A 263,387-nucleotide genomic window follows, 5' to 3' on the forward strand; every position below is an offset into this window, starting at 1 on the left:
CTGCACCCAACATGCCAGCAAATTTGGAAAACTCAGCAGTGGCCACAGGACTGGAAAAGGTCAGTTTTCATTTCAATCCCAAAAAAGGTCAATGCCAAAGAGTGCTCAAACTACCACACAATTGCACTCATTTCACACGCTAGTAAAGTAATGCTCAAAACTCTCCAAGCTAGGTTTCAGCAGTAGGTAAACCGTGAACTCCCAGATGTTCAGGCTGGATTTAGAAAAGGCAGAGGAACCAGAGATCAAATTGCCAACATCTGCTGGATCATCGAAAAAGAAAGAGTTCTAGAAAAACATCTATTTCTGCTTAATTGACTATGCCAAAGCCTTCGACTGTGTGGATCACAAGAAACTGGAAAATTCTTAAAAAGATGGGAGTACCAGACCACCTTACCTGCCTCCTGAAAAACCTGTATGCAGGTCAAGAAGAACTGCATAACCACAACTAGAATCAGACATGGAACAATAGACTGGTTCCAAGTAGGGAAAGGAGTACATCAAAGCCATATATTGTCACCCTGCTTATTCAACTTAAATGCAGAGTACATTATATGAAATGCCGGGCTAGATGAAGCATAAGCTGGAATCAAGATTTTTGGGAGAAATATCAATAACCTCAGATATGCAGATGACATGACCCTTATGGCAGAAAGCGAAGAGGAACTAAAGAGCCTCTTGATGAAAGTGAAAGAGGAGAGTGAGAAAGTTGGCTTAAAAGTCTACATTTAAAAAACTAAGATGGCATTCAGTCCATCGTGGCAGATAGTTGGGGAAACAATGGAAGCAGTCACTGCAGGTGGTGACTGCAGCCATAAAATTGAAAGACTTGCTCCTTGGAAGAGAAGCTATGACCAAGCTAGACAGTGTATTCAAAAGCAAAGGCATTACTTTGCCAACAAATGTCCACCTAGTCAAAGCTATGGTTTTTCCAGTAGTCATGTATGGATGTAAAAGTTGGACTATAAAGAAAGCTGAGTGGCAAAGAATTGATGCTTTTGAACTGTGGTGTCGGAGAAGACTCTTGAGAGTCCCTTGGACTGCAAGGAGACCAAACCAGTCCATCCTAAAGGAAAGCAACCCTGAATATTCATTGGAAGGACTGATGCTGAAGCTGGAACTCCAATACTTTGGCCATCAGATGAAAAGAACTGACTAATTTGAAAAGACCCTGATCCTGGGAAAGATGGAAGGCAGGAGGAGAAGGGGACGACAGGCGATGACATGGTTGGATTGCATCACCAACTCAATGGACGTGAGTTTGAGCAAATTGAGGGAGATAGTGAAGGACAGGGAAGCCCAATATGCTTCTGGTGCCCAATATGCCCAGTTGGACAGGTGCCCAATATGCTACTGGAGATCAGTGGAGAAATAACTCCAGAAAGAAGGAAAGGATGGAGCCAAAGCAAAAACAATACCCAGTTGTGGATGTGACTGGTGATGGAAGCAAGGTCCAATGCTGTAAAGAGCAATATTGCATAGGAACCTGGAATGTCAGGTCCATGAATCAAGGCAAATTGGAAGTGGTCAAACAGTGGATGGCATGACTGAACGTCAACATTCTAGGAATCAGTGAACTAAGATGGACTGGAATGAGTGAATTTAACTCAGATGACCATTATATCTACTACTCTGGGCAGGAATCCCTTGGAAGAAATGGAGTAGTCATCATGGTCAACAAAAGAGTCCAAAATGCAGTACTTAGATGCAATCTCAAAAACGACAGAATGATCTCTGTTCATTTCCAAGGCAAACCATTCAATATCACAATAATTCAAGTCTATGCCCCGACCAGTAATGCCAAAGAAGGTGCGGTTGAACAGTTCTATGAAGACCTACAAGACCTTTTAGAACTAACACCCAAAAAAGATGTCCTTTTCATCATAGGGGACTGGAATGCAAAAGTAGGAAGACAAGAAATACCTGGAGTAACAGGCAAATTTGACCTTGGAGTACAGAAACAAACAGTGCAAAGGCTAACTGAGTTTTGCCTAGAGAATGCATTGGTCATAGCAAACACTCTCTTCCAACAACACAAGAGAAGACTCTACACATGGACATCACCAGATGGTCAACACCAAAATCAGATTGATTATAACTTTACAGCCAAAGATGGAGAGAAGCTCTATACAGTCAGCAAAAACAAGACCGGGAGCTGACTGTGGCTCACATCATGAACTCCTTGTTGCCAAATTCAGATTTAAATTGAAGAAAGTGGGGGAAACCACTAGACCATTCACAGGTATGACCTAAATCAAATCCCTTATGACTATACAGTGGAAGTGAGAAATAGATTTAAGGGCCTAGATCTGATAGACAGAGTGCCTGATGAACTATGGACAGAGGTTCATGACATTGTACAGGAGACAGGGATCAAGACCATCCCCATGGAAAAGAAATGCAAAAAAGCAAAATATCTGTCTGAGGAGGCCTTACAAACAGCTGTGAAAAGAAGAGAAGTGAAAGGCAAAGGAGAAAAGGAAAGATATACTCATTTCAATGCAGAGTTCCAAAGAATAGCAAGGAGAGATAAAAAAGCCTTCCTCAGCAATCAATGCAAAGAAATAGAGGAAAACAATAGAATAGGAAAGACTAGAGATCTCTTCAAGAAAACTAGAGATACTAAGGGAACATTTCATGCAAAGATGGGCTCAATAAAGGACAGAAATTGTAGGGACCTAACAGAAGCAGAAGATATTAAGAAGAGGTGTCAAGAATACACAATAGAACTGTACAAAAAAGATCTTCACGATCCAGATAACCATGAAGGTGCGATCACTGACCTAGAGCCAGACATCCTGGAATGTGAAGTCAAGTGGGCCTTAGGAAGTATCACTATGAACAAGGCTAGTGGAGGTGATGGAATTCCAGTTGAGCTATTTCAAATCCTGAAAGATGATGCTGTGAAAGTGCTGCACCCAGCATGCCAGCAAATTTGGAAAACTCAGCAGTGGCCACAGGACTGGAAAAGGTCAGTTTTCATTCCAATCCCAAAGAAAAGCAAGGCCAAAGAACACTCAAACTACCGCACAATTGCACTCATCTCACACGCTAGTAAAGTAATGCTCAAAATTCTCCAAGCCAGGCTTCAGCAGTACATGAACAATGAACTTCCAGTTGTTCAAGCTGGCTTTAGAAAAGGCAGAGGAACCAGAGATCAAATTGCCAACATCCTCTGGAGCATCGAAAAAGCAAGAGAGTTCCAGAAAAACATCTATTTCTGCTTTATTGACTATGCCAAAGTCTTTGTGTGAATCACAATAACTGTGGAAAATTCTTCAAGGGATGGGAATACCAGACCACTTAACCTGCCTCTTGAGAAACCTGTATGCAGGTCAGGAAGCAACAGTTAGAACTGGACATGGAACAACAGACTGGTTCCAAATAGGCAAAGGAGTATGTCAAGGCTGTATATTGTCACCCTACTTATTTAACTTATATGCAGAGTACATCATGAGAAACGCCAGGCTGGATGAAGCATAAGCTGGAATCAAGATTGCTGGGAGAAATATCAATAACCTCAGATATGCAGATGATACCACCCTTATGGCAGAAAGTGAAGAAGAACTAAAGAGCCTCTTGATGAAAGTGAAAGAGGAGAGTGAAAAAGTTGGCTTAAAGCTCAACATTCAGAAAACTAAGATCATGGCACCTGGTCCCATCATTTCATGGCAAATAGATGGGGAAACAGTGGCTGACTTAATTTTTCTGGGCTCCAAAATCACTGCAGATGGTGATTGCAGCCATGAAATTAAAAGATGCTTATTCCTTGGAAGGACAGTTATGACCAACCTAGAGAGGATATTGAAAAGCAGAGACATTACTTTGTCAACAAAGGTCTGTCTAGTCAAGGCTATGGTTTTTCCTGTGGTCATGTATGGATGCTGAGCACCGAAGAATTGATGCTTTTGAACTGTGGTGTTGGAGAAGACTCTTGAGAGTCCCCTGGACTGCAGGAGATCAAACCAGTCCATCCTAAAGGAAATCAGTCCTGGGTGTTTATTGGAAGGGCTGATGTTGAAGCTGAAACTCCAATATTTTGGCCACCTGATGCGAAGTGCTGACTCATTTGAAAAGACCCTGATGTTGGGAAAGATTGAAGGCAGGAGGAGAAGGGGACGACAGAGGATGAGATCGTTGGATGGCATCACCGCCTCAGTGGACATGAGTTTGGATAAACTCCGGAAGTTGGTGATGGACAGGGAGGCCTGGCCTGCATGAGGTCGCAAAGAGTCGGACAGGACTGAGCGAGTGAACTGAACTGAACTACTGGGGAACCCTTCCTACTGCTTCTCTGGACCCTGTTCCAGCTTGGCCATTTGAAATGGCCTTGGAGTAGGAGACAAGGTCTTAAAAGCCCGCCAGGGCTGGGTATGGAGTGGGGAGCGAAGACTGGCGGACCTCTCCTCCAGTGCTTATGCAAACTTGGCAGCGGGTTGGTGAGAGGAAGACGAATCCCCGACGCTACCGGGGATGGGCTCTGGCCCACAGTCCCGGGAGGCTCAGAGGCAGAGGCTGCAGGTTGCTGGACCGCGAACTCGAGACAGGGGGTGCTGGCAGAGAGCCCAGAGCTGCGCGTCTGGGAAACACACTGGTTTTAGCAGAGAGCTCAGCCCAGTCCCCACTGCCTGCGCAGGGGCCTCATCTGGAGAGCTTAGCTGGGGCTTTTCACGGAGCAAGGGGCCAAGCTCCCAGGGGAGCTGAGGAAGATGTTCTCCAAAGCTTAGAAACTATCACTTCCTCCCAGGGATTCGGTCTACTAGTGAAAGGAACTAAGTATTTGGGGAGTGTTTCGGGCTGGAGCGAGGTGGGGAGCGCAGCGTCGGCACGTTATCCCCACACATCGCCAACACCAACCGCCAGAGGCAGGGGCCTCTGCAGAGTTACGGCAGCATTCCCGCCCTCTTTGGATGTTGGGTGTCCATCCCTGCAGCTCCTTCCCAAATCCTTCTTTTCCCCTTTGGTTCATCTGTGCTTGCAGCAGCGGACCCCATCTGGCGCAGTTACTCCAGGGCGACCTAGCTAGCGCCCCCTCCAGGATTGTGTTGGGAGCACGCACGGTTTGCAGACTCCCACAGCAGGTAGCAGCAAAAGGCTTGGTGGCTGTGATGGTGCAGTGAGCCGGTTGTCAACAGATAGTGCAGCTGCGGCCCTGTGAAAGAGGGCCGGCGAGTACGCAGCCCAGGTACTGCCCCTTCTCGGTGACGTCGCTACAGCCTGTTATAAAGACCTCGGGCGCAGCCTGCCAAGGTTCTGCTAACTCCCAAGCTGAGCAGGACTTGAGCCAAGAGGCGCCTGCAAAGCTGCAGGCGGCGGCGGCGGCAGCGGCGGCGGCGGTAATGAAAGCAGAGGAAAAAAATCTCCAGCTGGACCCAGGGCCCCAGAATCCCGGCCATAGACTCTGACTTTTACAGGTCGTGCTGTGACTAATACCTCCCAGCCTTATCTTCGCCCCCAAGTCCTCACGCAGCATAGGGCTTTGCCTTTCTCGCTACAGGCAGGAAGAACAGCACTTGGAAGCAGCAGCAGGTGCAGTAAGGTGGGGGGGTGTCTCCTGCCTCCTGCAACCGTGACCCGTGGAATTTCTTTCTCTGTTCCAGCTCAACGCGGGAGAGACGCTGTTTGCAGATTACAGAACTCAAGTGCTTCCTGAAGCTTAAAAGTGGAGGAATTCAAAGCCAAGGATATACAGCACATCTAGAAGATTTTATTTGAGCATCAAGTCTTCTTGTAAGGAAGGGGTTCTGTCCAGAAAGCGCCTACGAGCCCTCCCGTCTGGGTTAAACAGGGCTCAGGACCCTGCTGCAAAAGGGTCTGTGTGTGTATAGAGAGAAGGGCTTAATCACTTAGCAGAAGAATGGATAACGTCCTCCCAGTGGACTCAGACCTCTTCCCAAACATCTCCACCAACATCTCGGAGCCTAACCAGTTTGTGCAGCCAGCCTGGCAAATTGTCCTTTGGGCAGCTGCCTACACTGTCATCGTGGTGACCTCCGTGGTGGGCAACGTGGTGGTTATGTGGATCATCTTGGCCCACAAGAGAATGAGGACAGTTACTAACTACTTCCTGGTGAACCTGGCCTTCGCAGAGGCCTCCATGGCTGCATTCAATACAGTGGTGAACTTCACCTACGCAGTCCACAATGAGTGGTACTATGGCCTGTTCTACTGCAAATTCCACAACTTCTTCCCCATTGCTGCTGTCTTTGCCAGTATTTACTCCATGACGGCTGTGGCCTTCGATAGGTGAGCTTGACCTTTGTGGAAAAAGGGAAAAAGTATCTTTAAAGGAAGATAGCATTGCTATGGAGCTTCAGGGTGGAATAGTGCATGGTTCAAGGTGGAGATTGACCACTTGCACCACTGGATTTGTACTGACAGCTAGCCGAGTCAGTTGTTGATGGGGGATTTTAATCTTATCTGATGCTTTTCTTTTCTGTCTCTCTTTCCTTTTCTACTCCTTTCCATTTTTCTGTCTCTTTTCCATTACATGTACATATGTGTGTGCAATCACTCAGTCGTGTCCGACTCTTTGCAACCCCATGGATTGTAGCCCGCCAGGCCCCTCTGTCCATGGGATTTTCCAGGCAAGAATACTGGAGTGGGTTGCCGTTCTCTTCTCCAGTGCATTGTTCCCACATAGGGAGTGAACTTGCATCTCCTGCATTGGCAGGTAGATTCTTTACCACTGAGCCGCCTGGAAACATCCCCCCCTTTTTTTTCTTCATTTAACTCTTTTTTTCCCCTTCCCCACTCATCTCCCTGACATTTTTCCTTTCAACTCCTGCTTTGCTTCTTTCCATATATTCCTTCTGTCTTCTGCCTTTACAGCCTAAAGGGGATACCCAGGGTATAGCCAAGGGTCTGGCCCCTGACTGGGGTACTGTGAATCCTTGCAGGGCTGCTCTTCTGCTGTTCAGCCTTTGGATGCTTTCCAATTTTGAGTACATGTAGGCAAAATTCCTCATTTTCACTTTTTCCTGAAGATTCAGGGGCTTTTTGCTCCCGTCTTACCCCTCTAATATTATTTGGATGTTAAGAGCATTCCATTAGAATCATAAAATGCAGAATTCTAATTAAGCTCTGTCTATGCTGCTAGGAGTTCTCATTCAGGAATGAGAGGCAGCTATGTTGTTCTTAAGGAACTCCACATATAGGGATCCAGGAGTTTTTCAAAATTTCTCTTGCCATGTAAGGTCAATGTTTTTAGACTGTCTGTATCCATAGAGAAACATGCTTGGCAAAGGCAATCAAAGGCAATTGAGAGCTTTTTCCTGCATTCGACAGGCTAGGGTTCCAGAAGCTGATTAATAGTGAAAATGCTGGCATTTTCAAGTGGGTCCTAAGGTGGCATGATGGAAAACTAATTATTAGAGCATAGCTCTATTTGTATTGACTTTTTGTGAGTGCCCTAGGTCTCTAATGTGTATATCTATAGGTTCACAAGTGTTAAATGTTTACCTAGGATGTGGAGGTATGCTTAAAACACCTGCCACTGTGATTTTGAAATGGGTCCTTCTGATGGCCTTGCTGAGATAAATAAATATGAGAAACCCAAAGAAGAAGCTATGAGAAAAGCTTCAAAAATTTTTTCCCAAAATTATTGAACTCTTTTGCATAAAATTTGTAATTGATTTGAGCGGATTCTATAGCCAAATCTCTTTTTAAATCAGAGGAAACTATGTTTCTTTTGCAGTGATATCCAAATGCTGATTTTTAAATTCCCTTTATGCAACTCTTATGTGCTTAATATGTAATGTGAAAAATAAATTGTGGTGAGTCAATTTATATTTTAAATGTAGGAGAGGAACCAATTACTCAAAGTGGTACTGAAATGAATTTTTTGAGAATGTCTCTCTTACGCTACTCTGGTTTTTAGATATTTGTTTTGCTGGATGTCAGATACACCTGTAAGTCTTTCTGCAGTGACTTGCTCCCTTAACTTCTCAGCCCCCTTAAACTTAGAAAACTCACAGCATGATGCATAACTGATGCAGTGAAGCCTGATGCCATTTCAGCTTTACACATACTATCTTGATTATCCCTAACTTAGAGGGAAAGTTGATATTTTTACTTCATTGGGTACTTGTGAGCTCAAGGGAGACCCGACAGTCAGTGTGAGCCCAAGCATTCAGTAGCTGATGGAGCCCCAGCAGACAGCTCTCCTGCTCTGGCTTAAACAGCAATGACATGCTCCATAGCTCTTCTCTTTCTCTTTGCGCTTAGAAGGTGAGGGGTAGGGTTCAGGGTCAAGGTCTTCACAGTGGGTTGCGAAAGGAGCCTGATTTTGGCTGCCTTGACTCTGACATCTCAGACTCCACTGTTTGTCTCTAGGCAAACCACACACAGGACCCTGACTCTCTGTGACACCCTCAGTAAGATCAGAAGGTCTCTGGTGTCAGAGCTGAGGGAAATGACAAGAAATGCCACTTGTGCCTGATGTGCAGGTTATCAACGGCATGCTCAGGGTTAGAGTTCAAGGAGAGTTAGGGATGCTGCCTCAAGGCTGTGTCTCTAGGTTCTCCAATGCTCCTTCTGTTTTTCCTTGCTCAGCCTCGTGAGCAGAGTGAATTAATCCCCTTAGGCCCTCCAGTGAATCTAGCTCCCCTACAGGCATGGTCATCCATTCTTTCCCTAGAGTGTTTTAGAGAGGAAGAGGCCTCCATATGAATGATTTCTTCTTTACTCCGCCATGGCAATGCAGACTTGGAGGAAATGTTAAATTACCTTTTTGTATGCTCCTTGAATTTTTAACAGGTCATCTTTGAATTATCTTAAAAAATAAAAGCAACATGGTTTTCCTGATTGTAAAATTAAACCTTGTTCATGAAGAACATAGACACAAAAATGCAAATCACCCACGACTCCACCATGCAAAAGTAACACCTGTTAACATTTGAATTTCTCTTTTTATGACTATTTCATTACATTATTGAAGTAAGATTCTAGGTAATTTGGTAGGTTATTTTTTTCCATTGATATTAATGGAAAACATGAATAATATTTTCTCATGTTATTAACACTCTTCAGTAACATAATGGTAGTGGCTTCCTCTTAATATTATTCCATTATATGAATGTGCTATTATTACTTTAACCATCTCCCTACTGTTGAGAATCTGCTAATTCTGTATGATAATTTTATTTTGTTTTCTTGATTGTTTCCTTAGGGTAGATTCCCAGAAATAAAATTACTGGGCCAAATGAAATGAGATTTTAAAGAATGCTTCTTCCTAATTTTAAAGAATTCTAAACCCTGGGCAGAGCAAGGAGCATGTCTTTTCTGTTTTGTTTACTTTTATCTCCTCAGAATGAAGAAGAGTACTTGGTACTTAGCAGTCACTATATGCTTACTGATTAAATGAATGAGCAAATAAAATAATACATGCTCCTATAAAAACATTTGGAAGAACATTATCAATGGCACCCTCAGGGTTTATAGCTATTTTCAAGGTAGTCAGGCCTCAAGGCTGTATTTCCAAGACCTCCATTTTAAAAAGTGTAAACAATCTACCATTCCAATACAGAAAACTAGATACAGGTCTGGAACGCTATACTTACTTTTTTGTGTTACTTATGCCACATAGAGTCACTCATATTCAATATACATTTTGGATCATAATAAAAACAGTTTCAATGGTTGTTTTTTTGTGTGTGTTTTGTTTTGTTTCATTTTCCAAATCAGGAAATAGTTTTCAAAATAAGATTTTTAAAGGATGCATTATATTGCATAGCTATAATCATTTATTTAATCATTCTTCTAGTTTTAGATGTATATTGTTTCCATTTTGAATGATTACAGGTAACTGTGAAATTAATATTCTTGACAGAAATCTGAGAGCATCCCTTGTTCTTTTCATAGAATAAACTCCTGAAAGTTGAATAGCTGGGTCAAACTGTCTTGGTAAGCTTTGCCCATTTTCCTTCTAGAAACAAAGTGTAGGCAGAGAAAGAGACTTGAGCTGCAGATGGTAGAACTGATTTCAGTCTTTCCTGTAAATTTTCCATAGAGTGAAGGGAGAGAGACAGAGAGAGATAATGAGAGTCCCTTCAGAAAGAATACCCATTTACTGAAGGCAATGGTTACCTAGAATTTTTTAACGTTGCAGAGACAAATATACTAAATAATATTAGGTTTACTAATTAAACTCCAACAAATACCAAGGATTTTTCTTTTTAAAACTCTGTAATTTCTCCCACTCAAAACAAAATTTTAAAATTCGTATTTTAAAAACTAAAAGGTATGTGTGTGATGTTTCATGAAATTGGAAGTTGGAAGACGCTGAGAGGGGCACCTTCGCTCCTCAGGAGCCAGTGACGATGACTGGGTCCAGTTCTGTGAAGCAGCATCCAAGAAGAGAGGAGGGGGAACCAATCCTTAAGCCCCACAAGAGGGGCAGTAGAAGCGAATGGGAACCTGACTTGGAACCCAGCTCACAGCAGCCAGAGGCTCAGAAAAGTGCTAGTCTGATAACACTGTTTCTTTACCTGGCAGGGGCTGTTTTAATTTCAGCAAATGAAAGGTAAATGTTGCTTACTTCTCAGACTGGGTCTAAATAGATATATTGTATTTGAGTGAAAGAAAACATCCAAATGATGATGGTCTCTGGACAATATGAAATTTGTTGAGGACCAAAAAAATATTTCCTCATATAGGGGTAACGATTGAAGGTAAAAGAGGGAATGAACTCTCTGAGAGATTAAAAGAGGAACCAAGACATGCATAAATAACAAAACTCTGCTTACTGATTCCCTGGTCTCGATCCCACTCCCAGTCGTACTCAGCTACAAGTCTAAACAGCCTGCTTCCCAAGTCTCTGCTAGACCTGCAGTCTGTCCTTGAACCTCACCTTGGTGACAGACTTGGACCCCATTGTATATCTCAGGGCAGTCCTTCTCCATCACACCCAGAGGCAAGTCTTTCCACTAATTTATTTTTTTTTAATTTAAATTTATTTATTTTAATTGGAGGCTAATTACTTTACAATACTGTGTTGGTTTTGCCATACATCAACATGAATCCACCATGGGTGTACACGTGTTCCCCATCCTGAACCCCCCTCCCACCTCCCTCCCTGTACCATCCCTCTGGGTCATCCCAGTGCACCAGCCCCAAGCATTAGATAGATCTTACAGTCCATGACTAAGCACCCAGGTGTTGCTGAGAATGTTCATTCACTAGAAGTTCATCCCTGGTAACTGATCCTGTCTTTTCAAATCATGAATCTTGAATATAAGGGTCGATACAGACCTTCTTGAGTTTTTTACATCTCGGATGAACCATTTGGCTGCAGGACCTTTCCTGGAGAGGTCTGCTGCCCACCTGCTTTGGAGTTGCCCCCCTGCCCTTGCCACATCCTTTCCCAAATCATAGGAGCCCCCAGGGTCCTGAATGGTCAAAGCCCTTGTTTTGGTGGGGGTGGGGGGTTGGCTGTCAGAAACATATATGGGTTCAACTGGGGGAAAATAAAGAGTAATTTTCAATGTAAAAGCACATCATAGGACCACTTGACTACTATTACTGTTGTTCAATTAGAAAATAGTAGAATAAAGATTGTAAGCGAGAAACACTCACTGTTAAACTGGAAAAAGATCTCCAGTCCATCAAGGGATGGTGCCACCAGGTACGTGGTTCCTGAATCAGGGCCTCATGCTTTCCCTCAAAGGGCTTATGATACATAATGATTTAAAGGTAACTATAACATAAGGTGTTACATGATAGGTTTCATAAGTATTGTACAAATTCTATAGGAGTGAGGAGGCAGGAGGTAATCTAGCAGTGATGATCAAGAAAGGCTTCAAAAGGTGATAACTGATTTGAGTCTTGAAGATTGTATAAGATTTTTAAAGAAGATGTTAAGGAAAGGTGATATTTTAGGTAAAACAAACTATACAACAGCAATATGGAAATAAAAAGTTGCGAAGTATTTGGGGAGAATGACAGGCTGACTCAATTTGAGTGAATTCACAAGTGAATCAAGAAATGGATGGAGGAGTTGGTCAGAAGAAAATGAGTATAGTTTTTGTTGGATTTTATGTGAAAATATAATGATAAGTTTGAAATGCCCAACAAGCAATTTGAGAGGTGGGGCTAGAGAAGAACCTAGGGAAACAAAATCTATATTTAGGAATTTTCTGAACAGATGGCTTATTGGAAATTTGAAAGTAGAGAATATCTCTTTTACCTATATATGTTTCCGGAAAAGAAGCCAGGGATTCATGGAAATGTTCTACCAGGTATTAGAAGGGAGAAAATAAGAAACAGAGAGGTAGTGGAATAATCAGAATACGTGGAGTGACAAAAATTAAGAGAGGTGAGTTATGATGGGTTATATTATAGTATCATTAGAATCCAAGGATGATGACATTAGTTTTGGCAATTAGAGAACATTGGTGAGCTGTTAGAGACAGTGTCAGCACAGTATGAAGTGGGGGTGGGGGTGGATAAAATTAGATGCAATGAGGGAAATGGCCTCTTATTCATCCATTTGTCCATTCAGCAAAGCTTTATTGAGCACTTACTATGTACCAGATGCTAATGCAGTAAAATATTGCCTTTGCCCATCTGCTCTCAATCTTCAACTATCAACAAAGTTACGAACACCATTATAACCCAATGCAGTTAGTACCATGCAGAGGGAGTTCGGAGACAAAGGAATGGTCTACCCTTGGGAATGTGGGAAAGGCTTAGAGTAAAATAAAGAAAAGGAAGAGGAGGGGAAGAGGAAATAAACAGCAAAGTACAGAGAAAACAATGTGAAGTTTGGGTTTTTAAAGTAAACTTCAAGAGCATTGGATTGGGGACCATCATAATGATTTAGTCATGTTTGTCACCTGGAAACTAGAAAGAGGATTTTATATTAATACAGTTTATAATGGTACCTTATGGGGCATGTTCTCCAATACACTGTCTCATCTAAGCCTCGATACCAATGGGGATTTTGTTTCTACTTTGGATAGACTATTAAAAACAATTTCTTTTAGTATCATCCTCATACTCGCCACTCCCTAGTAACTTGGAGACCCATGCAACTTGCATTCATGTGCCTTAGACATCTGCCTGTACGCTCCTGCTCAAGGTGGCCTTTGAATTCAGTATAGTCTAAGAAAAGTGATATAAGGGTCCTACTGTTTCAGAGAGGATGTTAGAGCCCTTTTAACAAATTTTCACTCCGATAATAATTCAACCCCACAACCTTCTAAATAGCATCATTGTAAGAAGATCAAATTCTGCTTAAATATTTTACTCAAGTTGTCTCATTTGTTAAATTCATTCCATTTTGAAGCTTTATAAAATCATTCCTTTTGTTGAAAGAATAATGACCCTGATTTGGGGCTGCCCTTACTAATATAATGCCTCTTCCCTGTGGCCATATCTCTGATAGATCCATCCTGAAGCTTCTCTATTTTGGTTAACTGTCCCTAGTTCCTTCATCTTTCCATCCTCATTGTCTCTACTTGCTATTCCCATTTGCTCAAGTCAAAGTCGCTCAGACGTGTCTGACTGTTTGTGACCCCATGGACTATACAGTCCGTGGAATTCTCCAGGCCAGAATACTGGAGTGGATAGCCTTTCCCTTCTCCAGGGGATCTTCCCAACCCAAGGATCAAACCCAGGTCTCCTGCATTGCAGGCTGATTCTTTACCGGTTGAAGCACCAGGGAAGCCCTGTGGTCCTTTTAACTGAGAGTTTAAATAATGCCCAGAACTGAGCATTACCCTATTACCGTTACCTTGTCCAGATCCGCCTGCTGTAGGGCTGGTGTACTACCTCTTGACTTTGTCTTCTTAGACTTAGTTCAGGCGCTGCCTCTACTAAGAAGCTGACCTTAATCTGCAGGTCTAGTGAGGTGTCCTTCCTGTGTATTCCTGTCATTCATGCAGGATATTTATATATCGTTTATGCAACTCTCTGTAACTTGTTGATCTTTCCCACACCCTCCCACCCACTAAATTGCAAGCACCATGAAAATAGGAATGCTTTATCTGGTTTCCTGTTACCTGGCACAGAATAGGAACTTATTAAAGTGTGTATATAGTGGTTGATATGACTGTACTTCTCTTCTGCATGCACCAACCAAAATCTGAAAACCAGACATCAGACAGACTTCAAAGCACACCTATGATCCTATGCCTTGAAGAAAAGAAAAATCAGACCAAATTTCTGTCTACCATGATGTTTTGCTACAAAATAGAAAATTTTTGGTTTCAAACCCCTGTTCAAGAATAACTACATGTTCTAATTCACCTGTCTCTTCCAGACTTCACTTGACTGGTCCCCACTGGATTCCCAACCCACACCCTGTCCCCAACAGGTATTATACCCCAGAAGAATACCTTTGATTGAGAGAGGTGTTTATCCTTTCTCCTTTAGCTCCAATCTATCAAGGCATACTGAAAACTCTGAGGTATTTCATGGACCCTTTTGTGGTCTAACTATTGCCATCCCACTGGCTTTTTCTTCAACACCCTTGCTAGCAAGAGGGTGTTTTACTTGTCTCTGCTTTACTTGTCTTTCCTGAGGCAGGACCAGCAAAATCTGTCCTCCATCCAGCCCTCCAAGTGCTGTATCTACAGTATTTGTTGAACACCTAGACTATACCATATTAAAATACCATCACAGACACAGGAACATTTCAGCAGAGTGGCCTAAGGAAGTCATAGACCTTGAGGACAGACTGGGAAACTGACTTACTTTAGAAACTGATTTGCCACCTTTAGAAGCTGTGTTTCCAACTTTCGGAAGGACTATGAGAAATGCTGGACTGGAAGAAACACAAGCCGGAATCAAGATTGCCCGGAGAAATATCAATAACCTCACATATGCAGATGACACCACCCTTATGGCTGAAAGTGAAGAGGAACTCAAAAGCCTCTTGATGAAAGTGAAAGTGGAGAGTGGAAAAGTTGGCTTAAAGCTCAACATTCAGAAAATGAAGATCATGGCATCCGGTCCCACCACTTCATGGGAAATAGATGGGGAAACAGTGGAAACAGTGTCAGATTTTATTTTTCTGGGCTCCAAAATCATTACAGATGGTGACTGCAGCCATGAAATTAAAAGATGCATACTCCTTGGAAGGAAAGTTATGACCAACCTAGATAGCATATTCAAAAGCAGAGACATTACTTTGCCAAAAAGGTTCATCTAGTCAAGGCTATGGTTTTTCCTGTCGTCATGTATGGATGTGAGAGTTGGACTGTGAAGAAGGCTGAGCGCCGAAGAATTGATGCTTTTGAACTGTAGTGTTGGAGAAGACTCTTGAGAGTCCCTTGGACTGCAAAGAGATCCAACCAGTCCATTCTGAAGGAGATCAGCCCTGGGATTTCTTTGGAAGGAATGATGCTAAAGCTGAAACTCCAGTACTTTGGCCACCTCATGCGAAGAGTTGACTCTTTGGAAAAGACTCTGATGCTGGGAGGGACTGGGGGCAGGAGGAGAAGGGGACGACAGAGGATGAGATGGCTGAATGGCATCACTGACTTGATGGACGTGAGTCTGGGTGAACTCTGGGAGTTGGTGGTGGACAGGGAGGCCTGGCGTGCTGCGATTCATGGGGTCGCAAAGAGTCGGACACGACTGAGCAACTGATCTGATCTGATCTGATGAAGCTCTATGGATAAGGAAACCCAGGGATGAAAAGATGCTTTAATGGCTTTATGACAGCCATGTGACATAAACCTCAGTGTGAGTGTTAATGTGTGAACTGCCCATTTAATATTTGGGACTCTCTGTGGAGTGCATTTCATGTCTTTCACATATGAATGTCTTTCAATAACCTTACATCTGACTTTTGATAATGGAGTTCAGTGTAGGAAAGGTTCCAACAGTGGTTCTATACTTACTAGCTATGTGAATATGGGCAAGATACTTAACCTCTCTGGGCCTCAATTTTCCCATCTGATAAAAAGGATATTAATACAAGTTGCCCTGTGGAGTATTGTTGCAAGGAGAGAGGGAAAAGGAAAGGAATGGAACTGCATGAAAAGTTCCTAATCTGCAATCTCTAATAACCCACGACACACCATTATTCTGTCACAGCATCCTCTTGGAGGCTTTCTACATCAGGTGTAACAGCAGCAAGATGAAACATTTATATCTTTCCCCTCTCCCCCCATAAATATAAACTATAAAATACTTCTAATTGAGTCAGCAAACCTGTTTCCAAATGCCATTCAGCATCCTTCCCATCTGTGGAGATGCACATACTCTTTACTAGAGCCAAGTATTTGGATATTATATACAGCTGACTCTTGAATGTCAGGAGTTTGAATTGCATGAGTCCATTCAGTTTTTTCAATAGTAAATAATATAGCTCTACACCGTCAGCGATTGGTTGAACCCACAAATATGGAGGAATAGAGGGCAGGCTATAAATAATACTGTGGATTTTCAAGGGTTGGTGCCTCTAATCCCTGCGTTGTCCAAGAGTCAACTGTGTTACAGCCCAGAAAAACCAAATCATTTTCTTTTATACCATCTCCAAAATTACATGTCACATCCCACATCCTACATGTCCCAAAGACACCACCCTCACATTAAGCTTCATTTGTGTGTTATATGTTTGAGGGAGAACTTGGTCATACCAAAGAACCTTAACTTGCTGCTTGTGTTTCACTGATATTCAATTTGTTAAGTTGTGTTTCTTTTGCCTTTGAACACTTCTCAGTCTTGGAAGTTTTCTTATAAATCTAGGTTGCATGTGTTAAATATCAACTTTCTCTTGTCCTGTGACCAATGCTCCATTTGGTGTTGTTTTTCTGTTGCTAAGTCATGTTTGACTCTCTGCGGCCGCATGAACTACAGCAAGTCAGGCTTCCCGGTCTTTCTCCTGGAGTTTGCTCAAACTCACGTCCACTGAATCAGTGACACCATCCAACCATCTCATTCTCTGTCATCCCTTCTCCTTTTGTCCCCAATCTTTCCCAGCATTAGGGTCTTTTCCAGTGAGTCGGTTCTTCACATCAAGTGGCCAAAGTGTTGGAGCTTCAGCCCCAATGAATATTCTTCCAATGAATATTCAGGGATAATTTCCTTTAGGGTGGACTGGTTTAATCTCTTTGCTGTACAAGGAGTCTCAAGAGTTTTCTCTAGTATCACAGTTGGAAAGCATCAATTCTTCAGCACTCAGCTTTCCTTCTGGTCCACCTCTCATATCTGTACATGACAACTGGTAAAACCATAGCTTTGACTATGTGGAACTTTTTTTGACAAAGTAATATCTCTGCTTTTTAATATGCTGTCTAGGTTTGTCATAGTTTTTCTTCCAAGGAGCCAGCGTCTTTTAATTTTGTGGCTGCAGTCACCGTCCACATTGATTTTGGAGGCCAAGAATGTGAAATCTGACACTGTTTCCACTTTTACCCTATCTATTTGCTATGAAGTGGTAGGACCAGATGCCATGGTCTTCATTTTTAACTGTTAAGTTTTAAGCCAACTTTTTCACTCTCTTCTTTCACCTTCATCAAGAAGCTCCTTAGTTCCTCTTCACTTTCTGCCATTAAAGTGGTAGCATCTGCATATATGAGGTTGTTGATATTTCTATAGGTAATCTTGATTCCAGCTGGTGAGTCCCCCAGCCCAACATTTCATATGATGTACTCTGCATATAAGTTAAATAAGCAAGGTGACAATATGCAGCCTTGATGTACTCCTTTCCCAATTTGGAACCAGTCTGTTCCACATCCCGTTCTAACTGTTGCTTCTGGTCCTGCATACAGGTTCCTTAGGAGGCAGGTAATGTGATTTGCCTCCACATTATGAATATTCCTGCCTCCTCCTTTAAGAATATTCCATAGTTTGTTGTGATTCACACAGTCAAAGGCTTTAGCGTAGTCAATGAAGCAGAAGTAGATGTTTTTTGGAATTCCCTTGCTTTTTCTATGATCCAGCAGATGTTGGCAATTTGATCTCTGGTTCCTCTGCCTTTTCCAAATCTAGTTTCTACATCTGGAAGTTCTCAGTTCACATACTACTGAACCCTAGCTTGAAGGATTTTGAGCATAATCTTGCTAGTATGTGAAATGAGTGCAATTGTATGGTAATTTGAACATCCCTTGGCATTGCCCTTCTTTGGGATTGGAATGAAAACTGACCTTCCCCAGTACTGTGGCCACTGCTGAGTTTTCCACATTTGCTGGCATATTGAGTGCAGCACTTTAACAGCATCATCTTTTAGGATTTGAAATAGTTCAGCTGGAATTTCATCACTTTCACTAACTTATTCATAGTAATGCTTCTTAAAGCCCATTTGACTTCACACTCCAGGATGTCTGGCTCTAAGAGAGTGACCACACCATCATGGTTATCTGGGCCATTAAGAGCTTTTTCGTACAGATGTTCTGTGTATTCTTGCCATTTCTTCTTAATCTCTTCTGCTTCTGCTAGGTCCTTGTCATTTTTGTCCTTTTTTTGTGTCTATCTTTATATGAAATATTTCCTTGGTGTCTCCAGTTTTCTTAAAGAGATCTCTAGTCTTTCCCATTCTACTTTTTTCCTCTATTTCCCTACATTATTCACTTAAGAAAGCTTTCTTATCTCTCCTTGCTATTCTCTGGAATTCTGCTTCAATTGGGTATATCATTAAGCAGAAAGTATTATATATTTAATGTACACAGACATATAAACAGAAAAACTAGATATCCTATGGTTTCATGATAAAAAATTAAAATGTTCTGAATCAGGTATTACGAGATAAACTTACAAGTTTATAAACAATAGCTGCAATAGTTAAATTCACTTGCTCAGATAGTTAAGGCTTTACTATTTGTAGTAAGACTTTTAAGATATATATTTGTCCTTGGAAGATCCTAAGGAAGCTGAGAATTAGCTTTGGGGTGATGGAACCTTTCCAGTAGTTTGAGTTTCAAAAGGCTTTCTCCTTTTATTTCCTTCAGTCTCAGGTTTTACCTGATTGAGCTCCTTTGACTCAGCCTCAGGTTATTGTGCGCAGTATTTGCATTTCTGATTTACAGAGATTTGCAAGACAAAGACGGAGACAGTTGTTTTATTTCCCCCTAAGAACTGGTCTGCCACTAAATGATATTAAAAGAATGATTTGCCCAACAATATTAAAAAAAAAAATTTTTTTTTATCTGTGAGAAAATTTTCAACTAAACTGCAAATCGAGGGTTCTATTTGCTACAAAGTTAGCCTTCAATTTATCATGCCTTCAAAAGTTAGCACAAGACTTTCAACAAAGACCCTCTTAAGCCCATAGCTAAAATCACTAATATTATCTTTATTACCCCCCGAATATGAGCTTTCAATTTTAATTTCATATTATGAGGGTTCAGGTAACACTGCTGGTTTCTTTTGGTATGTTTAATTAATGTTGTTAAGGGGCAGATTTATATGCCCTGTCTTATAATATCAGGCAGGGGAAGCATTCCCCAATGAGATTCATAATATTTATCCTACATTATAATTAGGCACAAGAGATGTAACCATCTTATATAAATCCATTTAAATATACCAGTTTATATAAATTTTCATTGTGCCAATTATTATACCTTCAACTTTTGTTTCCATTAGAATCCCATCAGCAAGTTTTTTTCCAGTCTTAAAAGATGCATGTGTTTATGTATATACGTATACATGTGACATATTTTGTTGTTTACTTGCTAAGTCATGTCTGACTCTTTTGCTATCCCATGGCCTCTAGCCTGCCAGGTTCCTCTGTTCATGGAATTCTCCAGGCAAGAATACTGAAGTGAATAGCCATTCCCTTCTCCAGGGGATCTTCTCTACCCGGGGATTGAACCTGCATCTCCTGCATCGGCAGGCAGATTCTGTACCACTGAGCCACTAGGGAAGCCCATGGAACATACGTATCTAAGTATATATATGGGATGTACTTGACTGGTGCCCTTTAATGCTGGGGACTAATGGGAGGTTTCCTTTTGGTTCATTCAACTGTAGTGCTGTTGCCATAAAACCTTGGCTTCCTCTGCCTCTGAAGTTGAATAAAAATTACAGAGACAGAATTTGGAAGAAACAGAAAGATGACTTAAATCTTCAACCAGTAGGGGAGAGAACACAGTAGGCTCGTGCCTCAGGAACTGTGCCCCGCCTCCTCTGAGAGCTGAGAGACTGCATGTAGCCGGGGTCTCATGGTCTTAGAGTAAATGATAGGATCAAAGTAATGAAAGTCTTGCATTCTTCTTCTTGTTTTGTTTCAAAACTCATAGCTGGCATCAGGTAACCCAGTAATTGGGTTTGTCTTCCTCTGGTGTATTGTACTATGGCTTTCTTTCTGAAATGAAAAAAGAAAGAAAACTACAAGGGAAAGCTGTCATAAAGGTAAGCTCCAGGTACAGGATGTAATTAGCATAGAGTTAAAGGGTAATAGGTGCAGGATATAACTCATGCAGAGTCAGGGAGGTGATAGGTGCTGGTAGTAGTTTATATAGTAGCAGATTGGTTTTGAGAAAAGCAAACTTAGTTACAGACTACAGATTAGGAACAGTTAAAGTAAAAACAAGTGATCAGGCCTGCTCACTGTTCTCTATATCTTCTTTGTTCTCAGGAAAGGGAAAGAAACAAAAGAAAAACTCATTCCTCTTTTTTTCTATTTCACTGCAACAAATTCCCTCTGTTAGTTTATTCCCTCCATATCAATGCAGGAGGGGAAATAGGTATCATTCTTGCTTGGCTGAGGACAGAACCTTAGTTTTGCTCAATTTGATGATCACCAGCTCTTGGACCCAGGGGCTCATCTATCTTTTACTTCAAATTTCCCTATTTGAACCCCAAGAAATCTTTATTAGGAGGATGAAGGATAATAGTCTGTCTTCTGTAGCTTCTTCAGGCTGGCACATGATTCATAGACCCCACCTAGGTGGGGTCATGGAATTCTTGCCCTGTTCATTAAGGGGCTGCAGGGTGGGTTTTGTAGTTATTCCTGAAGGATCTGTTCTGAGGAGCGGCTGTAATGTCTGCATCATTGTTGCCTTGAATTGAGTCTGTTGTAGTCTGGAGGAGACAAAACTTAACAAGTGGTTTAAAAAAAGACAGAGGCCAATGATCAGTAAAAGAATTACTGCAACTAGTTAGGGGTCAGAGAAGGAGTAATAACCAAGTTACATTTGATAACAATTTTGATTATTGTCACAATAGAGTCAGTGCTTGGGTTATCCTGTACAAACAAATGGAGACATTTGGAATCAGTAGATGGAGGAGTGACAACCAGATATTAATAGACAAAATAGATCTTATTTCTTTTTAGGAATATAGGCCTGATTCCTAATCTAGACTTAACACTTTGAGGAGATGTAGCCAGTTGTCTCGGTTCATCCAAGTAGGTTTTAACCTTTAATGTGGCTATTGGTCACTACATATGTGTTTTTTCTTTTTGCTAACATATGATCTAAAGCAACTTCATCATCTAAACATAGAAAATTTACATGGGGAAACCTTTCAAAGGTAAGACTGTAGCCACCAGCTACTAGCAGACATTGCTTTGAGAATGCCTTATGGCACTCCAAGGCTGACACAGCTCGGAAAACTCAGCTTCTTAACAATACAAGGGCTTGTCTGAAATCACACCATAGTGTCACCTATTTATTTCCTTAGATGTCTGAACAACACTCTCTTTTGACTTTTAATAGTAATTTTCCCCTTAATGGCCAAAGCAGCCATCACTGTCATTGATGTTAGCATTTCTCTAGGTATGAGAAGATGTAAGAACCAGAGCCCATAAAATCTTCTCTTAAAAGTATCTTTCTGAAGGCCTATTCTACCAGTTTTTCCAGAGCACAGAGGGCCTCATTCTTGATCTCCACCAGGATATCCTTTCAGTGGGTATTCATGGTCGGTAGATGTAGTGACCATGATTTAATCTTTGTAGAGGTAGATGGTGAATGCCAATTTCCAGTTGGAAGATCCTCTTCTGGGTCATAAATTTGACCATAGTTTGGGGAGCATTTCATGACAGTTTTGTCCCATGGTGCTAGGAATCTCATTCCCAAATCTGGTGATTTCATTGACAGGGCACTCAATGCTCTGTTACTGGTTTAGTCCATGAAACAGTATTCAAAATTCTCTGGGCTACCTGTGCTTATTAGTCCCTTGTGGTCCAAGAGAATATTTGTTTTTGTTGCTTCTTCCCATATCTAGAGTTACACTGTTACAATCATTGATCTTATACAGAACTACATATCTAATCAACTGCTTCAAGTCACCTAGTTATCATTATTATCCTGCTTACACACTGGGTACTGTAAGAGACAATAATTTTATAAAATAGGCAGGATATAAGTAATGTAGCTAGTGACATTGGCAAAGTCATAGTGTAGCAGGGAGACAAAAGCATAAACAGTTTGAAAACAAAGAACAAGTTATAACAATGACTAGAATGACTAACTATAATCCAGTTTGCAGTAAACCATCAAGTCCATAGGAAAGCCAGTTGGAGAAGCCAAATTCTGGCAGGAACAGGTAGAGAGAAAAACAGAAATTTTTCATCTTTGTTTACAAAGGCATACTTTATCAATTTGTTGTAAGCCACAGCATAAGAGAAAAGGTTTTTCTGAAAAACAAAGATTCAAGCTAGTATATTTTCCAAAGTCATAAAGTTATAAATCATATTCATCAGTTCATTCAGTTCCAGATTGATCCTGTTGATCTAGATGAAGTCATCAAGTTTGCTATCAGAATTTTGTCAGTGGTATTTTTGTCAGTTCAGTGGTATTTTCTAGAGACTATCAGAAACTTATATTTGCTTAGAAAGTTCTTTTTATGAGTCTTCTTGAAAATCTTCATTTTTGTAACAGCATCAATATAAAATAATTGTCTGTAAAGGACAAAACTTAAAATAGCATGCCTAGAGATTTGATGAGCAGGAAATTTGGATATTTCCATAACATATAGCAAAGAGTGAAAAAGCTGGCTTAAAACTCAACATTAAAAAAAAAAACCCAAAAACTAAGATCATGGCATCCAGTCCCATCACTTCATGGCAAATAGAAAGGGAATAAAGTGGAAATAGTGACAGACTTATTTTCTTGGGTTCCAAAATCACTGCAGATGGTGACTGCAGCCATGAAATTAAAAGATGTTTTCTGCTTGGGAGGAAAGCTATGACAAATCTAGAAAGTGTATTAAAAAGCAAGGACTTCACTTTGCTGACAAATGTCTGTCTAGTCAAGGCTATGGTTTTTCCAGTAGTCATGTATGGATGTGAGAGTTGGACCATAAAGAAGGCTGAGCACTGAGGAATTGGTGCTTTCAAATTGTGGTGCTGGAGAAAACTCCTGAGAGTCCCTTAAGCTTCAAGGAGATCAAACCAGTCACTGCTAAAGGAAATCAACCCTGAATATTCATTTGAAGCACTGATGTTGAAGGTAAAGCTTCAATACTTTGGCCACCTGATGGGAAGAGGCAACTCACCGGAAAAGATCCTGATGTTGGGAAAGACTGAAGGCAAAAGGAGAAGGGAGTGGTAGAGGATGAGATGAATAGATAGCATCACTGACTCAATGGACATGAATTCAAGCAAACTCTGGGAGATAGTGGAGGACAAATGAGTCTAGTGTGCTTCATTTCAGAGGGTGGCAAAGAGTTGAACATGACTTAGCAACTAAATAACAGCAACAAATAACATTTTATGTTAACAACTAGAATGAGGACTGAAAACATATATTATATATAAATTCTGAAATATCTATATTAATGACATTTATCCATACACTGTAGCCTAAAGTTCACCTCCAATCATTTGGCAATGCTTATGAATTTAAAATACCAAATAAACTTAAACATTCCTCCCTAAGATGTCTCAGAGATGTTTCTTTGAAGCATCCCAGAGTCAGCTGAAGGTTAAAATAGCTTTAGTTAGATTTGACACTTGGGAAGTTTGTTAGGACTATCAAAAAGTTTTAAAACAAAACAGGGTCATAGGTCACTGAAACAATACTTTTTTAACCAAAGCCACAAAATGTTTAAAAGAAAACAAATGCGAATCATTCAAAGGCACAGAAATTCACACAATATCTTATCAAAGAGGAGCGCTTCTAACATAGAGAAATCAAATTCCAGTCTTGCAATAGCTTACTTAACAAAATCCATTAACTTAGTTAACTCCAATCTAAATTTAGTTGATCCTGACCATGTATGAAACTTCTTCCTCCTCATCATTTTCTGTATCCAGCCTGTCTCTCATTTTCCATCCAAATAAAGTCAACCAGATCATTCTTTTTTCTCACTAAAATATCCTTTCATTCCTCATACCTTCTTTACTGAAAATATACACTTTCAGTAAGCACTTTCAGTCTCTTACTGTACACTGAAATGTCTGTTATTCCACTAGCTTTAATTATATGTTTAAATTAGAATCTTCAACTCTTAAGACCCTAATTTTTAATGAAAGCTAAGAAGTAAGCAATTATGAACTCTCTTTTACATTTGCATTCTATAGATTGGTAAGCACAAATATCAGTGATAATTTCTTAAAACACCTGCTTTCTGATAGAGAAGAACAACTCAGGCTAACACCAAATATTTTCATTTATATTCCTAAATATGTTAATTTCTCTGTTTAGTAATTGATATTTCAGTATCCTCTAGCTAGTTAATAAACTTCCATCACTTAAATTAACATAACTCTAGAACTTAAGGTTACAAAGTACCTGGAAAGATCATCTTAAACAGACATTTCTAAAATACAATTATTTAATGGTTTACCCCAAATCTCTTATCTCATTTACATTTGAAGTTTTTTCAAAGCAAGTTATTTTTCTTACAACAGATATAATAAGGTCTTATTTATTAAATCTAGGTACAGTAAAGTAGTATACCTAATTTTGATGACTTTAAAGATGACTATATCAATTGGATCCACAAACTTAAACATTAATACCAGGTATCAAGTTAATTTTGAGAATTTCTGAGTTCACATGAATCTGAAATTTCTTTAGGCAGGTTTCTTTACATTTAATTTGTGAGCATTTACTTTTTAATTGAATGGAGCATTTTATAAATTCAGTTTTGATAATACTTTTCAAAGGTAGAGTTATTGCATATGTATAATGTGTACACAGACATAAACAGGCAAAACTAGAGATCTCATGACTTCATTAAAAAAAAAAAGTTATGAATTACGTATTATAAACTTGAAAAGATTTCTAGTCTTCCCCATTCTATCGTTTTCCTCTATTTCTTTGCATTGTTTACTTAGGAAGTCTTTCTTATCTCTCCTTGCTATTCTTTGGAACTCTGTGTGCAGATGGGTTTATCTTTCCCTTTCTCTTTTGCCTTTTTCTTCTCTTCTTTTCTTAGCTCAGTTGGTAAAGAATCCACCTGCAATGCAGAAGACCCTGGTTCAATTTCTGGGTCAGGAAGATCCCCTGGAGAAGGATCAGGCTACCCACTCCAGTATTCTTGGGTTTCCTTGGGACTCAGCTGGTAAAGAATCCACCTACAATGTGGGAGATCTGGGTTCTATCCATGGGTTGGGAAGATCCCCTGGAGAAGGGAAAGGCTATACCCACTCTGGTACTCTGGCCTGGAGAATTCCATGGACTGCATAGTCCACGGGGTCACAAAGAGTCGGAGACGACTGAGCAACTTTCACTTTTTCTTTTCTCTTCTTTTCTCAGCTATTTGTAAGGCCTCCTCAGACAACCATTTTGCCTTTTTGCATTTCTTTTTCTTGGGGATGGTTTTAATCACCATCTCCTGTACAATATTACAAACATCTGTCCATAGTTCTTCAGGTACTCTATCAGATCTAAACCCTTGAATCTGTCATGTCTACTGTATAATTGTAAGGGATTTTACAATTATACAGTAGAAGTTTACAACCAGTTGAAATACATTAAAGTTGCTTGCTCAGATGACTAAGGCTTACTATCTGTAAGGATTGGCTGAGGGAGCATATCAGAAGTTTGAATTTTAAACTGCCACTTTCTTTCTTTGCTTTTAGGTCTTATCTGTTTGAGCTAATTAGGCTTAATCTCAGGTCCTTGTGGCCTGTTATCACTCTGGTTTGAAGAGATTTGCAAGAGAAAGTCAGTTGATTTTAGTTCCCCAAAGAACAGCTCTGTCACCCAAAAGATACTAAAAGATTTTATCAGTGACAAGATTTCTAATTAAACTGAAATTAATTTTGTAAGTTCTATGTTCTACAATTTTAGAGTTTAATTTGTCATGCCTTCAAAGGTTTGTATAAAGCATTCAGCAAAGACCTTCTTTGTTTACAAATTAAGCCTAAAGCACAATCACTATTTTATTTTTATTAGTCTTTGCATGTTAGTTCCTAGTTTTTACTTTCTTCGTATGGTTCAGGTAACTATTGATTTCCTTTAGCATGTTTGGTTAATATTTTCTGAGACACAGATTTATATGCCTTGTTTTATTCATATACTACTGTTGCAGGACCTCCTGTCATAAAACAACTCATGCAAATGGTTACCATGGTGCCTGGCCAGGGTGGGCAGTTTCAGTCAGTGTGCTTCCCCTAACAACTCCTCCCAAGAGACTTCATACTCAAGATACTTCTTGGGAATTGCGGCAGAGGTCTCTTTCTTCTGTAACATCTTCCTGCTGTGCATGGGTGTAGTCCTGCCTAGAGGAGTAGAAGTCTCTCTTTACTTGATCTAAGTTGATGTATTCTGTATCTGAAACCAGCTTCCACCCTTGTAGTAACAGCAGTTTAGCCTGAAACTGTTGGACCCTAACAGGGGCCAAACAGGAGACCTAACAGGATGGTCATCACTGGTCCCCAGAAAAGGAAGGCAAAATTTGGGGTGAGAGCTGCAAGGTGTGTGAGTTTCTTATGATTGGCAACAGGGTGGTGCTCCAAGGATCTTGTGCTTGGCCTGAAGTTACCATCCTCCACCTGGGTGGGAATCCTAGTCCTGCTGCTGCTGCTGCTAAGTCACTTCAGTCGTGTCCGACTCTGTGCAGCCCCATAGATGGCAGCCCACCAGGCTCCGCCATCCCTGGGATTCTCCAGGGAAGAACACTGGAGTGGGTTGCCATTTCCTTCTCCAATGCATGAAAGTGATAAGTGAAAGTGAAGTTGCTCAGTTGTGTCTGACTCTTAGCGACCCCATGGGCTGCAGCCTACCAGGCTCCTCCGTCCATGGGATTTTCCAGGCAAGAGTACTGGAGTGGGTTGCCATAGTCCTGCAGAAGAACTCAAAGATTTTGTTATGTGTATTTCTTGAGAAGAAACCAAGACCCTGCCCCAAGGCTGTACCATCACTTGACTCTTCTTCTGCATGTTTCTGTATTCCTTCCCTTTCCTGGTTAGCAAGTGTTTGAATTTTCCCTTTGGAACTCAGGGAAGGTCAAGGAGGCTGAATGAAGCTTATATCCTACAGACAAGAAACAGAAACGATCTGTACTTCAAAGCCCCACAGAGTCCTGCTCAGTTTTAATTCAGGGAACTAGACAACTATGCTCCAGTAACTTCCTTTCAAAATGAGACATAGTGATGCCTCAATTTGGAGAACAGACACTGAATCGAAAGTATTTGTGAGTTCCGAGTCCTAGATCTGAATCTTGTATGATCAAAATCTGAGTCTCTTGGTCTGCCATTTTGGTGTTAAGAGACCCGGTGAGAAGTAGAGAGAGGAGAGACAACTGGAATTTTAATAGACAAAATATATCTCATTTCTTTTCAGAAGAATAAGCCTGAAATCCAATCTGGACCTGGCATTTCAGGTCCAGGCAGTTGGTAGCTGGGTAACCAGTTGCCTAGTTTTATAAAAAGTAAGGTTGTAGTTACTAGCTGCTAGCACAGACATTGTTTTGAGAATGTCTGGTAGCATCCAAGTTGGTATAACTCAGAAAGCTACAAGAACTAGTCTGAAATTGCATCTATAGTGTCACCTAGTTATTTTCTTGGATGTCTGAACCATAGCTACTCTATTTTGACTTTTAATATTTGTAATATTCTTCTTAATAGCCAAAGCAGATGTCACAGTTAACAATGTTAGTGTTTTTCTAGGTATGAAAAGATGCAAGAATTGGGACTTGTAAAATTTTTTCCTCAAAATACCTATCTGAAGGTCTGTCCTGCCAGCTTCCCAGAGCACAGAGTGCCTCATTCCTGATTTCTGTCCTGAGCTCCTTGCAGGTGTGCTGAAGGTCAGCAGCTGCAGTGGCCATGAATTTATCTTGGTAGAGGTCAGTGGCAAGTGCCGATTTCCAGTCAGCAGAGCCCCTTCTTGGTCATAAACTTGACCATGAATTTTTTTGGGGGGAGGAAGGGTGGCATTTCATGACTATTTCATCCCATGGAGCTGAGAATGCTCATTCTCAGGTCTGGCAAAGATTTTGCTGATAGGCCACTCAATGTGCTGTTACTGGACTAAGCAATGAAACAGTATCCAAAATTCTTTGGACCACCTGTCTTTCTAGCCTCTTAGTCCAGGAAAGCATTTCCTCTTCTTCCCATATCTAGAGTTACACTGTTACCATCATCGATCTCATATGGAGCTATGTATTATTTTGTCGGAGACTCAGTCACACGCTTGGCAGTGTAAGAAACAGCAATCTGTAAAACCGATGAACTACAAATAACACAGGCTAGCAATATCAGTAAAGTCTTGTAAAAGTTGAGCCAAAAGCTTCCATTAGGTGCAGTCCAGTAATATCCCAAGCCATCTGACTTAGTCTATCCTGTACCAATCCTTATCTTCCAGGGAAATTTTATATTGGCACTGTCTATAAGGCACATAGCCCAGTTTCCTAGTGTTGTTAGACTGACTATCTTTAGTATGATTTAATTGTTCCCAACATAGAGGAGGCTTTAAACTTAAATTACCATAGCTTGGTGTTATCTACATAAATCCATCCCATAGTTGTGGCAGTTTTCCTTTTAATAGATGAGAGGTTACAGTTTTTTGATTGAGACTTAGCTTGTCATTGAGTTTGAATGACCCTAAGAGAAAACTAAATCTATGGCCAGGGTCAGAGCAGGTATTATGAATTTGCCAGGTGAGAGGAATATCAATAGTGACCTGAACATGACTATAATTTTCATTTTAAAGTAAATTTCCTTAGGGCCAATTAGAGCCTTTGAGTAGAGAAATTCACCAAGATAACACAGAACTAGACACAGGTAATTGGCCACAAATCCGACAATTGGTTTGATTTCTAAAACTAGCATAGGAACAGGCCTATGATAGAAAACCATTTTATTCATGTGCAATGATCCAAGAAGTCAAGAAAACATTATAAATGGTCATACGAGTCATGTCAAGGATCTTGGGCAAGCTGTTTACTTCTGATATCATTTTCTTGTCCTAGTATAATGCAGTTTCCTCTATTTGAGCATTGTTTTAAGGTGAATTCAGGTTGGCAGTTCTCTCTATAGATTAGTCCACTATAGGGGCTGTTGAGTTCAGTTCAGTCACTCAGTCGCATCCGACTCTTTGCGACCCCATGGACTGCAGCATGCCAGGCTTCCCTGTCCATCTCCAACTCCCAGAGTTTACTCAAACTCATGTCCATTGAGAGGGTGATGCCATCCAACAATTTCATCCTCTGTCATCCCCTTCTCCTCCTGCCTTCAGTCTTTCCCAGCATCAGGATTTTGCAAATGAGTCAGTTCTTCACATCAGGTGGTCAAAGTATTGGAGTTTCAGCTTCAGCATCAGTCCTTCCAATGAACTCTCAGACTGATCTCCTTTAGGATTGACTGGCTGGATCTCCTTGCAGTCCAAGGGACTCTTAAGAGTCTTCTCCAACACCACAATTCAAAAGCATCAATTCTTTGGCGCTCAGCTTTCTTTATAATCCAACTCTCACATCCATACATGACTACTGGAAAAACCATAGCTTTGACTAGATGGACATTTGTTGGAAAAGTAATGTCTCTGCTTTTTAATATGCTGTCTAGGTTGGTCATAGCTTTTCTTCCAAGGAGCAAGCATCTTTTAATTTCATGGCTGCAGGAAGTGGGAATTAATCTAAGAGTCAATTTCCCTTCAATTTCACAGTGCATGAGCTAGTAAGAGTACCTGTTAAAAAGGTCTGTCTATCCAGATTGCAGACAGGCCCTTAAATTATGTCTTTTCCCAGTCTTGGTTGCAGGTTGTGAGGCATCTGATCTTCATTCAAAGACAGAGTACTGAGATAAGCTTCAGAAGCAAACTTAGGGTATTCTTTAAGAGTTCAATTAAATTTTACATTAATATCACATAATAGCAAAAGAACTATCCAGAACATGAGTCTTAGTAGACAGACCTCCAACAACAAACTGGAATTTAGCATTCATTGAAACATCTTTTTCTCCCTAAAATCACCCTCATTTTTTTACCAAATATAACCAAATTAAGACTAGTTTGTTTGCAAAATAGGTATGGTCTCAGTAAATTTGGCTTGATAATTTATATAACCATAACTGATCATAGACTTTTTTGCTTTGCTGAAACTTTTAAAAGTCTCAGATTGAACTTTTAAAATAAAACCTTTCAGGGATAGGAAAGTCACACCAAAGGCTTATCACAGATTTCATCTAACAGATCTATGAATTCCTCCCTTCTCAAGTTCTAAAAAATTCATTGAGATTTCTGTACCTGTTAATGAGATAACCTTCCTAACTTATCTGATACAGTTACTGGAAACCTAAGACTTTCAATCTCTGGAGAGGTCAGGTAGAGAGGAAAGATAAATGTTTCAATTTGCTCATAAAGTATAATTTTACCAAATTACTGTCATAATTCGTTTGAGGGGGAAGTTTTCTTTACTCATGGGAAACACAGATTCAAACCCATAATTTTTCAGATAGAATCCATAAAAGTTTCAAGTATATTTGACAGTTCATTCAGTCCTTTTGCTAACCTTTGTGAAATCATCAGGTTTCCCATTAGAATACCAGGACATATCAGAATTTTAGGAACTCCATATAATTTCTAGGATATCTATAAAAGTAATGTTTACCATACAATATAACCTCAGAGGATTACTGGTTTGATAATATTCCCATGCAATTTAACCAACCAAATAAACTCAGTTATTTTAATATGTCTTTGGAATGTTTCAGGGGCCCTTTGAAGCATCCCAAAGGTAGCTAGAGGTCTAAAGAACTTCAATGGAATTTGATTTAGAAAGTTTTGTCAAAAAATCTAAGGGTTTAGAACACCCCGTCAGATTTAGCCTGTGCTGGTTAGTGTATCACTTAACTTGCTGATATGTCGCAATGGCGTATATACGGAGGCTCAAGATCTAATGAAAGCTGACTCCACCATCTTGGATCTAGTTGGCTCTAACCAGTTTTCCTATGGCTGTGTCATTCCTAACCAAATCCATTTACCCAACTAATTGCAATCCAATTTTAGAAAATACTGATCATGCATAACTCACTCATTTTAGTACTTTTTCATTTCTCACACCTTCATTTCCTGAAAATACTTCCCTTAAGTTTTTTTTTCCACAGTGAGTTCCTTTTCCTGTTGACACATTTGTAACAGAATACAGTCTTATTTGAACTCTTGTAAACCTAGGTACAACAGAAGTATTATACTTTCTGATGATTTTAAAGACACGTGTATAATATTTCCTAATTCACATGAACCTGAAATTCATTTGGCTTAATTTGGAATTTTTTGAGTTGTAAGCACTTATTTTTCTTTAGGCCAGTTAAATAGAGTTCATTTACAAATTAATCTCAACAATATTATCTAGAGATAAAGACACATACTGAGATACACACATATCCATACAGCCACAAGAGATTTAGCTTCGTTTTCTTAGTCGTGAATCGGATATTACAATGTAAAATTTACTATTTTATAACAATTGGAATACATAAATTTTTTAAAGGCTTCTACCCATTTTTCCCTCAGTGTCAGGAGTTACAGATGGTCTAAGTAAGTGTTTCTGATCTCAAGGCAAGGGGAGAGAAAATTAAGTTCTACTTGGTTTTCCAACCTCAGGGTCAGAATTCTAAAAAGCCGTTTCATCAAGCTTGCTTTTACGAATTGCATATGCAGAAAAAAAAAAAAACAGTTTTGGAACCAGTTTTGAAGACTTTTGCTTAAACTTACTTTCTCTGAGGTATAAACAAATGGTGGCAGTCTAAACAAAATGGGAGCCACATAAAGCAAAGTGGCCATCACAGATCATAACACAGAACACAGAGTATAAAGCACACACACAGACCCAGCAGTCCTGATCAAGCACTCCCTTAAATACAAGATTATGGCCTCTCAGTAAGCCTCCTGTAGAGACACAGAACTTCAGATCCAAGTACTAACAGAGTGAGAAAAATATCTCAGGTCTTCAAAGATTTCAAAGGGAGGAAAGGAAGCCAGGTTGAAAGAAGAGGGGGAAGGAGGCCAGAGAGTGGGGTAAAGGGGGTAGCCTTACAGAAGTCTCTTGCCATCTACATATACTCAGGCATTACAGGACTGTACCCCAGGCCTCCATGGAATAGAAGACTGGAACTCGGCCCCACCAGAAACCAGACCAGAACAGAATCAGAATTCAAACCAAAAACCAGACCAGAACAGAGCTAGAATCCGAGATCTGCCAAGCAGAAATGATCAGCCTCCTATCCTCAGCTCAGGCTGAGGCCCTTCAACCAGATTCTTGCATCCAGGACTAGGGGCGGGGCCGGGGTGGGGGGGCTAGAAAAATGGGTAAGTTAGGAAGGAGTAAGAGGAAAGAGAGGGGGAAGGGGAGAGAGTTCAATAAAGTCTCTTGTTTCTTTAGCCGGTTGGGGCACTCTGGTCAGTCATTTGCAATAGAAGGATTCCAAGGAAAAAAGGGGCCCTGTTGCAGCTATTGGGTCTGGTCCATCAGCAGGTTAGCTGGCCTCTGAGTACCCTGAGTGGTCAGGATGTCAACTGCAGCGAAGAAGAGTCCCCACCAAAGTTGCCATTTGTTGCGGGAAGGGGAATCCCTTCCAGGGCCCAAGAGTGAGCTCTTGTTTAGTGCTTGGAAATGAATTGTCCAAGGAGACATGAGCTGACAAGGCAAGAGATTTTATTGGAAAGGGCACCCAGGCAGAGAACAGTAGGGTAAGGGAACCCAGGAGAGCTGCTCTGCCATGTGGCTCGCAGTCTAGGGTTTTACGGTGATGGGATTAGTTTCCAGGTTGTCTTTGGCTTGTCGCCCTGACTGAGAGTCATTCCTGGTGGTGCACGCGTTGCTTAGCCAACGTGGATGCCAGCAAGGATTCTGGGAGGTGGTCAGACACGGGGTGTCTCCTTTCGACCTTTCCTGAGCTCTTCTGGTTGGTGGTGGCTTATTAGTTCCGAGTTCTTTACCAGGACCTCCTGTCATCAAGTAACTTCATGCAAATGGTTATTATAGTGTCTGGCCAGGGTGGGAGGTTTCAGTCAGAGTGTTTCCCTTAATAATACCAAGCAGGGGAAGAATACCCCTGTGAAACATGTTTATCCCATAATATAGTTAAACAAAAGAGATGTAACTATCTTTAAGTTCAGTTCAGCTCAATTCAGTCGCTCAGTCTTGGCCTACTCTTTGTGACCCCATGGATTGCAGCACACCAGGCCTCCCTGTCCATCACCAACTCCCAGAGTTTACCCAAACTCATGTCCATTGAGTCAGTGATGCCATCCAACCATCTCATTCTCTGTCCTCCCCTCTCCTCCCGCCTTCAATCTTTCCCAGTAGCAGGGTCTTTTCAAATGAGTCAGTTCTTCGAATCAGGTGGCCAAAGTATTGGAGTTTCAGCTTCAACATTAATCCTTCCAATGAACACTCAGGACTGATCTCTTTTAGGAAGGACTGGTTGGATCTCCTTGCAGTCCAAGGGACTCTGAAAAGTCTTCTCCGACAACACAGTTCAATAACATCAATTCTTCGGTGCTCAGCTTTCTTTATAGAAAGCTTTATAGAACTATCTTTTAAAGCCCACTTAAATATACCAATTTTATATACTTCCATCTCAAATCTGTCAACTTTTTATCTTCAACATCAGTTTTCATTAGGATTTAATCAACAAGCTTTGGTCTTACAGGAGGAGTTTTAGAAGCCTTTTTTAAATTTTAATTTTTGTTCCCTGTCCATATTATCTATTTGTATATAGACGGCTCTGGGATTGAGAGTGGGCTTGAGCTGAGGAAATCAGGCCCTTTGGCCTAACTGTTGCCCCTGATAATTGCTTATCAAATACTTCAGTGTAAATTTAAAACTGGAGTAAATAGAACAGACTTATTTGGCTTTTATTGCTGGGGAACAGTAAGGGGTCCCTTTCTTCCCATTTAACCTTAGATTATATTGTTGTTCAGCTGCTCAGTTGTGTCCAACTCTTCAAGACCCCATGGACTACAGTGTGCCAGGCTCCCCTGTCCTTCACTATCTCCCAGAGTATGCTCAAACTGAAGTCCATTGAGTCAACAATGTCATCCAACCATATCATCCTCTGTCATCCCCTTCTCCTCCTGACCTCAATCTTTCCCAGCATCATGGTCTTTTCCAATGAGTCTGCTCTTCCCAGCAGGTGGCCAAAGGATTGGAACTTTAACTTCATCATCAGTCCTTCCAATGAATATTCAGGCTTGATTTCCTTTAGGGTTGGCTGGTTTGGTCTTTTTGCAGTCCAAGGGACTCTCAAGAGTCTTCTCCAACACCACAATTTGAAAGCATCAATCAGTTCTTTGGTGCTCACCCTTATTTATGGTGCAACTCTCACATCCATACACGATTACTGGAAAAACCATAGCTCTGACTATATGGACCTTTGTCAGCAGAGTGATGTCTCTGTTTTTTAACATACTATCTAGGTTTGTCATAGCTTTCCTTCCAAGGAGCAAGCATCTTTTAATTTCATGGCTGCAGTCACCATCTGCAGTGATTTTGGAGCCCAAGAAAATAAAGTCTGTCACTGTTTCCATTACTTCCCCGTCTATTTGCCATGAAGTGATGGGACCAGATGCCATGATCTTCATTTTTTAAATGTTGAGTTTTAAGCCAGCTTTTTCACTCTCCCCTTGCACCTTCATCAAGAGGCTCTTTAGTTCCTCTTTGCTTTCTGTCATTAGTGTGGTGTCATCTGTATATCTGAGGTTATTGATATTTCTCCTGGCAATCTTGATTCCAGCATGTGATTCAACCAGTCCAGTGTTTCACATGATGTACTCTGCATATACATTAAATAAGCAGGGTGACAATATACAGCCTTGATGTACTCCTTTCCCAATTTTGAACCAGTTAATTGGTCATGTTTGTGTGTGTGCTTAGTCGCTCAGTTGTGTCTGAGTGGTTGTGAGCCCATGGACAGTAGACTGCCAGGCTCCTCTGTTCATGGGATTTCCCAGGCAAAAATATTGGAGTGGGAAGCCAAGTCCTTCTCCAGGGAATCTTCCCAATCCAGGGATTGAACCTGGGTCTCTTGCATTACAGATGGATTCTTTACAGTCTGAGCCACCAGGGAAGCCCTTGTTGGTAGTGTGTGTGTGTTAGTTACTCAGTTGTGTCTGACTCTTTGCCATCCCATAGACTGTAGCCTGCAAGGCTTCTCTGTCCACGGAATTCTCCAGGCAAGAATACTGGAGTGGGTTGGGTTGCCATTTCCTTCTCCATGGGATCTTCCCATCCCAGGGATCGAACCCTGGTCTCCTGCATTGGAGGTAGATTCTTTACTATCTGAGCTGCTAGGAAAGCCCTGGTAGCTCAGACAGTAATGTGGTGTACTACATGCTGGTAGTATAGTAATATCAAATCTTATTTTAATCACATAAATGTCCATTTTATTTATCCCATTCTAAATAATTATATATCTAAAGATTTCCTTATCCATTTGAAATAATTCCTTTATCAGCTGAGCCATAAGGGAAGCCCAAGAATACTGGAGTGGGTAGCTGATTATCCCTTCTCCAGTGCATCTTCCCAACCCACAAACTGAACCAGGGTCTCCTGCATTGCAGGCAGATTCTTTACCAACTGAGCTATCAGGGAAGCACTCAAAGATTACTTTATCCATTTGAATTAATTTCTTTAAATTTTTTACCTTGCTGGAAATTAGTAGCTAAACTTTCCAAGTTTTTTAAAAAGTTAACATTAATTATTCTAATGCTCTTATTAGCATCTGTAAAACTCTGTGAGGGAAAGAAAGACCACAAATGAAGCTTCCCAAAGTAGTATTCTTACTTGTTTTAAACAACAGACTTTCTTGGGCTAATGACTAGATTTTTTTCTCACCTTTAATTTGATTTTTTTTTTTTTTTTGGTTACAGGTGCCAATAAAACAGTTGTTTATGATGAGTCCTCTAGATTCACTAAATTGTTAGTTTCTCAAGTTTTAAAAGTATTCATGATTTTGAAATCAATTATATGTATACCTATACTTATATATGTATACATATATCCAAAATCACTACAGATGGTGACTGCAGCCATGAAATTAAAAGACACTTACTCCTTGGAAGGAAAGTTATGATCAACCTAGATAGCATATTCAAAAGCAGAGACATTACTTTGCCAACAAAGGTTCATCTAGTCAAGGCTATGGTTTTTCCTGTGGTCATGTATGGATGTGAGAGTTGGACTGTGAAGAAGGCTGAGTGCTGAAGAATTGATGCTTTTGAACTGTGGTGTTGGAGAAGACTCTTGAGAGTCCCTTGGACTGCAAGGAGATGCAACCAGTCCATTCTGAAGGAGATTAGCCTTGGGATTTCTTTGGAAGGAATGATGCTAAAGCTGAAACTCCAGTACTTTGGCCACCTCGTGCAAAGAGTTGACTCATTGGAAAAGACTCTGATGCTGGGAGGGATTGGGGTAGGAGGAGAAGGGGATGACAGAGGATGAGATGGCTGGATGGCATCACTGACTCGATGGATGTGAGTCTGGGTGAACTTCAGGAGTTGGTGATGGACAGGGAGGCCCAGCGTGCTGCGATTCATGGGGTTGCAAAGAGTCAGACATGACTGAGCGACTGATCTGATCTGATCTGATACATATATATATATATATATATATATATATATATATATATCCCTGGAGAAGGCATGAAAACCCACTCTGGTATTCTTGCCTGGAGAATCTGATGGACAGAGGAGCCTGGTGGATTACAGTCAGACAGGACTGAAGTGACTTAGCATGTAGATAGGTAGATAGTGATCTGAACCACTAAGAGGCCTCCCCGTAAGAGACTGGTGAATGATATAACCTAAATTTGGAGAGTTTACTCTCAAAATATTATGGCAAAAGTCATGTTTTCAAAACACATACACATTCACACATAGAATGTCCTGCTGCTGCTAAGTCACTTCAGTCGTGTCCGACTCTGTGCGACCCCATAGACGGCAGCCCACCAGGCTCCCCCGTCCCTGGGATTCTCCAGGCAAGAACACTGGAGTGGGTTGCCATTTCCTTCTCCAATGCATGAAAGTGAAAAGTAAAAGTGAAGTCGCTCAGTTGTGTCTGACTCCTAGCGACCCCATGGACTGCAGCCTACCAGGCTCCTCTGTCCATGGGATTTTCCAGGCAAGAGTACTGGAGTGGGGTGCCATTGCCTTCTCCATAGAATGTCCTAGGATCAAGTAAAACAGTTACATCTCAAGTACACAGGAAGAGAAGTGCAAGTCCCCTCTCTAAGAAAGCCTTTGTTTAAAGTCAGAATTCTGAACAGATATTATTATTATAAAGACAGCTTTTTAACCTTCAGTTCAGTTCAGTCACTCAGTCTTGTCTGTCTCTTTGTGACCCCATGGACTGCAGCACGCCAGCCTCCCTATCCATCACCAACTCCCGGAGTTCACTCAAACTCATGTCCATTCAGTCGATGATGCCATCCAACCAGCTCATCCTCTGTCCTCCCCTTCTCCTCCCACCTTCAATCTTTCCCAACATCAGGGTCTTTTCCAATGAGTCAGTTCTTCACAGCAGGTGGCCAAAGTATTGGAGTTTCAGCTTCAACATCAGTCCTTCCAATGAACACTCAGGACTGATCTCATTTAGGAAGGACTGGTTGGATCTCCTTGCAGTCCAAGGGACTCTCAGGAGTCTTCTCCAACACCACAGTTCAAAACCATCAATTCTTCGGTGCTCAGCTTTCTTCACAGTCCAACTCTCACATCCATACATGACCACTGGAAAAACCATAGCCTTGACTAGACGGACCTTTGTTGGCAAAGTAATGTCTCTGCTTTTCAATATGCTATCTAGGTTGGTCATAACTTTCCTTCCAAGGAGTAAGTGTTCTATAATAAGGTTTTTAACATTAATTTAACTTAATTGTGTACACAGTAAAAGAGCCCCCTCAGTTTTTAGGATGTGATTTCCTTTAGTTAAGTAAATAGGTCGATCAGTCAGAATTGTCCTAGGGGACTCTGAGATGGAACATTAGAAGCACTTCCCATTCTAGCTTGAGCATTTAGTGCCAGATCTCTGTGCACTCAAACCAAAGTAAACAAACTAGACCAAACAGCACCACTGGGAAGTCACTAAAAACAAAGCAAATGGCAAAGAGATGCCCAGAAATCAAAAGTAAAGGGGCAGAATGTGCCTCAAAAGGATGGCAAGAGATACCCAGAAAAGAAAAAGCCAAATGACAAGAAGGCCCCAAAGGTCACTCCCAAGTCCCACTAAACCTGTGACGTTCGTCCAAAGAGGTGCTTTGCAAAAGGGATTTCCCAAAGTGGAATGCAGCAGTTTCCTAAACAGGAAATGTCAAGAGGTCTCCAAGTGCACCTTGGGGACTTGCCAAAATGGTGGCCAGTGTGTCACAATGTACCAAATGCCCTCGTTCTGATCCTCCAAAAGAGTTAATGTGTTTTCAGAGTAGAGGTCCAGGTCAGAATGGACAAGGGAAGAGAAGGCATACTCAAGGCAAAAGAAACCTTGGCAGATTCTTGGACAGCCTTCCCTCATTTTCCACCACAGCCTCCGAGTTCTGCAGCCAAGTTGGCAGGTGGGGCACAGCCCTACTGCAGGTAGTCCCTGGTGATCTCACCTCGGGAAAATCAACCTGTTAATCAACCTAATTAACATTAATCAACCTAAGTTATACTAGCACCTGAAAGATTTATTGAGGTGAAGTGAAGACCAAAAATAAGGCTTCTTAAATAATATTTTGTTTGTTTTAAAATAAGAGTTTTTAGGTTAGCTGTTATATATCTGTATATATGTGTGTGTTTGTATGTACATATTGCATATATATTTATCCACCTTCTGGGGCTTCCCAGGTGGCTCATGGTAAAGAATCTGCCTGCCAGTGCAGGAGACACAGGAGATGTATGTTTGATCCCTGGGTCAGGAATATCCCCTAGAGAACGAAAAGGAAACCCACTCCAATATTCTTGCCTGGGAAACCCCATGGACAGAGGAGCCTGATGGGCTATAGTCCATGATGTCAAAAACAGTTGAACACTCAGTTCAGTTCAGTTCAGTTGCTCAGTCGTGTCCAATTCTCTGTGACCCCATGAATCGCATCACGCCAGGCCTCCCTGTCCATCACCAACTCCTGGAGTTCACTCAGACTCACGTCCATCAAGTCAGTGATGCCATCCAGCCATCTCATCCTCTGTCGTCCCCTTCTCCTCTTGCCCCCAATCCCTCCCAGCATCAGAGTCTTTTACAATGAGTCAATTCTTCGGATGAGGTGACCAAAGTACTGGAGTTTCAGCTTTAGCATCATTCCTTCCAAAGAAATCCCAGGGCTGATCTCCTTCAGAATGGACTGGTTGGATCTCCTTGCAGTCCAAGGGACTCTCAAGAGTCTTCTCCAACACCACAGTTCAAAAGCATCAATCTTCGGTGCTCAGCCTTCTTGACAGTCCAACTCTCACATCCATACATGACCACTGGAAAAACCATAGCCTTGACTACACGAACGTTTGTTGGCAAAGTAATGTCTCTGCTTTTGAATATGCTATCTAGGTTGGTCATAACTTTCCTTCCAAGGAGTAAGCGTCTTTTAATTTCATGGCTGCAGTCACCATCTGCAGTGATTTGGGAGCCCCCAAAAATAAAGTCTGACACTGTTTCCACTCTTTCCCCATCTATTTCCCATGAAGTGATGGGACCAGTTGCCATGATCTTCATTTTCTGAATGTTGAGCTTTAAGCCAACTTTTTCACTCTCCTCTTTCACTTTCATCAAGAGGCTTTTTAGTTCCTCTTCACTTTCTGCCATAAGGGTGGTATCATCTGCATATCTGACGTTATTGATATTTCTCCCAGCAATCTTGATTCCAGCTTGTGCTTCATCCAGCCCAGCGTTTCTCATGATGTACTCTGCAAATAAGTTAAATAAGCAGGGTGACAATATACAGCCTTGACGTACTCCTTTTCCTATTGGGAACCAGTCTGTTGTTCCATGTCCAGTTCTAACTGTTGCTTCCCAACCTACATATAGGTTTCTCAAGAGGCAGGTCAGGTGGTCTGGTATTCCCATCTCTTTCAGAATTTTCCACAGTTTATTGTGATCCACACAGTCAAAGGCTTTGGCATAGTCAATAAAGCAGACGTTTTTCTGGAACTCTCTTGCTTTTTCCATGATCCAGCGGATGTTGGCAATTTGATCTCTGGTTCCTCTGCCTTTTCAAAAACCAGCTTGAACATCTGGTAGTTCACGGTTCACATATTGCTGAAGCCTGGCTTGGAGAATTTTGAGCATTACTTTACTAACGTGTGAGATGAGTGCAATTGTGTGGTAGTTTGAGCATTCTTTGGCATTGCCTTTCTTTGGGATTGGAATGAAAACTGACCTTTTCCAGTCCTGTGGCCACTGCTGAGCTTTTCAAATTTGCTGGCACGTTGAGTGCAGCACTTTCACAGCATCATCTTTCAGGATTTGAAATAGTTCAACTGGAATTCCATCACCTCCACTAGCTTTGTTCATAGTGATGTTTTCTAAGGCCCACTTGACTTCACATTCCAAGATGTCTGGCTCTAGGTGAGTGATCACACCATTGTGGTTATCTTGGTTGTGAAGATCTCTTTTGTACAGTTCTTCTGTGTATTCCTGCCTCCTCTTCTTAATATCTTCTGCTTCTGTTAGGTCCATACTATTTCTGTCCTTTATTGAGCCCAGCTTTGCATGAAATGTTCCCTTGGTATCTCAATTTTCTTGAAGAGATCTCTAGTCTTTCCCATTTTGTTGTTTTCCTCTATTTCTTTGCATTGATCGCTGAGGAAGGCTTTCTTATCTCTTCTTGCTATTCTTTGGAACTCTGCATTCAGATGCTTATATCTTTCCTTTTCTCCTTTGCTTTTTGTTTCTCTTCTTTTCACAGCTGTTTTTAAGCCCTCCTCAGACAGATATTTTGCTTTTTAGCATTTCTTTTCCACGGGGATGGTCTTGATCCCTGTCTCCTGTACAATGTCACGAACCTCATTCCATAGTTCATCAGGCACTCTATCTATCAGATCTAGGCCCTTAAATCTATTTCTCACTTCCACTGTATAGTCATAAGGGATTTGATTTAGGTCATACCTGAATGGTCTAGTGGTCTGCCCTACACTACTTCGTGACTAAACAACAACAATCCATCTTCTAGTTTTTTTTTCATAGGTTCTAATAAAAGTTGTTTATAATGAAAATTGTGTAAAAATTTACCAAGTTAGAAGTTTCTCCAATTTAAAAGATTCATCCTTCAACATTCATCCTTCAGTTAAGATGAGATATAGCTTAACGACGATTTAAACCAGTAAGACTCAAAGAGAATCCTCATGACAGAATGCAATGATAGAGCCTTCACAATATTCAGAAAGTTTATTCCTAAAAACAGTCTAAGAAAGTGAAGGGCCTTCACTGCACAGGGTGGACACAATGAAGGTTAAGATGGCAAAGGCTCCCAAGAGTTGGCTCAACCCGACAAAAGATTGTTGGGAATTCCACTCTATTTGATTGGCTGCCAAATGTACACCATTTATGTACCTTCTGGATGGCAGAAACTGAGCTCTGAAAACAAAGGGGGAAAAAGCCTATGAAGTTCAAGTAGAACATTTACACTTCAAAGACAGGGGGAGAAAACACCAGTTCCTCCTAGAAGGGCTTCTTTTCCTTTAAGGTCAGAATTCCCAGTTTATTAAGCAATGTTTTTTAGTTGCATGTGTGCAAAGTCACTTTAATCTTGTCCAGCTGTTTGTGAGCCTATGGACTGTAGACCACCAGGCTCCTCTATCCATGGAATTCTCCAGGCCAGGATACTGGAGTGGGTAGCCATTCCCTTCTCCAGCAGGTCCTCCCAACCCAGGGATCGAACCCAGGTCTCCTGAATTGCAGGCAGATTCTTTACCAACTGAGCTATAAGGGAAGTCACAGACCTCAATAGGTCACTAAATAAACCATAATTCTCAGCTTTTAGGTTGTGAATATTTTTCAGTCAATAGTTTTGGAATCAATGGCGAAAACCATAGCAGACTTTTCTCCTTCACCTGAACTCTATGAGGAACCAGGCCCTGGAACTAGCACAGGCCTCTTGTGTCTGCTTACTTGGAGAGTCTAGATGAATTTGTGTAAGTCTTTCCTGGGTCTTGGATCTTCTCCTATTGTCAGATGATTCTAAGTTTGATTCAATGGTGTTGAGCTCCTCTCTCTGAAGGAGTAAGTTTTCCTTTGAACAGCTTCAAGAAGAGGTATTGGGGTTATTCTCATTGGAAAGACATTGAGAAATTTTATTATCTATATACAGAATTTACATTTGCAAATACTTGCTTAATAAGGAATTAAAGGAAATCTTGTCTTAAAAATAGCCAAATTGGGTTTCTCTTGACATATCAAAATTATTATTTTTTTTTGTATGAACAGCTAAAAAACAAAAGGGCTTCCCAGGTGGTGCTAGTGGTAAAAAAAACAAACAAAACAAAACAAAACAAAACAAACCCCACCTGCCAATGCAGGAGATGCCTGAGACAGGGGTTTGATTCCTGGGTCAGGATGATCCCCTGGAGGAGGGCATGTCTACCCACTCTAGTATGTTTATATGGTCCATGGGGTCGACTGAGTGACTTTCACTTTCACTTTCATTGAGGTCTAGTGTCCAGTATACAGCCTCTCAGATAACTCTGTGGAACTGTTCCAAAGAGAAAAGGGAGGAGTCAGGATACACAGGAGTTTTTACTTAAAAAGAAACACACATAGCTGAACATCAAAAGATTAATGATGATCACAAAAAGTAGACATCTCAAGTAAATTATTTTAGTGCTTTTCTATATACTGCTGCTGCTGCTGCTAGGTCGCTTCAGTCGTGTCCTACTCTATGCGACCCCATAGACGGCAGCCCACCAGGCTCCCCCGTTCCTGGGATTCTCCAGGCAAGAACACTGGAGTGGGTTGCCATTTCCTTCTCCAATGCAGGAAGGTGAAAAGTGAAAGTAAGTAGCTCAGTCATGTCTGACTCTTAGTGACCCCATGGACTGCAGCCTACCAGGCTCCTCCGTCCATGGGATTTTCCAGGCAAGAGTATTGGAGTGAGGTGCCATTGCCTTCTCCGTTTCTCTATACGGGAAGAGGCAAAAGTCTGGGTGCAATGAAATTATTTCTTTGATACACATCGTAACTATCTAGGGCCAGTTTCTTGTTTTCCTCTATTCTGAATTTCCCACAAAATGCAACATTGGGAGGAGTTACGGGGGTTGATGCCTTGATGGTGGGGCAACATTTATTGTTTACTGAAATGACAGAAAACATTGTTTTTATCCATACTACTGTTGACTTTAAAAATAGTCACAATCTAGAAGTTAAGATTTATGTTTTATTTGGTGGGAATTTTTAGAACTTCAAGCCCAGGAAACAAAATTTCAAGTGACCCTAAGGGAACTGTTCTGAGGAGGCAAGGGAAGGAGTCAGGTTATATAGAAGCTTGCAACAAGGTGAAGTTAGTCTAAACATCAAAAGATTATGAAGAATTAAGGAAAATCAGATACCTCAAGTTAAGGAATTTAGTGCTTTTTTATGTTTGGGAAGATGTAAGCATCTAGGCTCAGGGAAACTTTTTTTTTTTTTCATGTGCATTTCAGCTATCTGGGGCCAGCATCCTGCAATTTGATTGTTCATGTACTTAGTTCCTTGCCCACCGTAGAGAGTGGCAGCTGGGAGAAGACTGGGGCAGCAGCTTGGTGAGTGAAAGATAACAGGCATTGTTCTTCCTGGGCTCAGAAATTTACATTTGGAGGGCCAGAATCCCTGATGACTGTGACATCTTTGTTTACTGTTATGGCAGTAAATATGCCATTTCACAATCCTTCTGCATGGTAAGAAATTCAAACAATATTTTGGAGACATTTCAAGACCATTTTTTTTGTCCCCTGGTGCTGGGAGTCTCATTCCAGATCAGGCAAAAATTTTTGTTGATATGTCACTCCAGGTGTTAATTTCTTGATTAGGCCCATTGACAGATAATAAAGATTCCCTGGATCCTCTATCTTCTAACCTATTATGATCCAGGAAGTATTTCCTGTGTTGCTTCTTCTCATACCTAGAATCACACTATTGGAATTATTAGTTGTATACAGAACTATATATCTGATCAATTTCTTTAAGTTCCCTAGTCAGCATTACATTTATTGAGGCCTGGTTACACATTGTTTAAGAGCCAACAAACTTATTAAATAGATATAAATGATGGAGTTAGTAACATTACATGACAAAGTTATACTGTATCAGAGAGACAAAGGCATAAAGAACTTGGAAACAAAGAACAAATTAAAACAGCTATTATTATAGCTAGTTGTAATCCAGTTGCAGTAAACCATCAAGTCCATAGAGGAGCCAGCTGGAGAAGCCAAATTTTGGCAGGATCAAGTAGAGAAAAAAGACAAATGCTTCATCTTTGTTTACAAAGGCATACTTTATCAACTTGGAGGTCACAGCATAAGAGAAAAAATTGTTACCTAGGAAACAGTTTCAAGTTTCTAGCATGTTTTCTAGAGTCAAAATTATAAATCGTATTTATCAGTTCATTCAGTCCCATATAACTGATTCTTGTTTATCCACATGAAGTAATCAGGTTTTCCATTACAGCTTGTCATTTGTTGCCCAGTTCAGTGGCCTCTGGGCTTCCCTGGTGGCTCAGCTGGTAAAGAATATGCCTGCAATGTTGGAGACCTGGGTTCTATCTCTGGGTTGGGAAGAGCCCCTGGAGAACGGAAAGTCTACCCACTCCAGTATTCTGGCCTGGAGAGTTCCATGGACTGTAGAGTCCATGGGGTCGCAAAGTGTCAGACACAACTCAGTGACTTTCACTTCAATTCACTCAGTGGCCTTTACCAAAAGGCTATCAGAAACATATCTGTTTAAAAGTACTTTTTATGAGTTTTCTTGAAAACTTTTATTTTTTTAAAGTCAATGTAAAATTATGATAATCTATAGAGGACAAAATTTAAAGTAGCATGGTTAAAGATTTGAGTAAAATGCAATTAGAAAACTTGGATATTTCTGTAACATGTAACATTTTAGTATAATCACTAGAATTATGACTGATAACACTATAAAATTAAATCAGGACATATTGGATTATAGGGATTCCTTATGAAATTTGGGGATATCAGTATTAATGACATCAATCCATACATTACTACCTAAAGTCTACTTCTAATCATTTGCCAAAATTTCTGAATTGAAAATATCGACAAAACTTAGTTTAACATTCCTTTCTGAGATGTCTCAGGGGAGCTTCTTAGCATCTGTCCCAGAGTCATCTGGAGGCTAAAAGAGTTTAGATTTTGATATTTTAGAAGTTTGTTAGAAATACCAAAAAAGGTTTGAAAACACAACAGAATCATAGGTCACCGAAACAGTACTTGTTCAACCAAAGTCACAAAATAATTAAAAGAAAACAAATACAGAACACTTAAGTTCCTCAACCAAAGTAAGGAGCAACGGCTATGCTTTGCTGGAGCAGCCGTGAAGAGATACCCCACGCCCAAGTTAAGAGAAACCCAAGTAAGACGGTAGGTGTTGCAAGAGGGCATCAGAGGGCAGACACACTAAAACCATACTCATGGAAAACTAGTCAATCTAATCACACTAGGACCACTGCCTTGTCTAACTCAATGAAACTAAGCCATGCCCGTGGGGCAACCCAAGATGGGCAGGTCATGGTGGAGAGATCTGACAGAATGTGGTCCACTGGAGAAGGGAATGGCAAACCACTTCAGTATTCTTGCCTTGAGAATCCCATGAACAGTATGAAAAGGCAAAATGATAGGATACTGAAAGAGGAACTCCCCAGGTCAGTAGGTGCCCAATATGCTACTGGAGATCAGTGGAGAAGTAACTCCAGAAAGAATGAAGGGATGGAGCCAAAGCAAAAACAATACCCAGCTGTGGATGTGACTGGTGATAGAAGCAAGGTCCGATGCTGTAAAAAGCAATATTGCATAGGAACCTGGAATGTCAGGTCCATGAATCAAGGCAAATTGGAAGTGGTCAAACAAGAGATGGCAAGAGTGAATGTCGACATTCTAGGAATCAGCCAACTGAAATGGACTGGAATGGGTGAATTTAACTCAGATGACCATTATATCTACTACTGTGGGCAGGAATCCCTCAGAAGAAATGAAGTAGCCATCACGGTCAACAAAAGAGTCCAAAATGCAGTACTTGGACGCAATCTCAAAAACGACAGAATGATCTCTGTTTGTTTCCAAGGCAAACCATTCAATATCACAGTAATCCAAGTCTATGCCCCAACCAGTAATGCTGAAGAAGCTGAAGTTGAATGCTTCTATGAAAACCTACAAGACCTTTTAAACTAACACCCAAAAAAGATGTCCTTTTCATTATAGGGGACTGGAATGCAAAAGTAGGAAGTTAAGAAACACCTGGAGTAACAGGCAAATTTGGCCTTGGAATACAGAATGAAGCAGGGCGAAGACTAATAGAGTTTTGCCAAGAAAATGCACTGGTCATAGCAAACACCCTCTTCCAACAACACAAGAGAAGACTCTATACATGGACTTCATCAGATGGTCAACACCAAAATCAGATTGATTATATTCTTTGCAGCCAAAGATGGAGAAGCTTTATACAGTCAACAAAAACAAGACCAGGAGCTGACTGTGGCTCAGATCATGAACCCCTTATTGCCAAATTCAGACTTAAATTGAAGAAAGTAGGGAAAACCACTAGACCATTCAGGTATGACCTAAATCAAATCCCTTATGATTATACAGTGGAAGTGAGAAATAGATTTAAGGGCCTAGATCTGATAGATAGGGTGCCTGATGAACTATGGAATGAGGTTCGTGACATTGTACAGGAGACAGGGATCAAGACCATGCCTGTGGAAAAGAATTGCAAAAAAGCAAAATGGCTGTCTGGGGAGGCCTTACAAATAGCTGTGAAAAGAAGAGAAACAAAAAGCAAAGGAGAAAAGGAAAGATATAAGCATCTGAATGCAGAGTTCCAAAGAATAGCAAGAAGAGATAAGAAAGCTTTCCTCAGTGATCAATGCAAAGAAATAGAGGAAAACAACAGAATGGGAAAGACTAGAGATCTCTTCAAGAAAATTGAGATACCAAGGGAACATTTCATGCAAAGATGGGCTTGATAAAGGACAGAAATAGTATGGACCTAACAGAAGCAGAATATATTAAGAAGAGGTGGCAAGAATACAAGAAAAACTGTACAAAAGAAATCTTCACGACCCAGATAATCATGATGGTGTGATCACTCATGTAGAGCCAGACATCCTGGAATGTGAAGTCAAGTGGGCCTTAGAAAGCATCACTATGAACAAAGCTAGTGGAGGTGATGGAATTCCAGTTGAGCTCTTGCAAATCCTACAAGATGATGCTGTGAAAGTGGTGCACTCAATATGCCAGCAAATTTGGAAAACTCAGCAGTGGCCACAGGATTGGAAAAGATCAGTTTTCATTCCAATCCCAAAGAAAGGCAATGCCAAAGAATGCTCAAACTACCGCACAATTGCACTCATCTCACATGCTAGTAAAGTAATGTTCAAAATTCTCCAAGCCAGGCTTCAGCAATATGTGAACCGTGAACTTCCTGATGTTCAAGCTGGTTTTAGAAAAGGCAGAGGAACCAGAGATCAAATTGCCAACATCCGCTGGATCATGGAAAAAGCAAGAGAGTTGCAGAAAAACATCTATTTCTGCTTTATTGACTATGCCAAAGCCTTTGACTGTGTGGATCACAATAAACTGTGGGAAATTCTGAAAGAGATGGGAATACCAGACCACCTGACCTGCCTCTTGAGAAACCTATATGCAGGTTGGGAAGCAACAGTTAGAACTGGACATGGAACAACAGACTGGTTCCAAATAGGAAAAGGAGTACGTCAAGGCTGTATATTGTCACCCTGCTTATTTAACTTATTTAAGAGTACATCATGAGAAACGTTGGACTGGAAGAAACACAAGCTGGAACCAAGATTGCCGGGAGAAATATCAATAACCTCACATATGCAGATGACATCACCCTTATGGCAGAAAGTGAAGAGGAACTAAAAAGCCTCTTGATGAAAGTGAAAGTGGAGAGTGAAAAAGTTGGCTTAAAGCTCAACATTCAGAAAACGAAGATCATGGCAACTGGTCCCATCACTTCATGGGAAATAGATGGGGAAAGAGTGGAAACAGTGTCAGACTTTATTTTTTGGGGCTCCAAAATCACTGCAGATGGTGACTGCAGCCATGAAATTAAAAGACGCTTACTCCTTGGAAGGAAAGTTATGTCCAACCTAGATGGCATATTGAAAAGCAGAGACATTACTTTGCCAACAAAGGTCCGTCTAGTCAGGGCTATGGTTTTTCCAGTGGTCATATATGGATGTGAGAGTTGGACTGTGAAGAAAGCTGAGTGCCGAAGAATTGATGCTTTTGAACTATGGTGTTGGAGAAGACTCTTGAGAGTCCCTTGGACTGCAAGGAGATCCAACCAGTCCATTCTGAAGGAGATCCACCCTGGGATTTCTTTGGAAGGAATGATGCTAAAGCTGAAAGTCCAGTACTTTGGCCACCTCATACAAAGAGTTGACTCATTGGAAAAGACTCTGATGCTGGAAGGGATTGGGGGCAGGAGGAGAAGGGGATGACAGAGGATGAGATGGCTGGATGGCATCACTGACTCAATGGACGTGAGTCTGAGTGAACTCCGGGACTTGGTGATGACAGGGAGGCCTGGCGTGCTGCGATTTATGGGGTCACAAAGAGCCGGACATGACTGAGCAACTGAACTGACTGAACTGAAGGCCACAGAAACACACAATTTGTTATCAAAAAGAAGTTTTGTTATCAAAAACTTTTAATAGAAAGAGAAATTAAATTTCAGTCTTGCACTAGCTTATTTAATACAATCCATTTAATTAACTTCAATCTAAATTTAGTTAATCCTGACTATGCATTACATTTCTCACTCTTTAGGGTTCCTTTTCCACAATCTCTTATTACTTTCCATATGCAACCTATCTTTCATTTTCCATCCAAATAAGATTAACCAGTTCATTCCTTCTTTTTGCTCAATAAAATGTAATTCCGTTTATCATACCTTCTTCTGGTCAAGATGACTTTTAGGTTTATGTGAACTGGAAAAATATTCAATATTAAGTTGATATATGATATTAATGTTTGTTTGTTGATCTAATGTATTAAGTCCATGAATCAAGATAAATTGAATGTGGTCAAACAGGAGATGGCAAGAGTGAACATTGACATTTTAGGAATCAGTGAACTAAAATGGATGGGAATGGAGGAATTTAATTCAGATGATCATTATATATTATTTCTACTACTCTGGACAAAAATTCATTCGAAAAAATGAAGTAACCCTCATAGTTTTGCATTTCACAAAAGAGTCCAAAATGCAATACTTGGGTGCAATCTCAAAAGCGACAGAATGATCTCAGTTTGTTTCCAAGGCAAACCATTCAATATCACAGTAATCCAAGTCTATGCCCCAATCACTAATCCTGAAGATGAAGTTAAGTGGTTCTATGAAGACCTACAAGACCTTTTAGAACTAACACCAAAAAAAGATGTCCTTTTCATCACGGGGCACTGAAACACAAAAGTAGGAAGTCAAGATATACCTGGAGTAACAGGCAAGTTTGGCCCTGGAGTACAAAATGAAGTAGGGCAAAGGCTAACAGAGTTTTGCCAAGAGAACGCACTGGTCATAGCAAACACTCTCTTCCAACAACCCAAGAGACTACTCTACACTTGGATATCCTCAGATGGTCAATATTGAAATCAGATTAATTATATTCTTTGCAGACAAAGATGGAGAAGCTCTAATCAGTCAGCAAAAACAAGACCTGGAACTGACTGTGGGTCAAATAATCAGCTCGTTATTGCTAGGTCATGTGGTAGAAGGCAACGGCACCCTACTCCAGTACTCTTGCCTGGAAAATCCCATGGACGGAGGAACCTGGTAGGCTGTAGTCCATGGGGTCGCTAAGAGTCGGACAGGACTGAGCGACTTCACTTTCACTTTTCACTTTCATGCATTGGAGAAGGAAATGGCAACCCACTCCAGTGTTCTTTCCTGGAGAATCCCAGGGACGAGGGAGCCTGGTGGGCTGCCGTCTATGGGGTTGCTCAGAGTCGGACATGACTGAAGCGACTTAGCAGCAGCAGCATGGTAGTTTTAGCTCTAGTCTTTTAAGCAATGTCCATACTGTTCTCCATAGTGGCTATATCAGTTTACATTACCATCAAAAGTGCGAGTAAGTCTCCTTTTCTCCACACCCCTTCCATTATCTGTTGTTTGTTTAGGTTTTTCCTGTATGTATTTATTTGGGGTTTTTCTCTGGGCTTCCTGAACATAGGTGGAGGCTTCTTTTCCCATGTTAAGGAACTTTTCAATTGCAATCTCTTCAAGTATTTTCTCACACGCTTTCTTTTTCTCTTCTTCTTCTGCGACTCCTATAATTTGAATGTTGGTGCATTTAATATTGTCCAAGAAGTCTCTGAGACTGTCTTCACTTTTTTCATTCTTTTTTCTTTCTTCTGCTCCTCAGCAGTTATTTCTATCTTCCAGTTCACTTATTGTTCTTCTGCCTTAGTTATTTTGCTATTGATTTCTTCTAGAGTATTTTTGCATTGGAGAAGGAAATGACAACCCACTCCAGTGTTCTTGCCTGGAGAATCCCAGGGACGGGGGAGCCTGATGGGCTGCCATCTATGGGGTCGCACAGGGTCGGACACGATTTAAGTGACTTAGCAGTAGCAGCAGCAGAGTATTTTTAATTTCAGCAATTGTGCTGTTCATCACTGTTTGTTTATTCTTTATTTCTTCTAGGTTAAATGTTTCTTGTATTTTCTCCATCTGTTTTTCATATCTTGAAATGTCTTTGTTATCATTACTTTAAATTCTTTTTCAGGTATGTTTCCTATTTCCTCTTCATTTATTTGGTCTTGTAGGTTGTTACATTGCTCCTTTGTCTGTAACATATTTGCTATCATTTTTTTTCTTTCTTTTTCTTCTTTTTTGTTTTGGTTTTTGTTTTTTGTTGAGTGGGACTGTGTCCTGTCTTACTAGCTGTTTGGCCTTCGGGTTCTCGCAGTGGAGTTTCCAGGCGGTTTGATCGAGGCGGGTCTTGGTATTGAGCGTGGTCTTTTGCTATTGTTAGTAGATTCAGAACTGCTGGCCGCTGACCTGAATTAGTTACTGCATGCTACACTGCGTGCTGCTACCACATTTTTGTAAAATGCTGTCATTTTTCTTAAAGATATGGCTAGACTGGGACATGAAAACGTGACTTGGGGATGACTCTGATCTGTATAAATCTGATTTTGTAAACTTTTAATTTCGTGGCTATATTCCAAATCTGTAGGTATGACAAATGTCCTGCCACCATTTTCCTTTTTCAGGCCTGTAAGTTTTCTCAGAACTTTGGTTAATGGAAATTCTTTGTTTCCTGGCATATACTCAAGGAATATTAATAGTTTCCAGCTTTAATAAAACTAGTTTCTTGGAGTTGAAGTTGGAGGAGGAAAAAACCCCATAATTTATTAGATTTAAAAGATGACACAAAAATTAATAATTATTTAGATTTAACTGAGTTCTATTATTTCTATACTTTCATAACACAACTTCCCCATTTGAATTCTTTACTTTGATTTGTGTCTTAGCTGGTCCAAGTACTTAATTCTTTCAGTGGTGTGACTTAGGAAGGCACATTGTTGGGATCTGCTTTCTGAAAACTTACAGGTCTAGAATTAGTTAATAGCCAAACTGGACTAGAAATCATGTCTCCTATTCCTTGGCCTTTCCTCCAAATTAGCTGCTTTACTTATCCCTCAGGGGGAAGAAAAAAGTACCAATAAAAAGTCTTTTTATCAGCTCTTTTAAAACCTGTATGAGAAAATATGTCTAAAGCACTTAGTACAACAGCCTTAGAGGTGCTATCTCTCTTCCACAAATGCAGTAACAGATGCTCAGAGATTGACAACTTGCTGCAAGCCACAAAGCTGGTCAGAGGCAGAGCCTGGGCTTGGACATGGGACCATCTGAATTCAGAGCAGAGGCTCAAGTCTCACTGAATAGCCAGCAAGCATCTCCCAGAGCAGCGGTTCCTTTTTTTAGTTCTGCCATCCTCTAGCATGTTAATTTAAGGAATACTCAGCTTTCAGGGCTCAGCTGCCAAATTAGATTATGTTGCAAACAGTCAGCTGTCTGCCTGTGCTACAGCACACACTCAGCAGGCATTTCAACAAAAATTAATTGATGAAAAGATATGACAATCACCCAAAGCTGACAGAAACAACTTTTACCCCTGCTGATAAAAACTAACAGATTCTAAGGTTAGAACTTTATTTGAAGCTTGGGATAGAGACCCACTCTAAGAACATTTCCATTTATCTATTTAAATATGTATTTTATCTTGGATAATAGCTGTGTTAATGCTGCCCCTTATAGTAATCCCTTTTATTAAGTCAGACCTTAAAAATACACAATATGTCTGCTCTACCCAGGAAAAAGGCAGAGAATAAAGGAAAGTTAGGAAACCTTGGAAATCTTTCCTCGTCCACTATTTCTAATCAAAATTATGCTGATAGGTAATTAACTGGAATAATGGTTTTCCCCACAAATGCCTAGGTCTTCACCTACTTGAAGATCTCTGAGACATTAACCTGAAGTGAATTAGATCCCCAAACAGTGAGGAGTATTGAAGAACCAACTTGGGTCATAGAACCTCTTATTTTCTCTGTCCTCAACTATCTCTGTGATCTTAGATAAATTTGCATAGCTAGGCCTCCATTTTCTCATACATAAAATAAAGTTTAGACCTAACATATGTCTGTGTGTCTGTCCAAGTTCTCTGAGAAATCAGTTTTGAACTACAGCTTATTTCCATGGGAACTTGGACTCAGAAAGCTCCTATTTCCCTGTCTCCAGGTAGAAACACCATAAGTTGCTCCACTGTTGTGAATTCTCTCTCAATAGTAAGACAATTTTCATTCAGTCTCCTTCCCACATCTTTCTGATGATGGCCAGTAACCAGAACTGAAAGAACAGAATAAAATATTTAAATTACTCACTTCTTAAATTTCTTATCTCTTCCTGAATAACACACAGTTGTGCATTTTTCTGTCTCTCCTTCTGTTTTGGAAGGACAGTTCCCCTGGGAGTGAAGGCAGTGCCTTCCTGTGCCTAGCCTCTGCCTTGGGGTTCCGACTGATGTCATCTGCCATGGTCCTGGCACAGGGCTATTTGGGAGCTACCTGGTCTACTCTTCTTCCCTTGTATGGTACATCATACGTGAACAAGTGGGGAACCAGGGGAATGTAAGCTTCTTCCTCAGCTCTTACCCATACCTTCTCCGAGCCCACTAAGTCAAACGCTTGTCTTTGCAGGTCCTTATGCCATCTGACTCTCTTGTGGGAGTGTAAAGGAGAGAAATGTGGGCACCTAATTAAGTAGCCAGGTGGCATTGACTTCCATAAGTGGGTGAGGAAACTACAGTGGGCAGATGGTACAAAGGAAAATGGAAGGAAAGATGATTTGTTCAGCCTTGGTGGAGTGGGGGTCTAGTCTTCCTCCAAGTCTCAGCTAGCAGTCTTTCCAAGTTAGCATCCTTCTTCATTCATTTTCCTCCTCAATACTGTCCCAAGCCCCATTCTACCACTAGTGCAAAGTTGAATAAAATCTCAGGAGAAAATCCCTTCCAGCTTCTGTTCCAGTCACCATTGATCCTAGGCAGTGGCTGATATGTGTTGGAGAGATGAGTTCTTTGGAGAGATGGATGGAGCCCTCAGCGCCCACTCCCATTCCCACAACAAGGAAAGAAACGCATCAGCATCACCCTGTGGACATACAAAGGGTTTCTCATTTTCTTAATCAAATTAATAGAAATGCAATGTATCCTTGCACTGTGTTATCTGTACTCCATTTAGGAGAAAACTAAATTTGAATGAACATAATAAAATACTATATAAAAATACAAATTGAAGCAAGGGTTGGCAATATTTCTGACAAAGGTCAGTGTATTAGTTTCCTAGATTTTACCACCAGCTGAGTGGCTTAAAACAACAGATACTAGTTTCTCACAGTTTGGGAGAAGCTGAAAATAGAAGAGAAGTAAAAAGTAAAGGAGAAAAGGAAGATATAGCCATCTGAATACAGAGTTCCAAAGAATAGTAAGGAGAGATAAGAAAGTCTTTTTAAATGAACAATGCAAAGATACAGAGGAAAACAATAGAATGGGAAAGACTAGAGATCTCTTCAAGAAGTTTAGAGATATCAAGAGACTATTTCATGCAAAGATGGGCACAATAAAGGACAGAAATGGTAGGGACCTAACAGAAGCAGAAGATATTAAGAAGACATGGCAAGAATACACAGAAGAACTATACAAAAAAAATATCTTCATGACCCAGATAACCATGATGATGTGATCACTCACCTAGAGTCAGACATCCTGGACTGTAAAGTCAACTAGGCCTTAGAAAACATCACTACAAACAAAGCTAGTGGAGGTGATAGAATTCCATTTGAGCTATTTCAAATCCTAAAAGATGATGCTGTGAAAGTGCTGCACTCATTATGCCAGCAAATTTGGACAATTCAGCAATGGCCACAGGACTGGAAAAGGTCAATTTTCATTTCAATCTCAAAGAAAGGCAATGACAAAGAATGTTCAAACTACTGCACAATTGCAGTCATTTCACAAGCTAGCAAAGTAAAGGTCAAAATCTTTCAAGCTAGACTTCAACAGTATGTGAACCAAGAATTTACAGATGTACAAGCTGGATTTAGAAAAGACAGAGGAACCAGACATCAAATTACCAACTTCCGTTGGATCATAGAAAAAACAAGAGAATTTCAGAAAAACATCTACTTCTGCTTTAATGACTGTGTTAAAACTTTTGAGTGTGTGGATTACAACACACTGCGGAAAATTCTTGAAGAGATGGGAATATCAGACCACCTTACCTCCTGTGAAACCTATATGCAGGTCAATAAACAACAGTTAGAACTGGACATGGAACAAGGGACTGGTTCCAAATTGGGAAAGGAATTACATCAAGGCTGTATATTGTCATGCTGCTTATTCAACTTATATCCAGAGTACATCATGAGAAATGCCGGGGTGGATGAAGCACAAGCTGAAATCAAGATTTCCAGGAGAAATATCAATAACCTCAGATATGCAGATGACACCATCCTAATGGCAGAAAGTGAAGAGGAGTTAAAGAGCCTCTTGATGAAGGTGAAAGGGGAGAGTGAAAAAGTTACCTTAAAATTCAACTTTCAAAAAAATGAAGATCATGGCATCTGGTCCCATCACTTCATGGCAAATAGATGGGGAAACAATGGAAACAGTGCCAGACTTTATTTTCCTGGGCTTCAAAATCACTGCAGACTGTGACTACAGCCATGAAATTTAAAAAATGCTTACTCCTTGGAAGAAAAGCTATGGCAAACCTAGATAGTATATTAAAAAGCAGAGATATTACATTGTCTACAAATGTCCATCTAGTCAAAGCCTGGCTTTTCCAGTAGTCATGTATGGCTCTGAGAGCTGGACAATAAAAAAGGCTGAATACTGAAGAACTGATGCCTTCGAACTGTGGTGCTGGAGAAGACTCTTAAGAGTCCCTTGGATAGCAAGGAGATCAAACCAGTCAATCCTAAAAGAAATCAGTCTTGAATATACATTGGAAGGACTGATGCTGAAGCTGGAGCTCCAATACTTTGGCCACCGATGTGAAGAGCCAACTCATTAGAAAAGACCCTGATGCTGGGAAAGATTGAAGGCAGGAGGAGAAAGGGATGACAGAGGACAAGATATTTGGACGGCATCACCGACTCGATGCACATGAGTTTGAGCAAGCTCCGGGAGTTGGTGATGGACAGGGAAGCCTGGTGTGCTGCAGTCCATGGGGTCACAAAGAGTGGGACACAACTGTGTGACTGAACAACAGCAATACAGTTCTGGGAATCAGAAGTATAAAATCAAAGTGTTAGCAGGTGTGCATTTCCAGCACACCACAGGTCTAGGAGAGAAGTCCTTAACTGCCTCTTCCAGCTTCTGACGGTTCCAGGAATTTCTTGATTTGTAGATATGTATTCCACTTGAGCTATTTCAAATCCTGAAAAATGATGCAGTGAAAGTGCTGCACTCAATATGCCAGCAAATTTGGAAAATAGCAGTGGCCACAGGATTGAAAAAGGTCAGTTTTCATTCCAATCCCAAAGAAAGGCAATGCCAAAGAATGCTCAAACTACCGCACAGTTGCACTCATCTCACATGCTAGTAAATTAATGCTCAAAATTCTCCAAGCCAGGCTTCAGCAATATGTGAACCGTGAACTTCCTAATGTGAACCGTGAACTTCAAGCTGGTTTTAGAAAAGGCAGAGGAACCAGAGATCAAATTGCCAACATCCGCTGGATCATGGAAAAAGCAAGAGAGTTCCAGAAAAACATCTATTTCTGCTTTGTTGACTATGCCAAAGCCTTTGACTGTGTGGATCAGGAAGCAACAGTTAGAACTGGACATGGAACAACAGACTGGTTCCAAATAGGAAAAGGAGTACGTCAAGGCTGTATATTGTCACCCTGCTTATTTAACTTATATGCAGAGTACATCATGAGAAACGCTGGGCTGGAAGAAGCACAAGCTGGAATCAAGATTGCCGGGAGAAATATCAATAACGTCAGATATGCAGATGACACCACCCTTATGGCAGAAAGTGAAGAGGAACTAAAAAGCCTCTTGATAAAAGTGAAAGTGGAGAGTGAAAAAGTTGGCTGAAAGCTCAACATTCAGAAAACGAAGATCATGGCATCTGGTCCCATCACTTCATGGGAAATAGATGGGGAAACAGTGGAAACAGTGTCAGACTTTATTTTTTGGGGCTCCCAAATCACTGCAGATGGTGACTGCAGCCATGAAATTAAAAGACGCTTACTCCTTGGAAGGAAAGTTATGACCAACCTAGATAGCATATTCAAAAGCAGAGACATTACTTTGCCAACAAAGGTTCGTCTAGTCAAGGCTATGGTTTTTCCATTGGTCATGTATGGATGTGAGAGTTGGACTGTGAAGAAAACTGAGCGCTGAAGAATTGATGCTTTTGAACTGTGGTGTTGGAGAAGACTCTTGAGAGTCCCTTGGACTGCAAGGAGATCCAACCAGTCCATTCGGAAGGAGATCAGCCCTGGGATTTCTTTGGAAGGAATGATGCTAAAGCTGAAACTCCAGTACTTTGGCCACCTCATGTGAAGAGTTCACTCATTGGAAAAGACTCTGATGCTGGGAGGCATTGGGGGCAGGAGGAGAAGGGGACGACAGAGGATGAGATGGCTGGAAGGCGTCATTGACTCAATGGACGTGAGTCTGAGTGAACTCCGGGAGTTGGTGATGGACAGGGAGGCCTGGCGTGCTGCGATTCATGGGGTTGCAAAGAGTCGGACACGACTGAGCGACTGAACTGAATTTCAGTTTCAGCCTCCATTGTCATATGGCCTTCTCTCTGTCCATGTGCATCCTCACCCCTATCTCTTATTAGAAAATTTGTTACTGGATTTGAGGCCCACCTGGATAAATCTAGGATGCTCTCATCTTAAGATCCTTAATTCCATCTGCAAAGACTTTTTTAGAAATTAGGTGACATTTGCAGTGACTGGATACCAGAGTGTGAACGTGTCTTTTGAGAGGCTACCATTCAACCTGTTACAGACAGATAGTAAGTATGTTAGGCTTTATGGGACACAAATGTCACAACTACTTTATGTCCCAGCTACTTGACTCTGCCATTGCAGCACAAAGGCCGACATAAACAGTCTATAAATAAATGTTTAGCTATAGTCCAGAAAAATTTAACTTATGAACACTGAGATTCAAATTCCACAGATTTTCACACTTTATGAAATATTTTTCTTTTTATTGTTTATCAGCCATTAAAAAATATAAAAACTATTTTTTGTCCATAGACCATACAGAAACAGGCAGCAGGTCAGATTTGGCCCATAGTCTGTAATTTGTTGATCTTGGGTTGGAATTACAGAATATATTTCAAATCACCTTGATTTCTTTTTTGAAGGCTTCCATTAACCTTCAAATGAAGCCAACTCTCTGTTCTGTATCTTCATTATTCTAAAAGTTTCCATGTCTTTTGACACACTTTGTGGTTGCTCTCCTTTTCAAAATCCTTCCTCTAGTCACGTGGATATGATGAAGCATAAGAGTGGCTTCACAAGAAATATGATCATGGAGGGTACATGGTGACTTTTGAAGGCAGGAAGGTGATGGTCCTGACCTCGTTTATATGTAGCTGAGCTTGTGACCCCTAAGAACAGGATGTGGTGACTGCTATGGAAGGAATAGAACCTTCCTCAAATGAGTTGGCCAGATGTACCATGGTGGGTGGAAGATGAATGGAGTTAATGACATTAGAGAAAGACAGAGAGAGGAGGAAAAGGGGAAAGAAGGGCATGTAAACAGGGAAAGGGAGATGGGAAAAAAAGGGAGAGATAGAAAGATAAAGCAAGGTTGCTAGAGGCAGAAGAGGAAGCTAAGTTCAAATGATGCTAAGGTAGCTTGAAACTTCTTAGACCATCACAGGAGAGAAGGCAATTAGAAACATCTTAGCGCTGAAGAGAATTAAGACATTTTAGGAGCTGAAATCTCAAGAATGAAGAGAACATCCTTAAAGGCCAAGGGCAGAGTGCACAAGAACATTGGTCTGTTCCTGACTGTTTGGACATTTGTTTTCGTTAGTTTTTAAATAGCAGACAAGGTGTAAAGCATCTTTCCAAAATTAACAAAGTCAATTATATTTAGTAGCCCTTTCCTTTGATATGGAGAGGTAGGGTCCAGGAGGATTGTGCTTGGTATAAATTTCCGTGAGCAAAAGACTGGGGAGAACATAGATTTCTGGGGAAGAGGGGTGCTTCTTTAGGCTACTGTGACTGAGGTGGGAGTGGACTGAACATGGCCTCTGCAGGCTGCAGCCCAGAGTGGGCCAGAAGAGGTGGTGGGGTCACAACAGGAGCTGAGCAGCGCTTTGCAGACAGTCTCAGGGCGTTCTCTGACAGCAAGGATGAAGGGTGGGTGGATAAGGAGAGACTGATGCAGAGAACATAGGCAGATCAGAGAACACACGACAATTAGGAGTGCGGGGAGGAAGAAGTTTTCTTCAGCTCTTCTAGTTTCTCCCGGCTGGTCTAAGAGTTAAATTGATATGAGACATTAACAAGAGAAAATCAAAAAAAGTGTAGTAACAGGTATACATGGAAGAGATCCAGGAGAACTGAGTAACTCCCCAGAATGGCCACAATTCTTACCTTAAATACCATCTTCAGCTAAAGATAAAAAAGGATATTGGGGGTAGGGGTTTGGGACTTCAAAGGGAAAGAAGGCCATTCATATGGAGAGGTAAAAGACAATGTTTGATAAAAAAAAATAAAAATGTTTGCTGGGCCAGGCAGAGATAATGGGACACAGGGAAGAGTCTTAAATGGACTTTGCTGGTTTCCTCCCTGTCTACACATCTAGTGCGTTCTGTTAATATAATTATCTATTAGCTCTTTTCCTAGAACAGGTCCTCTGTCTACATTTGTTTAGGCAGTTAGGGGGAAGGTCAAAATTTCTTACTGATTCTTTTGAGATTTGAATGTTTTCAGCTTGAAATAATCTGCATGTCAGAGATATTTGGGGCGGCAAGTTTTGCTTCCCTATAGTTCAGGCAGGAAACCTTAAGGGCCTGATTCACACGTGATGAAAGGGAGAAGATGGGAAACCCTTCTCAAAGAGGGAGCATGGCTGGGTGGCTAACAGGCTGGCATTTTCACTCAGCTATTCTGGCTTTCGTCCTGAATCCCCAGTGGTTTTTGCTCGACTGATTATCTCCATGGGGCCAAACTTCCAATTAGAAATCTTCCAGAGCAGCTGGCTTCAGCAATGCAGCCCTTCCCTCATGACACGCTTAGTCTGGAGAGTCTAACTACTCCCCAGTGGGCTCCTCAGAAGTGGCGTTGTTTGGGGGTTTTCAGGAAAAATACATTCATAGCTCAGCAGCAATAGTGTGATCCTGACTGTTGGAATCCTAAGGAAAGCCAGGAGCCTGGGATGAAGGCAGTATCAGGCTCAGCATTCCTATGGGCCAAGCACTGTTTTGGGCATTACTAGGGGCACCCATGGAGAAGGCAATGGCACCCCACTCCAGTACTCTTGCCTGGAAAATCCATGGACGGAGGAGCCTGGTAGGCTGCAGTCCATGGGGTCACTAAGAGTCAGATACGATGGAGCGACTTCACTTTCACTTTTTACTTGCATGCATTGGAGAGGGAAATGGCAACCCACTCCAATATTCTTGCCTGGAGAATCCCAGGGACAGAGGAGCCTAATGGGCTGCCGTCTATGGGGTCGCACAGAGTCGGACACGACTCAAGTGACTTAGCAGCAGGGGCACCCAAGAGAAATAGCATTCTGCACAGTCAGCTCCCAACCTCCACACTTCACTTAACCTCCATCTTTCAGTTAACCAGCAAGCTTAGCCTTTATTGAAATCCTCCAGCCAGGCTAGCCCTTTACCAAGGCTCATGATGTCCTTCTGTAGCAAGGACCACCCTAGTTTTCTCTGCACAACACCCTGAATAAAGCTGAATAGTACTGTACACAGTCAGAAGCTTCAGTAGAAAGTTTAATGAGCCTGGATAGAGTATTTACATGATACTGATGACCTATAATCAGCACGAGTAGGATAAAGAATGTGCAAGGAGTCATATAGGAGATGAAACTGTCTCTATTTTGCTCCCTAGGTTTTCCTGCCTGGATCTTCTGCCCTCATAAGTTAAAAGGATTAGCAGCCACGTGAAAGGAAATGAAGGATGCATTAGGTGAATTTTAAGAATCTTGCTCCTGCTTCTTCCCCAGTTATATACACCTACTCTAAGAATTAAGAGATTTGTTGTAATAGTCTTTGTTCTGATTCTAAAATAAATCCTAGGTTCAAAGATTTAGTAGAGATCCCAGAGCACATCCAGCCAACATTCATATGTGATAGATAGGATCAGTGATTCTCAGAAGGGAGTAACCTCATTTCAATGCCAGGACTGTCTTCCTTTTGGGCAATCTTTCATGATGTCCCACTGAGGTATAGGTGAAGTCAGAAGATTCCTGCCCACTATGCTTTCATGCCACATGACAATATCTCCTTAGATTCAGTCAAAGTGACTGTGTATTTGCATCATTCCCAGCCTGCAATCCTACTGAACTTCTGCTTAAAACAACTCTTTCAAGAGGTTTTGGCCTCCTCTCTCTTTTTGAGGATGGCAGACTGTGTGTTATGTAGTCTGCTCTCCTAGGGAGGATGTCACTATCCTCTTAGAAATGGATTATACCAATGAGAAAGAGTTCAGTGATGAGGAGAGCTGCCATCTAAAGTCGTGTTTAGTGGTATTTATCAATTATACTCTATTTTTAGAATCAGAAGGAGTCAGACTTCTGACACTTCAACTCTTGGACTTTTGGCTGAACTGAGAGTCTGGATGGCCATTTCCAGGGTTTCCATAGTCCTCTGGGAGATATCAAGGGAAGATTTCATGCAAGGATGGGCATGATAAAGGACAGAAATGGTAAGGACTTAACAGAAGCAGAAGAGATTAAGAAGAGATGGTAAGAATACACAGAAAAACTATATGAAAAATGTCTTAATGACACAGATACCCATAATGGTATGGTCACTCACCTAGAGCTGGACATTCTGGAGCATGAAGTCAAGTGGGCCTTAGGAAGCATTACTACAAACAAAGCTAGTGGAAGTGACAGAATTCCAGCTGAACTATTTAAAATCCTAAAATACGATACTATTAAAGTGCTACACTTAATATGTCAGCAAATTTGGAAAACTCAGCAGTAGGTTAGTTTTCATTCCAATCTCAAAGAAGGGCAATGCCAAAGAATATTCAAACTACTGTACAATTTTGCTCATTTCACATACTAGCAAGATTATGCTCAAAATCCTTCAAGCTGGGCTTTAGCAGAATGTGAACTGAGAACTTCCAGATGTACAAGCTGGGTTTATAAAAGGCAGAGGAACCAGAGGTCAAATTGCCAACATTTGTTGGATCATGGAGAAAGCAAGAGAATTTCAGAAAAACATCTACTTCAGCTTCATTGACTGTACTACAGCCTTTGATTGTGTGATCACAATGAACTGTGGAAAATTCTTCAACAGATGGGGATACCAGACCACCTTACCTATCTGCTGAGAAACCTGTATGCAGGTCTAGAAGCAACCACACATGGAACAACTGACTGGTTCTAAATTGGGAAAGGAGTGAGACAAGGATGTATATTGTCACACTGCTTATTTAACTTATATGCAGAGTATCTTGTGCAAAATGCTGGGCTGGATGAATCACAAGCTGGAATCAAGATTGCTGGGAGAGAGATCAACAACTTCAGACATGCAGATGCCTAATGGCAGAAAACAAAGAGGAACTAAAGAGCCTTTTGGTGCAAGTGAAAGAGGACAGTGTAAAAGTTGGCCTGAGACACAGCATTCAAAAAACTAAGATCATGGCATCTGGTCCCATCACTCCACCCATGGGAAGGGGAAATAGAAGGGGAAAAGAAGCAGAAGAGATTAAGAGATGGCAAGAATACACAGAAGAACTACACAAAAAAGGTCTTAATGACCCAGCCATAACCATGATGGTTCAGTTCAGTTCAGTAGCTCAGTCTTGTCCAACTCTTTGCAACCATATGGACTGTAGCACGCCAGGCTTCCCTGTCCATCACCAACCCCTGGAACTTACTCAATCTCATATCCATTGAGCTGGTGATGCTATCCAACAATCTCATCCTTTGTCGTCCCCTTCTCCTCCTGCCTTCAATCTTTCCTAGCATCAAGGTCTTTTCCAGTGAGTCAGTTCTTTGCATCAAGTGGCCAAAGTATTGGAGTTTCAGCTCCAGTGTCAATCCTTCCAATGAATATCCAGGACAGATTTCCTTTAGGATTGTCTGGTTTGATCTCCTTGCATTCCAAGGGACTCTCAAGAATCACTCAAATAAAGGGGGAAAAGTGGAAGCAGTGACAGGTTTTATTTTCTTAGGCTCCAAAGTCATTGTGGATGGTGACTGCAGCCATGAAATTAAAAGACGCTTGCTCCTTGGAAGGAAAGCTATGACAAACCTAGACAGTGCATTAAAAAGCAGACACATTTTGCCGACAAGAGTCTGTATAAGTCAAAGCTATAGTTTTTCCAGTAGTCATGTGAGAGTTGGACCGTAAAGAACGCTGAGCACTGAAGAATTAATTCTTTCGAATTGCGATGTTGGAGAAGACTCTTAAGAGTCCCTTGGACAGCAAGGAGATCCAACCAGTCCAGCCTAAAGGAAATCAGTCCTGAATATTCATTGGAAGGACTGATGCTGAAGCTGAAACTCCAATACCTTGGCCACTGATGCTGGAAACTGACTCATTTGAAAAGACCCTGATGCTGGGAAAGATTGAAGGTGGGAGGAGAAGAGGAGGACAGAGGATGAGATGGGTGGATGGCATCACTTATTGACTCAATGGACATGAGTTTGAGTAAGCTCTGGGAGTTGGTGATGGACAGAGAAGCCTGGTGTACTGCAGTCCATGGGGTCACAAAGAGTTGGACACGACTGAGTGACTGAACTGAACTGGACTGGGAGATAGTGTAGGTAGGATAGAGGAGCCTGATGCAGTCCCATGGACTGCAGAATTGGACAGGACTTAGCGACTGAACAACAACCACAACAACAAATAGTCAACATACATTTGATGCTTTTGAACTGTGGTGTTGGAGAAGACTCTTGAGAGTCCCTTGGACTGCAAGGAGATCCAACCAGTCCATTCTGAAGGAGATCAGCCCTGGGATTTCTTTGGAAGGAATGATGCTAAAGCTGAAACTCCAGTACTTTGGCCACCTCATGCGAAGAGTTGACTCATTGGAAAAGACTGATGCTGGGAGGGATTGGGGGCAAGAGGAGAAGGGGACAACAGAGGATGAGATGGCTGGATGTGAGTCTGAGTGAACTCTGGGAGTTGGTGATGGACAGGGAGGCCTGGTGTGCTGCGATTCATGGGGTTGCAAAGAGTCAGACATGACTGAGCGACTGATCTGATGTGATCTGATCTGATCCCACTGTATTGCAATTCAGTGCTACCATGTTTCTCTCTTTCTTTCTTTCTTTTTTTTTTTTCCTGACTAGACTTCAAGCTCTTCAAGAGCAACTCAGTTGTCATTCATCTCTGTGAACCTTATTCCTACAAAGTGCCTGGTATTTAATAGATGATTAATGAATACATTTTGTAGGAATGGATGAAAGAATGATGGATGTGGGACTAAGCCCATTATGTTATTACTACTTGACACTTGTCATTGAAATTAAGGGTTTGGAGAAATGTCCATGTTATGAATATTTGAAATCACAATAGAGGGGAAGGACAATTGAAATGTCATCTGGTTTGGGCCATGTGCCAAACATCCTAGGAGGTGTTTGGTGGGGATGCTTTCCAGCTAAGTTCTGGGAAGGAACACAGTATTTATATAAGGGCGGGCATCTGTTTACACAAAAAGAAAGTGCTCCACTACTTCACTTGACTGGAACTGGAATTCTGGTCTCCATTTGATGACTGAAACAATGCAGGGCATTGTAAAACATTTCAGATCAGTTGGTTTCCCTGGCAGCTTAGTTTGCGTCACTGCAGAAACACAGAGCAGATCATGTGTCTGTGTTAACAAGCCTGCAGAACCGGCCTTGGGTGGAAAAACTGTAACTACAGAGGAAGTGATGGGAAATTTTTTTCAGAGCCATCAGGTAACACATTTCACATTAAAACATTGCCTGGAAGTTGGCCAGAACTAAAAATAACATCATCTGTTGTATAATGGTTTACAGTTTATATTAAAAAAAATTTTTCACAATCATTATTACACTTCTTTTTTTTTTTTTTCCTGGTAACTGCAACTCCACTTTATAGAAGAGGAAATTGAGACTCGTTAGGATTTGTTGTCTATGGGGTCTCACAGACTCAGACACAACTGAAGCGACTTAGCAGCAGCAGCAGCAGCAGCAGGATTTGTTGACTTCACACAATAACTGGTAGATTCCATGTATACTAGGGACTTCCCTGTAGTTCAAACAGTAAAGAATCTGCCTGCTATGCAGGAGACCCGGGCTTGATTCCTGGGTTGGGAAGACTCCCTGGAGGTGGACATAGCAACCCACTCCAGTATTCTTGCCTGGAGAAACCCATGGACAGAGAAGTCTGGTGGGCTACAGTTCATGGGGTCACAAAGAGTCGGACACAACTGAGCGACTAACACTTCGCTTCACTTCCATGTATACTGTCTTCTCTATGGTTATTAGCATCACAAAAAATTCAAGTATCCTTATCTCGACTTCTGTTTTTGTTAGTTAGTCTCCAAATTGTGCCTGACTGTTTTGCAACCCTATGAACTCTAACCTGCCAGGCTCCCCTGTCCATGTAATTTCCCAGGCAAGAATACTGGAGTGGGTTGCCACTTTTTTCTCCAGGGGATCTTCCTGACTTAGGGAGTGAACCCACATCTCCCACTTGACAGGAGGATTCTTTGCCACTGAGCTACCAGGGAAGTCCTTATCTCAAATTTGTTGTTCTTTTCTATGATTTGGTCTTTGGCCCTTTTCTCTTTGCAACCCATGCTTTCCTAGATGATCTCATTTGTGTTCATGGTTATAACCATTAACTTCACAGTGGTAATTCCTAAATTTCTGTTGCCAGATCTCTTATCTTAATTCAAGTTATATAACCAACATGATTTCTGCATCTCCCCACCTAGATGTGCAGATCCTGCACTCTAGCTTGTTCTAACCTAACAGGATTTGATATGACTGTTGAGCCGGGTATAATGTTTCTTCACTTATTCAACTTTTTATTATTTCTTTCAGTAAAGGAATATTAAGCAGTTTTCTTCATATAGATTTTACGTAACTCAATTTTCTTTGAAGTATTATATACTTTCATGACCATTGTGATATGATCTTGTCTATAGAAAAATCATTTGGCATGACATTGTAGATTTTGCCTGCAATGCAGGAGACCAAAGTTCGATCCCTGGGTCAGGACGATGCCCTGGAGAAGGAAATGGCAACCCACTCCAGTATTCTTGCCTGGAGAGTTCCATGGACAGGGGATCCTGACAGGCTACAGTCCATGGGATCTCAAAGAGTCAGACACAACTGAGTAAATGAATATTAAGTAGTTGTCTTCATATAGATTTCATATAACTTAATTTACTTCTAAGTATTATATATCATGGCCATTGTGATATGACTTTACTTTGATATGTTTATAAATGGCTATGCTAAAATGTGAATGTGTGATTTTACACATTTGTTTTGAAACCATCTTCTGAAATGTCAAATTAGTTTTATCTGTTTTTCAGTTGATTCTTTTTGGTTTTGTAGATACACTGTTACCTTAAAATAATGATAATTTTCTCTTACTTTACACTACTTAAGTCTCTCATTCCTTTTCTCATCTTAATTGCATTGGTTGGCCTAGAACAATATTACCACCACCAATAGTCATCATTAGGTGCCTTCAGTTTCTCATCATAAAACTTAATAGCTTTTCACCACTAAATAAAATCTATGTAGATATTTTATTGATAGAATATCAATCTGTGTCCATTTTACATTAGTAAGTGATGTTAATTTTTCATATGTGCCTTTTAATTATCCAAATAAAAAATATTTTTCTCCTTTGATCTAGTCATATGATAGATGATATTAATAGAATTTCTGATATTGAATTTTCTTTTTAGTAATTTTTTTCTAGAAAAGTCCCCATTTAATTTAAAAACAAAATTTTATTTAGTTCAGGGACTACATTCTAAATTTACTAATTATTGCTTCCCCTTCTAGAATTCCTATTATACTAACCTTCTAGAATTCCTGTTATGCTATGTTTTATTTCCTAAACCCACTTCTCGTATCTCTTACATTTTTATGTATTATATTTGTTTTATCTTTTACTTCTGGGTTTTGGGAAATTTTCTCAAGCTGAACTTTTGAATCACTGATGTGATTTTCTATAATGTCTAATCTGTTACTCACTACTGTCACTGGCAAATAAAACTTGAAATTTAAAACTTGAATTCAGAAACATAAATGTACATTAAAAAATTAAATTAGTTTAAAATTTTAAATGTTTAAAAACAATATTTCCTGACCTCTGATCACTGCTTTTAGATGGAGTGGGTGCTTAAATCCAAGTTTATTGAGAATATGAATCAATTTTGTTTTGTTTCTTATCATAACTTACTTTTTGGAGTAAACTTCCTCCAGAGAACATTTCTGATTGTTCAGATGTATTTTCTTCATTCAGACTTTTGAGTCATTTCATATATCTGGTTTTTCTGTGCTTGCCCAGCTTTCCTGAGGAAGTCCTTTTATATTTGTGAGTTACAATGGTTTCTGTCAGAAATCATGGGGATACTTATTCCAATCTTAAGTTTAGAAAAAGAGAAAAGGAGAAGTCTGCAGCTTTAGTTTTGTAGGACTACAGTTGTCTGTGAAGATTGGGAAAAGGTTACACCTAGAAACATCTGCACAAAAGAGAACCTCTTGTTGTGATAAATAAATTCTTCCAGGCCACAGTGAAGTCCATGGTTATCTCGGAGCCCCATAGACTGTGCCCATACAATTATCATACCTCTCAAGGCTGGAAGAATTCTATCAGCTCCCACTGTAGTTCCTGTCCCAGTCGTGGCCCCATAGAGTCCTGGGCCTGCTACTCAAAGTTAGGAACATTTATGCCAAGTCAGAATCCCCCCAAACTGTTGAAACTAAGAAAGTTATTACAAACAAAGGAAGTTTCATGGCAGAGAGCTTCACTGATAAGCGGATGTCTGAAACTAAAAAAGATCTAAGACCTACAAAAGTCAAAAATATTTAGTGTTTAGCCTTTTTGCCCACATCTGGGTTAGCAGAAGGAGACTGAGTTTAGAAAAACAGATTCAAGTTTTCACTCCAGTATTAAGTGTGAGGTATTGGCTTACCAGGTGGTGTTAGTGGTAAAGAACCTGTCTGCCAATGCAAGAGACATAGGAGACCCAGGTTCCATCCCTGGATTGGGAAGATCCCCTGCAGGAGGACATAGCAACCCACTCCAGTATTCTTGCCTGGAGAAGCCCATGGACAGAGGCGCCTGAGGGGCTACATTACACAGGGTCACAAAGAGTCAGACACGACCAAAGCGACTTAGCACACATGCATGCACATTGAAGGGGGCAGAAATCTTACTGAGCCAAAGTTTCCTTATCTGTCAAGTGATAATAATACTACCAGCTTCAAAGGGCTGAGTTGGCATTAAGCAATATAAAATGTATAAGGTGTCTCAGCATTTTGAAAAAACTCTGGTTCTTCTTATATTTCTTTTAATGGATAAATGTAAGGAAAGATAAAAATCATAATTTTGAATCAAGATCTTAGAAGTAATCTGCTTCATTCTTGAGACTCTTCAAAAGTATCAATTTCTGAAACTCTTCCCAGAAATTCTGATTATGGTAGGTCTGAGTAGAGAGGATGGTGTTTATCTTTTGTTTACAGTTCTTTGTATCATTGTTGACCAGGTGGGGAAGCCAGTCAGCAAATACAAAGTTATTGCAGTCTCCAAGGAACCAAGTCCCTGGGTCAGAGGTGGTCAGAGGTGTGGAGAATGCAGATGTCCCCTCTGTTTGTCCCTCCCATTATAGTGAAAAGACATGGTGAATGGACTTCTTAATGCCTGCAGAGACTTCATTCAGACCCTTAGGATCTGTACCTTCTGTAGTTCTTGTTAAAGCCCTAAACTCCAGAACCCTGAGTCCAAAGGATTTGGGAGACTGCAGTTTTATAACAGAGCGTAATTCTTACCTCATGTGTACATGTCCTGGGAGGGCATGTAGACTAGAGGAAGAGGGTCTAAGATGAACTCAAAGCTGTCATTCACCAAGCAGAGTTCATTGAGCCAGAATAGACTGCTCAGGATACAAACCTGGCCACCTCACCGAAGGAAGAAAATACAGTGATTTCCCATTCCCATCTGGATAGATACCTCTCCATTCTGCTCACTACTTTGGAGTTAGGCTATCTGAAGATTCAAATGTATGACTTTGGGTACATTACTTAATCTTTCTGTGACTGTTCTTTCATATGTGAAATGTAGGTCATAATAGCATTTATCTCTTTGGGTCTTTATAAGGATTAAGTGAATTCATATATATAAAACTTTTCAAAAAACACCTGGTATGTGGGAGACCTGGGTTTGATCCTTGGGTTGGGAAGATCCCCTGGAGAAGGGAAAGGGTGCCCACTCCAGTATTCTGGCCTGGAGAATTCCATGGTCTTTAGTCCATGGGGCTGCAAAGAGTCAGACATGACTAAGCAACTTCTATTTTCATAGAGTAAGAACCCAGTGGTGTGAGCTGCAATCGTTACCCTGCACCATTCTCCCTCTTGCTCCCTACGTTCCAGTTTGTCCTCTATCACAGGGGCTTGGAATGTACAGTTCCCTCTTCCTCTCTGGAATGACTCCACCTGCGTGTCATTCCTCCCCTACCAGAGCCAACTCGTCTTAAAGATTTCAGCTCAAATGCCACTTCCTCAGAGATTCTTTCTCTGACTTCCCTGGCTGTGCAAGCCCTTTCTTACATGAACTTCTGACTTTTCTTCTTCATAGAATTTAACACAGATCCAATTATTTGTAGGTTTAGTTGATTATCATCCATTTCTGTCATACAACTAGAGCTCCCTGAGATCATGGGTGGTAGTCATGATCTCTGCCTTTACATCCCTAGCCCCTTCCATAGTACCTCTCTCTAATAAGCATTCAGTAATTACCTGAATAAAAGCATCCAGGCTGCCAACCAGTGATGGGAAAGGACCTCAAAAGTAGCCAGTGGGGAGAGGCAGATATGAGACCCTTTGACAGTACTCCAGTCCTGCCTGAGTTTGTTTGCCATAGCGTGTAGTCATGCAGTACAGGCCAAGGCTACATGGGATGTCTTCAATGGATGTCTTAAAACACCCACTGCCCCCCTCAATTTTGGGTCAGTGAAATGGATCAACCCTTCGTGGGTGAGAGATCATTTCAGCCCTGAAATCTATTCCTACTTGAATAGCAATCACCTTCCTTGGGAAGAAAGCAAAAGTTCAAGGTAGGTAGCTTCAGCTGTGGATGAAAAGCAAAGTCTGCGGCGAACTTGTTCACTTACTGCTCTACCCAAAGCAGATCTCTCTCAGGGCACACACAGTACCTGGCATGTAGCTCAAATAAATATCTGCCAGTGCTAAAATTTGTGACTGTGTCATTCCCAGTCCTGTTTATTTTTTACGGGATCTTTGAACTGGGGAGGACTCTGCATTTCTCTTACAAAGCTTAGGTTTTGAAATGGGACACAACTAATGGGCAGGGGCCTTATCTTTACTATTTAACTTCTGTGTATCTGTGAACTCCAGTTTTCTCACATACTGTCAAAGGATAGTGTAATCGTAAGTACATCCATCTTTCCCAATACTGGTGTTTGGAGCCACTTTATTCAAAGCTATTAAGTTGTCTCAGATGTGTGAATCTCCTGCAGCACTGGTGAAACTCGGCATTGTATATTTAATACTCTACAATGTTTAATGTCAAAGATCCCATTATGAACAGACACATTAAAGATCTAGCAGTGTGGAGCAAGTGGATATGTACAGGAAAGACAAAGACACACTAACATATCAATCATTGGAAGATATTTTGAGCCAAAGTTTTCCATAAGCAACTGAATCTCTAAGGAATATTCTCCTTTTAAACCTAGAGGAGAAAGGGAATTAGAGGTAGCAACATGCGTGGCCACTCTACCTACATAGCTAAGATTTTGTTTATAGAAACTGTTTTGTAGATACTAATTTTAAATAATGTGTAGAGATGGACTAAAAAATAAGCAGTTCTTCCTACTGGAAAATTTGGCCTTGCTTTTAAGCTCTGTAGAGCCCTGGGGTGAGTTGTTTGACATCCTAAGGATGTCAGGGATGAAAATTCTGGGGACACCTATTGTCTCCTCAAAACACCAAGCTGGTCCATGGGAACTGGCATCTAGGTTAAGACTTGGGCTTTCCACGTAAGTATGGCAGGACAACAATCTTACCACTTTCCAAGGATGCAGTTGTACACCCACCACTTGTAATTAATTAACTTGAGTCCAAGAACAATGATTTTCAGCCCAGCAATGTTTCAAATTACAAACCTCTCATAGCAAAGCTGAGTTCCATCTTAGTTCTGTGTGTAGCTTCTCTGGCTCTTGCCTGAGTTCATTTTTCTCATAGGACTTTACAAAAACAGCAAGAACCCATGAATGCCTAATGCCTCAGGTTGTAGAAATGTGCCGTGTATTGACCAAATATGTTTCTGCTGCATAATGAGAGTCACCAAGTTTTCAACCTGCAATGACTGAGTCCTTAATATCTGCTTTCCCTTTCTCTAACAATCAGCTGTCTTATTTTAGGTTCTATTATTTGCAATATCCAGGGGCTTCCTGGGTGGCTCAGTGGTAAAGAATCTTCCTGCCAATGTAGGAGCTGCAAGAGAGGCAGATTCAGTTCTTGGATCAGGAAGATCCCCTAAAGGAGGCAATGGCAACCCACTCCAGTATAATTGCCAGGAAAATCCCATGGACAAAGGAAACTGAGGAGCTACATTCTATGGGTCACAAAGATTCAGACATTACAGAGCGACTGACCATGCACACATGTATGTACAGTAGCCATTCATAAGTGCTAAAGATTGCTGTCAGAATTCAAATCAGATGAGAGTAACTGAGACCTGACTGCTGTGTCTTAAACACAAAAAGGTTTAAAACAACCTTAGCAGGAGGCAGGTCAACATTCTAAGGATGCTAGAGACTTGCCAGTGCTAGACTTACCTAAAGCCATGGCCAGAGTAGGACAGGTATGGTGGTTTGGTGAAACCATCAGACACCTGGGATCCTTCTATCTTTCTGCTCCCTCTCACGTGTCTTCCATTCTCAAGTCATCTGTTGGTCAAAAGTGAATGCTGATATTTCAGACACTGCATCCACATTCTAAGCAGTAAAAGGGATGAAGGAAAAAGGGAGAAAGGTGCTTCCTCATGGAATTCTTATAGAAACTTCCACTTATGTCTCTTTAAAAGATGATGCTGTTAAAGTGATACACTCAATATGCCAGCAAATTTGGAAAACTCAGCAGTGGCCACAGGACTGGAAAAGTTCAGTTTTCATTGTAATCCCGAAGAAGGGCAATGCCAAAAAATGTTCCAACTACTGTACAACTGCACTCATTTCACATACTAGCAAGGTAATGCTCAATATTCTTCAAGCTAGGCTTCAACAGTATGAGAACTGAGAACTTTCAAATATATAAGTTGGATTTAGAAAAGGCAGAGGAACCAGAGATCAAATTGCCAACATCCAGTGGATCACAGAAAAAGCAAGAGAATTCCAGAAAAAAAAAAATCTACTTCTGCTTCATTAACTATGCTAAAGCCTTTGACTGCATAGATAACAACAACTGTGGGAAATTCATAAAGAGATGGGAATACCAGACCACCTTACCTGCCTCTTGAGAAGCCTGAATGAAGGTCAAGAAGCAACAGTTAAAACCAGACATGGAACAACAGACTGGTTCCAAATTGGGAAAGGAGTGCATCAAGGCTGTATATCGTCACCATGTTTAATTAACTTCTGTGCAGTGTACTGCAGCCAGCGCAGCAGGTAGGGATCGAAAATGGTCAACGCACAGTTTGGGAAAAAGAAACTAGAGACAGAATTAAAGTTTTAAAGATGGGACCCGGGTGACTCCAGACCTCTTGGATCGAGAGCCCTATTCCTCAGAGCCACATCACTTTTACTTAGTGTCTTGGCAAGCAGGAAGTATCTGTTGTGCTAAGATGAAGTCAGCCTCCTGTGTCCCAATCATATCTCCCATTTTACTGATTACTTTAAACTATCTTTGTTATTTTCTTGTACAAGGGCTATCACCTGCCTGGAGGTCACAGACCCACATATGCCTTGGGAAAACATCTCAGTGTGTGCACAAGCAGCGTTCTGAACTTGCGCTGACCTGGCGTTCCAAGGTCCACACTATGTTTTTCCTTAGCCTAACAACTAATCAACCCAGTGTACTTTTATTTGGGTTACGCTGTATTGCTATATTTTGCTTTTATCCTTTTCCCATGGTGATTTTCTCATGGCTTAGCCAGAGCAACAGGCAGCTGACTACTAACCCTGGCATAATCCACTTTTTGTTTTTGTAGCAGAAGATGTGTTGATCTCGCAACTTCTTTCTTTATTAGTTTTCAGAGGGCTTTTTGTGTGCATCTGAGGACTAAAGAGAAGATTATAGTGAAACAGCAAAGCATAGTTAGTATTTTAATGAGACCACCTCTGATACCTTTGATCCACTCGAGAGGACTCAATGAGTTAAGGCCCCCTGTTATCCCTTGAAGTGTATCTGTATCTGGTAATAGTCTAAGAGAAGCATGCTACTTGTCAATGGTTCTTGTTTGTAGCTTTTTAACATCTAGAGTAAGGTCGTCAGCCATATGGCCCTGCAAGTGCCATCTAACATTTTTCCAGGTGTGTTCAGATTGGCTAAATTTCTGGGGAGTTACACAGAAAGTAGTAATGTTACAGTTACACTTTAAATGTATTTGTAATTTAAGATTTTGTACTTCTTTTCCTAAGAGTAGCACTGCATTTTCTAAATCCACCAACCTGTTGTTAATCTCTTCATCTATATGAGTTTGGGCTCCCCAGTGATTTTTGTGAATGTCTGGAGACAGTTTTTTACCTTGATGAGGCTGTTCAGAACTCAAATGTATCCAATTTCTGGAGGGACGAGGCAGAGAGAAAAGAAAAATATTTTAATTTTACCCATAGGCGTAAATCACTAAATTGTTTTAAGTCATCAGTGACTTGAGGAGAAGAGTTTTTTGAATATCTGAAGCCAGTAATATGTCAGACAAAAAGTCGTGAAAATTGTATTCATATTCAGCAGTTTGTTCAATCTCATGTAACCACTTCCTTTGTTCTGTGGTCCTTGTGTGATGACAAAGGACGTCAGTGAAAGTGACGGTCTCCAAGAAGCTCAAGAGATTTTTGCCAGTGTCTGTCTGTACGACCTATTTAGCAAAGTGGGTGCCCCGGCCACTGCAGATTGCAGAAAATGCATTTTAACCATTTTTTCCACTGTGAGCTATTAACCCTGCAGCCAGGAAAGGCTTTATCCTATCAAATAGAAGTGAGGCTCGTCAGGGAGCCGGGAAAAGCAAAGTGGCCATCTTGGACTTCCCATAGCCCTGACTCTTTGGTTTATAGCCATTGTTTACCCATTTTAAATTTTCTGATGAGGGGTTAATTTTGTAGAAGCAGAATGAGCTTTGTCTATGTGTGCCATAGTTTCCATAGATCATGGTGAAATAGCACTCATTTATTTTATCAAAGTAACAAAAGATTTTAAAAGCAAGTATGAATTACTTAAAGACAAATTTGCATAGTCTGTTATCAAAAGCCATATTTCAAGAAAACTCTGTTTTTAACAAGAAGAGAAAACCAAATTCCAGATGGGTACCAGCTTATATTCACTGTGAAACAATAATTATTTACTTACTCAAAGTAACAATAAGACTTTAAAGGCAGTTTAATGTCTTAAGAAATTTGTACCATGCACAAAACTCTTTTTTCACTTGTCATAAACCTTTTTTTTTACATTTTTTGTAGTCATCACTTCATTTATCTATTTAGAGACTAGTTCAAGATGGCACCAAATATATTTATTAACAGTCCAAAATCTCTTTAGTTTCTCTGTTAGTGTTCAGTAATTAATGTTGCAAAATCTTATTTTATTTGGAAATGACCTGGCTATTTAATCAACTTTGTCATTTAGTTTAATACAGTTCTAGAAATTTGTTACCCCAATCCTCAGAGATTATTTTAGATAGACATTTCTAAAATATAATTATTTTTAATAAAGTTTATCTAAAAATTTTCATCTCATTTATATATATAAAAAGTCACTTTCTTTGTTGAAAAATTTAGTTTATGTTAAACCTAGGCACAATAAAAGTATTACACAATGTTGATGACTTAAGACATGTTTTAATTAGATTAGCAAACAAACATTAATGTTAGATATTTAATATTGAATATTTTTCAGTTCATGTGAACCTGAATTTAAATAGAGCTCATTTACAAATTAACCCCATATTATCCAAAAGCAAAGGCACACACTGAGACACAGATAAATTTAGACAGACAGAGGTCTCATAGTTTTCCACTTGAAATTTAAAATGTCTCTTTGTCCCTTCTTTCTTTTCTTGGTTTGAATTCTACCAATTTGTTCATGGCTGGAGTCCCAGATAGAGTGGGCTATGTATCCCAAGGACATGATAAGAGTTAACTTCAGGTTTTTTCCCAGGCCTGTTTTTTGTTTCTCAGCCAGAATTGGAGCTCCAAAAAAGTATTTTCTTTTCTTAATTGCACATGCAAAAGGAATCGGTTTTGCAATTTCAAAAAAGATTTTAACCAGTTTTCTCCTGAGTCTAAAGAATATCATGGCCATTCAGTGTCAAAAATGTCATCTCTCTTTTTTGTAGTCATAGTTTTATAACTAAATATTAAACCAGATAATGCTCAAATTGGCTCTGATAACAGGGATTCAGTTCAGTTCAGTCGCTCAGTTGTGTCTGACTCTTTGCGACCCCATGAATCGCAGCACCCCAGGCCTCCCTGTCCATCACCAACTCCCGGAGTTCAGTCAGACTCACATCCATCGAGTCAGTGATGCCATCCAGCCATCTCATCCTCTGTCGTCCCCTTCTCCTCCTGCCCCCAATCCCTCCCAGCATCAGAGTCTTTTCCAGTGAGTCAACTCTTCACATGAAGTGGCCAAAGTACTGGATTTTCAGCTTTAGCATCATTCCTTCCAAAGAAACCCCAGGGCTGATCTCCTTCAGAATGGACTGGTTGGATCTCCTTGCAGTCCAAGGGACTCTCAAGAGTCTTCTCCAACACCACAGTTCAAAAGCATCAATTCTTCAGCACTCAGTTTTCTTCACAGTCCAACTCTCACATCCATACATGACCACAGGAAAAAACCATAGCCTTGACTAGATGTACCTTTGTTGGCAAAGTAATGTCTCTGCTTTTGAATATGCTATCTAGGTTGGTCATAACTTTCCTTCTAAGGAGTAAGGGTCTTTTAATTTCATGGCTGCAGTCACCATCTGCAGTGATTTTGGAGCCCAAAAAAATAAAGTCTGACACTGTTTCCACTGTTTCCCCATCTATTTCCCATGAAGTGATGGGACCAGATGCCATGATCTTCATTTTCTGAATGTTGAGCTTTAAGCCAACTTTTTCACTCTCCACTTACAGAGGTAGCCTGACTGATAAGATGTTGTCCGGGCAGGGATTGTCTCTCTGGGGACGTGACTTCTCTTAAAGTAAAGAAAACCTGTCCTTTAACCTCTATTTTCTCCCAAGCTCTTATGTAGTATCACCTGACTTGTTCTATAGCCTGATCTTCCATAAGCACTTGATCTTGAGTTCTCCCCCAATTTCCACTGTCTATTAATTGATCTAAAGAGATGGGGATCTTCCTGGCTTGGTCATGAGCCATCATAATCAAATGGGAACCCTCAGCTAGTCCCTGTACTAGTCCCAAGGTAAAAGGAGAATTTACTCCATAATTCTGAACAGCTTGCTTAAGTTCCTTTAGTATTTTGAAGGGAATCTGTTTGGCACAGCCTCATATACCCCATTAGGATTATTAGGATCTGTCCCAGGAGCTATCCGTCCACGTATTGTTGTCACTGGAAATGCCATAGTCATAGCTTCCAAGTCAGCCTCCTGTCGAGTCCGACAAATGCCTTTCTGGAGGGGTGACAGAACTGCTGTCTGCTGTAAGGAAGGAAGAGCCCGAGCCTCTGCAGCGGTCAAGCCAGGAGAGGGAGGAAGAGGAGGCATAGGAAATTCGTTTGGGGAAATTCTTTCCCCAAACAAAGGCGCAGAGGGAACTGCAGCTTTAAGAGCCTCCTGAGTTTTTTGTTTTACCTCTTGGGCTCTGCATATTCAGGTCCTCCCTCTAACGGGGTTTTACATTTACGTTTACTCCCTTTTGAGCTTTCAGGGGTCTGTAGAGGTTCCAAAATGGACTTTGTTAGTGTCCAAATTGACCAGATAGATACAGGCAAGGGCACTTCCTTGTAAAGAAGTTTCTTTAATTCACTACCTACCTTCTCCCATGTTCCTAAACCTAAAGAACCGAGAGAAGGGAATCATGAGCAATATTTCTCAGTGGTTTGTGAAAGCTCCAATAGCCAACCCTCGCTTGTTTTTGTTGCCCCTGCTTTCAAAAGCTGCCTTAAGAGGCATATATGTGGCCGGTGTTGTTCTGAGCTTTCTGAATTTCCCATGCTTAACCCTGTTTCAGTGTCTGCGAGAGTATTACTTGCCACAAAGGAGGATTTTTAAAGGCCTCACCCCACTCTTGGAGAAGGAAATGGCAACCCACTCCAGTGTTCTTGCCTGGAGAATCCCATGGATGGGGGAGCCTGGTGGGCTGCTGTCTGTGGGGTCTCACAGAGTCAGACACGACTGAAGTGACTTAGCAGCAGCAGCAGCACCCCACTCTTCTTCAGGACTGTGCGCAGATATTTTAACTTCAGCTTTGCTCTCAGCGATCCTTCACTTGTGAGCCCCACGATGGGCACCACTTGCTGCAGCCAGCACAGTAGGTAGGGATCGAAAGTGGTCGACACACAGTTTGGGGAAAAGAAACTAGAGACAGAATTAAAGTTTTAAAGATGGGACCGGGGGGACTCAAGACCTCTTGGATCAAGAGCCCTGTTACTCGGAGCCACATCACTTTTATTTAATATCTTGGCAAGCAGGAAGTATCTGTTGTGCTATGATAAAGTTAGCCTCCTGTGTCCCCAGTCACATCTCCCATTTTACTGATTACTTTAAACTATCTTTATTATTTTCTTGTACAAGGGCTATCACCTGCCTGGAGGTCACAGACCCACATATGCCTTGGGAAAATGTTTTAGTGTGTGTGCACAAGCAGCGTTCTGAACTTGTGCTGATCCGGCGTTCCAAGGTCCACACTCTGTTTTTCCTTAGCTTAGCAGGGTACACTGACCCCAACTAATCAACCTGGTGTACTTTTATTTGGGCTATGCTGTATTGCTATATTTTGCTTTTATTTTTTTCCCATGGTGATTTTCTCATGGCTTAGCCAGAGCAACAGGTGGCTGAGTATTAACCCCTGCAGCAGAGTGCATCATGAGAAATGCTGGGCTGGATGAATCATAAGCTGGAATCAAGATTGCCAGCAGAAACATCAATAACCCCAGATATGCAGATGATACCACCCTAATGACAGAAAGCAAAGAGGAACTAAAGAGCCTCTTGATGAATGTGAAAGAGGAGAGTGAAAAAGTTGGCTTAAAACTCAACATTCCAAAAACTAAGATTATGGCATCCGATCCCATCACTCCATGGCAAATAGATGGGGAAACAGTGGAAACAGTGACAGACTTTATTTTCTTGGGCTCCAAAATCATTGCAAACAGTGACTGCAGCCGTGAAATTAAAAGACACTTACCCCTTGGAAGGAAAGCTATGTCAAACCTAGACAGAGACATCACTTGCCAACAAAGATCCATATAGTCAAAGCTTTGGTTTTTCCAGTAATCATGTACAGATTTGATAGTTGAACCATAAAGAAGACTAAGCACCAATGAATTGATGCTTTTGAACTGTGGTATTGGAGAAGACTCTTAAGAGTCCCTTGGACAGCAAGGAGATCAAACCAGTCAATCCTAAAGGAAATCAGTCCTGAAAATTCATTGGAAGGACTGATGCTGAATCTGATACTCCAATACTTGGGCCACCTGATGCAAAGAGCTGACTAATTGGAAAAGACTCTGATGCTGGGAAAGATTGAAAGCAGGAGCATAAGGGAATAACAGAGGATGAGACGGTTCGATGGCATCACCGACTCAATGGACTTGAGTTTGAGCAAGCTCCAGGAGACAATGAAGGACAGGGAAGCCTGGTGTACCGCAGTCCATGGGGTCACAAAGAGTCAGATACAACTGAGCAACTGAACAGCAACACAAAAGTCAGAACTTGCCTTACTCAAATTAGAGTTTTATAACTGAAGAAGAAAGGGAGAATAGAGATATGAGCGAGTCATCAGCTAGCTGGCTGTACTCCAGACAGTGATTAGCTATTAATTATATCCCAGAGGATGGTGAATTAGATATCTGATATAACAGCCACCATTCTCAGAGAATCTGAGGGAAGCACTCTTTCCCAGAGGAGAAGTGGGTGGTGGATTACCCATTAGATATCTAGGAGTAAACAATTATAAATGGATAAAACTTGACAACAAAGACATGTTGATATTACTTGAAATCAAGCCATTATTTATCCAGGTGTTTTAATAGGCTTCTTTACCCCCTTCCTGGGCCCCATCCCATCTATCCTCCCCACATCATCACCAAACCTCCCTTAAAGCCTGAGACATGTAGGGGTAATGGAGAGGGACTTGCTTGGATATGAAGGAGTAATTTTCTGCACATTACTTCATATTAGAAAATCATTTCTACATGGTGACCCCACCATGTTAAAGAAGTCATATAAATCTGTCGAATCAAACTGTCCTGCTTCATTTAAGTGAGGTACAAGCTCGATGACAGGACTTCAGTGAAATTTCAGGAGCCACTCGTACTGTAAACCATCCAGTTCCATTTAAGACGTCAGATATGCAGATATGCAATAACCTCAGATATGCAGATGACACCACCCTTCTGGCAGAAAGTGAAGAGAAACTAAAGAGCCTCTTGATGAAAGTGAGAGTGAAAAAGCTGGCTTAAAACTCAACATTCACAAAACGAAGATCAAGGCCTCTGGTCCCATCACTTCATGGCAAATAGATGGGGAAACAATGGAAAGAGTGACAGACTTTATTTTCTTGGGCTCCAAAACCACTGCAGATGGTGATGGCAGCCATGAAATTAAAAGATGCTTGCTCCTTGGAAGAAAAGCTATGACAAACCTAGAGAGCATATTAAAAAGCAGAGATGTTACTTTGCCGACAAAGGTCTATCTAGTCAAAGCTATGGTTTTTCTAGGAGTCATGTAGGGATGTGAGAGTTGGGCCCTAAAGAAAACTGAGCACCAAAGAATTGATGCTTTTGAACTGTGTTGTTGGAGAAGACCCTTGAGAGTCCCTTGGACTGCAAGGAGATCCAGTCAGTCAATCCTAGAGGAAATCAACCCTGAATATTCATTGGAAGGACTGATGCTGAAGCTGAACCTAATGGGAGGAACTACTCATTGGAAACGACCCTGATGCTGGGAAAGACTGAAGGCAGGAGGAGAAGGGAATGACAGAGGATGACATGGTTGGATGGCATCACCAACTCGATGGACATGAGTTTGAGCAAGCTCGGGGATTTGATGATGGACAGGGAAGCCCGGCATGCTGCAGTCCATGGGGTTGCAAAGAGTCAGACATGAATGAGGGACTGAACTAAACTTGTCTTTAACAGTTGTCTAGTCACCCAGGAGACTTGCAATCAGGCAGAATCAATAGTCAAAAAAAGAAAAGAAAGAGAAAGTTGGGAGGCAAAGCCTCAAATTTGGCTGGGTAGCCATGAAACAAAAAAGGCCATTGAGGATGTTCAAACAAATGTCTTTAATTTGCTTATGACATCTGCCTTAGGAATAGAAAAGGCCCTGAAAGGTCAGTAAACAGTGGGAGCAAGAATCCTTCCACTATTTCTCTCCACAAGGGCATTGTAAATCTGGGCATAAATCATAATCTTTTCTGTTTATAATTATTACTATCAGTAAAGTCCCATTTTAATGAATTCTTTCAGCCTTCCAAATTTTTGGTCATAGAGGTTGGTACTAATGAGTCTATTGCTAGAAATCACTTCCCCAGTCTCCTAAATCTTGGCATAAGATGTAGATACCTGCATGTCTCTGTAGCGAACATCTATTGCCAAGGCTGGAACCAACTCTGGTCCTCACTATTGCTTCCCCGAACCCTGGGCAGGACATGTCCTGACCTGCCTCTTCCAGAGGGTGGGCTCATTGCTGTGTGGATCTGCCTTCTTCTCCCTTCATCTAAAAATGTTCATATGGCCACATATAGTGGAGAAGGGCATGAGAAAAGAGTTCTTGGGCATCAAGCTGTGTTGGTACCAAAGATTGGCTTTAGTTCTCTCCCATCTTCATGAGCTCTTCCCTTATATTTTTTTATAATAAACTTTGGCAGTTTTTCAATCATATGTAAAGTCTTACACAAAAGCAGCTTCAAGACAGCCTTCTCCCATTCCCTAAGCCTGATTTCGTCCTCTAGCCCTTCCAATACAAAAATTCTGGAGCCACCACTGGCTTTAAGTACAACTTGACCTCAAATTGGACCTTGATTATTAATGCTACTCTCTGGGCCCCAGTGTCCTCATGTGTCTAGTGGAGGGACTGGATTACACAACCTGTAATCCTTCTTCTCATCCTAACAGCCTGCCTAGTCACTGCGGTCCTGTGTGTCATCAGTATGCAAGGAACACAGATACACTCAACCTGATGCCTGGGTCAAGCTGCTTCTCAGTTCAGTTCAGTCATTCCTTTCAGTCGCTCAGTTCAGTCATGTCCAACTCTTTGTAACCCCATGGACTGCAGCACACCAGTCTTCCCTGTCCATCACCAACTCCCGGAGCTTGCTCAAACTCATGTCCATCGAGTCAGTGATGCCATCCAACCATCTCATCCTTTGTCCCCTTCTCCTCCTGCCTTCAGTCTTTTCCAGCACCAGGGTTTTTTCTAAATGAGTAGTTCTTCACAACAGGCGGTCAACATATTGGAGCTTCAGCTTTACATCAGTCCTTCCAATGAACATTCAGGGCTGATTTCCTTTAGGATTGATTGGTTTGTTCTCTTTGCTGTCCAAAGGACTCTCAAGAGTCTTCTCCAACACCACAGTTCAAAAGCATCAATTCTTTAGCCCTTAGCCTTCTTTATGGTCCAACTCTCACATCCATACATGACTCCTGGAAAAACCATAGCTTTGACTAGATGGATCTTTGTCAGTAAGGTCCATCTATTTCAAGGATAGTGAAATACCATTGACCTAACAATTTTTCCTTGAAGTCCAGGCTGAGGGGTCATTATAAATTAATGGTTAGGACATCCGTATCTGTTGAGATCTGCTCTGCTGTCATCCATCCCAGATATCTGTGATCTTTCTAAAGCTCTGGATGTGACATAGCTCACCTTGACGAACTTCTTCCTGTCTTTCCTGGGCCTGAATATCTGTTTGGTAAGTATTCCCTAACAATGCATAAATGACAATCAAAAATCCCAAATTTTTGTCTTATTTGGTCCTCACAATATTTACATGAAATGGAAAAATTAAACTGCTAGTTAGGAATTGGCCATTTCTGATTGGAGTAAGGAAATTTTGAGAGACAGTGGCTAAGAGGTCCTATAAAATGTGACAAAGATGAGGGAAGGAACAAACCTCCCAGTGGCTAAGAGAAGCAGCCCAGCTCCACCGCCAGGGCCAAGACTCACAGCTAAACTAGTACTTGGACTTTATAGAACATCTACAAAAATTGTTCACCAATAAGGAAACCAAGACTCAAGAAGAGATGACTTTCCAGAAGCTCTCACTAGTCAGTGGCAGAAAAAGAAAAGACTACAATTCAGTCCTTTCTGACTTGTTGTCAGAGAAGTAGTGCAGCATTGTTACACTACAGTGGTAAGTGCAAATTCCGCATTTCTTCTGCAGTGGGTTGTTGAATGAAGAAGTGAGTGCCAAGCCTCTTGGAGCTTGGATCTATCTGTCAAAGGAGCACCCACTGCCCTTTCTGCCCAGGGCAGAAAGAATGGCCAGAGAGATAGCTGTACAGAGGACTGCAGAAGCGCGAGGAGGCTGAGCTGTGCCCTGTCCGATGACATGCCTGGGCCCTCTCCCAACCCCTGCCCTCCCTGTGCACTGTCTTCTTCCCTGTCGATGTGCTTTTCTTCTCTCGGGCAGTCTCCCACATGCACAGTCTACGTGTTTAGCCCTCTGACAACGCCTCCATTTGTTCCCGGTGTCACAATAGCTCTCTCGTGAGCCTCTAACAAAGAAATGAGATCTACAAGAAGGCAGTGAGGCAGGATGCTGAATAAAGGAGGAGGATTGGCTATGCGGGGAAGGAGGGAGAAGGTGAATCAGATTCCTCCTTCATAGGGGAACCTGATCTTGTTGTCCTCCTGAGAGGAGTACAGTTTATTCCAGCAAACCCTAAAGGAGGTATGATGTGTAGGTGTCTACATTTTAGTGCCCCTTTACCAGTCTGTGACAGCATGTTTCAGCAACTGTCATGCTTGAATGTCTCAGTGGAATCCACATGTGGGGACTGGGGGATGAATAATACTACTCCAATTTTTTTTTAACTATGAAATATGATTTAAGTTGTAAATTGAGTACTTCCAAATTTGACAGCAGCTATGAAACTGATGCCACTGCTTCACTGTCCTTTTGCTATTTGAGCATCCTTTGGGTGCCTAGTCCCGGATTCAGCCAGTCACATACGATTTACATAGTTTAAGCGTCTCATGCTCTAGGTACCCGGGGTTAAGCTAGACACTGAGCCTCTGAGAAGGTATCATGCTGCCTCTGGTCATGAGCCTTAAAAAGATGCTGGGGAAAAAATGAACCTGTATCATGTGCCTACTGCACACCAGGCTCTGTCCTTTTCTCTTATCACATGTTATCTCAGTCAACCATCATTACCCAGTGAATAGTATGTGGCATGAGAAACCACTTCAAGTGAGATTAGGTAGCAGGAAAAATGAAAAGTGAGAGAGGGGAGAGGGAAAGAGGTGTGTTCTGTGCTGTGAGCCCCATGGGAGGAGGAAAGCTATTACTCTGACAACAAGGGCTCTAGTGCCCAGGAATGCAGACCGAGGAAGCCCTAGATCACCAGCAGATGGGCCAGCCACAGGATGACCTATAAACACAAGCCTGCGTAGAGTTTACTTTCTGGAAAGCATGTTTTCCTCTCTTGAGCTCTTACTCTGTGTTTGACAGGCCTGGTCCCAGCATCCTTCATACGTTTCCTTAGAGGGTAACAGTCTCCCTGGGCACTTTCCCCAGCAGAGATTCAAAGACCATGTCCTTCTTCATCCAACTTTCTATCCTTGTTTTCCCATCAACATCTGGAAGAGGCCAACATCTGCATGTTTAATAGATGAAATCATTAAATTAATTAGATGGTAGTCACTATGGGGCCATGTTTATCTGGCCAGGTGTCATGGGAACACAAAAGAAACAGCACTTGTTTATTCCTGATAAGCATTTAATAGCATGTTAGAAATTATTATAAACAAGCCATTACTTTTCAGGTCCCTAGAGCTTTGTATATTCTGAGGCTTCCTCCTAGAAAGCATAGCGTTCTCCAGAGACATACATAACGACTCATCCTTCAAGGTCAAATTCGAATACCAGCTCCATTAAGATGTGATTTTCCTGCCCAGACTGAAACGGCCTTCTGTCTGCTCTATGCCTCCTGTGCATTGTAACTCTACTGCAGCGCACAGCACTGTTGTATCTTCACTATCACAAAAGTGTGTGCCTCTCCCACAAGATCCTTCAAAAATGAATATACTAAAAAAAAAAAAAAAAAAAAAGAATATACTGAGCTCTGATCTGACACACAGAAGAGGTAAAATAATGCTTCTTGAATAAATGAGTTAAAACTAAATTAGGAAATGTATGTGTATGTAGGTTTGAATGTGCAAAGAAAGAAAGGTTTCACTCATTGTTGACAGTGAATGTGAGAGTCCTGGATAGTGCTATGATTAAAAGCAAAGCAAACGCGGTGAAGAGAAGGAAGACAAAGGTTCTGAAGCCACACTGCCAAGTTCAAACCCAGCCCCATCACTTGATGGATGAGTCATTTAAATTCTCTGAGCCTTGATTTCTTCATATGAAAAAAGGGAGTCATAAAAGTAGACTATCAAAGAGATAGTAAAAGATAAAATGAGTTAATAAACAGAAAACACATACAATAAATCATATCAGTTCCCAAGCATGTTAGTGTGTTAGCTAGATATTTGTGTTAGGAAATGGAAGTAAGAAAAAGGCTTTTCTCTTTATGTTTTCCTATAGTATTTGAATTTTCACTTCAAATATTTAGACAAGAAAAAGAAAACCAAGATAACAGAACTTCTGTTTCCAGCAAAATGGCAGACTAGATATTCTGATTTATGTTCTTGAAATGAACCAAAAAATTCTGTAGGAGATACCACCATCATTAAAAAACCCTCTCCTTTTTTAAAGTTAATTTTTATTGGCATGCAGAGGAGCCTGGCAGGCTAAAGTCCATGGGGTTGCAAAGCAGACGCAATGTGGTGACTAAACAACTACATGGTTGTTTTATAATACTACGTTAATTTCTGGGTTGTTTTCTTTTTTAAAAAAAATTTAAAAAAATCTTCTTATATGCAATAATTATCTGCTAAGAAAGTGAGGACTACTCAGGTCAAATTTAAATGAAGACAATATTTCTAAGTATTGGACAGAGCAGTAAAGCTACCTTTGGTCTCCAGGGCATTTGACCTTGTTTGGCTTACAGGGTGTGGGGACAAGACAGGAAGCCTTGGACTTGCCCAAGATGGATTGTCTAATAGGATACCTTACCTTAAAGTTGGGAAGCAAAGGGAAACACTCTCAAGTGTTTAAAAGAGCTAGAAATGTCTACCCTGTCAGGGACTTCAAGGAAATTTGCTCATCCCAACCTTGGTGCTCAGTCAATAGTCCTTTTTTTGTGCCCATCTTTTCATGAAATGCTTCCTTGGTATCTCCACTTTTCTTGAAGAGATCTCTGGTCTTTTCCATTCTATTGTTTTCCTCTGTTTCTTTGCATTGTTCATTTAAGAAGGCCTTCTTATCTCTCTTTGCTATTCTCTGGACTTCTCCGTTCAGTTGGACATATCTTCCCTTTCTCCTTTGCTTTCCACTTCTCTTCTTTCCTCATCTATTTGTAAAGCCTCCTCAGACAACCACTTTACCTTCTTGCATTTCTTTTTCTCTGATTAATTGATCATATAATTGTGAAATAAATTAGGGCTCTCTATTCCAGTCTATCCATCAATGTTTACTTTTACCTCAGTGCCATACAGTTTTGTTTACCGTATCTTTCTAGTATAGCTTGAAATCAGAGAGCATTATACGTTCAACTTTGTTCTTCTTACTCAAGATTGTTTGGGCTACTTGGGATCTGATGTGTTTCCACAGAAATTTGAAAATTACTTGCTCTAGTTCTATGAAAAATGCCATTTGTTTTGAAAGAAATTGCATTGAATCTGCAGATTTCCTTGGATAATATGATCATTTTAACAATATTATCTTTTCCAATTTGTGAACATGGTATATTTTTCCATCTGTGTCACCTTCAATTTACTCCATCAGAGTTTTGTAGTTTTTGGAGCTGAAACCTCCCTTGGTGAGGTTTATTCTTAGCTATTTTATTCTTTTTGATGTTATTTTAAGTGAGATTGTTTTCTTAATTTCTCTTTCTGATAGTTCATTGTTATAATATAGAAACACAGCAGATACCTATATTAATTTGGGGCTTTCTCCTCTACTGAATTTATTTAATAATTTGAATATTTATTGGTGGTGTTTTTAGGATTTTCTATATAGTATCATGCCATCAGCAAACAGTGACAACTTCATTTGTTCCTTTCCAATTTTTATTTCTTTGATTTGTTTTTCTTGTTTGATTGCTATGTCTAGGACTTACAATGCTACTTTGAATATAAAGGGCAAAGGTGAACATCCTTGCCTTATTCCTGATCTCAGAGGGAATGCTTCCAGCATTTTACCATGAAGTATGATGTTAATGGTGGGCTTGTCATATATGGCCTTTACTGTACTGCAGTATATTCCCTCTATACACAGTTGTTGGAGGTTTTTTTTTTTTTAATCATAAATAGATGCTTAATTTTGCAAAAGATCTTTCTGCATCTATGGAAATGATCTGATCATTTCTATTCTTCTTTTGTTAACACAGGTGTCACATTGACTGATTTGTTGGTCTTGAATCATTTTGCATCCCTGTGATAAATTCCACTAGACTATAGTGAATGATCCTATTAATGTTTTGTCCTATTAGGTTGGCTAATTTTTGGGGGGGGATTTTATATCTATGTTCATCAGTAATATTGACCCTAAATATGATTTTCTGTGGTATCTTTGGTATCATGATGATGTTAACCTCATATATGAATTTGGAATTGTTTCTTCCTCTTCAATATTTTGGAATAATTTGAAAAGGATAGGTATTAACTCTTCTTTAAAGGTTTTGTAAAGTTCATATATGAAGCCACCTGGATATGCACTTTGGTTAGCTGGGAGTTTTAAAATTTTCAGAGAACCAGATCTTAGTTTCATTGTTTTTCAATCTCTATTTCATTTATTTCTGCTTTAATATATTTTTTTAATTTCTTCTCTCTTACCAACTTTGGATTTTATTTATTTTCTTTTTCTAGTTCCTTTAAATGTGAATTTTAACTCAAAATTTTTCTTGTTTCCCTGCTTAGCTTTCTATATACTTCCCTCTTATAAATGATTTTGCTGTATCTCATGGATTTTGGATCTCCATATTTGCATTTTAAGTTCCTCTCCGGATATTTTTTATTTCCTCTTGGATTTCTTCAGGGACCCATCGGTTATTTTCTAGCATATTGTTTAGCCTCCATGTGTTTGTGTTTTTACAGTATTGTTTTCTTGTAGTTTGTTTCTACTCTCATACCACTGTGGTCAGAAGAGATGCAGGGTATGATTTCAATCTTTTTAAATTTATTGAGACTTGATTTGTGGCTCAGTATGCCATTGATTTTTAGAGAGTGTTCCATGCATACTTGAATTTGTATTCTGCTTTTGGATGGAATGTTATATATATACATTTATTAGAGTCATCTGATCTAATGTATTGTTTCTCTAATGTGTTGTTGTCAGTGTTTTCTTGTTGATTTCTGTCTCGAAGATCTGTCCATTAATATAAGCGGGGTTTTAAAATTCCCTGATATTATTGTATTAGTATCAAAAATTTGAACCATGCATTCAGTGCTTTGATGTTCTCCACTACACCTATTTCTTTTTCTGGAGTTTTAACTTGTTCCATCATTTGGAACATATTTCTTTGTTGTCTTCCTTTGCCTAAGACTCTATGTTTATTTGTATATATTTGTAAGGTCAGTTACTTTTCCCAATCTTAGAGAAATGAACTTTTATAGCAGATTCCAGTGTGTCCCAGCAACATACTCCCATCTGGGTGCCAGAATTTTAATATCTTGGTATGTCCTCTATGTGGGCTGAATGGGCCTATCTGTTGTGGTGGGACCAACCACTATGAATGCGCTGGTTGGCAGGGCTGTTTTCCGGCCAATCCTGTCTAATGATTAGGCTACCAGTCAATGTTGAGTGACTCCTGATCTCAGGATGGCTGCCTACCTGTGCTGGACTGTGCCAGTCCTGATGCTGGCCCACTATTGAATAGGACTAGGGCTTTGGCTGTCCTGGGGCTGGTGCAGGCCTGCGGGGTAGTTCTGAATGGCTGTGTGTCTCAGGAGGTCATGGGGCTGTTTCTAGTATACAAATGGGTGGTGCAGGGCCTAGGAGGAGAAGGCAATGGCACCCCACTCCAGTACTTTTGCCTAGAAAATCCCATGGATGGAGGAGCCTGGTAGGCTGCAGTCCATAACGTCGCTAGAGTCGGACACGACTGAGTGACTTCACTTTCACTTTTCACTTTCATACACTGGAGAAGGAAATGGCAACCCATTCCAGTGTTCTTGCATGGAGAATCCCAGGGACGAGGAAGCCTGGTAGGCTGCCGTCTATGGGGTCCCACAGAATCGGACACGACTGAAGCGACTTAGCAGCAGCAAGGCCTAGGAATGGCTGGTTATGTGGCCCAAGGTGTCCCTGGGCTGATCCCATCTTACTGGTGGGTATTGTTGGATCCTGGTATAGTTGACTTCATAAGTCTCAGGGATGATCTTGGACTTCTGGTGCAAGGGGCCTTGCCCCAGGGTTAACAGGCTAGAAGGAAGATGCCAAATCATGGTAGACAGCACCAGTGTTCTTGTGGTAGAGTGAGCTCTCAAATATAGCTGCTTTGAAGACTTGCCAGCAAGAAGATGGAGTATAAGGATGTCAACTCACCCCTTTTACAAAAACACCAAATCACAGCTACTGCTAAACAACCATCATCAACAAAAAGAATGCTGGAACCTACCAAAAAGATATCTTATATCTAAAGACAAAGACAAAGTCACAAAGAGATGGTAAGAGGGATACAACTGTGATAAAAGCAAATCCCATACCTGCCAGGTAGGTGACCTATAAACTGGAAAGTAATTATACCACAGAAGTTATCCCAGAAGAGTGAAAGTCCTGAGCCCCACATTAGGCTTCTCAGCCTAGAGATCTGGCAATGGGAGGAAGAGCTACCAGAGAACCTGGCTTTTAAGGTCAGTGGGGTTGGATTGCAAGAATTCCACAAGATTGAGGGAAAGAGAAACTCTATTCTTGGAGGGTGCACACAAGGTCTAGTGTGCACCAGGACCAGGAGAAAAAGAGTGATCTCATCAGAGACTGGGCCAGACCTACCTGCTAGTCCTGGAGGGTCTCCTGCAGAGGCAAGAGGTGGCTATGGCTCACTGCAGGGACAACAATAGTGGCAGCAGCAGCTGTGGTGAGTAGTCATTGGCATGAGCCCTCCTAGAGACTTCCATTTCCCACCAAGACCTACCCCTACCCGATAGTCTGTAGGCACCAGTGCTGGGACACCTCAGGCCAAACAACCAACAGGGCAGGAAGACAGCCCAACCCATCCAGAGTCAGGCCACATAAAGTCTTCCCAAGCATGGCTCTGCCACCAGAGGGATAAGATCCAGCTCCACCCACCAGCAGGCAGGAACCAGTCCCTCCCACTAGTAAGCCAGTACAAGGCTCTTTGACAGCTTTATCCACCAGACGGCAGATGCCAGAAGCAAGAAAAACTACAACTCTGCAGGCTGTGTTAAGGAAATAACAATCAGAAAGATAGACAAGATGAGATGGTAGAGGAATATGTCTCAGGTGAACAATGATATAAAACCATAGAACAACAACTAAGTGAAATGGAGATAGGCAATGTACTCAAAAAAGAATTCAGAGTAATGATAGTAAAGGTGATCCAAGATCTCAGAAAAAGATGGAGGCACAGTTGGAGGAGATACAAGAAATGTTAATGAAGACCTGAAAGAACTAAAGAACAAGCAAGCAGAAGTGAAAAATACAGTAATCAAAATGAAAAATACACTAGAAGATATCAATGGCAGAGTAACTGAGGAAGAAGAGCAAATAACTGACCTGAAAAATAGAATGGTGGACGTCAATACCATGGGAAAAAATTTGAAAAAAGATGAAAGGAGAACAATCTAAGAGACTTAGTCTGTGCTGTGCTGTGCTTAGTTGTTCAGTTATGTTTGACTCTTTGTGACCCCATGGACTGCAGCCCACAAGGCTCCTCTGTCCTTGAGGATTCTCCAGGCAACAATGCTAGAGTGGGTTTCCATGCCCTCCTCTGGGGAAGAGACTTATGGGACAACATTAAATGCACCAATATTCACATTATAGGGCTCCCAGAAGGAGAAGAGAGAGAGAAAGGACCTGAGAAGATATTTGAAGATAATAGCTGATAGTTTCCCTAACGTGGGAAATGAAACAGTCATCAAAATCCAGGATGCACAGAGTCCCAGGCAGAATGCCCAAGGAGGAACACTCTGAGACATATAGTAATCAAACTGACAAAAATTAAAGACAAAGAAAAATTTTTAAAAGCAACAAGGGACTATCAACAAATAAGATACAAGGGAATCCCATAAGGTTATCCCCTGCTTTATCAGGAGAAACTCTGCAGATCAGAAAGGAAGGACATAATATATTTAAACTGGTCAATGGGGGAAAAAGCTACAACAGAATACTCTACCCAGGAAAGCTCTTTTTAGATTAGATAGATAAATCAAAACATTTACAGACAAGCAAAAGCTAAGAGAATTCAGCACCACCAGATGAGATTTGCAACAAATGCTAAAGGAACTTCTCTGCTGCTGATGCTGCTGATGCTAAGTCGCTTCAGTCGTGTCCAACTCTGTGAGACCCCATAGACGGCAGCCCACCAGGCTCCCCCGTCCCTGGGATTCTCCAGGCAAGAACCCTGGAGTGGGTTGCCATTTCCTTCTCCAATGTATGAAAGTGAAAAGTGAAAGTGAAGTCGCTCAGTCATGTCCGACTCTTAGCGACCCCATGGACTGCAGCCTACCAGGCTCCTCTATCCATGGGATTTTCCAGGCAAGAGTACTGGAGTGGGTTGCCATTGCCTTCTCCAAGGAACTTCTCTAAGCAAAATAAAAGACAACTACTAAAAACAACAAAATTATTATTAGAAAACTCACTGGTAAAGGCAAAAGAAGTAAATGTAGGAAATCATCTGCACACAAATAGGATATCAAAACCAGCAATTGTGACAAGAGTACAAATGCAGGATATTCAGAATGCATCCAAAAGTAAGAGGCCAGCAACTGAAAATGATCTTGTTTATATAGAGACTGTTAAATCAAATCCTCTATGGAACTACAAACTGAAAATCTACAACAGGCAGAAAAAAGAAACATGAGTCAAAACACGTCATTAAAGTTAGTCATCAAATCACAAGAGAAGGAAACAAAAGAGGAAAGGAAGAAAAAGGTCTAAAAAATTAAAAAAAATAACAAAATGGCAATAGGAGCATTGTTGTTGTTATTGTTGTCAGTAAGTTGTGGCCAGCTCTTTGTAGTCCTATGACTGCAGCATGCCAGGCTCTTCTGTCCTGCACTATCTCCTAGAATTTGTTCAAATTCATGTATATTGAGTCTGTGGTGCTATCTAACCAGCTCAACCTCCTCTATCCCCTTCTCCTTTTGACTTCAGTTTTTCCCAGCATCTGGGAAAAATTGCGAGCTCCTCTTTGCACCAAGTGGCCAGATTCAGCTTTAGCATCAGTTCTTCCAAATGAACATTCAGAGTTGATTTCCTTTAGGATTGACTGGTTTGATCTCCTTGCAGTCCAAGGAACTCTCAAGAGTATTCTTCAACATCACAGTTCAAAAGCATCAATTCTTCAGTGCTCAGCTTTGTTTATGGTCCTAGTCTCACATCCATACATGACTACTGGAAAAATCATAGCTTTGACTATATAAACCTTTGTCAGCAGAGCAATGTCTCTGCTTTTTGACACACTGCCTAGGTTTGTCATAGCTTTCCTTTAAAGGAGCAAGTGTCTTTATTTTCATGGCTGCAGTCAACATCCACAGTTATTTTGGAGCCCCAGAAAGTAAAATCTACCGCTTCCACGTTTTCCTCTTTTATTTGCCATGAAGTGATGGGACTGGATACCATGATCTTAGTTTTTGTAATGCTGAGTTGACCAAGCTAGCTTTTTCACTCTCCTCTTTCACCCTCATCAAGAGGCTCTTTAGTTCCTCTTCTCTTTCTGCCATTAGAGTGATATCGTCTGCATATCTGAGGTTGTTGATACGTCTCCTGGCAATCTTGATTCCAGCTTATGATTCATCTAGCCTGGCATTTCACATGATGTACTCTGCATATAAGTTAAATAAGCAGGGTGACAATACACAGCCTTGACATACTCTTTTCCCAATTTTGAACCAGTTCATTGTTTCATGTCAGGTTCTAAATGTTGCTTCTTAACTTGCATACAGACTTCTCAGGAGACAGGTAAAGTGGTCTGGTACTCCCACTTCTTGAAGAATTTTCCAGTTTATTGTGATCCACACAGTCTAAGGCTTTATCAAAGTCAATAAAGCAGTTTTTCTTGAATTCCCTTGCTTTCTCCATAATCCAACGAATGTTGGCAATTTGATCTCTGCTTCCTCTGCCTTTCCTAAACTCAGCTTGTACATCTGAAAGTTCTCGGTTCAAGTATTGCTGGAGCCTAACTTGAAGGATTTTGAGTATGACTTTGCTAGCATGTGAAAAGCGTGCAATTGTATGGTACTTTGAATATTTTTTGGCAATAAGAGGATTATTGTCCAGTTGCTCAGTCATGTCCAACTCTTTGCAACACCATGGACTGCAGCATGCCAGGCTTCCTTGTCCTTCACCATCTCCCAAATCTTGCTCAAACTTATGTCCATTGAGTCAGTGATGCCATCCAACCGTTTCATCTTCTGTTGTCCCCTTCTCTTCCTGCCTTCAATATTTCCAAGCACCATGGTCTTTTCCAGTGAGCTGGCTCTTCACATCAGGTGGCCAAAGTATTGGAGCTTCAGCTTCAGCATCAGTCCTTCCAATGAATATTCAGGATTGATTTCCTTTAGGATTGACTGGTTTGATCTCCTTGCAGTCCAAGGGGCTCTCAAGAGTCTTCTCCAACACCACAGTTCAAAAGCATTAATTCTTTGGCTCTCAGCCTTCTTTATGGTCCAACTCTCACATTGGTACATGACTACTGGAAAAATTATGGCTTTGACTTTATGGACCTTTTTCGGCAAAGTCACGTCTCTGCTTTTTAATATGCTTTCTAGATTTGCCATAGCTTTTCTTCCAAGAAGCAAGCATATTTTAATTTCATGGGTGTAGTCACCATCTGTAGTGATTTTTGGAGCCCAAGAAAATAAAGTCTGTCACTGTATCCATTTTTTTCCATCTATTTGCCATGAAGTGATGGGACCAGATGCCACGATCTTTGCTTTTTGAATGTTGAGTTTTAAGCAAGCTTTTGCAAATGTGAAATAAGAGCATGAATATCAATAATTACATTAAATGTAAATGGATTAAGTGTTCCAACCTAAAGTTTACCTGAATGAATACAAAAACAAGACCCATAGAAGACCCATTTAAGTCCACAAAAGACCCACTTCAGATATATGGACACATACTGACTGAAAATAGCAGGATGGAAACAATTAGTCCATACAAATGGAAATTAAAAGAAAGCTGGAGTAGCAATACTCATATCAGACAAAATAGATTTTCAAATAAAGACTAACAAGTGACAAAGAAGTATACTACATAATGATCATGGGATCCATCTAAGAAGAAGATACAACAATTGTAAATATTAATATATATGCACCCAACATAGAAGCAGTTCAATATATAAAGCAATCACAAACAGTTGTAAATGGAGAGATTTACATTAACACAATAACAGCGGGGGAATTTAACACCCCACTTTCATCAATGGACAAGTCATAAAGACAGAAAATCCATAAGGAAACACAGACCTTAAATGATACATTAGATTAGATAGACTCTCCCAGGTGGCACTAGTGGTGAAGAAGCTGCTTGCCAATGCAGGAGACATAAGAGGTACAGGTTTGATCCCTGGGTTGGTTAGATCCCCTGGAGAAGGGCATGGCCACCCATGTATGCCACCCATCCAGTATGCTTACCTGGAGAATCCCATGGATAGAGGAGTCCGGCAGGCTACATCCAGAGGATCACAAGGAGTCGGATACGACAGAAGCAACTCAGCAAGCAAGCCATGATTATGGAGCCTTTGATCCCAAATCAGAAGAATACATATCCTTCTCAGTGGCACATGGAATATTCTCCAGGATTGACCACATGCTGAGCCACAAAATGAGTCTTGGTAAATTTAAGAAGATTGAAATCATATTGATTTTTTCCAACCACAACTCTGTGAGATTAGAAATCAACTACAAAAAAAAAAAAAAAAAATGCAAACAAACAAACAAAAAACCAACACAAACACATGGTAGCCAGACATTATGCTACTAAACAATGGATGACTAAGGAAATAAAAAAGTATCTAGAGACAAAAGAAGATGAAAAGACAATAATCCAAAACCTATGGAACATGGCAAAAGCAGTTCTAGGAAGGAAGCTTAGAAAACTCACAAATAAACAACCTAAACTTACGCCTGAAGCAACTAGAGGAAGAACAAACAAAATCCAAAGTTAGTAGGTGGAAAGCAATTATAAAGATAAGAAATAAATAGAAATGAAGAAAACAAAAGAAAAGATCAATTTAAACTTTTGGTCAAAAGATCAAAAGCTGATGTTTTGACAAAAAATAAAACTGACAAATCTTTTTTTAGCTAGACTTATCAAGAAAAATCAATGAAATTAAAAATGAAAAAGGAGGAAGTTACAATGGACATCACAGAAATACAAAGGATTGTAAGAGGCTATTAGAAACAACTCTACGCCAATAAAATGCATGACCTGGAAGAAATGGACAAATTCTTAGAAAGATATAATCTCCCAAGAATGAACCAGGAAGAAATAGAAAATATGAACAGGTCAATCACAAGTACTAAAATTGAAACTGTAATGCAAAAACTCCCAAGAAACAAAAGTACAGGACCAAATGGCTTCACAGGCAAATTTTATCAAGCATTAGAGATGAGTTAATATATATTCTTTTGAAACTGTTCCAAAAAACTGCAAAGGAAGAAATATTTGCAAACTCATTCTATGAGGCCACCATTATTCTGATACCAAAATCAAAGATAACACACAAAAAAAATTACAGGCCAATATCACTGATGAACATAAACGCAGGAAATCCTCAACAAAATACTAGCAATCCAAATCCAACAATACATTAAAAGAATCATACACCATGATCAAGGGAGATTTATCTCAGGGATACAGGATTTTTCAACATCTGTAAATCAATCAGTGTGATATACTACCTCAAAAATTGAAGAATTTAAGCCATATGATCATCTTAATAGTTGCAAAAATCTTTTGACAAAACTCAATACCCCCTTATGATAAAAAAAAAACTCTTCAGAAAGAGGTCACAGAGGGAACATACCTCAACACAATAAAGGCCATGCATGTCAAACCTACAGCCAACATCATAATGGTGAAAAGGTGAAAGCATTTCCTCTAAGATAAGAAACGAGACAAAGATGTCCACTCTTGACAGTTTTATTCAGCATAGTTTTGGAAGTCCTAGCCATGGCAATTAGAGAAGAAAAGGAAATAAAAGGAATGCAAACTGGAAACGAAGATGTTAAGTGGTCACAGTTTGTAGATGCCATGATACTATACATAGAAAATCCTAAAGATGCTACCAGAAAACTAGTAGAGCTCATCAATGATTTTTGTAAAGTCACAGGATACAAATTTAATACACATAAATTGGTTGTATATCTATACATTAACAACAAAAGATCGGAAAGAGAAGTATACCTATCTAAGAAGACCAAAGACCTGTATTCTGAAAACTATTAGATGCTCATGAAAGAGATCAGAGGTTACACAAACAGATGGAAAGATATGCCATGTTCTTTGACTGGAAGAATCAATATTGTCAAAATGATTATACCACCTATAGTCATGTCCCACCCATAGAGGGTGGGACAAATTGAGAGAGTAGCATTGACATATAAACATTACCATGTGTGAAATAGATAGCTAGTTGGAAGTTGCTGTATAACACAGGGAGCTCAGCCTGGTGCTCAGTAATGACCTAGATGGGTGGAATAAAAGGCTCAAGAAGGCAGGGATATATGTATATTAATGGCTGGTTCATGTTGTTGTATAGCAGAAACCGTACAGTTTTCTGTACGGGGGAACCTAGCCCACCAGGTTCCCCCATCCCTGGGATTCTCCAGGCAATCAACATTGTAAAGCAATTATCCTCCAGTTAAAAATTTTTAAAAATCTGCTGACATCAGCTATCCTGGCCCCTTTTAAAGCTTTCATTATAGAAAGTAGGATTGCTTAAAAGCCCTCATTACAAACAGCTTGGTAGATTAAAATATCAGTGTCCTTACTGACATCAGGTGGTGTGTGGTTTTAACTTGTTTGGTTGCTTTTTATTTGTTTGCTTTTAATATGGAATAAACATCATTGTTCATTTTTCTTTTTAAATGGCTGCCTTGACAGTCTGTGTTTCCAACAGGAATCCTAATTCCCTTCTGCCTCTCTGAAAGGCTTTCCAAGATCAGAAATTGGATCTGATCCAGGTTCCTTTCAAATTACTGCTTCTGTATGTGGTCTGGGAGTGTGAAATTTTGCATGCACCCTTTAAGGCCAGACAGAGTCTGTTTCCTCAAGCCCTCTAGCTCTTCCATATGCAAACTTGGATAGCCTTTAAAGCCCAGTGTTTGGGGACTCACCTTTCTGGTAAAGACCACAATCCACATAGAGTTTGGGAGCTCTGTGTGGCGCTTGGACTCCTCACTTTTTGGGAAGAACCTCTACTATTGTGATTATCCTCCTGTTTGTTGGTTACTTCCCCAGTGTTGTGGGTCTTGACTATATCATGTCTTGCCCACCCACCACATGTCTTCTTCTTTTTTAAAAAAAAATAATTAATTTTAATTGGAGCCTAATTACTTTACAATATTGTAGTGGTTTTGGCCACACATTGACATGAATCAGCCATGGGTGAACATGTGTCCCCCATCCTGAACACCCCCCACCTCCCTCCCCATCCCATCCCTCAGGGTTGTCCCAGGGCATTGGCTTTGAGTGCCCCGTTTCATGCATCAAACTTGGACTGGTGATCTATTTCACATATGGTAATATACATGTTATATATTAACATGTTATATGCTATTCTTTCAAATCATCCCACCCTCGTCTTCTCCCACAGAGTCCAAAAGTCTGTTCTTTATATCTGTGTCTCTTTTGATGTCTCTCATATACAGTCATCATTCTCATCTTTCCAAATTCCATATATATGTGTTAATATACTGTATTGGTGTTTTTCTTTCTGACTTACTTCACTCTGTATAATAGACTCCAGTTTCACCCACCTCATTAGAACTGATTCAAATGTGTTCTTTTTGATAGCTGAGTAATATTCCATTGTGTATATGTACCACAGCTTTCTTATCCATTCATCTGGTGATGGACGTCTAGGTTGCTTCCACGTCCTAGCTATTGTAAACAGTGCTGCGATGAACATTGGGGTACATATGTCTCTTTCAATTCTGGTTTCCTCGGTGTGTATGCCCAGCAGTGGGATTGCCGGATCATAAGGCAGTTCTATTTCTGTTCTCCATAGTGGCTGCACCAGTTTGCATTCCCACTAGCAGTATAAGAGGATTCCTTTTTCTCCATACCTTTTCCAGCATTTATTGTTTGTAGACTTTTTGATAGAAGCCATTCTAACTGGTGTGAGATGGTACCTCATTGTGGTTTTGATTTGCATTTCTCGATAATGAGTGATGTTGAACATCTTTTCATGTGTTTGTTAGCCATCTGTATGTCTTCTTTGGAGAAACGTCTCTTTAGTTCCCTGGCCCATTTTTTGATTGGGTCATTTATTTTTCTGGTCTTGAGCTGCATGAGCTGCTTGTATATCTTTGAGATTAATTCTTTGTCAGTTGCTTCAGTAGTAAATAGCCATTTGCTATTATTTTCTCCCATTCTGAAGGCTGTCTTTTCGCCTTGCTTATAGTTTCCTTTGTTGTGCAAAAGCTTCTAAGTTTAATCAGGTCCCATCTGTTTATTTTTGTTTTTACTTCCATTACTCTGGGAAGTGGGTCATAGAGGATCCTTCTGTGATTTATGTCACAGAGTGTTTTGCCTATGTTTTCCTCTAGGAGTTTTACAGTTTCTGGTCTTATGTTTAGATCTTTAACCCATTTTGAGTTTATTTTTGTGTATGGTGTTAGAAAGTGTTCTAGTTTCATTCTTTTACAGGTGGTTGATCAGTTTTCCCAGCACCACTTGTTAAAGAGATTGTCTTTTCTCCATTGTATATTCTTGCCTCCTTTGTCAAAGATATGGTGTCCATAGATGCGTGGGTTTATCTCTGGGCTTTCTATTTTGTTCCATTGATCTATATTTCTGTCTTTGTGCCAGTACCATACTGTCTTGATGACTGTGGCTTTGTAGTAGAGCCTGAAGTCAGGCAGGTTGATTCCTCCAGTTCCGTTCTCCTTTCTCAAGATTGCTTTGGCTATTCAAGGTTTTTGGTATTTACATACAAATTGTGAAATTATTTGTTCTAGTTCTCTGAAAAATACCATTGGTAGCATGATAGGGATTGCATTGAATCTATAGATTGCTTTGGGTAGTATACTCATTTTCACTATATTGATTCTTCTGATTCATGAACATGGTATATTTCTCCACCTATTAGTGTCCACTTTGATTTCCTTCATCAGTGTTTTATAGTTTTCTATACATAGGTCTTTTGTTTCTTTAGGTAGATATATTCCTAAGTATTTTATTCTTTTGGTTGCAATGGTGAATGGAATTGTTTCCTTAATTTCTCTTTCTATTTTCTCATTATTAGTGTATAGGAATGCAAGGGATTTCTGTGTATTAATTTTATATCCTGCAACTTTACTATATTCATTGATTAGTTCTAGTAATTTTCTGGTGGAGTCTTTAGGGTTTTCTTTGTAGAGGATCATGTCATCTGCAAACAGTGAGAGTTTTACTTCTTCTTTTCTAATCTGGATTCCTTTTATTTCATTTTCTTCTCTGATTGCCGTGGCTAAAACTTCCAAAACTATGTTGAGTAGTAGTGGTGAGAGTGGGCACCTTGTCTTGTTCCTGACTTTAGGGGAAATGTATTATTCATTATTGATCGACTCTTTTCTATTTCTTCTAGATCCTTGTTAAACATTTCTTGCATCTTCTCAATCCTTGTCTCTGGTCTATTTATCTGTAAGTCCATTTTGTTTTTAAGATGTTGGATCGTCTTTACTATCATTGTTCTGAATTCTTTTTCAGGTAGACTCCCAATCTCCTCCTCTTTGGTTTGGTTTGGTGGGCATTTATCATGTTCCTTTACATATTGAATATTTATTTGCCTTTTCATTTTGTTTAGATTGCTGTGTTTGGGGTGGTCTTTCTGTAGGCTGGAAGTTTGTAGTTCCACTTTATTGTGGAGCTTGCTCCCTTTGGGTGGGGTTAGATTAGTGGCTTGTCAAGGTTGCCTGGCTAGGGGAGCTTTCGTTTGTGTTCTGGTGGGTGGAGCTGGATCTCTTCTCTCTAGAATGCAATGAAGTGTCCAGTAGTGAGTTTTTCGGTGTCTGTGGGTTTGGCATGGCTTTGGGCAGCCTGTATTTTAGTTCTTGGGGCTGTGTTCTTGTGTTGCTGGAGAATTGGTGTGGTATGTCTTGCTCTGGAACTTGTAGGCTCTTGGGTGGAGCTTGGTTTCAGTGTAGACATGGAGGCTTTTGGATAAGCTCTTGTTCTCTGGAATCAAGAGTTTTCTGGTGTTCTCAAGTTATGGATTTAAGCCTCCTGCCTACGGCTTTCAGTCTTATTCTTACATTAGCCTCAAAACTTCTCCATCCATACAGCACAGATGATAAAACATCTAAGTTAATGGTGAAAAACTTATTCACAGTGAGGGACATCCAGAGAGGTTCACAGAGTTACATGGAGAAGAGAAGAAGGGAGAGAGAGATAGAGGTGACCAGGAGGAGAAGAGGGGGAGTCAAAAGAGGAGAGAGCAAGCTAGCCAGTAATCAATTCCCTGTGTGCTCTCCACAGTCTGGAACACCCAAAGAGGTTCATGGAGTTATATAGAGAAGAGAAGAGGGAGAAGGGAAATAGAGGTGACCAGGAGGAGAAGATGGTGTCTCCTGCTTCTTTATATACTTAGTTATGGGAAATCATGCCATTATCACAGACAAATAGTTCTAATTTTTGTGTGCCCATGGGAGGAGTTGAGCTCAGGGTCTTCCTACTCTATCATCTTAGCTGCTCCTGAAAACACTCAGGGTGTTATATTTGGTTTAGATATTTACTGCATTTTACCCATAGTTCATTTCAGGCCTTAGTCATGTGTACTTTTATGGTAGCCCTGGTTGAAAACTTTATATTTGAATCATCTTTGAACTACATTGGTCCTTCTTTGATCACACCTGAACAGGAGAGCTTGGACAAGAATCAGCCACATCCCTTCCTTCAGTTCACTCTAAATTGTCACAGGCTCTTGATGCCATCTTGTCTTTGAAATCTTCCCAGGCTTCCCAGGTAGCTCAGTGTTAAAGAATCCACCTGCCAGTGCAAGAAATTCCAGAGACTTGGGTTCAATTCATGAGTCGGGAAGATTCCCTGGAGAAGGAAATGGCAACCCACTCCAGTATTCTTGCCTGGAAAATCCCATGGACGAAGGAGCCTGACATGCTACAGTCCATGGGGTCTCAAGAGCTGAACATGATTAAGCATGCATACTGCACACCTCTTGAAATTTTATGCAATCTTGTCATTTGCTACTTTTTGAAATGAGTTCACTAACAGTGTTACAAATCTACTGGGGCTTGGAGGCAAAAAACTCAAGCTATTTGGAGTTATGCATAGCATGGCAGTGAGAATGTGAGGGCCTCTGCCATTACCACAGTGCTTTAGTAGGCGTGTGAACTCTGGTCATCTCTATTGGCTGCTCAAAGACCTCTTCATTTATAGGTTGTGAGCTTGGTCTTAGTTAAATAGACAAAGTTTCTGGTCAAGTGATCTGGCTAAATGAGGTCCCTGAATTTTGTAATTAAAGAAATGTCCTAGAAAAAACCCAAACTGACAAAGCCTTAGTGGCCTTGGGTATAAAACTGTGTGTTCCTTACAGTGGAATGGTGGTCCTTATAATGGAATGGAGGGGACTAGGAGAAAGGATGACGTGACCTCTTGTTGGGAGGAAGAGCCAAGGGGAGATACCATGTAGAAAGACTGAATTTTGTACAGTTTCCAACAAAGTGGTCAATGCAAACATTATTTGACAAATACTTACTGAGAATTTAAGAGTTAAATGTTAAGAGCTGGGAGATTCTGAAAGACCTGGATCCAGTGAGATCATTCCTGCAAGGATGATCTCAAATGTCTGTATGACAGAAACACATTATTCTCACATATGTTCATACTGTGAGAAACAAAGGTATAATGTGCATGTGGTTTTCTTGCTGCATGTGTTATTATTCAACAACCTTTATGGAGTCCCTGCTATGTGTCATGAAATTTACACATTCATTTATTCAATTAAGTGTTCAGTGAGTGTTTACTATATTCTAGGCACTGAGAAAGCCAAAGATATTAACATGCAACTACCTTCCTCAGGTAGCCATGCTCTCAACTGTCACTCCTCCTGGTCATTTGAACCCAGGGAGATTCAGTCCATTAAAAAAAACAAACAAACAAACCTTGTACCATCACAGGAAGATGTGAGTGGGAATAAGGAGGGCAAGGACCAGAATTGGAGGTGATAGTGTAGAAGAAGGACCTGGGAAGACAGATCTCCTAGCAAAGGAATAACATTCTCTTTGCCAAACGACTAAGGGCTAGCATAGGAGACAGTTATGATGATACTGCAGCTTGTCAGAAGAATCCTTTCTCATAATAAGGTTGTTTCACTCTGTGATTTTTAAGATATGCAAACTTGTATTTTGCCAGATTTAAGGGGCTAGATGGAGAGCTCTTTTTATAAGCAAAATCATGCAAAAGGAAGATAGAACCTCAAGTTTTCATCTGAGAGGCCACATACAATTCAAATCAGAGCCGATGGCCCTCATAGGACTGAAACAGCCTGAAGTGGAGAACATACCCCACCTCCCACACAGCCTCTGGACAGTCTCTGACAGCCTGATGATTAATGCATAAACTGGAAAGACATTTCATTGACTGCCTTGTAGTCTCATGAGCACAATGCAGTCAATAAATATTTATTGAATGTAATTTCCTGGGGCTTGCAGCACTTACTCTGTGATAATTTGCAACTGAATAAGCAAGAATTATTCAGGGTGGTTACAAATAAATATATAAGTATATGTTAATGGAATCCAAACTACAAATGGACTGCTAGAAAGAAAATGTTCACCCATCTACAGACAAGTCATTCAAGTGGTACTAGACTTGAGGTAATTAAGAAAGAAGTGTGTCACATAAGCCCCAGAAGTGAGAATTGAAAGAGAAAGAAGAAAGGGGGAAAGAAAGAAGAGGAGAGAGATTTATAAATAGCTCTATTTCATACAAATGAAAATATACATGTTTGACTTTAGAAGTTAATCTTTTTTATTTCCTCTGGCTTTCTATGTACAATACTTTCATCTGTCACTGAAATATCTCCTACACTTAAGAAATGGCAGAGTTAACTGAAATGGGCTTCCAAATTGCAGTTTTTGCAATAAAAATAAAATATGGCTTTCTGCCACCTATTTGGAACTACAGCACCAATATGCTGATGCAATCCCTGTTAAGCCCCAGTCACATTACATTCTAAGTGGTATATCACCAGGTTGGGCATGAGGATGAGTATTAGATTACATTTACTTATGTTTTAACATTTGTTCTGAGTTAGAAAAGGCAGAGGAAGCAGAGATCAAATTGCCAACATACACTGGATCATTGAAAAAGCAAGAGAGTTTCAGAAAAACATCTATTTCTTCTTTATTGACTATGTCAAAGCCTTTGACTGTGTGGATCACAACAAAGTGTGGAAAATTCTGAAAGAGATGGGAATACCAGACCACCTGACCTGCCTCTTGAGAAATCTATATGCAGGCCAGGAAACAGCAGTTAGAACTGGACATGGAACAACAAACTGGTTCCCAATAGGAAAAGGAGCATGTCAAAGCTGCATATTGTCACCCTGCTTATTTAACTTATACGCAGAGTACATCAAGAGAAATGCTGGGCTGGAAGAAGCACAAGCTGGAATCAAGATTGCCAAGAGAAATATCAACAAACTCAGATATGCAGATGACACCACAGTTATGACAGAAACTGAAGAGGACTAAAAAGCCTCTTGATGAAAGTGAAAAAGGAGAGTGAAAAAGTTGGCTTAAAGCTCAACATTCAGAAAATGAAGATCATGGCCTTTGGTCCCATCACTTCATGGGAAATAGATGGGGAACAGTGGAAACAGTGTCAGACTTTATTTTTTGGGGGGTTTCAAAATCACTGCAGATGGTGATTGCAGCCATGAAATTAAAAGACGCTTACTCCTTGGAAGGACAGTTATGATCAACCTAGATAGCATATTCAAAAGCAGAGACATTACTTTGCCAACAAAGGTCCGTCTAGTCGAGGCTATGGTTTTTCCAGTGGTCATGTATGGATGTGAGAGTTGGACTGTGAAGAAAGCTGAGCACCAAAGAATTGATGCTTTTGAACTGTGGTGTTGGAGAAGACTCTTGAGAGTCCCCTGGACTGCAAGGACATCCAACCAGTCCATTCTAAAGGAGATCAGTCTTGGGTGTTCATTGGATGGACTCATGCTAAAGCTGAAACTCCAGTACTTTGGCCAACTCATGCAAAGAGTTGACTCATTGGAAAAGACCCTGATGCTGGGAGGGCTTGGGGGCAGGAGGAGAAGGGGATGACAGAGGATGAGATGGCTGGATGGCATCACCAACTGGATGGACGTGAGTCTGAGTGAACTCTGGGAGTTGGTGATGGACAGGGAGGCCTGGCATGCTGCGATTCATGGGGTTGCAAAGAGTTGGACATGACTGAGTGACTGAACTGAACTGAAAAGTAAATTAAGACTTTGTATTTGAGATAACATCCAAAAGGGACAGTGTAATTACTATGTTCTCCCTTATGCATTCTCCTTAAGCTCCTGTGAAGTCTGAGAATGCACAGCTACAGTGAAAGCAGGAGCCTGGGAGATGCTGAAGCTGAGACAGGCATCTTTATGGCTGCAGGTCCAGCATTGGAGATGAAAGATTTTTTCTCTGGGAAATGCTTCAGTAAACAATTCTGCAACAGTAATGCAAACACTCAAAAAGACACTAGCCATGACCATCCAGGTTCAGTCATTGGCCAAATTCAAAAGATCAGATCAGATCAGTCGCTCAGTCGTGTCTGACTATTTGCGACCCCATGAATCACAGCACACCAGGCCTCCCTGTCCATCACCAACTCCCAGAGTTCACCCAGACTCACGTCCATCGAGTCAGTGATGCTATCCAGCCATCCCATCCTCTGTCGTCCCCTTCTCCTCCTGCCCCCAATCCCTCCCAGCATGAGAGTCTTTTCTAAAGGGTCAACTCTTCGCACGAGGTGGCCAAAGTACTGGAGTTTCAGCTTTAGCATCATTCCTTCCAAAGAAATCCCAGGTCTGATCTCCTTCAGAATGGACTGGTTGGATCTCCTTGCAGTCCAAGGGACTCTCAAGAGTCTTCTCCAACACCACAGTTCAAAAGCATCAATTCTTTGGCGCTCAGCCTTCTTCACAGTCCAACTCTCACATCCATACATGACCACAGGAAAAACCATAGCCTTGACTAGACGAACCTTTGTTGGCAAAGTAATGTCTCTGCTTTTGAATATGCTATCTAGGTTGGTCATAACTTTCCTTTCAAGGAGTAAGCATCTTTTAATTTCATGGCTACAGTCACCATCTGCAGTGATTTTGGAGCCCAAAAAAATAAAGTCTGACACTATTTCCACTGTTTCCCCATTTATTTCCCATGAAGTGATGGGACCGGATGCCATGATCTTCGTTTTCTGAATATTGAGCTTCAAGCCAACTTTCTCACTCTCCACTTTCACCCTCATCAAGAGGCTTTTTAGTTCCTCTTCACTTTCTGCCATAAAGGTGATGTCATCTGCATATCTGAGGTTATTGATATTTCTCCCAGCAATCTTGATTCCAGCTTGTGTTTCTTCCAGCCCAGCATTTCTCTTGATGTACTCTGTGTATAAGTTAAATAAGCAGGGTGACAATATACAGCCTTGCTGTACTCCTTTTCCTATTTGGAACCAGTCTGTTGTTCCATGTCCAGTTCTAACTGTTGCTTCCTGACCTGCATACAAATTTCTCAAGAGGCAGGTCAGGTGGTCTGGTATTCCCATCTCTTTCAGAATTTTCCACACTTTGTTGTGATCCACACAGTCAAAGGCTTTGACATAGTCAATAAAGCAGAAATAGATGTTTTTTTGGAACTCTCTTGCTTTTTCCATGATCCAGTGTATGTTGGCAATTTGATCTCTGGTTCCTCTGCCTTTTCTAAAACCAGCTTGAACATCAGGAAGTTCACGGTTCACATATTGCTGAAGCCTGGCTTGGAGAATTTTGAGCATTACTTTACTAGTGTGTGAGATGAATGCAATTGTGCGGTAGTTTGAGCATTCTTTGGCATTGCCTTTCTGTGGGATTGGAATGAAAACTGACCTTTTCCAGTCCTGTGGCCACTGCTGAGTTTTCCAAATTTGCTGGCATATTGAGTGCAACACTTTCACAGCATCATCTTTCAGGATTTGGAATAGCTCAACTGGAATTCCATCACCTCCACTAGCTTTGTTCGTAGTGATGCTTTCTAAGGTCCACTTGACTTCATCTTCCAGGATGTCTGGCTCTAGGTCAGTGATCACGCCATCATGATTATCTGGGTCATGAAGCTCTTTTTTGTACAGTTCTTCTGTGTATTCTTGCCACCTCTTCTTAATATCTTCTGCTTCTGTTAGGTCCATACCATTTCTGTCCTTTATCGAGCCCATCTTTGCATGAAATGTTCCTTTGGTATCTCTGATTTTCTTGAAGAGATCTCTAGTCTTTCCCATTCTGTTGTTTTCCTCTATTTCTTTGCATTGATCACTGAGGAAAGCTTTCTTATCTCTTCTTGCTATTCTTTGGAACTCTGCATTCAGATGCTTATATCTTTACTTTTCTCCTTTGCTTTTCACTTCTCTTCTCTTCTCTTCACAGCTATTTGTAAGGCCTCCCCAGACAGCCATTTTGCTTTTTTTCATTTCTTTTCCATGGGGATGGTCTTGATCCCTGTCTCCTGTACAATGTCACGAACCTCATTTCATAGTTCATCAGGCACTCTATCTATCAGATCTAGGCGCTTAAATCTATTTCTCACTTCCACTGTATAATCATAAAGGATTTGATTTAGGTCATACCTGAATGGTCTAGTGGTTTCCCCTAATTTCTTCAATTTAAGTCTGAATTTGGCAATAAGGAGTTCATGGTCTGAGCCACAGTCAGCTCCCAGTGTTGTTTTTGCTGACTGTATAGAGCTTCTCCATCTTTGGCTGCAAAGAATATAATCAATCTGATTTCGGTGTTGACCATCTGGTGATGTCATGTATAGAGTCTTCTCTTGTGTTGTTGGAAGAGGGTGTTTGTTATGACCAGTGCATTTTCTTGGCAAAACTCTATTAGTCTTTGCCCTGCTTCATTCTGTATTCCAAGGCCAAATTTGCCTGTTACTCCAAGTGTTTCTTGACTTTTTACTTTTGCATTCCAGTCCCCTATAATGAAAAGGACATCTTTTTGGGGTGTTAGTTCTAAAAGGTCTTGTAGGTCTTCATAGAACCATTCAACTTCAGCTTCTTCAGTGTTACTGGTTGGGCATAGACTTAGATTACTGTGATATTGAATGGTTTGCCTTGGAAACGAACAGAGATCATTCTGCCATTTTTGAGATTGCATCCAAGTACTGCATTTCAGACTTTTGTTGACCATGATGGCTACTCCATTTCTTCTAAGGGATTCCTGCCCACAGTAGTAGATATAATGGTCATCTGAGTTAAATTCACCCATTCCAGTCCATTTCAGTTGGCTGATTCCTAGAATGTCGACATTCACTCTTGCCATCTCTTGTTTGACCACTTCCAATTTGCCTTGATTCATGGACCTGACATTCCAGGTTCCTATGCAATATTGCTCTTTACAGCATCGGACCTTGCTTCTATCACCAGTTGCATCCACAGCTGGGTATTGTTTTTGCTTTGGCTCCATCCCTTCATTCTTTCTCTAGTTATTTCTCCACTGATCTCCAGTAGCATATTGGGTACCTACTGACCTGGGGAGCTCCTCTTTCTGTATCCTATCATTTTGCCTTTTCATACTGTTCATGGGATTCTCAAGGCCAGAATACTGAAGTGGTTTGTCATTCCCTTCTCCAGTGGACCACATTCTGTCAGATCTCTCCACCATGACCTGCCCATCTTGGGTTGCCCCACGGGCATGGCTTAGTTTCATTGAGTTAGACAAGGCTGTGGTCCTAGTGTGATTATGTTGACTAGTTTTCCATGAGTATGGTTTCAGTGTGTTTGCCCTCTGATGCCCTCTTGCAACACTTACTGTCTTACTTGGGTTTCTCTTACCTTGGATGAGGGGTATCTCCTCACCACTGCCCTTCCTCACCTTCAATGTGGGATAGCTCCTCTAGGCCCTCCTGCACCTGTGCAGCCACCAAGACAATAGTAGTTGCACAAATCCACCTCTTTTGGCTCTGATTCTAGGGTTGCCACAACCATTCCATGACCTAAGAGGAAACCAATACTTTATTGCTGTCAGGCAGCAAAAAAAGAGGCAGAACCAGGAGAGAATTCAAGACTTCTCAAGATTCTTTTTAGAATACCACCGCAAGTATGGAAGGTCATCAGGTCTGCAGTACACTGAACCTCCCTTGGAAGTAGCCAGACAATGTTTGATTCACTGCATGTTGAGAGTTGTTTTTGCCCTTTTGATGCTCTGTAGTTGGCAGCTGAGTGACAAACTTTATAGCCGCCAACTCAACCAAGAGATTTATAGATTATTACTCACCTCCACCACAATCTTTTGCAAGTCTCTTTCTGATTCAACCCTCTCCTGACTTCAAGTCTACTTCCCTTTAGTGTCTTTTTGTTAAGGCATAATTTTATTTCCCAAATAGGTGATAAAGTTTTCAGGGTCATGCTGACACTGTGTTTGGCAAAGGAGGGGCACAATGACTGTAATATTTAAACAAGAGTAGAGACAGGGGTATGAAATATACGGTGTGGGGAGTCAATAATTATGTAATATATTTGTATGTGACACGTTGTAACTAGATTTCTTAAGGTTATCATTTTAAACTGCACACAAATATCCAATCACAGTGTTGTATACCAAGAATGAACATAGTGTTGTAGGCCAATTATACTTCAAAAACAAACAAAAACAAACTCATAGAAAAAAATGATCAGATTTATGGTTATCAGAGGTTGGGATTTGGGGGGAAGGAGGAATTGGATCAGCCTAGAGATGCTAGATTCTGAACACTGTAAAAGAGAATTACATGGAGACAGCTGGCAGCTATTCTATTTGTCTGCTCATTTCTGTCTCCATTGACTTTTCAGTCCCATGGAAGTCAGAAACACCTGCATGTCAGAGAATTAAATGCATGATTCTGAGATTTTCTTGGATACCTAAATCCCAAAGGCAGTATAAGACATAATTCAAAGGGATGGATCTATGAACTTTGCAAGAAAGGAAATTGTTTTTCAGTGTAGACAGTAGTTATTGGCAGGTATTAAGAGTGCAAAATAGTAACAAAGGGATGGGAAAGGATGTGAGGCATGGCTCCTTTTCCCCCTGCCAGGACTCTGTATCTAGGCCAGTGAGGTAGGAGTACTTGACAGTGGCCACTTTGAGTCCAGCACCCTCTCAAGAACAAGCTTCCTGACTTCCAGTCAGGAGTCCTTACAACCTGGGGGAAGGGAGCAGCACCCCAGAAGGGGCATGGGCTATGTTCCACCCCAGGCTGCTTGGTTCCTGCCCACCGTGCACCTCAGTAGCTCAGGGTAGTAGTCTTATGGGACTGGGCTAAACCTATTCTTTAAAAGGTATTTGACTTTTTAAATGCAATAGGCAGAATTGATATGATTATAACTGATATGAAATGCTGATTGGAATATTTGTTATTTCTAAACTCTGCTGAATTTGAAAAGCAACACACAAATCTGGATGTGGGCACTCATTCAGATGACACCATTTGTTGTTCAATACCAAGCAAGAGATGGAGAAATGGCTCCAGGCCTGAAGTCATCCTTCGGTTTCCTTCACTCTTCCTGCAAAAGGTTTCATCCACCCTGGCCTTTAATATGCAAAAGTGTGTCTGTCTCAGAAGGTGGAGTCTCTTTCTTTTCATGAAGCATACTTTTTATTTTAACCACACTGAATTGGTGAAGTTTTCTCCAGGAACCATTGCTTTTTGTTGGCTTTAGGTCACTGCTTTCTCATTCATACACATTCACTTGCCTTCAAATTGTATGGACCTGTACAGGATTGCTAGCCTTTTAAACCGTCATACGGGGACTTTAAAAACTACTATTTCTATCACGATTATTCCTTAATCTAAAAAAGATATAGACTTTGTGTTGAATAAATTCACAAATTGTTCTTATTTTTCTGATTTTGCTGTAAGCCACCAACCTATACTGGGGCATCGTGCGCCTAGCATAAGAGTTACAAGGGTGAGAATGTCTCTCCTTGGAAAGTGCCAGATGGGTTCTAAAATATTAAAACACCTGGCTGATTTTTCTTACAAGTTTTTGCATTCATGTCATAAAAATCACATAGCTTAAGGTTAGAATAGTCATAAAAATCACCAGGACTCAAAGGGTTTCTAAGGAATTTTTCACTGGGCAGGAACAATGCATATCCCTAATGCAGATTTTGGTGACCAAACTGGAATTTTGTCCTTTCTTCTCCATTCCAGGTACATGGCCATCATCCACCCCCTCCAACCCAGGTTGTCGGCCACAGCCACCAAGGTGGTCATCTGTGTCATCTGGATCCTGGCTCTCCTCCTGGCCTTCCCTCAGGGCTACTATTCAACCACGGAGACCATGCCCAACAGAGTGGTGTGCATGATCGAATGGCCAGAGCATCCCAACAAGATTTATGAGAAAGTGTGAGTAGAGACGACTCCCAGCGCCTTCTTTGCCTTCTCTTGTTCCTTCTTTCTTTCCATGTTCTTTTGTTGATCAGGATTTAATTTGTATCTGTAAGTATTTCTCACAACCACTCTGATTTCAGGTTGGTATGTCCATAGTTATGAGGGAACTATTATGTCCCCAATACTATTCTGGACTTTGAATGAAAAGTCTTGTAGTATAAGACCTGGGTCATTTGGGTGCACTTCCATATTCTTCCTGCCAATGAACCAAATGAATGCTAAAAAACCAGTTACTTTGCCCTGCCAATGTCTGCATTCCTTTGCCTTGAAGTCTCTTCTTCACCTATAGAATGCCACTTTGCCTTCTTGCACAGCATGCCAGAGAGTGAGGGAATTAACACCAACCCTTACTCCCAGCAGTTCTCAAAAAATGACTGACGGGAGTTGGCATATGAACACGCCAGCTCCCTCACCCTTCAGATGGGATGTCTCTGTGGGGTGTGTGTTTACTGTGTTCAGGGTTTCCTCTTACAATTAAGCTCCAGTCACCCTGGTGATAGCTGGCTCAGTGACACAGCCTTTGATTTCCCTACTGTCGTTTCTCCTTCCAAATAAGTCATTTGCACTTGAATATTTATCTCAAGATCTGTATCTGGGGAAAACTAAACCAAAACACCTACCTTCCAGGATTTTTCAGCTGGAAAAAATACCCATGCATGTGAAATGCATGGAAGGCAAGGCTAGCACATTGAGACCATACGAGTTACAGGTCCCCAACAGGCAGACCTACTTCTCTTCCAGGGACTTGACTGGCCACATTTAGGGTTTTTTGAAGCTATTCTGGCATATTTTTCTGAGAGTTCTTATCTTAGAGGCAACATTAAAATGGTCTTTTCTTTGTTTTGTTCCAAGTGAGCAGCAATATGACATTTATATTACACCAGTTTTCTGAACTCAAAGCACATTGATAATGTGATTCCTTTTGAAAGACCTCTATAATTTTCCAACCTTGGGTTTATTAAGGGAATTGTAAAAGACCACTGGTTAGGATCCAGAAGATCTGGATTTAATTACAAGATTGCCAGTTAACTAGCTATGTGACCCTGGGCAAGATCACAGTCTTCCCTGGTTGTTAAATGGAGCATAATAAGGCACTCCTTCCAGTAAACAATCATTTTGAACAGCAAACAAGAGAATATATTCTCACTTTGTAAGCTATTCAGTGCCATATGAAAAATATTTTTATTGAAACAAATTCATTAGATAGTATAATCATTATAGACCTTTGAACTTCTTAAGTGGTAAAATGAAACACTGTACCTGTTGGCCCCCTATATTGAGGGTCCAAAAGCCTGTTGCACAGAGTCACACTGCTGCACCTGTTCCATGGAATGGAACAAGCAATGTGGCTTACCAGAAAGCAATATGTAAGGCTTGTGCACAAGCCAAGCAATGTGGCTTACCAGAAAGCAATATGTAAGGCTCAGACTTTGCCTTCCAGACACAGACAGTGGGATTTAACTGATCAAGCGGTGGGAGGATTAACACTCAACCTAGGAGGTAGTGAATATTTTTCTTTCAAGTGAAACTACAAGCCTGAACAGAGTCACAGCAGGAGAAAGAGCATAGCTTTACAAGCTGTTCAGGACCCATGAACATGTTCAAGCCAGAAGGTTCCCTCAAAGGTGGGGTGGCCCTCTGAAATAAAGCTCTTTATATAAACTGCTTCAGAAATTGCCATCAACTTCATGAACTGGAGTTCAGTTCTTAGCTCTTGTGATCTTTTCAAAGTCTGATCACACCTTTCTTCAGCTTTTTGTTTCAAATAAGCACAGTTCTTCTGTCTTCTAACAAATTCAAATTTTAACTTAGAAATAAAGGTTTCTTTTCTCATAGATGTCTATGACCTCATTCAAGAAACGGTAGTGTTTAGTGTTTCACCTTTAAACACTTTGCTGTTTTATGCTTACTAATGCTGCGATTCATGGGGTCACAAAGAGTTGGACACGACTGAGTGACTGAACTGAACTGAACTGAATGAATAGGAAGTCCCTCTGAGACTCAACGTTTTAGGCTGTCTTTTCAAGTTACCTTTCAAGAATTTAGGGTAACTGCTATTGGACTTATGGTTAGGTTTGCTGCTATTGTTTATTTTATAATTTTAACCTAAAATATGAGGCTAGATTAAGAGACTCTGATTTTATCTATTCAAGATGTATAAAAATGTTTACAGATGCAGTAACAAGTTGAAAGAGTCCATATTTGCCATGCACGTATTGTCTTACAAACATAAGTGTAAGCTTTATGCCAACCTATTTTGTTTTTGTCAGTATCTGCCATAATGCATTATGATACATTTTAGGCAACTTAAATTTTACCAGTTCTAAACTAAGCACATAGTTATATTCTTTTCTTCTGTTAAAACTAATGATTGCAATTTCCACAATACGTGATAATTCCAAATCTGAAACCTGAAGGAAACTTTGCTTTAAGACAAAGTATAATTAGGATAACAGCATAGGCTCCAGTTAAATGAGGGATCAACTCCCAGCTACAAAACTCTCAAACTGAGTCATAATGCAAGTTATTCAAGCTTCTAAGACTAATAGTATAGTCCATATAGAGGTGTTGACAGAACTAATAAAGATACGTGCTTAGCTAGTGCCACGCACATTGCGAAGAGTCTAGTGAATGTTATCTACTGCAGTTAGCATCACTCATTGATCTGAGTACATGTCATTGGCAGATGGTGGGCAGACTGGCAGCAGACAGTGTGGTGGGCAAATGTTTAGGCCCATTTGTCTGATGAATAACTTCTGCCAGATAATTATACTAAAAGATTTTGTGAAAATCTTAGTTTGCTACATTTGCCTTCTGGCTGCATGGTTAACCTCTAACCCTGATCATTTATCATTTAGACTCTTATTAATACATGGATTACATTAAACACTTTTAAAGAAAAATAACCCAATAAAAGAATAGGCAAAAGTGTTGAACATGTGCCTCACAAAAAGAGATATCTAAATGACCAATTAATTTATAAGGAGGCACAAAACTTCAATTGTCACCAGTGAAATGCAAATTAAAACCATAATGAAACCTTCCTGCCTACTCATTAGACTCACAAATGTTCAGAAGTCTGACTAAGCTAAGCATTTAGAACTTTTGGTGAAGAACCTATTGTAGACTGCTAGAAGCGTATGGCAACCCACTCCAGTATTCTTGCCTAGAGAATCCTGTGGACGGAGGAGTCTGGTAGGCTGCTGTCCATAGGGTTGCACGGAGTTGGACATGACTGAGGCGACTGAGTGTGCATGAATGCATTGGAGAAGGAAACGGCAACCCACTCCAGTATTCTTGCCTGTTGAATTCCAGGGATGGAGGAGCCTGATGGGCTGCACAGAGTCGGATATGACTGAAGCGACTTAGCAGCAGGAGCAGCACAAGCATACATTGATAAAACCACATTGGAAAACATTTTGTGGTATTTGGAAAAGAAGAAACTATTAATTCCATAAATAGGTAGTAATACTACAACGCCAAGCAAAGAAGTAGTCACCATGAAAATGAAGACTATGATTATCTCTCAAGGGAAGGAAAGGAATGTGATCAAGAAGGGACACACGGAAGTGCTTCTGAGGAAATGGCATATTTCTTCAGTTCAGTGATAGGTAGTAGCATGAGTGTTTGCTTTAAAATTACTCATAATACCAGGAAGTTTGGTTTATGCACTTTTTCTGGAGGTATGTTTCATTTTTAAAAATATTTATTCATTTGGCAGCATAAATCTTTAGTTGCAGCATGCAAGATCTTTAGTTGCAGCATGCGGGATCTTTAGTTGCAGCATGCAAACTCTTAGTTGCAGCATGTGAGATCTAGTTCCCTGACCAGGGATTGAACCTGGGCCCCCTGCACTGGAATCATAGGAGTCTCAGCCATTGGAACACAAAGGAAGTCCTATGGAAGTATGCTTCATTTTTATTTAACTTAAAATTGAACGCTATTCAAAGGCGGTTGCTTTTACAAACTCTCAAGAAACTGCTTCGATGGGGATAATCCCAAAATGTCCTCCATAAGAAATTTCTTCTAAGGTGTGGGGCTTTTCCTGGGAGTGATAATCATAGGTACTCATCTCTGGATAAGCCAAAGTGTCAATGGGCCTACCTCATTCTCATGTTTACTTGCATTTTGCCTTGCTGACTCCTATGTTGCAGAGACTTGGAATTTTTCCAATTGGTCTAAGGGTTTTAAGACAAATTATTGAGCTCGGAGGGATGTGACAATGTTAATAAGAGAACAAGCCCATAGGCTCTCCATAGTACTCATCCCCTGCTGCTATTATTCATAAGTACATACATCTGGATTACAAAATGTTGCACATAAACTTGGTTAATCTTCTTTGGTAATCATTTAAAACTTTACGAATAAATTACAGAGTACGGTGAAAATTCTAACAATTTCTTTAATCACCCGTATTCCCATCATTTATAAAGGCTCAAACATTTTGATGAATTTCCATCCAGGGAATTATTGCTCTTAGTTTCTTTTGAAGTGTCTTGTGTACATACCGGTCAACACAAATAAAGATTGTTGCCATTTTTGTAACACAAATTAAGATTATTATGTGTATTGTTCTGTACCTTTTTATTTAACTTAATACATCTTAGACATCTTTCCATAAGAGTTCATAAAGAGCTTCTAAATGGCCAATATCCATGGGATCATAGGAAAAGCAAGAGAGTTCCAGAAAAACTACTTCTGCTTCATTGACTATGCTAAAGCCTTTGACTGTGTGGATCACAACAAACTGTGGAAAATTCTTCAAGAGATGGGAATCTCAGACTACCTCACCTGCTTCCTGAGAAACCTGTATGCAGGCCAAGAAGCAATAGTTACAACATGACAGGAACTGGTTCCAAATTGGGAAAGGGGTATGTCAAGGCTGCATATTGTCACCCTGCTTATTTACCTTATATACAAAATACATCATGTGACATTCTGGGCTGGATGGAGCAAAGCTGGAATCAAGATTGCTGGGAAAATATCAATAACCTCAGACATGCAGATGACACCTCTTTAATGGCAGAAAGAGAAAAATGAAAGTGAAAGTGAAGTCGCTCAGTCGTGTCCGACTCTTTGCTACCCCATGGACTGTAGCCTACCAGGTTCCCCCGTCCATGGGATTTTTCCAGGCAAGAATACTGGAGTGGGTTGTTATTTCCTGGAACTAAAAATCCTCTCTATGAAGGTAAAAGAAGAGAGTGAAAAAGCTGGCTTAAAACTCAACATTCACAAAACAAAGATCATGGCATCCAGTCTCCTCACTTCCTGGCAAATAGATGGGGAAACAATGGAAACAGTGATACACTTTATTTTCTTGGGCTCCAAAATCACTGCAGGCAGTGCCTACAGCCATGAAATTAAAAGATGCTTGCTTCTTGGAAGAAAAGCTATGGCAAACCTAGACAGTGTATTAAAAACCAGAGATATTTTTTTTTTGCTGACAGAGATCCATATTGTCAAAGCTGTGGTTTTTCCAGTAGTCATATATCAATGTGAGAGTTGGACCATAAAGATGGCTGAGCACCAAAGAATTGATGCTTTTGAACTGTGGTGTTGGAGAAGACTCTTGAGAGCCCCTTGGACAGCAGGGAGACCAAAAAAAGTCAATCTTAAAGGAAATCAATCCTGAATATTTACTGGAAGGACTGATGCTGAAGCTGAAGCTCCAATACTTTGGCCACCTGATGCGAAGAACTGACTCATTTGAAAAGACCTTGATGCTGGGAAAGATTGAAGGCAGGAGGAGAAGGGGATGACAGAGGAGGATGAGATGGTTGGATGGAATCACTGACTTGGTGAAGGACAGGGAGGCCTGGCATGCTGCAGTTCATGGGGTTGCAAAGAGTCGGACATGACTGAGTGACTTCACTTTCACATGTTTCTTATTAGGAGTGGGGTTGAATTTTTTCATAATTTTTATATTTATCTTATATTCTGCTTAATTCATTTACCATATCATAAAAAATTTCCTATTATTTTCATGTGTCATTAAACATGTTTCTACAATTTGATGTGAATATATGTGTGTGTGCATTTGTAAATAATAGTTTTGTTAGCTAAACTGCTATGAAAATTGATTACTCCAGTGGCTTCTCGTAGCTGACTAGTAAGATAAAACATCAAACTTCATAAGTATGCTGCTTCTAGCTATATCCTTAGATACCTGCAGGGACAGGTTTAATGTCCTCTGCCATCACTGTTTATGTCTACAATCTGCAACTACAGACTGCTGTTCAAACATTCTAACATTCATGAAAGTGAAGACTTGGGCTTATTATTAATGCAATATTGTCATAGTTTACAATTGATTCCTGCCATAATTTTAGCAAGTTGGTAGCTGTGGCCCCTCTAGTGAAACTGTGATACTATGTAGGAACTTCTATAATGATGGAGTGATTGGTGAGGAAGAAGAATTGCATGGGTAACCAAAAGTGATTCTTCTTGGTGGAGAAAAAAAGCATATTAAAAAGAAAAGAAAGTATAAAGATGAGATATTTGGCTTCGCAAAATGCAGATTCAGTAATTTGCAAAGTTATTTGGACCCAAGCACACTCTTGAGGATGCTATACAGACTGTCGAGTTGCCGTGGTCCTGTGGGGTTATAGGCGATACTCCTGAGGACAAGGAAGATGAATGAGGACTCTTCATCAGAGGGTCAGCAACATAGCCAAGAAATAAGGATGAAAAATGAGAAATATACCCCCACAGAATGAGATTTAGATAGCCCGGGGAATTTCAGCTTCCCTGAATCATTTATAATATTGGTTATATGTCATTTTCTGTTAATTAAATTTCTTAACACATAACCTTGTGGTAAAGCTTTAGCATGAAGTAAGATGTGGCTATTCTGGATTCCAAATATCATCAATAGTTCTGGAAAGGGAAGCTATGTCAGAAAACAGCATCACTCAATGACTCTAATTCCCTGAAGATTTTGTGGAAATGTATATGAATGTGGATATATTAACTCTAATATAATTCTCTGTTAGAACCAATGATAACAGAAGACTGTCTTCACTTATAGCATTTGGTCTTTTGTATGTCATGACTCATCATCTTACCTGACATTTTTATTTTTATATGTATTCTTTACTTTCATTAACAATATTGAAAATTAAAAATCAACTAATTGATAGAGAATAAAAAGGAAAGAAAGAATACTGGAAAAAGTACCTGTGGTGTTACTCCCTGATTTTCCACATTCTTGTGAAATAATGTGAAAAAAAAAATGTAGCTTCTTTGCCAAGCTACTCAAGTTCTCAGCCAAAAGGGTGTCAGCATATTTGTGGTTCCAGGATTGTTTATTCTAGCTGCTATGATTAATCTCCTCCCTGACACCCACTACATTTATACAGCCATACAGCCCAGCATTCCTGGTGTTGTCACCAATGTTGATGGAAAGCAGTTAATTCAATAATGAATAGTGCATTGACATTTTAGGGGGAAAGAGTTGCATGAAAACAAGCCTTTAACTCTGACTCCCAGAAAAAAAAAGCTACAGAAGGAGGAGAAAAAGAAGCCTACATTAATGTAGAAACTAGAAAGGCTGTCATAAAACTGCCACAAATTTCACTATTGGTAGACAGTGCACAGATAGAGACAAAGAGGACGCAGCAGCCACCACGGACAGTCAGGGGCAATCCATGTGGCAATCCCTGATCAGGAGGTGAAAGCGCCCCTGAGAAAGATGGGACCACCTAGTCTGGGATTCTTTGGTGCTGTCACAATAAGTTTCAGAGGCTGCTGAACTTACTGGGAAAGAGAAAGCAAAACCAGGCCTAAATGCATATTAGAGTGTAAGATAAAATGCACTATTTTCTGCAAACCTGTAAATAATCACACTGCTGCAGCTTGAGAAAAGAGGAATGAAAATACTGCTAAAAAGTTACATTGATAAAAGGCAATAGAATCAAAATCTGTGCAGTTTCTTTTAAATACCTCGTAAGCTCTTAATGAGTTCAGAACCATATGGACAACTTGTTAATTTCTATGATCTAAATGTAAAATGTAAGATCCAAAAATAAACAGTCAGCTTAATTTCATTACAAACTATAGATATAAGATTCACACCAAAAATTCAAAATTGTGTTAAAATAGCAATGTTTTATTTTCTGAGCATGACTTTTCCAGCAAATAAGGTTAGTAAGTTATCAGGAAATTGTTATTTTATTTTATCGAATTAATTGGTCAAAGGGAAGTATTATATATTTGCCTCAATAAATGACAAAAATAATATTTATTAAAGAAAAATAGCTTATCTCAGCAATAATCTTTGAGAAAATTAAAGTGAATAACACTTCTTCTTTATAACAAAGACAAAACTCAGAAAATTAAGAAATAGATATTCTATGAAGAAAATTTAAAAATCATTGGATTTTAGACTTTTGTTGTTGTTCAGTCCCTCAGTCATGTCCAACTCTTTGTGACTCATGGACTATAGCACCCCAGTCCTCCCTGTCCTTCCCTGTCTGCTGGAGTTTGCTCAAACTCATGTCGATTGAATCAATGATGTCATCCAGCCATCTCATCCTCTGTCACCCCCTTCTCCTCCTGTCCTCAGTCTTTCGAAGCATCAGGGTCTTTTCCAATGAGTCGGCTCTTCACATCAGGTGCCCAAAGTATTGGAGCTTCAGCTTCAGCATCAGTCCTTCCAATGAATATTCAGGACTGATTTCCTTTAGGATGGACTGGTTGGATTTCCTTGCAGTCCAAGGGACTCTCAAGAGTCTTGTCCAACACCAAGGTTCAGAAGCATCAATTCTTCGGTGCTCATCCTTCTTTATGGTCCAATTCTCACGTCCAAACATGACTACTGGAAAAACCATAGCTTTGACTACATGGATTTTTATCAGCAAAATAATATCTCTGCTTTTTAATATGCTGTCTAGGTTTGTCATAGCTTTTCTTCTAAGGAGCAAATATCTTTTAATTTCATGGCTGCAGTCACCATCTGCGGTGATTTTGGAGCCCCCCAAAATAAAGTCTCTCACTGTTTCCATTGTTTCCCCATCTATCTACCATGAAGTGATGGGACCAGATGTCTTCATTTTTTGAACGTTGAATTTTAAGCCAGCTTTTTCATTCTTCTCTTTCACCTTCATCAAGAGGTTCTTTAGTCCCTCTTCACTTTCTGCTGTTAAGGTAGTGTCATCTGCATATCTAAGGTTATTGCTATTTCTCCCAGCAATCTTACTTTCAGCTTCTGCTTCATCCAGCCTGGCATTTCGAATGATGTACTGTGCATATAAGTTAAATAAGCAGGGTAACAATATACAGCCTTGACGTACTCCTTTCCCAATTTGGAACCAGTCCCTTGTTCCATGTCTGGTTCTAACTGTTGCTTCTTGACCTGTACACAGGTTTCAAGGAGGCAAGTAAGGTGGTCTGGTTGGTGACATTGGTAACTTCCATATATCCTTACAACAATCCTAAGAGGTAACGAATACTCCTATTATTTTTGTCTAGAAGTATGAAACAATGAAACACTTATTCAAACTCACAGGTTAGTGAATGCTGCTGCTGCTGCTAAGTCGTGTCAGTCGTGTCCGACTCTGTGCGACCCCATAGACAGCAGCCCACCAAGCTCCCCCGTCCCTGGGATTCTCCAGGCAAGAACACTGGAGTGGATTGCCATTTCCTTCTCCAATCCATGAAAGTGAAAAGTGAAAGTGAAGTCGCTCAGTCATGTCTGACTCTTAGTGACCCCATGGACTGCAGCCTACCAGGCTCCTCCGTCCACGGGATTTTCCAGGCAAGAGCACTGGAGTGGGTCGCCAGTGCCTTCTCCAGGTTAGTGAATAGAAGAGCCAAAATTGAAGGTCTGGTCTTCTGTCCTCTAGAGTTAAAAGTTTTCCTCCCTAAACCAAGAGATGACTCTAGACAGCTCATCATCTTCCTGAGCCAGGTAAAAATGCTATTGTATGGTGGGTAATTCAATAATTTCTAAAGTTCTGAGTTAGAAATATTGTAAAGTGTAGTCATAACTGGCCCAACGGATGAGTAATTTTTGAAAGTCCAAGCGAATAGCTATTTCTGAGTATATCAATGATGAGTGCTCAGAGGAAAAGATGATAGTGTATGTGTATATGAGTGTGTTTTTATGCATGTGCTCTGTGTGCCTTTGGGGAATTTAGCTGTTTTCTCAAGATAGAGTTACCGAGTACTGCATTTTTCTTCCTCATCTCATACAAAAAGACATTCAGTGTTTTAGCCATTTGAAATATGCCTTATGCTCCTATAAATATTTATGCTATTAGAAAGAAATAATCCCATTTTGATTTCTAAATTCAGTAAGGATTATCTTTGCCTCAATCCTGAAACGTGAGTAATAGGTTGAGGAGTAATTACTTTCTCTAGTGCTGTGATCTGCGGACAGATCGGCTTAACTATTTCAAAACCAACTTCCGTCACAAATATAGAAAACAAACTAATGGTTACCAAAGGGGAGAGGGAAGGGGGAAAGGATAAATTAGAAGTATGGGGCTAACAGATATGAATTACTATATGTACAAACTACTATATATATATATAATAGATAAGCAACAAGGATCTATTGTATAGAGCAGGGACTATGGCCATTATCTATGGTAATAATTTATAATGGAGTATAAAATATTCTAAAGCTACTGAATCATTATGCTCTACCCCTGAAGCTAGTATAATATCATAAATCAACACTACTTTAATAAGTAGATTGATAAATAGAGAAGGACACCAACTTCTCACGACCTGCTCCGCACTTTGTATTGTAATAACCTGCCTGAGGTGACACAACTGCTTAGGAAATGTAAAAATTTCATACTCTTTGGATATATACCCAGAAGTGGATTGCTACTTGTATTTCATTTGAGGAAGCTCCATACTGTTTTCCACAGTGGCTGCACCAATATGCATTCCCACCAATGGTGCACAGGAGTTTTTCTCCACATCCTCTCCAACACTTGCTATTTCCTGCCTTTTTGATGCCAGTTACTCTAATGGGCATTAGGTGTTATCTCACTGTGGTTTTGACTTGCATTTCCCTGATGATTATTGATGCTGAGCATCGTTTCGTATGGCTGTTGGCCAGCTGTATGTCTTCCTTGAAAAAAATGTCTATTTAGGTCCTCTGGCCATTTTTAAATCACATTTTTTACACTGAGTGCTCCTTATATATTTTTGATATTAACCCCTTGATGGGTATATGATTTGCAAATATTTTATCTTGTTTGGTAAGGCCTCAAGCAAAGACAGGATTTTGATGCTTTAATGCATTTGTTAGAGAGTTCGTGGGCGTATGATTCAATGTTTATGTTCACTTTACATGAACATTAGAATTATTTTGCCTTCTTTTCCCCATAATAATCCTGAGAATCTTCAGGATTTGTTACTAAATAGATTAAAAATATGGTAGGTAGTGTAAGAACTACAAAAAAAGAAAAAAAGAACTCTCACTAAGAAGCTATAGGAGACAAGTCATGGTGCTAAACATTTTGCACACAGTATGAGTATCAGACTGAAGCCAAAGAATATTTATGGTTTGAAAAGCATATAGAGTGACTATTTGCTTTTTTGATGCTCAAAGAGGACCCTCAGTTCCCCTGAATACATCCTGACTAGGGCGCTGGTTGCATCTCTGTGCTACCTCCATGATTTGGGAAGTGGCATAGATGGTGTAATTGGAACATATTGGAGCAGAACGTGGGAAAGCAAACCAATTGGAGCAGAACATAGAAAAGCAAACCAAGATGTCTTTGGACATTTTGCCTAGAAAAAGAGTCTTCATAGAGAGGAAAATAATAAAGTGAAAGTAAAGGGAAACTAAGAGAAATGAAAATCATATTAATTTGAATGACATTAAGTTTTTGTCGAGTTCTTATATGAGCCAGGCATTATGCTAAGCACTTTAAACGAATAATCTCGGTTCTTTCCTCCTTGGTGGTGGTCAGGGGCCTTCCTTGGCTGATCTAAGGAGCCCTTCTCACTCCTAGTTGGGAACATTTCCCTGCTCTAATAATAGTAGTCTCACCAATAGAGCAGTGGTTCACTTGCTATCAGGAGGCCCAGGTTAAAATTCAGACTTTCCAGAAGGGGCAATGCAGTAGATGTGGATGAGCTTTCCAATCTGAGTTGGTTGATATGAGTTTGATTATTGGAGGAAAGAGAGATGAACATAGAGCTGAGATCAAAAAAAAAAAAAAAAAAATGGACATAATAATGAGAAAGAAAAGAGGATGGACTGTTAATGGATTATGTTCCTGGAAGCTTTTCCTGAGCTCTCCATATTGTCTCCTGTGTGTGTGCTCAGTGGCTTCAGCTATGTCTGGCTCTTTGCAACCCCATGTAGCCCACCAGGCTCCTCTGTCCATGGGGATTCTCCAGGCAAGAATACTGGAGTGGGTTTCCATGCCCTCCTCCAGAGGCTCTTCCCAACCCAGCAATGGAACCCAGGTCTCCTGCGTTGCAGGTGGATTCTTTACCAGCTGAGCTACCCAGGAAGCCCTGTCTCCTCTCCTTTGTTTTTTGCTTCTCTTCTTTTCACAGCTATTTGTAAGGCCTCCTCAGACCTCATACCATTTTGCTTTTTTGCATTTCTTTTTCTTGGAGATGGTCTTGATCCCTGTCTCCTGTATAATGTCATGAACCTCCATCCATAGTTCATCAGGCATTCTATCAGATCTAGTCCCTTAAATCTATTTCCCACTTCCACTGTATAATAAGGGATTTGATTTAGGTCATACCTGAATGGTCTAGTGGTTTTCCCTACTTTCTTCAATTTAAGTCTGAATTTGGCAATAAGGAGTTCATGATCTGAGCCACAGTCAGCTCCTGGTAGGAGACAGGGTCTCCTGGGTAGCTCAGCTGGTAAAGAATCCACCTGCAATGCGGGAGGCCTAGGTTCCATTGCTGGGTTGGGAAAAGCCCCTGAAGGAGGGCATGGCAACCCACTCCAGTATTCTTGCCTGGAGAATCCCCATGGACAGAGGAGCCTGGTGGGCTACATGGGGTCACAAAGAGCCAGACATAGCTGAAGCCACTGAGCACACACACAGGAGACAATATGGAGAGCTCAGGAAAAGCTTCCAGGAACATAATCCATTAGCAGTCCATTAATTCATTTATCCTTTCTCCTAATTGTTATCACTTAAGTGGTTTCCAGTGTTTTTTTTTTAATTTTATTTTATTTTTAAACTTTACATAATTGTATTAGTTTTGCCAAATATCAAAATGAATCTGCCACAGGTATACATGTGTTCCCCATCCTGAACCCTCCTCCCTCCTCCCTCCCCATACCATCCCTCTGGGTCGTCCCAGTGCACTAGCCCCAAGCATCCAGTATCGTGCATCGAACCTGGACTGGCAACTCGTTTCTTACATGATATTTTACATGTTTCAATGTCATTCTCCCAAATCTTCCCATCCTCTCCCTCTCCCACAGACAGTATTTTTTTACTCTGAAATTATTGTGAATGATTCCTGAGGCCCAAGTGTAGAAGAGTTTCTCTAGGGCATCTTTAAATGAAACTAACTTCAGTTTGCACATGTTCAACTTTATAAGATAATGTTTATATAATTATTTTTCAAAGTAGGTGTACCAACCTACGTACCCACCAGCAGTAAATAAAATTCCTAGTGTTCCATGTCCTTGTCAACACTTGGTATTGTCAGACTTCTTTATTTTTTGCCTTCTCTATTTTTTACATTTAGTAAACATAAAATGCTATCTTGTCATCATCTTAATTTGCATTTCCATGAGGAAGAAGACAATTGTTTCAAGAGGAGGGAGTGATTAGCTGTGTAGAATGCTGCTTCCAGCTTTAGTAGTTTAATGGGTCACCTTTCTCAAAGATGCTTACATTTTAATATGGGACAAAGTTTTGACTCAAAGGAATGGATTTGAAATCATGTACAATCAGCCCTATTATAGCCGATGAAAGAGGGGACAGCTGGGAAGAGAAACAAGCTCATAGCAACCCTAAATCTAGGGTGAACAACCATACTCATTTGTCTAGAACAAATGGGGGGGCTTCCCTGAATGTAGGACTTTTCATTTTAAAATCAGGAAAATTCCAGGCAAGCCAAGCCAAGTTGGTCATCTACTTACAGTACACACATAGATGCTCTCCAGCCTTATTAGAACTAAAGCATTTTATTCCATGCAGAAAGACTCATCCTGCACACACACTCCAAATCAGCCTGGCCTCTGTACGGCAGACAGCAGCATAGAGACTACAATTTGAAGCTACCATCTTGCCTGAAAATATTGTTTGTTATTAATGAATAAGGTGAATGAAATAATGTTATTTCTCATTTTAAAACAGAAATCTGGCAGGGGGGGGGAGGAATTTAAAGAGAAATCTGGGTCATATTGCATTTATATAGTGCATTCCCCAATAGCTATTTTTTTAAAAATTCCTATCTCCCCATACTGGAGGGAAACATCTCAAATTGATACAGGTTCCAGGGCCAGTCTCCCTGGGAAAAATCAGCCACACTCTACAAAGTCATGTTACTTTCTATAAAGTTACATTCTATAGAGTTATGTTACATTCTATAGAATCATGGAGTTTGTGTTCAGTCTCCCCCACAAGGTAGAGAATTCCTAAGAGATCCTGATGGACTGTTAACAGGACTTCAGAGTTAAGAAGCATGGAAGGGTGGCTCAGATGGTAAAGTGTCTGCCTGTGATGTGGGAGACCCAGGTTCAATCCCGGGGTCAGGAAGATCCCCTGGAGAACGAAATGGCAACCTACTCCAGTACTCTTGCCTGGAAAATCCCATGGACAGAAGAGTCTGGTAGGTTACAGTCCATGGGGTCTCAAAAAGTCGGACATGACTGAGCTACTTCACTTTTACACAGGACTGGGGAAACAGACTCTGGGAGGGCACAAACAGAACATTGTGCACACCGGGACCCAGGAGAAAGGAGCAGTGACCCCACAAGAACCTCACCCAGACTTGCCAGGGAGTGTCCAGTGTCTCTGGTGGAGGCATGGGTCAGTGGTGGCCTGCTGCAGGGTGGGGGACACTTAGTGTAGCAGTGCCTGCATGGGACCTTTTGAAGGAGATCACCATTATCTTCATTACCTCCACTGTACTTTGGCCTCAGGTCAAATAACAGGGAGGGGACACAGCCCTGCCCTTCAAAAGAAAATTGGATTAAAGATTTACTGATTATGGCCCTGCCCATGAGAACAAGACCCAGTTTCCCCCTCAGTCAGTCTCTCCCATCAGGAAGCTTCCATAAGCCTCATATCCTTCTCCATCAGAGGGCAGACAGATTGAAAACCATAGTCACAGAAAACTAACCAATCTGATCACATGGACCACAGCCTTCTCTAACCCAATGAAACTATAAGCCATGCCATGTAGGGCTACCCAAGACAGACGGGTCATGGTGGAGAGTTCTGACAAAACGTGGTCCATTGGAGAAGGGAATGGCAAACCACTCCACTATTCTTGCCTTGAGAACCCCATGAACAGTATGAACAGGCAAAAAGATAGTACACTGAAAGACCCCAGGTGGTAGGTGCCCAATATGCTACTGGAAATCAGTGGAGAAATAACTCCAAAAAGAATGAAGAGATGGAGTCAAAGCAAAAACAGCACCCAGTTGTAGATGTGACTGGTGATGGAAGTAAAGTCCAATGCTGTAAAGATCAATATAGCACAGGAACCTGGAATGTTAGGTCCATGAAACAAGACAAATTGGAAGTGGTCAAAGAGGAGATGGCAAGAGTGAACATTGACATTTTGGGAATCAGCGAACTAAAATGGACTGGAATGGGTGAATTTAACTCAGATGACCATTATATCTATTACTGTGGGCAAGAATCCCTTAGAAGAAATGGAATAGCCATCATAGTCAACAAAAGAGTCCAAAATGCAGTACTTGGATGCAGTCTCAAAAATGACAGAATGATCTCTGTTCATTTCCAAGGCAAACCATTCAATATCACAGTAATCCAAGTCTATGCCCTGACCAATAATGCTGAAGAAGCTGAAGTTGAATGGCTCTATGAAGACCTACAAGACCTTCTAGAACTAACACCCCAAAAAGATGTGCTTTTCATCATAGGGGTCTAGAATCCAAAGCAGGGAGTCAGAAATACCTGGAGTAATGGGCAAATTTGGCCTTGGAGTACAGAATGAAGCAGGGCAAAAGCTAATAGAGTTTTGCCAAGAGAACGAAGTGGTCATAGCAAACACCCTCTTCCAACACACAAGAGAAGACTCTACACATGGACATCACCAGATGGTCAACACCGAAATCAGATTGATTATATTCTTTGCAGCCAAAGATGGAGAAGCTCTATAAAGTCAGCAAAAACAAGACTGGGAGCTGACTGTGGCTCAGATCATGTACTCCTTATTGCCAATTTAAGTACTCAGACTTAAATTGAAGAAAGTGGGAAAAACCACTAGACCATTCAGGTATGACCTAAATCAAATCCCTCATGATTATACAGTGGAAGTGACAGATAGATTCAGGGGATTAGATCTGATAGACAGAGTGCCTGAAGAATGATGGATGGAGGTTCATGACATTGTACAGGAGGCAGGGATCAAGACCATCCCCAAGAAAAAGAAATCCAAAAAGGCAAAATGGCTGTCTGAGGAGGCCTTACAAACAGCTATGAAAAGAAGAGAAGCAAAAGGCAAAGGAGAAAAAGAAAGATATAAGCATCTGAATGCAGAGTTCCAAAGAATAGCAAGGAGAGATAAGAAAGCCCTCCTTAGCAATCAATACAAAGAAATAGAGGAAAACAATAGAATGGGAAAGACTAGAGATCTCTTCAAGAAAATTAGAGATACCAAGGGAATATTTCATGCAAAGATGGGCACAATAAAGGACAGAAATGGTATGGACCTAACAGAAGCAGAAGATATTAAGAAATGGTGGCAAGAATACACAGAAGAACTATACAAAAAAGATCTTCTCAATGCAGATAATCACTATGGTGTGATCACTCACCTAGAGCCAGACATCCTGGAATGCAAAGTCAAGTGGGCCTTAGTAAGCCTTAGGAAGCATCACTAGGAACAAAGCTAGTGGAGGTGATGGAACTCTAGTTGAGCTATTTCAAATCCTAAAGGATGATGCTGTGAAAGTACTGTACTCAATATGCCAGCAAATTTGGAAAAATCAGCAGTGGCCACAGGACTGGAAAAGGTCAGGTTTCATTCCAAATCCAAAGAAAGTCAATTCCAAAGAATGCTCAGACTACCACACAATTGCACTCATCTCACACACTAGCAAAGTAATGTTCAAAATTCTCTGAGCCAGACTTCAACAGTACATGAATTTGAACTTCCAAATGTTTAAGGTGGATTTAGAAAAGGCAGAGGAACCAGAGATCAAATTGCCAGCATCTGGTGGATCATCAAAAAAGCAAGAGAGTTCCAGAAAATCATCTATTTCTGCTTTATTGACTATGCCAAAGCCTTTGACTGTGTGGATCACAACAAACTGAAAAATTCTTCAAGAGATGGGGATACCAGACCACCTGACCCGCCTCCTGAGAAATCTGTATGCAGGTCAAGAAGCAACAGTTAGAACTGGACATGGAACAACAGACTGGTTCCAAATCGGGAAAGGAGTACATCAAGGCTGTATATTGTCACCCTGCTTATTTAATTTATATGCAGAGTACATCATGAGAAATGCTGGACTGGATGAAGCACAAGCTGGAATTAAGATTGCTGGGAGGAATATCAATAACGTCAGATATGCAGATGACACCACCCTTATGGCAGAAAGAGAAGAAGAACTGAAGTGCCTCTTGATGGAAGTGAAAGAGGAGAGTGAAAAAGTCGGCTTAAAACTCAACAATCAGAAAACTAAGATCATGGCATCCGGTCCCATCACTTCATGGCAAATAGATGGGGAAATAGTGGAAACAGTGACAGACTTTATTTTTTGGGCTCCAAAATCACCGTAGATGGTGACTGCAGCCATGAAATTAAAAGACACTTGCTCTTTGGAAGAAAAGTTATGGCCAACCTAGACAGCTTATTAAAAAGCAGAGAAGAGTTAAGAGACTTAACAGGGTTCTTGCTAGAGCCTGGAGCTTCAGGAAACAAAAATGACAAAAGAACCTCATTGTCAGTTTTTTCCTAGTAACAACACTTTATGACAGCACCTGGCAACACTTGTGTTGGTGGTTTCTCATCTTGCAAGTAAGCTGGGTGCTCCTTGTGAGCTGGACTGGCATTCAGCAGAAGCACACAGGCAATAGCGGCATGGATTGTTAAAATATTTTGACACTTTCTTTCATTTAGAAGATAGTATAACACCTGGGCTTCCCAGGTGGTCCTGGGAAAGAATCTGCGTGATAAGAATTCTTTAGTGGTAAAGAATCTGCGTGCTGATGCAGGAGACTCAGGAGATGCAGTTTTGATTCTCGGGTTGGAAAGATCCCCTGGAGGAGGAAATGGCAACCCACTCCAGTATTCTTGCCTGGAGAATCCCACGGACAGAGAAGCCTGGTGGGCTACAGTCCATAGGGTCACAAATAGATGGAGATTACTGAAGAGACTTAACATGCATGCGTGCAAACACAGTAGGTGTTGTTTTTTTTTTTTTAAGCTACTTAATAATATAAACTTAAAATGTGTGGTTTATCTCAGACACTATACATGCCATATAATTCCAAGAACTGTTTTAGGCAAAAAAAGGTGAAGGTGTCCTTTATTTCAGGGCGAGTGAAAATGCCTTCAGGTTCAAAGCCCTTGAGTAGGAAAGGGCCTCAAAGCTGAGCTGAGATAAACTCAAAATGGATTAAAGATCTAAACATAAGACCAGAAACTATAAAACTCCTAGAGGGGAACATAAGCAAAACACTCTCCAACACACATCACAGCAGGATCCTCTATGACCCACCTCCCAGAATATTGGAAATAAAAGCAAAAATAAACAAATGGGATCTAATTAAAATTAAAAGCTTCTGCACAACAAAGGAAACTATAAGCAAGGTGAAAAGACAGCCTTCAGAATGGGAGAAAATAATAGCAAATGAAGCAACTGATGACTAATGTCAAAAATATACAAGCAACTCCTACAGCTCAATTCCAGAAAACTAAACGACCCAATCAAAAAATGGGCCAAAGAACTAAATAGACATTTCTCCAAAGAAGACATACAGATGGCTAACAAACACATGAAAAGATGCTCAACATCATTCATTATCAGAGAAATGCAAATCAAAACCACTATGAGGTACCATTTCACACCAGTCAGAATGGCTGTGATCCAAAAGTCTACAAGCAATAAATGCTGGAGAGGGTGTGGAGAAAAGGGAACCCTCTTCCACTGTTGGTGGGAATGCAAACTAGTACAGCCACTCTGGAGAACAGTGTGGAGATTCCTTAAAAAACTGGAAATAGAACTGCCTTATGACCCAGCAATCCCACTGCTGGGCATACACATCAAGGAAACCAGAATTGAAAGAGACACGTGTACCCCAATGTTCATCGCAGCACTGTTTATAATAGCCAGGACATGGAAGCAACCTAGATGTTCATCAGCAGACAAATGGATAAGAAAGCTGTGGTACATATACACAATGGAGTATTACTCAGCCATTACACAGAATACATTTGAATCAGTTCTAATGAGGTGGATGAAACTGGAGCCTATTATACAGAGTGAAGTAAGTCAGAAAGAAACACCAATACAGTATTCTCTTGCCTGGAAAATCCCATGGACGGAGGAGCCTGGTAGGCTGCAGTCCATGGGGTCACGAAGAGTCGGACACGACTGAGCAACTTCACTTTCACTTTTCACTTTCACGCATTGGAGAAGGAAATGGCAACCCACTCCAGTGTTCTTGCCTGGAGAATCCCAGGGATGGTGGAGCCTGGTGGGCTGCCGTCTATGGGGGGTCGCACAGAGTCAGACACGAGTGAAGCGACTTAGCAGCAGTAGCAGCAGCAACGCATATATATGGAATTTAGAAAGATGGTAATTATAACCCTGTATGCGAGACAGCAAAAGAGACACAGATGTCTAGAACAGTCTTTAGGACTCTGTGGGAGAGGCCGAGGGTGGGATAATTTGGGAGAATGGCATTGAAACATGAATATCATATATGAAACGAGTCGCCAGTCCAGGTTCAATGCATGATACTGGATGCTCGGGGCTGGTGCACTGGGACGACCCAGAGGGATGGTACGGGGAGGGAGGTGGGAGGGGGTTTCGGGATGGGGAACACATGTACACGCATGGTGGATTCATGTTGATGTATGGCAAAACCAATACAATATTGTAAAGTAATTAACCTACAATTAAAATAAATAAAGTTATATTTTTTTAAAAAAAGAAGTTTACTAGAAACCACATATAGAAATAAAACCTATTTTATATGAAAAAAAAAAGAAAAAAGAAAAGCCTATTCTGTAAATGCCTCATCCTGCCCAGCAGAAATTGTCCTCTAGGTGGGTTGGGGACTCTTGCTTTATTTGGAAATAGATCTTTTGGAAAGAGGTGGTCATTCACATGTAAGGCTGTGAAAAAATTCTGTTAAAGGAAAATGTCAGAGGATTTCTTTCTCTGTCCCATTTCCTCCATTGACTAGTCTCCAGATAGAGAAGCCTTATGTCACCCTGGTCTACTCACAGATTGCTCCCTCCTCCCAGACCAGCCTCAGTGGGTGCTCACCTAACTCCAGACAGGGAAAGACCCATAGCACACTGTCACTTGTAAGCAAACACCATGTCTGTATCCTTTATATCCTCTAGTTTCTTTATTTCTTCTGCCTTAGTCACACTTAGTAACTGGACTCAAAACAGTTACTGCCTTACCAGCCAACACCAACACCATGTGTGGCCCCCTCGTCACACACCCTTCCACGGAGTAAAGATGCAGATTCCAAGTCCTGGTGATCAGTACCAGCCAGTCATCATCCTTCTTCCTCTTGAAAATAAAGTTACCCTTTGAGACTTCCACTGGGAGCTTCCACAGTAAAGAGTAAAGAGGATGCTGGAGCTGTCTTTACATCAGGAGCTTGTCTGTAAACGTGACACTACCCAGTCTGAGAATGCCTAGGGCTTCCCAAGTGTTCTAGTGGTAAAGAATCTGCCTGCCAGTGCCGGAGACACAAGAGACTCCAGTTTGATCCCTAGGTTGGGACGTTCCCCTGGAGTAGGAAATGGTAACTCACACCAATATTCTGGCCTGGAAAATTCCATAGACAAAGGAGCCTGGCAGGCTACAGTCCATGCAGTCCAAAGAGTCAGACACAACTGAGCAAATGAGAACACACACAAAACCTTAATCAGAGTGACCACAGAGGCGGGACTGGACTGTGATTGTGAGTAGATGGAAATGAAATCACTCTGATTGTAGCTTGTCTGGAGTGTGACTGCAGGCAAAGAAAGAGAATGATTGCCCAGATTCCCAGGTGTTTCAAAAAACCAGGTCTGGGGGGAGGAGCCAAGATGGCGGAGGAGTAGGACGGGGAGAACACTTTCTCCCCCACAAATTCATCAAAAGAGCATTTAAACGTCGAGTAAATTCCACAAAACAACTTCTGAATGCCGGCAGAGGACATCAGGCACCCAGAAAAGCAACCCAACTCTTCGAAAGGAGGTAGGAAAAAATATTAAAAACAAAAAAAAAGAGACAAAAGAGGGAGGGACGGAGTTCCGTCCCGGGAAGGGAATCTTAAAAAGAGAGAAGTTTCCAAACATCAGGAAACCTTCTCACTGCCGAATCTGCGCCGAGCTTTGGAAGCACAGAGGGCAATATAACAGGGAGAAAAAATAAATAAACAATTTAAAACTCGCAGATTGCGAGCCCTACGGTAACTCCCCCAGCAGAGAAGCAGCGCAGACGCCTGCATCCGCCATTAGCAAGCCGGGGCTGGGCAGGGAGGCGCGGCGCGGGCTGCATCGCTGAGAGTAAGAATCTGGCCTGAATACCCTGAGCGCTATCTGAGCGAAATAATTTGGGCTAGCAAACCAGAGTGTGGGATACCTACCACGCGAAAAGCCAGCCCTAACCTAAGACCGCCAGGCCCGCGCACGGAACAAAGGACTGAACAGAGATAGCCGGCTGCAGACCTTGCCCCTCCGGTGACAGGCAGCCAGAGCCGGAAGGGGGCAATCGCAGCCCCAGAGAGACATTATCTATTAAACTGTAAGCAGGCTTCTTTGCTAACTAAAACTTCTTGGGGGTCTGGACGGTCAACATCTGCCTGAGAAGGTGCGCCGGTTTTACATCCAGATATCCGAGTGGCGGGGAGGCGATAAGTCGCAGCATTGGCGCTCGCCTGGGAAGAGCAAATTGGCGCTCGGACCTGGGAAGAGCACAAAACGCAGGCCCAACTGAGTCTGCGCCTCTGAGGACTACCCGAGTGCCTGAACCTGAGCGGCTTGGACCTGGGAGGTGCATGCAGCCCAGGGCCAGCCTCGGATTGTTCCCGGCGGAACAACCTAGAGTCCGAGCAGTGTGGACAGGGAGGCTACACGCGCCGTGAGCGGGGGCAGACCCAGGGTGGCTGAGGCACTGCGAGCCCACGCCAGTGTTATTTGTTTGCAGCATCCCTCCCTCCCTCCCCACAGCGCGACTGAACAAGTAAGCCTAAAAAAAAAAAAAAAGTGTCCTCCACCGTGCCCTTTGAGTCAGGGCGGAAACCAGATACTGAAGAGACTAGCAAACAGAAGAAGATATAACAGAGGGAAACGCCTTGGAAGCTACAGGCAATAGATCAAAACCCTGTGGTTACTACGGACTACATAGGAAGGGGCCTATAGATCTTGAGAAATATAAATCTGACCAAGGAACTAGCCAAAAATGAACTGAACCCACAACACCCACAAAAAAAAAAAAACCCAAAAAAGCCCTAGATATATTTTTATTATTTTTACGATCATTCTTTCTTTTTTTTTTTAATAAAAAAAAAAAATTTTAAGTCCTCTATTGTTCCTTTAATTTTCACTTTTATAACCTATTACTTTGCAAAAAAAAAAAAAAGACCCTATTTTTTTTCTTCTTCAGCAAACTTCATATATATATATTTTATAATTTTTTGACCTTGTTTTTTTTTTGTTTGTTTTTTTCTTCTTTTCTTTAACACTGTATTTTTGAAATTCCAAACTCTACTCTAGATTTTTAATTTTCGCTTTTTGGTATATGTTATCAATTTTGTACCTATAGTTTTTTTTTATATAATTTCTGTGACTTTTTTTTTTTTTTTTCTTCTTCTCTGTTTCTTTCTCTTCTTCTTTTATATAACATTGTATATCTGAAATTCCAAACTTTACTCTAGATTTTTAATTTATGCTTTTTGGTATTTGATATCAATTTTGTACCTGTATTTTCTTTATAATTTTTGTGACATTGTTCGTATTTGTTTGTTTGTTTTCTCTCTTTATTTTTCTTCTTCTTTTTTTTTTTTTTTTAACATTGTATTTTTGAAATTCCAAACTCTACTCTAGATTTTTAATTTTTGCTTTCTGGTATTAGTTATCAATTTTGTACCTGTACTCTCTTTATAATTTTTGCGACCTTGTTTGTTTTTGTTTGTTCGTTTTTTCTTTCTTTTCCTTCTTCTTTTCTTTAACATCGTATTTTTGAAATTCCAAACTCTACTCTAGATTTTTAATTTTCGCTTTCTGGTATTAGTTATCAATTTTGTACCTGTACTTTCTTTATAATTTTCACGACCTTGTTTGTTTTTGTTTGTTCGTTCTTTCTCTCTTTCTTTTCCTTCTTCTTTTCTTTAACATCGTATTTTTAAAATTCCAAACTCTACTCTAGATTTTTAATTTTTGCTTTTATGTATTTGTTACCAATTTTGTACCTTTAAGGACCCAATCTTCAGGACCCATTTTTCACTAGGGAGTGAGATTACTGGCTTGACTGCTCTCTCTCCCTTTGGACCCTCCTTTTTCTCCACCAGGTCGCCTGTGTCTCCTCCCTAACCCCTCTCTACTCTACCCAACTCTGTGAATTTCTGTGTGTTCCAGACGGTGGAGAACACTTAGGGAACTGATTACTGGCTGGATCTGTCTCCCTCCTTTTCATTCCCCCCTTTTATCCTTCTGGCCACCTCTGTTACCTTCCTCCTTCTTCTCTTCTCTGTATAACCCCGTGAACATCTCTGAGTGGTCCAGTTGTGGAGTGCACATAAGGAAGTGACTACTGGCTAGCCCACTCTCTCCACTATTGATTCACCTCATCTCATTTGGGTCACCTCTAACTCCCTCCTCCCTCTTCTCTTCTCCATGTAACCCTGTGAACCTCTCTGAGTGACCCTCACTGTAGAGAAACTTATCATCTTTAATGTAGATGTTTTATCAGTTGTGCTGTATAGAAGGAGAAGTTTTGAAACTACTGTAAAAATAAGACCGATAATCGGAAGCAGGAGACTTAAGTCTAAACCCTGACTCCAGGGAACTCCTGACTCCAAGGAACATTCATTGACAGGAGCTCATCAATTGCCTCCATACCGACACTGAAACCAAGCACCACACAAGGGCCAATAAGTTCCAGGGCAAGACATACCAAGCAAATTCTCCAGCAACAAAGGAACACAGCCCTGAGCTTCAAGATACAGGCTGCCGAAAGTCACCCCAAAACTATAGACATCTCATAACTCATTACTGGACATTTCATTGCACTCCAGAGAGAAGAAATACAGCTCCACCCACCAGAACACCGACACAAGCTTCCCTAACCAGGAAACCTTGACAAGCCACCTGTACAAACCCACACACAGTGAGGAAACGCCATAATAAAGAGAACTCCACAAACTGCCAGAATACAGAAAGGACACCCCAAACTCAGCAATTTAAACAAGATGAAGAGACAGAGGAATACTCAGCAGATAAAGGAACAGGATAAATGCCCACCAAACCAAACAAAAGAGGAAGAGATAGGGAATCTACCTGATAAAGAATTCCGAATAATGATAGTGAAATTGATCCAAAATCTTGAAACTAAAATGGAATCACAGATAAATAGCCTGGAGACAAGGATTGAGAAGATGCAAGAAAGGTTTAACAAGGACCTAGAAGAAATAAAAAAGAGTCAATATATAATGAATAATGCAATAAGTGAAATTAAAAACACTCTGGAGGCAACAAATAGTAGAATAACAGAGGCAGAAGACAGGATTAGTGAATTAGAAGATAGAATGGTAGAAATAAATGAATCAGAGAGGATAAAAGAAAAACGAATTAAAAGAAATGAGGACAATCTCAGAGACCTCCAGGACAATATTAAACGCTACAACATTCGAATCATAGGGGTTCCAGAAGAAGAAGACAAAAAGAAAGACCATGAGAAAATACTTGAGGAGATAATAGTGGAAAACTTCCCTAAAATGGGGAAGGAAATAATCACCCAAGTCCAAGAAACCCAGAGAGTACCAAACAGGATAAACCCAAGGAGAAACACCCCAAGACACATATTAATCAAATTAACAAAGATCAAACACAAAGAACAAATATTAAAAGCAGCAAGGGAAAAACAACAAATAACACACAAGGGAATTCCCATAAGGATAACAGCTGATCTTTCAATAGAAACTCTTCAAGCCAGGAGGGAATGGCAAGACATACTTAAAATGATGAAAGAAAATAACCTACAGCCCAGATTATTGTACCCAGCAAGGATCTCATTCAAGTATGAAGGAGAAATCAAAAGCTTTTCAGACAAGCAAAGGCTGAGAGAATTCTGCACCACCAAACCAGCTCTCCAACAAATACTAAAGGATATTCTCTAGACAGGAAACACAAAAACGGTGTATAAACTCGAACCCAAAACAATAAAGTAAATGGCAACGGGAACATACTTATCAGTAATTACCTTAAATGTAAATGGGTTGAATGCCCCAACCAAAAGACAAAGACTGGCTGAATGGATACAAAAACAAGACCCCTACATATGTTGTCTACAAGAGACCCACCTCAAAACAGGGGACACATACAGACTAAAAGTGAAGGGCTGGAAAAAGATTTTCCATGCAAATAGGGACCAAAAGAAAGCAGGAGTAGCAATACTCATATCAGATAAAATAGACTTTAAAACAAAGGCTGTGAAAAGAGACAAAGAAGGTCACTACATAATGATCAAAGGATCAATCCAAGAAGAAGATATAACAATTATAAATATATATGCACCCAACACGGGAGCACCACAGTACGTAAGACAAATGCTAACAAGTATGAAAGGAGAAATTAACAATAACACAATAATAGTGGGAGACTTTAATACCCCACTTACACCTATGGATAGATCAACTAAACAGAAAATTAACAAGGAAACACAAACTTTAAACGATACAATAGACCAGTTAGACCTAATTGATATCTATAGGTCATTTCATCCCAAAACAATGAATTTCACCTTTTTCTCAAGCGCACATGGAACCTTCTCCAGGATAGATCACATCCTGGGCCATAAAGCTAGCCTTGGTAAATTCAAAAAAATAGAAATCATTCCAAGCATTTTTTCTGACCACAATGCAGTAAGATTAGATCTCAATTACAGGAGAAAAACTATTAAAAATGCCAACATATGGAGGCTGAACAACACGCTGCTGAATAACCAACAAATCACAGAAGAAATCAAAAAAGAAATCAAAATTTGCATAGAAACGAATGAAAATGAAAACACAACAACCCAAAACCTGTGGGACACGGTAAAAGCAGTCCTAAGGGGAAAGTTCATAGCAATACAGGCACACCTCAAGAAACAAGAAAAAAGTCAAATAAATAACCTAACTCTACACCTAAAGCAACTAGAAAAGGAAGAAATGAAGAACCCCAGGGTTAGTAGAAGGAAAGAAATCTTAAAAATTAGAGCAGAAATAAATGCAAAAGAAACAAAAGAGACCATAGCAAAAATCAACAAAACCAAAAGCTGGTTCTTTGAAAGGATAAATAAAATTGACAAACCATTAGCCAGACTCATCAAGAAACAAAGGGAGAAAAATCAAATCAACAAAATTAGAAACGAAAATGGAGAGATCACAACAGACAACACAGAAATACAAAGGATCATAAGAGACTACTATCAACAATTATATGCCAATAAAATGGACAACGTGGAAGAAATGGACAAATTCTTAGAAAAGTACAACTTTCCAAAACTGGACCAGGAAGAAATAGAAAATCTTAACAGACCCATCACAAGCATGGAAATTGAAACTGTAATCAAAAATCTTCCAGCAAACAAAAGCCCCGGTCCAGACGGCTTCACAGCTGAATTCTACCAAAAATTTAGAGAAGAGCTAACACCTATCCTGCTCAAACTCTTCCAGAAAATTGCAGAGGAAGGTAAACTTCCAAACTCATTCTATGAGGCCACCATCACCCTAATACCAAAACCTGACAAAGATCCCACAAAAAAAGAAAACTACAGGCCAATATCACTGATGAACATAGATGCAAAAATCCTTAACAAAATTCTAGCAATCAGAATCCAACAACACATTAAAAAGATCATACACCATGATCAAGTGGGCTTTATCCCAGGGATGCAAGGATTCTTCAATATCCGCAAATCAATCAATGTAATACACCACATTAACAAATTGAAAAATAAAAACCATATGATTATCTCAATAGATGCAGAGAAAGCCTTTGACAAAATTCAACATCCATTTATGATAAAAACTCTCCAGAAAGCAGGAATAGAAGGAACATACCTCAACATAATAAAAGCTATATATGACAAACCCACAGCAAACATTATCCTCAATGGTGAAAAGTTGAAAGCATTTCCTCTAAAGTCAGGAACAAGACAAGGGTGCCCACTTTCACCATTACTATTCAACATAGTTTTGGAAGTTTTGGCCACAGCAATCAGAGCAGAAAAAGAAATAAAAGGAATCCAAATTGGAAAAGAAGAAGTAAAACTCTCACTATTTGCAGATGACATGATCCTCTACATAGAAAACCCTAAAGAGTCCACCAGAAAATTACTAGAAATAATCAATGACTACAGTAAAGTTGCAGGATATAAAATCAACACACAGAAATCCCTTGCATTCCTATACACTAATAATGAGAAAACAGAAAGAGAAATTAAGGAAACAATTCCATTCACCATTGCAACGGAAAGAATAAAATACTTAGGAATATATCTACCTAAAGAAACTAAAGACCTATATATAGAAAACTATAAAACACTGGTGAAAGAAATCAAAGAGGACACTAATAGATGGAGAAATATACCATGTTCATGGATTGGAAGAATCAATATAGTGAAAATGAGTATACTACCCAAAGCAATTTATAGATTCAATGCAATCCCTATCAAGCTACCAACAGTATTCTTCACAGAGCTAGAACAAATAATTTCACAATTTGTATGGAAATACAAAAAACCTCGAATAGCCAAAGCGATCTTGAGAAAGAAGAATGGAACTGGAGGAATCAACCTACCTGACTTCAGGCTCTACTACAAAGCCACAGTTATCAAGACAGTATGGTACTGGCACAAAGACAGAAATATTGATCAATGGAATAAAATAGAAAGCCCAGAGATAAATCCACGCACATATGGACACCTTATCTTCGACAAAGGAGGCAAGAATATACAATGGATTAAAGACAATCTCTTTAACAAGTGGTGCTGGGAAATCTGGTCAACCACTTGTAAAAGAATGAAACTGGACCACTTTCTAACACCATACACAAAAATAAACTCAAAATGGATTAAAGATCTAAACGTAAGACCAGAAACTATAAAACTCCTAGAGGAGAACATAGGCAAAACACTCTCCGACATACATCACAGCAGGATCCTCTATGACCCACCTCCCAGAATATTGGAAATAAAAGCAAAAATAAACAAATGGGACCTAATTAACCTTAAAAGCTTCTGCACATCAAAGGAAACTATTAGCAAGGTGAAAAGACAGCCTTCAGAATGGGAGAAAATAATAGCAAATGAAGCAACCGACAAACAACTAATCTCAAAAATATACAAGCAACTCCTACAGCTCAACTCCAGAAAAATAAACGACCCAATCAAAAAATGGGCCAAAGAACTAAATAGACATTTCTCCAAAGAAGACATACAGATGGCTAACAAACACATGAAAAGATGCTCAACATCACTCATTATCAGAGAAATGCAAATCAAAACCACTATGAGGTACCATTTCACACCAGTCAGAATGGCTGCGATCCAAAAGTCTACAAATAATAAATGCTGGAGAGGGTGTGGAGAAAAGGGAACCCTCTTACACTGTTGGTGGGAATGCAAACTAGTACAGCCACTATGGAGAACAGTGTGGAGATTCCTTAAAAAACTGGAAATAGAACTGCCTTATGATCCAGCAATCCCACTGCTGGGCATAAACACTGAGGAAACCAGAAGGGAAAGAGACACGTGTACCCCAATGTTCATCGCAGCACTGTTTATAATAGCCAAGACATGGAAGCAACCTAGATGTCCATCAGCGGATGAATGGATAGGAAAGCTGTGGTACATATACACAATGGAGTATTACTCAGCCATTAAAAAGAATACATTTGAATCAGTTCTAATGAGGTGGATGAAACTGGAGCCTATTGTACAGAGTGAAGTAAGCCAGAAGGAAAAACATAAATACAGTATACTAACGCATATATATGGAATTTAGAAAGATGGTAACAATAACCTGGTGTACGAGACAGCTAAAGAGACACTGATGTATAGAACAGTCTTATGGACTCTGTGGGAGAGGGAGAGGGTGGGAAGATTTGGGAGAATGGCAATGAAACATATAAAATATCATGTAGGAAACGAGTTGCCAGTCCAGGTTCGATGCATGATGCTGGATGCTTGGGGCTGGTGCACTGGGACGGCCCAGAGGGATGGTATGGGGAGGGAGGAGGGAGGAGGGTTCGGGATGGGGAGCGCATGTGTGCCTGTGGAGGATTCATTTTGATGTTTGGCAAAACTAATACAATTATGTAGGGTTTAAAAATAAAATAAAATTGGAAGAAAAAGAAAAAAAAAGAAAAATAATTTACTTGTACATATTCACCCTTTTTCTCAATTTTTAAAATATATCTGTCTAATTAATGCCATCATTTTTTATAAAGAATATAATCTGTGAATAAGTCAGTGGTTTGATAAAATCAGCAATCTTTAAAGTTAACATTTTTTAACATATTTGAAATTCCTAATATATTTAATGCACTCAACTATGTAGACTATAATATTTTAATTGAAAAACTACACTGCAGTTGCTAAAGTCCCTGGTAAAATCAGAGCATATGTGTTAAGTGGAAGTTATTATAAACATTACATTTTTTATTTAGATGTTTAAATATTGATATGAATTAAGTTCACAAATGCTGTCATTTTTTTCTTTCTTCAGAAAAAGTTTGACAAATAAGCGTTTTTTAATGAATTGCTATAAAATCATAGAGCTTTCCATTTCATTCTATTCTTATATATATTATCATCAAATTATCCAACTGGAAATAGTGTGCACACATGAGAGGAGAGGGAGGGGGAAATTTCACAAACTATAGGTCCTATTTATGTTGGTTGAATATCATACCTTTGGGGGAGCAATTATGAATTATATTAACCAAATCTAATTTCAAGAGCATTCCTTGAAACATAGCTTTTTGATTTAGAACGAATATTGTTTATTCTTATCAATATTTCATAAAAATTTAGATTCATGTTTTTTTTCAGTGAAATATCATAATAAAAATAATCTTAACATTAATATTTAACTTTTGAACTGAATTTGAAATAGCATTCATAATAATGTGAAATATTTATCCTTCAACTGAATGCACTTCCAAGTCTTTATATCATGTCTAAAAATATCAAAGCACTATAAGAATTAACTAATTTTTTATTGAAAACATTTCTGATAAAAATCTGTTTTTTTTCCCAATTCTGTGTAGAATTCTTATGCTGATGGAGGTGGTGCACTAATAGTTAAAGCTTTACTTGTAGTGGAATCCGCCTTGCCAATGCAGGAGAGGTGGGTTCAATCCCTGATTCGGGAGGATCCTCTGGAGAAGGAAATGGCAACCCACTCCAGTATTCTTGCCAGGAAGTCCTCTAAGACAGAGGAGCCTGGGAGGCTACAGTCCATGGGGTCGCAAAAGAGTTGGGCACAACTTAGCCACTAAACAATAGCCAACAAGACCATTTCAAGTAGAAAAGGAAAATTTAATATATTAATAGAAGAGTCATTTGATCTAAATGTAAATTTATGCTTTACAGAGTGATAAGTAAACACGCTTTTCTAAAATACAGATGATATTTTATTTTATTTTTGACTTTGCAATATTGTATTGGTTTTGCCATATATCAGGATGAATCTGCCACAGGTATACATGTAAAAAAAATAATAAAATAAAATGCTTTCCATGAAAAAAAAAAAACAAAAAACAAAAAACCAGGTCTGTGTTTGTGAGTAGTGAGGTTTATTTTCATATGTTGTTGTCATTCAGTTGCTAAGTCACGTCTGACTCTTTGGGACCTCACGGACTGTACCACACCAGGCTCCGCTGTCCTCCACTATCTCCCAGTTTGCTCAAATTCATGTCCACTGAGTCAGTGATACTATCTAATCATCTCATCCTCTGCCACCCCCTTCTTTTGTGTTGAATCTCTCCCAGGGTCTTTTCCAATGAGTCAGCTCTTTCCATCAGGTGGCCAAAGTATTGGAGTTTCAGCTTCAGCATCAGTCCTTCCAATGAATATTCAAGGTTGATTTCCTTTAGGATTGACTAGTTTGATCTCTTTGCAATCTAAGGGACTGTCAAGGGTCTTCTCCAGCACCACCACATTTTCAAAAGCATTAATTCTTTGGCACTCAGCCTCCTTTATGATCCAACTCTCACGTCCATACATGACTACTGGAAAAACAACTTTGACTATACAGATCTTTGTCAGCAAAATGATGTCTCTGCTTTTTTTTTTTTTAATTTGTTTATTTTATTTTAAATTTTATTTTATTTTTTAACTTTACAATATTGTATTTGTTTTGCCATATATCGAAATGAATCCACCACAGGTATACATGTGTTCCCCATCCTGAACCCTCCTCCCTCCTCCCTCCCCATACCATCCCTCTGGGTCATCCCAGTGCACCAGCCCCAAGCATCCAGTATCGTGCATCGAACCTGGACTGGCGACTCGTTTCATATATGATATTATACATGTTTCAATGCCATTTATTTATTTTAATTGGAGGATAATTACTTTACAACATTATGGTGGTTTTTGCCATATATCAACATGAATCAGCATGTCTCTGCTTTTTAACACTCTGCCGAGGTTTGTCATAATGTTCATTCCAAGCAGCAAGGGTCTTTTAATTTCATGGCTGCAGTCACAGTCCACAATGATTTTGCAGCTCAAGAGAATAAAATCTGCCACTGCTTCCACCTTTTCCCCTTCTATTTGCCATGAAGTGATGGGAACAAATGCCATTATCTTAATTGTTTTAATGTTGAGCTTCAAGCCAACTTTTCACTCTCCTCTTGCATCTTCACCAAGAGTCTCTTTAGTTCCTCTTCACATTCTGCCTTAGAATGTGAAGAGGACTTTCACATGTAGATTCCAAGCCCTGGTGGAATCAATTCTTTGGCCATCAGCCTTCTTCATGAAGGTTGAGATTGTTGATGTTTCTCCCGGCAATCTTGATTCCAGCTTGTGATTCATCCATCCTGGCATTTCACATGATGTAATCAGCATAAAGGGCTTCCCTGGTGGCTCAGTGTTAAAGAATCCCCCTCCCAGTGCAGGAGATGCAGGTTTGATCTCTAGTCAGGAAAATCCCTTAGAGTAGGAAATGGCAACCGACTCCTGTATTCAAAAGTATTCCAACCAGTAAAATTCCATTGACAGAGGATCCTGGCCGGCTGCAGTCCATGGGATCACAAAGAGTGGGACATGACTGAGTACATAGACACTCACTCTGCATATAAGATAAATAACAGTGACAATTTATAGCCTTATTGTACTCCTTTCCCAATTTGGAACCAGTCAATTGTTCCATGTATGGTTCTAACTAGTGCTTCTAGACCTACATACAGGTTTCTCAGGAGACAGGTAAGATGGTCTGGTGTTCCCATCTCTTTAAGAATTTTCCACAGTTTGTTGTGATCCACACAAAGGCTTTAGCATAGTTAATGAAGTAGAAGTAGATGTTTTTCTGAAATACTCTTGTTTTTTCTATGATCCAATCAGTTCAGTCACTTCAGTCACTCAGTCTTGTCCAACTCTTTGTGACCCCAAGAATTACAGCACGCCAGGCCTCCCTGTCTATCACCAACTCCTAGAATTTACCCAAACTCATGTCTATTGAGTCAGTGATGCCATCCAGCCATCATATCCTCTGTTGTCCCCTTCTCCTCCTGCCCCCAATCCCTCCCAGCATCAGGGTCTTTTCCAATGAGTCAACTCTTCCCATGAAGTGGCCAAAGTATTGGAGTTTCAACTTCAGCATCAGTCCTTCCAAAACACCCAGAACCAATCTCCTTTAGGATGGACTGGTTAGACCTCCTTGCAATCCAAGGGACTCTCAAGAGTCTTCTCCAACACCACAGTTCAAAAGCATCAATTCTTTGGTGCTCAGCTTTCTTCACAGTCCAACTCTCACATCCATACATGACCACTGGAAAAACCATAACCTTGACTAGACGGACCTTTGTTGGCAAAGTAAGGTCTCTGCTTTCAATATGCTATCTAGGTTGATCATAACTTTTCTTCCAAGGAGTAAGCATCTTTTAATTTAATGGCTGCAGTCACCATCTGCAGTGATTTTGGAGCCCACAAAAATAAAGTCTGACACTGTTTCCACTGTTACCCCATCTATTTCCCACGAAGTGATGGGACCAGATGCCATGATCTTTGTTTTCTGAATGTTGAGCTTTAAGCCAACTTTTTCACTCTCCTCTTTCACCCTCATCAAGAGGCTTTTTAGTTCCTCTTCACTTTCTGCCATAAGGGTGGTGTCATCTGCATATCTGAGGTTATTGATATTTCTTCTGGCAATCTTGATTCCAGCTTGTGCTTCTTCCAGCCCAGCGTTTCTCATGATGTATTTTGTATATAAGTTAAATAAGCAGGCCTTGACATACTCCTTTTCCTATTTGGAACCAGTCTGTTGTTCCATGTCCAGTTCTAACTGTTGCTTCCTGACCTGCATACAAATTTCTCAAGAGGCAGGTCAGGTGGTCTGGTATTCCCATCTCTTTCAGAATTTTCCACAGTTTATTGTGATCCACAAAGTCAAAGGCTGTGGCATAGTCAATAAAGCAGAAATAGATGTTTTTCTGGAACTCTCTTGCTTTTTCTATGATCCAGCAGATGTTGGCAATTTGATCTCTGGTTCGTCTGCCTTTTCTAAATCCAACTTGAATATCTGGAAATTCACAGTTCATGTGTTGCTGAAGCCTGGCTTGGAGAATTTTGAGCATTACTTTACTAGCGTGTGAGATGAGTGCAATTGTGCGATAGTTTGAGCATTCTTTGGCATTGCCTTTCTTTGGGATTGGAATGAAAACTGACCTTTTCCAGTCCTGTGGCCACTGCTGAGTCTTCCAAATTTGCTGGCATATTGAGTGCAGCACTTTCACAACATCATCTTTCAGGATTTGAAATAGCTCAACTGGAATTCCATCACCTCCACTAGCTTTCTTCCTAGTGATGCCTTCTAAGGCCCACTTGACTTCACCTTCCATGATGTCTGGCTCTAGGTCAGTGATCACACCATCGTGATTATCTGGGTCATGAAGCTCTTTGTTATACAGTTCTTCTGTGTATTATTGCCACCTCTTCTTAATATCTTCTGCTTCTGTTAGGTCCATATCATTTCTGTCCTTTATCGAGCCCATCTTTGCATGAAATGTTCCCTTGATATCTCTAATTTTCTTGAAGAGATCTCTAGTCTTTCCCATTCTGTTGTTTTCCTCTATTTCTTTGCATTGATCACTGAGGAAGGCTTTCTTATCTCTCCTTGCTATTCTTTGGAACTCTGCATTCAGATGCTTATATCTTTCTTTTTCTCCTTTGCTTTTTGCTTCTCTTCTTTTCACAGCTATTTGTAAGGCCTCCTCAGACAGTCATTTTGCTTTTTTTCATTTCTTTTCCATGGGGATGGTCTTGATCCCTGCCCCCTGTACAATGTCATGAACCTCCATCCATAGTCCATCAGGCACTCTGTCTATCAGCTCTAGTCCCTTAAATCTATTTCTCACTTCCACTGTATAATCATAAGGGATTTGATTTAGGTCATACCTGAATGGTCAGTGGTTTTTCTTACTTTCTTCAATATACGTCTGAATTTGGCAATAAGGAGTTCATGATCTGAGTCACAGTCAGCTCCCAGTCTTGTTTTTGCTGACTGTATAGAGCTTCTCCATCTTTGGTTGCAAAGAATATAATCAATCTGATTTTGGTGTTTACCATCTGGTGATATCCATGTGTAGAGTCTTCTCTTGTGTATTGGGAGAGGGTGTTTGTTATGACCAGTGCATTCTCTTGGCAAAACTCTATTAGCCTTTGCCCTGCTTCATTCCGTACTCCAAGGCCAAATTTGCCTGTTACTCCAGGTGTTTCTTGCATTCCTACTTTTGCATTCCAGTCCCCTATAATAAAAAGGACATCTTTTTTGGGTGTTAGTTCTAAAAGGTCTTATAGGTCTTCATAGAACCATTCAACTTCAGCTTCTTCAGCGTTACTGGTTGGGGCATAGACTTGGATTACTATGATATTGAATGGTTTGCCTTGGAAACGAACAGAGATCATACTGTCATTTTTGAGATTGCATCCAAGTACTGCATTTCAGACTTTTGTTGACCATGATGGCTACTCCATTTCTTCCAAGGGATTCCTGCCCACAGTAGTAGATATAATGGTCATCTGAGTTAAATTCACCCATTCCAGTCCATTTTAGTTCGCTGATTCCTAGAATGTCGACATTCACTCTTGCCATCTCCTGTTTGAGCACTTCCAATTTGCCTTGATTCATGGACCTGACATTCCAGGTTCCTATGCAATATTGCTCTTTACAGCATTGGACCTTGCTTCTATCACCAGTCGCATCCACAACTGGGTATTGTTTTTGCTTTGGCTCCATCCCTTCATTCTTTCTCTAGTTATTTCTCCACTGATCTCCGGTAGCATATTGAGCACCTACTGACCCGTGGAGTTCCCCTTTCAGTATCCTATCATTTTGACTTTTCATACTGTTCATGGGGTTCTCAAGGCCAGAATACTGAAGTGGTTTGTCATTCCCTTCTCCAGTGGACCACATTCTATTAGATCTCTCCACCATAACCCATCTGTCCTGGGTGGCCCCACATGGCATGGCTTATGATCCAATGGACATTGGCAATTTGATTTCTGGTTCCTCTGCCTCTTTGAAACCCCAGCTTGTACATCTGGAAGTTCTCAATTCATGTATTGCTGAAGCCTAGCTTGAAGGATTTTGAGTATAACTTTAATAGCATGTGGGACTTCCATGGTGGCTCAGACGGTAAAGTGTCTGCCTACAATGCAGGAGACCCAGGTTTGATTCCTGGGTCGGGAAGATCCCCTGGAGAAGGAAATAGAAACCCACTCCAGTACTCTTGCCTGGAAAATCCCTTGGACAGAGGATCCTGGTAGTCTACAGTCTATGGGGTTGCAAAGAGTCGGACACGACTGAGTGAATTCACTTTCACTTTAATAGCATGTGAAATGAGCACAATTGTATGGTAGTTTGAACATTCTTTGGCATTGCCCTTCTTTGGAATTAGAACGAAAACTGATCTTTTCCAGTCCTGTGGCCATTGCTGAGTTTTCCAAATTTGCTGACATATTAATGAGTGCAGCACTTTAACAGCATCATCTTTCAGGACTTCAAACAGCTCAGAAAAATTTCATCACCTCCACGAGTTTTGCTAGTAGTAATGCTTCCTAAGGCCCACTAGACTTCACATTCCAGGATGTCCAGCTCTAGGTAAGTGACCAAACCCTTGTGGTTATCTGGGTTATTAAGACTTTTTTTCCTGTATATTCTTGCCACCCCTTCTTAATCTCTTCTGCTTCTGTTTAGGTCTTTATTGTTTCTGTCCTTTATCATGCCTGCCTTTGTGTGAAATGTTCCCTTGATATCTCCAATTTTCTTGAAGTCATCTTTAGTCTTTCCCATTCTATTGTTTTCCTCTGTTTCTTTTTATTGTTCATCGAAGAAGGCCTTCTTATCTCTCCTTGCTATTCTCTGGAACTCTTCATTTAAACGTTTGCTTTTTATGCTTAAATTATGCCCACTCTTCTTTTCTATTAGTAAAATATTCTTTGACAAATGTACCATATATGATAAGCTTACAGCAAACATTACTCTCAATGGTGAAAAACTGAAAGCATTCCCCCTAAGATCAGGAACAAGACAAGGGTGTCCACTTTCCCTGCTATTATTCAACATAGTTCTGAAAGTTCTAGCTACAAGTATCAGAGAAAAAAAAGAAATAAAAGGAATCCAGATCAGAAAAGAAGTAAAGCTCTCACTGTTTGCAGATGACATGACACTGTACATAGAAAACCCTAAAGATTGTGTCAGAAAATTACTGTAACTAATCAGTGAACTTAGCAAAGTTGCAAGATACAAAATCAATACACAGAAATCACTTGCATTTCTATATACTAACAATGAAAAATCAGAAAGATAAATTAAGGAATCAATCCCATTTACCATTGCAACAAAAAGAATTAAATATCTAGGAATAAACTTACCTTAGGAGACAAAAGAACTGTACACAGAAAATTATAAGACACTAATGAAAGAAATCAAAGATGACATAAACAGATGGAGAGATATTCCATGTTCCTGGCTAGGAAGAATCAATACTGTTAAAATGACTATAATATTAAATGCAATCTACAGATTCAATGTGATCCCTATCAAATTACCAGTGACATTTTTCACAGAACTAGAATAAAAAATTTCACAATTCATATGGAGACACAAAAGACACCAAATAGTAAAAGCAGTGTTGAGAAAGAAGAATGGAGCTGGAGGAATCAACCTTCCTGACCTCAGATTATACTTCAAAGCTGCAGTCATCAAGACAGTTTGGTACTGGCACAAAAATGGAAATATAGACCAATGGAACAAGACAGAAAGCCCAGAAGTAAACCCATGCACCTATGGGTACCTTATTTTTGACAAAGGAGTCAAGAAATACAGTGGGGCAAAGACAGACTTTTCAATAAATGGTGTTGGGAAAACTGGACAGTTCAGTTCAGTCAGTCAGTCGTGTCCGACTCTTTGTGACCTCATGAATCGCAGCATGCCAGGCCTCCCTGTCCATCACCATCTCCCAGAGTTCACTCAAACTCACAACTATATGTGAAAGAATTAAATTAGAACATTTCCTAACATCATACACAAAGATAAACTCGAAATAGATTAAAGATCTAAATATAAGACCAGAAACTATAAAACTCTTAGAGGAAAACATAAGCAGAACACTCAGTTACATAAATCAAAGCAAGATCCTCTATGACCCACCTCCTAGAGTAATGGAAATAAAAGCAAAAGTAAACAAGTGGGACCTGATTAAACTTAAAAGCTTTTGCACATCAAAGGAAACTATAAGCAAGGTGAAAAGACAACCCTCAGAATGGGAGAAAATAGTAAGAAATGAAACAAGTGACAAAGGATTAATTTCCAAAATATACAAGCAGCTCATACAAGTCAACACCAGAAAAACAAACAATCCAATCAAAAAATGGGGAAAAGACCTAAACAGACATTTCTCCAAAGAAGACATACAGATGGCTAGCAAACACATGAAAAGATGTTCAACATCGCTTATTATTAGAGAAATGCAAATCAAAACCACCATAAGATATCACCTCACAGCAGTCAGAATGGGCATCATCAAAAAGTCTACAAACAATAAATACTGGAGAGGGTGTGGAGAAAAGGGAACACTCTGCACTGTTGATGGGAATGTAAATTGATACAGCCACTATGGAACGGTAGGGAGATTCTTCTAAAAAACACTAGGAATAAAGCCACCATATGACCCAGCAATTCCACTCCTAGGCATATATCCTGAGGAAACCAAAACTGAAAAAGACACATGTATTACATTGCTCATTGCAGCACTATTTACAATGGCTAGAACATGAAGCAACCCAGATGTCCATTGACAGATGAATGGATAAAAAAGTTGTGGTACGTATACACAATGGAGTATTACTCAACCATAAAAAGGAATGCATTTGAGTCAGTTCTGATGAGGTGGATGAACCTAGAACCTATTATACAGAGTGAAGTAAGTCAGAAAGGAAAGATAAATACCATATTCTAAAGCATATATACGGAATCTAGAAAAACGGTACTGAAGAATTTAATTACGGGGCAGCAGTGGAGAAACAGACATAGAAAACAGACTTGTTGATGTGGGGAAATGGGAGGAGAGGGTGAGATGTGTGGAAAGAGTAACATGGAAACTTACATTCAGTTCAGTTCAGTTCAGTCGCTCAGTCGTGTCCGACTCTTTGCAACCCCATGAATTGCAGCACACCAGGCCTCCCTGTCCATCACCAACTCCCGGAGTTCACTCAAACTCACGTCCATCCAGTCAGTGATGCCATCCAGCCATCTCATCCTCTGTCGTCCCCTTCTCCTCCTGCCCCAAATCCCTCCCAGCATCAGAGTATTTTCCAATGAGTCAACTCTTTGCATGAGGTGGCCAAAGTACTGGAGTTTCAGCTTTAGCATCATTCCTTCCAAAGAAATCCAGGGCTGATCTCCCTTAGAATGGACTGGTTGGATCTCCTTGCAGTCCAAGGCACTCTCAAGAGTCTTCTCCAACACCACAGTTCAAAAGCATCAATTCTTTGGTGCTCAGCTTTCTTCACAGTCCAACTCTCACATCCATACATGACTACAGGAAAAACCATAGCCTTGACTAGACGGACCTTTGTTGGCAAAGTAAGGTCTCTGCTTTTCAATATGCTATCTAGGTTGATCATAACTTTTCTTCCAAGGAGTAAGCATCTTTTAATTTAATGGCTGCAGTCACCATCTGCAGTGATTTTGGAGCCCCCAAAAATAAAGTCTGACACTGTTTCCACTGTTTCCCATCTATTTCCCATGAAGTGATGGGACCAGATGCCATGATCATCGTTTTCTGAATGTTGAGCTTTAAGCCAACTTTTTCACTCTCCTCTTTCACTTTCATCAAGAGGCTTTTGAGTTCCTCTTCACTTTCTGCCATAAGGGTGGTGTCATCTGCATATCTGAGATTATTGATATTTCTCCTGGCAATCTTGATTCCAGCTTGTGCTTCTTCCAGACCAGCATTTCTCATGGTGTACTCTGCATAGAAGTTAAATAAGCAGGGTGACAATATACAGCCTTGACGTACTCCTTTTCCTATTTGGAACCAGTCTGTTGTTCCATGTCCAGTTCTAACTGTTGCTTCCTGACCTGCATATAGGTTTCTCAAGAGGCAGGTCAGGTGGTCTGGTATTCCCATCTCTTTCAGAATTTTCCACAGTTTATTGTGATCCACACAGTCAAAGGCTTTGGCATAGTCAATAAAGCAGAAACAGATGTTTTTCTGGAACTCTCTTGTTTGTTTGATGATCCAGTGGATGTTGGTAATTTGATCTCTGGTTCCTCTGCCTTTTCTAAAACCAACTTGAACATCTGGAAGTTCACGGTTCAAGTATTGCTGAAGCCTGGCTTGGAGAATTTTGAGCATTACTTTACTACCACATGTAAAATAGATAGCCAACGGGAAAATGCTGTATGGCTAAGGAAACTCAAACAGGGGCTCTGTATCAACCCAGAGGGGTGGGAAGGGGAGGGAGATGGGAGGGAAATTCAAAAGGGAGAGGATATATGTATACCTATGGCTGATTCATGTTGAGGTTTTATAGAAAACAACAAAATTCTGTAAAGCAATTATCCTTCAATGAAAAATAAGTTAATTTAAAAAATACACATATACTTTGCCAGATGTAGTGACAATGACAATCAGCAGTAGCTTAGTTTAGTTTAGTTTAGCTTAGGTTAATTTTCAATATCCTTACTTGACTCTGTAAGACACTGAAAAAAAACCTATATCAGTTCTCAAATTTTATTTAAAATTTTTACATGAAATATGGAAGTCTTATAGATCTTGAGGTTTTAAGCAAAGGAGTCCTAGAGTTGGCCTCACCACGCTAAGCCACCTTTAGGACACTAATTGTGTGCTACGCACTAGTGAAGGGCAGGTATCCCCTCAAGAACAGGTGTGTCCATCCCCTGACAAATAGATCCTACTGTGGAAGGGGGTGCACCAGCCTTTTAAGCTCTAAAAGTCTGATGTCAGGGAGGCCCTGGATTGAGCCAGCGAATCCGCCTGGTGCTGAATCTGTTTAATGATCTATAGCCTTTTGAGCCTCCAGTACTCTTGCCTGGAAAATCCCATGGACAGAGGAGCCTGGTGGGCTGCAGTCCATGGGGTCACTATGGTCGGACACAACTGAGCGACTTCACTTTCACTTTTCACTTTCATGCATTGGAGAAGGAAATGGCAACCCACTCCAGTGTTCTTGCCTGGAGAATCCCAAGGATGGGGGAGCCTGGTGGGCTGCCGTCTATGGGGTCACAGAGAGTCGGACACGACTGAAGCAACTTAGCAGCAGCAGCAGCAGCCTTTTGATTAGACCAGCCCCAATACTCAGTTTATTTAGTGGTCGTATTTCCCCCTAAAATGGTTTATGTATCAGATTCCTGAGAGGGTGGTTAGTATGTGCATACCTGTGAAGCTATGTGTGCTGACAAAAGGAGGGTTCTGGGGCTCAGAGACTGAGGCCAGCCCCTACACTGGCCTTTTCCAAACTTATTAAGGAAAATGCCCTTGGGAGTCTCTTGGTGCCTGGCCAGTCAGCCATCCCCTGAGGCACATTTGTGTACCACAGAAACACATTTTCTTCCAAAATGCAGCAAAGTGCACTAGTGAGTCTGTCTCTAAGGAGGAATTTGGGTAACTGCCCTAAACTAGATGCCACTGAGGATTTAAACTATTTAAAACTGGTGAATTGGGGTTCCCTCTCAGAGTATCGTCTTTTCACATGTAGGAGTCACCTGCCTCAGAATCGCTGAGGGACTTACTAAAATTCATGTTCCCAGGCTTTCCCTCAGAATTTCTAGGGTAGGGCAAAGAAATCAGCATTTTTAAAGCTGACTCACAGTGATTTTTTTTTTTTTTTTACACGTTCTGAGACTATTTGCCATGAAGATGGAAGAAACGGGGTTAAATATGATGGGAATATCTCTTGTCTTTCTGCTTCTAACCCAGGAAATCACCTCCTTATCTTAAGAAACATTTTTGTTGCTATTGTCAGGGTGGTACCAAAACAATTTTTCAGCAACCAAAACAGGTTTTCACCAGCGAATTGTACTCAGAGAGAGTCTGAAATAAACAGGGGTTACCTTAATTTGGGCTGCTGTAACAAATTGCCATAGGCTAGGTGGCTTAAAAAACATTTCTTTCTCACAGTTTTGAAGGCTGGTTAAGTCCAAGATCAAGGTGCTAGCCCATTCTGTTCCTGTGAGAACCTTCCTCCTGGTTTGTGGAGGGACACCTTCTTGCTGCATCCTTCATGGCAGAGAGAGATCATTTCTGTCTTGTTTTAAGAGCACTACTCTCATGATGAGGGCTCCACCCTCATGACCCAGTTACCTCCCAAAGACTCCTGTCTTCTAAAACCAGCCCACTGAGGGTTAGAGTTTCAACAGCCCTTTGGGGGAACACAAACATTCAGTTCATAACAGAGGTCTTTCTTGGGAGTCATAGTGAAGAGCAAAGGGGTCTCGAGGTTGAACCCTTGCTCGTCCCCTTCCCACTCCTGATTTTCTTGTCCTAGGGAGAGGGGAAAGTAAGGAGTGACCTGCACTACCCATGGTTTCCCCAGGTGGACACTGGTACCCTCAGGGCTCCACTTTTCAGACAAATTCAGCACAAAACAAGCACAACTCATGTGACTGGGTGGACCAGGAGGGGTTAGATAAATAGTGTCACAATGACAAAGGATATGTGATTCGATAGAAATGAGGATGCTAAAGAATCTTAACCTTTCAAGGTTTCACTTATCCCTCCAATCTGTGGTACCCTGGGGCTTCCTGGGACACTATTTCTATAGTATGAAAGTACAATGATGAGTGGAAAAAGAAATAAACACCTGAATTAAAACCCTAGCTCAAACCACATTAGTCAAAGAACATATTTGAACCTCAAATTAAATTGCAAAATTGGGGTGATAAAGCCCAATCTTAACAGAATTGTTTAAACAGAGTAACACATGGTAATTTTTTGGATTGCAGTTGGTGCCAAATCAAGGTAGCTCGAACCAATGTATTCACCCAGCCCTTGTTCCCAAGGTTTCCCGTGGTTTCCATGGCCATCTTCAACCTCAATTCTCCCACCTTATGTTTTCTCCTGATATTTTCTCCCCTCTCAAGCCCAGCTCTTCAAGGAATTCTAGGAAACCAGGCTAATTGTGGTCATATTAATTTATGCTGCTTGTTTTGCTGCTGCTGCTAAGTCACTTCAGTCGTGTCCGACTCTGTGCGACCCCATAGACCGCAGCCCACTAGGCTCCTCTGTCCCTGGGATTCTCCAGGCGAGAATACTGGAGTGGGTTGCCATTTCCTTCTCCATGCTGCTTGTTTTAGCACTTCTCTTATTGATGTCATCAACTGCTTTCCTGTGGCCAGTCTTCTCAGATCTCTAATTCTGCCCCACCTCCATCCTTGACTCAGTAGATGGCTCATGTCAACCACACCAAGAAAACAAAAGCTGAAACTTCCTTCTCTTCTCTCTCCGCCTCTGCAATTGAGCCCTGTTTCTGCTCCTTCTGAACTCTTCCTAGCTAACCTCCTCGTCATACTGAAATTGACTCCAGTCATTCACCCACAGATCATGCAGTGCTCACCACAAACTAAAAATTGGCCTTCTGACTGCCTCCCCACTTTCTCCTTCTCACCACAAACATCTGTACTATGCTTGTTACAGTTATTTTTTTCATTGATATATTTCTTTGTTCTTGCTTTCTGGCTTTGTTCCCAGCATGATACTGAAATTGCTCATTACTGACCTCATCACTGTCAAATCCAGAACTCTTCCAATGTTGTAAGAGCATAATAGAAAGTAAAGTAAAGGAAGACAGAAAATACCATTTCCTGAGCAGCCACTATTTTCTAAGCACTAATCTGGGGACTAGTTAGGTGGTAAGATTAGGGGTTTAAAGTTTTAAATGTTGTGGTAAGAAGTCCATGCTTAATCTGGTAGGCAATTGGAAGCCTAAACAGGGAGGTCATTTGTATCAGAGATCACAGCTAAGTAGCAGAAAACTTAATCCATGGTTGATAATATAGGGAGAAGAAAGATATCCATGGTCCCTGCTTTCATGTAGCTTATAGATAACTTGGAAGACAAAGCTAAGGTGCCTGAAATGAAGAACTGTATGAGGCATCAAGTAATCAAAAACTAAGAAGATGTTCAAACCAGTCAATCATAAAGGAAATCAGTCTTGAACATTCATTGAGAGGACTGATGCTGAAGCTGAAGCTCCAATACTTTGGCCACCTGATGCGAAGAACTGACTCATTTGAAAAGACCCTGATGCTGGGAATGATTGAAGGCAGGAGGAAAAGGGGATGACAGAGGATGAGATGGTTGGATGGCATTATCGACTCAGTGGACATGAGTTTGAGCAAGCCTGGGGAGATGGTGATGGACAGGGAAGTCTGGGGTGCTGAAGCCTGTGGGGTGGCAAAGAGTTGGACATGACTGAATGACTGAACTGAACTAAGTAGATCTTAAGTGGTAAAGGAGATTAAAGGAAGAGGAGGAATTATGAGGACTAGAATGGTCTAGAGAAGCTCCTAGTATCAGGAGATGGACTTTGAAGAAGGGTAGGTGTTGGATTGATGCCAGAAGAAGGGAGAGAATCACAATAGCATTAATAATATAAGTGAAGGTACAGTATTAGTCTTACTTCTGTAATCGTAGCTCAGCCTCTTCTCTGTGCAGTACAGTGAAGCAGAGTAGGCAAAGTTTAAGGGCCAGGTAATAAATATTTTAGGCTTTGTAGTCCCTATGGTCTCTGTCACAACTATTCCCCTCAGCAGAAGGGGGAAGCAGCTACTAACTAGATTCTCTTTGGCCAATTTAAGGAGGTATGATAATCTTCAACACTCCCTCATTAAAAATGTCTGTCCTCTCACATATGACTCACAATAGGCTTTAAACTGAGTATTGTAGTCTCCTTGATAATTTCTTGTGAACACACAAATTGCATTGCTCAATTTGTTAATGAAAACTATAGACTAGCAGCCTGTGTGGGTCATGTCATAATGGTCTATTCTCTATGCTGAGAAATTCTGGTTGAGGTACAAAAAGTAAAGCATTTGTCTTTCCCAAATATTTCAGCCAACCAAGAGTCTTTGGGTTCAGGGTTCAAGATAGGAAAAAGCTGTGGAAATACAAAAATGAATCCAGATGTAAGCTGGAAAACAAGGTATGACCACATTCCAAGTCACCGATGTAGACACAATTAAATTCTGTGTCTGAGTTTTTTTTTTTTTAATTTATTTATTTTAATTGGTGGCTAATTACTTTACAATGTGTCTGATGTTTTAAGCTATGCTACTTTTCAGTGAATTACCTGTATTATCAAATGCTGTGAAAATTTTTGTACTTAACATATGAGCTTACTCTTGAAAACTGTGTTTTCCCTGCTGTAAGAGAAAAGTATCCATTTTTCTTCAGAGCTTATTTAAACAGAAATGATAGAAATGTAAAGGGCTGGAATAAGAACAGATCTGTTTTCCATTCCCATTTCAACCCTGAGTGACTTTAACGAAGCAATCACCTTCCCTGTACTTCATTTTTTCAATTTAAAATGGAGTTAGCAATATCTGTCCCGTACCTCAAGTCCCCTAGAAGTAATGAGATGAAGTCAAATCCACTTTTCAGAAACACCTTTACAATGAAACTACTGCACATAGAAAATGTGACATTTATGCACCTTCTGCAAGCCAATGACTGTTCATGTTGTTCCACACTTGATAAACTAAATTTCGTTAGACTTTATCACAAGAAAAGAAAAATGGCCACTACCTGGCCATCTGCTAGTGGTTACTATGCCAAGATTTTCTTTGTAGAGAGAAAATACTATCAGGGCACAGTCAGGAAAGAGGGCACTCAGCATGAGGGCCAAGAGTCTGGGCACTTCATCCAAACTTGAGGACATGAATGGTTATTAGTCACCAAATATTATGATTAGGATTACTTTGGTTATTTTAAGTGCTTTTCAGGTGCCAGAGGCTACAGTACAAAAACACCCACATTTATAAGCAACTTACTTTATAAAGAAATGTTTACTAATACCAGTAAGCATCAATCAAAGTAATTTTAAACAGTGCCCCACCAAAAATAGCAGCATTTTAAATGCTCAACAGAATGCTGAAGTACAAGCTTCATTTCTGCTGCATGTATAGTGCCCCTTGACTCAGTGTTCATCACAAGCTCCAGCAGCCACGGCAGAAGCTCAGCCCAGATCTGTCCCTGATCGTTAATACAGCAAGGAATATTCCACTGCAGTGATAGTCAGTTAAGCTAACCTCGAGGTGACCAAAACATGTAGAATTAAGAACTATCTAGAGAGGTTGAAGTTATAGAAACAAAAGTAAGTTATATAAACAAAACATTTATCAATGTCCACTGATACTCAGAAAAAAGCAAATCTTGGATAAAATGCAATCTTGTTCTTGATGGGATTATAATTATCTGAGGAAGTTTGCAAAGCCCATGCCATGGTGGTAAAGACTGGACCAAGGTAAACACCAGAAAATGACATCATGACATGGTAAGGAACTGATGAGATGGCTGGATGGCATCACTGACTCGATGGACGTGAGTCTGAGTGAATTCCGGGAGTTGGTGATGGACAGGGAGGCCTGGCGTGCTGCAATTCATGGGGTCACAAAGAGTCAGACACGACTGAGCGACTAAACGGAAATGAAAGGAACTGGGAGGTGGGGTGTGCAGTGTACAATTAATTCAAACACATAAAAATGCATGTTGTTTTATTAATGAGTTATTGAAATACCAGTTGCCTAAATGAAATACTGAATGCTCCAGGTCCCAGCTGAAGTTTGGGGCCACCTGGTGGCAATATCTATTCAGACGTCAATTATCTGTGCCCTGTGGCTGAGGCCTTAAAAATAGCTGAGAAAAGAAGAGAAGCCAAAGGCAAAGGAGAAAAAGAAAGATATACCCATTGAATGCAGAGTTTCAAAGAATAGCAAGGAGAGATAAGAAAGCCTTCCTCAGTGATCAGTGCAAAGAAATAGAGGAAAACAATAGAATGGGAAAGACTAGAGGTCTCTTCAAGAAAATTAGAGATACCAGGGGAACATTTCATGTAAAGAAGGGCTCAGTAAAGGATAGAAATGGTATGGACCTAACAGAAGCAGAAGCTATTAAGAAGAAGTGGTAAGAATACAGAAGAACTATACAAAAAAAGAACTTCATGACCCAGATAACCATGATGGCATGATGACTCACCTAGAGCCAGACATCCTGGAATTCGAAGTCAGTCGGCCTTAGGAAACCTTGGGAAGCATCACTAGGAACAAAGCTAGTGGAAGTGATAGAATTCTAGTTGAGCTATTTCAAATCCTAAAAGACGATGCTGTGAAAGTGCTGCACTCAATATGCCAGCAAATTTGGAAAACTCAGCAGTGGCCACAGGACTGGAAAAGGTCAGTTTTCATTCCAATCCCAAAGAAAGGCAATTCCAAAGAATGCTCAGACTACCACACAACTGCACTCATCTCATACACTAGCAAAGTAATGTTCAAAATTCTCCAAGCCAGACTTCAACAGTTTATGAACCGTGAACTTCCAGATGTTTAAGGTGGATTTAGAAAAGGCAGAGGAACCAGAGATCAAATTGCCACCATCTGTTGGATCATCGAAAAAGCAAAAGAGTTCCAGAAAAACATCTATTTCTGCTTTATTGACTATGCCAAAGCCTTTGACTGTGTGGATCACAACAAACTGTGAAAAATTATTCAAGAGGTGGGGATACCAGACCCCCTGACCTGCCTCTTGAGAAATCTGTATGCAGGTCAAGAAGCAACAGTTAGAACTGGACATGGAACAACAGACTGGTTCCAAATCGGGAAAGGAGTACATCAAGGCTGTATATTGTCACCCTGCTTATTTAACTTATATGCAGAGTACATCATGCAAAATGCCAGGTTGGATGAAGCACAAGCTGGAATTAAGATTGCTGGGAGAAATATCAATTACCTCATATATGCAGATGACACCACACTTATGGCAGAAAGCAAAGAAGAACTAAAGAGCCTCTTGATGAAAGTGAAAGAAGAGAGTGAAAAAATCGGCTTAAAGCTCAACATTCAGAAAACTAAGATCATAGTATCTGGTCCTTTCACTTCATGGCAAATAGCTGGGGAAACAATGGAAACAGTGACAAACTTTATTTTGGGGGGCTCCAAAATCACTGCAGATGGTGATGGCAGCCATCAAATTAAAAGACTTGCTCTTTGGAAGAAAAGTTATGACCAACCTAGACAGCATATTAAAAAGCAGAGATATTACTTTTCCAACAAAGATCCATCTAGTCAAAGCTATCATTTTTCCAGTAGTCATGTACAGATGTGAGAGTTGGACTATAAAGAAAGCTGAGCAGCAAAGAATTGATGCTTTTGAACTGTGGTACTGGAGAAGACTTTTGAGAGTCCCTTGGACTGCAAGGAGATCCAACCAGTAAATCCTAAAGGAAATCAGTCCTGAATATTCATTGGAAGGACTGATGTTGAAGCTGAAACTCCAATACTTTGGCCACCTGATGGGAAGAACTGACTCATTGGAAAAGACTCTGATGTTGGGAAAGATTGAAGGCGGGAGGAGAAGGGGATGACAGAGGATGAGATGGCTGGATGGCATCACTGACTTGGTGGACATGAGTTTGAGTAAGCTCCAGGAGTTGGTAATGGATAGGGAAGCCTGGTGTGCTGCAGTCCATGGGGTCGCAAAGAGTCAAACACGACTGAGCCACTGAACTGAACTGAACTGTGGCTGAATGGGGTTTCTAGAACTACCATAGAAATTCAAGGATATCTATCTATGTGATCTGATGTTGTTACTGAGTTAGAGTTCACTCTACTCACCACATGACAGGCCAGTAATCTGAGAGATGAGGTGTTAAGGCAAGGAATATGAACTTATTTGGAAACCCAGCAGATTGAGAAGATGGCAGACTAATATCTTAAAATAACTGTCTCATTGGGGTCTGAATGCCAGATTCTTTTACAGAACAGAGAGGGAAAGGAGGTGAGGAAAGAAGTCTTGCAACTATCTCCTGGAATGTCCAGCCTCAGGGAAGGAATGTGTTAATTTTTTCTTTCCTATAGCCATTCCTGGGTGGACAGGGTCCTGAACTTTGGTTTAACATTCAGGTAGAGGGGCAGGGTTCCCAGAGACAGGCCATTATGTAGAATTATAATAACAAAAGCGATGAAAAGCAAAGGTTAAACTCAATGAAATGGATCCAATATGGAGTCAAAATTGACTCTTCTCTGTAACAATGTCATCTGCCAGACTGGGAAGTTTGACCAGGGAGCATAGTACAGATTCAGGAAATCTGTGTCGTCTCCCTGCTTCCTGAGGCAGAGACTTCATCTCCACCACATCTTCTACCCCAAACAAGGTAGTGGGAACTTTGTGGACAACACCATCTCTAGCCAGCCCTCTTGGCTTCATTCTGGAAACCAATTCTCTTCATTTGTTTCCTCAAAGTCCCACTGACATGGAGTTGTTGGGTGAGGTATATTTTACTGAAGATTTTGGGAGTGGTTAGAGAAATCAGAGATTTATAGCATAGGACAGGATTGTACTTTCTTGAATTTACTCCCAGATACCAGTGTTCCTACAATATATAGCACAATCCTTGCCAAAGTAAATTTCTTGCTATCTGTGTCCTTTTGCAAGTCCCTGCTGCCAACCAAGGGGTTTCAATCTCTCTCTCTCATTTTCCTCTCCTTGTTACCTGTGTTCTTGACATTCTTCTACCACACAGACACCAATTTGCAGTTTTCATCCCATTTCAACATGACCTATCTTTTCTTATCACAAAACATGTTGATATCCCCAGCCAAACCAACCACCATCTAATTTGTTCTCCTCTCTCGGATATATGAAGCATATAGAAGATTTGTAACTTATGGTTTCTTTTTATTTAACATATCCACTAAATAAAGGGCTTCTCTGATGTCTCACACAGTCAAGAATCTGCCTGCCATGCAGGAGGCCTGGGTACAATCCCTGGGTCAGGAAGATCCCCTGGAGAAGGGGATGGTACCCCACCCCAGTATTCTTGCCTGGAGAATTTCAAGGACAGAGAAGCCTTGAAGGCTTCAGTCCATAGAATAGCACCCAGTCAGACACAGCTGAGTGAGTAACACACACACACACACACACACACACACACACACATACACACACTAAATAAAATTTTCAGGTAGGATTATTAGCCACCTGCCTCCACCCAAATCCTTGCCCTGACCCTAAGAAGACAGGAAAGAGGAAGGGTAGAGTAAGTGAGTTTCTTTCTGCTGGAGTCTAATGCTTAAGTATTTCTTATTAGAACATTTCCAAACTCTGGAGCCATTCCTGGCAGCACATCTTTTCTCTTTGCCTGAAAGAGCTGACCAAAAAAAAGAACCTGAAATAAGGACATAAGAGACTGAGCAGATCAACAGCACCTGCTACACTTTATCATGAGAATCAATGTTGAGATGGGCCAGGGAACTCAACCATCTGATATCTTCTGGGAGGCTGCAGGCCTGGCTACAAATAACTGAAACCATCCCCTGATGCTCTTTTAAGAAATGTGTATTATAACAGACATCCTTTATTTTTTGGAACTAAGTAAAATAATAAGAGATTTGCACTGCCATGACATTAAAAAAAATATACTACAAAGCCACAAAAATTGAGATTGTGTGGAGCTGATACCATAAAGGAGGGATAGGTCCAGGAAACAGAGCAAAAGCCAGGAAATAGAGCTATAAGAGTGTACAGACATATGTGCAATTTTAAAGCATCAGGGAAAGGATGGAATATCCAATAGTGCTGCTTGGGAAACTATAAACAATTGTTGGAGAAAGAAATTTGGAGCCTTTTCTCATAATATCAAAGTATAGCCTTGATAGCCTAATCAGTTAAATGCAAATAAATAAATAAACCAGGAGAAAGCATAAGTGAGTGTTTTCATGATGTTTATATGGAAGAGACATTTTAATCATAATATGATAGAATCCATAGAGACTTCTTAGAAAATAGTAAAGATAATATGAACACTTCAATGTAAAATTGAGTAAATTAAGCAGGCAATCAATTCACAAAAGAAATGACAATTAATAAATAGAAAAATTATAATATTTCAATTCACAATGAATCAAGAATACTAAAGTAAGTAAAGTAAGGAATCATGTATAAACTATTATGTTGTCAAAGACAAAAGACTTACTAATACCCAGTACAGGCATGAAGAGGAAAAAGAAATCTCATAAATTGTTGCTGGTTGTATAAATTGGCATATATTTTCTGAAGAGTATAAATATACACCAAATTCTTAAAAACACTGTAACTTAATCCTGACTAATTCTTGGGAAATAAGAAATAGAGCAAAGACATTTATCTGAAGGTGTTAATTATAGTATCAGGTATATATCAAGACATTATAAATGACTCAAATGTTCACATTAGAATACTGATTTAATGACCATGTACCTTCATGAAAATCGCTTCATGAATCATAGCTTTGTCATGGCAAAGGGGCTTGTGTAACTCAATGAGGCTATGAGCCATGGCACGAAGGGCAACCCAAGATGGACAGGTTATAGTGGAAAGATCTGACAAAATGTGGTCTCCTAGAGGAGAAAATGGCAAATTCCTCCAGTGTACTTGCCTTGAGAACCTCATGAACAGTTTGAAAAAAAGATATGACACCAGAAGATAAGCCCCCTGGGTCAGAAGTTGTCCAATATGCTACTAGGAAAGAGTGGAGAAATAGCTTTGGCTGGGCCAAAGCAGAAACGATACACAGTTGCTGACTTGTCTGGTAGTGAAAGTAAAGTTCAATGCTGTAAAGAACAATATTGGAATTAGGATATTAGGTCCATGAATCAAGGTAAATTGGATGTGGTCAAGCAGGAGATGGAAAGAGAAGACATCAACAATTTGAAATCAGTGAACTAAAATGGAGAGGAATGGCTATATCTACTACTGAGGACAAGAATCCCTTAGAAGAAATGGGGTAGCCCTCATAGTCAACAAAAGAGTCCGAAATGCAGTACTTGGGTACAATCACAAAAACAACAGAATGATCTTGGTTCATTTCCAAGGCAAACCATTCAATATCATACTAATCCAAGTCTATGCCCCAGGCACTAATGCTGAAGAAGCTAAAGTTGACCAGTCCCATGAAGACCAATGAGACCTTTCAGAACTAAAGCCAACAAAACAAAACAAAACAAAAAGTCCTTTTCATCATAGGGGATTGGAATGCAAACATAGGAAGGCAAGAGATCAAGAGATACATGGAATAACAATCAAGTTTAGCCTTGGAGTACAAAATGAAGCAGGGCAAAGGCTAACAAAGTTTTGCAAAGAGAACACACTGGTCATAGCAAACACCCTCTACCAACAACACAAGAGATGACGCTACTACACATGGATATCACCAGGTGGTCAATACTGAAATCAGATTAATTATACTCTTTACAGCTGCATAGGAGAAGCACTATACAGTCAACAAAAATAAGACCTGGAGCAGACTGTGGCTCAGATCATGAGCTCCTTATTGCAAAACTCAGGCTTAAATTGAAGAAAGTCAGGAAAATTACTAGGCCATTCAGGTATAACCTAAATCAAATCCTTTATGATTATGCAGTGAAAGTGATGAATAGATTGAAGGGATTAGATCTGAGAGATAGAATGCCTAAAACACTATGGACACAAGTTTGTAACATTGTACAGGAGGCAGTGACCAAAACCAACCCAAAGAAAAAGAAACAAAAGAAGACAAAGTGGTTGTCTGAGGAGAATTTACAAATAGCTAAGGAAAGAAGCGGAGAAGGCAATGGCAACCCACTCCAGTACTCTTGCCTGGAAACTCCCATGGGCGGAGGGGCCTGGCAGGCTGCAGTCCATGGGGTCACGAAGAGTTGGACACGACTGAGTGACTTCACTTTCACTTTTCACTTTCATGCATTGGAGAAGGAAATGGCAACCCACTCCAGTACTCTTGCCTGGAAACTCCCATGGGCGGAGGGGCCTGGCAGGCTGCAGTCCATGGGGTCACGAAGAGTTGGACACGACTGAGCGACTTCATTTTCACTTTTCACTTTCATGCTCTGGAGAAGGAAATGGCAACCCACTCCAGTGTTCTTGCCTGGTGAATCCCAGAGACGGAGGAGCCTGGTAGGCTGCCGTCTCTGGGGTCGCACAGAGTCACACATGACTGAAGTGAGAAGCAAAAGGCAAGGGAGAAAGGGAAAGATACACCCAACTGAATGCAGAGTTACAAAGAATAGCAAGAAGAGATAGAAACCCTTCTTAAGTGAACAATGCAAAGAAATGGAAGAAAACAATAGAATGGAAAAGACTAGAGATCTCTTCAAATTGGAGAATTAAGAGAACATTTCATGCAAGGACGGGCACACTAAGGGACAGAAATGGTAAGGACCTAATAGAAGCAGAAGAGATTGAGAATAGGTGGCAAGAATACACAAAATATATACAAAATATACAAAAAAAGTCTTAATGACCCAGAAAACCAAGATGCTATAGTCACTCACCTAGAGCCAGACATCCTGAAGTGTGAAGTCAAGTGGGCCTTAGGAAGCATTACTATGAACAAAGTTAGTGGAGATGTTGGAATTCCAATTGAGCTATTTCAAATCATAAAAGATGATGCTGTTAAAGTGATGCATTAAATATGTTAGCAAATTTGGAAAACTCATCAGTGGCCACAAGCCTGGAAAAGGTCAGTTTTCATTCCAATCCCAAAGAAAGGCAATACCAAAGAATGTTCAAACTACTGTACACTTTTGCTTATTTCACATGCTTGTAAAGTTATGTTCAAAATCCTTCAAACTGGGTTTCAGTTGTATGTGAACCTAGAACTTTCAGATATACAAGCTGGGTTTAGAAAAGGTGGAGGAACCAGAGATCAAACTGCCAACATCTGTTAGATCATAGGCAAAGCAAGGGAATACCAGGAAAACATCTATTTCTGCTTCATTGACTGTGTTAAAGATTTTGACTCTGTCGATTATAGCAAACTCAACATTCAAAAAACTAAGATCATGGCATCCAGTCCCATCACTTCATGGCTAATAGATGGGGAAACAATGGAAACAGTGAGAGACTTTATTTTCTTGGGCCCCAAAATCATTGCAGATGATGACTGCAGCCATGAAATTAAAAGACGCTTGCTCCTTGGAAGGAAAACTATGACCAACCAAAACAGTGTACTAAAAAGTAGAGATATCACTTTGCTGACAAAAGTCTGTCTAGTCAAAGCTATGGTTTTTCCAGTAGTCATGTATGGATATGAGACTTGGACAATAAAGAAGGCTGAGCCCAATGAGTTGCTGCTTTGAATTGTGGTGCTGGAGAAGACTCTTGAGAGTTCCTTGGACTCGAGGAGATCAAGCCAGTCAATTCTAAGGAAAATCAACCCTGAATATTCCTTGGAAGGACTGATGCTGAAGCTGAAGCTGAAGCTCCAATACTTTGGCCATCCATAGGAAGAGTTGACTCATTGGAAAAGACCTTGATGCTCGGAAAGATTGGGGGCAGGAGGAGACAGAGGATAAGATGGCTGGATGGCATCACTGACTCAACGGACATGAGTTTGAAAGAACTCTGAGACAGAGTGAAAGACAAGAGAGCCTATCTGGCTGCAATCGATGGAGTCACAAAGAGTCAGACATTACTTAGCAACTGAACAACAACTAGGCTCTGCCTCTAAGAACCATGTCATGTAATCAAGCAGATAAGGAGGGAGATCAAGATTGCATAGCAGGGAGACACAGAGCTTAGTTCCTCCCACAAACAGATCAAAAATAATGTCTTCATATGGAGCAATCCTCACTTAAAACTAACTGGAAAGTGGCAGAAGTCATGTGTAACCAAAGCTATAAGGAAGATCGACAAAGATTGAGTTGGAAGGGAAGAAAATTAACCAGGTCAGTCCCTATGGGAAGAGAATCAGAGAAAAAGAGCAATTACACAGGGATCCTTCCTGGGAAGTGAGCAGTTTGAGTCACATACTAGCCACCCCAACCCTGGGTTCCAACGCCAGGAAGATGAGCCTCGTTGGCTGGTTGGAGGGCTGGTGGGCAGCTCCAGAAGGGCAGAAGAAAGCCAGGACTCTGCTCATGAGGCCTGCATAACGATTTGCTTGCCCCTGAAGTAGGGCAAAGGGGACAAATGGAAACTGCACCCATGGCTGACTGGTTTCCTGCAACCTCCTAGGCTTGCCACCCAGCCTGAACTGAGTGAACGTTCCAACACCACTTGCCTGGCATCACAGCTCCACGCTGGAGCAAGGACTGGTACAACCAGCCAAAAAGCTGGACTGTGAGATCTGAAGTAGCTCAAACCCCAAGTGGTGTCTCAGCAGGGAAAGGGCAGCTATTATTTGCAACTGTACAGGAGACACACCAGAGGCAGTCTGGATCTCTGACAGTAGCCAAACGGCCACAACCCAGCCCCAAACCTTGCTAACTACCCACAAGAGCCCTTCTTGCTCCAGCACAGCTGGGTGCAGGAGCTGGGAAGGAGAAGAGCACACACTGAAAGGAAACAGAGCCAGTTCAGACCCAAAAAGTCCAGGACTTCTGCTCCAGTGGCTTGAGGTCTGGCCCAGCACCGAGGGGCATCAACATCCATTAAGCATAGGGGAAGCCCTGCCTCACACTTGACTCTGGCCCCAGTCTCCCAAGCTCCAGCTCCACTTCCTTTTAAGGTGATAGCTGCCCACACACCCTGAGGAAGATGTGACTTGCGTTCACATCAAAGTCAGCTCTCTGACCAAAGCCACAGATGCTCCTTACCTTGGACCAGTGGTTCTTAAACTTAAACCAGCCTCAGAATCATGTATAGGGCTTATGCAAATATGGAGGGCTGGGCCCCACCCAGTTTCCAACTTAGCTAGACTGAGAATCTGTGTTTATAACAAGTTCCAAGGTGATAACTGCTATTGGTTCTGTTTCAGACTTTGAAAAACACTGTCTTAGATAAGTCTTTCTCAAGCTCAGAATCACATGAGAATAATTGGGGGAGATTTTGAAATAATCAGTGTCCAGAGATACTCATGTAATTGGTTGTGAGTATGGAAGCACAAAACCACAGTTTAGAAAATTCTTCAAGCATTCTGGAATATGGCTAGCCTTGAGAACTGCCGTTTCAGATCCAAGGCCTACAAGCCTGTTGGAACTACATTATTGTCTGTAATAGTTTCATTTATGTATTTTTGGCCATGCTGGGCCTTCACTGTCGCACAGCAGGCTTTTCTCTAGTTGTGGTGAGTGGGGCCTACTCCCTAGTTGCAGTGCTCAGGCTTCTGGCTCTAGGGAATGCAGGCTTTAATAGTTGTGGCACACGAGCTTAGCGGTTGTGGCTCCTGGGCTCTAGAGCGCAGGCTCAACAGATGCGGCACACATGCGTAGTTGTTCTGCGGCATGTGCGTGGGATCTTTCTCGATCGGTGATCAAACCCATGTCTCCTGCACTGGCAGGCGGATTCTTCACCACTGAGCCACCAGGGTAGTCCCTGGAACTACATTGTTGTTTGAGATTTAATGACATCACTAAAGTGTGTATTAACAATTTTTTCTAGTTTCTGTATCTGATGCTTTGATATCTTGGGTCTTGTTGATGATCTAAGAGGGACTGCCTGTCCAGGGCTAGATAACTCCTAGGCATAACTCCTGCTAGTGTGCTTTCATATGCAAACTAAACAACCCAAAGCCCCTACCCATCACCTATCTGCTTTTTCGGGGCTCTTATACTGCAAGACACTGTCCTCTGCCATAATCACCCCAGGGCCACATCTGACATCTATGGGCAGTCCCTACACTGGGCCCCACTGAAACGATTCAAACAAGACCATCCTAGGCCTGTTTATCTTGCCTCACTGATTCTTTCCCTCAAAAAACATAGTAGAAGACTTTCCTACATTTTCTCCATGCTCTCTGCCTGTAACCGTCTGTGAGACGGTATGCTCCTTTCTCTTGGGAAATATGACTAATAAACTATCTTTTCAATGGAAAACTTGTCTTGATCTGTTAGTGACAGCATTTCTTAGGCAGGTGGATAAGGAGTCCATGGACCCAGTTATGTAGTCATCCATGTCCTGGAATTTATGGCCATTTGGAATTTATGGCCATTCACCCACATGGGAGCTAGGGAGCTGGTTAATCGATAACATCAGAGCCATAGGAACAGGTTCCTTGGCGTTGTCAGGAGACCAACCTTTGTTACAAGATCTAAGGGAAACAAACTGACCTAATACTATGCCAAAACTATTTTTAGTAACAGGTCAAAAGGTATATATAATAAGATATCCTAAAAGCTGTATGTGGCTCTCTTCCTAACCCATCTGGTATCTGTGCCAGAAGCTATCCCTATTACTTCCTGACTTTTAATAAAATTGTTACACTGCTGCAAACACATGAGAGACTGTATTCCTTTGGTCCTGGAGAGAGTTCTTTCCTTTGAAGGCTATGAACTCATAGCTGACACCGAACGTCACAGAACATAGGCCTCACTACTCCTGAATTTAAAAAAGTAAAATCTATATTTTAAAACAACGTGCTCTTTGGAAAATCACAGATCAGACCATTAGGAAAATCCTAAGCTGAATCAGTCAACCTAGTTTATCAGTCTCTTTTTTAAGAAGGAAAAGTTATTTTGTTATTCATTTGTGAGCAATAAAAAGTATAGATTTAATTTCAACTAAAAAGAATTATAGACAGGTTCATACTCAAACATGGATAATTAATAACTTAATTATTATTAAATTATTCTTAATAATAAGACCCAGCAATTTCACTTCTAGATATATACTCAGAATTGAATGCAGGGCCTCTAACAAATACTTGTACACCAAAGAGTACAAAGTTTATTCACAATAGCCAAAAAGTGGAAACAACTCAGATGCTTCTCATTAGATGAACGGATATTCAAAATGTTATAAATATATATGTGGAATATTATTTAGCCTTAAAAAAGAATGAAGTTCTGATACATGCTATAACATGGATGAACCTTGCAAACATAATGCTAAGTGAATAAGCCAGACAGAAAAGGCAAATATTGTATGATTCCACTTATCTAAAATACTTAGAATAGACAAATTCAAAGAGACAGAAAATCTAGCTCAGACAAACCCCTTTCACATAGAAACTGCAAATGCTCAATCCAATATCCAAATTTAAATGAATGTAGGTCAAATGATTGAAATTTAATCATTAGAAAAGATGAAAATAAACATTTCTTCCATCTTGACATCTTGGAGAAGTTTTACCACATTCTTGCAGTTCATTGGAGATAAACTTACATTTTAATATTTTGCCAAAATCACTATTTTAGAGAATTGATCAATAGAACCTAGTATAAAGTTATTTTTGTACAGCTTCATGGGGGATTTTTTTGGCTCTCAAATCTGATAGTCAGCTCTCAGAATTAATATCGGCCTTGGAAGAAGAGCTCAGAGATCAGGGATCAGGGATGCGCCAAAGTGAGCCAGAGAATAAATCGAGAGTGACTACAATAGTCTGTGACAGAAGGGACTGCTTTGGTTCCCACATGATGAGAGACATGAGATTTATGCATTGAATTTTTGTGTTTTTATTTGGTCTTTTTAAAAGATTGTAGTACAGTTGATTAATAACATTATATATTTTAGTATAGCATGCTGCTGATGCTGCTAAGTTGCTTCAGTCGTGTCCGACTCTGTGTGACCCCATAGATGGCAGGCCACCAGACTCCCCCATCCCTGGGATTCTCCAGGCAAGAACACTGGAGTGGGTTGCCATTTCCTTCTCCAACACATGAAAGTGAAAAGTGAAAGTGAAGTCACTCAGTTGTGTCCAACTCTTAGCAACCCTACCAGGCTCCTCCATCCATGGGATTTTTCCAGGCAAGAGTACTGGAGTGGGGTGCCATTGACTTCTCCATAGTGCAGCATAGTGATTCACAATTTTAGAAGTTATCCTCCATTTATAGTTATTATATAATATTGGCTATATCCCCTATACTTTGCAATATATCCTTGTAGCTTATTTATTTTATATATAGTAATTTGTACCTCTTAATCCTGTACGTGAGTCTGGGTGAACTCCGAGAGTTGGTGATGGACAGGGAGGCCCAGCGTGCTGCGGTTCATGGGGTCGCAAAGAGTCGGACATGACTGAGCAATTGAACTGAACTGAATCCTATACTTCTATCTTGCCCCTCCACCCTTGCCTCTCACCACTGGTAAGCACTAGGTTGTTGCTATACCTATGAGTATTTTCTTTGTTGTTACATTCATTAATTTGTTTTATTTTTTAGATTCCACGTATAAGGGATAACATACAGTATTTTTCTTTCTGTCTGACTTATTTCACTAAGTACCCTCCAAGTCCATCCGTGTAGTTGCAAGTGGCAAAATTTAATTATTTTTATGGCTAAGTAGTATTTCATATTTATATACCACATCTTCTCTATTCATTCATCTGTTGATGAATACTTAGGTGGTTTCCATAGCTTGGCTATGGTCAATAATGCTGCCATGAACATTGGGATGCATGTATTCTTTTGAATTCATTTTTTTTTTTTTTTTTTGGACATACATTCAGGAGGAAAATTGCTAGGTCATATATAGTTCTACTTTTAGTTTTTTGAGGAACCTCCTTTCTGTTTTCTATAGTGGCTTCACTGATTTACATTCCTACCAACAGTGTAGGAGCATTCCCTTTTCTCCACATTCTCACCAACATTTGTTATCTGTAGATTTTTTGATGATTTTTGTTTAGTTACTCAGTCGTGTCTGACTCTTTGCAACCCCATGGACTGCAGCACACCAGGCTTCCCTGTCCTTCACCATCTCCTGGAATTTGCTCAAACTCATGTCCATTGAGTCAGTGATACCATCCAACCATTTCATCCTCTGTCATCCCCTTCTCCTCCTGCCTTCAATCTTTCCCAGCATCAGGGTCTTTTCCAATGAGTCAGCTCTTCACATCAGGTGGCCAAAGTATTGGAGCTTCAGCAACAGCCACTCCATTGAATATTCAGGACTGATTTCCTTTAGAATGGACTGGTTTGATCTCCTAGAAGTCCAAGGGACTCTCAAAAGTCTTCTCCAACACCACAGTTCAAAAGCATCAATTCTTTGGCACTCAGCCTTCTTTATGGTCCAACTCTCACATCCATACATGACTGCTGCAAAAACCATAATTTTGACTAGATGGACATTTGTTGGCAAAGTAATATCCCTGCTTTTTAATACACTGTATAGGTTTGTCATAGCTTTTCTTCTAAGGAGCAAGTGTCTTTTAATTTCATGGCTGCAGTCACCATCTGCAGTGATTTTGGAACTCAAGAAAATAAAGTCTCTCACTGTTCCCATTGTTTCCCCATCTGTTTGCCATGAAGTGATGAGACTGGAAGCCATGATCTTAGTTTCTTTTAAATGTTGAGTTTTAAGCTACCATTTTGACTCTCCTCTTTCACCTTTATCAAAATGCTCTTTAGTTCCTCTTTGATGATAGCCATTCTGATAGTGGTGAGATGATATCTCACTATGGTTTCGACATGTTTTTCTGATGATTAGTGATGTTAAGCATGTTTTCATGTGCCTGTTAGCTATCTATGTCTTCCTTGAAATATGTCTATTCAGGTCTTCTTCTGTATATTTTTTAATTGGGTTATTTCTTGATATTGAGTTGTATGAACTGTTTATATATTTTGAATATTGAACCATTATCAGTTATATCATTTATAAATATTTTCCCCCATTCAGCAGTTTGTATTTTCATTTTGTCCATGGTTCTGTCAGGGGAGTGTGTCATTTCCTCGGTTCTGTCCCATCACAGCAAAAATTTGAAGTGACGGACGTTAAAGCCTTCAGTGTGTCATAGCTCTTGGACAGACTGTGTCACAGCTCTTGGACAGATCAGTGTTACGGCTCTCAGACAGATCTGTACAGAGTGTTAACAGCTCCGTGTTACAGCTCAGTTTTATTTAGAAAATAAAGGAAAATACATCCTTGAGGCATGAGGGCATGCCAACCCAAAAGATGCAAAGAGAAGAGAGAGAGAGAGAGCGTACGAGAGAGAGAGAGCCCCAGCCTTTTGGCTCCTCTTTTTATATGTTTTTCCCTCCCCCTGGGCCTGCCCCGTGTAAACTGGGCTAGCTGGAATGCTGTTTGTTCTACCTGAGGTCCTCACTCCGGGTCCTCAGATCTTCCTTTATTCTATTTTCGTGGGCTTTTCCCTTCCTCGTCTTTTAGCCACCGCCATTCTGGACTCCTTTTTCCTATTCTAACTACCCAACAGTTCCCTGTGCAATACAAAAACTTTTAAGTTTAATTAGATCCTGTTTATTTATTTGTTTTTATTTTTTTCCGTTTGTTTATTTTTGTTTTAATTTCTTTTATCTTGTTTTCCCATCAATTTGCCATGAAGTGATGGGACCAGACGCCATGATCTTAGTTTTTTGAATGTTGAGTTTTAAGCCAGCTTTTTCACTCTCCTCTTTCACCTTCATCAAGAGGCTCTTTAGTTCCTCTTTTACTTTCTACCATTAGGTTGGTGTCATCTGCATATCTGAGCTTGTTGATATTTCTCCCAGCAATCTTGATTCCACCTTGTGATTCATTCAGCCTCTTTAATATATATTATAAAACCTGAGGTAAATAGGATGGGCTTGTTTGGCTTTTAATGTTGGGAACCAGTAGGTATCCTTTTTGGACCATTTAGCTTTAGGTAATGTAGTAATATCAAATCTTGTTTTAACCACATTTCATTGGTCCCATTTTAAGTAATCATCCAAATATTTCTTTATTCATTTGAGATAACACCTTAAAGAAATTCTAACTTGTTGGGAATTATAGTCAGACTTTCCTTACAGGTTTTTCATGCTTATATTATAATTATTTTAATACTCTTTTTAGACATTGTAAAACCCATTGAGAAGAAGCACAGACCACAAATGAAGCTTCTCAAGCCAGTTTTTTTAACTTATTTTAAATAAACTATGGAAGTCCTTAGTTTAATTATTAGATACATAATTTCACCTTTAGTTTGATTTTTGTTTATAGGTACCAGCAAGACCACTGGCTGTGATGAGCATACTTGAGATTTACCAGTTAGTTTTTCCAATTTTAAATGATCCATCAATTGGCCACCAATAAAATATATCTCAATAGAAATTCAAACTATTAAGATGCAAAAGGCCTCCCCATAAGAGAATGGAAGAGGATGTAATCTAAACCCACAGAGTTTTACTCTCAAGACCAAGTTTTCAAAAACACAAACAAACAAATCAAACAAGTACAGGTCGACCTGGGAAGATAGGGCAGAACATTTACATCTCAAAGACACAGAGAAATACAAGTTTCCCTCTAGAAAGTCTTTGTTTAAAGGCTGAAAATATATTTTTTTACTAAGCCAGCTTTTCACCTTAATGAAACTTAATTGCATAGGCAATGAAAGAGCCCACTCAATTTCCATGGTGAGGTTTTCTCCAATTTCCAATCAAGTAAATACCTGTAAGTTTTGTATGGCTATTGGCAATTTCTCATTCCTTTTTTTTTGAAACCTTTATTTTCCATTTTGAAGTCAGTCTGTTGAGATAAAATTGCATGTGATGGGCCACTGTGTGCTTTTTGGGAGCTTAAGTTCTCTGGTTTTGCCCCAGAGTTGTTTAAGCCCCATCTTATGTGTCTTGGGTTTCCCAGTGGAGTATAAGACTTCCATGGATGCTCAGATTGTGGGATAGCCAGTTCTTATGTGTGTCCCCTGTTGAGCAGTTTGTTAATTACATGAGTGGGTTTTCCTGTAGGAACAAGCTGCATGGCATGAGATCTTGTTCCTGCAAATTTCTCAGTCATCTGAGAAAGCCATTGCCAGCCAGGAAGAGAGTCCCTTTTTGGAGCTCAGAAGCTCTCAGAAGATTTCCGTTTTATTTTGACAAACTCTATTAAGGTAGCCAAGTCAAGGAAAAACAACAAGCCAGTCTTCCCCGCTAATAACTCAGTCCCACCTTGCCCAGTGTTTGAGCAGTCTTCTCAGTCTCTAAACTGAGGCTAAGCACTCAGTATCCAAAATGAGTCTTCCCAGGGCTTTAACACTGAGGATCCCCTGCTTGAGCAAAATCTTCCCAGTGCCTTAACACAGGATATCCTACTCAGCACCTAAATTGAGAAAAATCCTCCCAGTTCTTTGAGGGTGTCCCACCCAATGTCTAAACTGAGAAACCCAGGTACCTCTTCTTGAAACCAAGTTTCAAAGATAACATTTTCCCCCAAATAAAACTCAAGGTCATCAACCAATACAGGAGATCTGAGATCCAGGAAGATTCACTCAAATCTGTCTGGATTTCAAGGAGGCAGATGGACACAAGAGGCCTCTGCTGGTACCAAGGCTCCAGATTCTCGTAGAGTTCAGGTCAAGGATAGGAATCCATTCTGGATCCCTTTGTTGGTTGCCAAAACTGTCCATTTAAAAAATAATCACAACCTGGAAGTTGCAAGTTATGTTTTATTTGATGGGAATTTTTAGGACTTTGAGGCTTCCCTGGTGGCTCAGAGGTTAAAGCGTCTGCCTGCAATGTGGGAGACCTGGGTTCGATCCCTGGATCAGGAAGATCCCCTGGAGAAGGAAATGGCAACCCACTCCAGTACTCTTGCCTGGAGAATCCCATGGGCGGAGGAGCCTGGTGGGCTACAGTCCATGGGGTCGCAAAGAGTTGGAGACAACTGAGCGACTTCACTTTCACTTTAGGACTTCAAGTCCAGGAAACAGCATCGCAAGTAACCCTGAGAGAACTGCTCTCAGGAGGCAGGAGGAGGAGTCATGTTATATAGAAGTTTGCAACAAGGGGCAAGTAGTCCGAACATCAAAAGACTATTGTTAATTAAAGAAAACCAGATATCTCAAGTAATTTAGTGCCTTTTTTTATGTGAGCAAATACAAGAGCCTGGGCTCACTGAAGTCATTTCTTTCATATATATCTCAGCTATCTGGGGCCAGTTTCTAATGCTTTTCACACACACACACTCCAGCTCTCAGTGCTCACCATGGGGAGTGGCTGAGGCTGCTGGATAGTAGGTATTGTTCTTTCTGGGTGGCCTGCAGGCTCAGAAATTCACATTTGGAGGGATGGAATTGCTGATGACTGCGACATACTTGTTTGTTGATATGGCAGGAAATATTCCATTTCTCACTACCCTTGTTTTGAGGGTTAAAGAAAATACTGCCAGTAAAGTCCTTGGCATTGTGTTCTTCTCTAAATAAAATCTAACTTCCAGTTCTGCTATTAACACTATCATTAATGTAATTATTAATACAGTGACCTACAGTAAACCTCCCCAATTATTAGCTGTTCTCATGTTATTATATTAGAAATTCTGAGCTTTTGCATTACACGCACATCAGAGGGAAAGCCTTATAACTAGCCACATCTCCCAAGGACCCTCTGAGAAAAAATATTCTTTCTCAAAATTCAAATAACATTTAAACGTCCAACTTACAATGACCCTCAAGTTGTGCCGTGGTAGGAAATCTCAGAATCTGTGGGCTAACACTGTGAAGGTTTGTTTCTTGTTCATGTTCCAGTCAGACTCAAATCCTTTGGTAACTGTCTTTCAAGCAGTAACTCAGAGACCCAGACAGCTTCCATCAAGAGATATGTATTTAAGAACTATGCTTAGAAGTAGCTTAACCTTTGTAGCTCTCACCTACTGATCCTAATTCTGGGATAAGTTTTGTCTCTCTCCGAGATAATTATACTTACATCTGTGAATCCATTTGTCATTTAGAATAGCTTAACTCAGTGGTAAAGAGTTCACTTGCCAATGCACGACACATGAGTTTGATCTTTGGGTCAGGAAGATCCAGCTGGAAAAAGTAATGGCAATCTACTCCAGTATTCTTGCCTAGGAAATCCCATGGACAGAGGAGCCTGGCTGGCTACACTCCATGGAACTGCAAAAAATTAAGACAAAAGTTAGCAACTAAACAAGTCTTATTAACCATCACAACTGTTCTCACATGAATGTACTAGTTGTTCTATTGATCCGTGTCCCTGCATCAAAACTAAGCCTAAGTTTTTAAATCTGACAAGTACTTTTGAGTGGTACAATCACCTTCTTTATTCTAGAAAATATACTCCTATTAATTCAGCCCAAGTTTGTATTTTTCTTTGGAGGGAGCAGTAAGCAATACTGAACTAAAATTGTCATACACGTTCAACAAATTCAGTTCCCTTTCATTATGTTCTTTTCATTCTGAACAGGAATCTCCATTATAGAAAAGTCCACAAGAAAAACATGTCAAAAAGATTTGCTTTCTCTACTTTATCCACTAATAGATCACCTACTAATTCATGCAAGTAACTAGTCTGAGACAGGTAACTGTCAAGGCTTGACCAGCCCTGTTACTTCTTGAACTGACTACTCTCACTCACCTTCTTGCAGGTACCACATCTGCGTGACTGTGCTGATCTACTTCCTCCCCCTGCTGGTGATAGGTTATGCTTACACTGTCGTGGGCATCACACTGTGGGCCAGTGAGATCCCTGGGGACTCCTCTGACCGCTACCACGAGCAAGTCTCTGCCAAGCGCAAGGTGAGCAAAGGGCTAGCAGCACTTAACCACCCCCCAGCACAGGTGACAGACTGGTAAGCATGTGAGCCCCAGAGCCTCAGGAGTCCTGGAGGCAGTCCCTGGGTCCCCAGAACTGTAGAAAGGAGGGGAGGAAAGGGGAGGGGAGGAAGAAATCTTCCTTCAATGTGTTGTAACCTAGGCCTGCCTATACAGGCAAAAGCCTCCTCATTCTCACCCTAAAACTAACAGAAAACTGTCAGTTCATAAAACACAAGCACACAGATTTACCCACAGAAGCATGAAGAGCTATTTGGCTCTCTTTAGTTATTACGATTTGACAAAATAATACATTCATTTCATTCAAACGTTAAAAAGCACTAAAAGAAACAAAACTATGGTGATTGGGAACAAACTGGGAATTGCCAGGATTAGTACTGGGGGAAGAATCTGCCTACAAAGCGATTGCATGAGTGAATTTCCTTGCGATAACGGAGCAGTTCTGTATCCTGATTACTGTGGATTTTTTTACTTATCTCTGCATATGATAAAATTTCATAGAACTATACACCAAAAAAGTGCATGTAAAAGCTGGCAAATTCCAAGTACAGCCTGTAGATTAGTTAATAGTACTGTACTAGCATCGGTTTCTTGATTTTGATGGTGTGGCATAGCTATGTAAGGTGGTATCACTGGGAGAAGCTTTGTCATGGGTATCTGAGAATTCTCTGTCCGATTTTTGCAACTTCCTGCAAGTCTTCAATTGCTTGAAAATTAAAAGTCAAAAAATATATTGAGTCTTACCATGAAAAGGCTCACTCCTTTCTAGGTCCTCTATTGAGTTCCCAAATGTTTATGCACTTATGCGCATGTGTGCACGCACACACACACACACACACACTCACCATGGTAACCACCGTTATTTGTTATTAATCCTTTCAGATATTGTAATGTATTTATAAGCCAAATAAACATATGTTCTTTTCTTTTTTACATAAATAGTAAATATGCACTTTTCTTCCCCTCATTCTTAAACTTAACAGTATCCACAAAATCTTCAAAACTCAATATAGAAACAGCTTTCTCATTCTTTTTTTCTCCTCTTTTAGTACCACCTTGCATAGTGTTTCATTGTGCAGATGCTAGATACCTTTGTTTTATTGAAATATAGTCGACTTACAATAGTATTTAGTTTCAGGTGTATTGCATAATGATTGGACATTCGCATCCATTATCACCACAATAATTCCAGTAACCCTCTGTCCCTCAGTTCAGTTCAGTTCAGTCGCTCAGTTGTGTCCGACTTTTTGCGACCCCTTGAATCGCAGCACGCCAGGCCTGCCTGTCCATCACCAACTCCCGGAGTTCACTCAAACTTAGTCCATCGAGTCAGTGATGCCATCCAGCCAATCATCCTCTGTCGTCCCCTTTTCCTCCTGCCCCCAATCCCTCCCAGCATCAGAGTCTTTTCCAATGAGTCAACTCTTTGCATGAGGTGATCAGAGTACTAGAGTTTCAGCTTTAGCATCATTCCTTGCAAAGAAATCCCCGGGCTGATCTCCTTTAGAATGGACTGGTTGGATCTCCTTGCAGTCCAAGGGACTCTCAAGAGTCTTCTCCAACACCACAGTTCAAAAGTATCAATTCTTCGGCACTCAGCCTTCTTCACAGTCCAACTCTCACATCCATACATGACCACTGGAAAAACCATAGCCTTGACTAGACGGACCTTTGTTGGCAAAGTAATGTCTCTGCTTTTCAATATGCTATCTAGATTGGTCATAACTTTCCTTCCAAGAAGTAAGCGTCTTTTAATTTCATGGCTGCAGTCACCATCTGCGGTGATTTTGGAGCCCCCCAAAATAAAGTCTGACACTGTTTCCACTGTTTCCCCATCTATTTCCCATGAAGTGATGGGACCGGATGCCATGATCTTCGTTTTCTGAATGTTGAGCTTTAAGCCAACTTTTTCACTCTCCTCTTTCACTTTCATCAAGAGGCTTTTGAGTTCCTCTTCACTTTCTGCCATAAGGGTGGTGTCACATGCATATATGAGGTTATTGATATTTCTCCTGGCAATCTTGATTCCAGCTTGTGCTTCTTCCAGACCAGCGTTTCTCATGATGTACTCTGCATATAAGTTAAATAAGCAGGGTGACAACCTTGCCGTACTCCTTTTCCTATTTGGAACCAGTCTGTTGTTCCATGTCCAGTTCTAACTGTTGCTTCCTGACATGCATATAGGTTTCTCAAGAGGCAGGTCAGGTGGTCTGGTATTCCCATCTCTTTCAGAATTTTCCACAGTTTATTGTGATCCACAAAGTCAAAGGCTTTGGCATAGTCAATAAAGCAGAAATAGATGTTTTTCTGGAACTCTCTTGCTTTTTCCATGATCCAGTGGATGTTGGCAATTTGATCTCTGGTTCCTCTGTCTTTTCTAAAACCAGCTTGAACATCTGGAAGTTCACAGTTCATGTATTGCTGAAGCCTGGCTTGGAGAATTTTGAGCATTACTTCTATATGTATTTTATACCCATTCCTCTATCAGGGGACACTTAGGTTGCTTTCATATCTTCGCCATTGTAATGTTGCTATAAACATTAGGGTGCATGAATCTTTTAAAGTGTCTTTGTTTCCTTTGGATAAATACCCAGGAGTGGAGTCGCTGGATGCTATGTTCTATTTTCAATTTGTTAAGGAATCTTCATACTGGTTTCCAGCGCGGCTGCACGAGCTTCTGTTTCCACTAACAGCTTCTCCTCGGCAGCACTTGTTGTTGTCTTTGTGATATAGCCTTATGATACATGTGAGTGATATCTCATTGTGGTTTGGTTTGCAGTTCCCTATTGATTAGTGATGTTGGGAATCTTTACATGTGCCATTTGGCCACCTGTATATCTTCTTGGGGAAAAAAATCTATACAAGTCCCTGCTTATTTTTTAATGCAGTTGTACGGTTTTCTTGATGTTGAGTTATATGAGTTCTTTGCATATTTTGGATATTAATCTCCTAACAGATATATTGTTTGCAAATATCTTCTTCAATTCAGTAGGCTGCCTTTTTGCTTTGTTTGTGGTTTCCCTCACTGTGCAAAAGCTTTTCACTTTGATGTAGTCCCACTTGCTTATTTTTGCTTTTGTTTCCCTTGCCTGAGGAGACAAATAAAAAACCAGCTAAGACCAGTGTCAAAAAGGGTGGTACTTATGGTTTCTTCTAGACGTTTTATGGTTTTGGGTCTTTTTCATTTAAGTTTTTCGTCTACTTTGAATTTATTTATTCCATCCACTTTGATTTTATGTCCAATCAATATGTGACAATGTGATCCAGTTTGATTATTTTGTATGCAGCAGTCAACTTTCCCAACATATTTTGTTGAAGAGGCTTTCTTTTCCCAGTTGTAGATTCTCGCCTCTGTCGTCATAGATTAATTGACCATATGAGTGTGGGTTTATTTCTGGGATCTCTATTCTATTCTACTGAGCTCTGTGTCTGCTTTGTGCCAGTACCATACTGTTTTGATCACTGTAGATTTTAGCATAGCTTTTTGAAATTAGGAGCATAATACCCTTAGCTTTGTTCTTCTTTCTTAAGATTGTTATATCTATTTGGAGTCTTTTGTGTGCCCATATAAATTTTAGAATTATTAGTTCTAGTTCTGTGAGATTGTCTTTGATATTTTGATAAGTTACATTGAGTCTATATGTTGCCTTGAGTAGTATGGTCATTTTAACAATATTAATTCTTCCAATCTGTAAGTATGCTATATATTGGTCTATATTGATTTTTGTTTGTGTCTTCTTCAACTTATTTCATCAGTGTTTTATAGTTTTCCATGTACAATTCTTCTAGATCCTTGGTTCAGTTTATCCTTAAATATTTAAGTCTTTTTGATGCAATTGTAAATGGGATTCTTTTCTTAATTTCTCCTCTGATAGTTCATTAGTAGTATATAGAAATGCAACAAATCTGTGTGTTCTTTATCTACCTCTATTTAACTTTACACTCTATTCTGTTGTTCTTTTCTTTCTTTTTCTCACCATATGGTTGGTTTGTTCTGTCTTCGTTGTTTTTTCCCATTTGGCACCTTGTTTTAGTCTGTTTTCCAGTTCGTGCTTTAGTGAGCTTTGTTCTTAACTGGTGGATATCATTTCTGGTTTCCTTTGTTCAGTGGGTCTATCTATTGTACATTTTTTTTATTATTGTTTTGGATTTGTTTATGAGTGTATACGTATGTGTGTATATTCTATTATTTTAGTTATTATTTGCCTTATTTTGTAATTGCTATTGGTCTGGGGTGCATCTTTTGTTTCTCATTTCTGTATATTCATTTTAATCCCACTTAATACCATACCAAACCACCTCTGGAATCTCTATTCCCTGGAGAATCTCCAAACCCTGAGCCTTTGGAGTGGGAGCACTGACTCCAAGACACTAGACTATCAGCGAACTCCTAACCCTAGGGAGTATCAGATAGTGAGAACTACCACAAAAGCAACCACTTGTATACAGGACCCAGCATCACCCAACTGCCAGTAGCACCCTGGGCAAGATGCCTCATCCAAACAACAAACAAGACAAAAATACAAACCCAATCATCAGCAGACAGAATTACCACCTCACTCAGCCCTGCCCATCAGAAGGATAAAAAAACTCACCCCCTTCCAAACGAATGCAAGCACAAGTCACACCCTACATGAAGCTTACACAAACCCCTGGACCAACTTTACAAGGGCAGAAACCAAAGGAAGGAAGAATTCAACCTCAAAGCCTGGGAAAAGGAGACCTCAAACACAGCAAATTTAAAAAAAAGAAAAAAAAAGGCAGAGAAATACTGCACAAATGAAGGAACAACCTAGAAACACACAAGTCCAAATAAATGAAGAGGAAATAGGCAAACTATCAGAAAAGAATTCAGAATAATGATAGAAAAGATGATCCAAAACTTCGAAAATAGAATGTAGAGGATGCAAGAATCAATTAACAAAGATATAGAAGAAATAAAGAATAAACATACGGAGACAAACAACACAATTACTGGAATTAACAATACTCTAGAAGGAATCAATAGCAGAATATCTGAGACAGAAGAACGGATAAGTGAGCTGGAAGATGTATGTGTAAAATAAGATGAATGGTGTAAAATAACTGCTAAAGAGCAGAATAAAGGAAAAAGAATGAAAAGAATTAAGGATAGTCTCAGGGACCTCTGGGACAATATTAAATGCACCAATATTCGAAAAAAAAGAAGAGAAAAGAAAGAGTATGAGAAAATTTTTGAACAGATTAGAATTGAAAATTTCCCCAGCATGGGAAAAGAAATAGTCAATCAAGTCCCAGAAGCACAGAGTCCCATACAGGATAAACCCAAAGAGAAACATGCCAAAGACATATACTAATCAATCTAACAAAGATTAAAGACAAAGAAAGAATATTAAAAGCAGCAAGGGAAAAGCAACAAGTAACATACAAAGGAAACTCCATACATTTAACAGTTAATCTTTCAGAAGAAACTCTGTAGGCCAGAAGGGAATGACAGGATATATTTTAAATACTGAAAGTGAAAAATCTACAACCAAAATTACTCTAAGCAAGGATCTCATTCAAAATTGATAGAGAAATCAAAAGGTTTACAGACAAGCAAAAGCTAAGAGAATTTACTACCACCAAATCAGCTTTACAACAAATGTTAAAGGGACTTATATAGTCAGGAAATACAAGAGAAGAAAAAGATCTACAAAAACAAACCGAAAGCAATTAAGAAAATGGCAATTTGTTGTTCAGTTGCTCAGCCATGTCCAACTCTGTAATCCCATGGACTACAGCACACCAGGCTTCCCTGTCCTTCATCATTTCCCAGAGCTTGCTGAAAGTTGTGTCCATTGAGTCAGTGATGCCATCCAACCATCTCACTCTCTGTTGTCTCCTTCTCCTTCTGCCTTTAATTCTTCCCAGCATCAGGGTCTTTTCCAATGAGTTGTCTCTTCACATCAGGTGGCCAACGTATTGCAGTTTCAGCTTTAGCATCAGTCCTTCCAATGAATATCCAAGATTGATCTCCTTTAGGATTGATTGATTTGATCTCCTTGCAGTCCAAGGAACTCTCAAGAGTCTTCTCCAACACCACAGTTAAAAGCATCCATTCTTCAGCACTCAGCCTTCTTTATGGTCCAACTCTCACATCCATACATGACTACTGAAAAAGTCATAGCTTTGACTTTACAGACCTGTTGGCAAAGTAACGTCTCTGCTTTTTAATATGCTGTCTAGGTTTGTCATAGCTTTTCTTCCAAAGATCAAGTGTCTTTCAATTTCATGGTTGTGATCACCATCTGCAGTGACAAAAACAAACCCCAAACAATTAATAAAATGGCAATAGGAACATATATATCAATAATTACTTTAAATGTAAATCAATTAAATGTTCCAGCCAAATGACACAGGCTGGATGAATGGATACAAAAAAGAGACCCATATATATGCTGTCTACAAGCAACCCACTTCAGACCTAAAGATACATATAGCCTGAAAGTGAGAGGATGGAAAAATATATTCCTTGCAAATGGAAATCAAAAGAAAGCTGGAGTAACAACCATCATATAAGACAAAATAGACATTAAAATAACGAATATTACAAGAGATAAGAAAGGACACTACACAAAGATTCGAATATATTCAATACACTTCCTATGAAACTACCAAGGGTATTTTTCACAGAACTACAACAAATAATTAAGCAATCTGTATGGAAACACAAAAGAGCCCAAATAGCCAAAGCAGTCTTGAGAAAGAAGAATGGAGCTGGAGGAATCAACTTTCCTAACTTCAGATTATACTACAAAGCTACAGTCCTCAAGACACTATGGTACTGGCACAAAAACAGAAATATAGACCAAAGGAACAAGACAGAGAGCCCCGAGATAAATCCATGCACCTATGGGTACCTTGTTTCTGACAAAGGAGGCAAGAATATACAATGGGGCAAAGATAACCTCTTCAATAAGTGGTGCTGTGAAAACTGGATAGCTACATGTAAAAGAATGAAATTAGAACACTTCCTAACAACATACACAAAGATAAACTCAAAATGGATTAAAGACCTAAATGTAAGACCAGAAACTATAAAACTCTTAGAGGAAAACATAGGCAGAACACTCATAGGCAAAACATAGCACAACACTCATTGACATAAATCAAAGCAAGATCCTTTATGACCCATCTCCTAGGGTAATGGAAATAAAAGAAAAAAGTGGGACCTAATTAGGCTTAAAAGCTTTTGCACAGCAAAGGAAACTATAAACAAGGTGAAAAGGCAACCCTCAGAGTGGGAGAAAATAATAGCAAGTGAAACAACTTACAATGGATTATTCTCCAAAATATACAAGCAGCTCATACAAGTCAACACCAGAAAAACAAAAAACCCAATCAAAACAAGGGGGAAAGACCTAAACAGAAATTTCTCCAAAGAAGACATACAAATGGCTAACAAACACATGAAAAGATGCTCAACATCACACATTCTTAGGGAACTTTGTATCAAAACTACAATGAGATATCACCTCACTCCAGTCAGAATGGCCATCGTCAAAAAGTCTACAAACAATAAATGCTGGAGAAGGTGTGGAAAGAAGGGAACCCTCTTGCACTGTAGACTGATACAGCCACTATGGAAAACAGTATGGAGATTTCTTTAAAAAACTAGAAAACATAAAACATAAAACCTATGACTCAGCAATCCCACTCCTAGGCATATACCCCTGAGGAAACCAAAACCAAAAAAGATACACGAACCCCAATGCTCATTGCAGCACTATTTACAATAGCTAAAACATGGAAGCAACCTAGATGTCCATCAACAGATGAATGGATAAAGAAGTTTTATAAAGTTGTACCACAACTTCATATATATATATATATATATATATACACACACACACACATATACAATGGAATATTACTCAGCCATAAAAAAGAACTCATTTAAGTCAGTTCTAATAGGTAGATGAAACTAGATCCTATTTATACACAGGGAACTAAGTCAGAAAGAGAAAGATAAATATTGTACACTAACACATATATATGGAATCTAAAAAGATGGTATTGATGAATTTATATGCAGGGCAGCAGTGGAGAGACAGACATAGAGAACAGACTTATGGACACAGTGTAGGGGGCACATGGAAGGAGAGAGTGAGATGTATGGAGAGAGTAGCACGGAAATACATACGCTATGCATATGTACTCCAGGACCTCACTCAGACTTCAAGCAACTTTATTCTGCTGCTGCTGCTGCTAAGTCGCTTCAGTCGTGTCCGACTCTGTGCAACCCCATAGACGGCAGCCCACCAGGCTCCCCCGTCCCTGGGATTCTCCAGGCAAGAACACTGGAGTGGCTTGCCATTTCCTTCTCCAATGCATGAAAGTGAAAAGTGAAAGTGAAGTTGCTCAGTCGTGTCCGACTCTTAGCGACCCCATGGACTGCAGCCTAACAGGCTCCTCCGTCCATGGGATTTTCCAAGCAAGACTACTGGAGTGGGGTGCCATTGCCTTCTCCGACATACGCTAACATATGCAAAATAGATAGCCAATGGGAATTTGCTGAGTGACTCAGGGAACTCAAACAGGGGCTGTGTAACAACCTAGAGGGGTGGGATGGGGAGAGAGACAGGAGGGAGGTTCAAGAGAGAGGGGACATATGGATAACTATGGCTGATTCATGCTGATATTTGGCAGAAAGCAACAATTCTGTAAAACAATTATTCTTCAATTAAAAAATAAATTTAAAAAATACCACACACACACAAAAAAAGACCTAAATGTTAGACTAGGCACTATAAAACTCCTAGAGGAAAACAGGCAGAACATTCTCTGATATAAATCACAGCAATATCTTTTTCAATCCATCTCCCAAAATAATGGAAACAAAAACAAAAATAAACAAATGGGACTAACTTAAATTCAAAAGCTTCTGCACAGCAAAGGAAACAATAAGCAAAACAAAAAGACAAACCACAGATTAGGAGAAAATATTTGCCAGTGATGTGACCAACAAGGGATTAGTCTTCAATATTTACAAACAACTCATAATGCTTAACAGCATCAAAACTAGCAACCCAATCAAAAAATGGGCAGAAGACCTGAATAGACATTTCTCCAAATAAGACACATAGATGGCCAAGAGACATATGAAAAGATGTTCAACATTGCTAAGTATTCAGTTCAGTTCAGTCGCTCAGTCGTGTCCGACTCTCTGCGACCCGGTGAATCACAGCACTCCAGGCCTCCCCGTCCATCACCAACTCTGGGAGTTCACTCAGACTCACGTCCATCGAGTCAGTGATGCCATCCAGCCATCTCATCCTCTGTCGTCCCCTTCTCCTCCTGCCCCCAATCCCTCCCAGCATCAGAGTCTTTTCCAATGAGTCAACTCTTCACATGAGGTGGCCAAAGTACTGGAGTTTCAGCTTCAGCATTATTCCCTCCAAAGAAATCCCAGGGCTGATCTCCTGTAAATCAAAACTACAATGAGATATCACTTCACACCAACTAGAACGGCTATCATCAAAAAAAAAATCCACAAACAATAAATGCTGGAGAGAGTGTGGAGAGAAAGGAACCCTCCTACAATGTTGTTTTGAATGTAAATTGGTACAGCCACTATGGAGAACAGTATGGAATTCCTTCGGTTCAGTTCAGTTCAGTTTAGTTGCTCAGTCACGTCTGACTCTTTGCGACCCCATGGACTGCAGCATGCCAGGCCTCCCTGTCCATCACCAACTCCTGGAGTTTACCCAAACTCATGTCCATTGAGTCAGTGATGCCATCCAACCATCTCACTCTCTGTCATCCCCTTCTCCTCCTGCCTTCAATCTTTCCCAGCATCAGGGTCTTTTCAAATGAGTCAGCTCTTCGCATCAGGTGGCCAAAGTCTTGGAGTTTCAGCTTCAGCATCAGTCCTTCCAATGAATATTCAATTCCTTTAGGATTGATTGGTTTGATCTCCTAGCAGTCCAAGAGACTCTCAAGAGTCTTCTCCAACACCACAGTTCAAAAGCATCAATTCTTTGGTACTCAGCTTCCTTTATAGTCCAACTCTCATATCCATACACGACTACTGGAAAAACCATAGCCTTGACTAGATGGACCTTTGTTGGCAAAGTAATGTCTGTTTTTTAATATGCCATCTAGGTTGGTCATAACTTTCCTGCCAAGGAGTAAGCATCTTTTAATTTCATGGCTGCAGTCACCATCTGCAGTGATTTTGGGGCCCCCCAAAAAAATAAAGTCCGCCACTGTTTCCACTGTTTCCCCATCTCTTTGCCATGAAGTGATGGGACCAGATGCCATGATCTTCGTTTTTTGAATGTCGAGTTTTAAGCCAGCTTAAATGTGTATTTATTTCTCTGTGCCTATTTCTATATATCAGGTAAACTGATTACATGTTCTGACCTTGGAGAAGTGGCTTTATGTTGGAGCTGTCCAGCGGGACCCAGCAGCACACTCCTGTCTGGTCAGCTCTGTGCTCTAAGGGTGCCCCCTGTGTGTGCTCTGTGTGCCCTTCCACTGCGGTGGATCTGACTACTGTGGGCATGCCTGTAGGTGAGGCTCCCAGCCCAGTTCACTGCCAGACCTGCCTTGTGTGGTGGCTGTTGGCCACTAGTGCACAGGGATAGGTTCTAGGGCATGTGGCTACGGGCCAATGAGGGCTCTGGGGCTGGCATCAGCCCACTGGTGTGTGGGTAAGCCCCCAGATCTGATAGGCTAAAAGGAGAACTCCAAAATGACATTTGCCAAAACCAATGTCCTCAATGTAGAATGAACTCCCTAAAATGGCTGCGACCAGTATTTTCATCCCAGAGGTGGTCCCAATTGCCTCCTGCCTCTCCCGGAAACTCTTCAAGGTCAGCAGGTAGGTCTGACTCAGGCTCTCTTAGGAACACAATCTCTGTTTCCTACGATCTTCTCGCACTCCTGTGTATAAGCCCTGGTGGCTTTCAAAGTCAGAGAGTCTTGGGTGTTGTCTTCCCAGTCCAGGACCCACCAGGAACCCAGCGTGGGGCTCAGGCCTCTTGTTCCTCGGGGGGAACTGTGCAATTGTGATTATCCTTCCGTTTGTGGTTTACCTTCCCCAGGGTATGGATCTTCACTACATTGCATCTCTATTCCTCCTACCCATCTCATTGTGATTCCTTCTTTATATCTTTAGTTGTAGAAAATCTTTCCTGCTAGTCTTCAGCTTCTCCCATATGTAGTCGCTTTGTACCTAGTTGTAATTCTGCTGTGCCCATGTGAGGGGATGAACTCACTGCCTTCCTATTCTACTATGTCGACCACACATCTTCTAGGTCATTCTTTCTCTTAAGATGTCTTGGGAATGAAAAGGAGTGGATTATATCACCCTATATTCATAAAGCCATTTTATGAATATTCCCTTTAAACATCTGACAGTCCCTTGCTGCAGCTATCCAAATCCTACCCATTCTCTTTCCTTCCCCCAGAGTCTTCAAGTCTAGCAGCCTACTCTGACTCATAGCCCTTTTCCTTCTGCTGCTTTCTCCCCATTCCGGGATCTTTTCCTCCTGAACACCCTTTGCTCATTAACCTGGTCTCCCTTGGCTTCTCCAGCCATTTCCCAGAAGTATGATATGATATTCTTAAACATGAATGCACATGAGAATAATCAGAAGGGCTTCTCGAACACTGAATTCTGAGTTCCACATTCAAAGTTTCAGATAGACTGGAATGCAGTCTAAGGACTTTTGCATTCCTGACAACTTCTCAAGTGATATTTATGTTCCTGGTCCTGGGGCCACTCTTGGGAATCACTGATACAACCAAAGTCCTTTGGTACCAATATAAGTGGTCCTTCCTCCACCTTGAAAGGTGTTACTATATCATTAGTTACTTTATATCACATAGCACACTGTGCATAGTAAGTGGGCAGGATAAGAGAGAAAATAACCATTATAAAGGGAAGATGTGCTGCTAGTCTTACCTGTCTCACTCTCTTGCCAGGTGGTTAAGATGATGATCGTTGTTGTATGCACCTTTGCCATCTGCTGGTTGCCCTTCCACATCTTCTTCCTCTTGCCTTACATCAACCCTGATCTCTACCTGGAGAAGTTTATTCAGCAGGTTTACCTGGCCATCATGTGGCTGGCCATGAGCTCTACCATGTACAACCCCATCATCTACTGCTGTCTCAACGACAGGTAAGACCTCATCCCCCATACTCTCTCCAGGACAAGACCCTACTAATCCCTCTGTTGAATCCCTGCTGACTGAACCATGTGATGATTAGTTTTCTATAGTCTGCACCACTCACTCGTCTCTCACAGCTGGCTCTGCTCAATTAGGTTGGCTGCTTGGGGACTACAAAGACAAATGGTCTTGTCACCATGCAGGAATAGGAGCCACGAGAAGATTTTTTTTTCCTTTCCAAGGGGAGCCAGAAACACATACCCATATTTGAAATCTTCAGACTTTTAAGCACTAGTTACCCAGCATTGGAGGGTCGGGTGCAGGGCAGATAAAAACTCTCTGTGATTAATATACATAAATCAGGTTGCCAGCTGGATCAAGTTCACAAATTTGTTCAATCTGCTCTAAGGATTCCATTCACAGAGAGTTGTGCATGCAGAAAGAGACAAAGAATCAGAGAGAGAAAGAGTCAGAGAATGAATGAGTCAGAAAGTGAGAGAGAACAAGAGAGAGAGAGATTGATGCCATTTGAATGTTATCTACCACATGGCATTTTTTTCCCTTCTCTGATCTCTCATTTTCCTCTTCCCAGCCCATCTGGGCAGGGACTTCCCTGGCAGTCCAGTGGTTAAGACCTCACTTTCCAATGCAGCAGGGGTGGGGCAGGTTCAATTCCAGGTCGGGGAGCTAAGATCCTACATGCCTTGCAATCGGAAAACCAAAACAAAATCAATATTGTAACAAATTCAATAGACTTTAAAAATTGTCCACATCAAAAAAAAAATCTTAAAAAAATTTTTTAAGGTAGCTTTGTCCAGTTTCTTCCAGCACTTCTAGCAGGACAGGGTAAGCAAAAAGAAGTCAGAGCCTCAAAGGTCTGATTCTGCCTTTGTTTGGCCACAGGGGCCAGGAGAGCCTCCCCTGAAGTGGAAGCCAACTTCAGACAAGTAAGAAAAGAAAGAACCCTCAGGAATGGTGATCAGCAATAAGGAATCCACCACAGAGTGCAGAGTCTCCAAAAGGGAGAGCTGTGGGAAGCTGTGGTTGGCAGTTCAGTTATCTGGAGCACCACCACAGAAGGGAGACAGGAGAAGAAGGGGGAGAGAATAAAAGATTTGTTACATTTATAGCCAACAGTTATCAGCCGATAAGGAGCCTCCCATGAATGAGACACCCAGGGGACTTTGAAGACAGATATTCCCTGGGACTTGTCCAAATGGTCTTTGTTTAACTCACAGATGTATCTTCTAAGAGCCTCACAACCTGCCTAAACATTTCTAGGTTAAATCTCTCAGCACATCTTTTAAGTAAAAGCTGATTCTTCCTGCTCAAAACACAGGGAAACTGAGGCACACTGAAGGGACACGATTGGTAGAAAGTCAGTGGGCTACTTGAGGGAAAGGACTGGGTCTTGACACTGTACTGTACATGTGATGAACGCTCGGTGAATGTTTTTACTGATGCTGAGCTGACCCAGAGCTGGTGGAGGCAGCATATTTCACAGTACAGACTTGCATTTCACATGAACTTGGGTTCTAATCCTGGAGTTGACCTTGATGACTGACCTTTGAAACTTTGCCCTTAGCATCTCCAGTTATCAATTTATTAAAAAAAATAAGAAGACAGAGTCTCATTTGGGTATACCCTCATATTAAACAGCTTCTGCAATGGTGGGAACACCCCTGATAGCAGGCTATACTCAAGCGTTACTTGTCCATTCACTCTCTTTCCAGGTTCCGTCTGGGCTTCAAGCATGCCTTTCGGTGCTGCCCTTTCATCAGTACTGGTGACCATGAAGGGTTCGAAATGAAATCCACTAGGTACCTCCAGACCCAAGGCAGCATCTATAAAGTCAGCCGCCTGGAGACCACTGTCTCCACAGTGGTGGGGGCCCATGACGAAGACCTGGAGGAAGGCCCCAAGGCCGTGCCCTCGTCCTTGGACCAGATCTCCAATGACCCCTCTCACAGCGACTCTAAGACCACAGTGGAGAGCTTCAGCTTCTACTCCAACATGCTCTCCTAGACCCCGGGGCTTTCAGCAGGCACGGCCACCTCTATCTTTGTCTTGTTTCACTTCATGCATGGATAAATCTTTAGTATAAAATCCATAAGAAACACCCTTGGGGCTTGTGAAAGTCTGAGAATAGTTTGAGTAAAACATTCCATTCTGGAGTTAAAAACCTACATTCTTCTATATCTTTGTCACACACACGCTGCGTGACCCCAAAAAATCATTGACTTCTCTGAGCCTGTACAAGGAGAAGGTTAAACTTGATTTTCTCTACAATCCATTCCAAGATTCTAGAATTAATTTCAATTGCATGTGCTCATTTCAGGGTGATTCCTGCAGTGCAGAAACAAATCAAACTGATCTGAAGTAAGACCCTGTCTTACTTCAATAAAGGTGTTCTCAGTCTTGCTTAGATTATTTTCCTTTAGCTGGTGGCTCACACTGCATCAGCCTCTGCTTGATAATGTAAACAAAAGGAGAAACCAGCTAAAATCTGAATGAAAGAGTTAACCTTCTCTTCTAAGCACCAATGAAAATAAGGTATACTTCTGAAGCCCCTTTTGGCATCTCAGTAAATCAATGTATCATGGGATTGACAGTTTCAGATTCATCTGTATTATGTCCCCATTGACTCTCCTGAGCCACCAATGCAAATAGAATATGTCCACTGATACTAGTTAATGTCTGTTATGAATCAAGACTCAGGAGAACTGTGCAACACTTAATCTGATCCTCTTTCCTTATTTGTAAAACTAAGAGGCTGAATGACATCATCTAGGTGTCCCTTCAAATTTTAACATTCATCGGTTCAATGATTGTATGTGTTTTTTGTTTGTTTAACCCAAAACGGAATAATAGGAGCAGTAAGTCTAGTGACTTAATGCCCAGCTCTTTGAGATGTAGCAACTGCTAAGACCATGTATTAATATCCACATATGACATTCTCTGATTTGTCCTGGAACTGTGAGTACTTTCCTTCTCCTGAAAGATTTTTGCCTTTGACAGAGCAGAGGACTTTGTGTCAAGACTTGCATCTCTCTATCAGGCCTTAGCAGGCTAGGTCTCACAGCTAGAGAATACCACTGGGAAAGACAAACACGTGGGCTCCCTGCTCTGGCCTTTTGGTTATCTTAAGGCAGGGGCACTCATGCAGATTTTTCTTTATACTAGCATTAGGCATGTGCTCAGATGCTCAATGACTGAGGAGGCTGTGCCCTGCAACCACATTTGAGGGAAGAGGCCACCTTACATCTCTCTTTAGGCTCTGAATCTCCCCTTCCTGCCACTGGCTTTGCTGACCTCCTGCCTAAAAGAGGTAGAATGATCAATAAACCCTAAAGAAGAAGAGTCGGTCAACAAAGAGTCATGAACCAGGAGAACTTCGTGTCCTAACACAGTTTTGGGGTCACAGCAGGTGAGCATGCAATTTCTTTCTGTCTCCAGATCTGTGCTTTGACCAGATGTGGCTGAAAGCAGAGACAACATGTAACTATATAAATGCCTTCCTCATGGTTTGAAGAATGCATGCACAAGTCCTGCGTCCATCGTGTTGAAGGAGAACAGTGGTGCACATCAGGTTTACAGCCCTTACCAGCTGTGCTGGCCCTAGCCCTGCTAGGGCATTGGCAGGCCAGGAAGAAGCTGTATAGCAATAGTAGAAGCCAGAAGGACCTGACAGCCACATTCGCCAAAGCAGAACAAGGAGGATTAAACTAAGGAAACCAGCTCAGTGTAAACATGTGGATGGAATACTTAATTTAGGGGCAACAAAAGTCAGTGCCCAAAACATTTTAGTCATACTTCTAATAAAGAATCAGGCCATGTATGGATTATTCACGTCAGAGGGATGTAAAGAACTGGCATGATTATGAGAAGTACCCAAGAAGAAAATGCTAAGGAGTAGGGGGACTTTCTCTCTATGGAAGAGGTTAGAGTTGAATTTAACAAGGACTGTTGAACACTTAATCTGGACTTGGCCCTGAGCTGGGGACACACAGCTTCTTCTGTTCTTAAGAAAGCCTATCAGACAGGCCATTGCTAATTCACCAGTCTTAGTTGGTCTAGGCTGCCCAGCAGGCATGGAGGCAGTTGAGAAGCAGATTCTCCACAGGATTCTAAAGACCCACACTCAACATACATAATGGGGTCAAAGTCAAAGACCTTAAGATGGCCTTTTGCAATGGACATTCTTTGAGATAATTCCAAAGAGAGCATCAGCCAATCTAGAGGAACTGAAGGGATGTGGTTGGACAGCATCATCGCTGCACATTGTAGGAGGGGGCAGTGTCAAATATGGCAGAACGTTTCCTCTGAGAGAGAGAGCCCATCAAGCCTTCCCCTGACCCACCCTCCAACATCCACTTACCTGATAAAAGTGCTGTCTTCTCCCCTGTGAGGAACACCATGATTTGTACTGTGCATGGGTCTCACTCTTATAGAAATGTGTCACCCTGCGTTTATCTCCTAAGTGGTTTTCCTTGATATTCTGTTCAGTAGGGATAAAATAGAAGGCATCTTTGGGCCATCTTTGTTATGTTACTTCCAAAATGTGGGATCCAATTGCTGTCCTTGAGCTATATATACTGTGCCAATTCCTCCTTGTTCTTTCACAGACAGAAATTAATGTATATCATAGACACACAGTAGAACCATAGCAACTGAGGGATGGGGAGGAAGACTAAATGGGAAGAACTAAAAGACAAGAGTTCTTATCTTCCTCACCTCCCACTAAAGCACTGGGACATAGTGGAATTTCCTTTTTCTCAGAAAGACTAGGTGGAACCCTGGGAAAAGGGGACTTGGGAGCTAAACTTATTGACCTGGCTTTCAGGAAGAACCATGTAAGCAAAGACAGGTAGTTCTTAAGGTTTCTATACTATCCAACCTGGGATCCTGGAAAAATCTCCATACAGAAATAAAGTATGTTTTTGACTACTTCTTGCCTCTGTCTCATCTCTAGGGAAACTAAGCACCGTATAAGATACTGAATGGGGTGGTCCTACGAACCCTAACAAATGGCATAGACAAAAGAATGGAGCCCAACGTCCAGCAAACTCCTACCTTTGTGACAAAATGGGTTGGCAAGATGTGGGAACGATTTCTGGGTGGGGATCTGGGAAGGTAGTATGGGATTGTGTGAAGTGACCAACAGAGTCGCCTATGAGTAGAATTGTGTCAGTTCAGGTCCTCCCAGAAGCAGACACCAGGACAGAGTTGGAAGTGCAAGAGACTTGTTAGGGAACACTTGGGAAAGATAAGGGGTGAGGAGGACAGGTTGGAGGGGCCTTGAGACTGTGGAAATCTGATGCCTGGGAAAAAGATGGAGGGAGATTGAGCAGGAGGAGCTTCCATATGAGGTACAGCCCTGGGAAAGTCTCAGCTGGCCCACCAGCTTGCATGCAAAGGGTGCCCCACACTAGCAGAAATGGCCAGGCCTCGAACCCCCAACAGACTCTCACTGACTGGGAGCTATCTGGGGAGAGAGTAGTCTGGGCTTGAACACTATGGCGGGTCCTGAAGGTACTGCAGCTAGAGGCAGGCAGCTGACTACACTCCCATGGCCAGCTCTCTCCTGAAGAGAGATCTGTGCCATCACTCCCACAGCCACCACCAGAGCTTTGGTCCAGCCCTCTGTGTTTGAAAACATGTCAGGAAGCCCTTGGCAGTATTAGAAACATCAGTGGTTAATCTCTGTGAGCCCTGGCAACCTGGAAGAGAGCCCAGGAAGCAGGGGCCACCCTGTACTGCCTCATCCCTCAGGCATGCCCCCTCAAAAGAGTGATGAGCAGCTGGTGGAAGACTTGCAGTGACAGAGACTGTAAGGCTTTACAAGAGTGAATTTTGAAGAAAATCTAGACACTTATGCAACATGGGGAGTATCAGAAACAAATAAATAATAAGGATGTTCATGTTAAAACTAAGATGACTTAAATTGAGGTGCCTGGATAAGCTTCAAGGAATCCACAAATTCCCTTCAAGTTCCCCACAAATCATATGTAAAACATTGTGTGTGTGTGTGTGTGTGTGTATAATAAAGGGTGCAAAACCTGAATCATCTCAGAAGAAATCATTCTCCCTCTTCTCTCCAGAGAAAGAGAGAAAATAAACTGTTTACAAGAGAGGGAACAGGAGCCCCGAGGCCTTCAGAACACAGAGGTAGGGGAGCCCCGGGAGATCCAGAATGGCTGCCAGGAAACTTGAAACAACTTTGGAACAAAACCATAATTCACTTCAGGCACACAGATGAGTTAAAGTTGTAGAACATCTTTAAAGATGTTTGTGACAGTAAAAGCACCCAATTCAGGATTAAGGGCTGGGCTTACTCTTCATTGGAGAGATGAACATTTGTTAGCTGAAGAAAATACAAAGCTTAATTATAGGTCAAGAAATAATATCAGCTGTGGAGTATGGACATTCTTGCAGAAATTCAAAGACATTTTCATTTAGTCCTGGGTAGGCACGTGGCCTCATACACCATGAAGGTGACTTAAGAGCCATTCTGGCTTTGGTAATTCTCCCTGCATAGCTGCATCGATCCTTTTCATGAGTAAATGGATCTTCCCAGCTCTGAAACCCAAGAAGGGGTTTCAGTCAAGTCCTCAAACAGAGGCAGGCAAGGTGGAGACACATCAAAAATGTTCTTCTCCATCTTCAAAGGTGAAGGGAAGGGGCTTCCCTGCTGGCTCCACAGAAAAGAATCCACCTGCCAATGCAAGAGACACAGGTTTGATCCCTGGTCTGGGAAGATCCCACATGCTTCAACTTCTGAAGCTGCAACAAGAGAAGCCACCACAATGAGAAGCTGCGCACCTCAACTAGAGAGAAGCCCAAGAAGCAGCAGAGACCCCGCAGGGACAAAAATAAGTAAAAAAGTGAAGGGAGAATCTGACTGCAGAAACTGCTTTCCTGAATCCCATAGGCAATGCTCTGAAATGCCTTCATTAAGCAGCAGTTAGGAAAACAGGGAGGAAGAGAAATGAGGCCATGTATGTGCGTGCTAAGTTGCTTCATTCATGTGTGACTCTCAAAGAGGAAGATCTCCTCCTCCAGGAGATCTTCCCAACCCAGGGATCTAACCCATGTCTCTTATGTCTCCCGAACTGGCAGATGAATTCTTTACCACTAGCACCACCTGGGATTCAACATAAAGTGATTGTGATCTTTGGTTCTTTCTCAAGCAGTGCAGTTAGGAAAAAAGGCTGCTAATTAGAAATGTGACTTACTGTATCAGCAATAGCAATGACATGAGCCCCACTGTGGTTGCTGCCCTGACCCTGCCTTTCTCTGCTGGCATGTTAGCAGCATCTATTCCACTAACTTCAGAGATTTTCACACTGACAGATTCTAAGCCAAGTCCTCTGCATTCTGTGCATGTGTCCTTTGTCTCTTTCCTCTTCTTTTTATGTCCAGTTTCCTTTTGTTCTCCATTCTTTATTCCAACATTATTTTTATCCCTAGAAACTCTCTCCTCCTAACACACACCCTGCTGAAATCTCTAAGTTTTAATCCCACTACTCTGGATGCCTTCTTAGCACACACTTTAATAAAGAGAGTGAGGCATAATAGTGAAACCCCACCATCCCTAACAAATTTCCTTTCCCATCTCAAGTTCGCTCTTGCTCCCTCATGTACCTGCTCACCCACTCTTTTCTTTAATCCCCTTCCCAACTTCACCGCCCACTCATCCATTTTCCGAAACTAAGAGGACTTTCAGAGCAGGGCTCCTGAGTTAGTGCTAAAACTCAAAAGAAACAGCTGCAGCAAGAAATCCAGACACTAGATTGGGCTGAGAGAATAGCAGGCTCCAGAGGGACTCCAGGATCCAGTACTGTCATCTCCTAACTATGCCAGTATATGAATTTAAAGAACAATGTTAGCGCATGAAGAGGCCATGGGACAGAGTGGAGGAAGTAAGGTAAGGCAGTGCGTGCTCACTGCTCACAAAGCTCTTTCTGGATCTGGTCGTGCTCCTCTGCCCATTTCCTCATTGAAAAGGGACTCACTGACCCATACCCACCTGGAGAAGTACCTGTTTTGGCAGAAGTGTCCTATGGGACAGCAACTATTCCTCCAAGATGGCAGCCACCTGGGCTGGTCCAGACAGTCAAAAAAAAAAAAAAAAGATTCTCTTATGGGTGATTATGAACATGATTCTGTGTTGACCTCAAGAATTTGGGGACAAGCCAAACACTATCTCACAAAGAGAGGTAGAACTTTTCTGCTAATTTTATACCTACAAGAATTTGACAGCTAATGGGGGAAGGATGAGAGGAAGGAATAGTCAGGAGTTTGGGATGGACAGGTACACACTGCTATATTTAAAATGAATAGCCAATAAGGTCTATTGTTTAGAACATGGAATTTTGCTCAAATGTTATGTGGCAGCCTGGATGGGAGAGGCATTTAGGGGAGAATGGATATATGTGCATGTATGGCTGAGTCCCTTTGCTGTTCACGTGAAACTATCCCAACATTGTTAATCAACTATACCACTATACAAAATAAAAAGTTAAAAAAAAAAAAGGATTTGATAGCGGATGATTCAACTTCATCCACTGGAGATTTGTCATGATATAGCAGGCACTCTGTGGGGGAGGGGAGGGTTGGAAATGTAAATTTCAATAGCACATGGTGTCCGCCCTCAATAAATTCACAGTCCAGAGGGGTAGACAGATGTTCATCATAGTCCAGGGGGAGGAATGTAAAAACAGAGATGCTAGAAAGAATTCTTGATGTCTCACCACACAAAATGTTGTAAAAAGATAACAAAATCTTAAGTCAAATGTTTTCCTCAATGGCAATGCACATATAGTCACTCACAGAAATGTTTTCCCATTGATTTATTTATATTTATATTTATTTTATTTATTTATACTTATTTATATTGATTTATTTTCTCATTGATTTATTTCCACAAACTTCTAAGTTTTCTCGTATCAGATGGACACACTTGCTTTAACCCTCTTTCAGTTGTTGATTTTTCAATTGGGTTTATTGTTGACTTTCAGTTCAGTTCAGTTCAGTTCAGTCTCTCAGTTGTGTCCGACTCTTTGTGACCCCATGAATCGCAGCATGCCAGGCCTCCCTGTCCATCACCAACTCCCGGAGTTCACTCAGACTCACGTCCATCGAGTCAGTGATGCCATCCAGCCATCTCATCCTCTGTCGTCCCCTTCTCCTCCTGCCCCCAATCCCTCCCAGCATCAGAGTCTTTTCCAATGAGTCGACTCTTCGAATGAGGTGGCCAAAGTACTGGAGTTTCAGCTTTAGCATCATTCCTTCCAAAGAAATCCCAGGGCTGATCTCCTTCAGAATGGACTGGTTGGATCTCCTTGCAGTCCAAGGGACTCTCAAGAGTCTTCTCCAACACCACAGATCAAAAGCATCAATTCTTCGGCACTCAGCCTTCTTCGCAGTCCAACTCTCACATCCATACATGACCACTGGAAAAACCATAGCCTTGACTAGACGAACCTTTGTTGGCAAAGTAATGTCTCTGCTTTTGAATATGCTATCTAGGTTGGTCATAACTTTCCTTGCAAGGAGTAAGCGTCTTTTAATTTCATGGCTGCAGTCACAATCTGCGGTGATTTTGGAGCCCCAAAAAATAAAGTCTGACACTGTTTCCACTGTTTCCCCATCTATTTCCCATGAAGTGATTTAAATCCTCCCAAATCAAAAGACAGTCCCAGTAGAATCTGACCACCACTGCCTCTACTCTCACCCCTCTCCAGGCTCCATCTTTGGGCCACAGGACTGGTCTTGGGTGCCCTCTGAAGGTCTCTATTAAAATATGCAGGTTATGGATTCAAATGAAAGCAGTATCCAACACTAAAGCCAAATGCCCTCTACCAGCAGGTGGGGACATCACTTTAAAGTATCCCAGGAGCCAGTGCCAAGAACATAACTTTCCTAGGCCTAGGTGTTGCTTGGGTTATAGATTTGAAGAAAATGCCAATCCGGAAATGGGGAGTTCTCATACAACTGTACTTATCATACATACAATCACTTCTGCTTCTGTTCCCACCAGGAGAACTCCTGATCTGATTGGGGGAGGTAATCATGAGGCTCCCCCATTGACTCCTCACATCATTATCCTTCTGTCCTCTCTGATTTGAAGATCCCACATCACTAACTATGGCAGGCATTCTGCCAAGTCCTCAATATCTCTGCATTGATCCCAATATTCCACTAGGAGTTTTCACAGTGGGAATAGAGAGCTATGCCCACTACCAGGGATAAGCAGAGTGGGGGACGTGGACAGTAAGCTGCAATTTCACTCACACCTGACCTTGATGGCACAGGTTCCTGTTGCTTGCTGGAGTCAGTTCTATCCACTCTCTTGAAAAGATGATCCAGTGATGTCTAGGTAGTAGCTCCTTTTTCCTCATCACAAATGACACAGTAGCACTGGATTACATTCTGAACAGCTGCTGCAACTTTCATGTACCATTCTACAATGGATCCTGTGCCTCACAAACTAACGGTGCCTCCTCAAATAAAGAAATCTCCTTGCCATTTCCTGCATCATGAATCTCTTTGGTGCTTCTGTTATTTCTTTCTCTGTCTTCATCCTTTCTTGGTACTTGGCATCTCTGAGCAGTACCAGTTACATCACCTCACCTTTTTATACTAGCTTTTGGACATCCTGGGCCTGAAATAAAGATACTGTACCACTGTACTCTACCCAGCACTGTACGCAAAAGCACAACCACTTGTAGAGGACGTATGCATATGACAATGTACACCAGACATGCTAACTAACTTACACGATTGCACAAGCAAGTGTACACGTGCACCTTTGAAAGCTTGCAACTTGAAGGTTCTTATGTGGGGGACTTACTGTACCTTTTTCCATCCCCTCACTTTCAGTTTGTATGTGTCCCTAGGACTGAAGTGGGTCTTGTTTTCTATCCAGTCAGCCAGTCTTTGTCTTTCGGTTGGAGCATTTAATCCATTTCTTAATGCATTTAAGGTAACGATTATGTTCTTACTGCCATTTTCTTAACTGTTTTGGGTTTGTTTTCCTAGGTCTTCTTTCTCTCCTTCCTCTCTTGTTCTCTCCACTTGAGGTGAGATGACCATCTTTAGTGTTGTGTTTGGGCTGCTTGTGTGTGTGTGTGTGTTGTAGTTTCGGGATTTGCTATTTTCATAAGGTTTTGCTATAGCAGTCTATATATGTACAGATTATTTTAAGTTGCTGATCTCTTTCCCCTCTAGAGAAGTTCATTTAGCATTTGTTCCAAAGTGGCCTATTGGTGCTGAATTCTCTTAGGTATTGTGTGTCTGTAAACCTTTTGATTTCTCCATTAAATCTGAATGAGAGCCTTGGTGGGTAGAGTAATCTTGGTTGTAGGTTCTTCCCTTTCATCACTTTGAATATATCATGCCACTCCCAACTGGCCTGCAGAGTCTGAGCTGAGAAATCAGTTGATAACTTTATGGGAGTTCCCTTGTATATTGTCACTTTCTCCTGATTACTTTTAATATTTTATCTTGGTCTTTAATTTTTGTCAGTTTGATTGCTATGTGTCTCAGCACTTTCCTTCTTGGGTTTATCCTGTCTGGTACTCTCTGTGCTTCCTGGACTTTGATGAATGTTTCTTTTCCAATATTAGGGAAGTCTTCAGCAATTATCTCTTCAAATATTTTCTGAGATCCTATTTATCTTCTCCTTATGGGAACCCTATTTTGTGAATGTTGGTGCGTTTAATATCATCTAAGAGTTCTCTAAAGGTTTCTTCATTTCTTATTTCTCTTTTCCTTATTCTGTTCTGCAGCAGTGATTTCTACTGCTCTGTCTCCCGGGCCACTTATTCGTTTTTCTCCCTCAGTTATTCTGCTAGTGATTCCTTCTAGTGCATTTTTCATTTACTTACTGTATTGTTCATCTCTGTTTGTTTATTCTTATTTCTCCTAAGTCTTTGTTAAGCATTTTTTGCATTTTCTCAATCTTACCTCCATTTTTTCCCAAGATCTTAGATCACCTTCACTGTAAGAATTCTAAATTCTTTTTCCAATAAATTGCCTAAAATCACTCCATGTAGTTCTTTTTGGGTGTAATCTTGATCCTTCATCTGGGATATATTACTCAGCTGTTTCGTTTTGTCTAACTTTCTATGAGTGTGGTTTCCATTCCACAGGATTCAGGGATGTTGTTCTTCTTGCTTCTGTTCAAATCTGCGTTTCTTCCTTTATAATTCTTTCCATTGTTTTCTACATGGAGATCCCTTACCTGTTCAGGGATTAAATACATATTCATTTGTTTTCACCAAATTTATGAAAGGATTTACATGCACTTTTAAGTGACATTCTCAGTACTTTTATTATTGTTCAGTCACTAAGTCATGTTCAACTCTCTACCACCACATGGATTGCAGTACATCAGGCTCCAATGTCCTCTACTATCCTGCAGAGTTTGCTCAAACTCATGTCCATTGATTCAGTGATGCTATCTAATCACCTAATCCTCTGCCACCCCCTTCTCATTCTGTCTTCAATCTTTTCTAGCATCTGGGTCATTTTCAATGAATCAGCTTTTCACATCAGATGACCAAAGTATTGGAGCTTCAGCTTCAGTATCAGTCCTTCCAATGAATATTCAGGGTTAATTTCCTTTAGGATTGACTAGTTTGATCTACTTGCAGTCTAATGGACTCTCAAGAGTCTTCTCTAGCAACACAATTTGAAAGCATCAATTCTTCGGCACTCAGCCTTCTTTATGATCCAACTCACACATCAGTACATGACTATTGGAAAAGCCATAGCTTTGACTATACAGATCTTTGTTGGCAAAGGCTTTAGTATAATCAATGAATCAAAAGTAGATGTTTTTATGGAACTCCCTTGCTTGCTCCATGATCCAATGAATGTTGGCAATTTGATCTCTGGTTCCTCTGCCTCTTTGAAAACCAGCTTGTACATCTGGAAGTTCTAGATTCGTGTACTGCTGAAGCCTAGTTTGAAGGAATTTGAGCATAATCCTGCTAGCATGTAAAAAGAGCACAGTTGTTCAGTAGTTTGAACATTCTTTGGTATTGTCCTACTTTGGGATTAGAATGAAAATGTAACTTTTCCAGTCCTGTGACCAAGGTTGAGTTTTCCAAATTTGCTAACATATTAACTGCAGCAGCTTAACAGAATCATCTTCTAGGATTTGAAATAGCTCAGGTGGAATTCCATCACCTCCACAGCTTTTTCATAGTAATGCTTCCTAAGGCCCACTTGACTATACACACTCCAGGATGTCTGGTTCTAGGTGAGCGACCACACCATCATAGTTATCCAGATCATTAAGACCTTTTTTGTATAGTTCTTCTGTCTATTCTTGTCACCTCTTCTTTATCTCTTCTACTTCTTTTAGGTCCTTACCATTTCTGTCCATTATTTTGCCCACCCTTACATAAAACGTCCCCTTGATATCTCCAATTTTCTTGAAAAGATCGCTGGTCTCTCCCATTCTAGTGTTTTCCTCTATTTCTTTACTTTGTTCATTAAAGAAGGCCTTCTTATCTCTCCTTGCTATTCTCTGGAACTCTGCATTCAGTTGAATATATCTTTCCCTTTCTCCCTTGCCTTTTGCTTCTTTTCTTTCCTCATCTATTTGCAAAAGGAGGTTCTAAGATTATTACTTTTGAAAATAACCAATGTCTCAACATCAGTTATTAAATAATTCATCTCTTTCTTATTGATTTTTGATGCTTCATTTACTGTATTTTAATCTATTTTGTGTTCTAGAATATGGATGTCTATATTTTGAATCAATACCATGAAATTAAATTGTAAACACTTTATTATTATAAATTATATATTTATATATTTTATATATTATTTATACATTTGGTAAGATAAGTCCTTCTTATATAACTTCTTTTCTAAATATTTCTTTTTTCTATTTACTCATTTAATTTTTTCTTAATTTGTCTATTTTATTGAATTAGAGTTGACTTACAATTCAGGTGCATTGCAAGGTGATTCAGGTATGCATATATACATATATTATCTTTCAGACTATTTTCCATTATAGGTTATTACAAGGTACTGACTATAGATCACTGTGATATACAGTAAGCTTTTGTTGCTTGCTGCACATTTTTAATTAGAAATATAGTCTTCTATTCATACTAAGACAAACAAGTGGAATCAAAATGTCATAAACTTTGCAGTTAGGCAAAAATTCATGGTTTCTAAAATATGTATATTATACATACTATTTATATATGTGTATACAAAAGCTTTTCTACTACACTTGATAAAGATTTGAGAAAGAACATCAAAAATAGAAGAGATGGAGAAACTGGAAAACATAAACTAGATGAGGTGGGAGCACTGGATATGAAATAGAAAACAGACCAATCACAAGCATGGTAATCAAAACTGTAATCAAAAATCCTCCAACAAACAAAAGCCCAGGACCACATAAGTTCACAGGTGAATTTTACCAAAAATTTAGAGAAGAGCTAACACCTGTCTTACTCAAACTCTTCCAGAAAACTGCAGAGGAAGGAAAACTCCCAAACTCTTTCCATGAGGCCACCATCACCCTGATTGCAAAACCAAGATGCCACAAAAAAAGGAAAACTACAGACCAATATCACTGATGAACATAGATGCAAAAATCCTCAACAAAATTCTAGCGAACATAATCTAACAACATATTAAAAAGATCATACATCATGATCAAGTGGGCTTTATTCCAGGGATGCAAGGATTCTTCAGTATTCACAGATCAATCAATCTGATACACCATATTAACAAATCAAAAGATTTAAAACATACAATTATTTCAATAGATGCAGAGAAAGCCTTCGGCAAAATTCAACACCCATTTATGATAAAAACTCTCCAGAAAGTAGGCATAGAAGGAACATACCTAAACATAATAAAAGCTATATATGACAAACCCACAGCATACATTTCCTCAATGGCAAAAAATTGAAAGCATTTCCTCTAAAATCAGGAACAAGACAAACGTGCCCACTCTCACCACTATTATTCAACATAGTTTTGGAAGTCCTAGTTATGGCAATCAGAGAAGAAAAAGAAATGAAAGGAATCCAGATTGGAAAAGAAGAAGTAAAACTCCACTGTTTACAGATGACATGATACTCTGTATAGAAAACCCTAAAGATGCCAGGGTTTTAAAAGAAAATTACTGGAGCTAATCAATGAAGATACTAAAATCACAGGATACAAAATTAATACATAGAAATCCTTTGCATTCCTATACACTAATAATGTAAAACCAGAAAGAGAAATTAAAAAAACAATCCTATTCACCATTGCAATGAAAAGAATAAAATGCTTAAAAGTAAATTTACCTAAAAAAAATAAAACACCTGTGTACAGAAAACTATAAAACACTGAGGAAAGAAATCAAAGATGACACAAATAGATGGAGAAATATATCATGTTCATGGGTTGGAAGAATCAATATAGTGAAAATAACTATACTACCCAAAGCAGTCTATATATTCAATACAATCCCTATGAAACTACCAAAGGTATTTTTTACAGAACTAGAACAAACAATTTGGAGAAGGCAATGGCACCCCACTCCAGTACTCTTGCCTGGAAAATCCCATGGACAGAGGAGCCTGGTAGGCTGCAGTCCACGGGGTCGCTAGAGTCAGACACGACTGAGCGACTTCACTTTCACTTTTCACTTTCATGCACTGGAGAAGGAAATGGCAACCCACTCCAGTGTTCTTGCCTGGAGAATCCCAGGGACGGTGGAGCCTGGTGCGCTGCCGTCTCTGGGGTCACACAGAGTCGGACACGACTGAAGCGACTTAGCAGCAGCAGCAGAACAAACAATTAAGCAATTTGTATGGAAACACAAAAGACCCCAAATAACCAAAGCAATCTTGAGAAAGAATAGAACTGGAGGAATCAACTTTCCTGATTTCAGACTGTACTACAAAGCTATAGTCATCAAGACAGTATGGTATTGACACAAAGACAGAAATATAGGTCAATGGAACAAAATAGAAAACCCAGAGATAAATCCCCACACCTATGGACATCTTATCTTTGACAAAGGAGGCAAAAACACACAATGGACAAAAGACAGTCTCTTCAACCAGTGGTGCTGGGAAAAATTGTCAACTACATGTAAAAGATTGAAACTAGAACACTTGCTAGTTTATACATACACAAAAATAAACTCAAAATAGATTGAAGATCAAAACATAGGACCAGAAACTATAAAACTTTTAGAGGAAAACATCGGAAGAACACTCTCTGATATAAATCACAGCAAGATCCTCCATGATCCACCTCCCCGAGTAATGGAAATAAAGACAAAAATAAATAAATGGGACCTAAGTACAAAAATAAACAAATAGGACCTAAGTAAACCTAAAAGCTTTTGCACAACGAAGGAAACTATAAGCAAGGTGAGAAGACAGCTCTCAGAATGGGACAAAGTAAAAGCAAATGAAACAACTGACAAAGAATTAATCTCCAAAATATACAAAGATCCTACACGTAGGGTAGCAAAGGAGATGCAGATGTAAAGACTAGACATTTGGACTCAGTGGGAGAAGGTGAAGGTGGGATGATTTGAGAGAATAGCATTGAAACAGATATACTAACATTTGTAAAATAGATGACCAGTGCAAGTTCTATGCATGAAGCAGGGCACCGAAAGCCGGTGCTCTGGGACAACCCAGAGGGATAGGGTGGGGGGATTCAGGATGGAGGGATACATGCATACCTATGGCAAATTCATATTAATGTATGACCTAAACCATCATAATATTGTAAAGTAATTATCCTCCAATCAAAAGAAATTTATTTTAAAAAATAAAATATAAATTAAAAAAATAAAATGATTGCATACAATTTTGAGGGCTCAAGCAGAGTGATGTGGTAAGCAAAATTATGTACATGCACAGGTTTTCATCCACCCAGCCAGTCTATGTCTTTTGATTGGTGCTTTTAATCTATTTACATTTGAGGTAATTATTGATATGTATGATCCTATTAGTATTTTGTTCATTGTTTTGGGTTTGTTTTTTGGGAAGATCTTTTCCTTCTCTTGTGTTTCCTGCCTAAAGAAGTTCCTTTAGCATTCATTGTAAAGCTGGTTTAGTAGTGCTGAATTCTCTTAACCTTTGCTTGTCTGAAAAGCTTTTGATTTCTCCATCAAATCTTCAGGAACACTTTCTCATTCTCTTCATATAGAAGCAATATATTATTAATTTCATTCCTAGGTATTTTATATTTTTATAGTATTTAAATATGATAAACTTCATATTCCATTTTAAACTAGTTTTGCTAATATATTATAAAGTTATTAACATTGTAACTGGTCATACAGTTTTTCAACTGGGATTTTCTTAAATTTTCTAGAGAAACAAACTCTCATGTCATCTAAAAATAATTATTTTGCAAATAAACGTATAGCTCTACCTTTTGACTTTCCTTTTTAGTTCTTGTCCATTGAATTCCCTACAACAGTGTTGTCCAATCTATGGTCTGCAGAACTCTAGCGACCCATGAATTTGGAAAATGCTGGGTACTTTATTTTCCCCTTACAGGTTCACAACTTACCTTTCAGTGTTGAGGGCAGGCCCAGTCTCAAATATCTCCATCCCACAAGCATGTATCCTCCTAACCTTTCCTACTTAGAAATTCTACAGTCACCACTTCTTGTAATACCTGTATTTAAAAAATGAAGTTAGGGTAATTCTAGACAACAATTTCTGAACAATGTTGAAAAAGCATCTTCAAATTATTAAATGTTATATCATAACAGTTAACTCTGCTCATTTATGCTCTCTTTATTTCTTGAATAGACTTGTCAGAGGTTTATTTTTAAAAAGAATCTTATGTTTGCTTTATTAATTCTATCTCTCTGTGGGTTTTAATTCATCAATTTCTGCCGTTATCTTTTCCCACATTTTCCTCTTGCTTTCCTTGAATGACTTTGCCATCATTTTTTTCTAATTCAGGTCCTTAGTTCATTTATTTTCATATTTTCAACTACTTATCAAAATGTATGGATATTAACCAAATGTTAAATCGAGGGATAGGGAAGGGGAAATAAAGGAGTGAGAGGAGGGGGAGATATACTGGTTAAATTTCAAGCTTATTGTTTCTTTCATAGACTGCAATATACTAATTAAACTTTATATCTGAAAAGCTACTTTAGATAAGAATAAAAACTGACGGCTTCTGGAAACAACTTTGAAAAATAGTGAGGTATGAAGAACTCAAACATCCTTTCAGCTATGGGCAAATCAAAGTTATCTGACAGGTGAAGAACTCAGCTAAAATGAATACACCATTTTCAAGGGCTCTTTTGGAAATAAAAAGTGGCATTATATTCAGCTCAAATTTGTCTTATGATTTTAGAGGCTGTCTTCATTTGGGTTCCTCCAGAAGCCAATCCTGAGGCAAAAATTCTCAATTAAATGGTTTATTTTGGAAGCCATCCCCAGAAACAGCACTAGGGGAGTGGGGAAGTGAGCCAAGGAAGGAAAGAAGATAATAAAGGAAGTGTTGTCGTGTAAGTTCCTACTATGGGCCACTGGAGCTTGATTCTGCTCCAGAACCTTGGAGGTCAGTGTGCAGCTTGGGTGTCAGACTGTCACCCCAGAAGCAAGGGAGCTGATGTAGTTATCTACACACCAGCTCCATCAGTTGGCAGAAGGCTGCTAAACATAAGGACCACTACTGGCCTGCAGCTTGCCCGAGAAAAGCCCATAGGAAAGGCTATTCGGATGCTGGCAGTCAGAAATCAGACCACAAGCATTACATGAAAAGGTGAGGGGATGTGACGGGGGTAAAGAGTGGGGGTATAAGGACTGTCCTGACAGCTGTCATAGGGGCATTGGATTTCTTTCCATTCGACAAACCCTAAATTTCTCACTCAGGCTTGAGAATCAGTGTCTGGAGTTACTTTGGGGCTAATTTGTTTTCTGGGAAACATGAAACTTTAAAAGGGGTTTGTTTATAGTCCAAGTGAGACTACGACCTACTATAGTCTCAATATCAGAGAAGCATTGTCTGGAAATGCAACCAAGAAAGTATAAAGACTGAGCCCACGGATGCTGTCCAGAAGCGGAAAAGCTGCATGGGAGCCAGGATGGCTCTTCAAAGTTAGGACACAGAGACATCTGTGGAGTTACTGCTAAAGTGATTCAAACTTCAGGGGACTGAGGTTGTCAAAGAAGTTTAAAAAGCAAAGGACTTAAATTGCACCTTCATGACAATTTTATTGTCTTAATAATTACTTTACTATTTTAGGGACTCCCAATATTTAAAGAACTTAACCATCGTTAAGAAAAAAAAAAAAAAATCACCTCTCCTAGCTCTAGTTCAATCTAGAGGGTCTTAAGTCAATTTCACCTCTGAATAGGGAAAGAAACAAAAACTGCTACACCCAGGGAGTAGTGGTAACAACTGATTAAATGTAGGAAAGCCTTTTGATTGGCATTTGCTAATAAAAGCAAGTAGTTCTCATAAGAATTTACTCAGCTTAATTAACGTGGCAATCCATTCTCCAAAGCACAATGCAAATGCAGTATAAGCAAAAGGGATCTGACCCTATTTTTCTTGCCAATTTCCCAAGAGTGGAGAATAATAAAATCTAGCTTCCAACTATCTCTTTTACACTGATGAATTTACTCTCCAAAGTGATATTTTGAAAACTACAATGTGTTTCCATCAATACAACGCCCTTTTCATAAATATAGCTCTCTTTTATTCATTAGTTGAATTTTATAAGCTACTTACTACAGTCACAGTAGAATAGTAACCAATAATACTGGCCTTTATGTATCAATACTTTGCTTGTGAAACTCTGAGTAGGTACTATCAAGATGCTTTTCCTCTGCAGAAAATATTTGACCTAGGTCATCATCACCTGTTTGCTTTTTTGAGGAGTGGCTTTCTCAACTAAAGCCCTTACACACTAATTTGCAGTTCTTCCTTTTCCTCATCATTTCTGATGACTGTGTTCCCACACAACTCCTTCCTGATTTCAGCTTGAATTTAGAGAGCACGGGGACATTGTACAGGCTCAGTTTCTGTGTCACTCCAATCAGCCCATGTACCTTGCTTCCTGGATCTAGAGACAGCTTGTGATTGTGGAGCCAGTCACTGCTGCTGCTACCACTGGTGCAGATCAAGAAGCCCCCCACTCAGCGCAGACAAAGAGAGACCACTGTCCCTGAAAACCAGACAACTACTTGGAGAGGCCAGGTGACAGGAGCTGAAAGCACGGTGGAGTTACACCCTAAGGGTGACTGACCAGTGGAAGACAGAGTGGACCTGGCCAGTCCATTGGACCTGGGAGATAGCTGGACCTGGGAGAGAACTCCTTTCCTCTTTTTCTCACATATGGACTACTTGGAAACCCTGAAGATATCCTATGAAACCAATCAATTAGATGTGCGTGTTAGACCCTGAGACTAGCTAAGTAACCATTTTTCTCTCTTTTTAATATGTGATATGTGTGTCCTTAGCTGCTTAGTCATGTTTGACTCTTTGCAACCCCATGGACTGTAGCCTGCCAGGCTCCTCTGTCCACGGTGATTGTCCACGCAAGAATACTGGAGTGGGTTGCCATGACCTCCTCTAGGGGATCTTCCTGACCCAGGGATTGAACCTGGGTCTCCTGCATTGCTAGTGGATTCTTTACCATTATATTTATATATGTGTGTGTGTGTAACATAAAATTTACTATGTCCACTATATTTAAGTGTGCAGTACAGTAGTGTTAACTATATATACATTGTTATACAACAGAGCACTAGAATTTTTTCATCTTGGAAACTGACACTCTCTACCCCTTTCCCCACCTCCCTAGCCCTGGCCACCACTATTTCTGTGTGTGCTTGTTAGTCACTCAATCGTGTGCACCTCTTTGCAACCCCATGAATGGTAGACTGCCAGGCTCCTCTGCCCACGGAATTCTCCAGGCAAGAATACTGGAGTGGGTGGCCATTCCCTTCTCCAAGGCATCTTCCCGACTCAGGGATTGAACCTGGGTCTCCCACACTGCAGGCAGATTCTTTATCATCTGGACCACCTGGGAAGCCCCCACTGTTTCTAAGAGTGACAATTTTAGATACCTCATATAAGCGGAATGGTGCAATGTTGAACAATGATCAGTATTGAGGCTGCAAAGAACAAAGAGCTTTATTTGGCATTCCTCAGAATTGCCCACTTCAGTGTTCTTGCCTGGAGAATCCCATGGACAGAGGGGCCTGGGGGGCTACAGTCTATGGGGTTGCAAAGAGTCAGACACAACTGAGCAAGTAACACTCACACACAGAATTTCAATCAAGGAGACACAGATTCCAGTAAAACCACGTGTTCAGAGGAAGACAAAGAATCAGGGGCTTACAGAGACAAAAGCCACAAGGTAGTTAATAGTTTTCTGAAGAGAACTGTGATAGACTCCGAGGCAAGTCAGGAAATATTTGTCCTTAAGGAATCACAATTTATTTTAGGGTAAGGGTCCAGCAGGCAACTTGAGTTTCTGGTGGATATTCTGGATGCCTACATTAAGACAATAAGTGGTTAAAAGGTCATATTCCATCCAGGCAGAGACATGCTTCCTCAATGGCCTCTTGACTCCATTTTAAGGAGCTCTCTTAGCAATACAGAATCCATTTTTATTTTCCTTTCACAGTGGTAGACTTATTTCACTCAGCATAATGTCCTTACAGTTCATCCACACTACAGCATAGGATGGGAATTCCTCTTTTTAAGGCTGAATAATATCCCATCGTATGCATATATCATAGTTTCTTTATCCATCATGTCAATAGACATTAGTTACTTCCATCTCTTGGATATTGTGAATGCTGCTACAGTGAACATAGGTGTGCAAATAGCTGTTGAAGACCCTGTTTCAATTATCTGGGGACTGTACCTACACCTCCTTGTATCTGAGTTGCCTCGTTCCCTGCTTCACTCCCTGTTTTCCTCACTCCTGGTTCTCTGGGTTTGCCCAGTGGTGTGCTAGTCAATGTTCAACAATGGCTCTCCTAGGATAGTCCCAATGTAAAATTGTCTGACATTTTCATTTAGAATGAATAAAAAGAAAGTGAAACTACAAAGAATAACAAGTCAAGCCCTCATTTGTATCATTTACCTATTGCTAGGACTTCCCTGGTGGCATCAGTGGTAAAGAACTCACCTGTCAATGTAGAAGACACAAGAGATACAGGTTCCATCCCTGGGTAGGGAAGATCCTCTGGAGAAGGAAATGGCAACCCACCCCAGTACTCTTGCCTGGAGAATCCCATGGACAGAGGAGCCTGGTGGGCTACAGTCCATAGGGTTGCAAAAAGTTGGACATGACTGAGGCGACTTCCCACACCTATTGTTCACTTGTTCAGTCAACAAGTCTGTGGTGTAAATACTCCCACCCTGGCTGCTTTCAAGCTGCTAACATACTGTTACTGCAAGTGGAGTTGGAAAGAGATGTCTGGGAAGAACTGTTATTTGTTATTTCTACCACATTCAAAACACAAATAACCTCAAGACCATAGATGGTAGGAAAATATAATCAAATAATCAAGAAGTAATGTTTGGGTATTTATTACCTTTGTTTTTCATATAATTTCTTTCACTGGTTTAATTTGGTTCATTTGTTTAATTTATGGCATTTTACAAAATTTATGGCGTTTTACAAAAATACCCGAAAGTTAAACAAGTAGCTCTTGTGAGACTGAGTCCCCATTGGCTCAGTGGTAAAGAATCTGCCTTGCAATGCAGGAGATGTGGCAGGAGCCACAGGTTCGATCCCTGGGTTGGGAAGATCCCCTGGAGAAGGAAATGGCAACCCACTCCAATATTCTTTCTTGCCTGGAAAATCCCATGGACAGAGGAACCTGGTGGGCTACAGTCCATGGGGTCTCAAAAGAGTCAAACATGACTGAGCAACTAAAAAACAACAGTTCTTGTGAGACTCCAACATACCACTGGTCTGCACTCTGAAACAAAGTATTAGGCCATAAACTTTACCCTTGAGCCCTGCTTTCTACAAAGAGCAGACTATGAAAGACACCAGCAAAACAACTATGAAGTGTTCTACTGTTTCTTAGTAGTTTTGCCTTACCCATTTATCTTCCTCATAAAAAGGAAAAGAGAGACGGGACGGAAGAAAGGAGGTAGGAGAGGAGGGAGGGAGGGAGGAGGCAGCACTCAATAGGAGCCAAAGACCTGGAGGCCCCCTTAAGTATTTGATTTCTCGTAAAGCCCTGGAGCCTTTACGTTGTCCCACGGCAGAGAAGGCATGAAGGAAAAGCCCTAATGTTGATGAGGTTCAATTTCCTTCTCATCCTGCAGTATGGGCACCCAGAGTTACGTTTATTTTTGTTTAAATTCACATGGTTGTGCCTTTGTTCAGAGTACAGCCCCCTCCAAGTCTACCCTCTTTCTATCACTTAACAACTGTGTAATAAACAAGAGGAGCACTGTCGGAAGAGCATAAAGGAAGGATGTAAAAAATAGGATTCCCATGTCCCCTTCCATTTGGAAGTGTTGATCCTTGGAATACCCTCTGATGAACAGATCTTCTCCACTGCAGGTCTTACTGACTCCTTGCAACATGTACCTCATTCATGAACAGTTGAAGATTCTTCACTATCACTTTTTTATCATAAAATATCACAGATAAGGAACAATTTCATAAGTGCCAAGTATTTCATAGGGGAAAGATAAAAGAAAATTCTATTCTTACAAATGTCCCAAGCCACAGACCATATTTCCTCAATAAATAAGGTGTTACAAGCTGCCAGGTGCTACAAGCTACAGGCCGCTTCCCAGGTGGTACTAGTGGTAAAGAGCCCGCCCGCCAAGCAAGAGACATAAGAGATGCGGGTTTGATCCCTGTGTGAGGACGATCCCCTAGAGGAGGCCATGGCACCCCATTCCAGTATTCTCGCTTGGAGAATCCCGTGAACAGAGGAGCCTGACAGGCTGCAGTCCTTAAAGCCACCAAGAGTTGGATATGACTGAGCAACTGAGCATGCGCAGCTGCTAAAGTACTGTCCTGAATCTTGACCAAGGGAAATCTCTGAAAATCCCTGCTCCTTATTCTGAGTGATTATAAATCGACCCAATCCCATCTAAGTGCCCCCTTCTAAGTCTTCCCCAAACATATCCTTTGCCCGCTTTTCTATTGGCGATAATTATCTTTTGCTTCTGAAGAAATTAAGATATTATAAAAACTAACTTGTTTTCTAACATATATGTTGTAAATGCTTTCTTAATTTGTCCTTTGGCTTGTAATTCATTCATAAACAGGTGTGTATTCATATCTATCAATATTTTGTAACCATTTTCTTAAGGGACCACTTGTTTTCCCATTATTTCCTTCAACCATGCCCCTCCCCATTTCTTAACTGCATCTTGGCAATGGTTGGAGTTCTCTATCTCCTGGCTATCATCATTCCTCTGGCTAACCATGGCCATAGAAGCCTTTAGAGCAGCAGGTGTTTAAATACCAGTGTCAACATGAGGTTAGTGCAGGTTCTCCAGAGAGCCCTGAAGGACATCACCACTTGGTACCCTGATGAGGGAGATCTGAACTCTTCCTTCCTGTTTCATCTCCCACCACCAAGGATATCTCCCACCACCAAGATACCCTGGCATCTTGCTACTGAAACACCTGTTATAATAATAGCAGTATCTTAGGTACAATACTTGCTAGATAATGCAAGACCAGATAATGTCCATGAGGTGGCCTTGACCAATGAAAAATTCACAAATCTTTCCTATGGGGATTTCAAAATATGTTCAGAAACTCTTTGGTACTCCTTAGATAACATGGAGCCTTATTCTTCTCCCCTTGTGTATGAAATTGATTTAGTGACTCACTTCTAACTAATAGAATAAATAAAGTGATGTGTCACTTCTAAAATCAGGTCACAAAAGAGACTGTGGCTTGGGCAATCTCTTGGGTTGCTTCTTAGGGAGGGAGGTAGCCACCATGCTGAGAGGACACTCAAGAGCCTATGGAGAGATTCGTGTGGCAAAGAAGTGAATTTTCCTACCACGATCCTGTGAGAAACTGAGGCCTCTTGCCACAACCATGTGAGTGAGCCATCTTGAAGGTCGATCATCCAGCTCCAGACAAGACTTCAGATAACTGCAACCTCTGCCAACATCCTGACTGTAACTACAGGAAAGATCCTACACCAAAATCGTCTGGTTTGGCTGCTTCTGAATTTCTGACTAAATTAAATTTGTTGATATTGTAATTAAGAGTTCTGCATCTACATCCACATGGAGCTGCTGCTCCTTCTGCAGATTCCCATGCAGTCCACATGCTCTGAGAGCTTCCTACCCATGTCGGTCTCCAGATCCCACTGCTTGCCTGTGTTACCACTTGCTGATTGCCTGCTCCCACACCGGCCCTTGAGAGGGTAGCAGCTCCAGACCAGCTTCGGACCGGACAAAGCAGCAAACTTTTCTACTGTCTTTTGGGCTGAATCTCATTCTCTTTAATGAGGTCCGAAGTCCTTCCAAGTTTAGCCTTTTTTGTGTACTCCTCTTTGATCTTAAGATACCCTATAGTTTCCTTATAGTGACGATTGTAGCATAGCTAGTGATTCTTATATTAAACTTCTATTTAACCCACTGTATAGTTTATATCACCTGATTTGACCCAGAATGCTACAACCAAAAAGAACTTCATTAACATCTCTTCCTTGGAGCTCAAGACAGCTAGAGACTCAGGTCATGCCTGAGAGTGAGGTCAGGAAGAAAACCCAGTCTTGCCTGCAGCAGTGGATCCTCAAGCCACCCTTCTGAGACTGTAATACTGTTCTTTTTTTTTTTTTTTACTTAAAAAAAATTATTATTATTATTTTTTACTTTACAATATTGTATTGGATTTGCCATACATCAACATGCATCCAAAGATTCACTAGAAATTGATAATAAATGATCGTTTACATTGAGGCTTTCCCTTTAGTGCTGTGTACATATCTTAAAGTAGGTCTGCTATAAAATATACACTAAACTCTTCTTAAAAACATAATCACTGAGTAAAAAAAGACACATGTGCCCCAACATTCTTAGCAGCACTACTTACAATTGTCAGGATATAGAAGGAACCCAAGTTGCTTCATTCAGCAGGTAAATGGTCAGTCTCTATCTTCTTCAAGATAGAGATGTGCTAATTATCAGTTCATCAAGAAAACACTGTGAACTGACAGGCATAGTCATCTTTTTAAAAGCATATCTTTCTCTGTTCACTGTACTAGACTCTATTTGGCAGTAAGGAGTGAAAGAAACATGCTGTCTTTCTTGGGTAAAAGCTCTTGAGCATCCCCAAAGAGGTCCTTCACAATAACATCGATCATTTCAGTGAGTACATCGCAGGCTAAGAAACCTGGGACCGCCAGCACATCAAATGAACATTTTTCTCAGAAGCAAACTCTCATTAACCGAGCCAGGTGTCTGGTGTGCAGACATGTCTCCATCTATGCTGCTTCCCTTGTGTGGTTTGGCAGAGCCCTCATTTCTTATTTAGAACTTTATTATCATAGGTGCATGCAGGCATGCTGAGCCATGTTGAAAATAGAAAGGGCTTCAGTGCTCGGTAAACATGACTGGAGTTGACAAAAGGTATAGTAGCAATGCCCAATATTAATTCAATACTGTGTGCCCAGCATGGTACTTTATGGCATTAAAGTGAGGGCTTTATAGCATTAGCTTATCATGACCCTCACAATAACTTTATGGAGTGGTGATGATGCTCATTATCACCAAGGCTTAGAAATGTTAATGTGCCCACAGTCCTAGAGTTAAAGATGCTGTGGCTGAGACTTCTAGATATCCACCAAAGTCTGCCCATCACTTGAGCATAACAATAGAGCTGCACACGGCCCTCTAGGCAAAAACAATTTTCTCTCTGTCCTTATACCTAGATATGGCTAGTTGACTAAGAATGGATAAATGAGATTTGAACTGAAGTAATATATACACCTTCGGAGTCCTCTCCAGCTTAAAAGATGAGCCCTTTATCCTACTAACACTCTCTTTCCCTTCCTGTGAACAGGAACTGGTCTTGGAGACCATCCAGCTTTGATCTAGAGTTGTTCTGTCAAACAAAGTAATCACTAGACATCTATGACTATTTAAACTTAAATTAACTAAATTAAACATTTAGTTCCTCAGCCACATTTCAACTGCTAGCCACATGTGGCTGTTGACTGTCATATTGTACACCACACATGTAGCACATTTCCATCATCATGGAAAGTTCTACTGGACAGTAATATACAGCTGGTAACCACAAAGAAATAAGATGGCAGGATCTTGGATTCCAATGACCCCTTAGAATAGAGCTTCCATGCTAGTCTACACCAGTTGAATTGTTGGAGGAGAAATAAACTTCTGCTTGACTTAAGCTAGTATATTTGGGAGGATATTTGTTATAGCAAATTAGCTTTTCCCCTAATACAGAAAACTAAGGGTGTCACTGCCAGGCAATTCAGCACAACAACCAGTGAGTGATGGGTCTTTCTTACTTGCCCCATGGTCTCTAATGCCTGGGGCTTCCCTGATAGCTCAGTTGGTAAAGAATCCACCTGCAATGCAGGAGGCCCCTGTTCAGTTCTTGGGTCAGGAAGATCCGCTGGAAAGGGATAGGCTACCCACTCCAGTATTCTTGGGCTTCCCTTGTGGCTCAGCTGGTAAAGAATCCGCTCACAATGCAGGATACCTGGGTTTGATCCCTGGGTTGGGAAGATCCCCTGGAGAAGGGAACAGCTGCCTGCTCCAGTATCCTAGCCTGGAGAATTCCATGGACTGTATAGTTCATGGGGTTACAAAGAGTCAGACACAACTGAGACTTTCACTTTCACTTTTTCACTTTTCCACTGCTAGAGACTGGACATTTGTGTTTGGATTATTTTAGATCTGGTTCATGATGCCCCACATCCTTCACCTGTGCAAATCACCTTCTCCTCCTTCTAAAATATCTCTCTCTCTTCCTGCACCTGTTGGATGTTGTCATTGTATCTGATACACTGAAATACTGAATATTCATCAGATCAGATCAGTCGCTCAGTCGTGTCCGACTCTTTGTGACCCCATGAATCGCAGCACACCAGGCCTCCCTGTCCATCACCAACTCCCAGAGTTCACTCAGACTCACATCCATCGAGTCAGTGATACCATCCAGCCATCTCATCCTCTGTCATCCCCTTCTCCTCTTGCCCCCAATCCCTCCCAGTATCAGAGTCTTTTCCAATGAGTCAACTCTTCGCATGAGGTGGCCAAAGTACTGGAGTTTCAGCTTTAGCATCATTCCTTCCAAAGAAATCCCAGGGCTGATCTCCTTTAGAATGGACTGGTTGGATCTCCTTGCAGTCCAAGGGACTCTCAAGAGTCTTCTCCAACACCACAGTTCAAAAGCATCAATTCTTCGGTGCTCAGCCTTCTTCACAGTCCAACTCTCACATCCATACATGACCACAGGAGAAACCATAGCCTTGACTAGACGAACCTTTGTTGGCAAAGTAAGGTCTCTGCTTTTCAATATGCTATCTAGGTTGGTCATAACTTTCCTTCCAAGGAGTAAGCATCTTTTAATTTCATGGCTGCAGTCACCATCTGCGGTGATTTTGGAGCCCAAAAAAATAAAGTCTGACACTGTTTCCACTGATTCCCCATCTATTTCCCATGAAGTGATGGGACCGGATGCCATGATCTTCGTTTTCTGAATGTTGAGCTTTAAGCCAACTTTTTCACTCTCCATTTTCACTTTCATCAAGAGGCTTTTTCGTTCCTCTTCACTTTCTGCCATAAGGGTGGTGTCATCTGCATATCTGAGGTTATTGATATTTCTCCCGGCAATCTTGATTCCAGCTTGTGTTTCTTCCAGTCCAGCGTTTCTCATGATGTACTCTGCATAGAAGTTAAATAAGCAGGGTGACAATATACAGCCTTGACGTACTCCTTTTCCTATTTGGAACGAGTCTGTTGTTCCATGTCTAGTTCTAACTGTTGCTTCCTGACCTGCATACAAATTTCTCAAGAGGCAGATCAGGTGGTCTGGTATTCCCATCTCTTTCAGAATTTTCCACAGTTTATTGTGATCCACACAGTCAAAGGCTTTGGCATAGTCAATAAAGCAGAAATAGAAGTCTATAAATATGGGCATAATGCAGCCTGTGAATTGTTCCAAATATGAGCAAAACTCCTCAGTTCTCTCCTGTATCATTTCCTATAGGAAATTTACTTCTAATGTGTGTGTATGTGTTCTGGTTGTATGTAATTTTGGAATACATCAGTAATCTACAATGTGGAATAACTCTTTCAAGGAGTATTGTTGTTGTTCAGTCACTCGGTCATGTCCGATTCTTTGTGACCCCATTGACTGCAGCATGCCAGGCCTCCTTGTCCTTCACCATCTCTGGGAGCTTGCTTAAACTCGTGTCCATCAAGTCAGTGATTCCATCCAAGCATCTCATCCTCTGTCATCCCCTCCTCTTCCTGCCTTCAATCTTTCCCAGAATCAGGGTCTTTTCCAATGATTACTCTTCACATCAGATGGCCAAAACATTGGAGCTTCAGTTTCAGTCCTTCCAATGAATATTCGGGGTTGATTTCCTTTATAATTGACTGGTTTGATCTCCTTGCTGTCCAAGGGACTCTCAAGAGTCTTCTCCAGCACCACAATTCAAAGGCATCAGTTCTTCAACGCTCAGCCTTCTTTATTGTCCAACTCTCACAGTTTGTTGTGATCTATACAGTCAAAGTGGAGAAGGCAATGGCACCCCACTCCAGTACTCTTGCCTGGAAAATCCCATGGACGGAGGAGCCTGGTGGGCTGTAGTCCACTGGGTCGCTGAGAGTCAGATATGACTGAGCGACTTCACTTTCACTTTTCACTTTCATGCATTGGAGAAGGAAATGGCAACCCACTCCAGTGTTCTTGCCTGGAGAATCCCAGGGACGGGGGAGCCTGGTGGGCTGCCATCTATGGGGTCGAAGAAAGTTGGACATGACTGAAGCGACTTAGCAGCAGCAGCAGCATATAGTCAGGCTTTAGTGTAGTCAGTGAAGCAGAAGTAGATGTTGTTCTGGAATTCTCTAGTATTTCAAGGAGTGAAATACTCCCTATGCATAAGGCCACCACATCCTCTTGTTTCCCTATAATGATGCAACGGACAGACAACTCATATAGCTGGAAATGGCCCTATTCATTCATAAAGAGAAATCACTTTATGAATGGAAACAGACCAAATTCCCATGATTAGCGCCTTTTCTCCCTGGGGCAGAGCTACCTGGGAAGCCAAGTCAGCAAAAAATCAGTGCTTGGGGAATGTGAGCTCAGAACAAATGGAGACCATAATACAATTCCAGTGGTTGAAGGCACCCAAATAGGAAAGGCTATCATGTCTGGTCAATAGGACCACACACTCAGAGGCACTGGCTCAAGCCACCCTACCTGGTAGAGGATGGGCCCCACCAACATGTCCCTGGGACTCCTTCCTCATTCTCATGACTTAACAGTGCTCCCCACCAATTGATACATTCTTCTAGATATATTTGATCAGGTCTAGTTGAATCTGGGAGAAACTCAGCCTCTGAATTCAGCTTGACTTTGAGTTTCTGCTTTTTCAAAAGCAATCTTCCTATCCCATACTTCCAAATTCTTGAGAAAAGTACACCATAGCTCATATACTGAAGCATATTATTATAAGCAAAGGGCTTTCTTTGATTATGGGATTCTGATAAGAGCCTCACACTTGTTTCCTCTCAACTGTATGACATCTTAATAATAGGAACAATGCATTTCTGAGGTTCAGATAGCCTGCAGTGAAAGAGAAGTAAAAACTCTGAATAGTGTACTCAATTTATTGCTTGAAAAGAGTTCAGAAGGCTTCTGGGCAAGAATATAGAAAAAGTATGATTGTCACTTCTGAGAAAAATCAAGGGAAATTCCTAAAATTGTCACAGCTTTAAACCTGACTTGGCAGAAGAAAGTGTGTCCACCAAGAGATGGTATAAAGAGGGGTTGCCTTCACCAAAGGCTTGGGGAGCCAGTCTCCCTCTGCTGGTTATGGCCCAGGAATGTAGGAGCCTCTAAATTCATAGGCCACCTGCCAGATTTATGCCAGCATTTCAGGACCACTTACCATGACAATGGCTGCTTTATTAATGATGAATCAGTTCAATAGACATGATGATGGACCCATGCCCTGCCCTTAGGATTTATATTTTCCTGTAGACCAGAAGTCTGTGAATCAGTGCCAGGGAAAAAAATTACTTGGGGAATTTGTTTTTCAAAAAGAGAGGTTCTTGGAGCTCCAATATTGAGATTCTGATTCATTAGGTCCAGGGGGTGATATGATCCAGAAACCAATACTTTTAACAAAGGCCACAGATGAATTTGATACATAGTCAGGTTATGGAACTAACATTCAGATCAGTAATTTCCAAACTGAATTTCCATCAAGAAGCACAGAGCAGGGGCTGCTCACTCTTGTGACACACTTAAGGATACAGCCTTGGTTATGTTTAAGTCTTTTCACACCAACACTAACTATACCCATAAGCTCCAATTGAGAGAGTGCACTACAGTGTACATGAAAAGGGCCTTACCTAGGAAGAACCTCAAATTGACTCTAATACATTTATTTTACAGTCAACTGTTATTAGAAACAAGTCATTTGTGATCTATCAACACATCTATATCATAACTGAGAACAGCTGTTCCACAGTGGGTTTTGAAGACATAGTATCAGTCACCTCCTCTGGAGGCAATGAAAGTTTCCAGGGTAGAAATCCTCAAGGTCTGGGAGATGACTTCATCCTACCCACTTTCTCATGGAAATATGACTGGTGTGATTCTCTACCTAATATTAATGATGGTTATTTCTAGAGGGTGGAAAAATTTTTAAAGCTTTCATCTCTGTTTTTTATCATGATACAAATAAATCCTATATCCCCCAGGTGGGTGACCCACAAACTGGAAAATAATTACATTGCAGTTTCTCCCACAGGAGTGAGAGTTATGAGCCACACATTAGGCTCCAAGTCTGAGATTTGGCCCTGGGAAGAGGAGCCCCCAGAGCATTTGGCTTTGACGACCAGCAGGACTTTATCACAAGAATGCCACTGGACTGAGGGAAACATAAATGCCACTCTTGGAGGGCACACATAAGGTTCAGTGCCCACTGGGATCCAGGGGGAAAAGTTGTGACTTCACAGGGGCCTGGGCCAAACCTAGTTGCTGGTCTTGGAGGGTCACCTGGGAAGCAGGGGCAAGGGGCAGCTATGGCTCACTGTGGAGACAAGGACATTGGTGGCAGGGGCGCTGGGGAGTGCTCATTGGCATAAGCTGTCCTGGAGGCCACCATTTTGACAAGGTCAAATGCACCAACATTTGCATTATAGGGGTCCGAGAAAGAGAATGAGCAAATATTTGAAGAGATAATAGCTGAAAATTTCCCTAGTTGGGGAGAGAAAACAGTCACTGAAGTTTAGGAAGTGCAGAGCCCCATATAGGATACACCCAAGAAAGAACACACCAAGACAAATATTAATCAAATTGACAAAAATTAAAGACAAAGAGAAAAATATTAAAAGCAACAAGGGAAAGCAATACATAACATCAAAGGGAGTCTCCATAAGGTTATCAGCTAATTTTTCAGCAGAAATTCTACAGACCAGAAAGGAGTGGCAGGTATATTTAAAGTGATGAAAGGGAAAAACCTACAACCAAGAATGTTCTACCCAGCATAGCTCTCCTCCAGATTTGATAGAGAAATCAAAAGCTTTACAGACTAGAAAAGCTAAGAGAATTCAGCACTACCAAACCAGCTTTACAACAAATTCTACAGGAAATTTTCTAGATGGAAAAGAAAAGACCAAAACTAGAAACAGGGAAATTACAAATAGAAAAGCTCATCAGTAAAGGCAAACATACAGTAAAAATAGAAAAATCATCTGCACACAAATATTATATCAAAACCAATCATGAGGAGAGTACACATGCAGGGTATTGGAAATGTATAGGAAATAAGAGACCAGCAACTTAAACAGTCTTGTGTGTGTGTATGTGTGTGTGCATATATATATATATATATATATATATGTATATATATGTATATATATGTAGACTGCTATATCAAAACCTCATGGAAACTGCAAATAAAAAATCCACAATAGATATACCCACAAAAAAGAAAAAGGAATCAAAACACAACACTAAAGAAGGTCATCAAACCACAAGAGAAGAGAACAAAAGAGGAAGGGAAGGAAAAAGACCTACAAAAACAAACTTAAAACAATTAACAAAATGGTAATAAGAACACACATATTGGTAATACATTGCTAATTACCTTAAATGTAAATGGATTAAATGCTCCACCCAAAAGACACAGATTGGCTGAATGGATACAAAAACAAGACCTGAATATATGCTGTCTACAAGAGAGCCACTTCAGATCTAGACTGTGATGGAATGGAAAAAGATATTCCATGCAAATGGAAATCAAAAGAAAGCTAGAGTAGCAATATCAGACAAAATAGCATATCATACAAAATAGATTTTAAAACAGTGTTACAATAGAGAAAGAAGGACATGCATAATGATTAAGGGTTCAATCCAAGAAGAAGATATAACGATTACAAATATATATATACCCAACATAGGAGCACCTTAATATAAAATGTAAATGCTAACAGCCATAAAGGGAGAAATCAACAGTAACACAATAATAATGGGGGCTTTAACAATCTACTTTCTTCAATGAACAGAGCATCCAAACAGAAAATTAATAGGGAAACAAAGCCCTTAAATGACACACTAGAATAGATGAAGCTATATTTATAGAGCATTCAATCCAAAAGCAGCAGAATACACTTTCTTCTCAAATGCACATAGAACGTTTTCCAGGATAGATCACATCTTGGGTCACAAATCAAGCCTCAGTAAATTTAAGAGAACTGAAATCCTATCAAGCATCTTTTCTGATCTTAACACTATCAGTTTAGAAATCAACAGGAAAAAAACTGTATGCGGTGTGTGCCAGATGTGCCAAGTCCATTCAGTTGCCTCTGACTCTTTAAAACCCTGTGGACTATAGCCTGCTAGGCTCCTCTGTTCATGGGATTCTCCATGTAAGAATACTGGAATGGGTTGCCATGCGCTCCTCCAGGGGATCCTCCCAACCAAGGGATCAAACCTGCATTTCTTATGTCTCCCAAATTGGCTAACAGGTCCTTGACCACTAGCACACCTGGGAAGCCAACAATATGCTACTAAACAACCAGTGGGTCACTGAAGAAATCAAAGAGCAAATAGAAAATACCTAGAGAAGAACAGAAAGAAAAACACAGCTATCCAAAACCCATGAGACACAGCAAAACCAATTCTAACAGGGAAGTTTATAGCAACCCAAGCACTAACAAGGTTGCATGCATGTAAGTCACTTCAGTCGTGTCCTACTCTGTGCAACCCCATGGACTGTACAGGCTCCTCTGTCCAAATACTGGAGTGGGTTGCCGTTTCCTTCTGGGGATCTTCCCGACCTAGGGATCAAACCCTGTCTCTTAGGACTCCTGCATTGGCAGGCAGGTTCTTTACCACTAGCGCCACCCGGGTAGCCCAACAAGGATGCAGAACAACGGAAATTCTCAAACACTGTTGGGATAAATGCACAGTGGTACTGGTACCATGGAAAACAGTTGAGCAGTTTCTTCCCAAGTGGTACTAGTGGTAAAGAATCTGCCTGCCAATGTAATAGACACAGGAAACACGGATTTGATCCCTGGGCTGGGAAAATTCCCTGGAGTAGGAAATAGCAACAAGCTCCAGTAGCCTTGCCTGAAAAATTCTATGGATGGTGGAGCCTGGTGGGCTACAAACCATGGAGCCACAAAGAGTCAGACGTGACTAAGTGACGGAGCACACACAGACACACATACACACACACTTTAGAAAATAGTTGAGCAGTTTCTTCAGAAAGTAAACATACGTTTACAGGAGGATCCTGCATTCCCACTCCTATGTATTTACCGGAGAGACGTGAAAAACCTGCATGCAAATATTTACAGCAACCTTTATTCATAATCACCAAAAACTGGCAAGTATCCTTCAACAGGGGAAGGGTAAACAAAACATGGTACATATATCCCATACAATGGAATGCTACAGTTTAAAAAAAAAAAAAAACTACTGATAAATGCAAAACAAACAAAAGTCAAGTGTATTATGCTAAATTTATGAAAGTGTCACTCATTCATGTCTGACTCTTTGCGACCCCAGGGACTATACAGTCCACAGAGTTCTCCAGGCCAGAATACTAGAGTGTAGCCTTTCCCTTCTCCAGGGGATCTTTCCAACCCCAGGCTTGAACCCAGGTCTCCCCCATTGCAGGCAGATTCTCTACCAGCTGAGCCACAAGGGAAGCCCAAATTAAGGAAACCAGACTCAAAATCTACCTACTGTATGATTCCATTTATGAAGGCAAACTGCAGGGGCAATAAATAGATCCGTGGTTGCCAGCAGCTGGAGCACTGTTTGGGTGGGAGAGGACCTTAAGAGACAGCATAAGGGAGTTTTTGTAGTGATGTAACTTTTCTAATCCTTGAGATGGTAATTACATGCCTTTATCAAAACTCATAAAACTATACACTAAGAGGGGTGAATTTTGCAGAAACAGAAAGGCAGTTCATAAAAGAAAAATATGTCATATGGAAGAAACTTTAGAATAGCCCACTCAACTGATAAGAGGGAAAACTCAGGAAGGGGAAGTGATTAACAGTTTTATCTAAGGTAGTAGGAATAGTGAGGTGAGGACCAAACTCTCCTGACCTGTCTAGGATCCTTTCCACTATAGCAATATTTTCCAATGTTGTTTTACTTTGATCCTTAGTAAGAAATACATCATTACCACAAATTTGGCAGCTTAAACCAATATTTACTTATTATCTCACAGTTCTGCAGTTTAGAAGTCCAGCACACCGTGACCAGATTATCTGTTCAGGGTCTCACCAGGCTGGACTGGGCTTTATCTGGAAGCTCTAAGGGACTATCCACGTCCAAGACCAGACAAGTTACTGGCAGAATTCAGTTCAACACAGTTGTGGGACTGAGGTCATGTCCCTGCTGTCAGCCAGAGATCGTTCTTGGCTTCTGAAGGCTGCCGCATTCCTTGGCTCATGACGCTCTCCACCTTCAAAGCCAGCAGCAACAGACCATGTACTTTTCATGCTTTCACTCTTTCTGACACCCTCTCCTGCCACATCTCTAACTTTTACCCTTACCTAGGACAAAGCTTTGTTTTTAAAAGTTTGTGATTGCATTTGGCTGGCCAGATAATTCAGGATAATCTACTTTAAAGTCTGCTGATGAATGAAGTGAAGTGAAGTTGCTCAGTCGTGTCTGAGTCTTAGTGACCCCATGGACTGTAGCCTACCATGCTCCTCCATCCATGGGATTTTCCAGGCAAGAGTACTGGAATGGGTTCCCATTTCCTTCTCCAGAGGATCTTCCCAACCCAGGGATCAAACCTGGGTCTCCCACATTGTAGACAGTCGCTTTACCATCTGAGCCACCAGGGAAGTCTGCTGATTAGTAACCTTAACTACAACTGCGACATCCTTCTTGCCATGTAACATGCTCACAAGCATGACACCAGGGGCAAAGGCCACAGGGGCCAAAACTGTGCCCACCATATAGATTTTACACAGTGACCTAGTACACGCATATAAATGAGACGAAAATACTAACCTGTCATTCAGGTGAACACTCTGGTGTTTTTAGTAACAATAGCAACATACTACATTGATGTCATGTCCAATTAATGGGCTGCAACTTCTGTTTATGTTGAAAAAAGGCCTGCATTCCCTTTTTCATAATTTGTGAGATATCACTTGCTTTAATGCATGTCTTCTTGAACAACTCTTCATTATTCCTTGGAAAACGTTATACACCACACCTTTGAGGTAATGACGAGTTTTTAAGCACCACTGCTAAGGACTTGAACATTCATCTGCAGGTACTTATCCACTTGTTACATGCACAGTGGTGGTCCTGGTGTTTTCACAGCCATCCTGTGTGACAAGTTTTTGGAAAATATTTATTACAATGATCTTCAACTCACAGGCTCTGCTGCACAGAATGCGATTGAGAAGGCATGGAGGAGAGCTCGAGGTGGCGTCAACCGGGTTGGGGAGGGGAAGGTGGCCTCCTGGGATGACTTGGAGGCCTAGGGCTCGCTGACCGCTGGGCTGTGCCCAGCAATGGACAAAAGCCACTGGGATGGAGGTCCCAGGGGTGGGACCCAAAGGGCGGAGGGGCCCGAGGCCGACCTATAGACTCTGGCTCGGAGTCCAGGTCCCGAGAGAAATAAGAAAATGGTCTAACTCTGCAGGGACTTCCCCCTTGAACATACGGGCCCTGCATTCCCTTTTAAATTCCTATCTACAGTAATAAAATAGAAGGCCCATGTAAGGGCCTCAGGGGCCTGTGCAACCCCTAAAATTACATGCAAAGCTCTGGAACCAATCATAACAAAAACAGACAAACCCATGATGGGAATAGTCTACAAGATACCTCCCCAGTGCTACTGAAAGCTATCACAGTCATGAAGAGAGAACAGACTGAGAAACTGTCATGGACCAGGAGACTGGGGGACAGGACAAGTAAATGCAATGTACTGGATTGGATATTAGAATAGGAAAAGGATATTAATGGGAAAATTACAGAAATCCAATCCAAGAAGTCTGGACTTCAGTTAATAGTGATGTCAGTTTCTTAGTTTTGACAAATGTACCTGGCAGTGTAAGATGTTAGAAATGGGGAACTAGCTGAGTATACAAGAACTCTCTACTACCTATGCAGCTTTTCTGTAACATTACAGGATTAAGCATCTGTACATTTTTTAGGGAGCTTTAGACTTTGTACCTTTCATTCATGATCCAAAAATACTTAAGCTCCACTGTTCAAAGCTTCCTGCTTTTCTTAACCACTACTGTCTAAGTACTCTGCATCCTTCCTCCTATGACACCCACACCTTCCATCAAAACACAAAATTTACCCAGGGCCTGGGGAAGCAAAAAACAGGGGATTATTTTTTAATGGGTTCAGTTTCAGTATGGGAAGATGAAAAATGCTCTAGAGATGGATAATGGTGATTACAATGGGAATATACTTAATACCACAGAAGTATATACTTAAAAATCACTAAAAGGACACATTTTATGTTCTGTATATTTTACCACAATTTTTAAAAATAAAGGAATGGGTACTGATACATGCTATAAAACATTACAAAGATTATCTTAAGTGAAAGAAGCCAGACATAAAATACCACCTCTAATTCCCTTACCAATGTTCTAAAATTGACTATAGCAACAGTTGTATGTATCTGTGAGTAAACTAAAATCTACTTAAATGTACACTTTAAATGGGTAAATTGTATAGTGGTTGTTTAGTCGCTAAGTCATGTTCGACTCTTTTGCAACTCTAGGGACTATAGCCTGCATCTGGTGGCTCAATGATGGTAAAGAATGAAACCTGCCAATGCAGGAAACAAGTTCAATCCCTGGGTGAGGAAGATCCCCTGGAGAAGGAAATGGCAACCCACACCAATATTCTTGCCTGGGAAATCCCATGGACAGAGGAGCCTGGTGGGCTAGAGTTGTACATGCCTTAGCAACTAAACAACAAAAGCTATTAAAATATTTTAACTGATTTTATATCTCAGTTCAGTTCAGTTGCTCAGTCATGTCCGATTCTTTGTGACCCCATGAATTTCAGCACACCAGGCCTCCCTGTCCATCACCAACTCCAGGAGTTCACTCAGACTCACGTCCATCGAGTCAGTGATGCCATCCAGCCATCTCATCCTCTGTCGTCCCCTTTTCCTCCTGCCCCCCAACCCATCCAAGCATCAGAGTCTTTTCCAATGAGTCAACTCTTCACATGAGGTGGCCCAAGTACTGGAGTTTCAGCTTTAGCATCATTCCTTCCAAAGAAATCCCAGGGCTGATCTCCTTCAGAATGGACTGATTGGATCTCCTTGCAGTCCAAGGGACTCTCAAGAGTCTTCTCCAACACCACAGTTCAAAAGCATCAATTCTTCGGTGCTCAGCTTTCTTTATAGTCCAACTCTCACATCCATACATGACCACTGGAAAAACCATAGCCTTGACTAGATGGACCTTTGTTGGCAAAGGAATGTCTCTGCTTTTCAATATGCTATCTAGGTTGGTCATAACTTTCCAAGGAGTAAGCATCTTTTAATTTCATGGCTGCAGTCACCATCTGCAGTGATTTTGGAGCCCCCAAAAATAGTCCAACACTGTTTCCCCATCTCTTTGCCATGAAGTGATGGGACCAAACACCATGATCTTAGTTTTCTGAATGTTGAGTTTAAGCCAACTCTTTTACTCTCTTCTTTCACGTTCATCAAGAGGCTCTTTAGTTCCTCTTCACTTTCTGCCATAAGGGTGGTGTCATTTGCATACCTGAGGTTATTGATATTTCTCTCAGCAATCTTGATTCCAGCTTGTGCTTCTTCTAGGATTACATTTATTTGACCTCTGAAGAACTTAAGTGACATCCCATAAATTCTGGAGTCACGTTTTTCTGATGTGCTAAAAAAAAAAAAAAAAAAAAAACAACGAACAAATAAATGAAAGACTGAGGTTTACAATGGCTACCAGGGAAGATCAGAAAGATCTGCGGCTAGGCATGGTGGCTCTCCAGTCATGAGGCAAGAATACAGACAAGATTATAAAACACACAAGGCTAAAGTTGATCAGAAACCTTTATTTGGTCCTTATCATATATTAACCAACCTACACAAACCATTTTCTATATTTCTACCACAAGCAGCTGCATCCAGGCCAGAAATGGAAGACCCAAGTAGTGGAAGACCTTGTAGATTAAAGCTAACAGGCTTGTTCAGGCTTAGGTGAATGTAGAACAGAAAAAATGTGTAAGTTCAACATTTCAAAGACTCTTCGTCAAAGCTGAGGCCTGCAGAGGGTCTAGCTGAAGGATGCAGGTACAGGCTCACAAAACTGTCCAGCTCAGCAATCAATCCAAAGTACCTAAAAACACAAAGAGCAATGTTTAAACCAAGGTACTTAAGAACTGGATGAATGTAGCAACACGGGCCAAGTGACAGATGCCTTGGTACTAGCAGTTCTTCTAAGACCAAAATATTAATCTTGAGAAATACCCATCCAAAAGATCCTTGGGGAAAAAACATGTCATTATGAGGGTGGGCAGTTGAGTCTAGACAATTCAAATTAGTGGTGGGAAAAGGGCTAAGAAGTTGTGTTACTTAATGAGCATCTGTGGAGACTACACAAGGGGGGAGTGATACAAAATAAGTAAGGTCTCTAAGTCGAGTTTATAATCTTTTGAGAAGGATGATAAACAAAGTCAGCAGGCTCTCTTCTAAAGAACTAAATGCATTATCTGGGGAACTAGCGTAGCTTCTGAAAAATTCTAGCTTCCCACAGTCAAGCTTTCTGCAATTCTGGCCTCTGGAGGCCCCCGACGTAACATCTGGCCCCACCTCTACCCACACTAATATAAAACTGCAAGGCAAAAACCACCCTCCATACAGACACATACACAAGTTCCAAAGAGCCTTCTCATCCCCGCACTCGACAACAGAAGAAAAATTACAAGGCGTTTGAAGAATGCCTGTCTAGTAAAAGGAAAGTAAAAAGAATAACTTGGGGAAAGAACATGTAAGGAAACAACAAACCAAAGAAGAAATACCTCCAATTGTTTAATAGCCTCTGCTTTTGATAATGGCAAGTTCCTGCTGAGATCAAACTGATGCAGAGGACTTAAAATATTTTTAAAAAGAAAATCCTTCAGGCATTAAACAGGCCTCATTAAAGGCAAATCCAAAACCTAGAGAAGGCAAGAACACAAAGAAAACCTGGCCTCCAAAACTGCTCTTACCTCAGGGGAATCCGCCAATCCGAAAGAGAGCCGAGAAACTGTGCTGTGATTTGACTGAGGCAATGAAGAGTCAAATATGAGAATGTGCCCAAGTGGAAAGGTTTGATAATTGCCCGCTCTTTAAAAGCTGGATTCCCAAAAGGCTACACCCTCAGAATAAGGCTGAACTAGAATTAAATCAGTCCCATCACAGACCTGACATCACAGATTATACCAACACAGTCATCAAGAAATCCTCAAGTCCTGGATTCAAGAAAAAGGTCCTGCACCGATACCTGCCTCTAGGTGCCTTGCAGAAACAAATAACAATCTTTGGAGAAAGGTTTCATTATAAAGGCCTCAAGTGATTATCCAACAAATAACTTTTTCAAATATCATGACCAAATATACCAAGGCATATAGGGAAAAAAGACCATGATACAGCAGCAACAGAAACAAAACCAGAAAAGCAAGCAAACCAGCCTTAAAGGGCTTTGAATATTAGCTTGGATATAAACAAGTGTACACACTGTGGGTAAGGAAATGAAAGACAAGCTTCAAACACCTGCAGCAAATACAAACAAAAAATGACAAAAGAGATTTGAAAAGTAATGGAACAGAATTCATAAAAACTAAAAACTACAAAAACAAGAACTGAAACTACTAACTCGAGAGAAAAAATTTAAAGAAGACAAGACCACTGAAGAGAGAATTATAAACTGTAAAGTCAGGAAAATTACACAGAATACATCATGGAGAGGCAAAATTATGGTTAACTTTTAGCATATGCTTAATGCAAATCCCAGAGAGAAAACAGAAAGAACAAGAGAAAGGAAAGAGAAGAGACTTCTCCAGGAGAGATGAAAGACCTCAATCCATAGATTTAAAAAGCCTAAGCAAACTTAGGAAATTATTCCTGGATACATTGGAGTGAAACTACAGAAAAATCAAAGACAGAGAACATCTTCAAAACCAGAAAAAGAGGGCAAATTAGCTTCAAAAGAAGCAACAGAAGCCCCAAAAGACAAGAATGAGCACGTCAGCATGCTAAAACAAAGTTTCACCTAGAATTCTATATTCAGCAAAATATCTTTCAATAGCCAGAGCAGGTATGAAAAAAAAACTTTTAAAAAGGTATTTTTAGACCCCCCAAAATGCAAAAACAAAAAAGCAAAAGCAGGGTTTGCTATCACCAGACCCTTTATGGTTTACTTCAGAGAGAAAATGATCACAAATGGAGAAGAAATATAATGAGCAAAGACAGTATAAATACATGGATAAATTCATGTATCACTGCTGGTATAACATAGCAATAATAGTGCCTTATGTGAAGTGACAAAGACAAAACAGGTGACAATAACAGCATGAGTGCGGGATGTGGGACTTGTACACTGAGCTAATGGATTCTAAGATCCTATTTTTTTGAGGATAAAGGGAAAAGTATTAACATTCAGATCAGATCAGTCGCTCAGTCGTGTCCGACTCTTTGCAACCCCATGAATTACAGCACACCAGGCCTCCCTGTCCATCACCAACTCCCGGAGTTCACTCAGACTCACGTCCATCGAGTCAGTGATGCCATCCAGCCATCTCATCCTGTCGTCCCCTTCTCCTCCTGCCCCCAATCCCTCCCAGCATCAGAGTCTTTTCCAATGAGTCAACTCTTCGCATGAGGTGGCCAAAGTACTGGAGTTCCAGCTTTAGCATCATTCCTTCCAAAGAAATCCCAGGGCTGATCTCCTTTAGAATGGACTGGTTGGATCTCCTTGCAGTCCAAGGGACTCTCAAGAGTCTTCTCCAACACCATAGTTGAAAAGCATCAATTCTTCGGCACTCAGCCTTCTTCACAGTCCAACTCTCACATCCATACATGACCACTGGAAAAACCATAGCCTTGACCAGATGAACCTTTGTTGGCAAAGTAATGTCTCTGCTTTTCAATATGCTATCTAGGTTGGTCATAGCTTTCCTTCCAAGGAGTAAGCATCTTTTAATTTCATGGCTGCAGTCACCATCTGCAGTGATTTTGGAGCCCAAAAAAATAAAGTCTGACACTGTTTCCACTGTTTCCCCATCTATTTCCCATGAAGTGATGGGACCAGATGCCATGATCTTCGTTTTCTGAATGTTGAGCTTTAAGCCAACTTTTTCACTCTCCTCTTTCACTTTCATCAAGAGGCTTTTTCGTTCCTCTTCACTTTCTGCCATAAGGGTGGTATCATCTGCATATCTGAGGTTATTGATATTTCTCCCGGCAATCTTGATTCCAGCTTGTGTTTCTTCCAGTCCAGCATTTCTCATGATGTACTCTGCATATAAGTTAAATAAGCAGGGTGACAATATACAGCCTTGCCGTACTCCTTTTCCTATTTGGAACCAGTCTGTTGTTCCATGTCCAGTTCTAACTGTTGCTTCCTGACCCGCATACAAATTTCTCAAGAGGCAGATCAGGTGGTCTGGTATTCCCAGCTCTTTCAGAATTTTCCACAGTTTATTGTGATCCACACAGTCAAAGGCTTTGGCATAGTCAATAAAGCAGAAGTAGATGTTTTTCTGGAACTCTCTTGCTTTTTCCATGATCCAGCGGATGTTGGCAATTTGATCTCTGGTTCCTCTGCCTTTTCTAAAACCAGCTTGAACATCAGGAAGTTCACGGTTCACATATTGCTGAAGCCTGGCTCGGAGAATTTTGAGCATTACTTTACTAGCGTGTGAGATGAGTGCAATTGTGCGGTAGTTTGAGCATTCTTTGGCATTGCCTTTCTTTGGGACTGGAATGAAAACTGACCTTTTCCAGTCCTGTGGCCACTGCTGAGTTTTCCAAATTTGCTGGCATATCGAGTGCTGCATTTTCACAGCATCATCTTTCAGGATTTGGAATAGCTCAACTGGAATTCCATCACCTCCACTAGCTTTGTTCGTAGTGATGCTTTCTAAGGCCCACTTAACTCCACATTCCAGGATGTCTGGCTCTAGGTTATTGATCACACCATCGTGATTATCTGGGTCGTGAAGATCTTTTTTGTACAGTTCTTCTGTGTATTCTTGCCATCTCTTCTTAATATCTTCTGCTTCTGTTAGGTCCATACCATTTCTGTCCTTAGTCGAGCCCATCTTTGCATGAAATGTTCCTTTGGTATCTCTGATTTTCTTGAAGAGATCTCTAGTCTTTCCCATTCTGTTGTTTTCCTCTATTTCTTTGCATTGATCGCTGAAGAAGGCTTTCTTATCTCTTCTTGCTATTCTTTGGAACTCTGCATTCAGATGTTTATATCTTTCCTTTTCTCCTTTGCTTTTTGCTTCTCTTCTTTTCACAGCTATTTGTAAGTGGGGGCTCTGATAAATTAAGGATGTATGTAGTAACTGATAGGATAACAAAAAAGAGATTATAACTCCCAAAATAATAGAGAGAATGCTGAATAAATTATACTTAAAAGGCAAAAAACAGAAAAAACATAAAATAAGGACAAATAGAAAGCACAAAATAAGATGGTACATTTAACCCATATATATCATTAATTACAGTAAATTAAATGCTCCACTCAAAGACAAAGACTATAAGCCTGAGTATTTTTTAAACAATTCATATCATACACACCAAAAATACATCCACATGTAGAGAAATTCTCCCTGAAAACTAACTGGAGATTGGCAGAAAAATTCCTATACAATCAAAGCTGTAAGATCCCCAAAGAGTTAGGAAGGGAAGGGAAGAGGTCAGGTCAGGACCTGTACCCCAGAAGTAGATACAGAAGATAAGGCAGATCACACGATTTGGAGTGTCTCCCTGGGTACTGAGCAGTTTGAATCACAACAAGGGCACCCCAGTTCTGGGGCCTAACACAGGGAGGATGAGTCCTTCTTAGCTGGTTTGAAATCTATGGGGACTGACAATGTGGTTGTAAAAAAACCAAGACTCCACTCACGATGAAGTACACATACACTTGCTTACTCCCAAAATAAGGCAGAAGCAGCAGACTGGAACCGTGACTACCCAGTGCGGGCCCCAGCCCACGCCAAGTGCCTCCTCCAGCCCCACTTGCTCCAGAGTGCAGTTCCACGCTAGAGCAAACGCTGCCACAGCTGAGCAAAACACTCGGCCATGAGCGACAAAGCCAGCTTGGATCTGGCAGGGCATCTGAGGAGAACAAGGGAGCCAATTGCTGGTCACAGAGTGGCAAATCAGGAGTGATCTGGAGTTCTGACTGGTGCTGGGACCAGTGCACACACCCTAGTTCATGTCAAGCCCCCATTCTGGTCCTCTCGCCCCACAGGACAGCTCTCCACTAGGGCAAAGGCTGCCATTGCTGAGGAACGTGCACAACTGTAGAGGCCAGGGCAGGCTCAAGCCCAGCACAGCATCCCAACAAGGAAAGGGCACCCATTTGTAGCGTTCACAGCAGCAGGAGCTCACAAGCAGCCTATAGCTCCGACTGATGCCAGGACCACCCAACCACAGGCCCCAGCCTCCGCTAGGTGCCCAGTTTAGCACTTCTGGTTCCAGCACTGCACTCCTTTGGAGCAACAGTGCTGATGCCTGGAGGAAGAAAACACGCACTCAACGTGAACAGAACCAAGCTGGACCTTCCTCTAAGGGATTCTGCTCCAGCAATTTGGGACCTGACATCACTCATGACAGGGCAGTGTTGGCAACTGATGAGTGAAGAAGACCCAGGTCACACCTTCCTTTGGCTCTGGCCCCTCCATGTCCAGCCCCACCTTCTACTAAGGTGATAGCTGCCAGGACACTGAGGTAACATGTGACTTGTGTTCACTTAAAATACAACCCATCCAAGTCACTGAGCACACACAGACTATAGAGATGCTCCCAAATAAGCACTCCACTTCAAGACCAGGATGGGTAACTGTTTCACCTAATTTCACAGAGACAGAGAAATCTTAAGCAAAATGAAAAGAGGAATTTCTTTAAAAATGAAAGAACAAGGAAAAAAACCCTGAAGGAACAACTAATGAAACAAAAATAAATAATTTACCAGATAAAGAGTTCAAAGCATTAGTAATAAGAATGCTAACTGAACTAGGGAAAAGAATAGATGAACCATGAAAATTTTAACAAGGATACATTACAGACAACATTCCAAGACTGAATGAGGAAGAAAAAAAAAATCTGAATAGCTGGACCACCAGTAGTAAAACTGAACCAGTAATCAAAAAATATGCAGCAAACAAAATCCAGGACCAGACAGCTTCAGAGAAATTCTACCAAACATACAGCAAGAGCTTAATACCCATCTTTCTCAAACTATTCCAAAAACCTGAAGAAGGAAATACTCCCGAATTCATTCTACAGTAAGACCACCATTATTACCCTGATACCAAAATGAGACAAACTAAAAAAAAAAAAAAAATTACAGCCCAATACCACTGATGAATATCAACACAAATATTCTCAAAAAATATTAGAAAACCAAATCCAATAATATATTAAAAAGAATCATATGCCATGATCAAGTGGACTTTATTCCAGGATACAAGGACAGTTCAATATTCACATTAACAAAAGAAAAGATTAAAAACCACATGATCATTTTAATAGATGCAGGAAACGCATTTAACAAAATCCAACACTCTTTCATGATAAAAAGTCTCACCAATGTTGTTCATACCAAACTTGCAAAAATAAAACTCTGATAATACCAAGTATTGGTGAGAATGGGGAGCAACGAGAACTGTCATACACTCCTGGTAGAAATGCGAATCAGGTATACAGGATGTTTGACAGAATCCACACAAGAAAAAGATACATATTCTATGCTATATTCTTTCATAAGGGAAGGTTCTTAGAAAAGAATACATACACACAGACACACACAAACATATTTGCATAAAATACCCAGAAGATTACAAAAGAGATGAAAAACAGTGGCCTGAAAGGAGGGGACCTATATAAGAGATTAAAGGACAGAGAGGTTAAAGGAAGACTGTTCATAATGCTATTTTTCAACTTCTAAACTCAACCTATTAAGCACAGAAGATTTAATTATGATAAGGAAGTATGTTTTCAGCCTTGACACAAAGTTATAACTAGAAGTGAGCTAATAATGGGAAAGGAAGGTATAAGTGCACTAACATTCCTACCTTACAAAGTGAGTTGTCAACAAAAAATACATATTTTAGTATGTTACATAAATTGTAAAGGTAACAGAGGAACTAAAAATAATGATAAAACTGCCAAAAACAAAAAAGAGCGAAAGGATTGAGGGGGTAGTATAGGTTTACCAAAACTTCATTTATCATTGCTGGAAGTCAAAAGACAACATCTAGAGTTGATAAACCAACAACAAAGCATACTATTCAAAAATATAAGAAACCATCTGAAAAGCTAAAAACAGAAATAATGACAAGATGAGGGGCAGCAGCTACATTGCATTGTAAGTCATAAGGTAACTATCTGACTTTTAATCATGTATATATACTGACTCAATTAAAAAAAGAATTCCACTTAGAACATACACATCTAAGGACATAAGAACATTCACTTTTCCAAGTACAAAATAACATAATACTGACTAAATCCTAGGGGGCTAAAATGACCAGCCAAAGGGATTCAATTACTGAGATTACTGAATCCAAAGATGAAAATGAACATATCCACTACGTATTAAATGGCCATTTATTAAAAATCCAAGCCAAGCATCATCCACGGTAAAGGCTAAAGTGGAAAACTTCCTAAGTTTTCTACATTCCTACTCCTAGTACCCTCCAATTTATCATCCTGGCACCACAGGTTGGTACTCTTATGTCTTTAAGGCAAAAACTTAAATAAATTGCTCATCTCTTTGAAAAGATGGTAATTAAACAGAAGTGCTCACTTCAGCAGCACATTTACTAAAATTTAACAATACAGGGAAGATTAGCGTGGCCCCTGAGCAAGGACGACACACAAATTCATGACGCATTCCATATTTAAAAATAAAAACAAACAGCTAGTTAGGCTCCAAACATTTTTGACTGAGGAACTGACAGGATGTCAATCACAAGCAGGTGCCCACCTTAGGTAGACAGCCAACAAGTTATTTTTGAGATGAGTATCCAGAAAAGAGGCTTAAAAAAGATCTACAAATTAAGAGAATACTCAATAATCTAGGCTTAAAGCTAGCCATAGGAATGTATCTTAAAAGACACTTAAAATAATATATCCATACATTGAAAGCTACAGTTTTTGCAGTAGTCATGTATAGATGAGAGAGTTGGCCCATAAAGAAGGCTGAGTACCAATGAATTGATGCCTTCAAATTGTGGTGCTGAAGAAGACTCTTGAGAGTCCCTTGGACAGCAAGGAGATCAAATCAGTTAATCTTAAAGAAAATCAACCCTGAATACTCATCGGAAGCACTAATGCTGAAGCTCCAATACTCTGGCCATCTGAAATGAAAAGCCAACTCACTGGAAAAGATCCTGAGGCTGGAAAGACTGAAGCCAACAGGAGAAGGGGGAGACAGAGGATGAGATGGTTAGATAGCATCACCAATTCAATGGACATGAATTTGAGCAAACTCCAGAAGTGGAGGACAGAGGAGCCTGACATGCTATAGTACCTGGGGTCGCAAAGAGGTAGACATGACTTAGTGACTTAGTAATGACAACAACCAAAAGGGCCAGAGACTAGGCTGAGTACAGTTGCAGAACGAAGGGGTGTAAAAAAAAATTAAATAAATAAAAACACTGAAATAATTCAAAAAAGATTTCTGAAAGTGATAAGGCTTCAGGGAGGTAGACAGAACATCCTCGAACGGTAAAGGTGTGAATGAACTGAAGGTACACAGCTTTCACAAAGCTCTTCAATCAGAACACATGCAGGAAATAGTGAGTGGATCAAATTCAGGAATTAAGTAGGAGTGAGAGCTCTAAGAAAAGTTAGCTAAAATGAGGAATTTCAAATATTTTCTATTTCTATGAGATTTAGAAAACAGGAGTTAACCTGAAATTCCTAAGGAAAAAATAACACAGGCCAGAACAGTATCTCACAGCAACAAAATAATTACACAGATTGCTGAAGAATAAACAAGAACAAGAAATAACCCTTTAAATCTTGGCAATCATTTCTGATCTCCAGCATTATGATGAGGGGTAAGATTTATATCTAAGGAGGGCAATCAAAGTAAGAATCAAACTTCTGAATCTACCTAACTCCACTGGGTTCTTCACAGTCCCTCCCATTTTCTATGGTTAAGCAGTTTTCAGGAGGAAATTCTAATTATTCAAGGGAATTTGAATTAGAATTTGTTTTTCCTATCTTAAATAGGAAACAGGGAGAAAAAGTATTTCTACATGAAGAAAGAAGAACCAGGCCATTCGTTTTATAAGGTTTTGAACTCAGATCGTTAGCACAGGAAAGACAGATGGAAATGATTACCTACTGACGGAGAACTCACCTTCCAGAAAAGCAAATTCATCCACAGCTTCTATTGCATTATCTGAAACACAAAGTAAAGGGACATCTGACTGACTTCGGTCATTTGGGCATCAATCTCTTACAAAAGCACAACCCACACAGAGACCGGCATGAGGCTTTATGCAAGGAGGGAATTTATAAAATTTGCCCCTTGCTACCTTGAAATCCGAATCTACTTCACCATCAAATCCTACACATCAGCTATCTCTCTACAAGAGTAAGAAAAGGGACTTCCCTGGCCATCCAGTGGTTAATTAAGACTCTGGGCCCCAATGCAAGGGGCAAGGGTTTGATCCCCAGTCAGGGAACTAAAATTTTTTTAAAAAGAGAGTAAGAAAATAAGAAAAGCCTGGGTAAATACTGTTCATGGAGGGAAACATCTTTGCTCTGAAAGTTATCAGAGAAGAGTTTGGCTATGTAGCAGGGCAAGTGAGATTATGGTATATGAGTTTACACACGTTTCTAGTGTTACTAGCTACAAGGCAGAGTAAAAAATCGAACATCTACGTGAAAAAAAAAAGTCATGCCTGGTACAACATGGCAGAAGGTATAAAGGGATCTAGTCAGCTTTGGCAATACCTAGACTCCTTCAGAGAAGGCACTGGTGACCCACTCCAGTACTCTTGCCTGGAAAATCCCATGGACGGAGGAGCCTGGTAGGCTGCAGTCCATGGGGTCGCTAAGACTTTCATGCACTGGAGAAGGAAATGGCAACCCACTCTAGTGTTCTTGCCTGGAGAATCCCAGGGACGGAGGAACCTGGTGGGCTACAGTCTATGGGGTCGCACAGAGTCGGACACGACTGACGCGACATAGAAGCAGCAGCAGCAGACTCCTTTGGTTCTCTGTCCCAGCACCTCTCCAGCCAATTAAAAAAGGAGGGTTTTCTGGCACTGTGGCAGCCCAACGGAAAACATCATGGGAAAAGACTCGGGGCACCTCTCATCCTATAATGATGCCATCTCGACTGGCATAAGGGAAAGCCTCGACGGGCCCAGCCCAGCCCTCCCTTGTCTGCCTCCAGATCCAAGATACAACAGTGACACTCTACCCAAATCTCTCCGCTGAAGAGTTTTCCTCTTCCCTTGTTGAGCACAACAGTAGGCATCTTTTGCAATGGTTTCCACAAACAGTTCCTGTAAAGAAAATAAGCAGGAAAAAAAAAACTGAAAAAGTTATAATAAACGAAAATTTGAAAACAAAACAAAGAAAACAGAGAACTGTATCCATGAGTTCCAGTACGATTCGTGTGCGTGCTTCTTTGGTGGGGGTGGGGGCGGGGGTGAAAGGGAGGTTCTCAGGGAAGCCGAAAGTTTTCCTGGACTTGATGAAGGTCTACTCCCCTTCCCCCTCCCGCAATTGCTCAAGATGCATCCACCCCACTCACTCGAGACTCCTACAAGTTCTGTTAGACTAGAGATGCAAGTTAGGCCCTCTTGAAGAGGTAGGTGTGGTAGCAAACCAGTACAACTACCGTATCTGTATGTGATCCTTTTTCTGTCTTCCCTTCCTATACTCACCATCTCAGAATCCGCCCTAGCACCTTTCTCACCTCCCAGGCCTCAGAACACCCCGCCCTACGCTCCTGGTGCTCCCCAAACCAGGACCAAAGGATTGCTAAGCCCCGCCCTTCGGAAGAGCCCCGAGCCCCACCCGCCGCCACGCACCGCGGGCCCCCCCACCCCCATCCCCGCCCCATTGTGCCCAAGCCGCACCGCGGCGCGTGCCAGAATGAAGATGGCTTCCTGTCCCGCGAGAGTCACGTCGGGGTCCGCCTTCACCAAGGCCTTGACTCGCGCCAGAGGCAGCCTCGAGAGACGAGCTCCGGGCGCACTCGTCGGGGCTGGGGGCTGCGGAGTGGCCGCGTCCCCACCGGTGCCCTCCTCCTCCCGGGCAGCCCCGCTTCCAGGCGCCGCCGCCGCCATCCCGGCTCGGAGCGTCCTGCGCGCGGCCGCCAACTGTGTGCGCGCGGGCGGCGCCGGCCCCTTTCCCGCGCGCGCTGGAAGCCACACCCTCTACGGACGCGTGACTCCGCCCCTCACGCGGCCGAGCGCTGCAGCGAGTTCTAGACACCTGTCGAGTCTTACTGCACAAGTCACATCTTCTGAGGTCTGGGGCTCTCTCTTACTGTGTCTGATGACACTCACGCGCCATCTTGCCTCCTCTGAGAAACTTGATTGTAAAAGTAAATACAGCAGTAATAAAAATATATAGGAGAAACTTGAACAAGTTTATATGCTACTGGAGGAGACTAAAATAGAAGCAATAAAAATGTGGGAGGGAAAAGTGATGGACGGTATTTTAACAATTCTTCCCACTTTCTGTGATAAAACGTCATCTGTATGAGTCCAATTAGGAGAAAGAAACCACACAGAATTTGAACAGTAAAGTTTAAAAATTCGTAACTACAATAGGGGATTGACTATTAAGGTGCAAAGAGAACTGTAAAGAACAGAGGCATTACATGTATGCTTCCAAGCCGAGGTAGAAAACCCAAGGATGAAATGAACATGAAAGAGCACCCCATCCCACCAGAGCTGCGATCAAGGTCTTGTTGCGGAGGACGCAGCCATGACTCCCTGAGCCACAAAGTCACTTAAGTGCCCCGTGACTGGATTCATGGGCAATTCACCTTCTGGGGTGCTTCGGAAACATGCCTAAGGAGAGGTGCTGCCCACTGCTGGCCACTGTGCACTACAAAAACCTGTTCTCAAAAAAGCACACTGGGACCAAGAAATATTCCCTTTTGTCCTCCAATGCACGCTACTGATATAGCATAAAATCATAATCATGTGGCTGAAGAGAAACCTTCCGACATCGCTGGCAAGCAATGAAGGTGGATCTGGTACTAAGAAGCAATCGGTTGATAATGGCACACCAGTTCAGTCACACAGTCATGTCCGACTCTTGGTGACCCCATGTACTGCAGCATGCCAGGCCTCCCTGTCCATCACCAGCTCCCAGAGCTTGCTCAAACTCATGTCCATCGAGTCAGTGATGCCATCCAACCATCTGATCCTCTGTCCTCCCCTTCTCCTCCTGCCTTCAGTCTTTCCCAGCAGCAGGGTCTGTTCCTATGAGTCACTTCTTTGCATCAGGTGGCCAAAGTATTGGAGCTTCATTTTCAGCATCAGTCCCTCCAATGAATATTCAGGACTGATTTCCTTCAGAATGGACTGGTTGGATCTCCTTGCAGTCCAAGGGACTCTCAAGAGTCTTCTCCAACACCACAGTTTAAAAGCATCAATTCTTGGGTGCTCCGTCTTATTTATGATCCAGTTCCCACATCTGTATATGACACACCAACCCGAGTTAAATAGAATCTTATGTCTATTCTGCACTGACACTGATGCAGCTGTGTGCAGATTGAGAGAACAACAACATCAACAACAAAAACTGACTGGTCATACAAGTCTTATGGTCAGTCTTAAGTGAAAATCAGAGCAGCCAGCAATCCCACCACATTCTGCTCACTTGCCTACTCACCAGATGAGTATTTGACACCTTCTCTTTACTCCTCAAACATATCACCCCTTCTCAATCCCTTGACTCTCTCTGCTGATGACCTCGGTTGCTATTTCACAGAGAAAATAGAAGCACTGAGGTTGGAGCTTCTGCCCACTCTCATCACCACACCTACTCACCAAACAGTGAACAAACGTGAAGTCGCTCAGTCGTGTCCGACTCTTTGTGACCCCATGGACTGTAGCCTACCAGGCTCCTCTGTCCATGGGATTTTCCAGGCAATAGTACTGGAATGGATTGCCTTTTCCTTCTCCAAGGGATCTTCCCACCCCAGGGATTGAACCTGGATCTCCCGCATTGTAGACAGACGGTTTCCCATCTGAGCCACCAGGGAAGTCAAACAGTACCTACAGCTGGGTACTCTGCCTTCCCAGCTGCTACTAGACTGAAATGTCAGTGCTTCTCTCCAAGGCCATTCCCTCCACCTTTGTCCATCAGATTTCCAACCCTTCTTGCTTTCTCAAGGAAGTCCCTGTGGCATCTCTTCTCTCTCTTCCTCTCACTCTCTCTTTCTTTCCCTCTCCTACAGCATCTACTTTTCCTTCTTCTGCTGAACCATTCCGGTTAGTAAGTGTGTGCTAAGTCGCTTCAGTCATGTTCAACTCTTTGCGACCCTAGAAACTGTAGCCCAACAGACTCCTCTGTCCATGGGGTTCTCCAGACAAGAATACTGGAGTGGGTTGCCATTTCCTACTCCAGGGGATCTTCCCAACCCAGGGATCAAACCCGTGTCTCATGTCTCCTGCTTTGGCAGGCAGGCAGGCAGGTTCTTTACCACTAGCACAACCTAGAAAGCCCTCCTATTACCATACATCTTTACTAAAAAATTTGCTCTCGACCCACACACCCCCTCCAACTTCTGCCTCATTTCTTTGCTCTTATTTGGGGGAAAAAAAAAAAGCGCCTTTTGCAAACTTACCTATATTCATTATCTCCAATTTCTCTTTTTTTGCTCCCTCTTGCACTTACTCCAGTGAAGTATTTAATACCACCATCCACTGAGATTGCATTTTCAAGATCATCAATGACCAGGGCCTTGGAAAGATACAGGAGTATCTTGTACAGTACAGTACTTGTATCTTTCCAAGTACAGGAACTTGGAAAGATATTTTTTCAGGGCTTTTGTCTATCTAAACAATTTGATCTTAAAATGTCTTTCAAAGGTTATGGACCCTTGTGAAGTTCTAGTATTCTAAATAAGTGAAGATTTAGGATCATCAATAGAGGATTTGTTTTTGTATTAAGAATGCACATGAAGACTTTTCATAGAGTCCAGGCACCAATTATTCCTGTTGAGGTGCAAGGAGATATCTATTTATGCTGTCTAGGCTAATATTATAACTCTCGCAATGAGAAAAAGGCAGCAACACAATAGGAAAAACAATTGCTCAAAATGTCAGAGCTCGCTGAAACCTGTTTGTATTGAAACAATATGGCTTTGGGTTTGGGGTTTTTGTCCGCTGTTTGTGCCTCTGCAGTCCTCTAATACCATTTATTTAATGCTGGTTGCATCATTACTCATGACGCTGCAACACAGATTGTGGCACCCATGCATACTCTCTCAGAGAGTGTCTCTGTGCTTCATTGATGATGACCAAAAAATGCAAGCCTCTCCAAGCCTTGTGTACATGAAAGTATGAATGATAATCCAATTTCTGATTATATTAAATTTTCTGTTTGGAATTTTATAGTATTAACATATAACAACACATCTTCAAATCACGTTTTCTCTTGAATTCTTTAGGCTATAATCACTGCATTTTTAGACTATGATCATTTTAGTGTTGTCTGCAGTCCTGCTTCCAAACACACAACCATCGAAAGGGAAGAGAGGTAAGGAGACATGAATGGAGCAAGAAAAATAGTCCCAGTAACACAAGAAATGTCCATTCCTTAGGCATAATTGAAGACTGACCTGGGAAAGTATACTATCACCATATCATCTGGAGGCAAGAGAGGACATTAGTTGGAAGAGCCTGCTGTCATTGCAAAACAATAGTCTTAAAAGCCCTCAGAGGAGTTATGCACAGTCACCCTGGAGGACTCATGTGTGACGTGAAGCCTGAGGAGGGCGTGGGATGAAAGCTCCCAGTGGCAAGGGGGTATGCAGGGTAAAGGATGCCTGCCAGTGTCCATACCTTTGAGTATAAATCAGAGGTGACACTATGCTTGGAACACAGATGGCTAAGAGCTGAGGTGTGCACACATATGCAGCTCACGTCAAAATGTTGGCACTGCATCATCAGTAGCCCAGGGCCCAGTGTCTGATGTGAGAGTCACCCCAAATCAGTGTGTTAGTGCCATTCTGGTGACCCAATCTCACACAAAATCACATCAGCCAGTAGGAGCAATCCAGTTGTCAGGCTGCCCTCCCAGACCAGGGCCCAGCCCTCAGAGGACCCTGTGGGCACAAATCTTGGGGTTCCTCAAGGCAATAGGTTAACCCTACACGTGGAGTAAAGGTTGGGAGAGTGCCCCTAGGGGCAGAAAACAAGGATTGGGCTCACACATGTCCCTGTCTAAAGACCGGGGCTGTCATCTGTGCCCAACCTCTGGGTCTACTGTGTCTAAATAAGCCCTACTGGAAAGAGATCAGATAACCCCACTTATATTTTTTCCACTTGTACTGTTGCCTAAGCTTCTCTCCAAGGATCCTTATTTTCATTCTAGACTTGATGTTACCTGTGTTCACTTTAAGGACAAGATACAAAATTCCTCATTGCCAAGAATTAATTTTTATAGTCTTTGGAGATACCCAACGATTCATCAGGAAGTTTGTTTTTTCAAAGATGCAGTTGAGTCACAGAATCTCCAATCTAGAAGGGATTTGAGATGTTCATAAAATCATAGACATCCAGATATGAGGGAGCTTTAAGCTCGTTTAGATCAATTCTTTATTTCTGAATTCCCTCTTTCTAAACCTCCTCTCTTGGTTTCTATGACGTCCAATACCCTAGTTTCCCACCTCCTCTTTCTAATCACTCTTTCTCAGTCTCCTTTGTAGGTTACTTTTCCCAGGGCTAAACCTTCATACTATTTTTCTCACTCTAGGTCCCTAAATGAGCTCATCCAGGCCCATGGCTTTAAATACCATCTATAGGCTAAAGATTCCCAAATTTGTATTTCCAGCCCCACACTCTCCACTATGTTTCAGGTGCTATCATTGTTCCTTGCCACTAGTATATCTCTCAAATGTCTCAAACTTGAAATGCTTAAAAATAGACTCTAGATTTTACCTTTCACACATATCAGTGAGTCCCCCGCTCCTAGCATTCCAAGCAAATGGTTCTGCTATCCATACAGATGCCAGAGCCTTAAACCCAAGAATCCTTTTTCTTACCTACCTTCTTTTCCTTCAGCCTCACGTCCACTCTATTAATAAATTCCTTCTATTTTGCTCACCTTTTTTCAAATGCCTCTACTTCTTTTCATCTCCAGTGACAACATTCTTACCCAAGTCATCATCATCTCTCCTCTGGACCGTTCCTATAGTGTCCTAACTGGTTTTCCCTATTCTAACATTGGCTCAATCTATGCTCTGTTTAGCAACTGAAGGGTTATTCCAAGGTGTGAAGTTGAATCTTAAATCATTCAATGGCTCCCCTGTACCCAGAATAAATTTCAAACTCGTATAACTGCTTCATATGGCTTGGTCACCTCTGACCTCATCTCATATATGCCCTCTTGCTCACCATGCTCCAGCATTGCTATTCTTTCATTTCCTTGAACACACCAAGGTTTTCCCACCCTCAGGGCCTTCACATACTAAGACCTCTTCCAGGAATGCTCTCCTACTGATTTCTTCTTTAGGTGATGGTTTTAAACACATCTACAAATTCTTAGCCTTTAATCTCTTAAAAAGTGGAATCTCATTTTCCCTCCTCTTGCTTCCAATGAATAAAATGCTGCAGAAGTAACTCTGTATAACTTGCTACAACTAGCTTGAAAAAGGTGATAAAGCTTCCAACTTCATTCTCCCTCTTGGGAGGCTTATCCTTGGAATCCAGGCATCATTCAAGCAGCCTCATGGAGAGGCTACAGGAAGGTATTTTTGCTGACTGCCCCCGTTCCGGTCCCTGGCAACAGCCAACATCAATCACTAGACATGTAAATAAGGAAGACTTCAGATAAGTCCAGTCCCCATCCTCCAAGCTGCTCCAGTTGATGCTAGGTAGAGCAGAGACATGCTTTACCAACCCCCACTAAATGACAGATTTGTAAGCAAAACAACTGCTACCATTGTTTTAAGCCACTAAGTTTTGGGGTGGTTTGTTGCATAGCAGTAGATGTCTGGAATACAGCTGAGATGTCCCCTTCTCAGAACTGCCTTCCCTGACTGTCCTATTTAAGTGTCTACTGGTTCCACCCAGCACTAATACATGATCAATCATTATTATTAATGCCCCGCCTAGTGCTTGGTACACAGGAGGTGCTCAGGGAATATTTCTGGAATGAGCAATTAAATGAGTGAATCCTCTTGTCATATTTGAAGTTACCAGTCATTAATAAGATAAAAGCTTATTTAATTATTTGCAGGGTGGTGACATCAAACATCCATTCAGACAGAGGAAAGGGGCTTTACAGAGCTGCTCTTCTGGTGCTGCTGCATGAGGAGGGTGGGGAGACTTGATGGCCACCACTCAGGGGTGGAAGTCACTGGGGCCTGGGAAAGTAGAGAGGGAGTCCCAAAGACACTAGCCCTGTTGTCAATGCAGCAGACTGTCTGCCTCATCTGTTATTGAGGAAGCAAGTGACTCCCTTTGTTATCTCATGCACATCTTTCTCAGAGGTGGGCATATTCCCACTTTGGGAAACAGAAGTCAGGTGGATTGAGGCAGAATTTCAGGGAATCATTCTTGAAAGAGATGCTGCACTTTGGCCTAGTTGATCATGACAAACTTGCCAGATGATCGAGTTTCAGGCTGGTTCCTGGGGGCCCTGTTCATTGCTTCCCACCCGGACTTGTGGTTTCCTTGGTGACAGGACAGCTGCTGGGCAGATGGCAGCTTTGGGACCACCGGACTAGCTTCGAAGCTAACTGACTGGCAGTTTTGATTGAAATGAAAAGACTTAGGGTTCCTACTGGCTTTCTTAAATTAAACCTTCCCTCCTGGAGTGAGTTTGTTTATAAATGTTGCATTAGATTAGGGGGTTTTCCGGTGACAAGAGAGTTTCTTTACCAGAGAGGTTGGCTAGTTGGGGCTCCTGGCAGAGTTTTTGCAGTTGGGCTTCTCAAAGCAGCCCAGCCAGGCAAGGCTACACCCTCATCTGTTCCCCAAGTGATGCTTCTCAGGGGTGTCTACCAATCAGATCTCAATAGGAAAACAGAAACCACACCGGTCATTCTGACAGAATTTAAGCCAGGCAAGTACTAGAGGCTGAAAAGGCAAACGAGAAATGTCAAGATAAACACAGAGGCAGTAACTGCAGCAGGCAGCTGGGACTAGAGGGCAAAAGGAAGAGACTGGGATCCTAATCAATCAGAAGCTTGGTAGAGGGGCCCAGCAGAGCTGGAACCCAGACCTCCAATGAGAGGCAATTGCCTTGTATCTCTGAGGCTGGTGCTGGGAGTGTAGGAAAAAACAGGAAGACACTGCTTATTCGAAAGAGCGTCATTGCTGGAGTTATGCTCAGTGAGGAAGGAGAGAGTTCCTGCTCCTTCCTCCACCCTTGCTGACAGAGCCTAACCTGGAGTCAGTTGGCCACAGAGAATTGCAGTTTGCACAGTCGTAGCCCCAGGGCCACAGAATGGAGTATACATGGGTGGGTGTAAGCTGAGAGACGTTGGTTTCGTAACCAGCACAGGAGTCTGAACACAAGGATCAGGGTAGATGACAAGATAGAATACCCAGGCCACAAGTATCCGCATCTTCTCTTTCACTGGTGGACGTCACCCGTGTTTACTTAGTTCTTTGCACATCACAGAGACCTTCTTACATTGTCTTATTTAAAGGCAGATGATGGTAACATGGAGAAGCTGCCTATGTGTTCTGTCCCTGAGGAAAGTGGGAGGCTGTCCTGGGCCCAGCACTGGTCTGCTTCGCCCCCACTTTGTCCCTGAGCTCCTGCCCTCAGGGCCTAGAACAGCCTGGTGCAGCCTGACCTGTGCTTCTCTCATCGAGCATATTTCTCTAGATCTGGAAGTTTCCAACTTATTCCTCAGGAGCAGGTGGTAGGGTCACCAAGCAGGACAGTCGCTCTGCTCTCCAACCCTGTTTCAGCCAGAATAGCTCCACAGCATTTATTTACCACATTTGGTTTCCAAGTCAGTTTACTTTTGAAGATGAGGTTGTACAGGGAATAGTAGGTGGTAGACCCTTCTCCTAGAGGGAGAGCCTTCCAAATGCCAGCACCAAGATGCCAACAAGGCTGACTTCCAATGATCTTCCCCTCTGAGACGTCCTCTCTCCCTACCAGCCTTAGGCAGGTACCAGTCCCTGTTTATCCCCTTCAGAGGCTAACCCTCCTCCAAACCTCTTAACGGTGACCCTTCAAAGGCATGTTGGTGGGTGGTCCACTGAATGCTCAATGTCTGGGTGCGTGGGTTGCACTCATGTGCAATGTAGGTATAATCTGAGGTCTTGTTTTTTGTTCATATGTTGGTTGATGTGTTTTTCTGCAAGAAGTCTTTCAATCCACCCTAGAGGAAGAGAAAGAGTGGAAAGGGGTGACTCGTAGGAAGGAAGGAATAGTATTTTTCCTTTCCCAAAGGGACCCTGGACCCACACCTGCCACTAACTTTGAAAGTATAAACATGGAGACAGCTGGCCCACACTCCCACCTTCTCTTGCCACTCCCAATCCCACCCAGCAGGCACTGAAGCACACCTCAGCCTGCAAGTCTAAATCTCACCCAAAAGCCCTCTGCCTTTGGCTACGCCTAAGATGTAGGTGAGCTCACCATAGGCAAGACAGATGGGGGATGAGGCTCATGCAGCTCTGGAAGAGGCTGGAGCATTTAAGCAAGAAATTTTGAGTCCCATGTACCCAAATATGGTCTAAATGGAGGGACTGACCTTGTTTGGCTATATAGGAGTTTTTGCAAAAAGACCAGGTAGTTGGAACATCAAAAGATTACTGTTACTTAAAATCAGACCTCTCAAGTTAAGGAATGTAGCACTTTTCTATGTATGGAAAGATGCAAAAGTCTGGGCTCACTGAAATCATTTATTTTTAGATTCCATATATAAGGGATGTCATATGATACTTCTTCTCTATCTGACTTACTTCACTCAGTATGACACTCTGTCAGTTCAGTTCAGTCGCTCAGTCGTGTCTGACTCTTTGCGACCCCATGAATTGCAGCACGCCAGGCCTCCCTGTCCATCACCAACTCCTGGAGTTCACTCAGACTCACGTCCATCGAGTCAGTGATGCCATCCAGCCATCTCACCCTCTGTCGTCCCTTTCTCCTCCTGCCCCCAATCCCTCCCAGCATCAGAGTCTTTTCCAATGAGTCAAGTCTTTGTATGAGGTGGCCAAAGTACTGGAGTTTCAGCTTCAGCATCATTGCCTCCAAAGAAATCCCAGGGCTGATCTCCTTCAGAATGGACTGGTTGGATCTCCTTGCAGTCCAAGGGACTCACAGGAGTCTTCTCCAACACCACAGTTCAAAAGCATCAATTCTTCGGTGCTCAGCCTTCTTCACAGTCCAACTCTCACATCCATACATGACCACAGGAAAAGCCATAACCTTGACTAGACGGACCTTTGTTGGCAAAGTAATGTCTCTGCTTTTGAATATGCTATCTAGGTTGGTCATAACTTTCCTTCCAAAGAGTAAGCGTCTTTTAATTTCATGGCTACAATCACCATCTGCAGTGATTTTAGAGCCCCAAAAAATAAAGTCTGACACTGTTTCCACTGTTTCCCCATCTATTTCCCATGAAGTGACGGGACCAGATGCCATGATCTTCGTTTTCTGAATGTTGAGCTTTAAGCCAACTTTTTCACTCTCCTCTTTCACTTTCATCAAGAGGCTTTTGAGTTCCTCTTCACTTTCTGCCATAAGGGTGGTGTCATCTGCATATCTAAGGTTATTGATATTTCTCCCGGCAATCTTGATTCCAACTTGTGTTTCTTCCAGTCCAGCGTTTCTCATGATGTACTCTGCATATAAGTTAAATAAGCAGGGTGACAATATACAGCCTTGATGTACTCCTTTTCCTATTTGGAACCAGTCTGTTGTTCCATGTCCAGTTCTAACTGTTGCTTCCTGACCTGTATACACGTTTCTCAAGAGGCAGGTCAGGTGGTCTGGTATTCCCATCTCTCTCAGAATTTTCCACAGTTTATTGTGATCCACACAGTCAAAGGCTTTGGCATAGTCAATAAAGCAGAAATAGATGTTTTTCTGGAACTCTCTTGCTTTTTCCATGATCCAGCGGATGTTGGCAATTTGATCTCTGGTTCCTCTGCCTTTTGTTCCAAATGGCATGATTTCATTCTTTTTAATGGCTAGTTTAAAAGGTTAGGTTGTTATTTGAGATGTTTCCAGTTTCTTGAGGGAAGATTGTATTGCTATAAACTTGCCTCTTAGAACTGCTTCTGCTGCGTCTCAAGTTTTGGACCATTGTGTTTCCATTTCCATTTGTCTCTGTTGTTGTTCAGTCACCAATATATTAATCTTTATATTCATGGAGATAAAATATACTTGGACAAAAATTTTTATCATCCTCTTCATAAAGTAGTTTTCTCATATAATTTATAAATATGTACTTTTCATGTATTAGATGGTATTTGGGATATTTACATGATGTATAGGGGAAATGGCTACACTTACTGACAAGCTTAAATGGTAAAATGTCCTGATTTTAATAATCCTTTAAAAAATGGTCTCAATGTCAAAATTTATGCTCTTGTTTTTTATGTTCTTCTTTCCTTAAATAGTACAAATCAAGAATAATCTCATTTTCTAATTCTTTATAATTTTCATTATTCAGTAGTACTTTTCTGCCCCAATTTAGTAGAGGGATAAATTCGGAACCTAGTGAGCTACATAAACGTGGAGCTGCTTGCTCCCCCTCTGCCCTCCAAAGTGGCTTAGAGTCCTTTTGCTTTCGTGCCCATGTGCCTGGGTTTTTGACTTTCATCACCCTTCTATTTGCTATTGGGCCGTTACCTATCCTTCATTCTTTCTTGTATCCATTTATATAGTTTTAAAAATCATTCCAAAAAAAAAATAATGCTGAGAAACTGGTGATGATCCTCAGACACAGCATCCCTCTACACCAAAGCTCAGCTTGGGCAAATCGCTTCCGCTATAATTTGTGGGGGTGAAGTGGAGGCACTGTTTTTGACAAGAAGAAATGAAATGGCGTATGATAGGAAAGTCCCAAACTTCTAGTGATATTCAGCTGCTTTTGTATTAATCACCCAAAGGCTCCCCTTATCAGTAACAAACTATCCTCCAGATAATTGAAATTCGCCAAATATTTTTAAAAAGCATTGTATTCTGATTTTATATAACCAAGAATGATATATCTGAAAAGCCTCACAGCCCCTTACTCAAGGCAAGGAGTAATGCCTGTTGTGTGTGTTTATTTACTCCAGAAAAAAAGAGGCAAGGGCTACAAAGATGATTTCATGAGCTATTAAATATTATCACAACTACCACAAAACCCTTTGTTGTTGTTCAGTGGGTCAGTCATGTGCAAATCTTTGTGACTCCATGGACTGCAGCGTGCCAGGTTCCCTGTTCTTCACTATCTCTCAGAGTTTGTTCAAACTTATGTCCATGGAGTTGATGATGCCATCCAACCATCTCATCCGCTTTTGCCCCATTCTCCTCCTGCCCTCAAACGTTCCCAGCATCAGGGTCTTTCCAATGAATCAGCTATTCACATCAGGTCACCAAAGTATTGGAGCTTCAGCCTTAGCATCAGTCCTTCCCGTGAATATTTAGGACTGATTTCCTTTAGGATTGATTGGTTTGATCTCCGTACTGTCCAAGGGACTCTCAAGAGTCTTCTCCAATATCACAATTCAAAAGCATCAGTTCTTCAGCACTCAGCCTTCTTTATGGTCCAACTCTCACATCCGTACATGACTACTGAAAAAACCATAGCTTTGACTAGATGGACCTTTGTTGGAAGAGTGATGTCTCCGCTTTTTAATATGCCATCTGGGTTTGTCAAAGTTTTTCTTCTAAGGAGCAAGCATCTTTTAATTTTGTGGCTGCAGTCACTGTCCGCAGTGATTTTGGAGCCCAAGAAAATAAAGTGTCACTGTTTCCCTGGTTTCCCCATCTATTTGCCATGAAGTGATGGGACCACATGCCATGATCTTAGTTTTTTAATGTTGAGTTTTAAGCTAGATTTTTCACTCTCCTCTTTCACCTTCATCAAGAGGCTTTTTGGTTCCTCTTCACTTTCTGCCATTAGGGTGGTATCATCTGCATATCTGAGGTTTTTTATATTTCTCCCAGCAATCTTGATTCCAGCTTGTGCTTCATCCAGCCTGGCATTTCACACAATGTGCTCTGCATAAAAGTTAGACAAGCAAGGTGATAATGTACAGCCTTGATGTACTCCTTTCCCGATTTTCATCCAGTCCATTGTTCTATGTCTGATTCTAACTGTTGCTTCTTGACCTGCATACAGGTTTCTCAGGAGGCAGGTAAGGTGGTCTGGTATTCCCATCTCTTGAAGAATTTTCCACATTTTGTTGTGATCCACACAATCAAAGGCTTTAGTGTAGTCAATGAACCAGAAGTAGATGTTTTTCTGGAATTCTCTTCTGTGACCCACTGGATGTTGGCAATTTTATCTCTGATTCCTCTGCCTTTTCTAAATCCAGCTTGTACATCTGAAAGTTCTCAGTTCACATACTGTTGAACCCTAGCTTGAAGGATTTTGAATATTACCTTGCTAGCATGTGAATGAGCACAATTGTGCAGTAGTTTGAGCATTCTTTGGCATTGCCCTCCTTTGGGATTAGAATGAAAACTAACCTTTTCCAGTCCTGTGGCCATTGCTGAGTTTTCTAAACTTACTGGCATATTGAGAGAAGCACTTAAATAGCATCATCTTTTAGGATTTGAAATAGCTTACCTAGAATTCCATCACCCCCACTAGTTTTATTCATAGTAATGCTTCCTAAGTCCCACTTGACTTCACACTCCAGGATGTCTGGCTCTAGGTGCTACTAAACCATTGGGTTATCTGGATCATTAAGACCTTTTTTTGTATAGTTCTTCTGTGTACTTTTTCCACCTCTTCTTAATGTCTTCTGCTTCTGTTAGGTCCTTACTGTTTCTGCTGTTTATTGTGCCCATCTTTGTATGAAAAGTTCCCTTGGTATCTCTTATTTTCTTGAAGAGATCTCTAGTCTTTCCCATTCTCTTGTTTTCCTCTATTTCTTTGCATTGCTCACATAAGAAGGCTTTCTTATCTCTCCTTGCTATTCTTTAGAACTCTGCATGCAGATGAGTATATCTTTCCTTTTCTCCTTTGCCTTCTGCTTCCCTTCTTTTCTCAACTATTGTAAGCCCCCTCAGACAATCATTGTGCCTTCTTGCATTTTGTTTATTTGGGGATGGTTTTGGTCACTGCTATGAGTGGTGACCAGTCTTGAAGGTGAATCAGAGAGTCAAAGGTGAATTTGGGGACAGGAATCACAGAAATCAAACAGTGGGGTGGTTTCTGCAGCAATGGCAGTTCTTATATGCAACCAATCACACAGGATGTCTCCGAAGCAGAGTTCCTGACAGCCCAGGGATGGAGTGCCAGTATGGCCTCCCGGGCTGTCATCTCTTCAGCAGCGTCTGAGCAGTGTCAGGGGAGAAGTGGGATGGGTTCCTGGACAGGGAACACCGGAGTCTCCAGGCAGCAGGGGCTCCCCAGTGAGCCACCTGGGCTGGCTCAGAAGTAGGGGAACCACAGCGTGCTTAAAGACTGGAGGCCTTTCCCAGATGCCACTGGACTGTGCCACTCCCAGGGACTCCCACTTCATCCTGGTGAGAGGAAAACTATCCCAATAATACTTGATACTGGACATCTCATTCTCTTGGTGAGGGAGTGTTCAGAGCTAATTTCAGTACTGTGACATTTCTTGCATCCAAATGTCATGAAACAAATTCATACTTGCTTCAAGCATCCCTGGTGGCTCAGACAGTAAAGAATCTGCTGCAATGCAGGAGATCCAGGTTCAATCCCCAGGTAGGGAAGATCCCTAGAGAAGGGAATGGCAACCCACTCCAGTACTCTTGCCTGGAGAATTCCATAGACAGAAGAAGGCTACAGTCCATGGGGTTGCAAAGAGTCAGACACAACTGAGTGACCAAAACTTTCATACACAATGTATATAAATTAAATAATACACATGTATAAATGCCAGTTTCCTGATGTTTTTACTTTGTGAAGCATGGAGAAATGGCCTGATGGCCACATATAAGGCCTAGAAATTTGCCAAGGAAAGCATTGCTTCATCCTGCTTGACCATGAAGGCAGAGCTGGTCCTCTGGGGCAATTCTTGCACCCCAACATGAGGATATTCCTGGCATAACTGAGTAAACCAAAAATGGAATCTTACAAATGCACCCTCTTCAGTCCCAAGGGTCAGCAAGTAGCTGCAGATGATTCTGGCATTTCCCACTGCTTATTTAAAAGGAAAACATTTTTATAATAAAACAAAGAGTATAGGTTTGTCCTTCAGGGGACCTGAAGTCCCAGTACAGTCAAAGGTACCAATTCCTATTTCCATATTCCAGTTGGCACCATTCATGTCTGCATTCCCCGGAAATGGTTTTGCAGCCTGGAGAACAGAGACCATGATTGGAGAAAGAAACATGTTTATCACTAAATGATAGAAAGCAAAAGGTGACATCATCTATTGATAACACAGAGAGGAAGACCTTCCTGCCCCCACTGCCTGTGGGTGGGACCCTGTGGGCCAGATCTGTGAGGTTTCCTGCAGTGACCGCCACAGTGCCAGGGTTTTCAGGTAACCACAGCAGCAGCAGATGGTGCTTACAAATAACAGACAAAAAATGTTCAAGCTGGGTGAGGAGTTTAAGTCTCCTCATTTTACAGAGCAGGATGGCAGGCCAGGAAAGGTGGATGAGCCATCCACACAACCTATGGTGGCAAGTGTAATCCTTGTCCACACCAGTGCTCTTGCCAACCTGGGGCAGTGGGTGCCATGTGAAGTGGTTGACACGGACTTTAAGAACATTAAGAAACAGACAAACAGAAACTGTTGTCCAAGAAAAAATCAAAGGCCACCTATAATTCTACCACCAAGAAACTCATAAGTAACATGTCACTCTAGAACACATCCACAGTCACTCTCCCTGTGTTCTCACACCTCTCTCTTTGTCTCATTCTATGCTCTGCACCAGAGAATACAGAGTTTTTAGTCACTTCTTGAAGGGTTACAGCATTGCCCATCTACTAGGTCACAAAGTAAGACTTGATAAATTCCAAAGACCGAATATCAACCAGATCATGTTCTCAGACCATAATGCCAAAAAATTGGAAATCAATCACAAAAGAGTGGGAGTTGGGAGTTAGAGGTGTGATGCAGGGAGCCCTAAGCCAGTGCCTGGTGACAACCTAGAGGGATGGGAAGGGGAGGGAGGTTGGAGGGGGCTCCAAGAAGGAGGGGACATATGTACACCTAATGCCAATTCATGTTGATGTATGGCAAAAACCATCACAATATTGTAAAGTAATGATTCCCTAATTAAATATATATATACATATATATATATATATATATATATATATATTTTATCTTATAAATTTCAATACTGGAAACTAAATGAGAGTACTAAAATTTATAAGGTAAAAAAAAGCATATACCATATTACTAATTACTTAGAATTCCAATGAAATGGCAATGTATTAAAATTTGTGGCGCTTAGTAGATAGAGCAGAATTTGTAACTTCAAATATAAGCTAAACCGTTCACTTAAGAAGCTGAAACAGGAGCAACAAAGCAAGCTCAGGAAACAAGAAGGAAAAAAAAAATAGACAGTGAAAATCAATGAATGGGAAAAAAAACAAAAAATAACAAAATTCATAAGCTAATTCTTTGAAAAGATAAATGAAGCAAAATTCTGGCAAAACTGGTTAAGGAAAGAGGTGAGAAAGAGACATTATATATTAAAATAGACATATATACAATGAAAACGGGGAAAATTACAGACATACAAAAATAAAAGAATAATGCAATAACCACTTTGAAGCAGTCTTGCTAAGACACCGAATCTACATTTGATCAAGAATTGAGTTTAAACTACCAATTTACAGGAATACAGAGGACAGATCAATCTAGAGATGCAGTCATGGGAAACCCTAGGCAATGTGATTTCTTCATAAGAGAGGGAAAGCAGTTGGAAAGGAACAGAAGGTTACGAGAGATTAGAAAACAGGCAACCAAGTCCAATATGTAGGTTTTGTTTGGATTCTGTTTTTTTTTTTTTTTTATTGTAATGATATTCATGAGACAGTTGGAAGTTTAAACACTGGGTATTTCTTGACATTGAGAAATTGTGAATATTTGGGGAGGAGACGATGGCATTATGGGTAGACTGAAAAAAATACTGGAGCATTTGTAGTTGTCATGATAAAAAGTCTGAGCTTTGCTTCAAAATAATATGAAAGGGGATGAGAATGGAGGTATAGACAAAATAAAATTGGCCTTGTGCTTCTACTGAAGCACAGAGGATTCAGTATTCTGTATACATTTACATGTGTAAGTGAAAAAAGGGAGAAAACAGCCCAGCCTTTTTTGTGAAGTTAATGTAATTTTTACTTAAAAACAAATCTGGACAATACAAAAGAAAAAAAATGAAGGCCCCATTTCACTTATGAATGAGAATGCAAAAAGTAAAATGCTAGGTGATCTCCATCCAATAATACACTAAACGATATGGTTTATCCCAGAAATAGAGGAAGATTTTCCAGAGAATGCATAGTGCTATTCATTATAGTTAAGACTAAAGGGAAAAAACCATCATCTCTTTCAATAAATGCAGACAAAGCCTTTAATGTGCATCTATTGAAGATTTTATAATTAAAAAATCTTAGCAAACTAGGAATAGAAAAAAGAAGTTCCTTAAATTGGTACCCCAAAACTGACATCAAAAAATTTTCTTAATGGAGAAAATTTGGGCACATTTCTTTTAAGATTGGGAAGGAGACAAAATATACTATTACTGCTACTATATAGCAGAGCTAGAGATCCTAGTCAATATGGTAAGAAAAGAAAAAAGTTTTAGTGATTGGAAGGGAAAAATAAAACTGCAATTATTTATTTAAAAATATGATAATCTGCATAGAAAAACAACAAAATAAACAACCTATTACAATTAATAATAAAATTAAGCAAGGTTATTAGAAATAAGGTCAATATACACAAATTTCTAACTTTTTTCTACACCAGTGCCTCCCAGCAAAGAGTGATTTTGCCTTGCAGATAGGATTGATAAATTTGACAAATCAATTTTAAAACAACACCCAGTTTAATTTGAATTTTAGATAAGCAATACACAATTAAACATGTCCTGTACAAAAACTGGGACAAAATATTAAGTGTTAGTGTTTTATGTGAGAATCCCACTCCAACAGGAATTCTGACAATGTCTGAAGACATTTTCAGATATCAAAGGGAAGGGCTGCTACGGGCATCCATGGTGTAAGACAGGGATAGTACTAACATCCTGCAACACACAAGACACCTTCTTTTGAAAAGGATTATCCAGCCCCAAACCTTAACAGTGCTGAGGCTAAGAATCCCTGCAGTAATCAACCAGAAAATATAATGAAAATCAGGGATCATGCACAAGTGTAAACTGTCTCAGTTCAATTCAGTCGCTCAGTAGTGCCCGACTCTTCGTGACCCCATGGTCCACAGCACGCCAGGCCTCCCTGTCCATCACCATCTCCCAGAGTCCACCCAAACTCATGTCCATTGAGTCAGTGATGCCATCCAACCATCTCATCCTCTGTCGTTCACTTATTCTCCCGCCCTCAATCTTTCCCAGCATCAAGGTCTTTTCAAATGAGTCAGCTCTTCACATCAGGTGGCCAGAGTATTGGAGTTTCAGCTTCAGCATCAGTCCTTCCAATGAACACTCAGGGCTGATCTCCTTTAGGATGGACTGGTTGGATCTCCTTGCAGTCCAAGGGACTCTCAAGAGTCTTCTCCAACACCACAGTTCAAAAGCAGCAATTCTCCAGTGCTCAGCTTTCTTCACAGTCCAACTCTTACATCCATACATGACTACTAGAAAAACCATAGCCCTGACTATACAGGCCTTTGTTGGCAAAGTAATGTCTCTGCTTTTCAATATGTTGTCTAGGTTGATTACAACTTTCCTTTCAAGGAGCAAGCGTCTTTTAATTTCATGGCTGCAGTCACCATCTGCAGTGACCTTGGAGCCCAAAAAAACAAAGCCAGCCACTGTTTCCCCATCTATTTGACATGAAGTGATGGGACCAGATGCGATGATCTTCGTTTTCTGAATGTTGAGCTTTAAGCCAACTTTTTCACTCTCTTCTTTCACTTTTATCAAGAAGTTCTTTAGTTCCTCTTCACTTTCTGCCATAAAGGTGGTGTCATCTGAATATCTGAGGTTATTGATATTTCTCCCAGCAATCTTGATTCCAACTTGTGCTTCCTCCAGCCCAGCATTTCTCATGATGTATTCTGCATACAAATTAAATAAGCAGGGTGACAATATACAGCCTTGATGTACTCCTTTTCCTATTTGGAACCAGTCTGTTGTTCCATGTCCAGTTCTAACTGTTGCTTCCTGACCTGCATACAGATTTCTCAAGAGGCAGATCAGGTGGTCTGGTATTCCCATCTCTTTCAGAATTTTCCACAGTTTATTATGTCAGTCAAAGGCTTAGGTATCAACAAAATTCATAAAGCCTTTATAAGAGAAAATTTTGAAACTCTGAGAAAAGGAGAAAAGATTATAATGCACAGAGAGACATTCTATGTTCTTATAAACATTCAAAAGGTCAATTCTATCCCTCAAATCAGTAATTTCATTGCACCTCTAAACAAAATTTAAGCTGGTTTTTTTTTCAGGGATTTGATAAACTTACTCTAAAATTTATATGGAGGAATAAAGGACTATGAGTAGCACAAATTTGGAAAAGAAAAGAAGAAAGATTTGCCTTGCTAGATAAAGCACTCTAGCAAGTCCTGGTAATAGCAAATGTCTGTTAGTGGTTCAAGGACAAACAAAACAAATCAATGGGGCAGAAAGGAGTCCTCAGAAACAAACCCTCAGGAACTTAATATATTCAGAAGAAGAGTTATGGATCAGTGAGAAAGAGCAGGCTTACTAAGGACACAAAGGAAAAAAAGCACTGTACTTTACCTGATATTACATAGAAAGATGTAATATCAGGTTTTACAATAACCCTTAAAAAAAGTAAAACTATTAATAACTTTAATAGAAGACAATATTAATGGGATAAGGGTGAGAAAGGTCAAAGTTACAAACCATAAAGCAAAAAAGAATTGATGGGTTTGGTTTTTCCAAAAGAAAGGATTCCTAGTCAACAAAGAATACAGTGGACAAAATTAATAGATTGGGAGAAGTTACATTCAATACCTGAAGCCAACAAGGGACTGATAATCTAGATTAAGTAAGAGACTCCAGCAAACCAGCAAAAGAAAAGAAAGAACCCTGGTTGAAAAATCAGCAAAGAAAATGACCAGGCAGTTAACTGAAGGAAACATAAAAAGAGATGGTGAACGTCATAGTGGGGAAATGTAAATTAAAACAATCATATCATCTCACTTTATACTAAGCACGTTAATAAAATGTAGAGCACAAGATAAGTTGCCACTAGGGTTATTAGTGGCCGGGGGTAGCCTTTTAGGAGAGTAATTTGGCAAGACAGGATCAAATTAAGCAAATGCACAACATATGATCCAGCTCTCCTGCTCCTGGGTGGGTACATGCCCAGAGAAATAATTACAAAGATAATTAATGTGCAAAGCTGCTTGTTGCAATGATGTTTGTGTAGCTGGGCTGAGTCAATCCACAAGTCTATTACTGGAAGCACGGGTGGGAAAGCACACAATAGGATTTTTATGCAGTAACTGGAAGTAATGACTTAAATGCGCACAATAGAAGCATCCACGAGTTTTTTCTTTTTTAAGGCAAAAAGTGATTTTTTTAGCCAACAGCATTTTGTAAATTAAAAATCATGCACACGAGACACACAAATAAGTTGCACATCAATACAATAACATGATTGCCACTTGTGAGAGAAAAATGGGCAAAAGGATAAAAGGTAATAAGAAAATAAAAAAGCAAGAAAGGTCCTTGCAAAGACTAGAAAATGTCTTGAATGATGGGGGTTGGGGGATGGGGGCGGTGGGCATTTAAGTAATCTAACCTTCTGCCCCTGGTGCCCAAACCGAAGAAAATGCAGCAACAAACAAGCAAGAGAGAGGTAAGACAAGCTGGCAGAGGCTGGAAAAGCTACTTCCAAGCCAGACACAACCTGGGTGCACTGTCCTTTGTTTGAAGGAAACCGATTTCCCCAGTGGTGAGGAGCCCTACGGAGGAGGTGGGAGTTGTATAGGGAGCAGCCTGAGGGAAATCTGTCAGTATGGGTGGCCCAGAGGCTTACAGGGTCTCTGAGTGCAGAAACCTGAGATAACTTTCTTCTGAGCATCTTCAGTTCAGTTCAGTTCAGTCACTCAGTCATGTCCAGCTCTTTGTCACCCCATGGACTGCAGCACACCAGACTTCCCTGTCCATCACCAACTCCCGGAGCTTGCTCAAACTCATGTCCATCGAGTCGGTGATGCCATCGAACCATCTCATCTTCTGTTGCCCCCTTCTCTATCTGCCTTCAATCTTTCCCAGCATCAGGGTCTTTTCTAATGAGTCAGTTCTTTGCATCAGGTGGCCAAAGTACTGGAGCTTCATTTTCAGCATCAGTCCTTCAATGAATATTCAGGACTGATTTCCTTTAGGATTGACTGGTTTGATCTCCTTTCAGTCCAAAGGAGTCTCAGGAGTCTTTTCCAACACCACAGTTCAAAAGCATCAATTCTTCAGCGCTCAGCTTTCTTTATGGTCCAACTCTCACATCCATAATGACTACTAGAAAAACCATAGCTTTGACTAGACGGACCTTTTTCAGCAAAGTGATATCTCTGCCTTTTACTATGCTGTCTAGGTTGGCCATAGCTTTTCTTCCAAGGAGCAAGCATCTTTTAATTTGATGGCTGTAGTAACCATCTGCAGTGATTTTGGAGCCCAAGAAAATAAAGTCTGTTACTGTTTCCATTGTTTCCCCATCTATTTGACATGAAGTGATGGAACCACATGCCATGACCTTAGTTTTTGAATGTTGAGCTTTAAGCCAACTTTTTCACTCTCCTCTTTCATTTTAATCAAGAGGCTCAGTTCCTCTTTGCTTTCTGCCATAAGTATGGTGTCATCTGCATATCTAAGGTTATTGATATTTCTCCTGGCAATCTTGATTCCAGCTTACGCTGTATCCAGCCCGGCGTTTCACATGATGTACTCTGCATATTAGTTAAACAAACAGGGTAACAATATACACAGCTTTGAAGTACTTCTTTCCTAATTTTGAACAGGTCCATTGTTCCATGTCTGGTTCTAACTGTTGCTTCTTGACCTGCATACAGGTTTCTCAGGAGGCGGGTAAGATGGTCTGGTATTCCCATCTCTTGAAGAATTTTCCAGTTTGTTGTAATCCAGTCAAAGGTTTTAGTATAGTCAATGAAGCAGAAGTAAATGTTTTCCTGGAATTCTCTTGCTTTTTCAATGATCAAATGGATGTTGGCAATTTGATCTCTGATTCCTCTGCCCTTTCTAAATCCAGCTTGTCCATCTGGAAGTTCTCAGTTCATGTACTGTTGAAGCCTAGCTTGGAGAATTTTGAGCATGTTAGTTATGTGAAATGAGTGCAACTGTGTGGTAGTTTGAACATTCTTTGGCATTGCCTTTCTTTGGGATTGGAATGAAAACTGAACTTTTCCAGTCCTGTGGCCACTGCTGAGTTTTCTAAATTTGCCGGCATATTTAGAGAAGCACTTAAACAGCATCATCTTTTAGGATTTGAAATAGCTCAACTGGCATTCCATCACCTCCACTAGCTTTGTTCATAGTAATGCTCCCTAAGGCCCGCTTGACTTCACATTCCAGGATATCTGGCTCTAGGTGAGGGATCACACCATTGTGATTATCTGGGTCATGAAGATCTTTTTTGTACAGTTCTTCTGTGTATTCTTGCCACCTCTTAATATTTTCTGCTTCTGTTAGGTCCATACTGTTTCTGCCGTTTATTGTACCCATTTTTGCATGAAATGTTCCCTTGGTATCTCTAACTTTCTTGAAGAGCTCTCTAGTCTTCCCATTCTATTGTTTTCCTCTATTTCTTTGCATTGCTCACTTAAGAAGGCTTTCTTATCTCTCCTTGCTATTCTTTGGAACTCTGCATTCAGATGGGTCTATCTTTCCTTTTCTCCTTTGCCATTCACTTCTCTTCTTCTCTCCCCTAATTGTGAGGCCTCCTCAGACAACCACTTTGCCTTTTTGTACTTCTTTTTCTTGGGAACGTTTTGATCACTGCCTCCTGTGCCATGTTATGAACCTGCATCCATAGATCTTCAGACACTCTATCAGATCTAATCTCCTGAATCTATTTGCCTCACAAGTAGGGTCAATGGGAGACACTGCATAAAATTAGAAAGAAGTCAGGTGTTTCTAACCACCTTCCACCCCAGCTCTATGGTTCTAGCTTCTGATCCAGCCATTAGGATAGAACTGGAGTTGGTTAATGTTGCTAATCTCTGGGTTGCTCCTCTACACTGTGGAACTTCTCAGCTCTACTATTACCTCTGTAACCAAGTCCCTGTGTTAAAATCTGTTTGAATTAACTGTAGTAGATTGTCTTACTGACCAGATCCTGGTAAAAGTTAGGCAGACCCCTATTTTGTTATTTTAAGTCATACAATCACAAATACCCTTAAAGATAAATCTTGGTCTCCAACTATGTCTATTTCCTCTCACAAATTTCTAGAAAAGTGTACAGAACATTGTTTTTTAATGGACATTGCCTATTCCTCTCCTAAATGACTGCACTTTGTACTTCTTTCAATAGTATATAAGTATGCTCCTATAAGCTCACCAATTTGAAGTCAGAAATATAGCGTCTATTTTAATTTCTTTTCCTTCACCACTAGCAAGTTTGAATTTTGTGTTCTGCCTATCTCTATCATTCTGTCAGCCTTTATCTGCTCCTTCTTCAGCTATTGTCAAGCAGGGCCATGTCAATATCATCAGTGGGTATCACTAAGAACTTGTAAGAAATTTAAGAAATTGAAAGAAGTTTATTTACCAGGTTTGTATTTTGTTTATTAAGGAAAGGGTTTT

General features: G+C 40.8%; 2 protein-coding genes and 1 non-coding gene across 3 annotated transcripts; 2 read left to right on the forward strand and 1 right to left on the reverse strand.

Moving 5' to 3' along the window:
• Positions 1-5,076: 5,076 nt before the first annotated feature.
• Positions 5,077-194,094, forward strand: TACR1 (tachykinin receptor 1). The gene is made up of 5 exons (XM_019969858.2): positions 5,077-6,246; positions 110,838-111,032; positions 176,823-176,973; positions 188,962-189,158; positions 190,881-194,094. Exons 1-5 carry the CDS (start codon positions 5,858-5,860, stop codon positions 191,170-191,172), a joined length of 1,224 nt encoding a protein of 407 aa, XP_019825417.2. The 5' UTR covers positions 5,077-5,857; the 3' UTR covers positions 191,173-194,094.
• Positions 194,095-228,908: 34,814 nt separating this feature from the next.
• Positions 228,909-240,452, reverse strand: POLE4 (DNA polymerase epsilon 4, accessory subunit). The gene is made up of 4 exons (XM_070798395.1): positions 240,194-240,452; positions 239,530-239,614; positions 238,459-238,500; positions 228,909-229,212 (listed from the first exon to the last, which is right to left on the reverse strand). The coding sequence occupies exons 1-4, from the start codon at positions 240,401-240,403 to the stop codon at positions 229,199-229,201; spliced, it is 351 nt and encodes a 116-aa protein (XP_070654496.1). The 5' UTR covers positions 240,404-240,452; the 3' UTR covers positions 228,909-229,198.
• On the forward strand, positions 236,888-236,993 carry LOC139186048 (U6 spliceosomal RNA). Its single transcript, XR_011569616.1, has one exon. It is a non-coding gene; the product is annotated as a U6 spliceosomal RNA (small nuclear RNA).
• Positions 240,453-263,387: the final 22,935 nt, after the last annotated feature.

This window comes from Bos indicus, chromosome 11 (assembly GCF_029378745.1).
Source record: "Bos indicus isolate NIAB-ARS_2022 breed Sahiwal x Tharparkar chromosome 11, NIAB-ARS_B.indTharparkar_mat_pri_1.0, whole genome shotgun sequence".
Taxonomy (NCBI): Eukaryota; Metazoa; Chordata; class Mammalia; order Artiodactyla; family Bovidae; genus Bos; species Bos indicus.

Excerpts from the sequence above, each read along its gene's own strand:
- TACR1 (XM_019969858.2), top strand. The coding sequence starts at position 5,858 with ATGGATAACGTCCTCCCAGTGGACTCAGACCTCTTCCCAAACATCTCC. Across the intron at positions 111,033-176,822 it reads AACAAGATTTATGAGAAAGT|GTACCACATCTGCGTGACTG; the intron begins GTGAGTAGAGAC and ends ACCTTCTTGCAG. Across the intron at positions 176,974-188,961 it reads AAGTCTCTGCCAAGCGCAAG|GTGGTTAAGATGATGATCGT; the intron begins GTGAGCAAAGGG and ends CTCTCTTGCCAG.
- POLE4 (XM_070798395.1), bottom strand. The coding sequence starts at position 240,403 with ATGGCGGCGGCGGCGCCTGGAAGCGGGGCTGCCCGGGAGGAGGAGGGC. Across the intron at positions 239,615-240,193 it reads TCATTCTGGCACGCGCCGCG|GAACTGTTTGTGGAAACCAT; the intron begins GTGCGGCTTGGG and ends TTTTCTTTACAG. Across the intron at positions 238,501-239,529 it reads TCTTCAGCGGAGAGATTTGG|ATAATGCAATAGAAGCTGTG; the intron begins GTAGAGTGTCAC and ends TTTGTGTTTCAG.